Here is a 266671-nt window from a genome sequence, read left to right as displayed (position 1 = left end):
TAATAAGATGATTTGAGAGAAATGATGCTCAGATTTAACTGATTTTACTCTAGTAATTTCACCAACTTCTGTGGCTTACTATTCAATATGCTGAAAAGACTGTAAACATTTTCTTTACTGGGTTAGAAAACGGAGCCAGTGTGGAACTTAATACATTTCTAAAATTAACTTTTTGGAAAGTCTGCATTTATAAAAAGATTTTTTTAAAAAAAAATCAGTTGATTCACATAAAAAACAGTGCAGTGGATCTGTAACTGATTATCACTCCCTTATCTACTGTTTTATTACCAGGATTCATGAGTCTCTTAAGACAGCTAGAATGTTCTTAGCACCAGAAATCAAATGGAGTCTTTTCTGTGCTTTCACCGATTTTACAAAATCATGTCACATTGTTTTGTTATATGTTAGAGCATAGGTATCCTGTAATTTTTTTCACTTTTCCTGGAAATTTTTCTTTTTTTCTGATTAACAAACAATAATGTATCATTGACATATCCTCAGAGTTATTCAGTCTGTTTCATAGAGGCCTCTTTCCCTAAAAAGATTTCACTTGGATTCTTGTGTCCTGCTCTCATCCTGGGACTTCCCTTCACAACCTTCCTACCTTGAATCACCTGTTCGCTGAATACTGTGGATACTTCCTCTTTCTTGGTTTTAATACTCTTTTTTTTTTTTTTAATATATTTTATTGATTTTTTACAGAGAGGAAGAGAGAGGGATAGAGAGAAACATCGATGAGAGAGAAACATCGATCAGCTGCCTCTTGCACACCCGCTACTGGGGATGTGCCCACAACCAAGGTACATGCCCTTGACCGGAATCGAACCTGGGACCCTTGAGTCCGCAGGCTGACGCTCTATCCACTGAGCCAAACCGGTTTCAGCGGTTTTAATACTCTTGCTAGTAGAGAATAGCCTGAGATATTTTCCCAAGAAAGGTTGTGTAGGAAGTAAACCTTTTGAAACCTATGTCTGAAGTCTTTATTCTGCCATCATACTTGACTGATAGTATAGAACAGTGATTTTCAACCTTTTTCAACTCATGGCACACATAAAGTAATTGCTAGATTTCTGTGGCACACCAAAAAAATTGGTTTTTACCCTTCTGACAAAAAATAAGTGTAATTTTGATTGATTTACAAAAAATTAATAATAATAGTAATTACTTAACCTTTTCGCTCCAAAGTGATTAAAAAATCAGGTGCCTGTACTTCTACATAGATTTCTGGTACCAAGAATTAACCAATCAGACACAACCTTGCTATGCGCCGCGACTGATAAGGTGTAACTATTATATGACATATATTTATAGACAGAGCATTCACATCTCACAGCCATTGTTGTGTTGGCCTTTTATTTGACAATCTAAGGGAAAAGAGGTCAGTGCTCCTGACTAAATAGTCAGGTATTGCATGTCGTAAAAATTCTTGCTGCACACTCATTGAAAATCACTGGTATAGAATGCTAAGTTCAAAATCATTTTCCCATTCTACTTAGACATATCACTGGTATTTTCTAGAATCTGGGTGAGATCTGAAATTTTCCAAGCATACACAAAATTTTATCTATTACTAAATTCTGTGTTTATTAACATTTTGCTCTTTTTGCTTTATCCCATATCTATCAATCCACTTTTTATGCATTTCAAAATAAATGTCAGGGGTCATTATACTTCATTCTTGAACACTTTGGCACATATAATTGACTAGAGTTCAATATTTAGTTACTTTTTTATAGGTAGATAGGCATAGAGAAACTGCACAAATCACAAACTTAACCATTTAATGAGTTTTTGGCAAATTGTATACATCCCCAGAACGCACCCATGTGTCTATTAAAATATAGAACTTTACTATCACCCCAAGAAATAACAACCAAAAGTTCTGATTATTTTCTACTATATATTTTCCTGTCCTAGGACTTATGTAAATAGAATCATTCAGTACAGGGTAGGCAAAAGTGGGTTTATAGTTGTGAGTATGCAAAACACCGTTTATTCTTGTATTATTTTTTATCGTATTTTCCATACAAACAACTGTAAACCTACTTTTGCTCCTACTTTTTTGTACTCTTGAAGTCCTTTCACTCAACATGTATTACAGGTTTATGCATGTATTGCCTGTATCAATAGATCATTTTTATTACCCAATAATATTCTGTGCAAATATGCAATTCTTTTTTTGTTCTGATGGTGGCTACCTGTGTGCTGTTCTGTTTTTTAGTTATTATAAATAAAGCTGTGAGACTCACAAGCGTATTTAAGAATATGTTTTAAATGCTTAATATGCAGTTTGCTACACAGGAATCCATTTGTTTTTTTTTATTCCATTCTTTTTCTGTTCTTAAATTTTGATTAATACAAAGTCATAACAGCTGAGAATACTGTCATACTTCTTAAAATTTTTACTTATTTATTTTAATTAAATTTTTATTGTTGAAAGTATTACATAATGTCCCCTTTTTTCTCCCATTGACCCCTTATAGACCACCCCAGTCCACTGCCCCAGGCCTTCACCACCCTACTGTCTGTGTCCATGGGTTATGCATATATGCATACAAGTTCTTTGGTTGATCTATTCCCACCTACCCCTCCCCCCCATCTTCCCTCTGAGGTTTGACAGTCTGTTACATGCTTCTATGTCTCTAGATCTATTTTGTTCATTAGATTGCACAGATGAGTGAGAGCATGTGATACTTTTGTTTCTCTGACTGCCTTATTTCGCTTAGCATAATACTCTCCAGGTCCCTCCATGCTGTCTCAAAGGGTAAGAGATTCTTCTTTTTCACTGCTGCATAGTATTCTATGATGTAAATGTACCACAACTTTTTTATCCACTCATCCACTGATAGACACTTGGGCTGTTTCCAGATCTTAGCTATTGTAAATTGCACTGCTATGAACATAGGGGTGTATACATTCTTTCTGATTGGTGTTTTGGGTTTCTTAAAATACATTCCTAGAAGTGGGATCACTGAGTCAAATGACAGTTTCATACTTAATTTTTTTGAGGAAATTCTATACTGTTTTCCACAGTGGCTGCACCAGTCTGCATTCCCACAGCAGTGTACTAGGATTCTCTTTTCTCCACATTCTCGCCAACACTTCTTTGTTGATTTGTTGATGATAGCCATTTTGTACTGTCACACTTTTTATGATTTCTTGCTATGCTCAGTAATGTGAAGAACAAGTAGAAAGATTATTTAAAATCATCCCCACCTTTTTAAAATTTTGAAAATTTTTTGTTGAAAATTTAGAATTGACCTGTTTTTCCTAGTCCATTTAGAACTTTGGGTAATTAGGTGTTTATTTTTTTTTAAATCTTTTTTGTTGAGATTATTACAGATGTCCCTCTTTTTTCCCTCATTGCCTGCCTCCACCCAGTCTCCACCCTGCTCCAGGCCTTCACCACCCTATTGTCTATGTCCATAAGTAATGCATATATATATAAGATCTTTGTTTAATCTCTTCCAACCCCCTTTCCCTCTGAGAATCGTCAGTCTGTTTCATTTCCATATCTCTGATTCTATTTTATATACCAGTTCATTCTGTTCATTAGATTTCTTATTCATTTATTTTGATTTTTAGATTCAATTATTGATATGTATGTATTTGTTGCCTTTTTGTTCATATTTTTTATCTTTTTCTTTTTCTTCTTCCTCTTCTTAAAGAATATCCTTCAACATCCTATCTAATAAAGAAGGAATATGCTAATTGACCATCACTCCATCACAAATATGGCTGCACCCACAGCTGAGGTCAAGTTCCCATAAGGAGCCCTAACGAGCAATCAGCAGGGACCTGAGGCTATGCCCTCCCCCACCCCCGTGGGGCTTGACAGGGTACCTCAGGCCATGCCCCCCACCCAACAGGGCTTGATAGGGGACCTCAGGCCGCGCCCCCACCTGGCAGGGCTTGACAGGGCACCTTAAGCTGATCCACCTACCCCAGTGCCAGGCCAGGGGACTTCAGGCTGCACCCCCCGTCTGGCGGGGCTTGATGGGACCTCAGGCCGCACCCCCTGCCCCAGCACCGGGCCAGGGGACCTGAGGCTGCGCCCCCCTGCCTGGCTGGGCTTGACAGGGGACCTCAGGCCGTGCCCCCCACCCAGCGGGGCTTGACGGGGGACCTCAAGGTACACCCCCAGTGCTGGGTCGGGGGAACTCAGGCCATGCCCCCCACCCAGCGGGGCTTGATGAGGGATCTCAGGCCATGTCCCCCACCTGGCAGGGCTTGATGGAGGACCTCAAGGCACGCTCCCCTGCCCCGGTCTGGGCTGGGGAACCTCAGGCCACGCCCCCCATCCTGGCGCCAGGGGACCTGAGGCTACGCCCCCTGCCTGGCAGGGCTTGACAGGGGTGGGACTGGCCGGGTCTGGATCTAGCCCAATGGGGGGGGGAGGGTCCGGCCAGGTCTGGGTCTCACATGATTTTGAGGTGCATGTGGGTGGGTGGGGACCTGACTCTTTGTCCCGTGGTGCGCCCCAGACTCTGACAGGAGGAAGGTTTTCATATACATTTTACTAATTTTCTTTCATCTCTGACACTTCTATTATAGAGAAAGGGCAAATAGCAATATTAAATTATTTCCTCTAATTAATCCCCTTTTAATGTGCATGAATTTTGTGCACAAGGTCATTAGTTTCATATAATACTGGTTTGGCGGTGATGAACTCCTTTAGCTTTTTCTTATCTGTGAAGCTCTTTATCTGGCCTTCAATTCTGAATGATATATTTGCTGGGTAGAGTAATCTTGGTTGTAGGTTCTTGCTATTCATCACTTTGAATATTTCTTGCAACTCCCGTCTGGCTTGCATAGTTTCTGTTGAGAAATCAGCTGACAGTTGTATGGGCATTCCCTTATAGATAACTAACTGCTTTTCTCTTGCTTTTAAGATTCTCTCTTTGTCTTTTGCCCTTGGCATTTTAATTATGATGTGCCTTGGTGTGATCCTCTTTGGGTTCCTCTTGTTTGGAACTCTTTATGCTTCTTGGACTTGTAAGTCTTTTTCTTTCACCAGGTAGGGAAAGTTTTCTGTCATTATTTCTTCAAAAGAGTCCTCAATATCTTGCACTCTCTCCTCCTCTGGAACCCCCACAATGCGAATGTTGGTATGCTTGAAGTTGTCTCAAAGGCTCCTTACACCATCCTCATATTTTTGGATCCTTTTTTCTTTTTGCTCTTCTGGTTGGGTGTTTTTTGCTTCCGCATATTTCAAATCATTGATTTAATTCTCAGAATCATCCACTTTTCTGTTGAATCCCAGTATATTATTCTTTTTTTCAGTCAGTGTATGCTTAATTTCTAACTGGTCCTTTTCCAATTTTTTGGCGGTTTCTAGAAGATTCTTGAGTAACCTTATAACCGTGGTTTTGAACTCTATATCCAGTAGTCTGCTCTCTTCCATTTCTTTCATTTGCAACATGCCTCCCTGTCTCCGCATTTTAGCTGCTTCCCTGTGTTTGTTTTTATGTATTGGGTAGAGCTGCTATGTCTCCCTGAGTTGGTAGAGTGGCCTTTTATAGTAGGTGTTCCATAGGGCCCAGTGGCTCAGCCTCCACAGTCACCTGAGCTGGGAGCTCTAGGTCCACCCCTTTGTGGGCTGTGAGCACAGTCTTGTTGTAGTTGAGACTTGATTGCTGTTGGTGTCACTGGGGGGAATTGACCTCCAGGCCAAATCGGCTGTGAGGACCAGCTGCAACTATAGTGGGAGAGTTGCTGTGCAGGAGACACCCCTAAGGAGCAGGACTTGCTTCAGTGGGGCTCTGGTGCTCACTGAGTCTGCCCCTTGAGTGTGTCACTATGGATGTGTAGAGTTGTAATCTGGTATGTTCTGACACTGACCACTGGGTATACTGGCTCTTGGGTCTCCAGGGATGTGCAAAGTCAGCTACTGCCTGGGGCCACCCAGCAGGAGCTACAAAGAGATCTGCACATTCCTCCTCTTTGTATCAGGTTTGGAAGTGCCCAGATGAAGCCCAGCTCTGAAGCAAGGCAGGCTGGTGCTGGTGCCGGGTCTTGGGCCTTTTATTGATAGGTTTGGGGCTCCCTGACCCAGCTGCAGCTTGTTTGAGAGATTTTACCCTGAGCAAGGAAAGACCATTCATATGCAAAAGCCACTGTGCACAGCTTGGGTGGGGTTGTAAATTGGATGAGGCGTGATCTTAGGGACTCACCAGGGCAGAGCAAACAGAAATGCTGCGAGAGTCAGCCCTGTGACCCCGGAGGTCCCAGCATAGGAACAATGATCCTGGCGGGCACCTCCGTCTGGGAGAAAGCCGCCCCCAAGTTCTTGCCCCGATGCCAGACAGTCCAGTTCCTCCTCATATGTGTCTGTGTTCTCCAGAGCCTTGCCCTGGTGCTGGAGCTCAGAAGAAGCAGGACCTTGTAAGTTCAGTTCGTGGTGCCAGCCTTTTAAGAGGTACAGCTGGGTCTTCAGCTGCCTCTGTGTCACTGAGCCCCAATCCGCACTGGTTTTTACAGCCAGTAGTTCTTATTGCACACAAGGACTTCTTTTCCCCTCTCTGGGATCCTGCGCTGGGGGGTCTGGTGTGGAGCTGGGATCCCTTGCTCCTCTGGGCACCCTCCACAGAGGCGATCTCCCTCCCGAATAAAAAAGTGGCACACGTGGGTGCTGGACCAGCCCGTTCCACGCCTCTGCACCTCCTACCAGTCTTGGTGTGCTTTCTTCTTTACTTCTATGGTTGTAGAATTTCTATTCAGCCAGATTTCCAGTGGTTCTGGATGATGGTTGTTCTGTATTTTAGTTGTAATTTTGATGTGGTTGTGGGGGGTGGCGAGTATAGGTGTTTACCTACACCTCCATCTTCTTGGGGAGCCAATTAGGTGTTTATATTAATTAGGTGTAATTAAGAGTGTGTCTTCCTAGAACTTAGCATTTCACCATATAAAGTCATTGAATTTTGGAGATAGAAGTTTTTAAAGAATGTTAGTCTGACATTAACTTTATATATGAGTCACACGTTTCAGAGGCATGACTTTTTCTTTTATGAATGCATTTTGCTTGCTTTAAGTAAAGGTTGTCATTTCTACTTGTTATAGTTTTAGAATGGCTGTTTAAAGACCCAAGTTTACAATATATTATGTTCTGGAAGGTCTATTCCAGCTCTAAAATTTTGTTAAATCCATATGATAAATTGAGAATGAAATTTTCTGGTTCCCCTGTTACATTACACAAAAGATTTTATCCTGGTATAATGTCCAATATACACATTCCACAGCTTTTTGTGAGTGTTGATTTTCATTTTAATGAATACTGATTTTAAAATTTAAAGCAGAAAAGGAGTAATGTTTTTTAGTCTAGTGTTCAAACTGTATTTGTGGCGCATGAATATTACTTTATGGTTTTTCTGACAACTGCATACAGCTTCTACACAACTTTTTATTTGCATTTACCTTACTCTTGAAATGGAAAACCCAATGATAAAATAGGTGACAGGTTAAGAGGATTGACTTAAATGTTAAATGCAGCTTATATCTATCTACTTATAGTTTATTGGGATTTAACACCTATTTAATTTTATAAAAGACTTATTCATGTTTTCTCAGTTTATGTGGGTTTAGTGAAAATGTTTACAGAAATGCTGTTTTTAAGATAAGGTATAGTTAAGGTTCTTGTTTGTGAAAGGTACACTAAGATCATAGATATGGCTACTGATTAATTTGCTTCTGTTCTTAAAGGCATACATACCTCTGCCTTCATGATTCTCTTCATACCTGAGAATAAGAAGCAAGAATTAATGGGGAGGAAGGAAGTAGAAAAAGTACTTTCAGATCTTGAGGCCATGTTAAAAAAAAGATAGAATGGGTTTGGGGCACGGGGGCCGGGAGGTGGGGGTCAGTGGGATTCGATATTTGCACAAATGCTTAGTTGTAAATCAGGCACTTGTAACAGATCTGTATTTTTATACAGGTGTCAGAGATACACATATGGGTTTTCTTCTTTAAAAAAATATATATTTTTATTGATTTCAGAGAGGAAGGGAGAGGGAGAGAGATAGAAACGTCAATGATGAGAGAGAATCATTGAGCGGCTGCCTCCTGCATGCTCTCCACTGAGGATCGAGCCTGCAACCTGGGCATGTGCCCTTGACCAGAATCGAACCCCGGGACCCTTCAGTCCACAGGCCAATGCTCTGTCCACTGAGCTAAACCAGCCAGAGCACATTTTGGGTTTTAAGATATATTTTTTTTGCTAGTTGTATAAACTTTGTCTTTAATTTGAGAGTGAACATATTTGACTCAAAATAAAGTAATGTGCACTAATTATTTATGGAGGGTATTAAACTGAGTCATTCACACTTGCTCATTTGATTGATTACCCTTCAGCACCAATGGCACATAAGTAAGAAATGGCTGGAAAGGTTGGAATTTACCTGTATCCCAGAATAGCTGTTGGTTCATGGTATCTCCATTAGTCAGAACCTCGAGCCAGTTCTTCTATGGCTATAATACCAAGCAACCTGTCTTAAGTATAATTACCTGCACCATAATATTTCATTTGAAACTCTTTGGAGTTTGAAGTATAATTGACATACAATAAACTGCATGTATTCAAATTATATATTTTGAAGAGGTGCTGGCTTTTTAGATTGATACTATGGCAAGTCACCATTAAAATTTGTCTTCTAAGCATATGGGTGCAAAAATGAAATGGCCCATTAATTTAACTTGAGGAAACTGTCATGAATTAAGCACAGAAAGATGATTTACATTGGATAATTATTAAGACTTATTCATGTTTGTGGAATAGTTCCTTTTCTCTCCAAAATTCTAGAGCTAGTGACTTTTCAATTGTGCGTATTTTATGGGGAGAATGAGAGCAAATAATTACATACCAAATGAAGGACTTGAAATAATAAATGTTTAAGAAGTTCAGAAGAATAAGGATTGGTTGGACTGGAGAGGTTAGGAAAAATTATGAGAAAGAAAGTATATCATGATGTGAGTGAAGACAGTGAGAAGAGGCCGTCCTAATGAATCTGCACAATTGCTCCTTTCTCTACCTGAGATGCTTTCCTGACATTTACACATGCCTTGTATTTGCACTTCCTTGCAATGGGAGCAACATCCTGCCTTAATTCTTACCTCACCATTTCTTAACCCTTAGAGTTAACCCTACCTGAAATCAAACAACTGATCATTCCCTGAAATCCTTTTGAAGTTTCTCACTTCCAAGTCTTTGCTCATATTCTAACTGGAATAACCATTTACCAGTCCTCCCCCCCCCCCCATTATGTATGTCACGTGTTTCCATAACCTGTTTTTAAATGTCAATTTCTTTTTTAAAACACCCCAGAAGTGCTCTCTCCCATATATTCTCCTGTGGCACTATATATGTGTCATTTTCATAACTTATTACTCTGTACCTTGTATCATGCATAGTTCATCATGTATACAACCCTCCCTCCACTTCAACCTGCCTCCCCCTACACTGCTCCAATTTAAACTTACCTGGGGTCAAAGACTTGGTCAGCTTGATAATAATAGCTTCTACACTGTTGTTCTTAATAAATGTTTGTAAATTGGAATGTAATTATATATTTTGTGTTGATTTGAGAATAAAGTAGAGATCAAGGTTACACCTCTAGAATATTCTATTTAGTAAAAGATTTAGAAAAAGAAATTTGCTTTTCATAAATTCAGATATTTTCAACTTGAAGCTAAAATGCTGTCAAATCATTGACTTGATTAAAAGTTTTCTCCCTTGGGTTAAGTATGACTCCAGTAAGAAATGATTACAGTCTGTTAGCAGATAGATACCCTTTTTTAAATGAGCTGATAACTCACATCTCATTAATAACCTCATGTCCACATCCCAGCCTCAACACTGACATTAGATTAGTTTGCCCATGAATACTGGACTGCCCTTATTCTTCTTGATAGTCTCATTTTTTCCCTCTGGCCTGAGGCATATCTTCAAGGCTGATTGGGGAACTTGTCTTCTGCCTAGTTAGAAGATTTGATATTCAAAACTCTGCCTTAATTAACGTCTTGTTTTGAATTTTGCCATAGCAGGAACTGGTAATGTAATCACTAAGAATAAAGAATAGTAACCTAGAAAAAAAAGTTTATAGTGTACTTTAGTTCTATGAAGCCATATTACAATAACTTCAATAAAGAACCTTTTCAGAAAGTTAGCCCCTTGCTCACCCATTTTGTTTCACAGTAACTCATTGTTCTATTGTGAAACAAGGGGACACTGAGGCCCGTGTCCTGAACTTCATTTCTCCTTTCTATACCTTTTCTGATATGTGGGTGGTATTAAAAGAAGATGCACAACTATTTTTATTGTGGTAAAATACACATAACATAATATTTATTAGCTTAACTATCTTTAAGTGTACAGTTTAGAAATGTTGAGTACATCCACATCACTGTGCCACCAATCTCCAGAATTCCTTTCATCTTGCCAATCTGAAACTCTATATCCATTAACCCTTTTAGTGTCAGCGGGCCCATCTATCGGCCCATGGGGTATGTGCGAAGAATGCCACGGGCCGATCTATCGGCCGGGTGTTTTTACACCTTTTCTTTTCTGTAGGTTTTGTAGACATATTTTTAGTACCTGTCATGCTTCCTAATCATTATTGACTAATTTTCATTGTGAAAGTTAAATATATGTTCGTTTTTTTGGCTAGAAGAACATAAGGTATTTTCTGCTTTGTAGCGTACCTGCTTTTACTGCGTAGTGGATGCCATATCTACATAAGTTGACCTTGTATCATCCGTCTTTGTATTGCTATCAAGCTTGTTTCTCTTTTCGTAAACACTTCCGATGACCTCCCCTCTGAGAAAAGCCCTATGTCTCGTTTGGATTTTACTATTGGTATTGTTGAAGATCTTGGGAATGAATGGCTCCTAGAGAAAAATAACAAATGTGGGAAATCGGAGGAACATGTGAGACAAGACAAGAAGCCGTTAAAAACATTACCTGGAAAAAAGGAGGACTGTTGTGTGTGCAGCAAAAGGTGTGAAACAGGGAGAGGGAAGCGAAGAAGAAGCCGTGCAGTGTGTGGTAAATGTGAAAAAGGTCTTCATGGTGCATGCTATCCTGAACATAAGTGCGCGTGTTAAATTGTGTGGGGGACATTTTAGTAAATTCAATGTTACTATTTAAAAAACAATGGCAAAAGCATAAAAATTTGTTGGTGAGCTAATAAATAGTAGTAGAAACTAATGCTAACAAAATTAATACTGTAAAAAAATATTAAAGAACAAATTTTCTAATCTGAATGTAAAATAAATTTAATAGTAAATTTTAAAATTTACTTTATTTTCGTAAATTTATAGAAGAGATAACAACATAAATGAACTTTTTTATCATACCTGAAAGTATTAAGAATGTATGTAAAAAAAAACTAGCTTCAACAAATAAGTATTAAGCTTAATATAAATTTTAATATTTTTAAAATAATAAATTTCTTAGTACAAACGTGCAAATTCATCAAAAAAGCCGTGGCATTTTTCACGGATATCAGGCCTAAGAGGCTGGCACTAAAAGGGTTAAACAGCTCCTCCTCATAACCCTCTTTCCCAGTTCCTGGAATCCACTATTCTACTTTCTGTCTCTGTAAATCTGACTTCTCTAAGTCCCTTAAGTGGAATCATAACAATATTTTCATTTTTTGTGACTGGGTAATTTCACTTAGCATAATGTCCTCAAGGTTTGTTCTATTTTAGCATGTATGACAATTTCCTCCTTTTCTAAGGCTAAATATATTCCATTGTCTGTATAGACAACTTTTTAAATTTTTTTTATTTACCTGTTGATGGACATTTAGGTTGTATTTAGCTTTTGGCTATTGTGAAGAATGCTGCTGTGAACAGGGGTGAACAGACATCTCTGAGACCCCGCTTTCAGTTCTTTTGGTTGTTTTACCCAAAAGTGAAATTGCTGGGTCAAGATAGTAATTCCATATTCAGGATCACTGTACTGTTTTCCATGACGCCTGCACCATTTTCATTCATACCAACAATGCACAGAGGTGCAAGTTTCTCCACATTTGCACCAACACTTGTTATTTTTTGCTCTTTTAATAGTAGGTATCCTGATATGTGTGAGGTAGTATTTCTTTATGGTTATTTACAGGTCCCTAGTGATTTGTTTGGCCATTTGCATATCTTTGGGGAAATTCCTGTTCAGATTCTTTGCCCATTTTTTAAAATAATTCTTTATTGTTGAAAGTATTACATATGTCTCTTCCTCCCCCTATTGACCCCCTTCAGCCCACCCCTACCACCCCCACCCCCAACCTCACCCCTGTCCCAGGACCTCACCAACCCATTGTATGTGCCCATGGGCCATGCATGTATGCATACAAGGCCCTTGGTTGATTACCCCCTAACCTCCCCACCCCCACCCCCCCACCCCCCACCCTCCATCCCACCCCCACTGTTCCATGCTTCCCTGTCTCTGAATCCACGCTGCCTGTTTTGGTTTGTGACTGTGTATTAGGTAGATCTGCTATGCCTCTCAATCTCTAGTGCAGGACAGTGTCAAATGCTATTTCTGACTAGTTAGATCAGGTAAAGATTCAAAGCCTCTAGAGACCACAGCCTCTGTCTACAAACTGATAGGATTTTGTAGTGAATTACCCTCAGGCAATGGTCCACAGGTGTGGTAAGAGTTCAATAGGATGGGGCTATTGCTTCTGCCTAAAGGCTAATTGTTATTCTCAGTCTCTTAATGGGCCTGAGCTACTCCTCATGCACTGCAGGGCAAGGTGTTTCCCCCTCTCCCCCCATAGGGTGGATCAATGGTCTTCCCCCCAGGCAAAGCCACCTGTATAGTTAATGCCTGCATGAGGAATATGGCCTCCTCAGCAAGGGAATGACTCAGCACAGGAAACCAGGGTGTCTGCTTTCTGAGTTCTAACCCCAGAGCCCCCGATCCTGGCATCTCTCACTCAGCTCCAGTCCACTCTGCCAGAGCACAAGGTAGGTGGCTTGACTGGGAATTTTGTGTGTTGGCCTTTTAAGAGGGTGCCTGAATTTTCAGCTGTCTATCCCTGGGCAACAGCAACTCTGCTGTTTTTCACAGCCAAATATTATGTGGGTATCCTTCTCAGTTCTGGTGCTTTCTGCTGGGGGGGCGGGGGGGGGGCGGGGCGGGGGAGGAGTTTGGGGATTAAACCCCAGAGTTCTTAGTGGCAACCCCCCACAGCTGTGATCTCTCTCCAGAACTTCAGTTGCTGTCTGTCGGAGCCTGGTCAGCCCTTTCGCACCTCCGCCCCTCCTACCAGTCTCTATGCTGTCCCCACTTTCCATCCTCTGTTACCAGGGTTCTCTTCCAGCGAGTCTTCTGTTGATTATTCAGGCTCCTTGCCCATTTTAAAAAATATCTTCTATAATAATAAAAGCGTAATATGCTAATTAGTCTGGATAACCTTCCAGACGAAGCTGGGGCTGCGAGGGAAGCCCAGGTCATTCTGCTCTGCCCCCTGGTGATCAGCACACGTCATAGTGAGCGATCAAACTCCTGGTCGAACTCCCAAGGGCACACTGCATATTAGCCTTTTATATATATAGATAGATGATGGGTAAAATGTGTTCAAATGTTCGATACATGTAATAGAAGCCTAAATATTGGATGCTTTGTAAAGTAATTATGTGATCAGGAGTATTGCTATCTTTTTTCTTACCAACAATTGAGGCTATTTATAACAGATTCTAGAGGCCTGGTGCACGAAATTCATGCACTCTGGGGTTCCCTCAGCCTAGCCTGCACCCTCTCACAGTCCGGGAGCCCTTAGGGGATGTCCAACTGCCATGGAGGCGGGAGAGGCTCCCGCCACCACCACTGCGCTCGCTAGCCATAAGCCTGGCTCAGGGCTTCTGGTTGAGTAGCGCTTCCCCTGTGGGAGTCCAGGGGGCAGCTCCTGTGTTGAGCATCTGCCCCCTGGTGATCAGTGCATGTCATAGTGACTGATCGTTCTGCCGTTCGGTCTATTTGCATTTTAGCCTTTTACTATATAGGATAATTAGATACTGTATAGCTCCAAGCTGTTTTCAGAGGACTAAGACATGCAAAAATACTCAGTTATATAGGGTTTTCAGTTAGTTCTTTATAACCTAATCTAAGATCCTTTTAAGTTTAAATTAGAATTCTGTCTCTCTTTTTTATTTTTTTTACTAGAGGCCCGATGCACAAAATTCCTGCAGGAGTAGGCCTTCCTTCCGCCAGCCCCCGGGACCTGGGCTTCCCTTGGGCTGCCGGCAGGCACCAAGGAACCAGGCTTTCCTCGAAGCCCCAGCTTCATCTGGAAGGTTGTCCAGAAGAACATCCAATCTAATTAGCATATTATGCTTTTATTATTATAGATTGATTTTTCAGAGAGGAAGGGAGAGGGAAAGAGAGATAGAAACATCAATGATGAGAGAGAATCATTGATTGGCTGCCTCCTGCATGCCCCCTACTGTGGATTGAGCCTGCAACCTGGGCATGTGCCCTTGACTGTTATCGAACCCAGGACCCTTCAGTCTGCAGGCAGATAGATGCTCTATCCACTGAACCAAACCAGGTAGGGCTAAAATTCTGTCTTAATAAGTGGAATTATTTTTAAGAGGCATTATATAAATGTCTATATTATAATTAGAGTTTTCACACTTTTAAATTTAAAGTGTGAAGTGTCTAAGGAATACTGATACCAAATTTCTGATGCTCGTGTCAGTAGGCTATTTTATAAACAGTTTAATCTATACATCTGTAATAAATTTGGTGTTTTTTAAAGAACCTTTTCCTTTTCATTTCTAGTCTTCAAAACTTTGTAACAGCTTCGTATAAAGGACTTTTGTATTTTTTTTAAAAAACTTAACATTCACTAAGGTACAATGAAAAGTAAGGCACTAATGAAAAAGTTGAAATCCTATGAACTGCCAAAAGCTGAAATATAGAGGTACTGTTGTGGGGTTTTTTCAGACTAATGTTTTTTTCTTTCTTTCTTTTTCTTTTTTTTTTTAATGTTTCTTTCTTTAAGAGAACCTCCACTTATTATTAGCTTCCTTTAATTTCATTGACAGGAACAGTTTATAAGCCAAACCATGTGATCACAATAAAAGTCTTAGGCTTCTGTTATTGCTGGAAAATGTTCATAACAGCACCAGTAGAAATCATAGTTCATGGAAAGTCATTTTGACAGAGCAAGATCTAGTTTTAATAGGGAATCTAAGACAGGGCTATGTATTTCCTCTACGTCACCTTTTTAAACCATCAATTTTAAAAAATATTGCTACGTGTTGAATTGCCCCTCCCCAAATTCTCATGTTGAAGTCCAACCCCCAGTACCTCAGATGTGACCTAATTTGGAAATAGGGTCATTGCAGGTATAATTAGTTAAGATGAAGTCATACTGGAGCAGGGTGAGCCCTTAATCCAATATAACTGGTATCTTTATAAAAAGGGAAATGTAGATACAGATACTTATCTAAGGAAATTGACACATAAATATGAATCCCGCCATTTACATGCCAAGGAGAGAGGCCTGGAATGTATACTTCATAAGGAACCAGCCTTGCCAGCATCTTGATTTTTTATTTCTGGCCTTCACAACTGTGAGACATTAAATTTCTGTTGTTCAGCCTACCCAATTGTAGGATTTTGTGTGGCAGCCCTTGCAAATTAGTACAAACATGAAGTAGTTTGTGTTCATCCTATTCTAGCAAATATACAAACATCTTCCTTTGTGCTGGTGACATAATACCTCTGTCACATTCAAGAGTCAACTTAAAAAGTAAATAGACAGCTTCAGCCATCAAGGAAATGCAAATCAAAACTATAGTGAGATACCACTTCAAGCCCACTGTGATGTCTATACTCAAAAAGTCAAATAGTAAGTGTTGTTAAGAATGTAGAGAAATTGGAATCCTCATGTACCAGCTGTAATAACATAAAATGGCATAGTCACTTTGGAAAAACTCCTGCAGTTCTCATAGTTAAACATTTAAATGACTCAGGAATGCTACCCTTTAGGCATATAATCAAGAGAAACAAAAATGTAAGTCTACACAAAACATGTACATGAGTGTTTATGTAGCATTATTCATAATAATGAAGTAGAAACAACCAAAATGTCCAATCAATTGATGAATGGAAAAACCAAAGGTGATATATCCATGTAGTAGAATATAATATGATAACAAAAAGGAATGACATACTGATTAATGGTACAACAGGGATGAGCCTTGAACACATGCTGAGTAAAGAAAGATACACACAGAAAACTCATATCGTATGGTCTAAATGTGTAATGTCCAGAAGAGGCACAAAGTCAGTAGTAGTTGCCATTGCCTGGAGGGATAGAGATAATTAGAGGTATGATGGCTAAGAGGGTGTAGAATTGCTTTTTGGGCTAATGTATTGGCTAAGAATGCAGACAGATCAGAACTGTACAATAAAACTGTACAGTGATGAAACTGTTCCTTATATATACTTTCCAGCAGGTGGCCACTAGCCACATGTGGCTACATAGACTTGAAATGTGGCTAGTATAAAATGAATTTTTAATTTTATTTAACATTAATTAAATTTGATAGGCTTTAAGGCATTAGGCAGTTTATACAAAACCTTCCTCACCTTTTTCCCCCCATCTCTAAAATGGGGATTAATATATAGCTATTTCAGAGTTATTTTGAGGATTAAGTGACTAAAGTTATATAAATGTGTTTGGCACTCATCTTTTCAGTTTGAGCTGCCATCCTATATGATAAAAGGCTAATATGCAAATTGTCCCTCTTACCAGGAGTTCGACCATGGGGCGGGGCCAGCCGGCCCTGCCACCGATTGCACCCGACCCCCATCCGGATGGGCTGTCTGGATCCCACCTGTACACGAATTCATGCACTGGGCCTCTAGTAACAAAATAATAAAGACTGGGTGGATTATGAACAGCAGAAATTTGTTGCTCGCTCACAGTTCTGGAGGCTGGAAGTCCAAGATAAGAGCACTAATCCCATTCATGAGGGCTCCATAAATTACGATCTCAGGACCTAGGTACCTCCCAAAGCCCTACTTTAGCATTAGTATCTCAACATATGAATTCTATTTAGGAGGACCAAACATTCAGACCAAACTATGGCACCTGGCATATGGCACTCAAGTGTTAGTCATTTATCATCTTTATTGTCATCATCATTTCACCACCTGTGAATGGGAGCTAAGGAAATGAGTAGGCCAACAATTAAATTTTTTGTGTGTGTAATCCTCACCCAAGAGTATTTTTTCCATTGATCTTTAAAGAGGGAGGGAAGGAGGCAGGGAGAGAAAGAACCATTCATGTGAGAGAGACACATTGATTGGTTACCTACCACATGCACCCCTGACCAGGGCTGGGAATTGAACCCGTGACCCTTTGGTCCACGGGCCAATTCTCTAGCTATTGAACCAAACTGATCAGGGCAACAATGAAACTTTATTAAAGGTTGTTGGAGCTGTAGCAACTGGGACATTTATTGGTAATGTGTACATTATTATTGAATAAGTACAGAAAATTAGATAGTTGGGGGAGATTTAGGAAAGAACATTTCAACTCTTGCTATATTGTCAACTTTTGGAACTAGTTGCCAAGAAAGCTGGGAAAATTTTTATTTTTATCAAACTAAGGTCTCTGAACATACCTCATGGTGATTTGGTCAATATTTTCCATTTTTAAGATGACTAAATATATTTTTAAGTTTTTAAAATCATAATTGTGTTTTTAAAAATACTTTGAGCACTAGCCAGTTTGGCTCAGTGGATAGAGAGTGAGCCTGCAGACTGAAGGGCCCTGGTTCAATTCCTGTCAAGGGCACATGCCCGGGTTGCAGGCTCCATCCCCAGTTGGGGCATGCAGGAGGCATCCAATCAATGATTCTCTCTCATCATTGATGTTTCTATCGCTCTCTCCCTCTTCCTTCCTCTATGAAATAAATAAATACATATATACTAGAGTCCTGGTGCTTGAAAATTCATGCACTGGACGGGGGGGGGGGGGGGGGGGGGCGTTCCTCAGCCCGGCCTCTGGGAGCCCTCAGGGGCGGGAGGCAACCCAACGATCAGGGGAAGGCAACGCCCCCATCACACCTCTGCTGCTGCCACTACCGGCAGCAAAAGCCTCGGCCGGCCCTGGTTACGTGAGCCTCGGGCAGCCGCCATCCGAGGCTTGCCTGCGCCTCGAGCCCACCCTAGGCGGCTGGGGGACTCCGGAGGCAGGCGCCCCGGCGGGGCTGAGGAGACTGGGTGCCGCCATCCTGTGGCTGTGGTGCAGCCATCTTTGAGGGCGTGACAGTCAATTTGCATATTCCCTCTTTATTAGATATCCTATCTAATAAAGAGGGAATATGCAAATTGACCCTCACAGAGATGGCTGCCTATGACTAGGCCGGCAGGGCTGTTAGTGAGGGAGGACTAAACAACTGAACAAGCAGGCTGCATGGTGGGGGTGGCCAGGCTGGCAGGGGGGTTAGTGAGGAACGACCAAACAACTGAACAGCAGGCTGTGTGGGGCTACCAGGCCAGCAAGGGAGGGGGGGGCAGTTGGGGGCAACCAGGCTGGCAAGGGGGGAATGTAAGAAGCGACCAGGCCAGCAGGGGGGGCAATGAGGGGCAACTGGGCCAGCGGGGGGGTTGCAGTTGGGGGTGACTAGGCTGGCAGGGGGGCAGTTAGGAATGACCAGGCCAGCAGAGGGGGCAGTTGGGGGCGACCAGGCCAGCAGGGGGGGGGCAGAAAGGGGTGACCAAGCTGGCAGGGGGGAGCAGTTAGGAGTGACCAGGCTAGCAGGGAGGGGGCAGTTGGGGGCGTCCTGGCCGGCAGCAGGGGGCAGTTAGGGACAATCAGGCCGGCATGCAGAGGCAGTGAGGGGCAATCAGGCTGGCGGGGGTGGCAGTTAGGGGTGACCAGGCATGCAGGTAGGTAGCCAGGTGAGCAATTAGCCATCAGTCCAGGATTGTAAGAGGGATGTCTGACTGCCGGTTTAGGCCCGATCCCCGGGATTGGGCCTAAACCAGCAGTCGGACAATCCCCCAAGGGGTCCCAGATTGGAGAGGGTGCAGGCTGGGCTAAGGGAACCCCCCCCCCACACACACACACACACACACACAAACACACACACACACGAATTTCATGCAATGGCCTCTATCTAGTATATATATAATACTTTGAAATATTTTTAAGTTATTTGCCAATAATACCTGTGACCTGACTGACACCTTTGGCAGAACTTTAAGGATTTTTTTATCTGAAAGTCAAAATACAGTTAAAACATAAAGATTACTACTTTTTAATCTACTTCCACATTAAAATTGTTTGTTTAATGAAACCTTAAAACTAAGATCCCTTTATCACTGATGTTCATCATTTCACTGGTGTTCATTTCTGAACATTAGTGTAATATTTTGTTCCCTGAAATGTTTTGAGATGTTAGAAAAATCATTGGGGCCCTAACCAGTTTGGCTCAGTGGACAGAGCATCAGCCTGCGGACTGAAGGGTCCCAGGTTCGATTCCAATCAAGGGCATGTACCTTAGTGCAGGCACATCCCCAGTAGGGGGTGTGCAGGAGGCAGCTGATCGATGTTTCCTTCTCATTGATGTTTCTAACTCTATCCTTTTCCCTTTCTCCCTGTAAAAAAATCAATAAAATATTTTTTTTTAAAGAAAGAAAAATCATTGGGTTCATCTTGCATTTCTTCTGACTTCTTTTATTTTTATAACTTTTCCCATCCATCCTTGACTAAAAATAAGTTTAGTACATTAGTTGCTACATTATCATTTATTAGTTACTTAAGTAGTACCCAACTCCAAGGCCCTTGCATTTCTCTACTCTCAAACTACAATTTGCCTGTCTACTATCTACAATTTAATATTATAGACAATTGTTTAGTAGTTGGTTGTCTCTTACCACTTGTTGGTTAAAAGATCTAAAAATATATATTTTTTTAAAATTGATTTCAGAGAGGAAGGGAGCGGGAGAGAGAGATAGGAAGGAACATCAGTGATAAGAGAGAATCATTGATTGGCTGCCTCCTGCACACCCCCAACTGGGGATAGAGTCTGCAACCCGGGCATGTGCCCTGACCAGGAATTGAATCATGACCTCCTGGTTCATAGGTCAACGCTCAACCACTGAGCCACACCGGCTGGGTGAGCCCTTTATCTTTTTGAAATGTGGAACTAACTGTAGTTTTCTCATAGTAATATTAGTGAGCTTTGTTTAGAAGTTTAGTTATTACATGTTTTACTAGTAGTTCATTATTTAATTTCTTATACCTCCATTGTCATTTTGGATATTAGTAATTGATTATTAATATCTTATGAACAGATGATCCTACTTTTTGTGATTTGCTTATTAGATGTAGATTCTTAAAATTGACTTTTAGAAAAAGTTGTTTTTTAGTTTCCCTAATCTAATAACATTCTGAAATGATTAATTTCCCTTTATTCCTGTCATTTAATCTTCAGTGTAAGGGTTTTTTTAAATTTGTTTTTAGTTTTTGTTTTTTTTAAAATATATTTTATTGATTTTTTACAGAGAGGAAGAGAGAGGGATAGAGAGTTAGAAACATCGATGAGAGAGAAACATCGATCAGCTGCCTCTTGCACACCCCCTACTGGGGATGTGCCCGCAACCAAGGTACATGCCCTTGACCGCAATCGAACCCGGGACCCTTGAGTCCGCAGGCCAATGCTCTATCCACTGAGCCAAACCGGTTTCGGCAAGTTGTTGTTTTTTTTTAAATATATTTTTATTGATTTCAGAGAGCAAGGGAGAGGGAGAGAGAGAAACATTAATAATGAGAGAGAATCATTGATTGGCTGTCCCCTGCACGTCCCACACTGGGGATCAAACCCACAACCTGGGCATGTGCCCTGACAGGGAATGGAACCATGACTTCCTGGTTCATAGGTCAACACTCAACCACCGAGCCACACCAGCCAGGCCATTGGTGTGGGTTTTTAAAAATGTTTATCATACTTCTTTAGTTTCCTATTGTACCTGACAGATTGGAATATGGTGGGTATGTGGGCATGTGTTTTTTTTAAAACCCATTTTGACCTATGAACTAATTTTTTAAAGCTTGATATGTTTGTGTAAGTGAAGTCTTTTTACCAAATAATGAAACATTCACTTGCTAAATGAAAGGAAATACTCTAATTTATGCCTTTTTTATTCCTTGTAGATATGGCTGAACAATCTATAAATATTTCACTATCATTGTGTATAATTCAGCTTGCAGATGCTCCGTAACTTACTAAATCAATTCAGTGAGAAGTGTTGAGATTTTGAAATGACCAAATTACCAAGTTTTCCCTGCAGTGATGGCATAGAACATAATTTATCTTTATTTACAAACTCACTATGTATACATAATTTTCTGCAAGACCTATTAATTCTATTCCAAATCGTATCACTGTTTAAAATTTCAAGTTTTTATGATTCAATAGTAACATTGGGGCATATTAAAAATTGAAGGCTATGTAAACTGAACAATTTAATCTAGACATGCTGCAGATTATGATGAGGTTCCTTTGTCATAGTTCTAACTCTAAAGCATTTTTACTTTACCACAGCTGTGATGTTTAAAACTATTTCATTAAGATTTATACTAAAAATGAAAATTATAGTTGAAATATTCAGAATCATTTTTGGTGTAGAATCTTTGGATTAGAATAAAATACACAAGTTATAGAGACATCAATGCTTTCCCATGCCAGTAATCTGCTTCCTTAGGCAGTTGAAACAATACACTTCCCAGCCCCATTGTAGTTAGTGGAGCCAGATGACTCCTTCTGTAGTGAGCAGAAGAAACTATCATGGAAGATAGGTGTTGATTTGGCAGAGCCAGTTAGAGTAAGAAACAAGGAGTCAGTCACAAGATGGAAGTAGCCTGAATTTTTGAGTCATCACAAGGAAGGCAGATAGTAAATATTTTAGGCTTGCAGGCCATGTACCATTTCTGTCATATGTTCTTTTTTGTTGTTTTATATTGTTTCCACAAATCCTTAAAAATGAAAAAGGCATTCATAGCTCAAGGGACATACAAAAACAGGCCGTGAGCCATACTTTACTAACTAGGGAGTCACCTTTACTAGGGAGTGACCTTTACTAGGGAGTCACATTTACTAGTCACCTTTACCTTTAACAGGCCGTGGGCCATACTTTACTAACTAGGGAGTCACCTTTCTGGTATCAAATGTGTAGTGCAAGTTAGACACAAGTCTCTGTATTAACCCAGTGAACTCTAGCTGTTAATGATCACACCATAACTTGACTAATACACAGTGATCTCATCTGACTCCCTCACCCCACCAGATTCCTGAAGAATGCTTCTGATGTCAGGTATCGATCTCATACCACACTCTGTGAACTGGCCTGTTCCATTGTTGGACAACTCTATCTATAAGAAACTTTTCTCTTTTTAGTGTGGCAAGTCTTGATTCCAATTTATCTGTTGGTTCCTCTTCTGCCTCTTGGAAAAGTGTATACTTGATAGCAGCTTTTTATTATCCTAAGATAGTTTTTAGGTCTCCCCTGGTCTGTCAATTTAGAAGACAGTAAAATGTTAAGTGATTTTTTAAAAATTAGACTCAAAATAAGTTATATGAACTAGAATATGATAAACTGCATTTAAGTTTAGAAAAATGAGTTAGTTGTACAAGTGGTAAGACAATTTGACTCAGTTCATGAGAAAAAGACTGTCAACTCAGTATAAAACAGTCAAATGGTAATTAAAATTAATCCAATTATAGACTTGGCTTTTTGGTGTAGGTATTTTTCTACTAGACTGAACCAGTGCAACCACATATATTAATTAAAAGCAACCAAGTTTTAAAGGGAAAATTGCCAAAGTTATTCTAGAGCAGTGGTCGGCAAACTCATTAGTCAACAGAGCCAAATATCAACAGTACAACGATTGAAATTTCTTTTGAGAGCCAAATTTTTTAAACTTAAACTTTTTCTAATGCCACTTCTTCAAAATAGACTTGCCCAGGCTGTGATATTTTGTGGAAGAGCCACACTCAAGGGGCCAAAGAGCTGCATGTGGCTCGCGAGCCGCAGTTTGCCAACCACGGTTCTAGAGTAATGGTCATCAGGGTGCCCAGACTAAAAGTTTAGAAATCATATCACAGAGGGAATGATTAAAGTAATTAGGGATATTTAGTTTTAAGGAGAAACAAGCCATTGGACATCATATGGTGATACTCAAGTGGTTATAATGAAATATATCTTTTATTAGATTTCTTTTTGTATCGTCACAGAGGATGACTATTGGCTGTCTGTAGGAATAAGGCATATGGGCATCCAGCTTTTGGGATAGACTGAGATATCAGCTTCCTTCCTTCCTTCCTTCCTTCCTTCCTTCCTTCCTTCCTTCCTTCCTTCCTTCCTTCCTTCCTTCTTTCCTTCCTTCCTTCCTTCTTTCCTTCCTTCCTTCCTTCCTTCCTTCCTTCCTTCCTTCCTTCCTTCCTTCCTTCCTTCCTTTTTAATTTCATGAGAATTTCTCTTTTTTTATTTTTTAATTGATGAGAGAGAGAGAGAGAGAGAGAGAGAGATTGATTTGTTACTCCACCCATTTATGCATACATTGGTTGATTCTTATATGTGCCCTGGCCAAAGATCCAACCCAAAACCTTGGCATTCCGGGGTGACACTCTAACCAACTGAGCTACTTGGCCAGGGCAGGATAGCAGATTTATAAAGTTTGTAAGTTTTAAGCAGTTATTCCAAAAAGTGAATATTATCATCTTTACATTTGATCCTTCTAGCCAGCATTTTCCATTTGTGTTTGAGCATCATCCCTAAAGCTTGGTCAATAGCTTTCTGGAAATCATATAGTATGTAGTCTATAGTATACTAACAATGTAGTAACCCTATTAAAAAATACGAAGTTTAGTATTATATGATATACTCTGTCCATGCTAGTTCTTGGTAATTAGCTATCATATTTTTTTTTTAAGTTGCTTTTCTTCTAATCAGTCTGGAATTTTGCTGGGGATTGACATCAAGTTTATCAGTCTTTAGATTTGTTGAAAATTGGGAGATCACTTTCCAATTTGTTGAAAATCAGAGATCATTTACTAATATCTATACTTTTTGAAAATTTTATCTTGTTAATTTTATAAAACTAGCCATTTTAGACTTATTTACACCTTCAGGTTCATGAAAACCTTCAGTGGCTTGGTGCTTTCACCTTTTCACCCCTGCTTTAGTCCTGTACTTTTAGCAGGTACCTTTTTAAAGCCAAGTATGTTTAGTAAGGTAACCTTGTCTTGCTGGGACAAATTCAGCTTTAGGAATAGTACACTTGCTATTTCATCTTCAGTAAATAAATGGTCAGTGTTCATTTCATTCTGATAGAAATAAATTAGCTATTCTTTTTACTTTGTATCTTTACCATTTGCTATTAGGTTGATAACAAGGATGATCACATGTACCAGTTTGCACCTGTTGCCCAGCAAAAATAATATGCCCCCTTTACCCTGCCTACTTTGGATAATCATCGAGGCTAATGTTTGAGAGTAGTCCATAGTAATCATTCACTTTAAAAAATATATATTTTCATTGAATTTTATTTTTTTGTAGAGGAACAGAAAAAGAGAAAGAGAAACATCAATGTGAGAGTGGAACATTGATCTGCTGCTTCCTGCACACCCCCTAAGGGCAATCCATCCTACAACTCAGGCACTTGCCCTGACCAGAAATGGAAACAGCAACCTTTTTGGTGCACCATATGATGCCTTACCAACTGAGCCACACTGACCAGGGCTCTATCTTTCACTTTAGCAATGGATGGCAGAAATGTCTTATATTAATTGGCTGAGCAGCATGATTTCTTCATTTATCTCTTACTAGAGGCCTGGTGCACAAAATTCATACATGGGAGGGGGGCTCAGCCCAGCCCGCACCCTCTCCAATCTGGGACCCCTGAGGGTATGTCCGATTGCCGGCCTAGGCTAACTGCCTCTGCCTGCCGGCCCGATCAACCCTAACTTGCCCACCTGCCAGCCTGATTGCCCCTACCTTGCTCCCCTGCCAGCCTGATCGCCCCTACTTTGTCCCCCTGCCGGCCTGATCACCCCTACCTTGCCCCCTGCCAGCATGATTGCCCCTACCTTGCCCCCCTGCTGGCCTGATCACCCCTACCTTGCCCCCTGCCCGCATGATTGCCCCTACCTTGCCCCCCTGCTGGCCTGATTGCCCCTACCCACCTCTGTCTCGGCCCCCAGCCTAAGCCGCAGTCTGGCCTCCCTCTGCGGAAGGTGACCTAGCAGATCAGGGGAAGGCCCCGTCCGTATTACCCCGCTGCTGCTGCTGCCACTGCGAGCCTGAGCCTGGGCCCTCTGCAGCCACCCGTGGCTGCCTGAGCCTGGGCCTTTCACAGCTGTGCCTGGGCCCTCCGTAGCTGCGCGTGGCTGCCTGAGCCTCAGCCTTTGCAGCCGCTGCGGCTATGTCCAGAAGGATTTCCGGAAGGTCGTCCGAAAGACATCCACCCTAATTAGCATATTGCCCTTTTATTAGTATAGATAACAGCAAGTGGTCTATGAGATTATACTTGGGCTCCCTGAAACCTTTACCATGGTGAGTAATTCATGAACATGTGTGTCATCCTTGTATAGGGGCCATATAATCTAATTGTTTATGTACTGCCAAAACAAATATAAGAATTACCTTTTTAAAAAAATATTTTTTTATTGATTTCAGAAAAGAAGGGAGAGGGAGAGATAGAAACATCAATGATGAGAGAGAATCATTGATGAGCTATCTCCTGCATGCCCCCCACTGAGGATTGCACCCGCAACCTGGGCATGTGCCCTGACAGGGAATTGAACTGTGACCTTCTTGTTCATAGGTTGACCCTCAACCACCCAGCCACTCTGGCTGGGCAAGAATTACCTTTTAAAGAAAGAAAAGGTCTCTCTGTTCTGAAGGATTTGGTCATTTCTTAGAAATGTGCCTATATTGTGTTCCTTGTGCCCTTGTTTCTATGACACTCAGACCCAAATTTGATACTCAGTTAAGTATTTATATTAGCTGTTTTGATGGTTAGCATCTGTCTTCCCTTTAGGTGGGAATGATTTTGTGAGAGTGATTTTATTGTATACTCTTTGGTTCTTTGTTAGCCGTCTTAAATTTTTTGCAAGGTATTTAATATAACACTAGAGGCCCGATACACGAAATTTGTGCAAGAGTAGGCCTTCCTTCCCCCAACTCCGGCACCAGCTTCCCTCTGGCACCTGGGACCTGGGCTTCCCTCTGGCCACTGGCAGGCACCCAGGACTCGGGCTTCTCTCGCAGCCCTGGCTTCGTCCGGAAGAAGTCCAGTCTAATTAGCATATTATGCTTTTATTATTATAGATCATAACAAGTACCTTTTCGACACTCAATACATTTTAACCATTACTATTTTTTAAATAACCTGGGGCTGAGTGGAATGCCTCTATAACCCTGATATATAGAGAAAAGACCAGTCACTAAAAATAAGCTAGCTATACAATACTAACTAACCTTAAAGTAATTTTTAATGCTTACTGTTTGACTCTTTATTATGTATTAGCCTGTGTATTTTGTATCTCTATCAAAGTGTTGTGCTTGCAAAGAAAAGACAATGGAGTAAGATAGGTCTGAAAGAGTCACATTTCCTGCAAGTATAGATCCTAGCATACAGATTTTTGATGATATTTTTATACTACATAATATTCCTAATATATAAAAACCCAGGGTCCGTAACGACCGAAGGCTCAACTGAACACCGGAAGTCAGTCCTGCAGTCAGTGCTGGGTTGCCGTGGCGGCCCAGCACTGACTGCTGCCACTGTGGGCACGGCAACCCAGCACTGACTGCAGAGGGGGCTGCGGATCAGGCCTGGAGAGAGGCCCAGAGAGGCCTGGAGAGGCAGGGACTGATCCGTAGCCTCCGTGGCAGCTGTTGATCAGCCCTTGCCCCTCTCTTTCTCTCCTGGCTTTGCCAGCAGCTGGGCCATCGTGGGGGCTCTTGATCAGCCCCTCCTCTCTGATCAGACCTGGAGATACGCCCAGAGACACTGACTGGCATAGAAACCAATCAGAACCAAATCTGGGTGAACTGTGAGGAGCCAATGGCTGCCTAAGAGACGGAACTTTTGACACTGACTAGCATGGAAACTGACCAATCAGAACCAAATCTGGGTGAACTGCAAGGAGCCAATGGCTGCCTAGAGGTGGAGCTTCTGACGCTGACTGGCATAGAAACCAAACAATCAGAACCTAATCTGGGTGAACTGCAAAGGCAGAACCTAAGGTGGAGGCTGAGGAGGGGTTTTAAGGGCAACAGCTATTTGGTGTAAGGTGTAAGAAGCAGTTCCATTTTTTAATGACCAGATTGGCAGTATAGTGCATATGGATGGCTATCAGTCCAGATATAGGGATTATGTATTTTTGTCTGCCAAGAGTATCTCCTCCTGCTGAAAAAGGCTTTCCCCCCCCATTTAAGCAATCGTATCCTATATAATCTATACTACTAAAAGGGTAATATGTTAATTAGACCGGGTCGACCAGCCATCTTCCGGATGTCCGACTTCCTTCTGGACAAAGCCATGGTGGTGGGGGCCGAGGCAAAGGCAGTTAGGGTGATCAGGCCAGCACGGGAGGGCAGTTGAGGGCGAGTTCAGGCCTTCAGGGGAGGGCAGTTGGGGGTGAGACCAGGACAGCAGGGGAGGGCAGTTGGGGGCGAGATCAGGCTGGCAGGGGAGAGCAGTTAGGGGTGATTAAGCAGGCAGAGGCAGTTGGGGGTGAGAGTAAGCTGGCAAGGGAGGGCAGTTAGGGGCAATCAGGCAGGCAGGCAGAGGCAGTTAGGTGCGATCAGACAGGCAGGCAGGTGAGCAGTTAGAAGCCAGGAGTCCCAGATTGTGAGAGGTTGCAGGCTGGGCTGAGGGAACTCTTCCCCACCCCCACCCCCCAGTTCACGAATTTCGTACACCGGTCCACTAATCCTATCTAATAAAAGGGTAATATGCAAATTGACCATCACTCTGTCACAAAGATGGCGGTGCCCGGTCCCCTCAGCCCCGCCGGAGTCCCGATCCTGTCAGCTCCGCTGCTGGAGTCCCCGGTCCTGTCAGCTCCACCAGGCAGGGGGCGGCTGGAGTCCCCAGTCCTTTCGATTTCTGTGGCCCCTGGACTGGAAGTGGAAGCCGAGAGCGCTGGGTACACCAGGAATGCTGGGAATCATGGTTCTGGTGGTGGACACATTGTGTGATCTCCTACACACACTAGCGAAGTGAACCTGGAGCAAGTTACTGTTGTGGGTGGGGGATGGAGGGAAAGCAATGGTTAGAGACATAAGTAAAGTCAGTGTCGAGGAAAAATTAAAAGGAAGATATCCTGCAACTTCTAGGAAATCTCCACCAATGTAGCAAAGAAAAAAAAAAAAGAGCTCTATTATTCTGTGAGCACCAAACCAGACTGGGCTGGGGTCTCAGACAATTCGCTCATATGATTGCAAAGACAGATAGAAACTTCACTCTTTCATGTACCCAGGCAGATACAATACACAACATGCACGTTTTTTATGAAAGAGGACTTGCTACACACCCTTTGTCAAGTCACCTTTTTGGTGACCATCTGTGTTAGTTAATTATCATAATCAAGAGTAAAAATTCAAACTTTTCTATCTCTATGACAAGCAGGTCCTTACAACTTGGAGCAAGGCAACTATATAATAATAAAAGTGTAATATGAGGGGCAATCAGGCAGGCAGGCAGAGGGGTTAGGGGTGATGATGCAGGCAGGCAGAGGCAGTTAGGGGTGATCAGGCAGGCAGGTGAGCAGTTGGGGCCATCAGGCAGGCAGGCAAGTGGTTAGGGGCGATGAGGCAGGCAAGGAGAGTGGTTGGGGCAATCAAGCAGGCCAGCAGGCAAGCGGTTAGGAGCCAGCAGTCCTGGATTATTAGAGGCTGCAAGCAGGGCTGAAGTACCGTCGTCCGGGCCCCTCCCCGCCCGCCCTGTGCATGAATTTCGTGCCCCGGGCCTCTAGTATGTTTATAAAGAGAAATAAGAAAAGACAAACAAAATATTAAAACTAGCCACTAATAAATTACTATCACCCAGAGAAAACCAATGTTGACATTTGGTATGTATCCTTCCATATATTAAAAATGTGTTGTTCACATTCCCTGGCACATAATTATCACTAAGTAAATCATTTCTTTATATTGTTATTATTTTAACAAAAAAATTAAATTGTATTGTACATAACTGTTTTGTGGTCCAGTTTGTTTTTTCTTTTACCTAAAATATCATCATCTTGCCAATAAATTAATGTCTGCAGCTTATTGAATGTATTTCCATTTACTCAGCCAGTCCTATAGTGTTTACAGTTTTTCAGTCTTTTAAACAATGTTATCTATGATACACATTGTAATTTTTTAAAAAATATTTTTTATTGATTTTTTACAGAGAGGAAGGGAGAGGGATAGAGAGCTAGAAACATCGATGAGAGAGAAACATTGACCAGCTGCCTCCTGCACACCCCCTACCGGGGATGTGCCCGCAACCAATGTACATGCCCTTGACCAGAATCGAACCTGGGACCTTTCAGTCCACAGGCCGACACTCTATCCACTGAGCCAAACCGGTTTCGGCTGTAATTTTTTCTTTAGAATAAAATTACTCCACATGTTCCTCCTGGATTAAAGTATATATTGTTCACCATGAACTTTTGATAGCTAGCGCTAAATTGACCTCTAAAAATTCTGGAACATTTTTCACTCCCAACAGTATATGAGAATGCCCTTTTTTTTTCTGGGCCTCACCTGCACTTGACTGAGTTCTATGTTCTTGACAGTAGAAAAAAATGCTATTTTTTAAAAATTGCATTTCTTCAAATATCTTTTATTTCTTTTCTATGAAATAACTACTTTTTGCTGTATTTCAGAGGTATGTTCATATTTTTCTTCCTTACTTGCAAAATAAAAATTCCCTTTAATAGTATTATTAAATTTTGTTAGTAGAAATCACTACACAGAGCAAAAAGAGTCTTCGAAGTTTCAACTTTAAGAATAAATTAAACTATTGCCATAGTAAAATAGAATCACTTCTTTGCCTTTTGGCTAAGATCAAGTATAGTATATGTTCTTATCAGTTTAATAAAATTGAAAACTTTCTTAAATAATTTATGATTCAGATATTACTTTTGCATCTTATTTTATTTGACATGCTCTCCAGAATAACTGTTCTCCCTGAGCTGGACACATGCTATTTAAGTAAATAGAATACTAGATTTCTTTCTTTTTTTGTAAACTTGGCCGTTGCTTTACTGATCTAGGATATGATTAAACTCTTTATATTGTTCATGTTTTCCTTATTAGAAAGAGAATAAGTTAGGGGTAAGAGTGGTACTACCACAAAATATCATTTATGGTGGTAGATTTATACAACTTTAGTGTTTGGGTCCTCAGCTTTGAAAACTCCAAAATTTTGTTTTTGTAGACTCACATAAAGAAAATCAGTCCTGCTGGTTTTGCTCAGTGATTGTGCATCAACCTAAGAACCAGGAAATCAAGGTTTTATTTCTGGTCAGGGTACATGCCCAAGTTGTGTGCTCAATCCCTGTTAGGGGGCATGCAGGAGGCATCCGATCAATGATTCTCTCTCATCATTAATGTTTCTTTCTCTCCCCTTCTCCCTTCCTCTCTGAAATCAAGAAAAAAAATATTTAAAAAGAAAAAGAAAAGTTCTCAGGTTATGTTAATGAATTTACAGAGACTGAATAAATATGGATGTCAAAATATTAATTTACTAGAGGCCTGGTGCATGAATTCGTGCACCAGTGGGGTCCCTCTGCCTGGATCGGGCCAAAACCAGCTCTCCAAGATCCCCCAAGGGGTCCTGGATTGTAAGAGGGCGCAAGCCAGGCCTAGGGACCCCACAAGTGCACGATCAGGGCTGGGGAGGGACGTGGGAGGTTGGCCAGCTGGGGAGGGACTGCGCGAGGGCTCCAGGCCATGTCCAGTCCATCTCGCTCAGTCCCAATTGGCTGGACCCCAGCAGCAAGCTAACCTACCAGTCGGAGCATCTGCCCCCTGGTGGTCAGTGCACATAATAGCAAGCAGTTAAGCCACCTTAGCATATCATTAGCATATTACACTTTGATTGGTTGAACGGATGACTGGACACTTAGCATACTAGGCTTTTATTATGTAAGAATACTGTGAGAGTTGAGTTCTCCTATCATCATTACCAGTGCATTGTCTTTAGGTTAATCTCCATGGGCTAGTCAGATTACAATTAAAAGGTTGTTTGCTGAGCAGGAGTTCAACTTAAAGTGATTTGGTTAGTTAGATGGTCTGGTACTTGTTCTTGGGAAGGAAACAGTCAAATTCGTAGGCCTGGCAAGATGGTTTCTCCCTTGTTGGGATTGGTACTACTGTCTCTAGTACTTGTTTTCAAGGTCAGGTTCTCAAGTTTTCCCAAGTATGAAAGAAATTTTTAAATATTTCTTTTTAATATCAAAAGGGTCAGTATTTGTGCTTGGCATATAGATGGATGTATGAATCCCTTGCTGTAACACAGTGGCATCCTAGCAATCTGTAGCCTATAGTCTGGTAATCCCTGCTATAGCCTAATCTTTTTACTTCTCTTTCGAGACTTAGTCCATTTAGGGCACAATATTATTAATTAGTACTCACTTCTTTGAAATTATATACCCAGGTACTTTGCATGCTATTAAACTCGAGTCATTTTTACAAACAGTAATTTGATTTATTCCCAAAGATGGATAATTACATTGTGTGTGTGTGTGTGTGTGTGTGTGTGTGTGTGTGTGTGTGTGCATGCACATAACACACAAGCTTTACTTTTCACCCCCAAAGTAATCTTTTAACCACTGCACAGGAGGGAGCTAGGAGCTAACTGTTTGCCTGACATAATGCCAAAAATGATAAAGCTGATATACACACGGGCAGAGCAGAATATCTCCCAGCATTTATCAGGATGCAGCATTATGAGTCTGGTGGTCTTTCCAGAGCAGGATGCAAGGTTGGTTTCTTTCCTGGGTTCTTGTTCAGGTGGATTCAAAGAATGAAGCCATGGACAAAAGGTAGTATATGAAAAGGTGGAAATTTATTGGAAACAAGTACAGACTCCCACATAGGGCGTCCCAAAAGGGGTAGCCCACTCAGCTCCTTTTTCCTAAGGTTTATAAAAGCTTCAGTTCTTTGTTTCTTGATATTCCTTTCTGATTGGTCACTACATCAGCTTCAAAGCTCAAACCCCACGTGGTGTCCCCCTCTTTTTCTCCCACTTCAGTGGTAGAATTCTCTATCTCCTGTGAAAGTCTGTTTTCCTCTTTCTCCCCATAGGCTGCAGCTTTCCCCTATCTTCTGTGAATGGATGTCTTCCTTTCCCCTTATCCTGTGGCACCTTTTGTTCTCTGTGAATGTATGCCTTTTGGCAGCTCCAAGCCCCCACTTATGGGCTCCAGGCCTTCCTCCCCCATGGACCCTCTAATTTCTAAAACTCCTTAAACCTGCCTATTTTATCCCTAAAGCTCCTTTCAGTTATATATTCCCTTTTAAAAAGTAGAGGTTAGCTGTTTTTATTTGTAATTAAATCTGTAAACTGCCATGGTATTCATAACAGCTCCTTTCATTGAAGGGTTAAATCCTGCCCAAGGATCATCTACTGGTCTCATTTAAGGGTATATTTCTGGATATAGCTTTTCTGTCTTTTTCTATTTTCTCTTTGAAATGGAGTTCATTGATGGTGTCAGTTTAACAGTGCTTTTTAATTTTACTTTTTCTTTAAAAGAAACATATTCAAAGGGAATATGGATGATGTATTAAAAGAAGGAGATAAGGAGTTGTCACTTGGCTACTAAGGGAATAGTACCTCATAGGAAACCAGCTCAAGTAGGTGAGAGGTCTACACATTCAGTCCTGAGATTTCTCTGCCCTGAAAGCCAAAGGATATGCTAGGGGACAGAGAGCAAAGGGAAGAAAGACTTCCTGCTCCCCTACCCCCACCCCAGGGAATCCTGATCTTAACAAACCTCACCTCTGTACACCCAATTGCTCACAAAAGAAACTCGGGCATCATTTATTTTCTCTTATCCTCCCCAGTCCAGTCCAGGTCCCACAGATTTTACCATGGAGGCTGGTTTTTAAATTTCTAGTGGCTTAATATTCTGGAATATATTGGCTAGATTTGCCCTACTCTGTACTGCAGAAGGGAACAAATAAGAATAGATAACCTTTTTCAATTAAACTAAGAATGTAGAAATGTTTTAAAAATTACACAGAGAAATAGGTGATATATCAAAGTGATTAAGCACATGGATTCTAGAGAGCCTTCACGTCCTTGCTTTACCACTCATTAGTTGTGTGACCTTGGACAAGTTACTTAACCTATGTCTCATTTTTCTTACTTATCCAACATCTATCAGAGGATACTTTGTTTCCATGTCTTCGCCACTATGAATAACGCTGCAGTGAACATAGGGGTGCGTATATATTTGCAAATAATTGTCGTCTAATGTTTTGGATAAATATCCAGAAGAGGGCTTGCTGAGTCATATGGTGACGGTATTCTTTCTTTTTCAAGGAGCAGTCAGGCGAGTGGTTGGGAGCCAGCAGTCCTGGATTGTGAGAGGGGTCCTAGATTGGAGAGGGTGCAGGCTGGGCTGAGGGACACACACACACACACACACACCATGCACGAATTTCATGCATCAGGCCTCTAGTCCTATCTAATAAACGGGTAATATGCAAATAGACCCAATAGTAGAACAACTGGACAACCAATCAAAGCGTAATCTACACTAATAAAAGAGAAACATGCAAATTAACCATCACTCTGCTACACCCACTAGCCAGTCAGGAGCAAGTATGCAAATTAACCCAACAAAGATGGTGGGTTAATTTGCATATGCAGGCACCGAGCGGCCAGGGGTGGGACGCTTGCATTGTCGCCATGGCAACGATGCAGGCATTCCGCACCACCCCAGCCACTCTGGGCCTCTGGGCAGCGAGGGAAGGCAGAAAGACGACTCTGGGCCGGAGTGGAAAGGCAGCTCCAGCCAGAGCAAAGACGGTGCCAGCACCCAGGGGAGGAAGGCCCAGTTTTGCACGAATCTTCGTGCATCGGGCCTCTAGTCCTATATAATAAAAGCCTAATATGCAAATTGTCCCCTTGGAGACCAGGAGTTTGACCACTCGCTATGGTGTGTGCTGACCACCAGGGGGTGACGCGGAACATGGCGGGCGTCGGCAACACGCAACCTCTCGCTGGCTACCTGGGGGTGGGGGTGATGGGGTCGGAGGTGTGGTGAGAATGCAGGGTGTCCACTGAGCTCGCTGTCACACCCCCTGCTACCCTTCCCTGGGACACAAGGTCTCGCACGCCAGGGGAGCCCCCGCACTCTGGTGCTGGGCGCCCATGAGGAGCCCGCCTCTCACCCACACAGACTCTTCCCAGTGAGCCGGGCCACAGCTGCTGGAACCGCAGGGGCCAGTCAGGCTCCCCATGGGTTCGTGCAGGAGCTGGTCTGTGAGGCCGGCTAGGAGAGAGCATGCTGCCTGCCCGGCTTCTGTGTGGTGCCGCTGGGTGGCCCAGAGGCCCACGCTGTGCCCTGGCCTGCGGCATCCGGCCGCGCTCACCACATTTCCCCATGGGGATTCGGCGGCGCCATGACTCAGGCAGAGGGGCGCGCCTGGGGGCCCAGGTGCTACCCAGGGCCCAGAGGACAGCTGCACCTGTCCTTCCATGCCAGACGCTCGCAATTCAATCGCTGGCCAGGCCTAGGAACCGCACCCGAGCACAAATTTCATGCACCAGGCCTCTAGTACCTAATAAATCTACATATGCACTTTTGACCCAACAATCCCACTTTTAGGAAACTTCTCTAAAGACGTCCTAAATGTATTCATTTTGAGAGTGTAATTTCAAAATATTGAAATGCCCATACCAGAATAAACTATGGTACGGTCACACGACAGAGTATATGCAGCTGAAAGAAAGATTGAGGAAAATCTCAACTGTTAGGGTACAATTAATTGAAACAAAGAGTGTCTAGCATGCTAGTCTTCATCTAAGAAGAGAGGTGTATACACATGTAACTGCTTATTTGTATAAATGAATTACATGAAAAATGAACCAGAAACTAATAAAATTTGTTTTCTACAGGGAATTGGTAGAAAGGGGGTAGAAAGATTGGAGATAATGAAAAGGAGATACTAGGGATGAGAGGGAGCAACACTTCTCCAACTGTGCTTTTTTGTATAACTCTGACTTTTAGAACTCTGGCAGTTTATCACATACCCTCCAAAAATAAATAAAAATCAGTCTGAATGTGTGTTTGGAGTAGGGGTGGGGAGGTATTCCAAAATGGAATAAAAAACAGTAAACAAATGAATCTATTACAAATGAATATCATAATCACTAATTTGAGTGGGGAAGAGAGAGAACTAAGTTGCTTTGGAAAACAGTGTTTTAATTATGTACTCTAAGGCTAAAGACAAAAAGAGCAAATACTGTACTGTGTGTAATAAATGTGTTTCTCACAGAGGTATTAGTCAGAAATTCTGAAACGATCTTTTGTGTATACTAAGATTGAACGAGTAACTGAATATATTGTAGATAATGAAAGGGTGATTTGCTGTTGGGTAAGCAGTTACAGATAAAGAAAGGAATAGGCTAGAATGAACCCTGTTTTCTTTGACTGGAGTTAGAGATGTCCATATGAACCCATGTTTTCTTATATATGCACATTCATAAATACAGATCTGTGAATGTGTATGTCCTACTTCTGTCCTCAGAGGGGCCAAGAGCAATGAGACCCTAGTCACAGTGAGCACATGAGGGCCAGGATCTTCTCTAAATATTCTCCAGAAAAAGGAACCATGGATCCTTAAAGAAATGGTTGAGTCTGAGGCTGGGGTAAGGAAAATACAAGATGAACCTGGAATATCGTGTAGTACCAGAATGTATTTTTTTAAATGAAAGTATTAGATGATGATACACAGAATAAAATATGTCTCCAGACACTCATGCATATAAATAAATACATAAATAAATGGGGAGTAGGGACAGCACTTTCTTCCAATGGAATTCTGATTAATATAGAAGAGGGAAATTAAAATCACCATTAGGCAAACAGCACTGTAATAATTATTGCATGAAGAACTACCAATGGAGGCTAAAATTAGTGAAATTATGAGAAACAATATTTCCTCCTCACAAGATACTTATTAATTACAAAGGAAAAAATAGTAACTATAGGAAAAAACATGGTAGACACCACCTTAACCAAGTTTATCAAAGTAAAATTCAACAGTTATAAGACATATCAACATCATGTATATCCAGATATGGTACACTGAGAAGGGCACAATTTCACTTGTGTAGTATTCTTGGCCAAAAATGCATATACTTAATCTACTCAGGGTAGAGCAAGCCTAAATTGATGGTTATTTTACAAAATAACCAACCAGTGTTTTACAGAGTTGTATAGATTATGAGAGACAAAGTCTGAGGAATTCACAGAATGAAGATTAAGCAGACATGACAACTAAATGCAATTTGAGATTCTAGATATTTTTCAAAAGGATATTCGTGGAAAACTAGAAAATGCATTTGATAAAGGAATTTGAATAAGGTGTGCAGATTAGTTCATAGTATTCTATCAATGTTAATTTTCTAATTTCAATAATTGCACTATAATTATGTATCATTATCATTAGGGAAAGTTGAATGAAGTGTACAGTACTCCGCTATTCTCTAAGTCTAAAATTATTTCCAAATAAGTTTTTAAAAACAGGTACAGGTTTAAGATAAGGTATCTCTTGATACCTGAACTCTTGTTACCTAAATGGAGAAACCAGATGGGTTTTGATAATACAATAACCTTTGCTATCACTAGTTGAACTAAGGATGAATATAGATTCACAAGACCCATGTATTGTTATTGATGTTTTTGTTATAGTATTATTGAAACGGTCTAAATAGAATTTTTTTATTCCCCAGGAGTCTGCCTTCAACTCCTTACTTAATCTCTGTATATACTCTCCCTTAGAGAGCTCATCCATTTATTTGACATTAGCTGTTCCTCCCTAAGTGAAAAATCTGTTCAAGTCACTAACCAGATTATCTTTATTGTCTCCGTAATTAGTCTCAGGAAAAGTTCCAGGCCTTAAACTCCATTCACAAGGCCTTTTCTATTTTGCTTCTACTCGCATCTTCAGCTTCATTTTAAAAACTTACCCTTCCTTGACTTAATGCTATCACTGCATGGACAAGTCACTTAATCTATATGTACCTTTGTTTTTCACCTTCAAAATAGGAATGACAGTGTATCTTTTAAGGTTATCATGAGGACTAGTTAAATTAATATTTTGCAAACTGCTTGCTACCTGGCATACTACATATGCTATATTTTTGTGACATAAGTAGGAAAGAAATGAGTGTATTGACATTAATCTTAGGTGATCACTACCGAACCACTGTTTTGTTTTGTTTGTTTTTTTACTCTAACTGCACATTTGTATTAATTGGGCAGGAAACACTTAAGTCATTTCCACTTCAGGGGAGGAAATACTCAGGTGCAACATGTGTGTAAAAATGCTACATGACATCTAAATATCTTCTAAATATATATAAAAGGCCAATATGCAAAGTGTCCCCTTGGGAGTTTGACCAAGAGACCAGGAGTTCGATCGATCAGTATGACATGCGCTGACCACCAGGGGGCAGCGTGGAACGAAGGGAGGCCCCAGCTGGCAGCCGGAAGACCCTGATCGGCCCTGATCACCGGCCAGACCTGGGACCCTACCCATGCATGAATTTTGTGCACCAGGCCTCTAGTAAGTGATAAGACAGTTGGAGACTCGTTATGACAGGACACAGGAAAAAGCAGTCTAGGAATGAACTTCATGGTTCTCAAGAAGAAAGTAATCCATGCCGTGAGGGACATAATTCCTTCACATTTTTATTATACTAGTAGCCCTGGACATGAATCCGTGCGCCAGTAGCTTGTCAGTAGCTCGCTGCCACCCTTCAGTAGCTCTCTGCCCACTGCCCCTCCCTCCTGTAGCTCTCCTCACCCCCCTGCCCTCCCTCATAGCTTGCTGCCCTGCCCCCTCCTGTAGCTCTCCACCTCCATCTTGTAGCTCACTGCCCCATTCTCCTGCTGATCTGTGATCTGGTCATTACACAGTCAGTTGTTATGCTTCACGGCGTAACGACCATTTGCATATTACATCTTTATTATGTAGGACTAGAGGCCTGGTGCACGAAATTCGTGCACCCGGGGGGGGTGTTCCCTCAGCCCAGCCTGCACCCTCTCCAATCTGGGACCCCTCGGTCCCTCTCACAATCCAGGACTGCTGGCTCCCAACTGCTTGCCTGCCTGCCAACCTGATTGATGCCTAACTGCTCCCCTGCCAGCCTGTTTGCCCCCAACTTCCCTCCTCTGCCAACCTGGTCACCCCTAACTGCCCTCCCTTGCAGGCCTGGTCCCTCCCAGATGCCCTCCCCTGCTGGCCATCTTGTGGTGGCCATCTTGTGTCCACATGGGGGCAGGATCTTTGACCACATGGGGGCATCTATCTTGATCTTGTGTGTTGGAGTGATGGTCAATCTGCATATTACTCTTTTATTAGATAGGATAGAGGCCTGGTGCACGGGTGGGGGCCAGCTGGTTTGCCCTGAAGGGTGTCCTGGATCAGGGTGGGCGTTCCCTTGAGGCGTGGGGCAGCCTGGGCAAGGGGCCTGTAGTGGTTTGCAGGCCGGCCATGCCCCCCCCGGCGACCCAAGCGGAGGCCCTGGTATCTGGAGTTTATTTACCTTCTACAATTGAAACTTTGTAGGCTGGAGCAAAGCCAATCCTTCTGCTCGCTCCGTGGCTGCCACCATTTCTGTTTGGATTTGTTTACCTTCTATAATTGAAACTTTGTATTCTTGAGTGGAGGCCTGGGCCCGCCAGGGTGTGTGGAAAGCTTGACTTCCTCTATTGCTGGGGAAACCCAAGCCTCCCTCCTGCTTTCTGTGGTGGCAGCCATTTTGGTTGGGGTTAATTTGCATACTTGCACTGATTGGATGGTGGGCATGGCTTGTGGGTGTAGCGGAGTGATGATTAATTTGCATATTACTCTTTTATTAGGTAGGATACCTTTGCAATTTATCAGATCTAATAAGAGCAAACAAGTCAACAGGTTAGGCCAGGTTAATGTTGGGCCATGTCAAAGTAATGTGTGATAGAAACCCATTATAGAATCTGATGAGCTAATTTATGTTAAGACTGCTGTCCAGTTTTTTGTAGGATAGTCACCATGTCATTTCACTTCTGAGCTTTACTTTACTGAACTATAAAACAAGATAAAGGGGTTTTGAGTTCCATTGAAAGTGTAAAATTACTATTGGTTATTTAATAAATGAAAGCATTTTACTAAAGATGTATAATAAAAGTATAAGTATGTTGACCAAGCCAACTCAGGATTTTTGTACTTTTATTGTTTATTGACAGTTATTAGAAATGTGTTTTTATTCAGTGAGCTATTCTGGCTGAAAGGTAAAAATAGACCACAGGAAATGAATTACCTCCTTTTATGTTATTCTAATTTTATATTCAGTAAAAGTAGCAAAATTTCATGGGAATGAGGAAATTACCAGGGTCCAGATGCCTTGGTTATCCTGTATTCCCTGTCTATTGCCACATGTCTCTAACACAGAATACCATGTGGGGAGACTAACTTACTGAAAACAAGGAGTGGTTGAGGGTGATGGTGGAAAGAATCCTCCCTTAGCATAATAATGTCCTCTGTAGACTATTTTTTATGCTTCAAAAAGTGGTATTTTTCAGGCAGACTCATAGATAGTAGGCAGTCAGCTTTGGTCTGGGGGATTGTGCTGGGTGGAGGTAGGGGGTTTGAGCAAAAAAGAAAAAAGAGAACTCATGGACATGGACAACAGTGTGGTGATGGTGGGATTGGCGGGTGGAAGTGGAAAGGGGCATAGGGGATAAATGGTAATGGGAAAAATAAAATACAATTTTAAAAATGGTATTTTTACTTCACATTACTGAGTTTTCAAATGGAGAATATAAATATAGTACATTATACTAATAGATATAACATTATTAAAAATTCTAATAAAAGTACAGTTTTAAAAGATGTATTAAATTCCTAATATATAAAAAATGCTACAGTAAATATAAGATGAAAATTTAAGAAGAAAACTGTTTGTAAAGGTTGTACAAAAGCATTTAAAGTTAATATACTGAACATCAGCCTCTGGCTTTACCACTTCTTAACATTTTTTCCCATTTGGTCTCGGTCTCTCTCTCTCTCTCTCTCTCTCTCTCTCTCTCTTTCTCTTTCTCTCTCTCTCTCTCCCCCCTCCTTCTCCCTCTCCCTCTTCCTCTCCCTCTCCCTCTCCCTCCCCCCTCCACCATTTCCCAGGTATTTTTATCACACCCCCAGAATTTCACATTGATGAAATATTATCATCTAATATACTGACCATATCTATATGCCCCACTTGTTCTAAATATCCTTCATAGTTTTTTGACAAAAACAGAATCTGGTCAACTATAATACTTAATATTGTTGTCGTGTCTCTCTAGTCTTTTATAATTTTGCCTACTTTTTTGTTTCATAATATTGATATTTGAATAGTTCGAGATAACTATCTTGTACAATGGCCCACAGTCTAATAAATTTACCAAATTGTTTTCTTATGATTAGATTCAAATTAAATATTTTTAGAGGAGTACTGCATAGGTGATCAGGAGGCATATACTGTTAGCCTGTCATATTATTGGTGGTGTTAAATTTTGTCACTTGGTTAAGGTAGAGACTATCTTGTTTAATAGCAATCTTTCATCTAATAGGGTTTTGTCATCCATTCATGATCTTTGTCAGATCTGTTATTACATTAGTAGTTACAAAATATTGATTTTCTACTTCTAAGAAAATGTTAAATTTCTTAAAAATTAGTTCCCATAATATGGCCCTTGGTAATGATAATCATTTGCTCTTCTTATTTAGAATGACTTGGGCATTATGTGAGAGAATTAGGTTCAAATATTGTTTTCACCTTTAAAGTTCAAGCACTTAAAAAGTCATGTAAGAGCTAAGGCATCACAAAATTTAGAAAGTTTATCAACAGTCAGTAATTAGATTTAGACAATTAAATTTCTGTTATTACTTCCATAGTTGCCCCAGTTCCTATAATTCAGTTGGGAATTACCTCTTTACCTTACAGCTATAGTTAAACACTGTGTTAATAGAGTCAGTGTGCTTCTGTTTTTGAAGATGAAGTTGCTGAGCATTCTAAGAAATACAGTATGAAATTTGAGATGCAAGCACAAAATTAATCTGTTTAATTCATATTTCTCCTTTTGAAGATTTATTCTTTGAACGTTTTTCTTATTACCTGACGTTGATAGCATGTTTTAAGCACAGTTCCAAGACTTCATAGGAAATCTTCTAAATCTATTTCACTATTAGCACTGAACACTTAAAGCTAACTTATTAATGGTGTAGCAGCCAAAGATAATATTGACATTTCTGTGTCTTATTAGCTACTTGTAGATTATTCCTAAATTAAGCGTTGATTATCAGAGCTCATGATTAACAGTTAAGCCCTTTCCCTTCAGAATTAGATGGCTGCCTCTACTTGACAATAATGATAACTACATTTTAAAATATTTTATGATTTTTTACTAATTCAGAATTACTTGAATTTATAAGGTCTGACAATTTTTATAACTAAAAAAATAGAATCATTTGAAATGTTATCATCCATGTATACAAGTTAATTTATACTGATCTTTCTAGCTGGTAGAAATACTTATTTTAATTTTTGCCACAATGAAAGTGCATTCCTTCATTATTCTGCATTTTAGTTTATCCATCTGTTTCATAACAAGAGCTCTTATTATGGTTTTAAGGAAAGCTGCCTTGAATCTGTTTCTCATAAATAACAAAGACTTTGAGAAAAAAATAATTTATACCCTTTGATAAAAGTTGAACCATTTCTGAAAAAGTCAGGGTTTTGGATATTCGTTTTTGAGGTGCTCAGACTGGTACTTGATTTTTACCTCTTGCAAGTAAGTATATGGGTACCAAAAAGTACATGGCATTATAAAGGATTTTACACTGGAAAAATAGGTCTTTGGGGAAACTTCAATGTGAAACCTCTCAGACAAGAATCATTGATACTAGTTGTCTTACTCCCTTTGTTGTTTGAATAGTCAGGGAAGGTTTTGTGGATTTATATCTATTATTAACTGAAATCTACTTATAGGGTTGAAATAGAGCCTATTTTGAAAAAGCAATGTCATTTTCCAGTTATAAAGTCAGTGTCTTACTTTGCTGTTTGCTAAGCTAGTACATAGAGCACTGCTGATCTGTAGGGTTATATAAACCGCAAGACTTACTTAACCTTTTAGTGGCAAAGAAAAGTAGTATTTCTGGTTAGTGGCATTCATTTTTTTCTTATAGTAGTACAGGTAGTGTATGAGCCTTGTCTGATAGGATCCTTATACAGCATTCCTATATGCTTACAAGAAAGAGCGACCTTTGTTTCATGAAATGGGAAACACAGGCATGTGCTTTACCTAGCTATCACAGAAATCAATTAGAATTTTTTTAAAAAACCACATCTGCCTATTCAGTGTTCTGTCCATTAGACACAGTTTGTTTCTTCTTCATTTTATTTTTGTCCTCATAGTTATTGAACATTGAGTTTTTTAAAATTTGGTTTCATTTGATTCCTTTTCTTATAAGTTCACCACTTGAGCTGATATAGACAAGCATCTGACACAAGCAGAATTGTCCTCTGATCACAGTTCTATTGCTGTCTCCATCTGTTGGTATAAAGAAGTAATGCTCCTGGCAGAATAAGCATGCTTGTTTTAGCAAAAACAAATTAAGAAATAAGGAATTATTCTCTTAATGCATTTCCTTTCTTTGTGACAATTAAGTCAGTTTGAAAATGCAAAACTATCATGGTATGTCAGCTTTTGTAGACAGATGGTCTTTGATTTTTTTTTTTTTTAGAGCTTTTTGTTAGTGATATTAAAGTGTCAGAGTTCTTAAAAAATCTGATGTATTAACTATGCCTAGATTCTATACATCTTGTTCCTTAGGGAATTAGAGGAAAATATTCTCTCAACTTTTTTCATCAGTGTGAGGTCCAGCATCAGTGTACAACAAATTTTTAATAGCGAGAAATCTCAAAAATCCTGACAGTCTTTGCACATTCACAGTTTCATGGGCTTTTGCCTCACTGCTTCTGAATTGCTGATGAAGAGCTCAATATAGCTTCTGCTGCATTTCAGATATTCTGGGTAGTGACTGGCTAGAGTGTTACTGACATCACAACATACAGCTGTTGACTTTCTATTGTCTCTGAGTCCTCGGCAAGTGCTCTCTCAGTGCTCTCCCAATGCCTGACTAATCAGCCGGCTGTGTGTGTGGTGAGCTCTGGAGGAGCAATGCAGAACATCAGTTTACAGATACTATGGAAAGTACATTTTCATTCACTCTGTATGAGGAAGCAAATACCAATACAATGAAGGTATGTGACTCTTAATTCCTTTGATAAATGTGTGCAAAAGGTAACCAAATATATGAAGTTATTTATGTTCACGTAGTACCATAATTATTGCTAGGCACATGTGTGGGGTAAAATCCTTGCCATGTCCAAGGTTTTCGTTTATTTTTGCAATGATGTATTTGTTTAGGTTGATAGAATGAGGAATAGGAACCAATTCTAAGCTGTAGTACAAGTTTCTTCTCCCCTACCCCCAAATTTGTGATACTCCTTGTACCTTATTGATAGAATGGTTTATATGTGTGCTCATTGGTATTTGTGTATAGCAGAACAAATTGTCGGTTGGAAAAATGACTTCGCTTTCAGGTTCATCTTAAAATAGACATAGTGTACGTCTTTTTCAATCTTAAAATTTTCATTGTGGAACAAATACAGTGTGGATGAGAGCCTTCTTTTGGGAATTAAGGAACTAAGAGCCTCAACATTTGAAATTGATGTTAATTTTTTTACCCTTGTGGGGGGGATAGAATAATTTTTAAAGTGCTTATAACAGCAAAACCTAGATCTGTCATTACTATATTTAGCATAATCAAATACCACATTGCAAAAGAGAGCAAATGCTAGTCAACTGTAATTTTTCTAGAACTATCTGATTTCTAACCATATTTTCTGAAAACTTTGACATTTATTTTGATATTTTGTGATTTTTCAGACTGGAAGTTCACCATATAGGTGATACTGAATAACTATGTCCATTAATGTGTAACTGATGTGTTTGAAAGGATTTTAAAACTTCTGCTTGCTTTTTACCTTGAATTAGCCAAAATTTTAACAGTGTTCAAAATTGCTGTGATATTTTCAGTCTTCCCCTTCCCCAAATGAAACAGTTATTCTGAGCTTGAAAAATAAATCTTCTTTTTTATAGAGGAGATAACAGGAAAATAACTAAATGGGCCTTTCATCAATGCTGAATATCATTACTCTTCCTTTTATTTTTTTCTTATTTGAAACTGTAATTTAGGATCATGAAAATATTAATAGCTATTAAATTAGAGTCTTTTATCAGATACATTATTTCAACCTAATACCAAGAGAATTTCATCATCATTTCTTTTTTAAGCTTCGGGTATTCTTTTAAATTTTATGTTGAGAACTACAAAAGAAAAAAATAATAAAATAGTACACACTTTGCATTCTTACCTACAGCTGGTTTTATTCATCCTTTGTCACATTTCACTTTTTTCTTTTTGTAACCTTTTTCATTTTTGTTCTTTAGGTTTTGCTAGTGTTTCTCTGTGTATCTCTCTCTCTCTCTCCCCCCCCCCCCCCCTCTTGCCGGATGTTTGCCTCTCGCTCTCTGCCTATCTTCTTTCCCTCTCTTTCTCTGGTCTGTCTGTGTCTGTCTGTCTGTCTGTCTCTTGCTTCGTCTCCATTTCTTAGTCCATCTTTCCCTCTCCCTCTCTCTCTCTGTCTCCCCATCCCTTCTTTCTTCCCCTATCTCTCCTTTTATTTTTCTCTGCCTCTCTTTCTTCCTACCTCACTGTTACTATTTTGTGTCTGTTTCCCTGACTGCTTGCTATTCTTTCTGTCAGTCTTTATGCCTCCATCATCCTTCTCTTGGCATTTTGCTCCCTTTTCTACCCTACCTCCACTGTCCAAGCTTTACTAACACACTCTCCAAATTCTCATTGTCATACAGATTTTCGGTTTTCATTGGAACCAAATCTGCACTTTAATTTTTATTCTTTATAGCAGTTACTGAATGCATTTTAATTTATGTTAAATTCTGCACTTTATAATTAAATTTATTTTGAATAGATTTTACTCTTTGCTCAATTTCTTTAATTTTTGGAAACGTGTTTTAGGCCTTACAAGTCTCTTGAAATGATCATATGTTGAAATCATCATTTAAAATGTTTTGTCTTCCAAAGATACACGTTTTAGATTGTTAAAATTAATTAGTTTCCTCTTCAGTGATTTTTCTATTAACTTACCAGGTTGTTTTGTTTTTGTTTTAGCAATTTGACTTTATATGTACCATTCTGTATTTATATGTACCATTCTGTATTTTCCAAATGTGCTATAGCGGATATATATTTGGATATTTTTCATTAATTTTTAAATCTTTATTTTAAAATAATTGTAAATTCAAAGAAAGTAGCAAAAATAGTCCAGTGAGACCCTTGTCTGTTTTTCAAGATTTTTAATATTTTAAAAATGTTTTCCTCAATATTTTTTTATATCTCATATCTCAGTATTTAAATATGAAGAACAAGAATTTAGCACTTACCTATTTACATAATCACAAACCTAGCAATTGTCATCATATTGTTTTTATTTTATTTTGTAAAGCAGATTAATATAGCCATTTTATGAAGGCATAGTATATCTTAATAGCACTGTGGGTTTATGATAACTGGCATAGAGCTATCAGGGAAGAAAATTAAGTTTATTGTTAAATTATATATGTGTAAGAAGCAAAGAAAGATGTGTAATATGAAAATCTTTTCAGAGCTGAGTCATTTTTCCTATAACTCCCTCCTCTGAAATTATGTAGCACTTCTCATTTCTACATTCTTTTGATGCTTGTATAGTTATCTGCTATATAATTAAGCTCCTCATTGTGTGGGGCATGGGGTGGGGGTGAAATAGAACCAAAATATTATTATCTCTGTAAACTTCTTGTTCCACCTCCGTAGCTGCCTGACACTCATTCTGATTTATATATGATATCAATAGTCTTAGTACAATGATTTTTATTTTTTCAAACTAAGTTCCTCTAAGACTTAGAGTTCTATAGATGTACTTTAGGTACTAGAGGAAAGCCTGAAGCGCAGTTATTTCTCAACCCAGCCCCAGCTTCTCACTTGACTAGAGCAAGTTAGTGTAAAAAATAAAGTGTCATCCCTCAGTATCTACAGAGGATTCGTTGCAGGACCCACCTCAAATACCAAAATCCAAGGATGCTCAAATCCTTTTAATAAAATGGTGAGTGCTCCCATATACTTTAAATCATCTCTCCATTACTAATACCTAATACAACATAAATGCTATGTAAATACTTTTATATTGTACTGAAGCCCAGTGCACAAAATTCATGCATGGGGCGGGGGGGCGTCCCTCAGCCCAGCCTGCACCCTCTCCAATCTGGGATCCCTCTCACAATCCAGGACTGCTGGCTCCTAACCACTCGCCTGCCTGATTGACCCTAACCACTCTGCCTGCCAGCCTGATAGCCTCCTAACTGCTCCCCTGCCGGCCTGATTGATGCCTAACTGCTCCCCTGCTGGCATGATTGTCCCCAACTGCCCTCGCCTGCTGGCCTGATCACCCCCAACTGCTTTCCCCTGCCGGGATGAGGAGACTGGGGACTCCGGCTGGATGAGGCAGGGCTGAGGGAACTGGGGGACTGAGGCTGAATGAGGCAGGGCTGAGGGGACTGGGGGACTCCAGCTGGATGAAGCATGCAGCACCTGCCACCCCCCAGTGGGCTGAGGAGACTTGGGGACTCTGGCTGGGTGAGGCGGGGCTGAGGGGACTGGGGGACTCTGGCTGGATGAGGTGGGGCTGAGGGAACTGGGGAACTCTGGCTGGATGAGGCGGGGCTGAGGGGACTAGGGGACTCTGGCTGAATGAGGCGTGCCTCCGGGGGGTTCAGGGGACTGGGGGACTCCAGCTGGATGAGGTGGGCTCAGGAGACTGGGGAACTGAGGCTGGATGAGGCGGGGCTGAGGCAACTGGGGGATTGAGGCTGCATGAGGCTGGATGCTGTGGGGACTGGGTGAGACGGGGCTGAAGGGACTGGGGAACTCCAGCTGGATGAGGCAGGGCTGAGGGGACTGGGCGCCACCATCTTATGGCTGTGGGCGCTGCCATCTTGTGAGGGCATGGCAGTCAATTAGCATATTCCATCTTTATTGGCTGTGTGTGCTGCCATTTTGTGAGGGTGTGATGGCAATTAGCATATCTCCTCTTTATTAGATAGGATTGTTAGGAAGTAATGACAATAAAAAAAATCTCTACATGTTCACTACAGATGCAGTCATTGTAGGACTAAATACATAGTCCGGTCAGCAAAAACATAACTTAAAAAACAAAATTTCAATCTTTGGTTTGTTGAATTCACAGATGCAGAACTCATGGATACAGAGGGCCAGCTGTACATGTGTAAACGTATACACACATATATAGGGTTCTCGATTCTTCTTATATTAATCCAAGTTAACAACCCTAATTTTATATAATATGTAGTAAAATATAAAACATAATATAGGGTTCTCGATTCTCCTTACATTAATCCAAGTTAACAACCCTAATTTTATATAATATGTAGTAAAATATAAAACAAGAGTTGCTAACTAGAATTCACATAAAGGAGTCTGAAGAACCAAGAAACTCCTACTAAATTTTCTGTGAGCATACTCAAGTATGGGTGCTACATTTACTCATTCTACTGTGTCAATTTGACATCTTTCCTCTTTTCCTTTATTTTCAGTGGTTAGAAGAGTATATAATTTCCTCCTTCAACAGCAAGTACTTCCACAAAAATCATATGCAGCTTTTTTCAAGTAGTGTGCACATACACAATTACTGATTACCACACACAACTAGAGGCCTGGTGCATGAATTCGTGCACATTGAAAGGAAATGAATTAGAAGAAATATTTTAATATTGCTATTCGCCCTTTCTCTATAATAGAAGTGTCAACCAAATTCATGACCGACAATGACAGATAGAAACAAACTCGTGCGATTGGCGCCAGCGAGAGCTTTATATATGTAGATAAACTTGCTTAATTAGACCTGCTTTCTGATTTAGCTAAACTTTTTCCAGTCCAGTGAAGCACCCCAACTTCTCTTTCAGATAATTGTCAGCAGCACAGCAGTAAATATAACACGAAGCAGATTATTATTGAAGATCACGCAGGGAGAACAAAGGGTAAAATATTTAACTGCAGGAGTGTTTGACTATATTCTGCACAGTGAGAAAACCTGAAGTCATTTTCAAGGTCCACCATTCCTTATTTCTTTTCAGTTGGGTCAAGTTTCTAAACTTTCTAAATCTCCATTTTCCGGCTAATGAAAAGAAAATAGGATAACACCAAGTCTCCTATCTAACTACTCCAGGTCTTTTGTGAGGATCAAATGACATGAGGCATGGGAAAATGCTTCACAAACATTTGGTGAAATGTTTGCACCTGGCTATAAAGCAAGTCGTGTTCCTGAGCTGAAGAAACTGCAAGGAGGCTAGTCGTCACTAGGGAGAGGAAGCCAGGCATTGCTACATGATGTCATTACATTTCCGGGTTGGGCTGGGCTGGGCTGTGGGCCGCATTTTGAGCCATGGGGTCTCAGCAGCGTAGGCTGCAATTTGGTGGGCTGTCGCTCCAGTGTGGTGGCGGGGCCTGTGTCCCACTTGGGGGAAGCCAAGTGTTGTTTTGGGGGCACCAAGTCCGCGGTGCCGTTTCTCTGTAAATGGCCAGTGCGTGTCACAGCAGCTCTTGCATGGAGCTTCTGCCCCCAGTGGTCAGTGCACGTCATAGCGACTGGTCGGATGGACACTTTTCTATGTATAGATATGAGATCACCAGAAATAGCAGTACACAGTACTTTCAAAGTACTAACTAAACCACAACTTCTTTTAATAAGTGAAAAATGAATTGCAACAAAAGTTAAAGACTATATGCCCCATTGTTTCATTGAGCTCCAATGAAACAATTGTAAAGAAAACCAAAGAAATGTATTAAGTATTAACCACTAAAACAATTTGATGTGGTTGACATAGCTAGGAAGTAATGAAAGAAAGCCATTTGAAATGTATTTGAATCTGAATTTATTTATTTTGTGCAAGGAATAGGATTTGACAATTAAATTGGGCAGAACCTTAGGTACTCTAAAGAGAAGTTCTATCTGTTAACTCTATGAATACAGTGTATCGTGCAAATTTCTAGAGATCATGACGTTCTCAGTGGAGTTCACTCATTCCTAGCAGGAGTATCTTCCAACTATAAAAGTATTTGCACACATCCGTTTATAGAGTATGAATTGAAGGTATGTGATGGCAATTGAAAGACACCTATTCTACCTCAAAGCTGTTTTAAGCTATTTTTACTAACCATGAAATGCTCTCTGACTGAAAGAAGAAATAAAACATTTTGGAGCCAGTTTTCCTGAACATAATCCCTAGGTGCTTTCTTAAAAGTGGGCTGTGATCCTTTGTTAGAAAGAATGTAGTTTACAATTCAGGAAGTGAAGAGTGGCACATTAGTAGTTCTAAAACAGAATGTCTATCAATTGTAACCTAAATTAAAATGCTACAAAGGGAACAAATTTTTGTCATAGAAGGAAAATGGTCATGTTATACCTAATGATTCAAATGCTAAAGAATATAAAGTTTCACATGTTGATGAAACATATTAAGCCATCCAAGAACCTGTGGGTGGTTAGATAAATGTGTCCGGAGTCCAGCATGACTTCTGCTAAGAGTCTTTGATGACAGAGCTTAACACTTCCAAGGGTTTTCCTTGTCATCCTGTGATAACAATGAAATGCTAGTCATGGGTGAAAGTACACAGAGCTAAATTAGTTATATTAGTAGTACAACGAAAAAAAATCAAGTGAAATAGAATTTAAAGAAGCAAAGAGAACACCACAGCAGAATCTAAAAAGATATAAAGACTGAAGGTTTCTTATAAAATGGCCTAGCACTTGCCACTGTCTATGTAAAGCATATGCATCCTCATTATCAATATCAGGAATGACTGAATAAGGAAACTGGGATTATGCTCATGAGTATGTTCATTTTTATTCATGAACTATAAACTACAGATATTATCATGCTATGAACGTAGCACAAAATACATTAGTAAAGAATGTAATGTATTTTTCTAAGTGAAATAAGTCAGTCAGAGAAAGACAAATACTCATTTTCACTTATATGGAATCTAAATAACAAAATAAACAAATTGAAACAGACTCATAAACACAGAGTGGTGTTTGGGGCTGGTATACTTGGTGAAAGAGGTGAAGGGATTAAGAAGTACACATTGGTAGTTACAAAATAGTCATGGGGATGTAAAGTACAGCAAAAGGAGTATAGTCAATAATCTATAATAATAAAAGGGTAATATGCTAATTAGACCAAAAGTCATTCCGGATGTCCTTCCTAACAAAGCCGAGGCCAGAGGAGGGAAGCCAGTGCCAGCTGCCAGGGGAAGGAAGGCCTACTCTTGCATGAATTTTCGTGCATTGAGCCTCTAGTATTGTAATAACTATGTATGGTGCCAGGTGGGTACTGGAAATATCTGGGGAACACTTTGTAAAGTATATGATTATCTAACCATTGTGCTGTACACCTGAAACTAATACAAAATAATATTGAATGTAAACTGTAATTGGGAAAAAAAAGAATATATGAGACGAGACTATGCAAAATAGTGGTAACTTCAGTGACTTCTGACACCAGCTAGCCCAAAGTTAGGCCAAACTTCACAGGTTAAGGGCATAGTCCTCCACAAGTATGCCCTTTAGACCAGGTGGCTACAAATTGAAAGGTTCCCATTACCCTCTCATAATTCACTAGAACTTACAGAACTAAAAAAGTTCTAGACTTATGACTACAGTTTTATTATAAACTAGAGACCCAGTGCACGAAATTTCTGCACTGGTAGGGTCCCTAGCAGCTGCCTGCCAGAGCCTCCCTCCCTTCCCCCTAGCTGCCAGCCGCAGCCTCCCTTTCTTCCCCCGGCTGGCACCATCCCCTGGTCAAACTCCTGGACTAACACCCAGTCGGGGGGACAGTTTGCATACTACACTTTTATTATATAGGATGATACAAATCAGATAAGTCAAAAGGACAGACATATAGGGCAAGGTCTGGGAGGCTCTCCAATGCAAAGCTTTCCTTGTCCTCTCCCTGTGGAGTTAGGATGTGTTACCCTCTTAGTATGGTGATATATGACAATATGCAGAATATTGTTGTCCAGGGAAGCTCACCCAAGCTTCAGCATTCAAAGTTTTTGTTGGGGTTTCATTAGATAGGTATGATTGGCCATGCAGTTGAACCCAATCCTCAGCCCTACATCCCTTCCCAGAGGCCATACTGATATCACATGGTTAAAGCCCCAACTTTCTAATACCATGGTTAGAGTCCCCATCCTGTGTCATCTCATTAGTATAAACTATGTCAGGGCCCAGCATGAGCCACCTCAATAGCATAAACTATCAGGCCCACCATCAATAAAGATCCACAAATTCCAAAGAAAGTTCAAACTAGGTTTGGAACAAAAATCTTCATTCTTACTTCTTACATGCCGATTAAGTTCTCTCACGTCCTCATTATCTGTGCCTGGTTTTCCGGAATCTGAACCTTTGAATGTTCTTTATTTCCCAAAGCATGGTCAGATGGTAAGACCATCCTTTTTTTCTTCCATATAGTCTTTAAAAGATATTTTATTATGTGCCAAGAGATCTTATTACAACCTGATTTATTTTAATCTTGCATTTAACACTTACATAGGGAGCTCCCAGTATAATTTGAGTCTATGATAGGTTTAGAATTAAGGCAAAATTCATTTACCCTTGCTAGCACTGTATTAGGAGGTACATAACTAATAAAGCCTTCAGGTATAGAATTATATTAATGGCCCTATCTTTATTGCATTTTCTCTTGCCGTCATCTGCCATTATCTGAATACCTTCAGAATCTCACTAACTTATCCCAGGATTCTCCAAGGTCTCTCCTGTGAGCTTATGAACAGCCCTTTCATGCTCTTCCAGTTTCATTGTTTTCTGGCCCACTGCCACTTTTGCTAGTGCGTGCCATAAATTTGCTCATATCTTTGCCAAAAGTTTTGTCTCCTATTGCTACAACAGAATTAGTCTTCAGGGTATCATATTGACTAGAATCTTTTGTGCTGAACTTGATTGCCTAAACACCATGAGCTATGTGCTTTCCACTTCTCCCCTGCTTTGGTTCTCTAATGAAAATACTTTTTTTTTAGCTTCTGCTTTGGCTCAAACTAGGCCCCCTGCGACAAAAAGATATATGTAGAGTTCTTTTAGTACACTAGCATTCCTAATTTCCAACTTTTTACATTTTGATTTGGTGTATTAGGCTTTTTAAGTACTGTACCACACAGTGATGTAAAGTTAGATCTGGAAATGTCTGTGAAAGAACGTCCAGCCTGTTCTAAGGCCAAGTAGTACCTGAGCTGTCTCATTTAAATTACTCCCATTACACTGACTTCAGTTAAAGCATTGCAGAAACCTCCAGTTTGTAGTCTACAGACTTCTCCCCCAAAGGACTTCACGTAAACAGTCCTGTATGTTGATGTCAACCTTAACGAGCCTCCCCTCAGAGACTCACTCCAGTGTTTATCCTCATCCACTGTTCTCTCCAAATCCCACAGCCATCCCAACTGCCACACTTCTAGCAGATAGTATTCTGGGTAAAATCCTATATAATAAAAGGGTAATGTGCAAATAGACCAAACAGCAGAACAACTGAAACCAATCAAAGCGTACTATGCTAATGATATGCTAAGGCTGCTCAACTGCTTGCTATGATGTGCACTGACAACCAGGGGGCAGACAGTCGATTGGTCGACCAGTCGCTATGATGTGCACAGACCACCAGGGGGCAGATGCTCCAACCGGTAGGTTAGCTTGCTGCTGGGGTCCAGCTGATAGGGACTGAGCAAAATGGGCCGGACATGCCCTAGAGCCCTCCTGCGGTCCCTTCCCAGCCCGATCATTCACCAGTGGGGTCCCTCAGCCTGGCCTGCACCTTCTCGCAATCCGGGACGCCTCGGGGGATGTCGGAGAGCCGATTTCATCCCGATCCGCAGGCGACTGCCCTTGGGTGGGCGCCAGATGCAGGGCTCATGGCTGGTGAGCGCTGCTGTGGCAGCGTGAGCTTCTCCTGATGGGGACTGATTGGACGTGAGCCCGCAACAAGCACAGTGGGGCCGGGATGAGCCGGGGCAGCACGTAGGAGCTGCAGGCCACCCAGAGGTACCCCACCTGTCCACGAATTCATGCACCAGGCCTCTAGTCCTATCTAATAACAGACAAATATGCAAATTACCATACCTCCGACACACCCACAAGTCACGCCCACCATCCAATCAGAGCGAGTATGCAAATTAACCCAAACCAAGATGGCTACAGCCACAGAGAGCAAGGTTTCCTAGGTAACAGAGGAAGCCAAGCTTTCCACCAGCCCTTGCCAGGCCTAAGCCTCCACTCAAGCTACAAAGTTTCAATTATAGAAGGTAAACAAATTCAAACAAATGGCGGCAGAATGGAGCTTGAGAGAGCAGGCCAGGGTTGCTGCCGGCAACAGGGGAAGCAAAGCTTTCCGCACACCCTGGCCGGGCCCACCCGCTTAAGGCAACAAAGTTTCTATTATAACCCCAACACAAATGGCTTCCGGACTCGGAGGGAGCCCCAGGCTTGGCTCCACTCCAGGCTACAAAGTTTCAATTGTAGAAGGAAAATAAATTCCAGATACCAGGGCCTCCGCTTGGGTTGCCAGGGGGTGTGTCGGGCCTGCAAACCACCACAGGCCCCTCGCTCAGGCCGCCCCACACCCCAAGGGAACCCCCACCTGATCCGGGACGCCCTTCAGGGCAAACCAGCTGGCCCCCACCCCTGTACCAGGTCTCTATCCTATCTAATAAAAGAGTAATATGCAGATTGATCATCACTGCAACATACAATATAGCTGCCCCCATGTGGTCAAAGATCCTGCCCTCATGTGGACACAAGATAGCCAGCAGGAGAGGGCAGTTGGGAGGCACCCGGCCTGCAAGGGAGAGCAGTTGAGAGGGACCAAGCCTGCAAGGGAGGGCAGTTGGAGGTGATCAACCCTGCAGGAGAGGGCAGTTAGGGGTGACCAGGCTGGCAGAGGAGGGAAGTTGGGGACAAACAGGCTGGCAGCAGAGTGGTTAGGGGGTGATCAGGCTGGCAGGCAGAAGCGGTTAGGGGCAATCAGGAAGGCAGGCAGGCAAGCAGTTGGGAGCCAGCAGTCCTGGATTGTGAGAGGGATGTCCGACTGCCCACCGGGATCGGGCCTAAACGGGCAGTCGGACATCCCTCAAGGGGTCCCATATTGGGGAGGGTACAGGCTGGGCTGAGGGACAACCCCCCTCCGTGCATGAATTTCGTGCACCGGGCCTCTAGTAAAATATAAAGAGTTTGTGAAATGTGAATTTCCTCCGTTTCCTGCCACATTGCATTCAATTTCCTGAAGACAATAAACATTTTAACAGAATATACTTCTGCTTCTGTCTCAAACATTTTCTCATTTCTTCCCACCTCAGATATTCCTTTTCACCCTGATCCATTATACCAGTGATGGGAACCTATGACACGCGTGTCAGCACTGACACGCGTAGCCATTTCTGATGACACGCGGCCGCTGAGGCGGCCGCATGCCGAGGATGAAACATTTGCTGCTCCTGAGGATGAAACATTTGCGAAATAATGTTTTTTCCTCAAAGTGACACACTACCCGAGTTATGCTCAGTTTTTTGGCGAAGTTTGACACACCAAGGTCAAAAGGTTGCCCATCACTGCATTATACTCTTAAACCTCCAGCCTATCTTCCTCCTTTCTCTACTAGCTTCTTCTCTTTGGCCTATACACTTTCCATCCTGACAGACTTTCCACAACTTTGCATCTCTTGCTGTCCTTGTTCCCAAATTTAGTAGACCTTTTTGGTCCTCCACCTCCCTACTCATCTCTCAAGGGTTTGGTGTTCCCTTTGGATTCTAACCCATGACACTTTTCTTACTCAGTGACTCCTGGCAACTTCATCTATGTTGATAAGTCAAAGCTTCCATCAATACAGTTATTCTACCCAAAGAATGGCATCAGCTCTCCTCCTTAGCTCCAAGTCATCCTATCCCCTGTTAGATTTCTCCAACTGGATGTCCTGAAGGCACAATAAATTATTGTGTACAAAACTGAGATTGTTCTGCGCCAAATCCTCTTTTGTCTCCTCAACTATTTCTTATGTTAGTGCATAGCAAGCACCACCTACACCTTCATTGTGTCCTGCCATAATTATTCCTGCTATCACCGCCCTAACCTTACTGCTGACCACCCCTGGTTCTAGTTAGCTTTTCCTCCAATTAGTTACTTTCTGTTATATTAACCTCTTCATTTCAAGTAGCAAAGTAGTGGCTTAAATAGCAAGAGCTCTGGAGCCAGACTACCTGAATTCAAATCTTAACTCTGCCACTTACTATTCTTGTAATCTTGGGCAAGCTGCTTAATCTTTCTCTACCTTAGTTTCCTCGTTTATAAAATGGGAATAAAAGCACCTACCTGAAAGGGTTATTATTTGGATTAAATGAATCAATACAGTGAAAACATAGGGAATAGTGCTTTGTGAATAAGTAACTAATTAAGCATTTGCTTTTAATATTGGTTTTAAAGTACATATCATAATCAGTAATTATCTTGTTTATTTCTCTGCTTAGAATGTAAGCACATCAGTATTGGGATCCTGTCTGTTTCACTGCTATGTCCTCAGCACTTAGAGCAGTGCTTAGCACATAGTTTCTAATCAAAAGATTAGAATGAATGAAATCTCTCTCTTTTTTTGTTCTGTTTTGTTTTACCTGCTAGAACAGAGTTTATCTGTGCTGAAGCTAACATAATTCTCCATGGCTTCTCTTAAAATAGTTCCCTATTATTCGGGCTTTCATATCCCTTATGAGTTCAAGAACTAAACTTCTAATCTTAACTTCAGATATAGCCACCCTTTATGCTCTTTTCCTGTTGTTTGTTTTAGAACAATAATGAAAAATATCAAGACCAGGAAAAGGAACATTATAACAAACATTCAGTACTTACTACTCAGAATTAGCAGATGCTAATAACCTTTTCTTACATTTGCTATATTTCTTTTACTTTTTAAGAAAGAAAATAATTAAGACATCATTGAAATTCCTTGTTTATATCATCTAAAATCCTCCCTTTTCCTCTCTAAAGATAATTACTAATATGAATGAAATAGGTGTCTACCCTTCCTATACCTTGATTGTAGGGTTTTTAAATTTTTACATAAAAGTTACATTGTATTGTAGAGATCATTCTGCTTTTTCTCTAAACATTCTAACATTCTTTGGGGAACTTTTAAATATAACTTTAGTTCATTCATTTTAATTGTTTTATATTTTGCAATATGAGTATACCACAGTTGTTAGTTTGTGTTTTTTTTTTAATCAATTTCTCTATTGATAGACATTTGGTCTTTCCCATTTGCTTTTAAATAACACAATGCAGTGAATATTTTTCTATGTTTCCTCATGCACATGAGTCTCTTTAGTGTATAGGTCCAGAAGTGGAAATAATGGGCCCTAGGACTTGAGGAATTTAAACTTCACTCGATATCATAGTTTACTTAGTGTTTGAGAGTTTCCATTCCCCATGCCTTTGCTAACTCTAGATATTATCAAATTTTTTTGTCTTCCTCCCCAGTTCATATGCTCTATTTCCATTAAATGGGCTTCTTTTCTATCTTCCTCATTTCTCCACTCAGGATGCAACATCTATCACTATATATAAAAAGCTAATATGCAAAGTGTCCCCTTGGGAGTTTGACTGCCAGTTCAATTGCTTGCTATGACATGCGCTGACCACCAGGGGGTGGCGTGAAACATGGTGGGCAACCAGCTGCAGCAGTGGGGTGCTGAGGGAGAGGGGGAAAGAGGAGGTGGGGAGTTGGGGAACCTGATCGCCGGCCAGGCCTAGGGGCCCTACCCATGCACAAATTTTGTGCACCAGGCCTCTAGTTTCTAAATAAAGCATGAACAGTTTTCCTTGCCTTTCACTAGAGTCCTTTGACCAATTAGTCGTGTCATTATAATCTTAGAAGATGACATGTTGGTCTTGTGCATTTAGTTTATTTTATAAAAGTGCTTAATTTTTTTTCTCTCTAAGGGAAGATGTACAGCATTGTGTCCATCTAATGAAATGACATAACCGGTAGTCATAAGAGAAAGACAATGTAGTGTTTTTGCCAAATTATATTCGGATAAATTCAATAATATGACTTTTTTCCCCACTCAGTATTCAGGTGAATTGCCTAACTTTTCAATTATTTTGTGCTGTAGAATCAAAAAGGAGGCCCTAAGCATAATAAAGTGATCCTTCAAATTAGCAGTATCAATATTGCATTTTTGTTGCTGAAAATTCTATCTGAAATTTTCACTAGAGAAACTACTCATTCATAGACGGAGTGTACTAGTCTGCCTTTCCAAATGTTGATTCTAATTCTGCCCTGCTTTGTTACCTTGAGAAAATTACTTAGCTGTACATATTGTTTTCATTTTTAAACTACTAGTCTTCACATTGTTTCTTAACCACAAACTGAGTCCTTACGGCCAGCCAGATTTACATAGTTTGATGCTTAAGATCACAAGAGGGGGAGATTAAGAGAAACTGGTTGGTTACCTGACAGTTCTGATAATTGAGTAGCAATTAGCCCAACTCACCATTAATATGAAGTTAAATAGTGCTGTGTTCCTCTGTACGAAGAACAGTACATAGCACCTGTCCATGTGAAAAGGATGTTTACTTTGTCTTGTAAACAGTGTTAAGGAGTTATTGCATGTTATAAGTATTTTTGAAATAAAGATTCTGTATAAACCCAAATTGCCCTGTTTGTACATATGAAAGGTGATACAGCATTGTAAGTAAGAGCCTGGAGTGGAATACCTGTCTGTCCTGTTTATGTCCTGATTCCCACACTTACTAGCTGTGTGACCTAGGACAAATCACTTAACTTCTCTCTGCCTTGGATTTCCTAATCTGTAAAACAAGGGTAATAATAGGGTCTACTTTTAGAATTGTTGGCTTTAAGTGAATTCCTTATGAAAAGTATTACAGCAGTATCTGCCACATGGCAAGCTACATAAATACCTACTGTATAATTATTTATTAAACTAGAGGCCCGGTGCATGAAATTCGTGCACGGGGTGTGTGTGTCCCTCAGCCCAGCCTGCACCCTATCCAATCTGGGACCCCTTGAGGGATATTCGCCTGCCTGATTGCCCCTAACCGCTTCTGCCTGCCAGCCTGATCACCCACTAAGTACTCCTCTGGCAGCCTGATCGATGCCTAACTGCTCCCCTACTGGCCCGATTGCCCCTAACTGCCCTCCCCTGCCAGCCTGGTCGCCCCTAACTGTCCTTCCCTTCTGCCCTGGTCGCCCCCAACTGCCCTCCCCTGCCGGCCCAGTCGCCCTTAACTGCCCTCCCCTGCAGGCCTGGTTCCTCCCAACTGCCCTCCCCCGACTGGCCTGATCGCCCACAACTGCCATCTTGTGGCAGCCCTCTTTGACCACAGGGGGGGTGGCTAGCTTGTGTGTTGGAGTGATAGTCAATTTGCATATTACCTCTTTACTATATAGTATTAAGGTGGTTCATTTTTTTTTTAAGATTTTTATTTTTTTATTGATTTCAGACAGGAAGGGAGAAGGAAAGAGAGAAACATCAATGATGAGAATCATCAACCGGCTGCCCCCCGCATGCCCCACACTGGGGGCCAAGCCCACAACCCAGGCACATGCCCCAACCGGGAATCGAACCCGAGACCCTTGAGTCCGCAGGCCAATGCTCTATCCACTGAGCCAAACCGGCTACGGCTAAGGTGGCACATTTAATTGATACCTGAATGTTGTAGCAAACATATGATGTGCCATGTCTGTTTTTTGGCTGTTTCTATTTGATACCACACAGCCTTAAATAACCCAAAAAATGTAGTTTTTGTGCCAAGATGAAAGTTTTTTATTTAGTGGGTGCACAAAGTTGGACTATTTCTTTTACTTGAAGGTTTGGAGAGGAAAAATATTTTTTTAAACACTAATATTTAGGAGAAGGATGCAAAGTTTGTGTGAATGTTAAAATGTTGAAATGAGAACCCCTTGGATTTGTGCTCTTAGGCAAGCATCCTTCTCTCCATACATACACACATTTACACAAACTTACAGTGTTCATTCTCCTCTATTGATCTTTGTAAGGTATATACATTAAAAAAAAAAAAAAAAAAAACTTATGCAAAGCCACTGTGCACCCATGGTGGGCCTCCTACCAATCTGCAGGGTGCAGCCAGAACAAAGTCAGCCTCTGCCATCTGCTGGCCTAGGGTGATTCTGACTGTGGGAGAATGCTAACATTTTTTGAGTGCACAGTCTCTGAGAGAGGCTCTAATGGGCATGTAAACCTTCCTGTCTTCCCAACAAAATTATGAGCTAAATACTCTTTTTCCCATTTTATATGCCATAAGATTATAGCTCAGACAAGTTAAATAATTTATCAAAGTCTTAACTTGCAGAACTAGGATTTAAACTCAGGTCTAATGCTAGTGTACTTGATCTTTTATATCCTTGTCTCCTTCCAGGCAATATCTGCTCATTTTGTTTCAGAGTCATTCATTCAGTTTGTTGTCAAGTAATATGACATATTAGCAAGTATTGGTCATATGTATATTGCTTATACAACTTTGGACATATCATTTGACCTCTGAACGTTAACAACTTGCATGGTAAACTATAAGATTGGACTAGGTCAGCGGTTGCCAACCGGTGGTCCATGGGCCACTAGTGGTTCGTGAGGTCCGAAAGGTTGGCGACCACTAGACTAGGTGGTCTCTAAGGCGCCTTGGGGTTCCTTAGGACCTTGGGGTCCTAAGATTCTTCTGATCCTGTTAGAATTTTGAAGGTTCACCTTTTCACATTGTACCTCTTCCTCATTACCTCTTGCAGTTATTGCCTTAGCTTATACATTATTCATTTCTTAAATGGATCACTTTTAAAAAAACTGTTTTTTTTTAGAATTTCAAATTTGAAGGATTCTTGGTAAGTCACTTTACAAAGAACAAAAAAAATTGGTTGTTAGTAAATGCTGCCATCTTGTTTCTACCATTTAATGAGAGAAAAAGTTAAAATGAGGAAAAATTTGTTTTTTTATTATTTGTTTTTTGTTGTCAACCCATCACAAAATGTCCGGAGGCTTTGTCTGGAAGTAATTGGCAAAGATTTATTCAAGGGTCTTGAGATTTGCAAATCAGAAAAATTACCAGGTAACAAATACCTAGAGTGTTCTGAAGAAAACAGAAAACTTGAGAGTTCTTATAGTACATTCTTGAGAAGAAACAGTCCTGCAATCATAGAATCTGGATTGGTCTGAGATGATAATCTTCAGATGTCCGGTGGTCTGGATAATATGGTCAGATGGCCTGAACACATGAACGTTCTTTCCTAAGTTTTTAAGGATTGGCTATAGGGTGTGTGTGTGTGTGTGTGTGTATGTGTGTGTGTGATCTCCAGGCATTGATACACTACTGAAAGTCAAAAGTTTAAGTTTGTAGGCTACTTAAAGCAAAAATAGAATCATTTTCTCATGCTTTAGCCTAATTGATATTATTCCATTAGCAGCTTGACTATAGTGACTGCATTTTATTTCTTCACTCTTTTCTCATGGTGGAACTTTAAAAAAAATAAACACCTAGTCATTTAATTTAGTGGTCCAGTAACCTTGCACAGTTTGACATTGCTAAGTTTAAAATTGTTAAAGGAAGATGGAAGAGCTATATAGGATTTTTAGAGTTGTTTATTTGCTATGGTGTCTTCACTTGCACCAAAAAATATAAAGTGAAACTGACTTTAAAAGCAGATGACACTGGACATTTGTTGCATGGGGCAGCATACCTACTGCAAGGAATGGCATTTCACAGACAAGCTAAATTGTCATTCAAGAGCAAGGCTTCTGGCTTCAAGTTCAAGATGGTGGAAGATCCTCAGCTCCTCTCATTAACACCAAAAGAAAACTATATATAGAACTGAGAATGACCTGAAGACTAGTAGAACAGGCTTTCTACAACTATGGGTATGAAGAAAAAGCCACATTGAGATGGGTAGAGACTTAAGTCTAGTCACCCACCTATGCCCCACTCTCCATATAGGTGACTCACAAGTGGGAGGGATGTCACAACCACAGAGGTCCCCCATGAAGAGCGAAGGGGTCCGAGTCCCAGCATGACAACCTGCTCCAGGAAGAGGAGTCCGCATTAACATCTGGCTTTGAAAACCAGCAGAGAACCAAAGGGCTGTAGGAAACCAAGGTTGTGCTCTTTCTGAGTCTCAGAACAGAGGCAGCAGTTTGTAGAGCACCTAGGTCGTACTTGAAGGTGATACAGTGACTAATTATAAGGTATGTGCTAGAAGGACAGGGACATGTTGGAATTTTCTCCTGATTTAAGTGCTGATAGGGCTTATTTTTCCTCTTTCTTTACTCTGTTCTACCTAATTGGTCCGATGTTGGCATGCACCATTTCTCACACTCCATTAATCTTGCTAACACTGTTCACCCTACCCTAGCTTATCCCTGAGGACTCACCCAGGCTAATTCCCCTGTAAAGTAGCTCCTGCCGTGCCACGTCCAGTAGGCAGCCTCAGTTGGCACCACACACATAGCAGTGTGTCTATAAGAGTCGAGGCTTGGCCTCACAGCCAGCCACACTGAAGGCCCGCTTTACATACCAGTGAGCCAACCATAGTTATGGCCAGGACTCACAACCAGATGGGCCAGGAACCAGCATCACCTGCCAGTGTGTCCATAGAAGTTGTGGCCCAACCACAAAAGGAGACCACACTAGTTCACCTAGGGGAACACCTCTGGAGCACTTGACTTTGGTGACAAGGGAAGATTCCACCACTGGGCCCCATAGAACACCTTCTAAATTAGGTCACTTTTCAAGACCAGGAGATGTAGCTGACCTCTACCTAATACATGGACACAAAGAGGGAAAATGAGGAGAGAAAAGAATATGTTCCAAACAAAAGAAAAAAAAGATAAAACCCCAGAAGAAAAACAACTAAAGGAAACAGAGGTAAGCTATCTACTAAAGATTTCAAAGTAATATTTATAAAGATGCTTATCAAACTCTGCAGACAAATCGATAAACTCAGTGAGAACTTCAATAGTGATAAACATTATAAGAAAGAATCTATCATAACTGAAGAATATAACAACTAAAACGAAAAGTACATGGGAGGGAATCAACAGCAGATCAGATGATGCAGAAGAATGGATCAGCAATCAGGAAGACAGGATAATAGAAGTCATGCAATTGGAAGATTAGAAAGAAAAAAGAATTAAAAATTATGAGGATTTTTAAAAAAATGAGAATAGCATAAGGGATCTCTGGGACAACATCAAGCATACTAACATTCGAATCATTTGAGTTTCAGAAGAGAGAGAAAGGGACAAAAAACCTATTTAGAGAAATAATGACTGAAAACTTCCCTAACCTCATGAGATAAATGGGCATCCAAGTCTAGGAAGCAGAGAGTCTCAAACAAGATTAACCAAAGAGACCCACACCCAGATACATTACATTACCATTAAATTGTTAGAAGTTAAAGGGAGAGCATCTTAAAAACAGCAATAGAAAACCAACATACACAGGAATGCTCATAAGATTATCAGCGGATTTTTCAACAGAAATTTTGCAGGCCAGAAAGGAGTGGCATAATATAGTCAACATGATGAAAGGGGAAAATCTACAACCAAGACTATTATACACAGCAAGGTTATTAATTCAGAATTGAAGGAGACATCAAGATTTTCCCAAAAAAGCAAAAGCTAAAGGAGTTTATTAGTACTAAACCAGCATTACAAGAAACAGTAAAAGGAATTCTTTAAGTGGGAAATAAAGGTCAAAACCAGAAATAAAATATGCGAAAGAAAATCTCACTAGTGAAGGCAAACAATTGTGAAGATAGTAAACCATTTATAAATCTAGTATGAAAACAACTAAAATGGAAATAAGTACATACCTATCAATAATCACTTTAAATGCAAATGGACTATTTCATTAAAAAAAACAGGGTTACTGAATGTATTTTTTTTTAAGACTTACATATGAGACTCACTGCCTATGTGAGACTCACTTCATATCAAAGGACACACACAGATTTAAAGTAAAGAGATAGAAAAAGAGACTTCATGAGAATGAACACAAAACCAAAGAAAAGCTGGGATGGCAATAGCTACTAGTATATCAGACAAAATAGACTTTAACCAGTTTACTGCCATGCGTCCAAAACGGAAACAATTCCGCTTGCATCTATAGACACTTATGGCGTACAAAGGGTTAAAACAAAAGCTATAATAAGAGAAAGAAGGACCCAGCAATTCTATTTTTGGGTGCTTATCTGAAGAAAACAAAACACCAATTAAAAAAGATATACACACCCCTATGTTCACTGCAGCATTGCATACAATAATGAAGAAGATATGGAAGCAGCCTAGGTGTTCATCAATAATGAATGGATAAAGAAGTGGATATATATATGTGTATAGGGTGAGACAAAAGTAGATTTACAGTCCATATGGAATACTAGAGGCCCGGTGCACAAGATTTGTGCACTCAGGTGGGGGGAGGTCCCTCAGCAGAGCCTGCACCCGCTCACAGTCCGGGAGCCCTTGAGGGATGTCCGACTGACAGCCGGGGGGGGGGGGAGTGGGCCTAAGCCAGCAGTGGAACATAGCGCTGCCACAGAGGCGGGAGAGGCTCCTGCCACCACCGCTTCACTCACCAGCCCTAAGCCTGGCTTCTAGGCTTCTGGCTGAGCAATGCGCTCCCCGGGGGAGTGCACTGACCACCAGGGGGCAGCTCCTGCGTTGAACGTCTGCCCCCTGGTGGTCAGTGCTCGTCATAGAGACCAGTCGTTCCACCATTCGGTAGATTTGCATATTAGCCTTTTATTATATAGGATAATACAATAACAAATAAATAATAAACTGTTTTGCGTCTTTCCACCCTGTGTGTGTATGTACATGGATCTGTTGGAGTGTGTGTGTGTGTGTGTGTGTGTGTGTGTGTGTGTGTGTTTACTTACACACACACACACACACACACACACACACACACACACAGGAATATTACTCAGCCGTGAAAAAGAATGAAATCTTGCCATTCGTGACAACATGGATAGAACTAGACGGTATTATGCTAAGTTAAATAAGTCAGAAAAAGACAAACACTGTGTCATTTCACTTACATGTGGAATCTAAAAAACTAAACAAACAAACACATAGATACAGGAAAACTGATAGTTGCCAGAGGGGGAGGGGCTGGGCAAAACGGTAAAAGGGGTTAAGAGATACAAATTTATGACCTAAATAGGCCACGGGGGTGTAAATTACAGTATGGGGAATACAGTCAATAATATCACAGCAACTTTGTACGATGACAGATGGATATTGGCTTTTTGTGATCACTTTGTAAGCTATATAAATGTCAAATCACTATTGTGTACCTAAAACTAATATAATACTATATGTCAACTAAACTTTAATTAAAAAGAGCTTTACATTCCAAAATATAAAGTAGACATTGGGGGGTGGGAGTAGATGACACAGAGAATTTTGACATTGATTTTTCAGATGTCTTTAAAAATAGTCATTCCATCCTTTGTAAACATTTGCTTTTAACATACAGGGTAGGTTTCTCTTGAAAATGTTAAAAGATTTATTACAGCCCTACATTCTTTTGAAAATCTAGAATGTGATTATTATTCAAAATTACAGTCTTCTCTTAAGTCTAAGAAGCTGTAGCTCTGGAAAAAACTCTTAAAGTCATAGTTCTTGGAGTCAGGTAATCATGGTTGTGATCATAGGCAAACTTTTTCCTTATTTGTATGTAAAATAATACCTTTCTTACAACACTGACCACATACTAAGTACTAAATATAGGTTAGTTACCTGCTTTCTTCTCCCTTCTGCTCTTACTGATATACTCTCTAGTGGCCTCAGTGACTTATCTGGGCTCACAAAACCAATACATGTCAAAATTAGTAGAAACTGAGTATTCTGACTCTTGTTTAGGACAAGAATATAAAATCTCCAACAAATAATATCTTTAATTGTCAAATTGCTGTATAGTGTTCCATTTCACTTGGCTATTTTGCTAAAATGTTTTCATTGCTTTTAATTTTAGGCCACTGAAAGGTATGATATATTTGATCCACGACAGTTTATTTCAGTCCAGGAATCTACAGTGGTGACAAGGACATGGGACTCCTCCTTCCAGATTCCAGATGGTTCAATACAATTGACATCCTGGCTGACAACTGTGAAAAAGAACCTTGGATTATTTTATTTTATTTTTGTGGGACACCACAATCCAAAATCCATAGAACACATCAGGTAACCTCTCTTCTTAAGAAAAAAAGTTCCTTTCTTTTGTTCTTTTGTTGTTGTTTTTTGTTGTTGTTGTTTTCTAAATCTTACATATAAAAAGCAAGGTGCCAGGGTATGTTAAGTAAACCTTTCCTCCTTAGTAAGCTTATTGTTTTTAGAATGAAACAATTAACCTTGGTACTGAATATAATCAAGGAAGACATGCTCTTTATTCAATTGAGTCTACCTGTGACTTTAGAATTTATTTCTCTCTTTTTTTCTCTCTCTCTTTTTTAAAACTTTTCAGATATATTTGCCCCCTCGGTTTTATCATGAAATTTTTGTAAATACAGGAAATTTGAAAGAGTTTTACAGTGATTAAACATATAACCACTCCTAATTCTACCATTAACATTTTATCGTACTTACTTTAACCTGCACTTGTTCACATATATCCATTCCTCTGTCTAGCCATCAGTATATCTTAATTTTTTTATACATTTCAAAATAAGTTGTTCTTGTTCTCACCGCAAAAAAATTTGTAATTATGTGAGGTGATGGATTATGTTAATCATTTAGCAATATATACTTGTGTTATATTATCATGTTATACACTTTAAACTTATACATGATCATAAAGCTAGAAAGAAAAAGTTGTTTACATCAACTTCTGCTCTTCGAGTTTACATTTTCTAAAATGACAGCTGTCTCTGATACATTTTTATTTGATATTCAGTGTAAAGTCCCCAGTGTTTTTTTAAACTCACTAAAAACAGGAAATTTTTGGCATCTTATCTGCTTGCTCTCCTACGGAGTCCATATACTAGACCCTCTGGTAACATGTGTTGTTTGGCATTGAATCACATAAATCAGGAGAGTGGGTTGTGTGTGTGTGTGTGTGTTTAAATATATTTTATTGATTTTTTAGAGAGAGAGATAGAGAGTTAGAAACAGCAATGAGAGAGAAACATCGATCAGCCGCCTCCTGCACACCCCCTACTGGGGATGTGCCCGCAACCAAGGTACAAGCCCTTGACCGGAATCGAACCTGGGGTCTTTCAGTCCACAGGCCGACGCTCTATTCACTGAGCCAAACCGGCGAATCAAGAGAGTTTTAAATTCTTGATTCATAAAGCCAAACTGTTATTAATCCAGATGCACAACTGTATTCTGTATAAAATGTTGCTGTTTATTTCTTTAATATTTTGTAAATGCAGGGTATTTTAAGAAATTTAGAATTTGAGAAATCTAGACAAAAGCTATGATAGGAAAATATTTTCTGACAGGATGATATTTATATTATTTATAGAAAAAAATTTCTAATGTTATCTAAATATACATTTATCATACCCCAACCATTGCCTCCCATCTCAATATGGCTAATGTTTCTTCAGAACTTTCACAAGTGGTCTATGCATGAAAATCACCTCATGCCATTATTGTAGTTCTTATCTCATTGTATTGATTTTTTTTCTTTAATTTGGTCTGGCACTAAACTGTTTATTTCTTGAAAGCAGGAGTTTTGCTTTTCTCTGGGTATACTCAGCATTATTTCTGGGACACAGAAAGTACTTAGTCAATATTATGTAGTAACTCAATGTAAGAAATGTTAAATTAATTTTTTTTCTTTTCTTTTTTCCTAAGGCTTCAGGTTCCCTGTAGAATTCTAAAATAACCTTTGCTGATGAGGATGTCTGATATTGTTACTGTAAAAAATGAAACTGAAACAATGAAGGATTTGGAGGCAGAAGTGAAAGATACAACCAGAGTTGAAACTCTTACCAAATCAGAGAACTATGGGAAGATTTTAGCAGAGAAGAATGAACATTGTATTGACAACAATATTGATTTTCAGGTAAACAGGATTTTTCTCTCTGGATACAAATGCTGAATATTCAATATATAATTACCTTCTTCATAGAAAACTCACTTTCAGGATAAGTTGGCCCGTTGAGATATGCTTATCAGCCAGTTTTTGAGCCATTTGGATTAATTAGCTTGTGGGGTCTAATTCTTTCATTTTCTTGTATCATGTAATAATTTTCATTTCTGTGTGGCAATACTTTTTTATTGGCTTTATACATTTTTATTCCACTCTGCCCCTAATCAGTATTGTTTGAGTTCAGAATTTAACCGAAGCGCTCTTAGAGGTTAGAAGAATAGAGAGATGGGAACTGCAGAAGTTCTTTTGGCAAAAACAGCCTTGAGGGGAAGCTATCAACCATGATTGAGAAAAAAGATTGGAGAGGACAAAAAAGCCACTTAAGACTTTTGATGCTACACATATATGATGACTAGAACTAACCACTGTGAAGGCTTTTAATTCCAGGCATAGAAGGAGTTGGTCAAGATTCAAGATAGGTAAAAATTGTTTCAAGTAGTACTTAAAGTATTTAGTTCTAGGTGCTCCAGCAAAGGGCCAGCAATTTTCAAACAGAATTTACTAAAACTCTATTGTGTTTTATTTTTTAAACATGATTTATGAGTTGGAAAATGGAACAGGGCTCAGCTGAGTGCAGTTTCTATTTCACAGGGAGTCAAAAGAAGGCCCTCCCTAATATTTAACTGGCAGATGGGCTGGCCTGGAAGTTCTAAAACTATTTTAGACAAATGGCTGGAATGTAGGCTAGATGAAAATGGGAGCATCTACCAATAGTCCCTCCAGCATGTAGGCCCCAAGGGAGTCAGACTTATTATGGTGACTCAGGGGTCCCAGAAAGAATGTTCAAAGAGCCAAGCAAAGCTGTAAGTTCTCTTTTGACTAGACTCAGAAGTCCTAGAATGTCACTTCCACTGTTGTCTTTTGATGACACATGTCAATAAAGCCAGTCAAGATTCAAGGGACGGGGAATTGGACCCTTACTAAAGGTAGTCCCTTAGTTTACCACAAAAAGTTATCTTAAAATACTATATTTAACACTTCTGTTTTAGTTTAACCCTATGAATATAGAATTCTACTTCTGGCAGAAATATTCTATAATTCTTTCTGTAGCCTAAAGACTTGAGGGCTACATGCTAAAAATTATACCTTCATTTTTTATAAGTAAAGAAGGGTCTTTTTAAGGTTATTTTATTCATTCAGTCAGAAACTTTTTATTACCTATTATGTGTCAAAATGATAGCAACTCATATACCTATAAAAAAGCAGGCCTATTGGTAAGTATAGTCAAGTGGTAATTATCTAACAAATTGGGAGGAATACTATCTTTTTTTTCTAGTCATTCTTAGTAATAGCACTTCTTAAAACAAAAAAATTGCCATGCCTGTAGTCAGTACACTGAGTGATGGCAGCATGTCAGGATCCTGGTTGAATCAGAAAATCTGCTAAAATCTTATTGCATTTCTGATTGAAATACTAAAAGATTTTCTTTTAGTCTCTTTTCTATACCTGATGTTCACGCTTCCAGGCTATGCTTATCAAACAAGCGATTAATTTGGATTATTGCATTTCCTCCCAGGTCTGTTGTATTGCTCTTGTCTATCAGTATAAAAACATTTTAATGATCACTATCACTAGAATATAGCCCAGTTGTTGGTACTGTAGGAAAGTTTCATGCATTCTCTGAACACTTATTGAAAACCTATTCTATGCCAAGGAAATCATTATAATAAAGAGCTAATGTGCTAATGGTCAGGACGGCGTAATGCATAACGAACGATTGCAGGAGGCTGCCTGCTTGTGTGCGGCGTGGCATTGCTCTGGAGACAGGCAGAAGCGCCCGAAGGAGGTGGGACAGGGAGGCGCCCGGAGGAGGTGGGACCATCCAGTGCTGGGGAGGGCAGGTGTGAGAGCCCGTAGCGCCCCCCCACCAGTCCTTTGTCACCCACTGTACTCAGAGCATCCCGCCGCCCACCTGCCAGGGGAAGGAACACAGCGCAGCAGGTGGGAGGCTTCCATGCTCTCCTCCGGCACCATGATGGGCAGAGCCGCCACATTGCTCCGGAGATGGGGCAGAAGCGGGGAGATGCCTAGAGAAGGTAGGACCAGACTGAGGCGACTCGAGGGACTGAGGGCAGGGCTTGAAACAGTCAGAGAAGGACAGAGGGGTCGGGGTCTGGGCCAGGTGCGCTGGAGCTCTGCGTGGAGAGGTTCTGGTGTCAAGGCAGGGCAGCAGGTGGGTGGGTGGGGCCGCACGATTTCGTACGCTGGGCTCCTAGTATTATAGTAAGCAAAAATAGGCATGGTTTCTGCCATCATGTTCCATATAGCATGGTGACTGTAAAGATGGGAAGAGAATATGAGAATTCATTTTATGTTCATCCATTGAATGCAATATGCATAGTTTACTCAGATGTGTATTAAGAGTGTACATGTGAGACTATTTACTCTGCTTGGAACTTTTTGAGGTCCAAGGATGCCTCCATGCCAAGTGTCTGGCAAGGGACTTAGAGTCTAAATAACTTATACAGAAGAGATTTAAGTAATGGATATTCAGAATAGAAGTAGATAAAACTAGAAAAAAATTTTTACCTAATGTAATGTAAAATAAAATCAACTGGTTACCTTTCAATTTACGCTGGTGTTACCTATTATAAAATGTCTTTTTTCTAACATACTACTTAGGTATTTCATCTTTCTTTGGTACCTCTAAGATACTGCCTAAAAGTTTAATTTTAAATTAGAACTATTATTTTTACTCAAATTTAGATGTGTGCACCAATTATAATGTAGGTTTCCTATTAAGAATTTTGAATAAACCAAGTATTTCTTTCCTGTCATTCCTGAAAGTCAGCTACCATGAATATAACATATCTATTGTCTTGCTTCAGCATAGTAATATTTAAAGTGACTTAGGATAATGGAAATGTTTTCCTGAAGAACCGTACATTTCATCCATTTCCAACTCTTAATTTCCTGACTGTCCCCTTAGTAGTTTATTTAGAAAAAACTCATTTTTAAATGAGTGGTTGTCATAGCTTCTTTTATACCATGAAGAAATCTTACGATTTTGTACTGTCTATTAAGGAAAGTATTTACATCCTATATAATAAAAGCGTAATATGCTAAGTGTCCAGTCGTCCAGTCATCTGTTCAACCAATCAAAGCGTCATATGCTAAGGCCGCTCAACCACTCACTATGACGTGCACTGAACACCAGGGGGCAGACGCTCTGACTGGTAGGTTAGCCTGCTGCTGGGGTCTGGCCTATCAGAACTGAGCAAGATGGGCCAGACACATCCTGGAGCCTTCCCGCGGCCCCTCCCCAGCAGGTCAACATCCCAAGTTCCTCCCTGACCCTGATCATGCACAGGTGGGGTCCCTCGGCCTGGCCAGTGCCCTCTCGCAATCTGGGACCCCACTGGTGCACGAATTCGTGCACCGGGCCTCTAGTAAAAAATAATTTCTTCAAACTAGAGAGAGGCCAGCAAACATTAGACCTCACCTTGGATGGTTCCAACTAGAGATGATCTCAGAGCTCCTTGGCCTTTTCTTTTATAAATAATTCTACCATGTGATGCAATACTCTTTAAAAAATATTAGTTGTCTTTTATATAAATTTTAGGACTACTTAAGAATTTCTTAAGACTACTTTAGAGCTAATTCAAATAGTGTGTGTTAATGTCAAGAAGGTAACTTTCCCACATAATTGCCTGAAGTTGTTCTAAACTGTTGATGATGATCCCAAATAATTATGAAAAGATTTTTTGCTTAGTAACTTTTCTACTGCCATACACTATTTCTATTACAAACTTTAAGTTATATGTCAACCTTTCTATGATCATTAGGTATTTGGAACTTTGGGTTGGTGAGGTGTCAGACTTCTAAATCCAGAAAAAATTTAATATGTTAGACTACTATTAATTTTTAATACAGGATAAATGGGGTGGGGATTGCTTTGTTTCCCTTTGTATAACTTATTTGTATGGCCTTTATTGTGTGATTTTTTTCTCAGAGGTAGATTTCTCAGATTAAATTTAGTTAAATTGTTTATTTTTTACTGTCATTTATTTGAAATATAAAATTATGAACCTTGTGTTCTGCTTACTGATTAAAGATTCAAACTCAACTTTCTCACTTTTTTTAAAGTTGTATCTTTGTACTTGGCAAATGCTTTGTCTGGGGGTATTCATCTGTCTATATGCGCATATAAACATGATTCAAAGCATATTTTGGAAAAGTTCAAACAAACCCTCTCCTCATAAACTATTTGTTGAACAATAGGATGGCCAGTTCAAATTGTGTTGGTAACCCTTGTTGTGGAGGAAAAAAGAGAACTGATTTTTGTTAACTAGGCTTTATATGTCAGAATGCATGAACAGCTTCATATATATATATATATATATATATATATATCTCCTGTTGAAGTGGGTGTTTAATATATTCTCAGTTTCTGTAATAAGACCTTTGATAATTAAGATGAGACTTTTACATCAAGTTCTTTTGCATTTATTTAAAAAGGGAAAGTAAGGGATAAGAAAGCAATGCCAATCCAATAATATTATCAGAAAAACTCAGGGTACAGGCCACACTTCTCCAAATTCAGGTAAATGGGATAAAAATGCAAAGATGTTTCTGTTTAAAGGGTTGAATAAAATCTGTCTATTTAAAATCATAAAAATCTTAACTATTTTGCTATTTGTCTAACACAGTGGTCGGCAAACTCATTAGTCAACAGAGCCAAATATTAACAGTACAACAATTGAAATTTCTTTTGAGAGCCAAATTTTTTAAACTTAAACTTCTAACGCCACTTCTTCAAAATAGACTCACCCAGGCCGTGATATTTTGTGGAAGAGCCACACTCAAGGGGCCAAAGAGCTGCATGTGGCTCACGAGCGGCAGTTTGCCGACCATGGGTCTAACAGATAAAAATGATGTATGTAATTTAACTGGTACATAGTTAGAGCCTAGCAATGGTAGATGCTATTTATAATATACTATTGCCCTGGCCAGGTGTCTCAGTTGGTTAGAGCAGGCATCCTCAAACTACGGCCCGCGGGCCACATGCAGGTGTTTTTGCCGTTTTGTTTTTTTACTTCAAAATAAGATATGTGCAGTGTGCATAGGAATTTGTTCATAGTTTTTTTTTAAAACTATAGTCCGGCCCTCCAATGGTCTGAGGGACAGTAAACTGGCCCCCTGTTTAAAAACTTTGAGGACCCCTGGGTTAGAGCATCGTCTCATACACCAAAGGTTGCAGTTTGATTACTGGTCAGGACATGTATGGTAGCCAACCAGTGGATGTTTCTCTCTCACATTGATGTTGTTCTTTCTCTCTCTCTCTCAAATCAATAAAAACATATCCTTTGGTGAAGATTAACAAATAATGATTATTATTATTATTATCCCAATTGTTTTATTATTAACATTAGCACAACTATATGGCTCCTCAGATTTTATTATCATGCAATATAGATTCTTTTTCCTTTGATAATAAAAAGTAAAGATTATTTCTTTACTTTCCCCCAAATTGCAATGGAGTAGTTTTTGTTCTTTGTATTAAGTTCCCTATCTTTATAGTCCTTTATTAATATTTAATAATAGCAACCTTTTAAAAAGTCCACTATTCCAACTCAGAAAATTGTTTTTTTCTGTTATTCCGGTGGAAATTATCAACCTAACCTCTGTTGTTTTCACTGCTCCTTACCTTTGGCTAGATATTTAACACTTTAATCTACACTAATAAAAGAGAAACATGCAAATAAACCATCACTTCGCTACACCAACAAGCCATGCCCACCAGCCAATCAGGAGTGAGTATGCAAATTAACCCAACCAAGATGGCAGCCGGCCATGGAGCTGGAGCAAGCAGGAGGCTTGGGTTGCCCGGCAATGGAGGAAGCCAAGCTTCCCGCCCTCCCTGGCCGGCCCTGTCCTCCACTCAAGGCTACAAAGTTTCAATTATAGAAGATAAATAAATTCCAACAAAAATGGCAGCGGCCACGGAGCTGGAGCTGAGCAGGAGGCTTGGGTTGCCCTCGGTGATGGAGGAAGCCAAGCTTCCCGCCCTGGCCTCCACTCAAGGCTACAATGTTTCAAATTATAGAAGATAAATAAATCCTAGATACTTGCTTCCAGCCAGCCCTGGCCTCTGCTCAAGGAGGCACTGGAAAAAAAAGGAGGGGGGACTGGGACCTTGGGTCACCGGGGGGTAATCGGGCCAGGATGGGGCGGCAGGAGCCATTGGGGTAAGCAGTCCAGCAGGGGGGGCAGTTGGGGGTGAGCAGGCCATCGGTGGGGGTCATTTGGAGTTGAGCAGGACAGCAGGGGGGGCCGTTTGGAGTGAGCAGGCCAGCAAGGGGGAAGTTGGGGGTGATATGGCTGATAGGGGGCGCATTTGGGGGCGAGCAAGCTGGCAGTGGGGGGTTGTTGGGGTGAGCAGGCCAGCGGGCAGAGTGGTTAGGGGCAATCAGGCAGGCAGGCAGGTGAGCGGCTGGAGCCAGCAGTCCCAGATTGTAAGAGGGATGTCCGACTGCCGGTTTAGGCTCGATACCTGTATTCCGGCAGTAGGACATCCTTCGAGGGGTCCCAGATTGGAGAGGTGCAGGCCAGACTGAGGAACACACCCCACCTCACACCACCCGCTGTGCACAAATTTCATGCACCAGGCCACTAGTTTATTATATTCTCCCACATAATTACTATTAGTCCTTACTGTTACCTTGAAAAATAGTTTGAATTAGTACACTCTTCAAGGTGTATTAAGGGCCTTACTTGAAAGGCTGTCAACCATTCACTTAACCCTTTGCACTCGCTTGCTTTTTTCTTGAGCTGCTACCGATGCTAACTGTGTCGAGTCACACTCGACATCCGAGTGCAAAAGGTTAATTTTGTTCATAATTATTAAAATGGAAATTGATCCTCTTTTTGTAATAAGTTAGATATATTAATTGAGTGATATATTTTTGGTTATTTTTATGCTATCACACAATGTAACTCAAGGATTATTGTTATTTCTTAGCAATACAATAAATCTCATGGTTTATGATGTCAGTACTTTTGTTTTTCTTTCCTCTGACCATAATGAAACATTAAGTAGACCTAACTACCTTGTTTCCTTTGTTACTTGTTGTAAATCTCTCTGGTTTGGAGTAGCAACTAAGATAAGATATTTTGAGGATTCTTTCAGATTCAGATTCTGAAGTAAATTTTAAATCTGTTTAAAGTTAAACTAAAGACCAACATACTGAAATCATTAAACAGTTTTGTTTCTCTTTGCTTTCAAATCTACAGGGCAGTAAATAAAAAAAACAGTTGTATGTTTATTATAATACTAGAGGCCCGGTGCACGAAATTCGTGCATGGGGGTCCCTCAGCCCAACCTGCACCCTCTCCAATTCAGGAGCTCTCAGGGGATGTCCTACTGATGGCTTAGGCCCACTCCCCGTGGTTCTCTGCTCTCCGTGGGGCTTGGGGACTTCGCCGCAGCCATGGAGATGAAGCCCCCAAGCCCTGCTGTCCGGGCTCTGTCTGCTAGGCCTGGGGCTTCCCCGCCACCACGCTAAGGAAGCCCCCAAGCCCTGCTGTCTGGGCTTTGTCTGCCATGTCTGGGGGCGGAACCAGCCTCGCCGCTCAGGCCAACAGGCCCAGACACTCCAGTGGCGGGGTTGAGGGGATTGGGTGCCGCCATCTTGTGGCTATTGGTGCCACCATCTTTGTGATGGAGTGATGGTTAATTTGCATATTACTCTTTTATTAGATAGGATTATACCTTAACCATTTATTATTCAGCCTGTTTTTCTCCAAACTAGTAGCAAGTAGCTCTAATGATATATTAACATAAGGTTTATGGTGAAATTCCATTAAGGATATTTCATATTCTCTACCCAATTATTGACCTAATTCTAGCCCTATACTTTAGTATCTAACAATGAAAATTATAAATTGAGGGCTTTGTCCCTAAGCTTTCTAAATTCTAATTAGCATCTTTCTAGAGTAGTAAATGTCTGTTAAACAAGCTGCTAAATTTTCACTTTGACGGTGAAATTCCATTTAAAGTGAAAAGCAAAACTAGAGAAAATCAGTGAATTCAAAAGTCAATTCTTTGAGAAGATTAACAAAAGTGATAAACCTTTACCTAGTTGGACTAAAAAAATATAGACTCAAATTATTAAAGTAAAAAATAAAAGAAATAATTGGGGGCATTACTATCAATTCTACAAAATAAAAAGAATTATAAGAGGGTACTTTTGAACAGTATGCCAAAAAAGTGGATAATCTGGATGAAATGTACAAATTCCTAGAAACACAAAACCTAACAAAGGCCAAATCATGAAGAAACAGATAATAGACCTTTAACTAGTAAGGAGATTAAAGCAGTAACCAAAAGTCTTTCAACAGAGGAAAACCCTAACTCTGATTTCATAGGTGAATTCTACCAAACATTTTAAAGAACTAATAACAACTTTTGTCCAACTTTTACACAAAATTTAAAGAGGAGGGAACTATTTCTAACTCATTTTGTGTGGCCAGGATTACCCAGATACCAAATCTAGACAAAGACCTTTCAAGAAAGCTATAGACCAATATCCCTTATGATCAGTGATGCAGAGATCTTCAACAAAACACTAGCAAACCAAATTCAGCAGCATATTTAAAGGATTGTATGCCATGACCACGTGGGATTTATTCCTGGAATGTAAGGGAGATTCAACATATGAAAATTGATCAATGAAATGCATATTAGGAAAGTAAAGGGGGGGGGAAGTGATGCAGAAAAAGCATTTCACAAAACTCAACACTCATGATTAGAAGGCAATTACCTCAATGTAAGAAAAGCCATGTATGAAAAATCCACATTGAACATTATACTCATTGATAAAAGATTGACACCTTTTCCTCTATGACCAAGAACAAGGCAAGGATGCTTGCTTTCATGACTTCTATTTAACATAGTACTGAAAATTCTAGTCAGAAATTAAGCAAGAAAAAGAAAAAAAAGGCATCCAAATTGGAAAGAAGTAAAATTAACTTTTTTTTTTCTTTTTGGCAGATGGCAATCTTACTTGTAGGAAAGCCTTAACCCTTTGCACTTGCTTGCTTTTTTCTCGATTCCTTTATTCTACTTGGGATTTAATTTTTTAAATACCCCAGATTTTACAAAGCGCGGCAGTAGAATAAAAAACTGGAGTTTCTTTTCATAGAAACTTATTTATTTGGATTTTTTTATATTTCAAATTATTGATACATTCAAAGAGTATAAAAAGAGCTGCTACCGATGCTAATCGTGTCGAGTCACACTCGACATCCGAGTGCAAAAGGTTAAGGTTCCACAAAATACTGTTAAAACTAATAAATTCAATAAAGTTGCAGGGTATAAGTTCAGTATGCAAAAAACACTTGCACTTTTCTACAACAGTGAACAAATCTAAAGAGGAAAAATACAAAAGCAATAGCATTTACAATAGCATCTGAAAGAATAAAATACTTAGGAATTAACTTAAGTGATAGACTAATATAATCTATAAAATAAAAGTGTAATATGCTAATTAGACTAGACAGCCAGACGACCTTCCGGACAAAACTGGTGCTGCAAGGGCCAAGGCACCTGCCTCAGCTGCAAGGGCCAGTGCTGTGAGGGCCGAGCCCCTTGCACAAATTTCGTGCATTAGGCCTCTAGTGAAAATTATAAAACGTTGCTGGAAGAAATTAAAAATGGCATAACTACATGGAAACATGTCCCATGTTCATGGATTAGAAGGCTTAATATTGTTAAAATGTCAGTAATACCCACAGAAATCTACACATTAAATAAAATCAAACTCCAAATGACATTTTTTGCAAAAATAGAAAAACCTATTCTAAAATATGGAATCCCAAAGGACTTGGAATAGCCAAAACAGTCTTCAAAAAGACTAAAATTCACGAGTCATACTTCCTGATTTCAGAACTTACTACAAAGCTACAGTAAGCAAAATAGTGTGGTAGTAGCATAAAGATAGACATATAGACCACTGGAATAGAATAGAGAGTCCAGAAATAAACCCATGCATATATGGTCAAATGAAATTTGATAAGGGTGCCAAGACTATGGAGAAAGGGTTGCCTTTTCACAAATGGTGCTGGGAAAACTGTCTATGTGCAAGAGAATGAAGTTGAACCCTTATCTAGCACTATCCTATCTAATAAAGAGGGAATATGCTAATTGACCCTCGTGTAATCACAAAGATGGTGGTGCCCACAGCCAATAAGGAGGGAATATGCTAATTGACCGCCACACCCTCAAAGATGGTGGTTCCCACAGCCACAAGATGGCAGTACCCAGTCCCCTCAGCCCCACCTGGGCAGCAGGTGCGTGGCAAGGCCGGGCCCGCACCCAGTCGGGCCCGGCCGCTCCGCGCGTCGCCTTCCCCTGATCTCTGGGTCGCCTCCCGCCCCTGATGATTCCCGGACTATGAGAGGGGGCAGGCCTGGCTGAGGGACCCTCCCTCCAGTGCATGAATTTTCCAAGACCCTAAACGAAAGAGCTCAAATAAAAGTCTTAGAAGAAAACATAAGGGAGAAATTTTATGACATTGGATTTAGCAATGATTTCTTACATGTGACACCAAAGGAGCTAACCAGGAGGGCTTTCTCTGTCCCCAGTCCACCTCCAAGACACCCCTACCTCCCAGGAGTATCTCCTATAAACTGCACACCCACGAGTGAAGGGGACAAGGAGTTGAAGCTGCCAGAGCCATTTAAAGTTGACAACTTTAAGGAAGCAAACGGGGATGACTGCAAAACCACAAAACAGACCAAAGAAGGTTGCTGAGACATCCCCCGCCCCCCAAAATTCTGCATCTCAACAAGCTCCCATTGATAGGCCTGTGAGGATGTAAGATGCATATGCCTAAGAGTAACGCAGCAGTATTTGTGAAGGAAAACAACCATTAAACTGTGGAAGCTACTCTAACCAAATGATTAAGGAAACTGGACTCCCTGCCTCTTGGCTGTCTTCCAAGTGCACAGGCCTTCTGTGACATGACAGCAGAAACATACAGCCCAGAGCAGTGCCTGGCTCGTCCTGGCCCCACAGACAATGGGAAGAAAGCCACTGAGCCAGTTCACTTTCACCAGAGAGGGACCTTGACGTTTCTAAGAAAAGAATCAAAACTGAGGTCTGAGGCATGACCATCAATGGGCGCCATACCTAGTCCTTAGGAACTAACTGTATATTTGGGTTCAGGGTGGGTGGGTTTCCATTTGAAACCCAGGGTCATCTGTGGATGTTATCTCCACTACCATCACCCTTCATGGAAGAAGACCCTGAGGAAGAAAATGCCCCAGAGAGGAATGTCCTCTGTTGTTAATGCATCTGATGACATTTCTTCCCAAAAAGATTCTGAGTTGGCAGGAAGAGCTCAAGGTAATGATCAACCATTTTGGAGTTAGATTCATAGAATTCAAAGAGTTACAGCTAAAAAGTTTTTAAAGTTGAGCTGAGCAGCCCTTCCATTTTCAGAGATCTGCACCTAGAGATCCAGTGGCACAGCCAGGACTCAATCCTAGCCTACCTCCATGTGCTTTTTCCAGAGCACTATGCTGCTTCAACCTTATTTGGCCTGACTACCCTAAAAGCATCATCTGCGTTTCAGTGTATATTACGGTAAACTCAAGCTCTTTTTGCTGAGTCTTATAGATGCTAAAACACTTGCCGAAATCTGCAAGAGATATTTATACATCCATGTTCATAGAAGCATTATTCACAATAGCTAAAACATGGAATCCATCCAGATGCATCCATCAACAAATGAAAGGATATTCCATGGTATTGAACATTATTAAATAATACCCTCAAATATGCAATATTATTTAGCCTTAAAAAGGGAGGAAATTCTGTAGCAATATGCTACAACATAGATGAACCTTGAGGTCATTATGCTAAGTTAAATAAGCCAGTCACAAGAAGACATACAATTTGACTTATATCAGGTACTTAGAGTAGTCAAAATCATGGAGAGTGGTTGCAAGGGGTTGGGATCAGGGGAGAATGATAAGTATGTTTAATGAGTTCAGAGTTTAAGTTTTACAAGATGAAAATAATTATAGATATGGATTGTGGTGATGGTTGTACAACATTATGATTATATTCAATACCACTGAACTATACACTTGAAAATGGTCAAAATGTTAAATTTCATGTTGTGTAAATTTCCCACAATAAAAAAAAAATGGGGAAAAGGTGAAAGGTGTGGTTTAAATAATAAAATCTATTTGAGATGGGTGGGTAGGCGGAAAGAGATCAACCAAAGAACTTGTGTGCATTATACATACATGTATAACCCATGGACACAGACAGTAGGGTGGTGAAAGCTTGGGGCGAGGGATGGGAGCAGTCTAGAAGGGGTCAGTGGGGGAATAAAGACTTAATTTTTTAAAATAATTATTTTTATTTAAAGCCAAATCTAGCTATCAAATTGACACCAAAAATATAAAACAAAGGTTATTTTCTTTAATAAACCAAACTTGTTTTCTCTGCTTTGTTATGTGTGCATGTGTGTATGGTACGCTTTCTGGTATATATTATGTAATTTCAGTTCTTTGCTATTTGAGATGCAATAGTGACTTTTATTGAATAATGCCACTTTGGCAGTTTATACTTTCTTATGAAGTAGTGTATTAGTTTTTTATTGCTGCAGAGCATATTACCACAAACTTGGAGTGTAACACAATACCCGATTATCAACTCAGTTGTAGATATCAGATCTGTAGATTAGAAATTAGTTTGGGCTCAAGTAACCTCTCTGTTTAGGATTTCAAAGGTGTTGGCTGGACTGGGCCCTTACCTGAAGACTGGGGGGAAATTTGCTTCTGGGCTCCTTCCAGTTATTGGCAGAACTCAGTTGCTTGCAGTTGTGGGTCTGAGCCCACATTTCCTGACTGACTGTAGTCGAAGGGCCACTGTGCTCCTAGAGGCGGCCTGCAGTCCTCCTCACAGAGCCCCTCCATCCTCAAAGCAAGCAGTGGTGTGTCAGTTCCTTCTTGCCCTCTGAATCTGACTTGCCTTTCTGCTCCCAACCAAAAAATGCGGCCCAACTAGCGTAGCTCAGTGGTTGAATGTCGACCCATGAACCAGGAGGTCAAGGTTCGATTCCCAGGTTGCAGACTCAGTCCCTAGTGGTGGGTGTGCAGGAGGCCTGATCAATGATTCTCTCATCATTAATATTTCTATCTCTCCCTCTCCCTTCCTCTCTGAAATCAATAAAAACATTTAAAAAAACACACGAGTAAACTGAAATAACTTGACTAGGGTCACCTACTAATAAGCAAAGCCAGAAATTTAAATCCAACTCTACATTTGAATACAGTTTTTACTTGACAGTTAATCATCTCTTTTATTTTAAAAAATTTTATCAGAAAGTTATGTACCCTGGATACTTAAATTGTAAGGAATTGAAGCAGAGAACAGGAGTAAGTCACAAATTATTTTCTCTTCTGCCTTTTTGCTAGCATTCATCTATTGATTTTCTCCCAGTTTCTCTTCAAGTCCTTTCTCTATGTAGTATAACTTCTTTTAATTCTATTTTTGGATATGAGTTACAATTAGAAATTTTCTTGAACAAATTATAGAGTAAATCGAAACAAAAGACAATACCAACATGCAGAAGCTCTTAGACCGTATGGCCATGTGTATATGTGGTGTATACAAGCTATTTTCTTCTCTGTAAGAAACGGAAATTCATTTTTATTTATTTTTTCTATTTTCCTTTTGTGTTTGTTACTGCTAATTTGTATGTAATGTGGGTAATCCGGGATCAGAATCCCAAAAATACAATGCTCTTATCTCAAGAACTTGGGGCTCAGAACGAGGGAAAGGAAACACTGGTACTGCAGATTCTCATTTCTGTTGGTTCTGCAGGGAAGGCTCTTTTGGATGTTAGAGTGACATGATGACTCTTCATATGTGAATATACTGATCTAGATATTAAGGACTTTTTATCTGTTTTATGTTTGGTACCAAACTGGCTCCCTGGCTTTAATGAATATAAATGATAGGTACCTGGATCTAATACTGTTTGGGATTGGGGTTAGAGAGGTAGATTGGAAGGGGGTTGGAGGAAGGAAAGCATGTTTAAAAACCATCTGGCTCTGGTTTAGAGTCATTTCAGCTTCTTTCCCAAACCAAAGCCTGATATCACACACAGAACTTTTGCTCCATTGGGTTCCCCAATCATGTGATTGGTGATTTGGCAATCATGTTGGACGTGTGTATTGGAACTTTGATCTCTTTTCTTTATATCTGCTTCATTGCCTTACCCTGGACCAGGCAAACATGGTTCTGTGACCAGTAAACTGGGGATGTACTTCACATGGGGCTGAAAAGGCTCAGAATATAGGTGGTTGTACTCTGACTCAATGTGCATTTGCAACATTCTCCTTAGTATGTTTGGAACTTTGCTGAGTACAGCTACTTAAAATTCCTCAGGATTTTTGTAGGGTTTTTTTTCCTCCTAACTTTGCCTAAAGTGTAATATGTTATAAAATACTGAATAAATATATTTTATTTTTCTACTACCTTAGAAGTTACCTTGTAATTTCATTTAGCTCAGTTAACACAGGAATTGTGGTAATTTGCTCACTTACAGAAAATGCCATTTCACAGAAGGATTTTAAAAGAATCTTCTACAGGTGCTTTTGGGAGGAATCAGTACATTTTTACCTAAAACCAACTTTGATTTCCTCATTTTCTATTCTTCGTGCAGTTAGTTTCTCTGTGGTTTAGGATTATGAATTGAGAAGAAAATGTTGTTTCAGTATGAAATTTAATATAAATCTTTCTTGTGTATTCAGCGGCCATTGCAGTCCTTTGGACAGACAGGAAAAAGGTCTAAGGTATAGTAAATATTTTGTGCTGGCATGCCAAGGGCCGTCCTTCATGCTTGATGAATCCTTGTTTTCATATAGCGCTGCATCAGTTTAGTTTTGTCATATTTTGTTTGGGGCAGAAAGCTTATTTTGTTTTATTTGGGTTTTGTCTTGCCTAGTTGCTTTTGTGCATTGCTTTTGTATCTTTAATGGTTTTTTTATAGAGAAAATGGCTTTCTCACCATTCTTTGGGTTTTGAAATTGGAATTATTCCCATTCTTGCTATTGCTATAATTTTCCAAACTGCAATTGTTTGTTTTCCCTCTTAACAATGGATTTTAGAAATAACTAATGATACATATAACTTGCACATTTCACCTATGCCTATATGTGGCAGAAACTATAAAGACTTAAGAAACTCTAGGGGGCTTTTGGATATACACCCCAGATTTTTTAAATGTAGTGTTAATTTTAAATACTTTTCTTTAGTCAAGCTCAAAGTTAAAGCTAGTTCGGAGCCTTGCAGTATGTGAAGAATCTCCACCACCCCCTACAGCAGAGATATCACAGGAGAACCAGGTAAAAAAAAAAATTATTATTTACAGACATGGTGGAATAACCTGCCTCCTGGAGAAATTTTTTCATAAGGTTAAATAAAAGTTGTATATACACTCTGAAATCAGTTTTTTAAGTTGTATGTGCATGTGTGTGTGTTATATGTGTTTTTACTAAGAGAATTCATTTGATAATACATGATACAAGATACACATGAAAAGTGGGAAAACCTTGTTACGTCACTCTAAGATTTAGTATAATGATTTCTCTCTGGGAAAACTTAGGGATAATAAAATTAAGTGGGAATATGGCTCTAAGGGATTTATAAGTTATTTTGGAAAAATAATAGAGTAGTACCTTCACTTAGTGGAATTGTGATGAAATTTGCCCTTTTGATTTTGGCCTTTCTAAGTTTGTCAAATACTGCTTGTGTGTGAAGAGGAAACTACCCAAGATTTCTGCTTGATATATTATTTTACTTAAGCTGAATGCATGGTGAAGCCAATTCTTATATTAGCTTGGCTCTAATAGTTGTCTTGAATCTTCTAATTCCTTTTCTGTCTATGCTTGTAAAATACAGAACTACTGAGATTCAAGCAGACAGTTTGGTTTGCCTTTTGTATTTTTAATGCTATGACTACTTTTCTGTTAATCTCAGATGTGAGTTGATGTTTGCCTTCTCTTTTATGGGCATTATATATTAAATATGTTTGGACTCTTTATCAGTATTTGTCTGTGATGATAACTTTGGCGGTTAATGGCTTGTTCTACTTTTTACGAGTTTAAGCAACATAAAATCCTCCTATATCCCAACAATTAGTTTCCAAAGAACTGAGGCAACATTTTGGCTCTTTAAGAAGCATACTAAAAAAGGAAAGAAAGGAAAAGGCCATGATAAGTTGTATTTCTTTTTTTTTAATAAATAGCAATTGTACATTTGTTGATTCAGGCAAAGACTTATGCTTTGCCTTGATTTAAAAGATGATATTCTTAAAAGCCTGTTCTACATATTGAAGATAGTTGTAACATATTTAGAATATGCCCTCTCCACTTCTTTGCTTCCAAAATGTAAGAAGAGGCCCAGCCAGTATTGCTCAGTGGTTGAGCGTCAACCTATGAACCAGGAGGTCACGGTTCGATTCCTGGTCAGAGCGTATTGTGGGTTGTTGGCTCAATCCTCAGTGTGGGGCATGCAGGAAGCAGTCAATCAGTGATTCTCTCTCATCATTGATGTTTCTCTTTCTCTCCCTCTCCCTTGCTCTCTAAAATCAATAAAAATATTCTTTTTTAAATGGGAGGAGATTTTTAAATAGATTATTTGTCAGTAAAAAATACCAAAAAAATCTATTTCTTTTGAACTGTGATCAAGTGTCAGGAACATAGGATTCAGAATTTATTTGTGATTTATTTACAATATAAAAACAGAAGAAAGCTATATGCATTCATTCTATAAAGTAAATATTTTTTAACAATAAAATAACAATTTTCTAAGAAAAAGTAGAAATACAGTCAAAATATTTTACTAATATTTGTGTATGGATTTACTAAGAACTATTGCCTGAGAACATTTTCAAATATTAGCCTTTGGCTTTTGCATGGTTGTTGATAAGGCTGAAGAGTTATGATACACTCTGAAAGAAATTTAATAAAATTGTTTTTGAAATAGCAATTTTAAAAAGTTCTTTTGTACAAATTAGAGTAAAGACTATGCCTGTCCAGGGTAGAATAATATAATTTTTTTTAAATGTATTTCTTCTTTCTGTTGTTCAAAATGTTATACCATCCTAGCCTCATGGACTAATTAGTCCAAGGAAATTGAAAAAATGAGAAGGGTCAGGCATTCATAAGACTGTTTATACAGAAAAATGCATTCTTTTTGAGAAAAACTATAATGTGATTGTTTTTGGGAGGGTTTTTGTTTGTTTGTTTGTTTTCAGTACATTTTACCTATCTGAAAAATATTGGAGCGAAATTCTTTTAGTGCTACATAAATTTAGCTAGTGAAAATTTATATGGGGAAAAAATAATATCAGGAGTGCCTGTTATAAATTAATGTATATACTGTTGATCTCAGTTAATAATTTTTGCATTCATAGTTCAAAGAGCTGTTATTCCACTTAATACATTTGTTCTCAATTTCTCTTGAATACAGTAATTTTTGTTTTTTGAGATAATAGCCTACTTTTACCCTTTTACTGAACTTTTTCCAAGTCTTGAATTAACTAAATTGCACCTGAATGGGAATAGGAAAATAAATTATTTCTCATGAAGTGTCCTAGTATCTAATACTTGATGGTAGAGACACTTTCCAACTAATAATGCTTGGTTAAGAATGTGATTTTTGAGGAATTAATCTGGAGTAAATCACATTAGTCAAAAGGTTGAGCAGCAATTAAAAGAGAGATGTTACTTGTGCCTAATGAGAGCTTATGAGAGGTAAGTGACCAGTAACAAATGTCAATGGCTGAGTGAAGAAGAGTAAAGAAGTTACAACTTCCTATGGAGATGTTGCTTATTTATAGTCAGAAGAGTTTATGTATGAATTTCAGCATTTAAAATATGCCTTGTTTATTTGCTAATGAAAACAAGGTCTCGGTATCAACTGAAGCCAGACCTCAGTACATTAAGCCTCTAGATTTTTAAATACAATTCATCTTGATAAAATAGTTTAATATCTGTAATTATAATATACAGCTTTAGTAGGAGAATTTAGAAATGAAACCTGATAGTCATTGGGAGTGCCTTTTGTGGCGGTCTAAATGTGAAATCTTTTCTTCCAACCTGGATTTCATAGATTATCCTTGAGTAACAGGAATAGAAGCTGTAAGTCAGGAACACTTCTAATATTCTACTTCCAAAACATACTTCTGGGATTCATTTTTAAATATCTTACAGTTATTTTAAAAATAAGGAAAGTAGATTAGAAAATGAGTCATAAGACAACATGGAGGGATCTTGAGAATATTATGCTAAAGAGATAAGTCAAGTGGAAAAAGACAAGAACCATATCATTTCACAAAAAAGCAACAAACAGTTCTGGCCGGTTTGGCTCAGTGGATAGAGCATTGACCTTTGAAATGAAGCATCTCAGGTTCGATTCCAGTCAAAGGCACGTACCTCAGTTGCAGGTTCGATCCCTGGCCATGGTTGGTTCACATGCAGAGGCAACCAGTCGATGTGTCTCTCTCACATTGATATTGCTATTCCTCTCTCTCTCTCTTTCTCTCCCCACCCCTCCTTCCCTTCCACTCTCTAAAAATCAATGGAAAACTATCCTCGGGTGAGGAGACTGACTAGATTTCCGGTGGTGAGCACACAGAGTATATGGATACATTATAAAGTTTTACACCCCAAAATTATATAATGTTATTAACCAATGTTACCCTGATAAATTTAATTTTAAAAAAGGAAAATTAGTCATAATGAGAAAAATGATTATCAGTTGATAAATGTATAAAGTTCATCAGTTTTAGTGAAAATTGCCAGTACATAGCTTTTGCACTATATTCTGAACATAAATTTGAACTGAGATGGAAGGGGAAGCAGAATTGAAGAGATGAAAATAGCACTCAGCAAACCTATAGGAAAAAATACTATATTTGACCTGAAATTTTTTGCCAATTACTATTTCAAAAAAAATTTTGTGGTGTGGGGGGTCAGAGATGTTTAACAGAAATCCTGATGGCTGAAGGTTTAAGAACACTGAAATTTATATTCCCTTTGATATTGACTTACTGCATTTATTACCACCACCAAACATCTCCCAAAGAAGAGCAGTAATTGATTGATGTTTTTCATCACTATGGACAACAGTGTAATTTAGTCTACAATTAAACTACACCTTTATCTTTACTAGAAATGGTCTGGAAGTTATTCTGCCTTTCTTGATAACTTTGCCCGAATAAACAGAGCTGTGTGACGTTTACCATTTTAGGCTATATGAACTAATTTTCACTAATTCCTTTGGGTTCTGAAATTGCATGTAATGAGATTGTTTTAAAAATGAAATGTAGAATTAGTTCTCCTTTTTAGTCTTATACAATATGGTTACTTTACAGTGAATTACTACGTATCATGAAGGAAAGCAGTCTTGCTTGAAATCTTTATAAACTTTGTGGTTATTGAGGAAGAACAGTGATATATAAATCTCAAATAATGAAAAGTCATGTAAATTTGGTTTTGGATATTTTGTACTTACATTTTTTTTATATGTCAAGAGAATGAAGGAATATAAGATTTTACCTATCTCTCTCTTCCCCCACCCTCAAAAAAAGTACTTTTTACTAAGTATTGATTTGATACTTATGTCTTCCTGTTGTCATGATTGATGATAATTCTTATACCTTTGCTTGGCATCTCCATTGCAAAAAATAGGTTAAAAATACCTTGGTTCTGATTCTCCAGGAGCTTTGCAAGTAGATACATTTAAACTGTTATAGAAAACATTTATTTTCTCTAAAATAATTTCCAGGATATGTTTCAATTAATATAGTCAACATTTTAAATCTTGCTATCTGGACTTCAATAAATATGGTAAAAATATTTTTAAGTTGTATTCTACTTTGAAGAATCTAATTAGATAAAATAATAATTTTCTTTTTTTTCCCCCCTCCACACACTTTTGTGTTACTACAGGTGTGTGGTATTAACTGAATTGCTCTATATTTTTATTTAAACTGATTTTACCTTCCAACAGGAGAAAATTCAGATCCAGTTAACACAATCATTTGAAAAAGAGGAGAAGCCCTCAAAAGATGAAGCAGAAAAAGAAAAAGCCAGTGATAAGTTACCCAGAAAAATGTTATCAAGAGGTTTGCAATTTATTTTTGTGTTGTTTTTTTAAAACAAAATTTTAGTGTCACTGTTGGCAATTACATTCCTTACCCCTCATCTTACCTAATAATAGACAAACATGTAAATTGACCGTACCTCCGCTACACCCACAGCCAATCAAGAGTGAGTGTGCAAATTAACCCACCAAAGATGGCGGGTTAATTTGCGTATACAGGCGCGGAGCGGCTGGGTAGGGCAGGACACCTGCTATAAGGGGGAGGGGGGCGTGGAGGGAGCTACAGGAGCAGTACTGCAGCCAGGAGTGGGGACTTGCAGGCTCCTGGGCAACCAGGAGCGAAGCCAGGGGAAGAAAGGCCTATTATTGCACGAATATCGTGCAACGGGCCTCTAGTATATGTATATATATGATACAGAACAGAATGAAGGGATAATATAGTATTTGCTCATATGCGCAAAATGGAATAATACAGTTCTGAACATCAGTAAGACACATTAATTAAAAAACTACAACACATTGCAGAGTCACTGAGGAAGATAACTGTCTTTATCTCTTATTGGTCTATCTCCTATTGAAATAATAGAATTACTATAATTTGAATACTGATTTCACTAAAAATATTACTTAATTCCTTATGATACAAAGAGCTGATGCCCTGGCCAGGTGACTCAGTTTATTGGAGTCTCATCCCATATACCAGAAGGTGGTGGGTTCAATTCCTGGTCAGGGCATGTATGGGGGAACAATTGGTCTCTATATATCTATCTATCTATCTATCTATCTATCTATCTATCTATCTATCTATCTATCTATCTCTCCCTCTCCTCCTCTCTCTCCATCCCTATCCCTTCCTCTCTCTAAAAAAATCAATAAAAAAACATATCCCCAGGCCCTAACTGGTTTGGCTCAGTGGATAGAGCGTCAGCCTGCTGACTGACTGAAGGGTCCCAGGTTCGATTCCGGTCAAGGGCATGTACCTTGGTTCCAGGCACATCCCCAGTAGAGGGTGTGCAGGAGGCAGCAGATTGATGTTTCTCTTTCATCGATGTTTCTAACTCTCTATCCCTCTTTCTTCCTCTCTGTAAAAAAAAATCAATAAAATATATTTTTAAAAAAAACCAAAACACATATCCTCAGGTGAGGATTCAAAAAAAAAAAAAAAAAAAAAAGCTGATGGCTAAATATTCAGTATCCAGTAAAAATATTCTTGGAAACCAGAATGTTTATCTTTCATGATAAATTTTAAGGGGCTTCACCATCATCTATTGCACATCTATAAAAATGCTTTTTTAATTTATAAACTCAGTTATGCTGATCAGTATTATAAACAGCATAAAGGAAAGAAATAAACATAAAAAAATTTTTTTAAGTATATTGAAAGCAAGCCTTTAGTGATAGGCCTAATCATATCTAATTAAATTAGTGTTCTTTCAGAACTAAAATTTCTATCTACCTCCAAATTATTTTATCCATCTTTGTTTACAACTGAACTAAGCTGTCTTAATTTGCTACCAATGTAGTTAATTGAATAAATTGTTCTAATTTTTTTACTTAAGGAGGCATTTTAGAAAATGAGGATTGTGGTGAGTATATAAAAGGATCTTTAAAGGGTTCAGAGTAAATTAAACTGTCACGTTTGAGAGATTTTTTTTTTAATCCTCACCAAGGACATGCTTAGAGACAGTAAGGGGGGAAAGGAGAAGGGAAGGACAGAAAGAGAGACATTGATCAGTTCCCTTCCAAAGGCTTCCCAACAAGATCAAACTTGCAACCTAGGCATGTGCCCTGACCCGGAATCAAACCAGTGACCTTTCAATGCACAAAGGGACACCGAAACAACTGAGCCACTCCAGCCAGGCGAGAGATAAATTTTTTTTAAGAATGTGCATGTACATGCAGTTATATAAACTTACATCTGTTCATTATATGGGAATAGGAAAATAGTAGCCATCTGACTTCATCATAAATTTCCTTTTCCTACTTCGTTAATCTTATTCAATGTGGGGCACCTCATTTTATTTAAGGTATGTATCATGTGTAAAAGGGAATGGGATTTATTTTCAAACAACTTTATACTGTGCTTTTGTGTTGTTTTTTTAGATTCCAGTCAAGAATACACTGATTCAACTGGCATAGATCTACATGAATTTTTAGTAAATACATTAAAAAACAATCCCAGGTAAAAATTAAATTTATAAGGTTTAATATTGCTTTTAGAATACCATAATTTGCTATGTGTGTCTCCATTACTGAGTTAGAATGTATACTAATAATAGCCTAGGTGGTCGTCACACCCTAACGCATTATGCCCTAATGTCACAAGATGGCTGTCACAAGATGGCCACGCGCACAGTTGAGACAGGACCCAGCGGAGGAGGCAGGTCACAGCAGGGGAGGGCAGTTATGGGCGATCAGGCCGGCAGGGGAGGACAGTTGGGGGCAATCAGGCTGGCAGGGTAGCAGTTAGGCATCAATCAGGCCGGCAGGTGAGGGCAGTTGAGGGTGATCAGGCTGGCAGGGGAGGGCAGTTGGGGGCCATCAAGCTGGCAGGGGAGGGCAGTTGGGGGCTATCAGGCTGGCAGGGGAGTGGTTAGGGGGCAATCAGGCTGGCAGGCAGAAGCCATTAGGGTCAATCAGGCAGGCAGGCAGGCAAGTGGTTAGGAGCCAGCAGTCCTGGATTGTGGCCATCCCCCAAGGGGTCCCAGATTGGAGAGGGTACAGGCGGGGCTGAGGGCCACCTTCCCACCCCTCACCCCCATGCACTAATTTCGTTCACCAGGCCTCTAGTATTAGAATAAGATTGCAGTGTTTGAAGTACACCAGAAACATTTTAGATCCTTAGGGTTATAATGTTGGTGGTCTTCTAGATGCACATGTGTAAATATCTTTTTGCAATATGTGTTTCAGCGTGATATAAAAATAATTTATGCTGTATGTAGGAATTTTGGGAAATACAGAATTACCAAGAAATTTTGACTCAATTGAAATGCAGATTTCAGAGTTAACATTAACCTTTTGCACTCGGATGTCGAGTGTGACTCGACACGATTAGCATCGGTAGCAGCTCTTTTTATACTCTTTGAATGTATCAATAATTTGAAATATAAAAAAATCCAAATAAATAAGTTTCTATGAAAAGAAACTCCAATTTTTTATTCTACTGCCGCGCTTTGTAAAATCTGGGGTATTTAAAAATTAAATCCCGAGTAGAATAAAGGAATCTAGAAAAAAGCAAGCGAGTGCAAAGGGTTAATCATGAAAAGAAAAGATGGAGGAAAATATTCTCAGGATAATGCACCCAACTGAACAAGAACTTAGTGTATTCATTTATGAGTTTTTAAACTTAGTGGTCAGGCGCTCCCACAGGGGGAGCACTGCTCAGCCAGAAGCCGGGCTCACGGCTGGCAAGTACAGTGGCGGTAACAAGAGCCTCTCCCACCTCCGGGGCAGCACTAAGGATGTCCAACTGCCTATGCCGTAAGTCAAACTTCCCCTGAGGGCTCCCAAACTGCGAGAAGTGCAGCCCTGGCTGAGGGACCACCCCACACACACACACACACAGCCAGTGCACGATTTTGTGCACCAGGCCTCTAGTTATAAAGATGAGCAAGATATCATCTCTGCCCCTAAATTATCCACTGTCTCTCTGCTAGAATAAACTCATGATATATAAGCCTATATAATAAAAGGGTAATATGCAAATTGACTCTAACAGCGGAACGATCAGAACAACTGCTCAACAAGTCACTATGAGGCACACTGACCACCTCTTGGTCCCTTTCCCCAGCCGGCAGGCTCCCATCACCCGATGGCGAACCCGGAACCAGAGGTGGGTGGTGGGGGACATGGGAGGCGCCAGGCCACGACCCACGCCCAGCCCGTCACCCCACACACAGAGGGCAACCTGCAGTAGAGTTGGGGCTGGCAAGTGGGCGGGAACAGCTTACCTCTTGGTCCCTCCCCGCCGGCTGGCAGGCTCCGATGGCCCAAACCGGGGTTGGGGGGTGGGGTTGGCTGCCGGCAGCCGGGGAAGGTGGCCCTGATCACATTCCAGGCCCAGGGACCGTACCCACGCACGAATTTTGTGCGCCGGGGCTTTTGTCTATATATATAAAAGGCTAAGTGTCCATCCGACTGGTAGCTATGACGTGCACTGACCACCAGGGAGCAGACACTTAATGCAGGAGCTGCCATGATGCACACTGGCCATTTAAAAATAAACGGCACCACGGGGCACCAACAAACCAATACTCAGCTTCCCCCAAGTGGGTCTCAGGCCCCACCACCACCCCGGAGCAACAGTCCACCAAATCGCAGCCAATGGTTCCAAGACCCCATGGTGCAAAATGCGGCCCACAGCCCAGCCCAGCCCAGAAACGGTCGCTATGGGTGTTGGGTAATGATGTCACATAGCAACACCCAGCTTCCTCTCCCTAGTGACTAGCCTCCTTTGAGTTTCTTCAGCTCAGAAACACGACTTGCTTTATAGCCAGGTGGAAATATTTTCATACTTTAACCAAATGTCTGTGAAGTGTTTTCCCATGCCTCATCTCATTCGGTCCTCACAGAAGTCCTGGAGTAGGTAGATAGGAGACTTGGTGAATCCTATTTTCTTTTTGTTAGCCAGAAAACGGAGATTTAGAAAGTTTAGAAACTTGACCCAACTAAAAAGAAGTAAGGAATGGTGGACCTTGAAAATGACTTCAGGTTTTCTCACTGAGAAGAATATAGTCAAACGCTGCTGCAGTTAAATATTTTACCCTTAGTTCTCCCTGCATGACCTATAATAATAATCTGCTTCATGTTGATATTTAATGCTGTGTTGCTGACAATTACCTAAAAGAGAAGTTGGGGAGCTTCACTTGGCTGGAAAAAGTTTAGCTAAATCAGAAAGCAGGTCTAATTAAGCAACTTTATTCTATAGAGATAAAAGGCTAAGTTGACTTGTGCATACGAATCATGTAAAGCTCTCGCTGGCACCAATCACACGCATGTGTTTCAGTCGGTCATGAATTTGGTTGACACTTCTATTATAGAGAAAGGGCAGATAGCGATATTAAAATATTCTAATTAATTTCCTTTCAATGTGCGTGAATCTGCACCGAGACACTAGTTAAAATAGATGTGAAATAACTTTTCAAGGGGCTATAAAAGAGAATGGAGGTCCCCAATCATTGTTTGAAAGGATATGTGAAGGTGTCACTGAAAAGTAATGCCCAAGGTGAGTCTTGAAATCAGAGTGCTTTAAATGGGAACTATCTATACAGAGAAGCATGAGAAAGGCATTCCAGGTAGAGGTAAAGAGCACTGCCAAGGCATAGTAGTGTGTGAGGGGAAGTGATATACTCAAAGAAAGACAAGATTGTACACACTGGCTCTAGCAGGGAGGTATGTGGCAAATAATTCTAGAAAGTCATGGGGAAGTAATTATTAGCTATTTTAACAAGCTGTTTCATATGAAGGAAGATTGTGGAAACTAGAACTCAGAAGGTAGAATACATAAGTAGTTTGAGTAAAACACGATAGGATCCTAAACAGGCAGAAATTTTCATTCTGCTGAACATATAGGAGACATCAATAAGGACCAAGACTGGAAATCTATTTTTATACATTTCAAAATATTTTTCTATTATACAGTTCTGTTTTCCTCCACATATAAATGCAAAGGTTTTTATCTGCATATGAATTTTTTAATTATAAAATTTAATGGGCTTTTAATATACTCAGAGATATGTGCAACACCCATCACTATAGTCAATTATAGAAAGTTTTCATCACCCAAAAAAGAAACCCATACCCTGTGCTATTACCTCTCTATGCCCTGAATGCTAATCAAGCTTGTTTGTACAGATTTCCCTGTTTTGGAAATCGCATGTGAATTGTGTGTGTGTGTGTGTGTGTGTGTTCCTGTGACTAGCGTCATCCCCTTAGTATAATATTTTTATGGTTTATCCATGTTGTAGCATGTATCATTACTTTATGCTTTCTATATATGCCTGCTGTTTAGGTCAGGTCCAGGAAACCAATTTACATTTACACTGTCTTATGAATGCTGAATAAGTTGCCTGCCTCAGGTCCCTTTTTCTTTTTCCCCTACAATCCTATCTAATAAAAGAGTAATATGCAAATTGACTGTCACTCTAACACAAATTGGCCACCTCCATGTGGTCAAAGATGGCCGTCCCCATGTGGACACAAGATGGCCACCACAAGATGGCCTGCCGGGGAGGGCAGTTAGGGGGGACAAGGCATGCAGGGGAGGGCAGTTGGGGATGACCGGGCCAGCAGGGTAGGGCAGTTAGGGGTTACCGAGCCAGCAGGGTAGGGCAGTTAGGGGTGACCAGGCTGGCAGGGGAGGGCAGTTAGGGGCAATCGGGCCGGCAGGGGAGCAGTTAGGTGTCGATCAGGCTGGCAGGGGGTGGTTAGGGAGTGATCAGGCTGGCAGGCAGAAGTGGTTAGGGGCAATTAGGCAGGCAGGCGAGTGGTTGGGAGCCAGCAGTCCTGGATTGTGAGAGGGGTCCCAGATTGGAGAGGGTGCAGGCTGGGCTGAGGGACACACACACACACAAACCCCAGTGCACGAATTTCATGAATCGGGCCTCTAGTTAGTGTATAAGAGATATACTTCACATAACTATATAATGATCACTGTGATAAATGCTATTAAAGAAAAGTATTAAAGAAACGGTCTAAGAAAGAATATAAGAAGTTGTTTTAGGCAAAGGAAACAGCATGTTCAAAGAAGCTAAGAAAGGAAGGAGTTGGGCATGTGCAGAGAGAAGCCAAGATGATAGGTTTTGTGAGGAAGGGTAGGAGATTAGGCTAAAGAAGTAGGCAAAGACCAGACTATGCTGGCCTGGAAGTCACATTTCTGATGTTCAATTCTAACCTAAGAGCAGTGGAAACCTGTGATAAATATTTAACCAAGGCAATGACATGTATTCACGTGTATTTGTTTTGTTTTGTTTTCTCTTTTTAGTCTTTATTATTGTGATTATTACAGGTGTTCCTCTTTTTTCCCCCAATAGTTCCCTTCCATCTGGTTCCCATCCCACCCCAGGCCCTCACCACTCTATTGTCTGCGTCCATGGGTAATGCGTATATGCATAATTTATCTAATCTCTTCCCACACACCCACACACCTCCTTCTCTCTGAGAATTGTCAGTCTGTTCCATTTCCATTCCTCAGATTTTATGAGATTCACCAGTTTATTCTGCTCATCAGATTTTTTATTCGTTTGATTTTTAAATTCAATTGTTGATAGATATGTATTTGTTGCCACTTTGTTGTTCATATTTTTTATCTTTATCTTTTTCTTTTTCCTCTTAAAGAATACCCTTCAGCATTTCATATAATACTGGTTTGGTGGTGATGAACTCCTTTAGTTTTGGCTTGTCTCTGAAGCTCTATATCTGACCTACAATTCTAAATGATAGCTTTGCTGGGTAGACTAATCTTGGTTGTAGGTTCTTGCTTTGAATATTTCTTGTCACCCCCTTCTGGCCTGCATAGTTTCTGTTGATAAATCAGCTGACAGTCATATGGACATGCCCTTGTAGGTAACTAACTGCTTTTCTCTTGCTGCTTTTAAGAGTCTCTCTTTGTCTTTTGCCCTTGGCATTTTAATTATGATATGTCTTGATGTGGTTGGTCCTTTCTGAGTTCCTCTTGTTTGGGGTTCTCTGTGCTTCCTGGACTTGTAGTCTATTTTTTTCACCAGGTAGGGGAAGTTTTCTGTCATTATTTCTTCAAATAGGTTTTCAATATCTTGCTCTCTCTCTTCTGGCACCCCCATAATTCGGATGTTGGTACACTTGAATTTGTCCCAGAGATTCCTTACACTATCTTCATATTTTTGGATTATTTTTTCTTTTTGCTCTTCTGGTTGGGTCTTTTTTGCTTCCTCATATTTTAACTCGTTGATTTGATTCTCAGGATCCTCTAGTATAGGGTTGAATCCCTGTATATTTCAGTCAGTGCATGCTTAATTTCTGACTGGTCCTTTTCCTTTTTTTTTTTGGCATTCTCACTAAGATCCTTGAAAGGAGATTTCTAGAAGATTCTTGAGTAACCTTATAACTGTGGTTTTGAACTCTATACCCAGTAGTTTGCCTCCTTTCATTTCATTCGTGACCTGTTTCTTTGTCTCCACATTTTGGCTGCTTCCCTGTGTTTGTTTCTGTGTATTAGGTAGAGCTGCTAAGTCTCCTTGAGTTGATAGAGTGGCCTTTTATAGTAGGTGTTCCATAGGGCCCAGTGGCTCAGCTTTCCCAATCACCTGAGGTGGACACTCTAGGTGCACCCCTTTATGGGCTGTGTGCACAGTCTTGTATTTAAGCCTTCCTTGATTGCTGTTAGTGTCACTGAGAGGAATTGACCTCCAGGCCAATTGGCTGTAGGGACCAGCTGGGACTACAGTGGGAGAGCTGCTGTGCAGGAAATACTCTTATGGAGCAAGACTTGCTTCAGTGGGGCTTTGGTGCTCACTGAGTCTGCCCCTTGAGGTTGTTGCTTATGGATGTGAAGAGTTGTAATCTGATGTGGTCTGGCACTGACCACTGGGTATACTGGCTCTTGGGTCTCCAGGGAGGTCAAAGTCAGCCACTGCCTGGGGCCACCCAGCAGGAGCTACAGAGAGATCTGAAGATTCCTCCTCTTTTTATCAGGTTTGGAAGTGCCCAGATGAGGCGCAGCTCTGAAGCAAGGCAGGCTGGTGCTGGTGCTGGGTCTTGGGCCTTTTATTGATAGGTTTGGGGCTTCCTAACCCAGCTGCAGCTTGTTTGACAGGTTGTTAGCCTGAGATACAAAAAACCAAAAGCTTCAATTTTCAATGTATAACTTTGGTACACTAATAGCATTATTACATATCAAGCAGATTATTTCATTTTTTACTTCATAACAAAAATACTCCAATTCCCACTTTTCTTGTAAATTTCGATGTTTGTCAACAATTTTTCGTTTATTTTTACTACCACTTGATTTTGATAGAGACATGCTGAGTACAAAGGGCTAAAATAAATGAGTAATCGTTATCATAAAGTAATAGAACATTTTAATAAAAATTAATATTTTTTTCTTGAACATCAACTTACCAGACACTGAATTACTGCACAAATTCATAAGCCATCTTGTTCTCCGAAAGCAAAATATTTTCTATTGCTCACACCAAACAAGTCAGTCCAAGACTAATGACATGGCAATCGGCTGCTAAAATATTCGCTGCTAGTATTAGTGGAGAGAAATGGTGTACCTGCAAGTAAGGCACATAAGGGAAATGAATGCAACACGATTATAGTAATTAGTCACTAGTCAACGTTGTAGTTTCTTATTAATAATTATGTACAACAGGATATTGTAAAAATTAAGTTACGAAATTTTTATTAAAACGTTTCTTACATACTGTTATATTGGCAGGGCTGCAAAAATATTCGTTGTGGGCCACAAGTTTGACATACTTGCTTGTCTATTAGGTAGAATAGATTTGTGGGGAACAAAGGAAGATACGGAGATATAATAAACTACTGTTGTATTGTAGGTAAGCCACAGATCCTGATTACAAGGATCCCGGGTACTGGCAGTGGAAACAGAAGAAAATAGGTAGAACGTAGATAAATTTTGCAGTTGTAATTAACTGCATGGGAATATTAGACAAAAGGACTATCATGGGCCAAAAATGCTTCTAGTATAATATTCTGGGTGAAAGGTGGTGCCACTCACTGGAGCAGGGAATACTAAACGACGACCAAATTTGGGAGCAAAATTGAATGTTGCTTGAACTTATATTAAAATGTAATCCTGTATTCAGCTTTAGATTTAAAATCACCAGGGTAGCATGTTTTTCTCTAGGTTTTTCAACTAATATTTTAAAATGTATGGTCAAATAGTATTCAGTTTTATGATATTTCCTTTATTATGTAGTGGGAGGCTGATGTATAGAATTTTAGGCAACTTAAGCAGGGAGTATCATCTCCTCTATTTGAATTTGAGAGGGATCTAAATAACTTTTATTTGGGGGCCCACCCGGTGTGGCTTAGTGGTTGAGTATCGACCCATGAACCAGGAGGTCACAATTCCATTTCCAGTAAGGTCACATGCCTAGATTGTGGGCTCAGTCCCCAGTAGGGGTCGTGAAGGTGGCAGCCCATCGATGATTCTCTCATCATTGATGTTTCTATCTCTCTCTCCCTCTCCCTTCCTCTCTCTGAAATCAATAAAAAAAATTTTTAAGTCAATCAATCAGTAAATAAGTAACATTTATTTGGGAGGAAAACAGTAACCGCTTGGCTTAGTTTTATAGATCTATAAAATTTGGGGAACACAATTAAATGATCTGTAAAGCTACTTCAAGCTTTAAGTTTCTATGAGGTTTTGTTTTGCTTTGTTTTTGTTTTGTTTTGTTCCCACATGCACATGAAACTTATACTGAACACAGGAATACTCTCTTGAGCCACGTTCTTGGTGAGTGAGCAAGGAGGTCCTTTAGGGAGAGGTGCCATTAATTTGCTACAGCCTAAGTGCACTAAATAAGCCCCTAGTGGTCTAAACAAGAGCACATGCAGATACTCACTAGAGTCTATTTATTTTACCTGATGGAGGCTTTTGGCTCATTTTTATTTTTATGGGCAAAATTCCCAGAAGTCTTAAAAATATATAATAGCAATTTACAGAATGATTTGAAAAGTCCTCTACTTCGGGGTTAAAGTTGGTAATGTAGTTCATACTTTTCTGCTATAGCTCCATTTATATACTAGCTTAGAATTCCCATAGGAGTTATTACTGGCACTTCATGTTCTCTAGAGTATTGTTTCTGTGGTGTTCAGCATGATCACACAATCATGCATCTATGTAAAGATGTCTATTTTCTTGCTATCAGCTTTATTGAGTAATAAGGAAGTAAATACTAATATGCTCTTGTTATCCACGTATATTTACAGAACAGAGTCCAATATAGTGATAGTGGAGTCAAAATCTATTGCAAGAATGACAACATGTTGATAGTTGTTGAAGTTGGGTGATGGCTATATTAAAGTTTATTACACTGTTCCCTCTACATTTGTGTAGGCATGAAATTTTCCATAATAAAAATTTAAACTAAAATAAGTCATCTTTTATTTTTTTAAAACATTACATTTTTAGAAAGCATGTAAATATTTTAGCATCAAGCTTGTGACAGTACTCAATGTACAATTATTAAGACAAATACTTAGTAGTATAAGTTCAACATTTATTATTTCAGTGTTAAATTTTACATATAAGTCTTCATATTTTGTTTCAGGGACAGAATGATGCTGTTGAAATTGGAACAAGAAATTTTAGATTTCATTGGTAATAATGAGTAAGTCCTGACATTTAACAAGAAAAAAAATCGTCATCACATTTCTCCTTGATTTACTAAATTCATGTGTTTTTTTTCTACTTCTAGGTCTCCACGTAAGAAATTCCCCCCCATGACATCTTACCATAGGATGCTGTTACACAGAGTAGCCGCTTACTTTGGGTTAGACCACAATGTTGATCAGAGTGGGAAGTCTGTCATAGTAAACAAAACTAGCAATACAAGAATGTAAGTATTAAGAAATGTCGGTACACATTATATGTGTGTGTGACAGTACTTTCTCTTTTTACAGCACCTTTTTACCTGAGGTTTTCCATATGTTTTAGCAACCTAATTAAGCTCCATAATAACCCTACACGATTGGATCAAAAAATACTTTTAGATCACTGGATTTAAAATGCACCAGTCTGTGTGACTTTCCCCCTCCCCATGTGGGAGTGTGCTGTGGTACTCTTTCCCCCTCCCCACATGGGAATCTGTGCTTGTTCTTCAATAAATTTCCACCTTTGCTATACAAAAATAAAATAAAATACACTTCAGTCTGAACTGAAATGAGGTAGATGAATGAGGACTGGTTTTAAAAAGCAACAGCAAAAAACCCCTCAAAGGTCATAATATCAGTGATGTTTGATAACCATTCTCTTATGGATTTTTAAATTAATGTAATTTAGATAGCTATGTCCAACCTCAGGCAAATTGGGGGATGAAGGGAAGCAAATTTGGACACTATCACCTTTAATCTTCTGTCACTTTACCATCCTTTCCACTTCTGGTTTTGCTCCTTTTCTGCTATATATCTCCAGAAAGTGAGTCCATTGGTTAATAATGTTGAGTCCACCTTCTGGGCTATATATAATTTCCTGAGAAAAATTTGTAAGGAGTTAAGAAAAGCCATTTCCTTTATAAAGTGATAGCTGTATACTGTTGGTGAAATAGATCATCAGTGCTGACATTTGGCAGCAAAAGGCCCAATGCAGAGGCACCAAAAACTATAACATCTACAAATCACCTCTTCTGCCTATTTGTAAAGCTGATCCTAAAACAACTAATTGAGTTCAGCTAAAATTTATACTTTGGTGGTGATCTGCCCATCAATAGAATTTTCTATATCAGTTTATGTGACAACAGTGAGTCTGTGGTATTGAGCAGCAGTCAACTACAGATGCCATAAATCTGTGGTTGGCAAACTGCTGCTCGCGAGCCACATGCGGCTCTTTGGCCCCTTGAGTGTGGCTCTTCCACAAAATACCACGGCCTGGGCGAGTCTATTTTGAAGAAGTGGCGTTAGAAGAAGTTTAAGTTTAAACAATTTGGCTCTCAAAAGAAATTTCAATCGTTGTACTGTTGATATTTGGCTCTGTTGACTAATGAGTTTGCCAACCACTACCATAAATAATGCAACATTCATTATTTTCCTGCCTTTGTTGAAGCTAGACTTCTCCGGGTCTGATCTATGAACCTTTTGGTTTGCATGGTTATATTTAATTCACTTATGTCCTACTAGAGGCCCAGTGCACAGGCAGGGCCCCTAGGCCTGGCCATTGATCAGGGCCAATCAGGTTCCCTGCCTCCCCACCTACTCCTTCCCTCGCCACCCGTGCACAGCCACCCATGCGGTCCTGCCTCCTCCTTCCCTCACTCCCTCAGCGCCCCACCGCCGCAGCTGCCACTGGTCGCCCACCGTGTTCCATGCCGCCCCCTGGTGGTCAGTGCACGTCATAGCGACCCATCGAACTCCTGGTCGAACGCCCGAGGGGACAGTTTGCATATTAGCCTTTTATTATATAGGATACCCTTGTAGCTGCCATTTTGTTTGCTGGAACTATGTTGGTTTTCTTCTGTTTTAAATAGAATGTTGTCAACATAATACATATATTGATGGAACTTAGTATTTTTAAATGATTGTTCCTACAACTAAGATTAAATTAATGAAGATAAAGGTCTTTAAAACAGTCCTTTCTTGGGGATTCAATTTTACCTGCAAGTGTGAATCTGATTTAATTTTCCTCTGCCCATCCCTTAGTCTTTTTTAAATATCCCCATCAATTAGTCTTTTCCCAATTAGTTACATCATGGCTAATGTAAGATAGTAACTATAGCTTGAGTTGGACTGCAGGTGAATAGAACTCTAATTAATCTAACCAGTACCTTTCAACATTACTCAGAACTGCTGGATACCCAATCACATGCACATTAGCAGGCATTTCAACTAACATTTCGACTGGTGACTCTCTAAGGTTTTCAATACAGTGTAACTTCAGTTATTTGAATGCTATGAATGATGTCAGAAAGCTTTAGGGTTTTCTTCATCAAGGTTTTCAGAAGTTTAGCTAAACAGATGTTTGTGATGAACTAAAAAAAGAATAGATCAGTAGCATAATTATAACTAGACATTTGAATCACTGAAGTTACACTGTATTCTTGTATCTTCTGCAATATGAAGGTTATAAATCAGAAAACCTTAGAGATCTACTCCACATTGAATAAAAACAAACTTACCTTTTCCTCATAGGCAGATTACCCGCTCCAGCCTTGAACCAGTGGTGTTGTGGATGTCAACAACCGGTGTCCACTGGGGTGTCTCAATGGAGCGGGAAGTTGGCGATTGCAGGGCAATAAATTCAGGCATCTATAAAAAAAAAAAGAGGTAAGACAGTCTTAAGGTTAGCTGAAATGCCTGCTAATGCTATTTGGTGTGGGGATCCAGCTGCTCTTAGAAAAGTTGCCAGGCCGTTGGTTAAATCTTAATAGTTCACTTTGGAATGACACTCTCTTACCCAAGTATAAACTCCTTGAATGAGAAAATGTGACTTTAATTAGCTACAAAAATAATTTATATAAGTAAACAGGGCAATCATGTGACAGAAATAACAACATACTGCCATTGTCAGAACTACATAGATAATCATTCAAACTCCTAAAAAAAAAGCAGTCTTTTTCTCATCAGTTTGGTCATGAAACTATTTTTACCCTGTATTTTTCTCTTTAGTTCTGTATATAATTTTACGTGGAGATCTGCTCTCTGTTTCACTTATTTAGTATATTTTTAAAAATTTGTTTTATTGATTTCAGAGGGAGAGAGAGAGAAACATCAACGATGAGAGAAAATCATGGATCAGCTGCCTCCTGCATGCCCCCTACTGAGGATTGAGCCATCAACCTCGGCATGTGCCCTGACTGGGACCTCCTGGTTCATAGGTCAACGCTCAACCACTGAGCCACACTGGTCAGGCAACCACAAATACTTTATTACTTTCAATTATATAACACCAAACGCAGTACTATAGGGGTGTAACATGATACTGTATACTTTTATTTTGTCCTAGAACTTTTTCTTACATTTAGAGGAGGCAATGCAAAGAGGACATACAGTCTTGGGGTCTTACATAGCAGGCTCCAACTATGGCTCAGTCATGGTCTTGCCTTTTGAACTTGGATGGTTACTTAAGTCATTTGAACCTGATTTCTGAGTAATATTTATAATAACAAACTTCTAGTGGGTTTTTACTGTTTTAAGTGTTGTTTATTCATGTTCAGAATAACTCTGTGAAGTAGGTAGACTATAATTCCCATTTACAAATGAGGAAACTAAGGAATATAAAAGTTAAGTAACTTGTGTAAGTCCCAAAGCAACTAAATTGGTAAAGCTAAATATTTGAACCCAAGCAGTCTTATTCCAGAGCCTTCAATGTATTTCATATGGCCTTTCACAAATAACATGGGATAGTTAATATTTTCTTGAAAGATTATTATGAGGAGTTAATGAAATAACATAATTATCTATTAGTAGCACCAGTCAGTGGTAACTTTTATTATTTCTTTTGCTTTTCATTAAATGTTATATTCACCCTTTCTGTAAATATTGTATATTATCTTTTTTGTATCCTTGTTTTTGTTTTTTTAGACCTGATCAGAAATTTAATGAACATATTAAGGATGATAAAGGTGAAGACTTTCAGAAACGATATATCCTCAAGAGAGATAACTCTAGCTTTGACAAAGATGATAACCAGGTAATTTAGCACAATTAGAGCATTTTTTATATGTGCAGGACTTATACCAGCAGATTATTTTCCCAAGAATTATTTGTTCTCTTTTCTTTAGATAAGAATACGTTTGAAAGATGACAGAAGAAGCAAATCTATAGAAGAAAGAGAAGAAGAGTACCAGAGAGCTAGAGACCGTATATTTTCCCAAGATGTATGTATTGTTCTATTTAGCTCTTCATGTTAGAATATATACTAATTGTATTATAGGGGCTCACTTAACCCTTTGCACTCGCTTGCTTTTTTCTAGATTCCTTTATTCTACTCGGGATTTAATTTTTAAATACCCCAGATTTTACAAAGCGCGGCAGTAGAATAAAAAACTGGAGTTTCTTTTCATACAAACTTATTTATTTGGATTTTTTTATATTTCAAATTATTGATACATTCAAAGAGTATAAAAAGCTGCTACCGATGCTAACCGTGTCGAGTCACACTCAACATCCGAGTGCAAAAGGTTAATCTGCTGATCACATTTTTAACTACATTTGTTACATACCAAGTTACCTTTTAGAAATATTCTATTTTATTCACTTTAATAACTTAATAGTATATAAAATACTATATTGCAGCAGTTACATAAGTTTTTCAAAAGTTAATAGCAGATCAACTACGGGACTAATATTCTGAACTACGTATATCTATATATATATAAAAGCCTAAGCGATCATTATGACCTGTCAACCGAATGACCAGTTGACTGGTTGCTATGATGCGCACTGACCACCAGGGGGCAGGTACTCAACGCAGGAGCTGTCCCCTGGTGGTCAGTGCGCTCCCACAGCGGGAGCGCTGCTCAGCTGGCCAGGTTCACGGCTGGTAGTGCAGCTGCGGCAGCGCAAGCATCTCCCATCTCCGTGGCAGTGCTACTGAGTGGCGGCATCCGCATGCGTAGCGGGACCAGGATGAGCGGGAGCTGCGCGACGCCCAGTCTGGGCTCAGACTCCTCCACAGCCTCCTGCCACTTTGCACACTACTACATCCCTTGGAGGATGTCAGACTGCCAGTTTCAGCCCGATCCCCACAGGCCTGTGGGCATCAGGCCAAAACCTGCAGTCCGACATTTCCCTAGGGGTCCCGGGTTGCAAGAGAGCGCATACCAGGCTGAGGGACCCCACCGGTGCACGGATTTGTCTATACTAATAAAAGGGTAATATGCTAATTAGACTGGATGTCTTCTGGACAAAGCCATGGTGGGGGTGGTCGAGGCAGAGGCGGTTGGCAATCAGATCAGCAGGGGAGAGCAGTTAGGGGTGATCAGGCTGGCAGGGGAGAGCAGTTAGGGGGTGATCAGGCCGGCAGGGGGGTAGGGGCAATTAGAGGACAATCAGTACGGCAGGGAAGGGCAATTAGGGTGTGATCAGGATGGTAGGGGAGCAGTTAGGGGCCGATCAGACCGGCAGGGGAGTGGTTAGAGGATGATCAGGCCAGCAGGGGAGTGGTTAGGGGGCGATCACGCCAGCAGGCAGAGGCGGTTAGGGGCGATCAGGCAGGCAGGAGAGCAGTTAGGGGCATCAGGCAGGCAGGCAGGTGAGCGGTTAGGAGCCAGTGATCCCAAATTGCGAGAGGGATGTCCAACTGCCAGTTTAGGCCCAATAAACCAGCAGTCGGACATCCCCTGAGGGGTTCCGAATTGGAGAGGTTGCAGGCGTTGCAGGCCCGGCTGAGGGCCCCCCCATGCACGAATTTCTTGGACTGGGCCTCTAGTATATGTATGTATGTATGTATGTGTGTGTGTGTGTGTGTGTGTATATATATACATATATGCAAATAGACCAACTGGTGGAATAACTGAACAACCAGTCGCTGTGACGTGCGTTGACCCCCAGAGGGCATGCACGGAACATAGAGGGCATCTGCAGCAGGCGGCAGAGCATGGAACATGGTGGGCATGGGCCGTGGCGGGATGGTGGAGAAGGTGAGTGGGGGCGCCAGACCAAGGCGGCACACCGGTCGCTGTCATCTAGGCAAGCCTCTGGTGGTTACTGAAAATTCTTTGCTCCCACTGGGGCCGGCCCTGCTTGCACCCGCTGCCAGTACCAGAGCTGCCATTCACACCCACAGCTGACACCCGGCACTGGCCACAATCGCTCAGCAGTGTCAGCAGGTGCGAGTGGTGGCTGCTGGCCCCGATTGCCCCTCAGGCCTTCTCCACCTCCCCGTGCTCTTCAGGGGCAATCGGGGCCAGCAGCTGCCTCTCAAACCACTGTGGGCGACAGCCCCATTTGCACCCACTGCCAGTGCCAGAGCCGCCACTCGCACCCACTGCCACTGTCGGTCCTGCTCACTCCCGCAGCCAGCGCTAGAGCTACCGCTCGCACCTGCTGCCGGCACCTGATGACGGGCCCAGTCACTTGGTGCCGTCAGTGGGTGCGAGCAGTGGCTACCGGCCCCGATCGCCCCTGAGGGTTTCCCCCATCTCCCCCCTGCTCCTGCAGGGCGATTGGGGCAGAGGCTCCTGCTCGCATCCACTGACGGCGACGGCCCCACTCGCACCTGCTGCTGGCGCCGGCCCCAATTGTTCCGCACTGTCAGCGGGTACGAGCGGCACCGGCGCTATCAGCACCTGGGAGGGGCAGTGGGAGCAGGGCTGCCGGCAGATGGGAACAGGGACCGCAGCAGGGGGGGCCAGGCTGGGGCGCAGAGGATGGTGCCGAGACCCGCCCTTTCCCCACTGCAGCCTCACGGCCCACAGTTCCTTTCAAGGTGCAAGAATTTGTGCACTGGGCCCCTAGTAGTTTTTATAATATTTTTTTCTTCCAGGTTTGAGATTTTTAGAATAACTTGTTCTTTTAATAAAGCTAATTGATTTTTTAAATTAATATTTATTTTCCACTTTTTAAGTGATTATATGAAAGATATCTTTTAAGTGGCTAGTTAATTTATGCAGATACTCGAGAAGAAAATCGGTTTGGTTTTACCAATATCTGTTAAGCATCTGTTTTGTGTGGTACTAGTTACTATTCAAGGATATAATGAATATGTATAGTTTGTGTTAACACTGCCAGAGATGGAAATTTCCTCTATATTCAAAAAACAAACAGTACATAACATTAACATCTAGACTAACCGTTAAGAATTTACAATATTAAAAAAAAAAAAAAGAATTTACAATATTTATTCAACAAATTTTATTGAGCACCCCTAGTAGGTGCTATGCTGGGCATAGTAGAACATACCCATGGATAGTTACTACAATAATTTTTCCCCAAAACAGCTTTTATATGGTAGATAGTATCATTACTTTTGTTTTATAGGTAAAGAAATTGAGGCTCCAGGAGACTTAAGTAAAATAGCCAAAGATCATATAGCTATAAAATGACAGAATTGGGATTTCAACCAAGATCTTCTGAACTCAGAGCCTAAATGAGATATATTTGTCTAGTTCATAAGCGATATATGGTCTTTACCCTTGATGAGTAGCCGGACAATGGCAATGTGGTGTGTGATTTGTGTAGAGGCATAAAGGTAAAATAAGGACTCAGCAGAGAAGCACCACATACCATAGCTGAGGAATGAGAGTTAGCTTCCAAGAGAAGACCTGAAGGATTAAAATGTTCCAAGTAGAGGGTCAGTATTTGCAGAGGCCCAGTGATGAAGAACAGTTTGACAATGAGGAATTGAAATATTCAGAATACTTGGATTTTAGCTAGGTGACACAGGAAATGAGGAAAGTTTATTTTGGACAAATAAGCAGAGGGCAGATGATCCTAAAAGCTAGTTCAGGTAGGTGGGTTTTTACCTAGAGCATAGGTCAGCAAACTTCCTATCTAATAAAAGAGTAATATGCATATTGACCGTACCTCCGCTACACCCACAAGCCATGCCCACCAGCCATTCAGGAGCGAGTATGCAAATTAACCCAACCAAGATGGCTGCGGCCACGGAGAGAGCAGGAGGCTTGGGTTTCCCTGGCAATGGAGGAAGCCAAGCTTTCCGCCTGCCCTGGCCTGCCTTGGCCTCTGCTTAAGGCTACAAAGTTTAAATTATAGAAGATAAATAAATCCCAACAAAAATGGCTGCAGCCCCAGAGCGAGCAGGAGGCTTGGCTCCGCTCAAGGCTACGAAGTTTCAATTATAGAAGATATATAAATCCCAGATACCAGGGCCTCCGCTTGGGTCGCCGGGGGGCGTGGCCAGCCTGCAAACAACCACAGGCCCCTCACCCAAGCCACCCCATGCCCCAAGGGAACCCCCACCCTGATCCGAGACACCCTTCAGGGCAAACCAGCCGGCCCCCACCCATGCACCAGGCCTCTATCCTATCTGATCCTATCTAATATAAAAGAATAATATGCAAATTGATGGTCACTCCAACACAAGATGCCTGCCCCCATGTGGTCAAATCTGACTGCCCCCGTGTGGACACAAGATGACCGCCACAAGATGGCCAGCAGGGGAGGGCAGTTGGGAGGAACCAGGCCTGCAAGGGAGGGCAGTTGTGGGCGATCAGGCCAGCAGGAGAGGGCAGTTGGCAGGGACCAGGCCTGCAAGGTAGGGCAGTTGGGGCGATCAAGCCTGCAGGGGAGGGCAGTTAGGGGTGACCAGGCCGGCAGAGGAGGGAAGTTCCGGGCAACCAGGCCAGCAGGGGAGGGCAGTTGGGTGGGATCCAGGCCTGCAGGGGAGAGCGGTTTGGGGGGACCAGGCTTGCAGGGGAGGGCAGTTAGGGGTGACCAGGCCTGCAGGGGAGGGCAGTTAGGGCAAACAGGCTATCAGGGGAGCAGTTAGGCATCAATCAGGCTGGCAGGGGAGTGGTTAGGGGTGATCAGGCTGGCAGGCAGAAGCAGTTAGGGGCAATCAGGAAGGCAGGCAGGCGAGCAGTTGGCAGCCAGCAGTCCTGGATTGTGAGAGGGATGTCCAACTGCCCGTTTAGGCCTGATCCAGGTAGGGGGGGGTCCCAGATTGGGGAGGGTGCAGGCTGGGCAGAGGGACACATACCCCGTGCATGAATTTCATGCACCGGGCCTCTAGTTTTCTTATAAAGGGCCAGATCATAAATATTTTAGACTTTTTAAGCCATATAGTCTTTATTGCATCAATTCAAATCAGCCTTTTTAATGTGAAAGCAGCTATAGACAATACATAAGGAATGAGCATGGTTGTGTTTCAATAAAATTTTATTTGCAAAACAGGTCTGACCATAGTTTAATGACTTCTGGTCTGGTGGCTGAAAAACTAGTTAGAAGACTGTTGTTATAATACAAACAAAAATGATGGTTGCCTGAGCTAGATTCATAGCATGAGAAAAGCTGTGTTGAGGCATAACTGCTCATTCACTGCTGCAGCAACAGTCATAGTTGAGGAATGAGAGAGTTAGCTTCACCTGACAGGTAAAGTACAGATGATCAAAGTATTTGGTTAGTGAATGAGGTGGAATCTACAGACTGGTGTATACCTTGAATATCCTCCTATATAATAATCCTATATAATAAAGCGGTAATATGCAAATTAACCCTCACACCATCACAAGATGGCTGCGCCCACAGCGGAGGCAGGGTTCCCGTAACGAGCGATCAGCAGGGACCTGAGGCTGCGTGGCGCCAGGCTTGACGGGGGACCTCAGGCTATGCCCCCTGCCCCAGTGCCAGGCTGGGGTACCTCAGGCCGCGCCCCCTGCCCAGCTGGGCTTGACAGGGGACCTCAGGCCACACCCCCCGCCCCAGCACTGGGCCGGGGGCCTGAGGGTGCGCCAGAGGACCTGAGGCTGCACCCTGGCCCCAGCAAGGCTTGACAGGTCACCTGAGGCTGTGCCACCCCCCTCCCCCCCGGGCGGGGCTTTATGGAGGTGGGGCCAGCCAGGTCTGGGTCTCACCCAATGGGGGTGGGGCCGGCCGGGTCTGGGTCTCACGCAATTTCGAGGCACGCGCAGGTGGGCAGGGACTTGACTCTGGGTCCCTCGGCCAGCCCCAGACTCTGACAGGAGGAAGATTTTCATATACATTTTACTAATTTTCTTTCATCTCTGACACTTCTATTATAGAGAAAGGGCAAATAGCAATATTAAAATATTTTCTCTAATTAATTCCCTTTTAATGTGCATGAATTTCGTGCACTGGGCCACTAGTATAATAATAATAATAATGATAATGGGTTCATTTATTTGGAAGAGAATATTTTAATTTCAAATTAATTTATACTATAAAAATGAATGGCTTCAAGCATTGTGTTACCAAGCCAAAATAAAATCCAGTATCATCTATTTGTGTATGTTTATCACCATGTGGATTTGGCGGTGGGGGGGGAGGTTGGGGATACTTTTAAAATATTATTACACATGACTTTTGTTGTCATCATTGGTTTAGAGATGGCATTGTATTTGGCAAAAGCTCAACTTTATATATCTATTCTTTATTCTAGTCCCTGTGTTCCCAAGAGAATTATATTATTGACAAAAGGTGAGGAAATTTTTTAACATTTGTTTTGGTAACAATCTGACTGATGGTAATAGAAATAAAAATGTCTTATTAAAATGCCAACAGAATCCAAGATGAGGATGCCAGTAGTACCCAGCAGAGACGCCAGATATTTAGGTATTGTAAGCATGCTTTCATACAGTATTGAAAAATAAAACATTTTTTCTTTTCGTTTTTGTCTCTATTCGCTTTACAAAGTTTTATTTCTAAATTACAGAGTTAATAAAGATGCTTCAGGGAGATCAACAAATAGCCATCAAAGCAGCACTGAGAATGAGCTGAAGTACTCTGAGCCACGGCCCTGGAGCAGCACAGATTCAGATAGCTCTCTCCGCAACTTTAAACCCGCTGTAACCAAAGCCAGCAGCTTCAGTGGAATTTCTGTCCTGACAAGGGGTGATAGTTCTGGAAGCAGCAAAAGCATAAGTAGGCTTTCAAAAGCAGGTATAAATATCTGTCTAGAACTGTGCAGTCAAAACATTCATTTCCCTAATGTTGTCTGAGTTCTTTATGTTTCATACGTCTTATATAACTATCCTAAAATATAAAATTCCTGTCAGCAGTGCATTGAGCACTTTCAAAGAACTTAAAAGATAATGTTTATTGACATTAAGATTCATTCTCTATTGTGACATAAACTTAATCATGTTGGTTCAATGAAATGTCATCTCTTGTTTGAGTACCCAGAGGTGGTTGGAAATTCTTCATTGCTTATAGTTGGAAGGGGATGGTTTCTCACATAATATTATCTAACAGTGATTGCATTTTCAGCTAATACTATCAATTATTGATTGGATTTTTTATGATAAAGTTCTTCATTTGACACTCAAAAATGAATAAAATTACTGAGAAGTTTTTGAGAAACTTAAAACTAAAGAAAAATAATACGACGTAATTGTCATGAATGAGTGGAGATTTTAATAACATCCTCATTCTTTTAGCTTCTTTGCATTTAGAGCACATAACATTTAGGCTCATAACATTTTCTCTTTTCAGTTTCACGAACTGGCTTCAATATGAAGAAAGCTCTCAGGATCCTTGTAGATCCTTATTTTTATCCCAAAATAAGCATGAACATCAGTAGAAGTTGCTTCCTCTCTTTAGCCTATTTGGGTTAACCTAAACAATTGGTTTTGTACAGGTAGCAATTGAAGGGAGAGGTGTGTATTGGAAAGTGACAGTATTTTTTTAATCCCTGACTCTAGTCAATGCTTTAAATATTAAGGCTTGCAGATTGCACTTGTCACATTTTTAACTTCCATTGTAGCTATCACTAGTAAAAATGTCTTGGTATATTTGATAGAATATTGCTAAAAATAGTTAAGTTTTATGAATATAAGAAATATGCATATGTACCAAATATGCATTTATTTGAAAAATGCCCACAAAGTCTTCATAACAGAAAAAACTACTCGTGTATAGTGAGAACATCATTCAGACACTGGCAAACTAAAACATTTTAAGAACATGTACTATTTATTTATTACCTGTGTTATTTTTAGAGATAAAAAGAAATATTATTTAACTCAATAGGAAAAAATATATTTTATATAGTTCGGGTCAATAGTCATTTTGGCACAACTTAAAATAGAAGTTGTCCTTCAAAGAAAGTCTGTATTGTGGACTCACATTTGTTTATTTTATTTATTAAAGATTAATTCTCCATCCCAGAGTAAACTGTTTTTTAAAACTTGATTAACGGTATACATTATCAAAATCTTTTTTTTCTTTTTTTATTTATTCACCTTTAGCTATTATACTGAAAGTCAGTGACATTTTCTATCTTATCTTAGTGTAATAAAAAATGAAACCAACTGCAGGCATAAAAGCAGTTAAAAATAAATTATCAAATTATTTTAATAAGTACAGTGAGAAATAAATTTTAGCTAATGCTAATATAAGTAATTGGATATTTTTCATGCTATCTTTGCCCCTTGATATGATAAAAAATTGAGAGATGACTTTACATTATAGGAAAATGCTGTAATTATGAGCTGAAAATGAAAGTCTTAATGAAACTTGACAAGTGTTTCTCTAGCTAGAGAATTTATCTTTTATTTTTAATTCATACACTATTCCTAATCTTTCTGTGTTCTTATAGATAAGGGGTTTCTGATATAAGAGGCTTTGGGCATTTGGCTGTGCTAAGTTCTTTTCCCTGTGGGAAAATTATAATCTGTATATTCCTAGATGTTAATTTGAAAGGTAAAATGTATAAAACTTTGTTGTCTTGGGTAATGTGCTTTTTGTGACTCTCTGTAGCTGGTGTTATTATAAACATGCTAGTTGCATGCTTTAGCCATGTCTTTAACAACTTGAGTGATCAGTTTGCCATATTAAACTTGTTTACTGCGGGGAGGGAAAGCAAAATTGTACAGTAAATCAAAAATTACCAATGCCTTTATGTGGTAACTACATGTTATGCAATGTGAATTTTATTGTTACATATTTAAAACCTGCTTTTTTGTATGAGGTTTAAAAAATCCATATTTTTCATTACTCCTCCCTAGGTTCTGAGTCTTCTGGTAGTGTAGGGTCATCTACGGGCTCTCTTTCTCACATCCAGCAGCCTCTCCCAGGTACAGCTCTCAGCCAGTCTTCTCATGGCGCACCTGTCGTCTATCCAACTGTCAGCACTCATAGTTCTCTTTCCTTTGATGGTGGCCTAAATGGGCAAGTCGCACCTCCTAGCACTAGCTTCTTTTTGCTTCCCTTGGAAGCGGCAGGCATACCACCTGGCAGTATTCTCATCAACCCACAAACAGGTTGGTATCCCAAAAAGGTGTTTATTTCAATTGAGATATCAGGAGTTATCTGAAAATTAAAGAATACATGTTAAATCTAATGTCTGTAAATGTGTTGTTAGCTATTTATTTCTCATACGTAATTAGCACTTTTCCTAGAATAAAATTTTTCCTTTAATAAACACACTTATGCTAGAAATCTGTTAAAGGACATATTTATATCAGAAAGTATTTTTCTTGTTATGACATCATCTTTTATGCCAAATAATGGCCTAACTGTAACTAAAAACAACTCATTTCCTAGAAATGAGACAACCACCTTTGAAAGAGCTTTATTTGATTAACTTTTGATAGAAGGAGTTTTATTGGATTAAAGCTTTATTCTGGGAAAATAGTATGCATTTCATGAAGAAGAAAGTTAGAATGAGGTAGAAAGAACATGTAAGTAATTGTCCTTCGGAATATGCTCATTGTTTTCTGCTGAGGAAAAGATAAAGGAGATCTTATTAGTAAAAGAAAATAGGTAGTCACTATGAATTAATATTGACAACACACATTCTTTGCAATTAGAAAATGATTTGCATATACTGAGCATTTACTGTGTGTCATATACTGTATTAAGTGCTTTAAATACATTATTTATAATTCTTATGACAACCCTGTTGGTAGGTTAAATTCTCATTTACAGATAAGGAAACAACCTCTGAGAGGTACAGTTATAATACATTTCATTATGTCCATTGTCAAAAATGGCTTATGTAGAAAAAATGTGATCTTTTAAAAGATCACAAGAAGTCTTGGTCTTTCTTCAAAACAACATAGCCCAGTTATTTGGTAAAATAATGAAAACCTACAGCATTTGATAACCTTTCTTAAAAATTGACAGACTTAGCTGATGTGGTCACATCAAGATGGTAGTAGTCGAGCAAGGTAGATACAGGTGAGAGTGTCAGGGTCGCTGAGTGTTCCTTTTGTTTGTTGTAGAGAAATCCATGGCTTTGAATTCATTGTTTTCAGATTTCATTTGTGTTTCTTTTTTTCTTTTTAAGCTAAAAGTATTCAAACATCCGTTCCTATATAAGAATTGAATTAACATAAATAACTGACTCTTTAGAAATTCAAGTTTTGCTTAATAACAGTTATCTTCTTAGCCTTCAGGTTTATTATATTATTAAATTTCCTATTTCCTGGTGCAGGATGTAAGATGATTTAATATTTCACTATTCCCTATTCTTTTTCATTCAGAACACATCAGTTAATATATTTTTGGTAACATGATTGATTCTATTGAGTAGAAAATAATAGAGTAAGGAACTAGTCAATCTGAAATTAAATTGTATTCTTCATTTTAAATGAGTTCAAAAGTGATTTCTTTGCATATTTTCAAAATGAACAATCAGCAAATATCCAGCATGACTTGTTTTTAGTTATTTATAACCAGCACATAAATTGTCAGGAAACTAACTGATAAAAATAATTTGACTTTGGAGGACTTTTCCCACTTTAGCAGTGGCGCAGTGGATTCTTCTCTCCCAAATATTATTATATGTCATAGGTTTTTAAAAAATAGGGATTTATCATGGAAAAAATTATGTTTTGAAGGCAATGTAAGAAGCTATTATTCAGACTTCACTTATTTTCTTCTGTATTACTCCCATACTAAATGGGTATCATAGTCAGTGTCAATTTATTTCACATAGTCTTTTAAAAAAAAAATAATCTACTGTATAGTGAGGAAAAATACTAATCTTTGAATCTATATGTGTATTGAAAAAACTCTGGAAGAAGGTATCCAAATAGGTAACGATAAGATTATGGGGGATTTATTTTCTTTTTTATCTCTATTTGTTGGTTATTTTCCCACAATAAAAATATTAGAAAAAGTTGTTTAGAATGTGTGTAGAGAAAGAGTAAAATTTACTCAGTAACTTAAAATATCCCTCTGATAATTAGTAAACACTGAAAACAAGCCTCAGAATCCATATTAAAGCTCTCCCTAGTTTTCTCTCTTACCTGTCAATAAATCGCACTGAAATTAAAAATGATTATTTTAGAAAATAATTTAGAATTTAAAAATTATTTACCATTTTTAACAAGTTAGAAACTACAAAATAAGGATACTGCCATCAAGTCTATGTTTAAAATTCGAAGCAGTCAACCATTTAAATTTTTACTCAGTTTTAATTTTATTAGTTAAATATACACAAAGTGGCCTGTAAATTAGCTACTTCCCACCATTTAATCAAGGCTAATTAATAATGTTCTAGTATCCCAAAGTCAAGCATTTTGTTCTTGAAACTGAAATGTATTGCAGCACTAAAGCACCACAATCTTGTAACTAAACTCTAGAGCAAGATGTATTCAGAAGCCAGAGGCTTTCAGAAAATAATGTGTATTATAAAATAAACTTGAGTAAATTTTGGAGTAGTAGCCTTACAGTAAAACACTGCAGAAACTTTGGAATATTTACTATAAATGAGAAAAATAAAGACTATTAATAGCTTCATATCAGGTCAGACTTTGCCTCCTAAGCTAGGAAAAATCTTTTGGTTTTTAAAAACTTGAGGCTTTGAAATTGTGACTAAGGATTGTAGACATGTACTGTAAATTGTTACTAGAATGACCTATTTTCAAACTCTGTTGTAAATGAATTTTTTTTTCTTCTCTTTAAATTTTTTAGGTCAGCCCTTCATAAACCCAGATGGGAGTCCAGTTGTATATAATCCTCCTATGACTCAACAGCCCATTAGAACCCAAGTGCCTGGACCTGCACAGCCACCTCTGCCACCCCCACCACCTCAACAACAACCAGCTAATCACATTTTCTCACAGGTGCACATATCCACGATTACATAATGCTAAGTTCACCCGCCTTTGCATATTTGGGACTAAATTCACTAATTATAATTGAGATAGCCCATGTAAGTATCTCTTAGAACTGTAATATTCTCCACCAGTGATGCCCCACTCACTACTTGTAGGAAGAGAGAGGTTAACTCAAAGGGCTTTTCAGCTAATAAATACAGAATATATATTGGGGGGAAGGGAATTTTGTATCTTATGAGCCCCTGGTGAGTATTTTATCCCTATTTCACAACAGGAAGAAAAGGATAAGAGGTATAAAAATAAAACTAGGATTGTTCATTATCCCAGTGATGAAAGTGTGTTTTAAAATTCAACAGATCAGTAGTTTGAAGAAACTGAGTTGAGTTGCTCAAGTTCTACACTAAAAATTTCACTAATGAGAAAATGCAGAGTAATTTCTTGTGAAAGAAGTATGGTGATAAACTTGAACTAGAGAATTTTCGTTAGTTTTGCTCACAAATTATATCATTTGTATTGAAGGGATGAAGAATGTACAAGCCATTTTGATAAAGTTATCAAATATTTTGAAGGGCTGAAAATAATTGTTCTTCTGGCAATTAACACTCCCAATACTGGGCAAGGCAGTTTATTTAAAGTAAATGGACGTCAAGGATTTTGATGCATTCCTAAGACTATAAATATGAATTCATATATGTAGAGGAGATTGCCTGAAACTATTTCCAAAGACTCCCATATTCACTTCCCAACCCTGTTTGATTATATATACCCAGTTGCATATTAAACTACTTAAAACTCCCTCCCTATTCTTCTCTGCCTTAGCTTAATTCAACTTGATCCTAAAGTGTTTTTCTTTCATTTTGTTATCATGTGGTGGTTTTTGTAGCACTGTGTATTTCACTAGGAGCTCTATAGGACTGATTTTCATTTTATTTAATTCAGTTAAAATAATGTTAGTCTGGTAGCTTCAAAAAATTCTAAGGATTTATCTATGGTTATATACCTCTTAAAAATAACTTTGAAGACATATGTAAAACATAAGACAATTAAAAAAGGTTGTTTAAAAAATATAACTTGGATTTAGTTATGAGACTATTGTAAGGGAAGGTGTAGTAGACCATTTACTTTAGAAATAAATTCCTTAATGGACTATAATTTGAAATCTTAGGATATACATCAAATTCCATGGCTCTTTTTCCTGGCATTCTTCATAATTCATCATCAGTTATAAAAATAGAGAATGGATGAACAGATGATACTCAGTAACTATCTTTTGCACACTGAGATATTCATCAACGGAATTTCAAATAACCACACAAAAGAATGCGGTGATTTCCAAAGCCTGCAGATGGGCTACATTTCTTGCAACCAATCACTTTAAGTGGGTGTTGTTTTGCAGCCAGTTACATTTTAAATAGGAAAAGGAGGTGCTAAGGCTTTTTTTTTTCTAAGTGGTATCAAAATCTTACTTTAGCCCATCCGGCGTGGCTCAGTTGAGCATTGACCTAGGAACCAGGAGGTCACAGTTTGATTCCCATCAGGTCAGGGCACATGCCTGGGTTGTAAACCCGATCCCCATTGGGGAACGTGCAGGAGGCAGCCAATCAATGATTCTCTCTCAGCATTAATGTTTCTATCTCTCTCTCTCTTTCCCTTCCTCTATGAAATCAATAAAAATATATTTAGGGGGGGAAATGCCCAGCCGGTGTGGTTCAGTGGTTGGGGGTCAACCCAGGAACCAAGAGGTCACTGGTTCAATAACTGGTCAGGGCACATGCCCGGGTTGCGGGCTCTATTCCCTTAGAGGGCAACCTGTTTCTCTCTATCCCTGTCCCTTCCTTTCTCTAAAAAAAAAAAAAAAAATTAATAAAAACATTAAAAATATTTTTTTTACTTTGATCGGCCAGTTTCCTTAACCCACATTTTTCTCATTACCACTTGACACTCTGGTAGACATTAATACATACCCTTGGTGCTCATAGTGCTCTTTCATTTATCACAGAGCAGGCTAAAGCTTGTCTTCATCTGACACCTACATAGTAGGTCAAGTTGTCTGGAAGAAAGTTATATCTTAATGATTGTCTACCTTAACAACACATTCAATACCCTGGAACTTCTAAAGCTACTACACCTCATTTAGTGTGATAGGTGCTGTCATCCATGAGGAAGCTTGCTCATTTCTAGTTGAGAAGTTAGTGAAGAAACAGTAGGTACTTCAAAGATCTTTCAGCTTTTACCTTTTTTAGTACTTTTACTTTAATTCTAGATTTTCTTGTAAGGTTCTAAGCTAATATAAGCCTTTCATATTTTTAGAAACTCTTGCGTTGATATTGTAAAAATGCAACTCGTTTTTACATCTTAATTGTCATAAGAATTTCTTCCTTTTTAGATTATCCCCTAATACTGTTGGTTTATTTTACAATTTTAAAGTATTCTCTTTGGAAATATTCCAGAGGGAGATTCATATATATACATTTTGACCAAAAGTAAGACTTTTTATTAGGTAAAATTGCCTGGGTTCCTCCATTGCTTGCTAACATGACTGTGTACAGGTCACTTAACTCACCTTAGCCTGATTGCCCACATATAAAATGGATTATGATTATAATAATTTTTAAGCCAATATGTATATTACCCCCTTTGTAATAAACTATGTAAATATAAGATTGGAACTCTAAATCAGATGTCAATGTTAGCTTATAGATGGCCAGCTATATTCCATAAAATTTAGGAATGATTAAAATTTTTTTTTATTTTTCAAAACACCTGTTTATTGAGTGCCTTTGGGAAACTTTTTCCCCCTGAAATGCAGGCGTGTACCATTAGTGAAAAAAATTGCAAGAACTAGTTTTCTCAGCTTGTTTGTTTGTTTGTTTGTTTTGTTAATCCTCACCCGAGGATATTTTTTCCATTGATTTTTAGAGAGAGGGGTTGTGGGGAAGAGAGAGAAAGATCGATTGGTTGCCTCCCTCAAGCACCAGGTCTGGAGAACAAACCTGCCACCCAGGTACATGCCCTTGACCAGGAATCGAACCCGAGACCCTTTGGTGTGCAGGCCAACCCTCTACCACTGAGCCACTCCAGCCAGGGCAAGTTTCTCAGATTTTAATAAAAATTTTTAGTTATAAGAAAAATATGTTTATCTTCCATATATAAAAGAGATGTGTTTGTGTGTCTGCATGTTGCTGTATGTATGTGTGTGTTGTTTCTTTAGGCTGTTGTTCTTAATGATACCTCTAGTACATTTTTCTTTAAAATTTATGCACTTCGGTCCCAAAAGAGTACCTCATTGTGCCATATCAAATAAAGGCGGTAACTGGCATAGATGTTATGTAAGTTATTACTGTCTGATAACAAAATAAGTGAAGTTTTTATTTTATTATTTAGTGTTATATAACTAAGTAGAGCAGCCCCTTCATCAAATCAGGAAGGAAGGAAAAGTGGTTTTGTTTTGACTGACCTAAACCACGGGTATTGGTTAGATAATAGGATTTAAAGTACCTGTTTCAGTGAATCTAATCTTTTTATGACAAAGTTATCTTTCTAATTGTGTATTAAATTTAAGCATAGGTATATTCTCAATTTTTACTATGTAGTTTCCTCATTTTGCATTGTTTTTGTTGTTTCCTACATTGTTGTGTTGAAGATGACTTTATAAATCTAGTTTAAGCTATTGCCAAAAAAATGACTCCATTTTCTGCAGTTCTTCTAATATTTTATTCTGACATTAACGTTGTTTGCCAACCTGTTATTCCTTAGCCTGTTTGTCTTCTGCAGTCCTCTTCACAGCCTATTCCGTACTCTACAGCTCATTTCCCATCCCCGCTCCTGCCAATCTCACCCACCCAGCAATACTCCGTGGTACTATTTCTCTATTCACTCCTGCATTGTTTTTGTGGATGGATGTGTGATGAAGGCTCGTGAATGTGGTTAAAGTCAGGGATACATATATACTGAAAAGTGTTTCTATCCTGTATTAGAAATAAGTTAATTTTCTTTCATAAAATACTAGAGGCCTGGTGCACAAAATTCATTCACTGGGAGTGGGAGAGAGGGTGTCCCTCAGCCCTGCTTGTGCCCTCTCGCAGTCCGGGACCCCTCAAGGGATGTAGTAGTGCGGCAGGCAGCCAGGAAAAACCCTGAATCAGTGCCAGGCACCCCACCGCTCGCACTCATCCCAGGCCCGCTGCGCCTGCTGTCGCTGAGTCAGGAGAGGCTTCCCACTTTGGCAGCTGCATTTGCCAGCCATGAGCCCGGCTTCTGGCTGAGCAGTGCTCCCCTTGTGGGAGCACACTGACCATCAAGGGGCAGCTCCTGCGTTGAACGTCTGTCCCCTGGTGGTCAGTACGCATCATAGTGACCAGTCTTTCTGGTCATCCCGTTGTAATGGTCACTTAAGCTTTTATTATATAGATTTGTTATGTTGGCTTATCACAGTGTTTGTATAATCTCTAATCTTTTCCTTTCTTTCATAATGAGATCATTTTCATGTAGACAATTCTAGTCCTAACATGTTTTCACTGCTTTTCTCATTGAGGTCAGTGCAGCTCAATGCAATCCTGTGATGGCAGCTTTCATCTGGAGATAGGCTTTCTAGTCTTTCCCCAAAGCCATAGGCCCCGTATACTTAATGCCAGTTACTAGGGTGAATTGAACTTAAAACTACGAGAGACATCCTCCTAAGTAAATTTCTAACAAAGATCTCTAGATATGTAATCTGTGACTATAAAGTAATGGTACCTCCTTTAATCCCAAGTATGTCTCAAAGTTACACCGCACGTAGGGCTCAGTTGCACCACTGCTGTATGTTTTCTGTGTGACCTGTAGTTAGTAATCATGTGAAACAGTGATATACAGTACTTCTTGCATAGTGCCTAACATGAAATATTCAGTAAATATCAGTTTCCTTCCCTTAAAACGAATCTCCCTAATAACATTCTTTCCCCATCACATTTTGAAAATGCTTTCCAAGTTAAATTACTAGCTATATCTTAAAATCACTCTACACTTTTTACAAATGTTTTGTTTTATTTGGGGTAGTTTTGTTTTGAGCTGGAGGCAACCTTATTTACCAGCTTTGGCTCTTAATGATTTTCAAAAATCACTTCCAGGCTGAAAAAGTGAAATTTTGCCAGCATTTTAAAGATTGACAACATTAAAAGGAATAACATAAAAGCCTCAAAATGTTTTGAAAAATGGCAGATCATTGGAATAACAAAATTGACTTTTTGCCAAGATGACTCTAATGGTGGTGTGCAGTTATGGTATCTCTTTTTAAAATATTGGTAATTACAACTAGTGTATTTAGATATATTTTTCCCTTTTGAAACTATGCACTGAGTTAGGAGAACAGAGCAGCTATTTGGGAGGAGTAAAACCATGTATTTTCAATCATTAAATCGGGTTCCCATTTTCATCCCTTATCTTCGCTATAGTCTTAATTTACTTTGGGGAAAAAACACACAGCAGACTATAGAAATTACAGACATGTAATTTGGATCTGACAGCTTCATTGCCCAACTTTTTTTCAGTTTTCCTCTTAGTAAAATGTGGAGGTGTGATATATATTGTTGCCAATCTGCGGCTCCTTGGGAGCAGAGAAATGCCATTTTAACCCTGTTGTTTTTATTTCAGTACGATATTATCTAGTCAAAACTGGTATTTATATTGTTGAGCCAGATAAACATTTGTCGGGTAACATAAATCACAACCCTATCTTGGCTGGGCACCATTGCCTGCTCACCAAGTAGCAAAAGCAGTAAGAAACGATTGTTTGGATTTCATTTGTCTGACATGTGACTTAAGGAACAGACTGAAACAGATTAGGGAATAGAATTAGGGCTAAATTATTTTTGAGAAATTAGAAAAAGGACAAAGTGGATAGATTTTCTATTTAATTTCTGCTAGTATATTTGTTAGGTATGATAGGAGACACAAAGATGCTTTTAGTGAATCTTGCCTTCTAGGAAGAGGGGCGATGATTGAAAGTGAAGAATAATTAGTACTGTGCCTTACTAGTTACCTGGAGTTTGAAGTCCTTTCAGTTTCACTTTCACATCCTAATGTGCTTTTTAAAATTTTTTTTTATTAAATTTATTGGGATGACATTGGTCAACATCAGCATATAGGTTTTAGGTGTGGGTTTCTATGCTAATGTGCTTTTAATATTTATTTAAATAAGTGTTTTTTTATTGTTTGTGAAATGTTGTTATACCCTACTCTTCTGCATGCTATGCATTTCCATTACATGTATTTTATAAGCAATTTGTAGTGACAGCATTGTAATATTCCTCTTTCCTGCCTTAGAGTTTAATTTTCTAGAAGCTGTTCTTTTATTAAGTCATGTCTGATAAAGATATATGATTTCCATAATATACACTATTGTAACTCATCTTAAAATACAGGAAGTAGTTTTCTTTGATAAGTTTGGTCTGTATATGGAAGGCATACTGATTTGACTTTTTCCTTTTTTATCAGGACAACCTTGGGTCTCAGTTTAGCCACATGAGTCTTGCCCGCCAGCCATCTACAGATGGTTCTGACCCTCATGCTACCATGTTCCAGTCCACTGTTGTTCTTCAGTCCCCACAGCAGTCTGGTTATATCATGACAGCGGCTCCTCCACCACCACTACTGCCACCACCACCTCCTCCTCCTCCTCCCCCTCCCCCTCCCCCTCTGCCACCTGGGCAGCCAGTCCCTACTGCTGGCTATTCTGCTTCTGGTCACCCTGTCAGCCAGCCTGTGCTCCAGCAGCAGGGATATATTCAGCAGCCCTCACCACAGGTAGGTCGCTTTTTCACCTCCCCCTCTGTGGAGGCTTTTCATTTAAGATCACTTTTAACATTAGAGTCTTTTTGTTAATTTGTTTTTTGTTAATCCTCACCTGAGGATATTTTTCCATTGATTTTTAGAGAGAGTGAAAGGGAGGGGGAGGGACAGAATGAGAGAGAAACATCAGTTGGTGCCCGCACTCAACTAAGGCTAGGAATCGAGCCTGCAACCCAGGTATGTGCCCTTGACCTGAGACCCTTCAGTCCTCAGGCAAAACTGGCTAGGACTACATTAGAGTGTTTATTTGTAATTTGACAGGGAAAGAATTTGTGCAAGCCCAGCTGGTGTGGCTCAATGGTTGAGCGTCGAGGCCACGGCTCAATTCTGGGTCAGGGCACAGGCCTGGGTTGTGGGCTGGATCCCCAGTAGGGGGTATGCAAGAGGCAGCCGATCAATGATTTTCATCCTTGATGTTTCTATTTCTCTCCCTCTCCCTTCCTCTCTGAAATGGATAAAAAAAATTTTTTTAAAAAGCATTTATAAGGATGTGTAAGCAAAACTTGTCATCGTTTTCTTTTCTCTGGTGATTTTCAAGTGCATGCTAGACAACAACATAACAGTTGAGTAAATTATGTGATTTTGGAGTTTTCCTTCTGACTCAGGTTTGTTTTTTATAATTTGCTTAAATGAAACACATTAAAGTAAATGCACTATAAAAATAAAATGCAGCCCTAGTGGGTTTGGCTCATTGGATAGAGCATCGGCCTGTGGATTGAAGGGTCATAAGTTCATTTCTGGTCAAGGGCACATGCCCAGGTTGCAAGCTCAATCCCCGGTAGGGATCATGTAGCGGGGAGAGCTGATCAATGATTCTCTCTCATCATCATTGTTATTTCTATCTCTATCTTTCTCTTTCTTCCTCTCTGAATTCAATAAAAAATATATACATATGTGTATATATGTGTATATATATATATATATATATATATATATATATATATAAAAGCATTTTTATAAATAAGTAAAATGCATTTTGCCCAGCTGGCATGTCTCAGTGGTTTAGCATTGACCCATGAACCAGGAGGTCACAGTTCAGTTCCCAGTCAGGGCACATGCCTGGGTTGCGGACCAGATCCCCAGTGTGGGGCATGGAGAAGGCAGCCAATCAGTAGTGATTCTCTCATCATTGATATTTCTATCTCTTTCTCCCTATTCCTTCCTTTCTGAAATCAATAATAAAAATATATTTTGAACTAAAGTCCTATATAATAAAAGCGTAGTATGCAAATTGTTCCCTCGACCAGGAGTTTGTCTGGGAGTTCAACCAGGGGGCAGGGCCGGCCAGGGGAAGGGAGAGTGGTCGCGGCAGGCGGCCGGGGGAAGGGAGGGAGGCCCCAGCTGGCGGCAGCGTCAGGCGACTGGGGGAAGGGAGGGAGTACCCAGCCAGCAGCCAGCAACTGCTAGGGACCCTACCAGTGCATGAATTTCATGCACTGGGCCTCTAGTAAATAAAAATAAAATGCATTTTAAGAATAGATCAGTTTGGGGAGAGTTAACATCTTAACACTATTGAATTTTCCAGTACAGGAACATGTTATCTCTCACCATTTACGAAGATCTTCCTTAATTGTTCTCAACAATATTTTGTAGTTTTCATTATATAAGTATTACCTATATTTTCTTAACTGGCCAGACTCCATCTATGCACAAATTCATGCACCGGGCCTCTAATATATTATATATATACACACTGAGTGGCCAGATTATTATGATCTCTGAATGCATAATAATCTGGCCACTCAGTGTATATCCTATATAATAAAAGGCTAATATGCAAATTGTCCCCTCCACCAGGAGTTCGACCAACAGGCAGGCTGGCCGGCCAACCGCCCATGTCCCCTCCCCCTGGCCAGGCTGGCCACAAAGCTTTCCGCACACCCTGGCCGGGCCCACCCGCTTAAGGCTACAAAGTTTCAATTGTAGAAGGTGAATTAACTGCCACAGAAATGGCTGCCACCCCGGAGGGAACAGCAGGCTTGGCTCCGCTCCAGGCTACAAAGTTTCAATTGTAGAAGGAAAATAAATCCCAGATACCAGGGCCTCTGCTTGGGTTGCTAGGGGGCGTGGCCGGCCTGCAAACCACCACAGGCCCCTCGCTCAGGCCACCCCACGCCCCAAGGGAACCCCCACCCTGATCCGGGACACCCTTCAGGGCAAACCAGCTGGCCCCCACCCGTGCACCAGGCCTCTATCCTATCTAATAAAGGCGTAATATGCAAATTGACCATCATTCCAACACACAAGATGGCTGCCCCCATGTGGACACAAGATGGCCGCCACAAGATGGCCAGCAGGGGAGGGCAGTTGGGAGGAACCAGGCCTGCAAGGGAGGGCAGTTGTGGGTGATTAGGCCAGCAGGGGAGGGCATTTGGGAGGGACCAGGCCTGCAAGGGAGGGCAGTTGTGGGTGATCAGGCCAGCAGTGGAGGGCAGTTGGGAGGGACCAGGCCTGCAAGGGAGGGCAGTTGGGGGTGATCAAGCCTGCAGGGGAGGGCAGTTAGGGGTGACCAGGCTGGCAAAGGAGGGAAGTTGGGGGCAACCGGGCCTGCAGGGAAGGGCAGTTGGGTGGGGCCAGGCCTGCAAGGGAGGGCAGTTGTGGGCGATCAGGCCTGCAGGGGAGGGCAGTTAGGGGTGACCAGGCCGCCAGAGGAGGGAAGTTGGGGATGACCGGGCCTGATGGGAAGGGCAGTTAGGGGCAAACAGGCTGGCAGGGGAGTGGTTAGGGGTTGATCAGGCTGGCAGGCAGAAGCGGTTAGGGGCAATCAGGAAGGCAGGCAGGCGAGCAGTTGGGAGCCAGCAGTCCTGGATTGTGAGAGGGATGTCCGACTGCCCGTTTAGGTCCTATCCTACCTGGGTCCTAGATTAGGGAGGGTGCAGGCTGGGCTGAGGAACACACACCCCCGTGCATGAATTTTGTGCACCGGGCCTCTAATCTATACTAATAAAAGGCTAATATGCTAATTAGACCAGGTCGACCGGACATCTTCTGGTCGTCTAGTCCTCCTTCCGGACACAGCCACGGTGGCGGGGGCCAAGGCAGGGGCAGTTAGGGGCGATCAGTCCGGCAGGCAGGTAAGTGGTTAGGAGCCAGCTGTTCTGGATTGTAAGAGGGATGTCCAATTGCCGGTTTAGGCCCAATCCCTCAGGGTTCCCTGCAGGATCGGCCAAGGGGTCCTGGATTGCAAGAGGTTGCAGGCCAGGCTGGCTGAGGGACCCCACCCCACCCCCCACCACCCCGTGCATGAATTTCATGCACCAAGCCTCTAGTTGACAAGTAAAATTGTATTGGTATCTATAGGATAATGGGCTTTTGTGGAATGTGCAGCCAGACAATATTTGAGTGATCCTTCAACTATATCAGTAGTGTTTGGTTTTGTAAAAGAGAGGAGAATCTGAAACAAAAATGACCAAAAAAAAATTAATATCTACTAAATCTGATTGGTGGAAGTATTTATATTGTATGTTTGAAATTTTAAAAAATTTTTTCAGTTAAAGCTAAGAAAAACAGTTTTCAGATGATTGGTGTTGAAAGGAATTATTACTTAATTATACTCTGATGCGCATTGCAGAAAAAGATTTTATTGCAAGTAAAATTGTTTTGTGTTTTTTTCTCAATACTTATCCTAGATGCCAGCCTGTTATTGTGCTCCAGGCCACTATCACTCCAGTCAACCTCAGTATCGCCCAGTCCCTTCTGTCCATTTCAATTCACATCTAAACCAACCACTGCTACAGACTGCACAGCAGACAGGTGAGTAGTATTTCTGTCATTAATTCTTAGTGCTCAGGTACTCCTTTTTTTCATCCTGCTTTATTTCAGTCTTACTATTAAGATACTGCCACACTCAGTCTATCAAGGGTCTCAGATATGTACATACATCTGAATATTCAAACCTGTGATGTAAAAGAGTGGGCAAATCTTAGCACCTGTAGCAAATACCACATGGTTAGGTTTTTATGCTAAAGGGTAGGGAGCCATGATGAGCAGGTTGTACCAGGCCGAGCAGTATGGTGAACAGCTTCCTGGTGCTCACTGCCATTATAGTTGAAGCCTTCTTTGCAGTCTGGTAACCCACCGATGGTAACAACAATAAAGAGGCAAGGCAAGTTTAAATGTCTCCTGAACCTAAATTTGATTGAGAACTTTAGCCTAGTGAAAAATTTTTATGTCTCAGTGTCAGTAGGAATGCTTCTAAAACAAATGATAGTCTTAAATATCTGTGTTTGTGTTTTGTTTTTCAGTTTGCTGGTTGTATAGTGAAAGGTATTTTAAAATCAAATGCAATCTAATACTAGGCATATCAAATATATATAAAAACTCAAAAGATTTTTTTTTTAAGCATTCAATGAAAACAATTGATCTCAATATATATAACTATCTTATTTTACTGAACTCATTTCTCTACACACTTCCCACCTAGATGTATACTTCTGTCCTGGATGTTGAATAAGGGTTTTTATTTTGTTTTGTTTTTTTCCGCTTTTCATCACTCTAGGTATTGAAGTAGAATTTTTATTGGTTTCTTTGGAGCCTTTTTGGCTGCTTGGCTCATTGGAGGTTCTCAGATTATTTCAGTGTGACTCACTGAGGCCACATAATCCCTCACCTCCCCTTAGGCAGTTTTTTGCTCTTGATATTATTCAGAGCTCTTAAGGGGAACTGCAGTTTCTGAAGGAAGACTCCTGCGCTATACAATCTGAAGAGAAGTGTTTTTGCTTCTCATCACTTGTGCATTCTTCAATGATCATTTTGACTTACCAACTTCCTTTACAAGACAGGCCTCATACTTATTATCCCTACAGAAGTTCCAGTCCTTAATCTGTTGCTTCTAGGAGTTGTCTTATACTTCGTATGTAGTTCTTCCTTTTTGTGTGTTACTGTCCCTGAACTGTGTGTGTGACAGATACTCTTCTAAAGGATGTTGCGTACAAGTATTGGTCCTTTTAGCCAACTTCGAATTTGCCCTCTGTATCCAATATGACTCATTAGTTCCTGAAGGTTAATAATATAGTCCACTTATAATGTAAACTAATATATGCTATCATTTTTAAAGGCATCAAAAATTGTTCTTTATACATAGAAACATTGGTTGTGAAACTGCTCATTAGCTTTAATACATTATTGTTTTGTTCTTACAGAAACTAGTTTCCAAGTTTTTCTAGAAACTCAGTGACTGACTTTTCATGTTGTTTTGGTCTTAATTTTTTTTCTCTCTGAAAATTATAATACTGATTATAGCTGATGCCAGGATAATACAAAAAGGAATTTACCTTCACATCCTCTATTCAAGCACCTTGTGTGTGACTAATAAATAGTTTGTTAGTAACCCTATTAATGAGGCAATCAAAGATCCTTTGTTCTGCATTTGTGTGAGCTAATTAGTTTTCTTCTTTTTCATGATTAAATTTTTGTCAAATTGCCTACAAAATTAAAACTTTTAGTCACAGATGGAACCAGTGAGCTTATACAAATGCATCCCTGCAAAAAATATTCCCACTTAATGGAAAACAACTGCAAATGACATTCCTAATTGAAGGCCAAATATGTGTATGACAGATAGCATGTGTTTATCATCAGTCATATTTTAATTTGTGGGGGGTTTTTCTAATGCTAGTTATAGTGAGAAGGAAGAAAACAGTAAGTAAATTAGATTGCATCTGGATAATATAGGCACAGAGAGAATACACTGAGTGGCCAGATTATTATGATCTCTGAATGCATAATAATCTGGCCACTCAGTGTATATCCTATATAATAAAAGGCTAATATGCAAATTGTCCCCTCCACCAGGAGTTCGACCAACAGGCAGGCTGGCCAGCCAACCGCCCATGTCCCCTCCCCCTGGCCAGGCTGGCCGGACTCCATCTATGCACAAATTCATGCACCGGGCCTCTAATATATTATATATATATATACACACTGAGTGGCCAGATTATTATGCATTCAGAGATCATAATAATCTGGCCACTCAGTGTATGTCTGAATAGTTTTTGACATTGTGTTTGGTCATAATATAACACTTTATAACTAGAGTTGGTCCTTCCAGTTATTTTATGTAGTATCCTCTTAATTTACAGCTTAAGTTAGTTGAATCTCATTTATTTCGAAGAAGAAAAGAGAAGTAAATTCTCAAAAAATCCTTATCTGAAAGGGAAAGAAATTTTGTTATGCCAATAAGTACAATAGAAATTTCCCTTGAAAGAAAAGTTTGGTAGTGTCAGTGCCAAGTATTGTGTTAGTAATTGTATTGAACCTTTTTATAGAATTTGTAGGATTTTAATATTTTTAAAAGTTATAATCTAAAGACTTTTTTAGTTAGCTAATGCTTATTTTTTATGTCAAAACTTATAGAAAATATGCATTTATGTTTGTAGGTGTCCTAATAGAAAAGTAAAATGCATTGGGAAATGGACAGGCAATTTTTTGTTTCTGATTTTTTTCACAGATTTATAACAATTTTTGTCTCAATAATTTACATTTTTATATGTAAGCATCAGACTTTCTTTTTCTTATTTTTTTCCTTATAGTTCCCTACATTCTGTCATCCCGAACTGATTAAAATTAAAAACTCACATCTTAACATTTTTTTCTTCAAACATTTAGTTAAGCATTTTGTTTTCTTTTATTGCCTGAAAGGGTGAATTAATTATTCAACCAAATAATGAAAGCATTGATAGATTTGGAACAATTTTTCTTCACTGAGGCACAAATAAATAATTTTTAAATGTTTGTATATAACTTTAAAGAAATTTTTGCCATAAATTAACAAACCCAGTTGAATCAACTATTCTTAGACAAGGTAGGGTATGGGCAATGAATTATAGGATTTTCTCTATTTTCCCTTTTGGAGACAAAGAGAAACGATGAAATGCTTTGGTCTTTTATCCATGTGTGTGCCAGAGGACCACAGCAGTTATTGGTCTCCTTGTCAGTAAACCACCAGTCTGTTATGGGAACTGAATTGAAATTAGTACTGACATTACAAATGAATAAACAAATCTTTTGTTATGAATGTGGAACTACTCTGGTCATTCAAAACAAGGTAGTCAACCTTAATCAACAGAAGCAGAAGAAATTCTGGCTACATAAGGCTTTTGGACAATGTAGTATATGACATGAAAGAAAACAAAATAGTCAATCCTGGCAGCCCTTATTTATTTTTAACTCCTTTTAGGTGTATCACCTAAAGCCTCTTGGTTTCAATTTACTCATTTTCCAAGTAAGGGAGTTTTACTATGTTTTCTATTGAAGCCTCTGTGTACCCTAAAATTCCATGATTCTGTGTGTCTATCTTATGAGTCTTTTCTAGTTCAGAAAGGTAGGAATATCGAAGACTTGGTTTGCAAGTGACTTACTATGAAGAACTGAGTCATATAAGCAACAGTTTCAAAAGATCTGGTTACTTGCCAGTTAGAATAAGGATTTGTTATCCTAACTCTTTATCATAAAATTTACAGCTTGGAGACTATAAAGTATACTACATTTACGAAGCTTGCTTTCTACTTATAAAGAAACCTTTTTCTGCAAGTAGTGATTATAGCAGAGATTTTAGGTTTGTGAGGCCCTGGCTGTTTTCTTTCTAGCTGCTTTCATTCTTATGACTCTTTTGAAAAGTTTGCAGCTTCACCATATATGTTTAATATTTTGCAATAATTGGCCTTGTTCCTGAGCTGTTGGATTCGGGGCCGTAGCACTGTCTGAGAGGTTTACATTTCTCACAGTGAACCGGTCTCTTTTTCAGCTGCTTCCTGGCTTCTTTTTACTCAGGTTTCCACTGCTTTTTTATATTTTTCTTCTTTTTTTTTTTTTTATTGCTGTATTAAGGTATTAACATTTGCTTATATTTTCCTGTAATTGTAATACCAGTTAATCATGCATCATACTCAGCAATAGGGACTTGAATTTAAATGACAACCTTGGCTTAATGTAATTTACCTTTTAAAAATTTGTGAAAGCTATTGCTTAAATTTCTTTTCCAAAGCAGATTTGAGTGGCAGATTCATTTTGTTTGGAGCTTTTCTTAAAAGTTTAATGTCTTGCCCAGCCGGTGTGGCTCAGTGATTGAGTGTCGATGTCTGAACCAGGAGGTCACAGTTTTATTCCCAGTCAGGGTACTTCCTGGGTTGTGGGCTCAATCCCTGGTTCAGGAGGGAGCCAATTAACGATTCTCTCTCATCATTGATGTTTCTATCTCTCTTTCCCTCTTACTTTCTCTCTGAAATCAATAAAAAAAAATTTTTTAAGTTTAATTTTTTAAGTATGCCAAACTCATTAGCAAAAGTAAAATATGTCTCTTTTCCTATTGCTTTATAACTTCTTAGGATTATTATGCATTAAAGCATGCCATAAAATAAGATACCTAAAATCATTTGAAGCTACTTGGGCTCTGACCAGGGATATAATTCCATTTGTGTGTTTTTTCTGAACTGTGATATTGTATGCATATGGGAAGCAAAATGACTCTGTAAAACTAAATATCATTTTAGTTTTGCAGCCAGTTGATAAATTCAAAGAATATAAATGCATTATATCTTCAGTCTCAGCTTTTCACATAACTCAGAACCATGTGGTTCCAAACTGATTAAGTTTTATTACCTGCAGACTATAGTAGGGTCCTGATGCACTACACTGCACTGTGTAGAACAAGCATGTCAAACTCGGGGCCCACAGGCCACATGCCTTGTTTATTTATTTAGCCCTTGTTAGCCTTTGAGTTTGACATGCTTTGTGTAGAAGGAACATTTTGGGATAAACAGTCTTTAAGATGCACAGAATATTGGCAGTATTACAAGATGCAAATTTAAATTAACTAGAATGTAAGAGGCATGCAAGGAAGAAAGGGTCCTACTGGGTAAGCAGGGGAGGGGTGCTAATAATAAAGACTTGGCTATGGCAAGTAGGGACTCTGGGCACAAAGTCATTTTTTTTACTGACAACTTTTGATGGGAGTAATAGGAATAGAAATTTTGTATTTATATTATTACGTTTGGTAGCCTTGGCTATTGTTTTTCCATTGATTCTGTGAGCATTTCTTAGTATTGTATGACCAGCACAGATTCAGACATTGTATAATACCTACCAATCCACCTATTTCCCTTTTCCCTTCTCCATTAACCTGCCGCCACTGAAATCTGGAGCCAAATGTATCTGGTAAGTACCCATAGATTTTCTTGAGTTGTATAGACTCTTCCATAGGACTGTCATTTAAATAGCTCTGAGCTGTAATCTCTGGCTGTTTTTATTAAATTTTTTTTTTTTTTTGGTGTTTGTATTTATGTTTACTTCAGGCACAGAGGTAGGAGTCCAAAGGGTGATATAGAGAAAAAAAAATAGTGAAGGTTTGCTGTCAAGTGTGTCTTCCTCCAAATTCACCTAAGGAGCTAGTTGAACTTGCCTGCTTACTAAGATAGTACCACAGACATAAGACAGATCATGAACCCTCAAAAACTTGAGGATTTGATTATTTGGAAGCAGTTCTTCTAAATTGTCCTGTAAATACCTACTTGCCAATAAATTTAAAGTTGGCAAAATGGCTCCTCAAAAAAACTACCCTCACATTGCTTCAGCTATACAAGTTTAGTTTTAAAAATATCCAATCTAATAAAAGAGTAATATGCAAATTGAATAGCACTCCCAACACACAAGATGGCTGCCCCCATGTGGTCAAAGATGGCTGCCCCCATGTGGACACAAGATGGCCAGCAGGGGAGGGCAGTTGGGAGGGACCATGCCTGCAGGGGAGGGCAGTTAGGGGGGACCATGCCTGCAGGGGAGGGCAGTTAGGGGGGACCATGCCTGCAGGGGAGGGCAGTTAGGGGTGACCAGGCCAGCAGGGGAGGGCAGTTAGGAGCAATCAGGCTGGCAGAGAGCAGTTAGGCATCAATCAGGCTGCCAGGGGAGTGGTTAGGGGGTGATCAGGCTGGCAGGCAGAAGTGGTTAGGGGCAATCAGGAAGGCAGGCAGATGAGCAGTTGGGAGCCAGCAGTCTTGGATTGTGAGAGGGATGTCCGACTGCCCGTTTAGGCCCGATCCCATCAGGAGGGACCATCTGGATTGGGCCTAAACGGGCAGTCGGACATCCCTCTCACAGATTGGAGAGGGTGCAGGCTGGGCTTAGAGACACTCCCCCCCCCCCCCCGTGCACGAATTTCATGCACCGGGCCTCTAGTTTCATCATAAAATTTAATAAACCTTAGGTTTATGGCTATTCCGACTAAGTAGTTCTTCAATTCTTTTTATCTTTCTAATTATATCTAATACATATTAAGAATGCTTTCCTTTAACACAAATGCTAGTTCAGGTCACCTATATAAAATAAAACTAGCCTGTTACAGCCTAGACCAGTGATGGCGAACCTCTGACACGCGTGTCAGTGCCATTTCTGATGACGCGCGGCTGCTGAGGCGGCCGCATGCCGAGGATGAAACATTTATGTTATTTAAACTATAAATGTCGCGAAATAATGTTTTTTTCCTCAAAGGGACACACTACCCGAGTTATGCTCAGTTTTTTGGCGAAGTTTGAAACACCAACCTCAAAAGGTTGCCCATCACTGTTAGGCAGTACTTTTCTGCTGAACACGCTATTTCCTTGCTCACTTCTCTGTTGAAGTGAAAGAGAGTTAAAAATAGAATATTCTTTGAACTCTCTAGGATGTGCCTGAGCCATCAATTTATATTGTCCTAGTTCTCCCAGCTTGCAGAATCAATTGTGCTTTCCTCTGAAAGTGCTAGAAGAAATAGGATAATATGGCAACATATAGTCCTTTAACAAAGAGAGTGCATTGTTAAATGACACCTATATTGAGATTTGGATATTTATTCTGTTGGTACCTCTTAAATTGTCCTTGCTTGCTTTATAAAACAGATGTTTTCCCACAATATTGACATTAATTTCTATAAAGATATTGTTTTCCTCTAACTTCTAGATTAAATCCAAATATATGACAAGGATTTTTTTTTAATTCTGATATACTGAAACACACTTTTTATTGAAGAAAGAATAATTTAGATATAGTAGCCAAGTTGGATGTTGAATGTCCTAATATTGGGAATACTCTTCTTATAGTACATTTTAAATGTAATGGTACTTTTCATTCTCTCGGACTCTTACTTCATTCTTCCTAATCTTCCACCTTATCCTCTTTTCCAGATCATTGGATTTTTTTCTCATACTTGACAGTCTTCAAACTATACTTTTGAAACTGTCAGGACTCTGTTCCTCCCTTTCCTGTGACTGAATAGTTACATAACAAACCCGAAGCATCGTGCCACTTCTCTGAGTGACACTGTAACAGCTGATACTCAGCAGCCTGAATGTTTAAACACCAGTTTGGAGGAATTTGAGCATCTTGAACACTTCTTTAAGATGTACATTTTATTAAGGAAGTTTGCATAAAGTGAGGCATGTCCTTAATTAGATGATCTTTTATGTGGCTGATAAGTTATTTTATTAATGATTTTGTCTTAAAAAGACAATAGTAAGGTTCTTATCTTTAATTGGATTAGTAGAATGGTGTTGTGGCTATTTTATTTGTTTTTGGTGCTTTCCAACTGAATATTTCTAGTTTTGCTACTGATTATAGAAACTTTAAGCAGTATAGAGCCCATGGTCTTAGGTCATTTGAAAAAGTTCAGTAACCTTATTGCAACTTTTAATGTCTTGCTCTTTAGAAAGTATACTCCAAAATTATATACTTCTTGACCAAGTTATTGGGTTGTTGTTTGTTGTAATTATTGGAATGAATAGTCAGACATCTCATTTCACTGCTGGAAAACAGTTTAGGTACCTGTCCTAATGGGGGTAGAATTTGCCTCCTGGGTGAGATGCCAGTTATACAAAGCATCAAATGTTAAATGGTGCTGCTTTTTTTTTTTTTTTTTTTTTTACTGTGACAGCCTTAGAAAGATTCCTCATTGAGCAGGTCCTGACAGCTTCCTGCTCAATGTGGGTCAAACCTGGTGCATTTTCCTGCCTTGCATGTAAAAATTATTATAAATCTACTCAGTATATAGAAAAGAGCCATTGCTTCACAAAAAGTCAAGACTTCACCCATGATACAAAATTTACCCCCTTGTACACAAGGTGTCCAGGTTAAAAGTGGTATTGCCCCACTGGGTAAAGTCTGACTTCTTTTACATAATCAACAAAACTTTTCTTTCTCACAGTTCTGGAATCTGAGAATTTCAAGATTAAGGCACCTATACTTACCTGGCAGGGAAGATACCATGATCACGAAGATTAAGGCACCAGCAGATTCAATGTCCAGTGAAAACCTGTTTCCTGGTTTATAGACTGTGCCTTTTCCCTGTGTCTTCTCATGGCTAAGGGATCTCTCTGTGGTCTCTTTTATAAGAGCACTAATCCAATTCATGAGGGCTTTTCCCTCATGACCTAATCTCCTCCAAAAGACCCTACTTCCTCATACTGTTATCTTGGTAATTGTCTCCCCCATATTCAACATAGGAATTTGGGGGAGACATAAACATTCAGTCCATTGCAGAGGTGTTTGGAGTAGGAACGGATGAGCACTTCACAGAACATATTCTAACCCCCAAAAAGATTTAATGCCACTGTTTCCGAAGCTCTCCTTCACCTTTAACCATACTTAAACAGTCTGAACTAGATCTGGCAGAGTAGATGAGAAGGCAAAATCCTCCCCTTTGTTAATGACTTCTGAAGTAACTGACTCTATTGACCAATTGCTTCAGAAATTAACAATCCAATATTAAGTATGTCAAGACCCAAATCTTCATTTTCCACATACAAATATCAGTAGCACTTAGATAGAAAATACTGTATAATTTAATATGTCAACTAATGTGATTATCTGAGGTTGTATCTTTTTTTTAATATATTTTTATTGATTTCAGAGAGGAAGGGAGAGGGAGAGAGAGATAGAAACATCAATGATGAGAGAGAATCATTGATTGGCTGCCTCCCACACACCCCTACTGGGGATCAAGCCACAACCTGGCATGTGCCTTTGACTGGAATCGAACCCGGGACCCTTCAATCCCCAGGCCGATGCTCTATCCCCTGAGCCAAACCAGCTAGGGCTGAGGTTGTATCTTTGTTTGTTTGTTTGTTTGTTTGTTTGGGGGGTTGCCTTTAAAACAGATTTATTTTCTCCTTATAAAAGTAAAACATACCATAACAACTAGAAAATACAGGAAAGAAGAAATTACTTTAATCACACATAATCCTACCTCCTCAAATACAGTACATTAATTTTTTCTTTATATTTTTTTATATGTACCATTTAAAAAATTTTTTTACAATAGTAAAGTCTGCCTTCTTGGCAGAGCAACTCAAATTGTGGAGAAGAAAGGCAAACTTACGAAAATTCTACTAGATAAATCTGTCGACTCGTGGAATATGGCAACAGGATATACCTTTTGAGCAAAGGCAGCATTTCAGGTAAAGTATCAAAGCTAAAGTCCAAAGAGGAACATTGGAGATTGACATGACAATAATTAGGCTGAGAGGCATAGACCAAGAGATATGGAACCTGAAATAAGTCACCATTTGACCCTCCTCTTCCCTTTCCCAGGACTGTGGGCAAAATAAGTGAAAGAAAGTCCCTCCTAGGGAGAGGACACTATTGGCTGATCATATAAACTCTTAGACACCTGGTCTTTTTTCAGCCCCCAAGTTCATATACCTGCCATCTGAACTGACTGTTCAACCTGGCTGGTGTGTCTCAGTGGTTGAGCATGGACCGATGAACCAGGAGGTCATGGTTCGATTCCTGGTCAGGGCACATGCCCAGGTTGCAGACTCGATCCCCAGTAGGGGGCCTGCAGGACACAGCCAATTGATGTTTCTCTCTCATCCGTGTCTCTCTCATCAATTTTTCTATTTCTCTATCCCTTTCCTTTCCTCTCTTTAAAATCAATAAAAATGTTGTTGTTTTTTTTATGAACTGACTGTTCAGCATCCTTTCACTCTGATTCCTAATTTGGATAACAATGCTTATCGTCACAAGTAATCTTCAATTCAAATGAAAAAAAGTTTCCTAGTTGATTGATTATTTACAATAATTTTCTGTTTTCCTATAATTAAATTTATCTTGAGACTTGGATATGTTAAACTTCAGTAAAAGTCTTTATTAACCAAAATGCTCAGAAAATGGAAAGTGGCCAGGTGTTTAGTGTTCTGCTTATTTGAACAATTTACTGGAATATTCTTTCTATTTCAACATTTGTCCCTGAGAAAAGTAAACTTTAAAATCAGACTGCTGTGTAAAAATCCTAGCTACAACACTTACCAGCTGGTGACCTTAGACAAGTTACGAACCACTCCGTGCTTTTGTTTCTTTACCTAAACACTGGGGATAAACTTGTACCTGTTTCATGAGCTTGTGAACATTAAATGAGTTAGCATGTGAAAGTGCTTAGAAGAGTGTCTGAAGCATAATAAATGTCATGTAGTATCAAAGAAATGAAAGTTATGTAGTATTCTAAATAAAAAGACATAGGAATTTTGGGCTAAATTTTTGTTTGGGTTGAATTCCAGAGTAGACATGAGAAACTGATAGTTTGTTCTAAAATATTTAGTTTTCTATCCTGTTAGCTTCTTGAAACATTCTTCTTCCTTAAAGTGCTGTAGAGTTCAGACCAGTTGAGTTCTTTTCTCATCCTCTGTTAAGTTAAACTCTAAATGTATTCTAAGAAAATTTACTTAAATACTTCCTTCCTATAGCCTTGTAAAATCCCTATTACTCACCTATTGAAGAGGCATTTTTTTCTCCATTGTATTTCTGGCTCCTTTGTCGAAAAAGCATCTGTCCCTATACATGTGGTTTTATATCTGAGCTCTCAGTTCTGTTCCATTGATCTGTGTGTCTATTTTTCTGCCAATGCCATGTTGTTTTGATTTGAAAGAAAGAGGAAGGGAAAGGGAGAAAGAGAAACATTGATGTGAGAGAAACATTCATCTCCTGCATGCCCCCCACTGGGGATCAAGCTCATAACCCAGGCATATGCCCTGACCAGGAGTCAAATCATTGTCCTTTGGTGCACAGCATGATGCCCAAACCACTGAGCCACACCAGCCAGGGCTATAGTTTTCTTTTTCTGTGTTATCCTTGCAAGGTTTTGGTATCAGGGTTATGTTGGCCTCATAAAACGTGTTAGGAAATATTACCTCTTCTTAATATTTTGGAAGTGTTTGAGAAGAACAGTTATCAAATTTTCTTTGACTACTTGGTAGAATTTACCAGTGAAGCCATCTAGTCCTGGACTTTTATTTTTTGGGAGATTTTTGATAGCTGTTATAATTTCCTCAGTACTGATGGCTCTATATAGATTTTCCAATTCTTCATGATTCATTCTAGGGAGATCATATATTTCTAGGAACCTATCCATTTCTGTAGGTTATTGAATTTGGTGGCATATAGTCTTTCATAGTATTCTAGTATGATCTATTGTATATCTGTAGTGTCTGTGGTAACTTGTCTTTCATTTCTGTTTTTTGTTTGTTTTTTTTTTGTCTATATGAGTCTTTTCTCTTTTTCCCTTAGTGAGTCTAGCCAGAGTTTGTCAATTTGATCAGTCTTTTTTTAAAAAAAACAAACAGCTCTTTATTGTATTAAATTTTTGTAGTTATTTTGTTCTCTATTTCATTCAATTCTACTCTAATTTTTATTCTTTCTTCTGCTGACTTTGGGTTGTTTTTGTTCTTTTTCTAGTTCTTTGAGATATAATGTTAGGTTGTTTACTTGGGATTTCTCTTGTTTCTTGAGATAGGCCTTAATATAAACTTCCCTTTTATTACTGCTTTCGCTGCATCCCAGAAGTTTTGATAAGTCTATTGTCATTCTTGTTGGTCTCTCTATATTTTTTCATCTCACCTTTTATTTCTTCTTTGGCCCAGTCATTTTTTAGTAGTATATTGTTTATACTTATGGGTTTCTTTTTTTTTTTTTTAATATATTTTATTGATTTTTTTTTTTTACAGAGAGGAAGGGAGAGGGATAGAGAGAAACATCGATGAGAGTTTAGAAACATCAATCAGCTGCCTCCTGCACACCCCCTAATGGGGGTGTGCCCGCAACCAAGGTACATGCCCTTGACTGGAATCGAACCTGGGACCCTTCAGGCCACAGGCCAACGCTCTATCTATCCACTAAGCCAAACCGGTTAGGGCCTTATGGGTTTCTTTACTGCCTTTTTGCAGTTGATTTCGAAATTCAAAACATGTGGTCAGAGAATATTCTTGGTGTGATTTTAATCTGAAATTTGTTGAGGTTAGTTTTGTGACAAAACATATGGTCTATCCTTGAGAATGTTCCTCATGCACTAGAGAAGAATGTATAATCTGATGTTCTGGGACGGTGGTCGGCAAACTCATTAGTCAACAGAGCCAAATATCAACAGTACGACGATTGAAATTTCTTTTGAGAGCCAAATTTTTTAAACTTAAACTTCTTCTAACACCACTTCTTCAAAATAAACTCGCCCAGGCCATGGTATTTTGTGGAAGAGCCACACTCAAGGGGCCAAAGAGCCACATGTGGCTCGCGAGCCACAGTTTGCCGACCACTGTTCTGGGATGAGAGGCTCTGTAAATGTCATTTATGTCCATTTGGTGTAGAGTTTAATTTAAAGCCATTACTTCTTTATTGATTTTCTGTTTGTATGATCTATCTAGAGCTGTCACTGGAGTGTTAAGGTCCTAACTATGATTGTGTTTTTGTCTGTTTTTCCCTTCAATTCTGTTAGTAGTTGCTTTATTTATTTTGCTGCTCCCTGATTGAGTGCATATATATTAAGTATTATGTCGCCCTGGCCGGCGTAGCTCAGTGGTTGAGCATCACCCTATAAATCAGGAGGTCATGGTTTGATTCCCGGTCAAGACACATGCCTGAATTGCGGGATTGATCACCAGTATGGGGTGTGCAGGAGGCAGCCAATCAATGATTCTCTCTTATCATTGATGTTTTATCTCTCTCTTGCTCTCCCTTCCTCTCTGAAATCAATTTAAAAAAATTTTTTTTAAGTATTATGTCTTCTTGATATAGTAATCATTATTATAAAATGTCCATCTTTGTCTCTTGTTACCTTTGTTTTCTTGAAATCTGTTTTATCGGGTATAAGTATGGCTACACCTGCTTTTCTTGAATGGTATTTACTTGGAGAATCATTTTTCACCTTTCACTTTGAGTCTAACTTTGTCTTTGCAGCTTAGATGTGTCTCCTGAAGGCAGCATATTGTTGGGTTTTGTTTTTTGATCCAGTCTGCTACTCTGCCTCTTCTTTCTGTTTCCTCTTTTTGTAAGCTACTAGTATGTGTGTCAGTTTTAAGTTTTTTTGTGTGTTGTTATCATTAGGTTTTATGAAAAATAAAGTTTCATGTTTACAGTAGTCCTTTTTCTTTTGAATGCATCTGATCTCTATCCTCCTTTGCAAATTCATACCTTTACCTCTTCATACCTTTATGTTTTTGTTGTCCTAAGTTATCCCTGTTTATGCTATTACATTTTTTAGTGGTCTTACGTACAGTTTTGTGACCTTTTGTTCTTTGTTTCAGGTAGAATAACCCTCTTGATTATTGCGTGTAATGGCGGTTTTCTGGTGATAAATTTCCTCAGCTTCTATATGTCTGGAAAAGCCTTTATTCCTCCTTCATATTTAAAGGATAATTTGGCTGACTATATTATTATTGGCTGTAATTTCTCTCTTTCAATAGTTTGAATATTTGGTTCCATTCTCTTCTGGCTTGTAGAGTTTCTGCTAAAAAGTCCAATGGTAAGATAATAGGCTTTCCTTTCTAGGTTTCTTCTCCTTTTCCCTGGCTGCCTTGAGAATTATTTCATATATATATATATATATATATATATATATATATATGCTTTTTTTTTTATTGACTTAAGAGAGAAAGAGAGAGAGAGAAACACCAATGATGACAGAGAATCATTGATTGGCTGCTTCCTGCATGCACCTTTCTGGGAATCAAGCCCGCAGCCCAGGCATGTGCCCTTGACAGGAATCGACCCCGGGACTCTATAGTCCTAGGGCCGAGGCTTTATCCACTGAGCCAAACCGGCTAGGGCGAGGATTGTTTCTTTGTCATTAATTTTTTTTTTAAATCCTTACCCTAGGACAGTGGTCGGCAAACTCATTAGTCAACAGAGCCAAATATCAACAGTACAATGATTGAAATTTCTTTTGAGAGCCAAATTTTTTAAACTTAAACTCCTTCTAGCGCCACTTCTTCAAAATAGACTCGCCACACTCAAGGGGCCGCAGTTTGCCGACCACTGCCCTAGGACATGGTGGTGGTTATTATTATTATTATTATTATTATTATTGATTTTTAGAAAGAGAGGAAAGGGAGAGAAAGAAAGAGAAACATCAATATGAGAGAGAAACATGAATCAGTTGTCTCCCATACATGCCCCAACTGGGGATCAAACCCGCAACCTTTTAGTGTATAGGATGACACTCCAACCAACTGAGCCACCTGTTGAGGGCTCTTTGTCATTAATTTTTGACAATTTTAAGACAATGTGCTTTGGAAAAGGCCTTTTTGTATTGAGGTCACTAGGTGGTCTGTGCTTCTTGGATTCGAGGATCTAGCTCTTTCCTGTTTGAATTGGCTCTTCATTTCCTCCTCCCTCTTCTTCTGGTATGCCTATTATTCTTATACTAGGGGCCCGGTGCACACAGATTCGTGCACAGGGGTTAGGTCCCTCAGCCCAACCTGCACCTTCTCCAATCCGGGAGTTTCTGTCTGTCTTTGCAATCATATGAGCGAATTGTTTGAGACCCCAACCCAGTTTGGTTTGGTGCTCACAGAATAATAGAGGTCTTTTTTTTTTTTTTTCTTTGCTCCATTGGTGGAAATTTCCTGCAGGATATCTTCCCTTTAATTTTGCCTCGACATTGTGACTTTACTTATGTCTCTCACCTTTGCTTTCCTTCCATCCCCCACCTGCAACAGTAACTTGCTCCAGGCTCACTTTGCTCTAGTGTCTAGGAGATCCCACAACGCATCTGCCACCAGAACTATAATTCCCAGTATTCCTGGTGCTCCCCATGCTCTGGGCTTCCGCTTCCTGGCTTCCGGTCCAGGGGCTGCCACCAGAACTACGATTCCCAGAATTCCTGGTGCTCCCCATGCTCTTGGTTTCCACTTCCGGTCCAGGGGCTGCACAAATGAAAAGGACTGCGAACTACAGCCGCCCCCAGGCCGGGCTGACAGGACTGGACACTACAGTGGCGTCCCCGGGACCCCGGCCGCTCGGCGCTGGCACGTGCACCTGCTGGCCACAGGCTCGAAGCAGGTGGGGTCCCGGGAACACCCACCCTGCCCCCGGCTGCTCGGCGCATGTGCGCTGCCCACAGGCCCGTCATCTTTGTCAGGTTTATTTGCATATTCGCTCCTCATTGGCTGTGGGCATTGTGGAGGTACAGTCAATTTACATATTTGTCTATTAGTATAGATTGGTCTTTCTAATGGAGTCAGCTAGTTCTCATAGAGTTCTTTCATTTCCTCGTATGCTCAAGTCTCTCTTCACTTTGCATCACTTCTAGATTTCTATCTTCAGTATCACTGATCCTTTTCTCCATCTGGTCCCCTCTATTTCCTATGCTTGCTAGTTTAATCTTGATCTCTTCTCTTTTTTTAAATATATTTTTATTGATTTTAAAGAGAAAGGGAGAGGGAGAGAGGCAGAAACATCAATGATGAGAGAGAATCACCGGTTGGCCTCCTCTCGCACACTCCTCACTGGGGATCAAGTCCATAACCCGGGCATGTTCCCTGACTGGGAATCGAACAGTCACCTCCTGGTTCATAGCTCAATGCTCAACTGCTGAGCCACACCGGCAGGCTAATTTTGATCTCTTTTATAGAGTTTTTCATCTCCAGAATTTCTATTTGGTTCTTTTTAAATGTTTTAATCTCTTTGGTAAAGTACTAATTTTGTTCTTTGATTTGTTTTCTGAGCACATTAAATTGCCCCTCTACATATATTCTCCCATTTCATTGACTGTTTTCAGAACTACCAAATTGAATTCTCTGTCATTTATATCACATATTTACATGTCTTTAAGTTTGTTTTCTGGATATTTTTTCTTTTCTTTTTTTCCTGAGTTGCCTTTTTACCTTGGTTTTTCACAGTATTTGACAGATTTCATCTCTGTCTTGGCATCTATGTGTGAGTGGTGCTTTTCTAGCAGATTAATACGAAAAGGTCTTCTCTTCTCTGGTAGGTGACACTGAGTCAGTGTTTTTTTCATTGTTTTTATCGTTTTTATTTATTTTAGGAAGAGAGAGAGAGAGCGCTCCAGCCAAACACATCTGTTCTTTCACCCATTCATGCATTCATTGGTTGATTCTTATATGTGCCCATACTAGGGATCAAACACACAACCCTGGCGTATCACGATGACCCTCTAACCAGTGAGGCTGCCTGGCCAGGGTTGAATCACAAGATTATTTTAGCTCTGTGAAATCTCAGTGCTGTCCCCTGAAGCCCTTAGTGTAGCCTCGATGCGTGGAGGTTGGGTCTCTGGAGAAAGTGACCAGCTTATTTGTTGTTTTGCCCTCCCAGTAATGGTGACCTCAGACCTCTCCAGGGTCCCCTCTCCATGCCCCGATCCAGGACCAGTTGCAGGGAAAAAGTGAATCTGTAGTACAAGTTATTGGGTTTGCAGGTAATGTGCTCCGCATCTGGACACCAAGTGCAAAAAGAGGCTATGGGGGGCAGCAGGGCTCTATGGATTTGTTTCTCTGCCTAGAATGTCGATGGCCTGAAAACTGCAGCTACTCTCCCATGCACCTGCACTTACTCTCCCATGCACCTGTAGGAATGTCCACCTAATCTCGTTGCTCCTCCTGGCTGAAGGGAGTGCCATCCATAACCCCTTCAGCCTCCCTTCTCCAGGCTGAGCCCCACCATGAGCTCCTGGCTGTAGGGCTACATCCATGGCTTGTCTCAGCCCTTCTCCCTTCTCAGCCTCCCCTTTTGTTCCCACTTGCCCACCTTTACATGTTTCAGTGCACAGATCTTTCAGGCGTGCTTTATGTTGAGTTATAGCTGTTCCAATTGGAATTTCAAGTGGATCTCTCACACCACCATTCCTTTGATGTCACTCTATGTGTTTCTGTTAAAAGACACCTTTCCATATGCAACATCTTCCCACTTGTCACTGCCAATGCTGCTCTCCAAATGCAACACCTTCCCTTATGCATAAGAGCCTATTTCTATAATCATTATATATCTCTTAAGATTTTAATATATATTATTTTTATTTCATTCTCTTAAGAATATGCTTTTCTCTATTGTTTAATCAGCAAGCATAAATATTGAGTGCTTGGCTATCTGATAACTGATATGAGTGTTTTGAGGGGTTTTGTTTGTAAATTTAACCTCACCCTTAAAAAACACACCATATTTCAGGATTTTTTAAAGGCATATGAAAACCATGAGTGATCAATTAGAACAATTTTATATTATGCTAGAGGCCCAAGGCCCAGTGCACGAATTCGTGCACAGATGGGGTCTGCCCAGCCCACCCCAATGGGGGCCCATTGGGCCGGGCTGGCAGGGGGGAGGGGCCACAAACAGTTGGCAGGCCGGCCTTGACCTTGATTGGGGTGTTGGGGGCCATTTGGGGGCATGGCCAGACAGGAGAGGGACCGCATATGGTTAGCAGCCAGCCCTACCCCCGATCAGGGTGTTGGGGGCCGATCGGGGCCTGGACAGACTGGTTGCGGGGGGCAATCGGGGCTCGGATCAGACTGGTTGGCTGCCGCAGTGCACATCATAGCCACTGGTCGTTCTGGTCATTCTGGTCATTCCGGTCATTCTGCCGTTCCAGTTTCTGGGCTTTTATATATATAGATTAACTATAGAGTTTTAAGAGATGTGAAATAAGACAATGAATAAAATTATGAGATTAAAATGAGTTTAAAGAAGATATTTTCTTTTAAAGCACTTGGCATTCTTATTTTTAACAACTTCACTATTTAAGATCATGTTCCTGTGTATTTATGTTGCTTCTGAATGAAGTACTAATGTTATTTTTCTATTTTCACAATCTTTAAAATCTAGAACTTCTGTTTCATTCTCACTGTTCTTTCACTTGTAAACTGTTTTGGATGTCCACCAATATTCTTTACTACCTCATCTACTTTTCATTCCATATACCATATCCAGCCCCTCCTGACTGTGCACTGTCCCTCAAGTATATTATTCATTTTTTTACTTTTTCCAGACTTCTTTCTTTTTCTCTAAGTCTAAGCCCAAATGTCACCACCTCTTATCAGTCAGGATTAATTTATCCCTCGTATTTTTATAAGAGCCTATTTCTTCTGCTACCCTGTACAGTATCATGGCTAAGAATATCTAATTGAAAAGATAGGCACCATGTCTTACTCATCTTTATATCACCCACCAGACACACCCTGGGCTCACAGCATTCTTTATACAACCATCTGTAACAAATGCCTAGGTGCTGGAGTCAAATGTTTTAGATGTCATGTTATGTTTTCACATTTTCAAAATATGCATGATGTTTGTGTGGAGATGTGTGTGTATGTGTGTGTGTGTGTCTCTATCTCTATTAGTAGCCATGGATATTAATGGAGATTCAGTAGCATTCAGGAATCTGAAATACCACAGGAAATTCACTGATGCAAATTTCATAGTATAGAGTCCAAGTGACTCTACATTATACCACTATGATATGAAATCAACAGCTATTGAAAGCTTTCTGAGTCAGACTTTTTTTTTAATAAGAGAATTTTAGGTAGAAGGCTTCCAAGGTGAATCTCCAAAAATTAATAAAATGTTTTTTCACTTAAAAGTATTTTATTGAACCCTAGCCAGTTTGGCTCAGTGGATAGAGCATTGGCCTGCAGACTGAAGGGTCCCAGGTTCGATTCCGGTCAAGGGCACATGCCTGGGTTGCGGGTTCGATCCCCAGGAGGGGGTGCAAGAGGCTGCCCATCAATGATTCTCTCTCATCATTGATAATTCTGTCTCTTGCTCCCTCTCTCTTTCTCTTTGAAATCAATAAAAATATATGTTCTAAAGGGGGAAAAAGTATTTTATTGAAATACCCATAATTTTAAAGTTTTCACATGGAATTTTTAAAATAACCAATTAACTCTTAATTATTTAGTTTTAAGTTTACAGGAAGCAGAGCTTTTGTGGGACATTAGAAAATTTAGAGAAAGGAAATCAGAAGCACATTTGCACATAAATTGGGTTTTGTTTTGTTTTTTTCAAAGTTGCATCCTGTAACTGAATTTATTGTGAATAAACTACAAAAGTAAGTTGAAAATTACTTGAAGTTTTTTAGGGGGATTTCTTAGTCAAGGTATTTTAAGTCAGATTGTATTACACTAAATACTGCCAAGCGTCCACATTTTTCTTTTAAATTTTAGTGGGCTGTAATTCTGACAAGTCCATTATAAGAAGTTAGTCTAGCCAAAACCGGTTTGGCTCAGTGGATAGAGCGTCGGTCTGTGGACTGGAAGGTCCCAGGTTCGATTCCGGTCAAGGGCATGTACATTGGTTGCGGGCACATCCCCCAGTAGGGGGTGTGCAGGAGGCAGCTGGTCGATGTATCTCTCTCATCCATGTTTCTAGCTCTCTATCCCTCTCCCTTCCTCTCTCTGAAAAATCAATAAAATATATTTAAAAAAAAAAGAAGTTAGTCTATAAAGATCTAAGCCCAAATTCTTTTTTGTCAGCAACATTTTGTGTGTGTGTGTGTGTAAAGTTTTACCTATGTCTCCTTTTTCCCCCTGATTGACACCCCCACCCTCAGCCATTTCCACCCTGGGCAAGCCCTCACCCCGCCCCCGCCCCCCCCCCCCCCCCCCCCCCAGTGTCTGTGTCCATTGGTTATGCTAATATGCATGCATACAAGTCCTTTGGTTCCAAATTCTTTTTTGTTTTGTTTTTGTTCATCCTCACCTGAGGGTATTTTTTTCTCTTTTCTTTCTTTTTTTTTTTTTTAGTATATTTTTATTGATTTCTGAGAGGACAGGAGAGGGAGAGATAAAAACATCAATGATGAGAAAGAATCATTGGTCGGTAGAGAGAGTGGAAGAGAGGAGGAGAGACAGAGAGAGAGAAACATTGATGTGAGACACATTGATTCCTTGCCTCCCACACACTCCCTGACTGGGGCTGGGGCCTGCAACCAACATATGTGCCCTTGACCAGAATCAAACCTGCAACCCTTCAGTTCCAGGCTGAGGTTCTAACCCCTGAGCAAAACCAGTTTCAGCTAGTCCTAAATTCTAATGCTGCAATATATGCATGCCGCTGTGTGTGTTGGGGGGGGGGGGGTGCGGAGGGGGCAGGGTCTTGTGTTTAGAGGTGGCATTTCCAACACAAGAAAACATATTCACGTCCCATTTTCACTCCTGCCCTTTATTTCCCTAGGTGTGGAAGTGTGTCAGTATATTTTTTTACAGTGTTTTGGTATTTAGGGTATTAATTTAAAATACTTGTCATTTGATAAACTTGAAAATAGGGTTGAATATTAAGTATACTAAAGAACAAGAAAGAAATTTCTTCTGCTTGTCCTTTATCTGCCTACAAGTTTAAGTATTATATGATTCACAGGGGGTAAGGTTTAAGAAACAGTATATTGTCAATCACTTATTACAGATAAGGATTAGAATTTACATTTCTTTTACAAAGTTAGATTGATGAATAGTCATTTGAATTATGGTCATAAAGCACTGTTGCCATAGAAATATGAAAGGATTCACTATAACTGGATTTTTACTTTCTTGTTTTTAATATGTTGCTTAGTTACCAGGTATACTTTATATTTTTAGGGAAGGTTATTGCTAGATTTTATTTAGTTATTTAATCATTGAGCAGAATCATCAAGGCTTCTGGGGAACTATAGTCATGCTGTTGTCTACAGTCATTACCTGAGGTGGGGTCTTTGCCATTTCTGTTGCTGTAGTGATTAACAAGGATGAAAATGTAAACTGATATTTATAAGATAGCAAAATATATTAGTGGTATCAGAGAAATATTTCAGTGACCTTCAGTTATGGAAGTGTTTATAGGCAATGTCATAGTTTGGTTCATCTTTGTAGACATTTTTAAATACCCTTAAACTAGAAGATTAGTTATTTATTTTTATCTGGTTTCTTTTTCTTTTCTTTTTTTAATATATTCTTATTGATTTCAGGAAGGAAGGGAGAGGGAGAGAGAGATAGAAACATCAATGATGAGAGAGAATCATTGATTGGCTGCCGCCTGCATGCCCCACACTGGGGATCGAACCTGCAACCAGAGCATGTGCCCTGGCCAGGAATCAATCTGTGACTTCCTGGTTCATAGGTCAACGTTCAACCACTGAGCTATGCCAGCTCGGCCTTTTTTTTTAAACCAGGATTTGTTGTAGCTTTTAATAATGTATATAAGTATTAAACTAATTGGTTTACATAAGGAATCCTCTTAGGTTCAGGAGACAAAATACAATTCATATTCACTACTCAAAACTTATTTCAGATTCTTATTTAAATAACTGAAAATTTCAGTTGATAAAAGTAAATTTATAGTCTTAACTGACTACTTCAATTACCAAAAGAGCCTTCAGAATAGGGAAGAATTGTCCTTTTTTCTTTGATTTGTGACTTCTGGCAGATTAGTCTCATTGAGCATCTGTTTCTCTGTCTGGTGACCTTAGTACAATAAAGAAATAATCTTTTTTAAAATTGCTAAATGACTCCATTTTCCTTGTGCCCTTGACACATTCCTAATATAAAGATTTATATCTTAGTGTGATTTAAAAAACAAACAAACATATAAGCATTCTGTAAAAATGGCCACCTTTCCCCTTTTTTTGGCCTCCAGAAATGCCAGTCTCATGGGCATGCAGCTACATGGGGCCCCATGGTTAAGGCAATGTTCTATTACCAATACAAAATCCTCAATAATTTTTTTAGCAAGGTGTCCTACATTTTTTTTGTTTGTTTGTTTGTTGATTTTGCACTGGCCCCACAAATTATGTAGCTACTCCTGGTCCCCAGAAACTAGTTGTGATAACATTTTAATACATACTAAATAATAATTCTCTGTGTAATCCAAGTCTATAACCCTATAAACTTCCACAACTACAAAGGGAATCTTTGTACACAAATTTTATTAGAATATATTGTAAGGGAGAGAAAAAAATGTAGCTGACTTGGGTTACCTCATAGTAAACCTTTTCAATGTTAGCTCTCATAATAGAAGGTTGTTTGAAATTTGTTGTTTAGAACAAAATTCTATCATTTTAGAACACAAATTACTTGCTTAATGTACAAAAACACCCTACTAGATCACATAAATTCAAAGCAGGATTTAACTCGTTGTTTCATTACAGGTTATCAAGTTATGCCCAACCAGCAGCAAAACTACCAAGGAATAGTTGGAATTCAGCAACCCCAGAGTCAGAGCCTGGTTAGTGGCCAACCCAACAGCATAGGAAATCAGATTCAAGGAGTGGTCATCCCCTACCCTTCAGTGCCATCATATCAGGTACGTTATCACTCACCTCCTTTGGGTAGAGGTGATTTTGAATAAATAAAATGTATAGTTATGATGCATTGTCTCTCTTCTTTTAATATGGGATTAAAAGGTTACCAATGTTCTATAATACATAACTTTATAGTCTTACGAGTTTTATTAGTCATAGCAGTTTTGTTTTATCATTTTATTGCTTTATTCATTCGCTTCATTAATTTTTAGGGAAAAAATATTGAGCTACTTTGATGTTGACAAGTAAGTTTTGCCTGGCATTAACTGTGTTTCTGACTACCTAAGTATATAAGCAAGTATCTTACCCTATAATTCAGCCTCTTAAGGAAAGTGGAATGGGAGGGAAAATAGCAATGGAAATAGGTATTTGAAATAGTGAAATGGAATACAGGCTATCAGTGCTTATAGAATAGAGGAGATTGTACAGTTGCCCATGCTGGAACTGATTATTTCCCCCACCTCAATCCCAAAAGAAATTACATCTATTAAAAATGACATGGATTTTAATTTATAGTTCTAAAGTAGAAATACTGATTGTTTCATGAATAAGTCATATTTTTTATTATTGTAATGTGCCACATTTTCAGATATGTGTTTTACCTCCCTTCATCTTTTTGGAATGACTTGCAAGTGGGTTTGTTTTATTACCTCATAGAGGCCTGGTGCACGGATTCGTGCACTGGTGGGGTCCTTTAGCCTGTCCTGTGCCCTCCCATAATCCGGGACCCCTGGGGGGATGTCGGACTGCCAGTTTTGGCCCAGTCCGCGGATCAAGCCGAAACTGGCAGTCCCACATCCCCTGAGGCATGTAGTAGTGCGCAAAGTGGCAGGTGGCCAGGCACCACACCACTCCCACTCATCCTGGCCCCACTGTGCCTGCCGCCACTGCCGCTCAGTAGCGCGCTGCCACAGAGGCTTACACTGCCGCAGCGGCACTCACCAGCCGTGAGCTGGTGTCTGGTGCCCGTTAGTCACCTGAGCGGCACTTCCACTGTGGGAGTGCACTGACCACCAGGGGCAGCTCCTGCATTGAGCATCTGCCCCCTGTGATCAGAGCATGTCATAGCAACCGGTCGTTCGGTCACTTAGGCTTTTATATATATAGATGGTTTTCCGTAGCTGAGTCTAATGTTAAGAAATCCAAAGATCATTTTCATTCATCTCCCCAAGGTAAAAACAATCTAGTTGGAAAAATAAATGTACGTGTATGTTATCTAAACATAATTAGATTTGTGATAGTATTCAGACTGGTAACTGAATGAATCATGAAGATTAGGGACTTAATAAGAAGTATTCTGGGAAGATATAAACCTTAAATTATCTCTTAAAATAACAGGCATAAATTGGTTAGGAAGACATTCTGGGGATAGGGAAGTATATGAGCAAAGGTGCTAGTATATTCCATTTAATTCCAGAAAGTCAAAATTGAAATTAAAATGTAAAATGTGGAATTATCAAGGATGTCTAGTATTGAAGCCCCCTAATTATAGAAGGCAATTAAGGAAAAAAAGAAAAAAAATACATTCTGAAACTAGATATTTTTAAAGTCTATTTTTATTGATTTTAGCGAGAGAGGAAGGGAGAGAGAGAAGCATTGATGTGAGAAATATCAATCATTTGCCTCCTGCACGTACCCCAACTGGATTCAAACCTGCAGCCTGTGCATGTATCCTGATCCAGAATCAAACAGGCAACCTTTTGGTACACAGGATGATGCTCACCCAACTGAGCCACACCAGCCAGAACATGACAGTAAATTTTGCATCTTTCTTTTCTCATATTTTGCATGCTTTTTATTTTGTATCCTCCATGCATGAGCCTAGGTTCATCAGACTGCCCATCCCCTACTTTCTTCATAGCTAGACAGTCTACAGGATCAGTACCAAGGAATCTCCCTTCTCAAGAACCCTGGTCATGCTACCTAATCCAGTACATTGAGCATCTATTAGACAAGATGCCCAGGCACTGCATAAATAAGATTTACTCTTGGCCTTAGTGGCTCACAGTCTAGTGTAAGAAATATAATTTTTTTTGTGTGTGTTTTTTTTTTGTTAATCCTCACCCAAGGAAATTTTTTTCCATTGGTATTTAGAGAAAGTGGAAAGGAGAGGTAGAGACACAGAGAGAGAAACATTGATGTGAGAGAGACATCGATTGGTTGCCTCCCACACAATCCCAACCTAAGCCGGGGATTGAGGCTGCAACCCTTCACCCCATGGGCTGATGTCTAACCATTGAACAAAACTGGACAGGGCAAGGAATGTAATTTTTAAATAAAATATAACCTTGTTGGTGTCGTTTTAAAAATGGAGCTAGATATTAAAAATGCTTCAGAGCTAAGACAGTTATTATTTCCATAGCATACATTTTTATAAGCTATAAATTATTTTCCCATGGCATTTCATGTAATCCTCACACTGGGTGAATGATTATGGGAACTGTTATACTCTGATGAGCAATGAATGACAGCCTCTTTATACTTCCTCCTACATTTGGTAGATAAGCTGGATGGTCATAAACTGTTGCCTAAAAAATAAGCCAGAAAAGTAATCTGTCCTCAGTAGAGTGTATTCTGTAGCTGTACATTCTCAAGTACTGTTCCCTCTCTCTTTTAGTACTTCAATTTTCTTCGTTACCACTAGCTGTAGCAAGCATGTCAAACTCACGGCTGGCGGGCCGCACGCCTCATTTAAGTTTGCTATGCTTGAGCTATAGATTCTATAGTTTAAATCATGTAGATTGAGCTGTGTCATTCTTCCTAAATCTGCCCTGTATATGTATTAACTTAGTTACAACCAGAAATAATCCTATATAATAAAGATGTAATATGCAAATGGCTGTTACGCCATGAAGCATAATGATGGACCGCGTAACGACCAGATCACGGATCAGCAGGAGGGTGGGGCAGCGAGCTACAAGTGGGCGGTGGAGAGCTACAGGAGGGGGAAGGGCAGCAAGCTATGAGGGGGGATAGGGGGAACTGCAGGAGGGCCCGGCAGCAGGTGGAGAGCTACTGGAGGGCGACAGCGAGCTACTGGTGAGCTATTGGCGCACGGATTCGTGTGCAGGGCTACTAGTCCTATCTAATAATAGACAAATATGCAAATTGACCATACCTCCGACACACCCACAAGCCACGCCCACCATCCAATCAGAGCGAGTATGCAAATTAACCCAAACCAAGATGGCTACAACCACAGAGAGCAAGGTTTCCTAGGTAACAGAGGAAGCCAAGCTTTCCATAGCCGTTGCAGGCCTAAGCCTCCACTCAAGCTACAAAGTTTCAATTATAGAAGGTAAACAAATTCAAACAAATGGCGGCAGAATGGAGCTTAAGAGAGCAGGCCAGGGTTGCCGCCCGCAACAGGGGAAGCAAAGCTTTCCACACACCCTGGCCGGGCCCACCCGCTTAAGGCAACAAAGTTTCAATTATAACCCCAACACAAATGGCTGCGGGCCTCGGAGGGAGCCCCAGGCTTGGCTCTGCTCCAGGCTACAAAGTTTCAATTGTAGAAGGAAAATAAATTCCAGATACCAGGGCCTCTGCTTGGGTTGCCAGGGGGCGTGGCCCGCCTGCAAACCACCACAGGCCCCTCGCTCAGGCTGCCCCATGCCCCAAGGGAACCCCACCCTGATCAGGGACACTCTTCAGGGCAAACCAGCTGGCCCCCACCCCTGTACCAGGCCTCTATCCTATCTAATAAAAGAGTACTATGCAGATTGATCATCACTGAAACACACAATATAGCTGCCCCCATGTGGTCAAAGATCCTGCCCCCATGTGGACACAAGATGGCCACCACAAGATGGCCAGCAGGAGAGGGCAGTTGGGAGGGACCAGGCCTGCAAGGGAGGGCAGTTGGAGTTGATCAACCCTGCAGGAGAGGGCAGTTAGGGGTGACCAGGCCGGCAGAGGAGGGAAGTTGGGGGCAAACAGGCTGGCATTGGAGTGGTTAGGGGGTGATCAGGCTGGCAGGCAGAAGCGGTTAGGGGCAATCAGGAAGGCAGGCAGGCAAGCAGTTGGGAGCCAGCAGTCCTGGATTGTGAGAGGGATGCCCCAGATTGGAGAGGGTACAGGCTGGGCTGAGGGTCAACCCCCCTCCGTGCACGAATTTCGTGCACCGGGCCTCTAGTCTATATAATAAAAGCCTAAGCGACCTTTACGGTGGAACGACCAGAACAACCAGTCTCTATGATGCACACTGACCACCAGGGGGCAGATGCTCAACGCAGGAGCCGCCCCCTGGTGGTCAGTGTGCTCTCACAGCTAGTGAGCTCAGCTGTGATGGTGGGAGCCTCTCCCATCTCCGCTAAGGAGCAGCAAGCCAAGCAGTAAGGAGCAGTGAGCAGGTAGGCAGTAAGGAGTGAGGAGTCCCAGAGTGCGAGAGGGCGCACCACCCAAGTGCATGAATTTTGGGCACTGGGCCTCTAGTTATCTCAGAATGTTCACACTGCCTCCATAGACAAAAAGACTGAAATAATATTGTGTTACACTGAGTTGGATATATCACACTAGTAACTTTCTCATTACAATGATTGAGCCAAATTGAAAGTAATTAAGAGATTACTGTGTATTTTGAGAGGACCATTTACGTTTCAGAAACATGCTGTATAGGCCAGACTTAGAAGTTAATCATGAACTTAAAAATCACGGGGCCCAAGAATAGAGAACAGCACAAACTGAGGCTCTGAGCCAGGGGGCATGGATTCAAATCCTGGCTTCCCTACTTACTAGCTATACAATCTTGGACAAGTTACTTACCCTCTACTTCCCCATCTATAAAACAAGGATGATAAAAGTATCTTATTAGGGTTGTTAGAAAGATTTGATGTGCCCAGCCAGTGTGGCTCAGTGTTTGAGTGAACCAAGAGATCACAGTTCGATTCTAGTTCAGGGCACATACCCAGGTTGCAGGCTTGATCCCCAGAAGGGGATGTGCTGGAGGGAGCCAACCAATGTTTCTCTATCAATATTTTCATCTCTATCCCTCTCCCTTCCTCTCTCTCTAAAAATCAATAAAAACAAGGGGAGACATAGTAATACTTTCAACAATAAAGAATTTAAATTTAAAAATAAAATAAGTAGAAATTTTTAAAATAAAGATCCACTGTTCACCAAATGCCTACTGTGCTAGAACCTGTAAATGGATATTGTAATAAAGATAATACCTCCTGTGAGATGAAGGTGGCATCCTTTTTTTTTTTTTCCCCAGATAAGTGACTGGGATCTCAGAATAGTAAAGCTGTTTGCCCAATGTCACATAGTCAGCAAAGTGATGAAGCTGGTGGTATCACATCCATATTTGTTAAGCTTCAAGGCTCATACTCCTTCTGATCCACAGGGTATCTCACTGATGCCCTGAGTTTTACTCAGTTGTACTTGAAGTGAACTGTTACTCTTTCTATTTCAAATGGTCATTCTTATTTGGAAATAGCTTATTTTTTAAAATAACTTTTACTTAGGGGCATGAGTCTTATCTTTCTTTTTTTAAAATCTAATGCATCTAGCCTACTGTACAATTGATAAATGCTACTGAAAAACAATAGCTGGGGAAAAAAAAGAAATAAAGTGGTAGTGTTATGGCTAACTTATCAGGACAGCCTGTTGACAGTTTTAGCTTATTCCTTAATTAGTCATATAGTAAAACCTCGATATAATGGATTAATTCGGGCAACGGGGTGTCCGTTAAAGCTGAAAGCCCATTATATAATAAAATAGGTTTTCCAAATGTATATGTTAAAAAATTGACAAGTTAATTTACCTGTTTTATGTAAACACATTTGTTTAATTAAAATTAAGTATGTATGAAAAGTTTAATTTCACAGACAAGTTTTCTATTTATATTACTGTAATTTAAAATTCCTACTGAATAGGTCTAGTAAATGTATGCATTCACCAGTCACCTTGAATGAAAAAATGCACACGGCTGGGGGTGTGACTTAGCTAAGTGTACATCGGAACATCAGCCAGCATGTGTTAAAACTGCTGCAGAAAGTCATGCCAGGTGACAACAGAACCAATTACCCCGAGTGATGTGGTGTGATCACATGCTAGTCATTACCTGAACATTGTTTACGAATATTGTTTATGAGCAGTGTTACTTTTGGATATAAATATGTAGACTATAGTTGTAGATATATAATGTTTATATCGGCAAAATTACTACAGTGCTTTTCCCAACATATGGCCTATTTGCTAAAATTTGTTAAAAATAATAGTGAATTAATAACACACAAAAATAATGTTAATTTAATTATGAGCAAATCTTGGTTAAGGCCATTTTTAAATTAACAGAGTATTAATTTCCAGATATAACATATGGATCAGAAATTTTGTTCCTTAAAGTTCATAAATCAAGGTCCACAAAATCAAGGGTTTATTGTACTTGAAAAGTTTATGAAGGCTAGAGACATTAACATTTGCAAGAGTTTGAAGAACTTGTTCCCTTTAAATTGTCTTTCAAATTTTAGGTTTCACTGCCTCAAGGTTCTCAAGGAATTGCCCATCAGACTTATCAACAGCCTGTTATTTTCCCTAATCAATCTAATCAAGGATCTATGCCCACAACAGGAATTCCAGTTTACTATAGTGTCATTCCACCTGGCCAACAAAATAATTTAAGGTGAGTATGACTAAGAAAACTAATCCTATAGCTTCTCATTTTTTATCATGATTTTGGTCTGTTGCTAATTTTAAAGTTGCCTCAGGACATTACCTGAGATCATTCTCTAATGTAGAATAAAAAAAAACTATGATACACAATGAGGGGAAAAGGAGACATATGTAATACTTTAAACAATAAAGAATTTAAAATAATAAATAAATAAATAAACTTAAAAATTTTTTAAAAGAATAACTATGATATTTTTCTAATATTTCTTTTAGTCTCCTTTTACTTACCCACGTGGAATAAAATAGTTGGACATAGACCTTGGAGTTTAGAGCATTTGTTTGTCAATATTTAAGGGCTTTTATAGGAGTTTGATGAGAATATATTTCTTTTATAAAACATCAACAGCAAAATATACTGAAATTTTTCAGACTCTGGGAAGCTCATTTTTTATCAGTAAGGGGAGGGAGGTATATGAGAGAAGCAAATGATAGTAACTCTGCATTAAAGCAAGTCATGAATTATTCCATTAGCTACTTCAGCTTGGAAGAATAGAAGCTTCTCTGATAAACTTAATGTGTTAAAAATAGTAATTTTCCTTTGAATTGGGTACCTGTAGTTTTTGTTCAGAGTGTATTACAGTCCTTCAGTTATTCTCAGGACATCCCTGTGGGGTTGTCAGAGGGGCCTCAGTGCTCTTATAAGAAGAGGTCTTTAGTTATAATTGCTAATAAGAGGTTGCCACCCAGTTATGGTTATTGGTGGTATTTATGGGTAAAGAGGGGATTAACATACTTGCTTCAGTGAATCTGCTTGGGAAATGGGACTTGGCTCTCATTTTATGTGTTGTCAGAAACACACACACACCCCATCCCCCGAGGAATTCGCATGGCTCTGTGGCTGCCACAGGTTAAAGAGGCCTGGACCAGAGTAGAAGCTTAGTAAATCCATACTAAATTAAAACACTTCTTTAATGACAAAGGCCAACTTGCACATAATTAATTCTCATTTATATACCATATTATTGGCCTTAATATTATTTTGTTTCTGTAACTCTATATACTTTTTAAATTTTTTATTAAAATTTTTTATCACTGAATTATTATGCTTGTTGACACAGTGAAGCAATCAATATAAAGATGTGTAAAACGAAAGCTAACTCTCATGTTCCCACTCTGGTCACCAGTACTCACTCACAAGCTGTTATGCATTCTGTTTGTATTGGCCTGCTCAAATATATGTGCATATAAATACATATTTATATATATTGGAATTGGTTGATAGGTTCTAGTGAAATAGACATTATCTTGCATTTTTCCCTTATTAATATATCATGAAATCAGATAAATAAGTATTAGTCTAAAACATTCTGTTATGGTTTTGTTATGATCTTTTTTCCCCATCTGATTTCTTTACAAACATAATCTTCTCTAATAAAATGGTAATATGAAAATTAACCATCACTCCGCTACATAAGCCATGCCCACCAGCCAATCAGGGCGAGTATGCAAATGAACCCAAACCAAGATGGCTACAGCCACAGAGAGCAAAGTTTCCCAGGTAACAGAGGAAGCCAAGCTTTCCATAGCCTTTGCAGGCCTAAGCCTCCACTCAAGCTACAAAGTTTCAATTATAGAAGGTAAACAAATTCAAACAAATGGCGGCAGAATGGAGCTTGAGAGAGCAGGCCAGGGTTGCTGGCGGCAACAGGGGAAACAAAGCTTTCCGCACACCCTGGCCGGGCCCATCCGCTTAAGGCTACAAAGTTTCAATTGTAGAAGGTGAATTAACTGCCACAGAAATGGCTGCCGCCCCAGAGGGAACAGCAGGCTTAGCTCCGCTCCAGGCTACAAAGTTTCAATTGTAGAAGGAAAATAAATCCCAGATACCAGGGCCTCTGCTTGGGTTGCCAGGGGGCGTGGCCCGCCTGCAAACCACCACAGGCCCCTCGCTCAGGCCGCCCCACACCCCAAGGGAACCCCACCCTGATCCAGGACACCCTTCAGGGCAAACCAGCTGGCCCCCACCTGTGCACCAGGCCTCTATCTTATCTAATAAAAGAGTAATATACAGATTGATCATCACTGCAACACACAATATAGCTGCCCCCATGTGGTCAAAGATCCTGCCCCCATGTGGACACAAGATGGCCACTACAAGATGGCCAGCAGGGGAGGGCAGTTGGGAGGCACCCGGCCTGCAAGGGAGGGCAGTTGAGAGGGACCAGGCTTGCAAGGGAGGGCAGTTGGAGGTGATCAACCCTGCAGGAGAGGGCAGTTAGGGGTGACCAGGCCGGCAGAGGAGGGCAGTTGGAGGTGATCAACCCTGCAGGAGAGGGCAGTTAGGGGTGACCAGGCTGGCAGAGGAGGGAAGTTGGGGGCAAACAGGCTGGCAGGGGAGCAGTTAAGCATCAACCAGGCTGGCAGCGGAGTGGTTAGGGGGTGATCAGGCTGGCAGGCAGAAGCGGTTAGGGGCAATCAGGAAGGCAGGCAGGCAAGCAGTTGGGAGCCAGCAGTCCTGGATTGTGAGAGGGATGTCCCAGATTGGAGAGGGTACAGGCTGGGTTGAGGGACAACCCCCCACCGTGTATGAATTTCATGCACCGGGCTTCTAGTTTTACATAAATGAGATCTTGTCATACAGGCAGTTTTTTGTTGTTCTACTTGGATCATTTCCCACACACACACAGTCTGGGTAACCCATGTTTCTATGCTGGTCTGTGTCCTTTTTCACTTTTCTCTTTGCACCTAATTATATACTAACATAGATGTGGGTATGAAAACATGAGCAAAATTAATTAGCACAAGCACATGAAATGGAGTTTATAATTTTACATATAAATTAGACAAACTTTTTTTTTTTTATTGACCTCAGAGAGGAAGGAGGAGGGAGAGAAAGAGAGAAACATTAATGATGAGAGAATCACTGATCAGCCACCTCCATGCATGCCCCACTGGGGATCGAGCCCACAACCTGGGAAATGTGCCCTTATCCGGAATCAAACATGGGATCCCTCAATCCACAGGCCAACACTCTATGCATTGAGCCAAACCAACTAGGGCTAAAACTTTTTTTAATGTGGTTGTTTGTATTTATGTATATGGTATCTATATCCTATCTAATAAAGAGGGAATATGCTAATTGACCCTCACACCGTCACAAAGATGATGGTGCCCACAGCCAATAATGCTGATTGACTGCCATGCCCTCAAAGATGGCAGCCCCCACAGCCACAAGATGGCAGCACCCAGTCCCCTCAGCCCCACTGGGGTCCCCCAGCCGCCCAGGGCCGGCCCGAGGCACAGGCAAGCCTCGGATGGCGGCTGCCCAGCCGCCCGAGGCTCAGGTAACCAGGGCCACCTGAGGCTTACGGTGCCAGCAGTGGCAGCAGCAGAGGTGTGATGGGGCATCGTCTTCCCCTGATTGCCAGGTTGCCTAACGCCCCTGAGGGCTCCTGGACTGTGAGGGGGGCAGGCCAGGCTGAGGGACCCCCCCCTCCAGTGCATAAATTTTCATGCACCAGGCCCCTAGTCTATATATATAAAAGGCTAAGCGACCGTCCAGCCAACTGACCGGCTGGTAGGTAGAATGCGCACTGACCACCAGAAGGCAGACGCTCAACACAGGAGCTGCCGAGCGACAGCAACTTTGCAGAGTGCCCTCTTGCACTCTGGGATCCCTCGGGAGATGTCGGAGAGCCGGTTTCAGTCTGATCCCTGCAGGCCAGGCCAAGGGGTCCCACCTGCCGGAGGGACCCCCGCTCATTCCACAGACAACCTTGGAGCCACAGCGCAGCTGGCTGCGGAGGGACTGCGGGAGGTTGGCTCCAGGGTATGTCGGCCCTTCTCACCCAGTTCCACCCTGCCAACCACCTTCTAATTAATTTCTTTTCAATGTGCACAAATCCATGCACCGGGCCATTAGTTTGTATATGATGAGAGAGTTTAATCCATTTATGATTAGTATTTAGTATTACAACTAATACAGTAGATTTTTTTTCTGCCAGCTTATGTTTGTTTATTTTACCACACGGTACTTATAACTGCATGCCTGGTTGGTTGTAGTGCCATTTTATCAGAAGCCCAAATCTATGGCATATTCCTTGAGGCTCTTCATCATGGAATCTCACTAATCTGATAACATCAGGGCAAGAGATGGTCTAATTAGCTACTTTTTTTGGATCAGTGAATCTTGTGCCATTAGGCATTAGTTATCATGATATGATTATTAAGAACACAGCTTTGAAATCTAAACAAAACCTGACTTCAAGCCTGTGCAACTTTAGGCAACTTAGACTTTTTGCACTTTGGTTGTCTTGTTTATAAAATAGGGAAAATACTTCACAGGATTGGTGTGAGGGATTACATGTCTATACTTTGTGTATGGAAATTCCATATTCTAAAATAGATACTTGCCTGTATTCTTAAGTAGAGCACACTAAAAATAGTTAAACTATTTGTTGCTGATTCGGAGCCACAGTCTTGAGCATCAGTGATTATATTGTGTCCCCGCAGTATTTTGAAGCATATAAGGAATATTTTCACTTATAGATGCTCTTTGATTTATGATGGGGTTAAGTTCTGATAAACCCATCCTAAGTTGAAAATATCATAAGTAGAAAATATTTTTAATACATCTAACCTACATAATAGCTTAGCCAGCCTACCTTACATCATAGCTTAGCCAGCCTACCTTAAACATGCTCAGAATACTCACATTAATCTACAGTTGGGCAAAATCATCTAACAGTGAATACACTATAGAGTGTCAGTTATTAACCCTTGTGATCATATGCCTGACTGGAGCTACAGCCACTGCTGCTGCCCAGCATCAAAGAGTGTATTGTGCCCGGCTGGTGTTGCTCAGTGGTTGAGCTTCAACCCATGAGCTGGAAGGTCCCTGGTCCAATTCTGCTCAGGGCACATGCCTGGGTTGTGAGCTCAGCCCTCGGTGGGGGACGTGCAGGAGGCCCAGGCCCAGACCAGGGCTGCATATTGAACCCGCAACCCAGGTACTGCACTTGACCAAGAATCAATCATGTGACCCTTTGGTGCATAAGCCGATGCTCTAAATGCTTAGCCACACCAGCCAGGGCCTCTCCAGTTTTTTATTTTCCCTCTGTGTTCTTCAGCTTACATAATTACTACTAACTCAAGATAGACGATTTCTATGTCTTTATTAACCCTTTGCACTCGCTTGCTTTTTTCTCGATTCCTTTATTCTAATGCTAACCATGTCGAGTCACACTCAACATCCGAGTGCAAAAGGTTAATATTTTCTAATTGTTTGTTTTTTTTAATATATTTTATTGATTTTTTACAGAGAGGAAGAGAGAGGGATAGAGAGTTAGAAACATCGATCAGCTGGGTTATTTTAGTGACATCTATTTAATTCCCCCTTTCACTCCCCGCTCCCTCACCTCCAGGGTTCAGCCTCTGATGCTGTTCTCAAGCAGGGAAAGCTTTGGGTATTCTCATAGTAATCCTGGGGTGACAGTGGTTTTGGCAGGACTCTGTTCCTTTCTTCCTTGACAACACCCAGCTGTTAAACTCCACTAACTGCCAGCTCCTTACTCTGCTGTTTTCAACAATGCCTGATTCATAAGTTGCTCTACAAAATATTCCAATTAAAATATGGCTCCTGTGAAGGAGAAATTTCTGGGGTCAGTGTTTGATTTTTATTCTGATCTCAGGAAGGCTCTGTCCAGCTCTCTTTTTACCTGGTTTCCTCCTTCAAACCAGCAGGCCTAAGTTTAGCCTGAATCCTGAATCACCTCACAGTTGTCTACTACAATCTGTACTATTCTTTTTTTTTTTTTAAGATTAGTAGGGTTTTTTTTTAATTTATTTTAGATAGAGGAAGGGAGAGGGATGGAGAGATGGAAACATCAATGAGAGAGAAACATCGATTGGCTGCCTCTTACATGCCCCCCACCAGGGATCAAGCCAAAACCCAGGCATGTGCCCTGAGGAATCGAACCAGGGACCTTTTGGTTCATGTGTCAATACTCAATCACTGAGCCACACCACCCAGGCCAGCCTGTACTATTCTTGAGATTACCCTAGGCTTGAACTTCTTCCCTCTCTGTTTCAATTGAAGTCAGTTCTTTTGAGAAGACATTAGGTGCTATCTGTTTTATGGCCTGTTTTCTCCCCAGAAAATTTTCTGGAGCTGGGGATGTGGACATTGGTAAGCTTCTCTCCAAGTGGCAACGTCCTTTATGATCTGAGCACTTGAAAAGTGAGGGACCAAAGCCTAGGGTCCTAAGCTTGCCTTTCCTGACATGGAATCACCACTTCAAGAGCTGGGGCAAAAGTGATCATGCCTTGCCCTGGCTGGTGTGGCTCAGTGGCAAAGCGTTGGCCTGCACGCTGAAGGGTCTTTGGTTAGATTCCCGGTCAAGGGCACGTACCTGGGTTGCAGGTTCATTCCCCTGTTGGGACACATATATATAGGAGGCAACCAATCGATGTGTTTCTCTCTCTCTCTCTCTCTCTCTCTCTCTCTCTCTCTCTCTCTCTCTCTCTCTCTCTCTCTCTTCCTCTTTCTCTTTCTCTTCCCTCATTCCTCCCTTTCACTCTCTCTAAAAATCAATGGAAAAAATATCCTCAAGTGAAGATTAACAACAACCAAAAAGTGATCAGGCCAGGGCCCCAGTATTCTCAGTATGTCATATCTCAGTATGTCAATAGACCTTCTGTTTCATAAGTGGGGGTTAGGGGGGAAGGAGTTTCCATCTATCAACTTCAACAACAGGTACCTGGAGGCAGGGGGACAAAACTGACATATTGCTTCTCCTAGGAAGAAAGCCCTTCGTGTGCTGTGGGAGAGGGAGCTCTGTGTTCCTGACTACAAGTTGTCTGGAGTAGACTTTGTATGTTAATGAATCTGGGCAAGGAACAGAGGAAGCATCTTGATTCAAATATAAGACCCACGTTTCTAATCATGTTTTTAAAGGTGTTCTTATTTGCTGTTCATCCTGTGGTCCATTTCCAGCGACTTTAAGTAGTTGCATTTTTATAGTTTTCACCAGTTTCAGTGGGGTGCAGGTTAACAGAACTCATGCTGTCATAACAGAAGTCGTTTTGTAATAGTTGAATTTTTAATTAAAAAAAAAATGAAATTATAGTATTGTGGCATTCTGTCTTTTGAAATTATACATAAAAGATTTGGCGAAACTGTTTGGGGAATTGGATCTCTGTTCTTAGTTGTATAAGCAGTGTCCTCATTGCCAAGGCATTTTTATGGCCTCACTCAGGAGGCAACTTAATAAGTAGCTAAATTATTTCCAAAAGAGCAGCTTAGGATCAGCTGTACTGGGGAGATATTTTCCACCACTTCAGTGTACTACTAAAGTTATATATCCAGCAGGCCCACTGACACAACTGCTTTTGATGTTAACTGGTTCATTCTACTGTGTCGGTCAGAATATGGCCCCTCTCAAAATCCAGCATTCTCCGAGGAGCACGAGGGATAACATTGTGGTTGAATGTGTTTAATAGCTGCCCTGCCCTTGCTAGTCTGGTTAGTGGTTAGAGCATTGTCCCTCACACCAAAGGGTCCCAGGTTCTATTCCTGGTCAAGGGCATTTACCTGGGTTTCAGATTTAATCCCCTGACCCCCAGTCATGGTGCCTGTGGGAGGCAACCAGTTGATGTGTCTTTCTCACATTCTCTCTTTCCCTCTCCTTCTCCCTCATTCCCTTCCCTCCCTCCTTTTCATTCTCTAAAAAAAAATCAATGGAAAAAAGTATCCTCAGGTAAGGATTAACCTTTTGCACTCGGATGTCGAGTGTGACTCGACACGGTTAGCATCAGTAGCAGCTCTTTTTATACTCTTTGAATGTATCAATAATTTGAAATATTAAAAAATCCAAATAAATAAGTTTGTATGAAAAGAAACTCCAGTTTTTTATTCTGCCGCGCTTTGTAAAATCTGGGGTATTTAAAAAATTAAATCCCGAGTAGAATAAAGGAATCGAGAAAAAAGCAAGCGAGTGCAAAGGGTTAACAAATAATAAAAAATAATAGCTGCCTTTACAGTTCTCAAGCCAAAGGCATCTTTTATGTAAAATGTGTAGTATAGACCCTTGGGTCTCACACAAGCACTTAACAAATACAAAGTTCATTTTTAGGGAAAATATGAACTCTTACTGCAGGTAATTCTGCATACTACCTATCCTCCTATATAATAAATAGGTAATATGCAAATTGACCATCACTCCAACACACAAGCTGGCCAGCAGGAGAGGGCAGTTGGGGGCAACCAGGCCTGCAGGGGAGGACAGTTAGGAGCGACCAGGCTGGCAGGGGAGGGCAGTTAGAGGTGACCAGGCCAGCAGGGGAGGTCAGTTAGGGGCAATCGTGCCTGCAGGGGAGCAGTTAGGCGTCGATCAGGCTGGCTGGGGATTGGTGAGGAGGTGATCAGGCTGGCAGGCAGAAGCGGTTAGGCACAATCAGGCAGGCAGGCAGGCAGGCGAGCGGTTGGGAGCCAGCAGTCCTGGATTGTTAGAGGAATGTCCGACTGCCTGCTGGGATAGGGCCTAATCAGGCAGTCGGACATCCCTCGAGGGGTCCCAGATTGGAGAGGGTGCAGGCTGGGCTGAGGGACACCCCCACCCCCATGCACGAATTTCGTGCACTGGTCCTCTAGTTATCTAATAGGAGATAATCCTCTCTTAGGCAAGATTTCCACCCCAGCCCCTCAGGTCCCTAGTAAAATATGAACTGTGTCTTATACTAGTATCTTGTTTCAAAGGACTAGATTCCTCTATGATTAACTACTTGCTTTAAATTCATCATAATCATAGAATACAATTAGGATATGTTTGTAGTCCAGCACCTGCCAAAGGCTTAAATGCTTTCTTCCTTTATCATTCTGGCAGAATTGTAGATTCCTCTTGGTCCACCATTTTATCTTGGCTGTCAGGAAACAGATAGATTGGAGTTCTCAGTAAAAGCAACAATCTTGTCCCACATGTCCCAACTCCTTTTTGTTTTGTTAAGTATTTTTCTGACTTTTAGTCTATTTGGTTATTTTAAATATTTCACATTTGGGATAGGTGAACTATAAGTAAATATTTCTATAAACTTGAGCATTTAACTGGAAAGCCCAGAAAAATAGGCCATTTGCATTCAAGGGAAAAATCCAAAATTTTTTCCAATAAAAGTTTCATTTGACATTAATTTCATTAACTGAGTATATAGTTTGGTCAAATTCTAAATAGTTGAAAGTTTATTTACATTGTCCTAAATAGATACCCTTATCACAAAAATTTACAGTGTAGAAATCACCTTGACTTGCAAAAAGCTTATAAGGCAGAAAGCTAGTATATTCTTCCAGAGACAGCAAGACTGGCTGAGCATCTGACCCTCAAATTAAATGAAGGTTTATATTGCAGAAAATCAGTATAGCTGTCCTCACCACACTCCCTGGCATCTGTCAAAGATTTCTGAAGGAGATTCAGATTATTAGTTAAAATTAAATCGCTGATACAACATTTAAAAGTCTAACTTTTCAGGCATTTGTCATAGAATATTTTTAGTGTTTATTTTTTGTAATTAGAAAATACATGCATGCCTTTTTGGAAAATAAAAAAATATATAAATTTTCAAGAATAAAAAAAATCAGCCATAGTCCCATAATCCTAAATTGAGTACTGTTTTCATATTCAGATTTTTCTGTAAGTCTTTTTCCTTTTCATATATAATTTTAACATAGTTAAGATTCTACTGGATATATTTTGTTCATTTGATACAGTGTTTTGCCATGTCATTAAAATTTTCTTTGTAAATATAATTTTTAATGATTACACTGCTCAATTTTATAAATATGCAAGAATTTATTTAGCCTGTTATAGACATGTAGGACATATCCTTTTTTCTTTTTTTTTCCCACTTTATTGATTCATCTTGAGTGCAACTTGAATTTCTTCCTTGGCATAGAGTCCATAGAGGGTAAGGCTTAGAGGGTAATTGAACAGGTCAAAGATATGGTGTTGTTGGGTTTCTTTTTGTTGTTTTTTCTGCCCGGCTGGTTCAGTAGTTTAGTGCCAACCCATGAACCAGGAGATCACAGTTCGGATCCCAGTCAGGGCACATGCCTGGGTTGCAGGCTCAATCCCCAGTAGGAGGCTTGCAGGAGGCAGCTGATCAATGATTCTTCTCATTGATATTTCAATCTCATCCTCCTTCTTCCTTCTTCTGAAGTCAATAAAAACATTTTTTTTATTTTTTATTTTAATGTTATTTTGTTGTTTTTGTTTGTTTGTTTTAATATATTTGTATTGAGCCCTAACCGGTTTGGCTCAGTGGATAGAGCGTCGGCCTGCGGACTGAAAGGTCCCAGGTTCGATTCTGGTCAAGGGCATGTACCTTGGTTGCAGGCACATCCCCAGTAGGGGGTGTGCAGGAGGCAGCCGATGGATGTTTCTCTCTCATCGATGTTTCTAACTCTCTATACCTCTCCTTCCTCTCTGTAAAAAAGCAATAATATATATATATTTGTATTGATTTCAGAGAGGAAGGGGAAGAGAGGGAGATAAAAACATCAATGATGAGAGAGGATCATGATTGACTGCCTCCTGCGTGCCCCCTACTGGGGATCGAGTCCCCAACCCAGGCATGTGCCCTTGACCAGAATCGAACCTGGGACTCTGCAGTCCACAGTCCAACCCTCTATCCACTGAGCCAAACTAGCTAGGGCTCAATATTATTTTGTATTGGTTTCAGGTGTACAGCTTAGTGATTAAATAGTCATATACTTTACATAGTGTTTCTCTTGATATTTCCAGTACCCCAACTGATAACATACATAGTCATCTCAATATTATTGACTATATTCCTTATGCTTTACTTACATTCCCTTGACTATTTTGTAGCTACCAATTGTGCTTCTTAACCCCTTCTCCTCTTTCACCCAGTCCCAAACCCCTCTCCCCTCTGACAACCAGCAGTTCACTCTCTCTGTCTTTAGTCTGTTTCTGTTTTGTTCATTTATTTTGTTCTTTAGATTTCCATATAAGTGAAATATGGTATTTGTCTTTCTCTGACTGAGTTGAGTGACTTATTCACTGAGCATAGTACTATCCTCTAGGTCCATCCATGCTATTGTAAATAGTAAGATTTCATTCTATTTTATAGCCAAGTAATATTCCATTGTATATATAGGTACCAGAGCTTTTTTATTCACTCATCTATTGATGGACACTGGGTTGCTTCCAAGATATAACCTTTTTTTAAGGTCCTTGGTACCTTTTGATAAAATCTTCCTTTGATTTACAATCCCAGTGGCTACTGACTCGTTGTTTTTGTGTGTGTGTGTTTTTTTTCATGGCTTTTATTTTTATTTTTTTAAATTGATTTTAGAGAGAGAAAGGGAGAGAGAGAAAGACAGAAACATCAATGATGAGAGAGAATGATTGATTGGCTGCCTCCTACACGCCCCCCCACTGGGGGGTCGAGCCCACAACCCAGGCATGTGCTCTTGACCGGAATTGAACCCAGAACCCTTCAGTCCACAGGTTCTATCCACTGAGCCAAACCAGCTAGGGCTACTGACTCATTTTTATTGTTTTCATAAATGGTGATGTATCTCATTTTAATTTGGTTCTTTGATTATTAATGAAGTTGTATATTTTTTATTTGTATTGCTCCAGTAATTTATTTCCTCATTTTTACTGTATTTTGGAATCAAAGCCATGATGGGAAAAAATGATAATCACATTACATATTTTTAAATCAGAAACCGAATCAGAAGCCTACTGCAGTTTACCAAAGTGAAGAATTAAAAATATATATATGACCTTTTATGAATGCCTAAAAATGGCCTTTTATGAGGCAGTATCGATGCCACTTTGATTAGATCATGTTAATTATCTGGCATGCCATAGTATGGGTGAAAAGTAATGCTTGGTATTAGATATATTTATTAGATACTCTTGCAAATTCAAGTTATGTTGCATTCCTATCTATTTTAATGACTTTTGATATTAAATACTTGGGTTTGAGTTCAAACTCCACTAATTTTGTATGACTTTAACATTTATTTGACTGTCAGCTCTCTCATGAATATCACCTGTCTTGCCAAACTATGATAAAAAGACTTGGCCAAATAATTCAAAATACAAATAAAAAATATACAACTTCATTAATAATCAAAGAACCAAATTAAAATGAGATACATCACCATTTATGAAAACAATAAAAATGAGTCAGTAGCCCTAGCTGGTTTGGCTCAGTGGATAGAACCTGTGGACTGAAGGGTTCTGGGTTCAATTCCGGTCAAGAGCACATGCCTGGGTTGTGGGCTCGACCCCCCAGTGGGGGGGCGTGTAGGAGGCAGCCAATCAATCATTCTCTCTCATCATTGATGTTTCTGTCTTTCTCTCTCTCCCTTTCTCTCTCTAAAATCAATTTATAAAAATAAAAGCCATGAAAAAAAAAAACAACACCACCTTATCATAGAAGATTATAGGTGAACATTGTAGAAAACCCAAAAGAAGAAACTTGTTGGGTATTTATGTCATTTGTCAATCTCCGTTGCTCGCATGTATGTCAAACATGCGACCCATCAGCCGGGCGTTTGACATGCTTGCTGTAGAGGTATTTTAGAGCAATTTGATTGGCTGTTCCATACACTGAAAAGAAACTCCTAAAAAGTATGGCAAAACAATTGGTGTAAGTGGCAAGACTCAGTTTTGTTGCCATGACATTTAATACCTTTGAAAGTTTATATTAATTCGTTTTAATTTACACATTCATAGGTTTTAAGTCAGTACTTTTTTAAAAAATACATTTTTTTTTTTTTATTTCAGAGAAGAAGGGAGAGGGAAAGAGAAATAGAAACATCAATGATGAGAGAATCTTTGATCAGCTGCCCCCTGCACACTCCCCACCAGGGATTGAGCCAGCAACCCAGGCATGTGCCCTGACTTCAAATTGAACCAGCGACCTCCTGGTTCATAGGTCAACACTCAACCACTGAGCCATACGGGCTGGGCTAAGTCAGTATTTTTCAGGAAGTTTCAGACCAAATAGGTCATGAGACTGATACTTTATTTTTCTATTCAAGAGTAGAATATGAACTTTAAGGATTAGGCCTGGTATTTATTTTTTTAAATATATTTTTATTGATTTTAGAGAGGAAGGGAGAGGGGGAGAGAGGGAGAAACATCAGTGATGAGAGAGAATCAGTGATCTGCCACCGAGCCCACTGAGCCCATGACCCTGGTATGTGCCAGGAATGGAACTGTGACCTCTGGTTCTTAGGTCAATGCTCAACCACTGAGCCACACCAGCTGGGCCTGGTGTTTTACTTTAAGAAGTCCCCTTCTTTCTATTTCTGTCTTGTCTTACAAAGGAGAAATTTTTGAAGTCGCTCCCTTTTGTGAATATTATATATTTGTGGTTTTTTGTTTGTTGGTTTTGTTAATCCTCACCCAAGGATATTTTTCCCATTGATTTTTTTTTTTTTTTTTAGAAAGTAGAAAGGGGGGAAGAGGGAGGGAAGGAGAGAGGGTGGGAGAGACACATCAATTGGTTACCTCCTGCACATGCCCCTGGGATGAACCTGCAACCCAGTTACGTGCCCTTGACCAGGTATCAAACCCGAGACCCTTTGGTGTGCAGGGTGATGCTCTAACCGCTGAGCAATACCAGCCAGGGCCTTAAAGTGAGAGTGGTATTTAAAAGCTGACTCCTATGCTTTTTTTTTTCTCTAATGTGTTATATTTCTGCCTATGTAGAAGGCAAATTAGATCATTGAAAATAGGTATTTAAGAGATTTAAGAGGGCTGCTTATTGTCAAGTATGTGTGCCTTAAAGTGTCTTTTTCTTTATTGGGGGAGATTAGTAGTCTTAGAACTCAGTTTTGTAATTCATTTACCTAATCTAAGGGATAATCAAAACCAAAACCCACTAGACTGGTAAACTGGAATAACAATTTTTAATTTAGTGATATGGGACATATCGCTTATCTCAGTGACTTGGGGCTTCTGGTTCCTATTCTTGGTGGCCTCCTATCACCCATGTGTCTCATAACTTGATTAGGCCATTAGAATGTGTTTAGTGAACAAGATCAGGGTGTGAAGCACTACATGGCCCTAGGGTACATTTACCCCAGTTAGAACCAAAAAATCCTTTCAGCTTTTGGCAAAATTTTCTATTTTCCCTAGTAATGCCACATTTACTAGTACAAATTGTCAAGCTGCTGTATTATTTCCACAGGCAGCAAATACTCCCATAAACACAGTCCAATCATAATTAATTTCAGAAAGTACTATTTTTATATTTTGTCATATGGTCCAAACTTACTTTTTATGAAATCTTTCCTTTACACTTTTTTCTTTTTCCCTTTTATTGAACCACACTGAGTTACTGCCACTAAAAAACAATAAAACTTTAATTCTTACTAACTGAAGAATTGTCACCTGAATTAGAGAATCATTTCATAGCATTTTATTGTGGACATTTTTAAATATTTATAATGAGAGTGTACTCTATATACTCATCACTTAGCTTCTACAGTTATTAACTAATGATTAATCTCTTTTGATCTAAACTTCTATTTCATCCTCCTCCCATATTCTTTTGAAAAAAATCCAGATTTCATATAATTTCATTCATGAGTATTTCAGTATAAGTATCCCTAAAACGTGTGGTTTTTAAAAATATTTATTGTTTTTAGGTAGGGGAAGCAGAGAGAGAGAAGCATCACTTTGTTTTTCCATTTATTCATGAATTCATTGGTTGATTCTTGTATGTACTTTGACCCAGATTGAAGCCCCAACCTTGGTGTATTGGGATGACGCTCTAACCAACTGAGCTACCTGGCCAGGGCTAATGAAAGGTTTTTTAAAAACTCACATAATTATAAAAACAAAACAAAACACATAATTATAATACTTTTTCACATCTTTAAAAATTTAACAGTTGGTTTCTTAATTATATCAAATACCCAGTTGATATTGATATTTCCAACTGACCCATAAATATTGCTTGTGTTTTTACACATTTGTCTTATAGAGTGTCCCAACGTCAGGATTTTCCTAATTTTGTCATCATGGTGTTTTTTTTGTTTTGTTTTGTTTTGTTTTGTTTTGTTTTAAATGTATTTTATTGATTTTTTACAAAGAGGAAGGGAGAGGGATAGAGAGATAGAAACATCGATGAGAGAGAAACATCGATCAGCTGCCTCCTGCACACCTCCCACTGGGGATGTGCCCGCAACCAAGGTACATGCCCTTGACCGGAATCGAACCCGGGACCTTTCAGTCCGCAATCCGACACTCTATCCACTGAGCCAAACTGGTTAGGGCATGGTGTTTTTTAATATGTCTCCCAGTATTCTCTATAATTCAGTAGTTGGATCTAATATGATAATTGTAATGCATTATATGAAATGTAAGTTTAAAAAGCTTGTAAAGCTAGATTCAGAAATAATACTATGTAAAGAAAGTTTATTTAAATGATGAAAAAAGAGTGGTAAATAATAGGGTTTATATTACAATTAAGGTTTCTGATTACTCGAGAATTCTCAGAAAGAATTAATAGTATCTATGATTTGAAACTGTTTTCCTGAAAGAATTTGCTAAAAAAAGAAAACTTTAAAGACTTACTATGACAAATTGCATATTAGACTCTAAAAGACTTATTGTTGACAAATATGGCAATAACTTCATGGTTTTATGCTAACCACCTTTTTTGTTTTTGTCAGTATTTAGGTTAGCGTATGTCAGAATCATGTTCTCAGATAGTACATTTTTAAACAATATAATATTTTTTCTGAATCTCGTCATTGTCAAACTGCATATTCTGTTTTCTAAAATACAGCTTAGTGCCAAAACCGGTTTGGCTCAGTGGATAGAGCGTCGGCCTGCAGACTCAAGGGTCCCAGGTTCGATTCCGGTCAAGGGCATGTACCTTGGTTGCGGACACATCCCCAGTAGGGGGTGTGCAGGAGGCAGCCGATCGATGTTTCTCTCTCATCGATGTTTCTAACTCTCTATCCCTCTCTCTTCCTCTCTGTAAAAAATCAATAAAATATATTTTTAAAAATAAATAAATAAAATAAAATACAGCTTAGTGAGATCCAAAAAAATTACCTTTTTTATTTTACGAAGTTAGTTATTTTTAAGTAACTATTAGAACAATACAAAAGGCATATTTAGAATAATTTGTAAAGAAATAAGAGCAGTGGAATTAGTTGTTTTTTTCTGGTTTCAAAAATTGGTATTATTGCAATAAACATAATTATCTAAGAGATAATTATCCAAAAGATAATTTTTTTTAATTTTATTTTATTGTTTAAAGTATTACAAATAGTAGTACATATGTCTCCCTTTTTTTCCCATTGACCTTCCCCCAGCCTCCCCTACCTCCCCGGTACATGCCCTCACCACCACCCCCAAAAAATAATTATTTATAACTCACAGAGAAAAGAGTTGCATTTGACTTTTACTGCTAATCAATTTGAAGAATAATTTCATTTAAGAAATTTGTAGGACTGTTTGTTCCAAGCACCTTTACAGTCATCTCCGTCTCATTGTGCTGTGCTTTTGTGTTTGTTTTATTTTTTCCCCCTTAGCTCATCAGTAGGTTACTTACAACATCCAGGATCAGAACAAGTACAGTTTCCTCGAACTACTTCACCCTGCAATTCCCAGCAGCATCAAAGCCACCAGTGTGCAGGTATGAACAGATAATTGAACAAAAGAATGATGGTTTTTCATTTGAGGAAAAATTAAGTTCCTTAGGCACTTCTTTTTTTTTTTTTTTTTCAATTTGATAAATCTTTATTGTTCAGATTATTACAATTGTTCCTCTTTTTTCCCCCCATAGTTCCCCTCCACCTGGTTCCCACCCTCTGCCCTTAAACCCCCCCCCCCCCACTGTCCTCATTCATAGGTGTACGATTTTTGTCCAGTCTCTTCCCGCACCCCCACACTCCTTTCCCCCCGAGAATTGTCAGTCCACTCCCTTTCTATGCCCCTGATTCTATTATATTCACCAGTTTATTCTGTTCATCAGATTTTTTATTCACTTGATTTTTAGATTTACTTGTTGATAGATATGTATTTGTTGTTCATACTTTTTATCTACCTTTTTCTTCTTCCTCTTCTTAAAGAATACCTTTCAGCATTTCATATAATACTGGTTTGGCGGTGATGAACTCCTTTAGCTTTTTCTTATCTGTGAAGCTCTTTATCTGACCTTCAATTCTGAATGATAGATTTGCTGGGTAGAGTAATCTTGGTTGTAGGTTCTTGCTATTCATCACTTTGAATATTTCTTGCCATTCCCGTCTGGCCTGCATAGTTTCTGTTGAGAAATCAGCTGACAATCGTATGGGTGCTCCCTTGTAGGTAACTGTTTTTCTCTTACTGCTTTTAACCCTTTGCACTCACTTGCTTTTTTATCGATTCCTTTATTCTAATGCTAACCATGTCGAGTCACACTCGACATCGAGTGCAAAAGGTTAATATTCTCTCTTTGTCTTTTGCTCTTGGCATTTTAATTATGATGTGTCTTGGTGTGGTCCTCTTTGGATTCCTTTTTTAGGGGGGTTCTCTGTGCTTCCTGGAGTTGTAAGTCTATTTCTTTCACCAGGTGGGGGAAGTTTTCAGTCATTATTTCTTCAAATAGGTTTTCAGTATCTTGCTCTCTCTCTTCTTCTGGCACCCCCATAATTCGGATGTTGGTACTCTTGAAGTTGTCCCAGAGGCTTCTTACACTATCTTCATATTTTTGGATTCTTTTTTCTTTTTGCTTTTCCAGTTGGGTGTTTTTTGCTTCTTTGTATTTCACACATCTTTGACTTGATTCTTGCGATCCTCTAGTCTGCTGTTGGATCTCTGTATATCATTTTTTATTTCAGACAGTGTATGCTTAATTTCTGGTTGGTCCTTTTTCATATCCTCGAGGGTCTCACTAAATTTATTGGCCTTTTCTAGAAAATTCTTGAAAAACCTTATAACCGTGGTTTTGAGCTCTATATCCAGTCATTTGCTTTTCTCCATTTATTTCATTCATGACCTGTTTCTTTGTCTCTGCATTTTGGCTGCTTCCCTGAGTTGATAGAGTGATTTTGTGTGCTAGGTGTCCTATAGGGCCCAGTGGCTCAGCCTCCCCAGTTACCTGAGGTGGACACTCTTGGTGCACCCCTTTGTGGGCTGTGTGCACAGTCTTGTTGTAGTTAAGCCTTGATTGTTGTTGGTAATCACTGGGAGGAATTGACCTCCAGGCCAATTGGCTGTGAGGATCAGCTGTGTCTACGCTGGGAGAACTTTCTGTGCTGGAGACACCCTTATGAGACAAGACTTGCTTCAGTGGGGCTTTGGTGCTCACTGAGTCTGCCCCCTGAGTGTGTCCCTTATGGATCTGAGGAATTGTAATCTGGATGGTCCCACTCTGACCACTGGGTACACTGGCTCTTGGATCTTTAAGGAGGTGCTAATTTAGCCTCTGCCTGAGGCCACCCAACAGGAGCTACAGAGAGATCTGCAGATTCCTCTTCTTTGTTTGGGTTTTGGAGGTGCCCAGATGAGGCCCAGCTGTGAAGCAATGCAAGCTGCTGCAGGGCCTTGGACCTTCTTTTGGATGTTCTGGGTCTCTCTGACTCAGCTGCAGTCTGTTAGGTAAGTTTAGAATTCAAAGGACCAGGGCATTCATATGCAAAAGCCTCTGCACTCTGCTTGGATGGGCGGAGTCTCAGGGCAGAGCAAACAGCAATGGCTTCCCATCAGCCCAACCCTGGGTCTCAGTGTCCTGAGGTAATCGCTGCAAGCACCTCTGAGAGAAAGCTGCCCTTGAGTTTTGCCTGCTGCCAGACAGTCCAGTTTCACCACGTATGAGTCTGGGTCTCCAGAGTCTCGCCTGGAACTGGAGTTCAGACCAGTCGGGACATTTTGTCTCCCTCCCACTTGAAAAAGCCAGCCGTGTACTCAGTTGCCAGCCCTCTCCGCCGCACCCCTTTACCTCTGCGTTCCGCAGCTCCTGTGAGTCTCAGTGTGCTTTTCTCTTTCCTTCTAGTTGTAGAATTTCCACTCAGCCAGCCTTCCTGTGGTTCTGGATGATGTCCGTTTTGGCTTTTAGTTGTAGTTTTGAAATTGTTGTGCGAGGCAGCAGTTCAGGTGTTTACCTATGCCGCCATCTTGGTTTCTCCTCTCCTTAGGCATTTCTTGAAAAAGGTTTCAGCTTGCTATGTGCTGAGGTATACCTAGGATATTTAAGGCACCATGCAAAATCAGAGTTGGCAGGTTCAGTCTACTTCTTCATTCCTGCTGCTGCCATTACCACACTGCTGTCCTGTTCTCCTCAGGCTCTTCCTTCCTTGCCTCTCAGATATTGATGTTCTCTAGGATCCTCTCCTAGGCACACTCTGGTTCCCCTTCAAGGTCTTCCTAAGGAACCCAACACCTCCTAGGCTTCAACTGCTTTTTGCCAACACTTCCTTAACCGTATTTCTGCTGAGACACGACCATATAGCCAGTTATCTACTGAACATTCCAACCCAGATGTGTCAAAGGGACTTCAGATTTACTATTTCTCCTTACCTAGCTATAAACTAAAACAAATCTCAAAATCATAATTAACTCTCTCTGTTCTCTCTTTTCACGTTCATGCCATCGCCATTTCCACAAATCTGTTACCTTCTTTTCCTTCCCCACTGCTGCTGCTTTTGGTCAATTCTTTTCATGTTTTATTTGCAGAAATCAGGTGTTTTTGCTTATTTCATGTTTCCCCTACACCCAGCTTTTCTCTTCCTCAAGCACATATACAGACAGTTCAAAAATTATTGTCCTGAAACAGAAGTCTCTTCATGTCATTTCTCTGAATAAAAAATTTGCATGAATTCTCTATCTAAACTCTAGCAAGTTTGCCTCCTATTTATATTTACATGCTCAATTTAAACAGAACTTTGTTTTGAGTAAAAATTTAAGGATGAGCGGGATTTTGGCAAACAGAGAATTGTGGATAGACACTCTAGGCAGAGGGAAGAATAGGCACAAAAGTACCTTTGGCATAAAAAAGCATAGTGTATTCTGGAAAATTACCCCTTCTCCAAAGACTTCCCCAGTGTTTTAAACAATTCTTTATCATAATACCTTATTTTATTGTAATGATTTATTGACATGTAGTCTATGAGAAACAGAGAAACAAGAAATGATTAAATAAATGACCAATAGTGGCTGCATCTACATGGCTGCTGTGGCTGTGGATAACTTTGAGGTGTCCCTAAGCAGTCAGCCCTTCTGTGGTTTGCCCAGCCAGATCAGGTTGGTTCTATTTTTAGGGAACTGGAACTACCATGGTTACTGCAGTGCAAACTATGACCCTTTTAGGGCACAGGATCCTCCCTTACCTTACACTGAAGTGGTGAGTGGCAGGCAGAGTATATGCCTAATACCAGCAGTGCTGCAGTACTGATACACAAAAGAAATAAATCTGATAAGAAATAGATATAATAGTCCATTTATCTCTACAGTACAATTAGCAAGGTGTTTTGACATATATATAATCATCACAGCTCTTTAAAGTCAGCCAAGGAGGTCTTTCTAGCCTCCTTTTTCAGATGGGAAAACATAATAAAAGAACTCAAATTTTCCTGGAGTCATAGGACTTTTCAGGGTACTAAAATTGTGCTTTATTAATTAATTCCATTCCCATGTCCCAAACTTTTACACTGCATGAAATCGATTTACTAGAAAATACCTTTCTACTGTATGTCAAAGTTTCTGTAGGATATTTTTTCCCAGTTTTTCTTTGTATTTATAAAAATGCCTGTTTTAAAAAAATATATTTTATTGATTTTTTACAGAGAGGAAGGGAGAGGGATAGAGAGAGAGAAACATCGATCAGCTGCCTCCTGCACACCCCCCACTGGGGATGTGCCCGCAACCAAGGTACATGCCCTTGACCGGAATCGAACTTGGGACCTTTCAGTCCGAAGGCCGACGCTCTATCCACTGAGCCAAACCGGTTTTGGCAAAATGCCTGTTTTAAAATTAATTTTTTATTTGTGGGTGCTTTATTGATTTTTAGAGAGAGGAGAAGGAAGAGGAATAGAGAGATAGAAACATTAATGAGAGAGAAACATCATTTGTCGGCTCGCTCCTGCACGCCTCTCACTGGGGATTGAGCCCACAACCTGGGCATGTGCCCTGACCAGGAATGGAACCAGTGGCCTCTTGGTTCCTGGGTTGATGCTCAACCATTGAGCCACACCCCAGCCAGACAATTAATTCAGTTTTTTAATTGAGCACTTTTATATATCATATCTCAATTGTGCTACTCTTCACTAGTTTCTGGAAGAGATAATTGGACTTTCCTGAATAACTATAGACTTGTTGGTTTTAGGACAAGTGAGATATTTAGGTCTACAGAGTCCGTTTTAATGCCATTTTATTTTATTTTTTTTAATGCCATTTTAAACAACACAACACTTAGCAAGAAGCACTAGGGTTTCAATCTGTTACATATATTATAGTAAAATTTTGTTCAGATATGTAAAATTATTGCCATTATCTTGGTCTTTGAAGATGCTGTTTGCTGATGTAGTATCCTAATTCTGATTTTCAGCTGTGCCACCTCCACCACCTAGTGGAGGAATGGTGATGATGCAGCTTAATGTACCAAACAATCCACAATCTCGGGCCCACTCACCCCCGCAGTGGAAACAAAACAAATATTACTGTGATCACCAGAGAGGACAGAAGTGTGTGGAATTTAGCAATGTAGACAATATTGTTCAGGTAAGATGTTTAATTTTAATGCTTTCAATATTTTAGTCATAGAAGATTGACCTAAAAACTTTTAATACTGAATTTGAAACCTCAAACAGATTAGTAAAGAAATTTGAATACTTTTTATATCCAGAACATTTTTTCAACATTTAAATACTATTTCCCAACTTTTGCATATTCAAAAAATGTTTTTAATCAGAAGATAAATTAGATCTAAAATTTGATATAAGAAAAAGAATTATGCTGTTATTCTACTTTTTTCATATAAACTGTATTTTAGTGTAACCAGAAAGTTGATGAGGGAATGCTCTTCATCACAGGAGAAATACAATTAATAAATGTAAAAGCAATGGTAGAATTTAAAATCACCATTATGGAATCCTATTAAAATAATAGATGAAGAAAAAACCATCAGCCTGGCCAGTGTGGCTCAGTTGTTTGAACATCTTCCCATGCACCACAGGGTCACCAATTAAGTTCATGGTCAAGGCACATGCCCAAGTAGTGGGTTTGGGCCCTGGTCAGGGTGCATGCAGGAGGCAGCCAATCTTTCTAACTCTCTTTCTTTCTTTCTTTCTTCTCTCTCTCTCTCTCTCTCTCTCTCTCTCTCTCTCTTCCCCCCCACTTCATCTCTCTCTAAACTCAATAAAAACATATTTTAAAAAATCATCAGCAAATGCCAGAAACTTTAGGAAAAGGCTATGGGAAACTTTAAAATGGATAGATGAGGCAGACAACACTTGAAGTAACTGATCAATTATAGCATCACTAAAAGTGGGTCAACCAAACTTATTTGCCTCCTGATGTAGTATAGAGGAAATACACATTATCACATGATGTGCTCTTATTAAAAAAAATCTTGAACCTGAATCTTATCAAGCCTCTAAATCGAGCTAATAATTTACAGAAAATCCAGGAAGGAAAAAAAAAAAAACTTAGATGATATCATGTCCTTATTTTACTAGACAAATTGGCCCCATTTTTTTAACAGATAAGTGGCATTTTGAAATGAAGGATGAGTCTGCTATAGATTAAAAGAGACTTGCGATATAATAATCAGATGCAACATATGGATCTTTCTTGGATACTGATACAGTCAAAAGATGTTTTTGGACCAAAAGCGAGTATTTAAATATTTTAATTTTTAGTATGATAATGGTGTTATTTTTTAAATAGTTCTATCTCTTAGAAATATTTATATACTAAAATATTTTCAAGTGCAATGCTGTGATATCTTAGACTTGCTTTAAATACTTTAGGGAGAAAAGAGCAGGAGAAAGCACAAAGTTGGATGATGGATAGATGGAAATTTGTTATACTCATCTATCTACACCTCTATATATTTGAAAGTTTACCGCATTAAAAGGTTTTGAAAGATATTATTTAAAGATTACACAAAAAATATTTACAATGCACATAACAAAATCATAACAAAATAAAAAGGTCAAAGATCATTTATAAGAGGCTAGCTCACAAACTAGCCAACAGCCATTAAACAGATGAAATGAAAATTATTTTTTATCTATATAATTGGGAAAATTTAGAAAGACTACTAATTTGCACTGTCAGTAGAGATATGAAGTGATACACTCACTTGTACACTCTTGGTGGTACTGTAAATTACTACAACTCTTTTTGGAGTACAGTTTAGTGACATTTTTCCAAATTGTGGAAGGTACATAGCCTTTGATCCACAAATTCACTTCTTAAAATTTTGTCCAGTAAAAATTGTGGAATAAGCATACAAAAATATGTGTACACCGATATTTTTTTCTTCCCTGTTGTAACATTGAAAATCTGGAAATAGTCTTGATATTCCGCATTGGCTCCTTAAAACCCTGAGAAGACCTTAAAGTTAGCTATCAGGCTGACCTTGGCACTGAAACAGCCTGCAACAATCAATAAACAAAAATAATAACAACAAAAAATCCCAGCAAACCCTGAGATTTCCATTCTTACCACATTATCAGAGTCAAATATCTACTTTTAAACAAACAAAAAAGCCCACAAGACATACAAAAAAAAACAAGAAATTATGGCTCATTCAAAGGAAAAAAAATAAATCAACAGAAATTGTCCCTGAAAAAGATCTGATGGCAGATCTCCTAGCAAAGGCTTAAAAACAGCTGTCTGAAGGATGCTTGAAGAACTAAAGGGTGATTTGAAGAAAGAAAATGTATGAACAAAATGGAAATATCAATAAAGACATAGAAAACCTAAAAAGAAGCCAAAAGTAAATTCTGGAGTTGAAAATGCTGTAATTGAAATGAAAAAATTCATAGAAGAATTCAATGACAGATTTGAGCAGGCAGAAGGAAGAATCAGAGCACTTGAAAATAGTATGGTGGAAAATACCAAGTTAGAGGAACAGACCCGAAAAAAAGAATGAAGAAAAGTAAAGAGCCTAAGGGACCTGTGTGACATCAAGTGGACCAACATACATATTGTGGGCATCCCTGAAGGAGAAGAGAGAAAGGGTCAGAGAGGATATTTGTGGTAATAATGGCTTAAAACTTCCAAAATTTGATTTTAAAAAATAAACATAAATATAATTGTCAAGCAACTCCACAAACTCTATAAGATGAACTCAAAGAGACTTATACTGAGACACATTATAATAAATCTTTTCAAAGACAGAGAATATTAAAAGCAAGAGAGAAATTACTCATCACATAAACGGAGCCTCAAAAAGATTATCAGCAGATTTCTCATCAGAATCTTTGGAGGCTAGCGTCAGCAGGTCAGTATATCCGAAATGCTAAATGAAGGAACTGGCCCTTGCCAGTGTTTCTCGGTTAGAGTGTCAGCCTGCGCACCAAAGGGTCTTGGTTTCAATTACCAGTCAAGGGCATGTACCTGGGTTGCAGGTTCAACCCCCAGCCCCAGTCAGGGCACATGCAGAAGGCAATTAATTGACGTCTCTCTCTCCCTCCCTCTCTCTCTCTCTCAGAAAAAATCAATAGAAACAAATATCCTTGATAAGGATTAGCAAAAAGAAGAAAAACTGCCAATCAAAATCCTTCATCTGGCCCAGCAGTTGAGCCCAGTTTGCAGGCTCTATCCCCAGTAGGGGGCATGCAGGAGGCGGCCAATCAGTGATTCTCTCTCCCTTCCTCTGTGAATCAATAAAAATATATATATTTTTTAAAAGATCCTTCATCTGACAAAACTGTCCTTCAAAAGTAAGTGGAAAATATAGAATTCCACATAAACAAAAGCTGAGCCCTACCCTGCAAGAAATTCTCAAAGGAGTCCTACAGAGTGAAATGAAGGGACATTAGGCAGTAACACAAAGCCATATGAAGAAACAGAGCTCTCAGTTAAATTCATGGGCAATTATAAAAGCTAATAGTATTATACCAGTGGTTTGTAACTCTACTTTTTGCTTTGTACATGATTTAAGAGACTCAATTTTTTTAAAAATTATTTAAAAGGTAGTATTTTTGTAACTTTGGTTTGTAACTCCTCATTTTGTTTTCTACATTATTTAAGAGACTAATGCACTGAAAAGAATTATTAGTGTACAGAAGGAAGACAACCAATCAATGTTTCTGTCCCTCCCTCCCTCCCGCTAAGCATGTCCTCAGATGAGGTTTAAAAAAAAAAAAAAGTAGTATTAGGTAGTTTGGGGGCACATAGTGTATAAAAATGTAATTTTATAACACCAGCAACCGAAAGAGGATTTTTTTTGTCTTGTTTTAATATACTTTTATTGATTTCAGAGAGGAAGGGAGAGGGAGGGAGGGAGGGAGGGAGGGAGGGAGAGAGAGAGAGAGAGAGAGGGAGAGAGAAACATCAATGATGAGAGAGAATAATTGATTGGCTGCCTCCTGCACACCCCCTGCTGGAAATCAAGCCCACAACCTGGGCATGTGCCCTTGACCGGAATCAAACCCGGCATCCTTCAGTCCACAAGCTGACAGTCTAGCCACTGAACTGAAACCAGCTAGGGCCAAAAGAGGCTGTGAAGTGTGATCCCCAAGGTAATCACAAAGAAAAAAATCTATGGAATATATATGAAAATAAATGAGAAAGGAATTTAAACATTTTACTACAAAAAAGTCAAGTAATCACAAAATAAGACACTAGAGCAGAAAATGAGGAACAAAAAAGAACTAGAAGGCATTTAGAAAAATAGTAGCAAAAATAATATTATATCAAAAGTGTTTGCAAGATACAAAGGACATTATATACTAATAAAAGTTACAATTCAGCAATAAAATATCACAAATATAAGCATGCATCTAATAGACAATCAAAATTCATGAAGCAAAAATGTACACATTTAAAGGGGAAATAGACAATTCTACAATAATATTTGGAGACTCTAATACTCCACTCTTAATAATGGTAGGAATAACCAGACAGAAGATAAGTAAGGAAATAAAGAACAGTAAACCAACTAGATCTAACAAACATATGCAGAACACTACTGGACAGTAGCACCATATACATTCTCTTAGGTGCACATGGGACATTTTCTATGATAGACCATATGTTAAGCCATATACTAAGTCTCAATATATATTTTTTTAATATTTTATTGATTTCAGAGAGAAAGAGAGAGAGAGAAAGATCAATGCTGATCGGCTGCCTCCTGCATGTACCCTGACTGGGAATCAAACCATGACCTCCTGGTTCATAGGTCAGTGCCCAACCACTGAGCCATGCCGGCCAGGTTCAATAAATTTTAAAAGGTAGATATCATACATAATGTCTTCTCAAGAAGCATCATACTGTAAGTCCTATCCAGAGCGATTAGACAAGAAAAAGAAATAAAAGACATTCAAATTGGAAAGAAGTAAAATGATCTCTGTTCAGAGATATGATCTCCACACAAGATACATTTATAACTAGAAAGGAAAAAATTATAACTTGACAGTGGAGAAACCTATCAGTCATCACCTTCACCAAGCTATTGAAATAAAAACATCACCAGTACTGTTACGACAGATGGACAGCATGTTCCTTCTCGTATGATACACTAAGGACACAATATCACTTCTGTGATATTCCCTCACCAAATGTATATCATGAACTTTTTTTTTTTAATTGAGAGAGGGGGGTAAAGGAGAAAGAGAACACTAATTTGTTGTTCCATATATTTATGCATTTGTAGGGCAATTCTTGTGTGCCCTGACTAGGGATCTAGCCTCCAACCTTAGCACATTGGGACGATCTAACCAACTGAGCTATCTAGCCAGGGTTATCATGAACATTTTGATAAGAAAACAGCAGGCATCAGTGGATAGAGCCTCAGCCTGTGGACTGAAGGGTCCCGGGTTCGATTCCGGTCAAGGGCGTGTGCCCGAGTTTTGGGCTTGATCCCCAGTGGGAGGTGTGCGGGAGGCAGCCAATCAGTGGTTCTCTCTCATCATTGATGTTTCTATATCTCTCTCCCTCTCCCTTCCTCTCTCAAATCAATTTTTTAAAAGTGTTTAAAAAAAACAGCAGGCAACCCAAAATTGAGGAACATTTCACAAAATAACTGATCTTCAGAATGACCTTCAGAAATGTCAGAGTCATGAAAGAGAAATAAGACTGGGGCTCTGTTCCAGATTAAAGAAGATCAAAGAGACATGGCAACTAAATGCAACACTTCACTCAGTTCTAGATTGGATTCTGGACTCGTTCAAATTTTTTTTTTTCTATAAGGTGCATTAGTGTGACAATCAGTGGCACTTTTGTGTTTTTAGGAAATAGACAAGTTATTTCAGGATAGGAGGTGTTGTGAGCAATTGATCTCAAATAGCTCAGAAAAAATAAGAGATAAATCCAGTATAATAGAATATTAACATTTGGGAAATCTGAGAATTGTACTGTTTTTGCAACTCTTCTTCAGGGATGAATTGTTTTAAAATGAAATGTTAAAACAAACAGTTAATGTGAAAAAAAAGAATGAGGTTGATGTAAATATTCTCTCATCAAGAAGTATCTACAATATTATCATCTAGGTATAAAAGAAAGATTCAGAAATAGGGTGTACATGCCGAAACCGGTTTGGCTCAGTGGATAGAGCGTCGGCCTGCGGACTCAAGGGTCCCAGGTTCGATTCCGGTCAAGGGCATGTATCTTGGTTGCGGGCACATCCCCAGCAGCTGATCGATGTTTCTCTCTCATCGATGTTTCTAACTCTCTATCCCTCTCTCTTCCTCTCTGTAAAAAATCAATAAAATGTATTTTTTTAAAAAAAATAGGGTGTACAGTCTATTTCCATTTTTGTAAAACATGGATGTATGGATACATATGCATAGAAACAATCTGTTACCAGTGCTTATCTTCAGGAATTGGAAATTATAAATTTACATAATGTTTTAATTTTTGTAATAACAAGTATATATTATTGTAGTATCATAAGTACATATTTATAATCAAAAAGAATAAAAATTTTTGCCCAAAGGAAGCTTAAAAAAATCCTAACTAAAGTGCTATTCCATTTTCTTGATGTAATTACAGCACAGCCCTCAACTCAGTAGTCCCATTATTTCACCAGCTCCATCGCCAGCACCAGCTCAGCTACCCACCCTGAAAACTGTTCGTTCTTCTGGACCACCACTTTCCATCATCCCCCCGTTTTCTAGACCTTTTATCCCTGGGCAAGGTAAGTGTGCACGCAACTAGTCACAGCCTCACAGAATTTTAAAATGTCAGTCGTAGTATCTGTGCTTTATCTTGGTATTGCTACCTTCCAGTTTTCCACGGGACTACATTTCCACCTTTACCAGGCATATTTGTTTATTACCATATACTCTTCTGACCTTAATATTTCATTAATAATTAATTACTAATTTAGTAATTACTTCAATGACAGAATTAAAATGGTTTTAACTTGTTATCCTTAGACTCCATTCCTCCATAAAAAAAAGTTCTATATTTGTTTTTATTTCTAATTTCTATATTAGAGTAATATATCTCAAGAGTTTATTCAAAAATTTATTCAACAAACATTTATTGAGAACTTGCTATTTCCCTGATGTACAAAAATGCATAAGATGAAGTCTTCATCCTCATCAATGCTCAGTCTAGTTGGAGAAATAGACACAAAAGCAATGATTATAAAATAATATGGAAATGATTGATTTTATTTTCTGGAATTTATTGTAAGGATAAATGTATACAATCAATGCAAACAATGATTTATGTACAGAAGAGTTTATTCTATAGCAAAACATCTTTTCAGTCCAATCTAAATGTCCTTTAGTAAGTATTAGATTATGGTATCCTATATAATAAAGAGAGAATATGCAAATTGACCCTCATGCCCTCGCACAAGATGGCTGCCCCCATGTGGTCACAAGCTGGCTGACAGGGGAGGGCAGTTGGGGGCGACCAGGCTGGCAGGGGAGGGCAGTTAGGGGCAACCAGACCTGCAGGGGAGGGCAGTTAGGGGTGGCCGGGCCGGCAGAGGAGGACAGTTGGGGGGGACCAGGCCTGAGGGGGAGGCAGTTGTGGGCGACCGGGCTGGCAGGGGAGGGCAGTTGGGAGTGACCGGGCCCGCAGGGGAGGGCAGTTGGGGGCAATCGGGCCTGCAGGGGAGCAGTTAGGTGTCAATCAGCTGGCAGGGGAGTGGTTAGGGGGTGATCAGGCTGTCAGGCAGAAGCAGTTAGGGGCAGGCAGATAGGCAGGCAGGCGAGCGGTTGGGAGCCAGCAGTCCCAGATTGTGAGAGGGATCCCAGATTGGAGAGGGTGCAGGCTGGGCTAAGGGACTACACACACACACACACACACACACACACACACACACACAGTGCACAAATTTCATGCACCGGGCCTCTAGTATCCATATATAAGGAATACTATGCAGTTATCTAAAAATCATGTTTTAAATAATCACTTAAAGGGGAAATCATTGAAAGGTGGGTGATTTTAAAAAATAAGTTCTATGGACATTTCAAAAAAGAAGACCTTGAAAAGATGCTCAGCATCATTATTCATTAGGGAAAAGAATATTAAAATTAGTGAAATACTACTTTGCCCCCACTAGAATGGCTATCTATCTATATATATAAAACCCTAATATGCAAATAGACTGAACGGTGGAACAACCGAACAATTGGTCGCTATGACGTGCACTGACCACCAGGGGGTGTGCGCGGAACATGGCAGGCGTTGGCTGCGGAGGGATGGTGGAGCAGGTGAGCGGGGGTGCCAGCAAAATGAGGCGCCAGTCGCTGTCATCAGGGTGAGCCTCTGGTGGTTACTGAAAATTCTTTGCTCCTGCGCGCTGCGGTCCCACCCGGCACTTGCACCTGCTGCCAGCGCCATCCCCACTCACACCCACTGCTGGCACTGGAGCTGCTGCTCACACCCACTGCCAGCACCCAGCACCTGTCCCGATCACTCAGCGTCATCAGCAGGTGCAAATGGCATACATTTGGTGAGGTGCTGGCCATGATCGCCCCTGAGGGCTTCTCCACCTACCCTGCTCCTGTGGGGCGATCGGGGCAGCAGCCACCACTCATACCTGCTGCTGGTGCTGGCCCCAATCACTCCGTGCCATCAGTGGGTGCAAGTAGGGCTGGTGCTGTCAGCGCATGGGAGCGGTGGTGGCAGGAGGGGGGCTCCTGGACCAGGGCCATGGTGGGAGGGATCGGGTTGGGCGTGGAGGATGAGCTCACCAAAGCCTCACAGCCCACAGTTCCTTTCAATGTGCACGAATTCGTGCACTGGGCCTCTAGTAATAAAAAAAAACCTAAAAACACCAAATGTTGGTGAAGATACAGAGCAACTAAGATTCTCACATTGGTGTGGGAGTGTAAAATGATAAAACCACTTTGAGAAGAGATTTAATAGTGTCTTACAATGTAGCAGTTGCCCTGCTAGGTATTTACCTAAAAGAAATGAAAACATGTTTATGAGGATTTGTACAAGAACATTTATAACAACCCATAATAGCCCAAACTGGACAGATCCAAATATCCAACAGTGGAGACTAAATAAACAAGTTGTTGCCTATCCTTACAATGGAATCCTGCTCAGTGATGAAAATGAACACAGCAAACTACTGACATGCAACAACATGGAAGAAGCTCAGAGTTACGTTAAGCAAAAAACAAACCAGACACAAAAGAAGACATACTATAAGATTCCAATTATATGAACTCTAACTAACGGTGAACTAAACCGACGTTAGAAATCAGATCATGGTATGGATGGGACATGGAGTTGCCTGGAAACGAGCCTGAGGGAATGTCTTAGGAAATGGAAATAAACGGTCATTACCTTTTGTAGGGCATGGTTACGTGGACTCTTAAAGTGGTTAGAAGTCTGCAAACCTGACACTAAAGATGTGCATTTTGTTTTATGTTAATTATGTCTTCATTTTTTAAAAGAATTATAAAATAGCATATACACAAGTGTGAGCACACACATGTAGAACAAAGATTGGAAAGGTACACACCCCAATGTTAGAAATGAGGGAATTACTAAGGTGCTTTTTATTTTCTCCTTTGTAAACAATACTCTATTTCCAAATTTTCTACAAAGCCAATTACTTTAACCAGAAAAATAAAGCATGTTATGAATTGAGGCGGTTCTCCCTCCCAAGAGCACACTCACACCTTCCCCTCCCGCTCTTCTTCCCCCAGCACGTCACCCTTACCTTTCTCCCAAGCTCCAGGGGCACTTCTCTGCCTCTGTATCTTGTTTCCTGAGCTCATTTCTTCTACAGCTGACTTCTTCCACTTCTGTGACTTTCTAAAGAAGCTTTCTCTTATTAAAAATAAAAGAAAGAAATAAGCCAGTTGGAGAAAGATAAATATCACATGATCTCACTCATTTGTGGAATATAATGAACAACAGAAACTGATGAACAAAAATAGAGCCAGAGACAGAGAAGCATCGAACAGACTGTCCAAGCTATGAGGGAAGGCGGGGGGTGAGGGGGTAAGAGATCAACCAAAGGACTTGTATGCATGCATATGAGCATAACCAATGGATACAGACAGTAGGGGGGTGAGGGCATGTTGCTGGGGTTGGGAGTGCTGGGGAGAGGTCAATGGGGGTGGGCGGGGGAAGACATATGTAATACTTTAAACAATAAAGAATTAAAATAAAAAATAAAGAAGAAATTGAAATAGCATGTAGGTTGAAACTATATGGCAATATAGTAATATTGAGATGCCTCATCTAGTATGAATGCTCCAAGAGGAGCACAGAGCACGGTCTATAATGATGGATCTTTGGTTACTGCCGACTACAACCTGTTTTCCGTATTTGAAAATAATACTGCTCCAGAGGCCTAAACTTAACTCTGACTTCTTTGCAGCTGTTTTTTATGCATCTTCACAATTTACATGTGCATGTCTGATTTCAGTGCTAAGTCTCTATGTCATATCTGCCCTTCAGCTAGTGCTTGGGAAGGAGCAAGTATATCATGCGTGTGTTCTTCCAGGGAGCTGCCCAAGTACCATCAGAAAAGTGCCCCATAGAGGGGTAGGAAGTTCACACCCTGTCTCTCTCTGCTATGAAACTGTCAAGAGAAAGGGGATGTATCATTTCCTGAACAGGCTTTCCAGCACCTGCCTATCACCCTCTTCCAAACATGGAGTGTGCTAAATGTGGGGATTTGTGGTTAAAATAAGAGAATATAGCAAATGAAAGCATTCTTCTCCAGGACAAGGTTTTTGCAGTCAGCATTGATTAAGCCCTTTCCATGTGATACTTTAGGCATTCCTGAGTGAACCAAAATAATTGGAGAGTCTCCATCCTGACTAGCCCACACTCATTGGTTCAGGAAGAGGATACTTGCTCATGAATAACTTAAAGAACTGTGCCACTCTTTCTAAGCAAGTGAAAATTAAAAATACAAACTTTAGCCCTGACTGGTTTGGCTCAGTGGATAGAGCGTCGGCCTGCGGACTGAGGGGTCCCGGGTTTGATTCCGGTCAGGGGCATGTGCCTTGGTTGCGGGCACATCCCCAGTGGGGGGTGTGCAGGAGGCAGCTGATCGGTGTTTCTCCCTCATCGATGTTTCTGACTCTCTACCCTCTCCCTTCCTCTCTGTAAAAAATCAATAAAATATATATTTTTTTTAAAAAAAATACGAACTTTAAAGAAAGCTTACAGTGTAAATACCCCTATTGGTTAAGACTCTTAACAATGTTTGTATGCATATATATAAACTAGAGGCCCAGTGCACGAAATTTGTGCACGGAGGGGGGGCTGTCCCTCAGCCCAGCCTACACCCTCTCCAATCTGGGATCTTTCTCACAATCCAGGACTGTTGGCTCCCAACTGCTCGCCTGCCTGTCTTCCTGATTGCCCCTAACCACTTCTGCCTGCCAGCCTGATCACCCCCTAACCACTCCGCTGCCAGCCTGATTGATGCCTAACTGCTCCCCTGCCAGCCTGTTTGCCCCCAATTTCGCTCCTCTCCCGGCCTGGTCACCCCTAACTGCCCTCCCTTGCAGGCCTGTTCCCTCTCAACTGCCCTCCCTTGCAGGCCTGGTGCCTCCCAACTGCCCTTCCCTGCTGGCCATCTTGTGGTGGCCATCTTGTGTCCACATGGGGGCAGTCATATTGTGTGTTGGAGTGATGGTCAATCTGCATATTACTCTTTTATTAGATAGGATAGAGGCCTGGTGCACAGGTGGGGGCCAGCTGGTTTGCCTTGAAGGGTATCCCAGATAAGGGTGGGGGTTCCTTTGGGGCGTGGGGCAGCCTGAGCAAGGGGCCTGTGGTGGTTTTCAGGCCAGTCATGTCCCCTGGCGACACAAGCAGAGGCCCTGGTATCTGGAATTTATTTACCTTCTGCAATTGAAACTTTGTAGCCTGGAGCGGAGTCAAGCCTCCTGCTCGCTCCGCGGCCGGCAGCCATTTCTTTTGGGGTTTGTGTATATTCTATAATTGAAACTTTGTAGCCTCAAGCGGAAGCTTGGGCCGGCCAGGGTGTGTGGAAAGCTTTGGTTCTTCCATTGCCGGGGGCAACCCTAGCCTCCCACTCTTTCCAGCTCCGTGGCTGCCGCCATTTCTGTTTGGATTTGTTTACCTTCTATAATTGAAACTTTTTAGCCTTGAGTGGAGGCTTAAGCCGGCAAGAGCAGGCGGAAAGCTTGGCTTCCTTCGTTGCCTGGGAAACCCAAGCCTCCCTCCTGCTCTCTGTGGCTGTAGCCATCTTGGTTGGGTTTATTTGCATACTCGCTCTGATTGGCTGGTGGGTGTGGCCTGTGGGTGTAGTGGAGGTATGGTCAATTTGCATATTACTCTTTTATTAGGTAGGATACATGCGTGCAAATATTTATAATAGTTAATAGTGAATTTGGGGAACTAGGGAGCTTAATATTTTTTCAGGTTCTTTTCCTTCTGAAATGTAAGTTATATTCATTGTTAATCATTAGAGAAAATGTGGATTTTAGCATCTCAAGTGGTTGGAGGGGGTATTTATAGTCATTTTGGTGGGTTTCATATGGAATGTTAAGGTATAAAGAGAAGTTTCTCTTTATCCTATCCCCTGTCACCCCAGTTCCCACCACTTTCCCTCCTTCATAACCACTTTTATTAGTTCTTAGTCCTTTGAGAAGTTTACCCCAGCTTTTTAAAGGATATTTGGAACTTTTAATTCTTTTAAAACTATGTCAATACCTTCTGAACTGAGACAATTTAGAAAACTCCAGGAAGTATTTTATAACTGAGTAGAGAAAAATATAAAAATGTTTCTGTTGACTTTCAGGAGATGCCAGGTATCCATTACTTGGCCAACCACTGCAGTACAACCCTCCTACTGTTCTGCATGGACACTTGCCACCCCAACAGGTGAGAGTGCCGGCCGTCAGACCTTGTAGAGCATCCTACGTCTATGGCTGAGTGCAGGCCTGGGCCTTCCTATTGGCACTGCACAGGGAGAGTTCCCTGCCTCAGCCGTGGATTTCTCAGTGTTGTCACTGCCTCATCGAGAGCAGAGCCAGGGGACAGTGGTGCTGCTTGGCTGGGCAGTGTTCCAGGTGGGCTGGGTGCAGGGCTTGCTTGCTCAGGAAAGCCCAGAAAGTGACTGGTCATAGTGGGCCACTGCCACAAAGGCAGAATTCAGGAGGCCTAGGATTGAATTTTTCTGCTGAAATACAAAACCCAGACTGAGTATGGTTAGGTATTAAGTGTTTAAACACTACAAACATATTTGTCATCATTATTAACCTTATTTCTCATCTGTTTGTGGGTTTTCAGGGTCAGTCTGGCAACAGGCATGGAAACCGAGGAAGGAAACAAGCTAAGAAAGCTGCATCCACTGACCTTGGCGCAGGAGAAGCAGGTGTGTCCCTGAGGCAGCTGGATGTGCTTCTACAAACTGTTGACCACTTCAGCAGTCTTTTAAACTGTACCCCAGCACAGAAATGGGGTTTCCTCTCCCTATAGTCCTGCAAAGGTCATAGGGAATTATGCCGTCTATAATGTAGGGTGCTTGAATATGCTTTCAGAGCTATTTCATCTCAAGTTTGAGAGCATAGTAAGGTACAGGTTGGGTTTAGGAGGGGTGACGGGGCCAAAGGGAAACGATGTGTGTGACAAGTACAGGTAGAATGAGCTCTTTGCCTCTATTCTTTGAGAAAGGAAGTAGCCCTTACATCCATATGGAGATAGTGTGGAATGAACAAATATGTCACCTTCTGTGGCAAAGTGCTGTCAAATAGGTACTTTAACTTTCTACTCAGCTTCCTTGGGTGCGTAGGGCAAGTGTTGCTATCTTTGTTTTACACTAGGAACGTGAGGTGCAGGGAGCTGCCCAGCACACACCTCATTGGGAGGAGCCACTGTGCAATGCTGTGCTGTGTATGTGCAGCTGTCAGTGAAGACTGAAATGGGTAGTTGGCACCATTAGCTCTACACTTTTTGCCAGGTGGTACATAGGGATGATTTGAAAGATTATCGTAACAGTTATACTTTTGTGGATTTGAATGGTTTTAGAAAATTCTGTTTATTTTCTATGTCATATTGGGTTTAGAGTACATTTTGCCTCTCTCAGTAACAGGGATTGTTAATCCTACACCTTTTCCGTTCTAGTTGTTGGAAAAGTCTTGGAAATTACTGAACTACCAGATGGAATAACTCGCATGGAAGCCGAGAAACTCTTTGGGGAACTCTTTAAAATTGGCGCCAAGATCCGGTGGCTGCGGGACCCCCAGTCCCAGTCCCAGCTGCGTCGTCACCCGCTCTGCTGTGGCAGCGGGGACAGCACTATCAATTCTGAACGCTCTAAACCCATTGACTTGGCCTCCACGTACACCGTCCTAGCCACATTCCCCTCCATCTCAGCTGCACAGATTGCATTGAAGAAACAAATTAACTCAGTTAACAAATTTAAGCTGAGAACAAGCAAGAAGCACTATGACTTTCACATTTTGGAAAGGGCGAGTTCTCAGTAACAGTCACCTTGGACCCTGGGCCTTTTTGATTCCCCTGTGCTCTCCCATCTTTAATTGGCTTGGTATTCAGAGCTCCTGTTAACATGATAGAGACTCCTAGGGGGTGTGGTCAGGGCGAAACAGCTTTTGAAGACAGGCCAGTGTTCCAGCAAAGCGGGGAGATCCATACTGCACCCCAGTGACTAGGAATCCACATCGGAGTCACAGCTTTTTCTGAGGAAATGCTGTTCAAATGTCTCCTGACTTTTATAGTTATTTTGTTTTATATTTCTGAATTCTTGTATCAGATCCAAAGCTCTATTGTACAGCAAATTATTCTTCAAAATTATTACAATTAGTTGCAACCTGTATTTCTTTTTTGCAGCCAGCACAGTGTGATCCAACATAGAATTTGGGGGAAAAGAATACAGGAGTGGAATAACCAAGTCAGAACCATTTGCTGTCTTTCTGAGGGGCTGAAGGGTGACTAAGGAGAGCCCACAAGCAGATTACTCTTCCCCTGTATCTCTAAACACAGAAACAATTTCCAGAAAACACAGAATTCCCTCAGTGGGTTCTTTCCTTATTCATTTAGGTAGTATGACCATTAAGTGTGAAGTAAATTATGTTCTTAATGCCTCTCAAGCAAACCACTTAGACTCAAAGGGGAATAGGAATCATTCTAGGCTGGAAAATACTTTTTTTTAAGCCCTTCCAATAACTAAATGCCACTTATTTGCATTCCCCTCCTCGTGGATTTTTTGTCACCTACAGAAATGCATTTGATGAGTGCTGGAAACTTCTTAAGCAGTTTAAAGTTTGTTTTCATTGTTTGCAGCAGATCACTGGACATCAAAGATTCATTGCACTAATTACAAGGAACCTTCTTTTTCAATTCTGTGTAATTTGAAAGGCTGTACAACGTGTGCTGATGCAAGCCTTTTTCAGTTCAAGAGAATAAATGTTTACAAATATAGACCTACTTTGTCTTTTGTAAATTAAAATCACCTTTTTAAATGAGTGCCAGTAATAAAGACCTAACCTGTCCTGCAGATTTTAATTTCAGACTTAAAGATGAAAGACAGTAAACCCCTCATTTTTGCTTTTTTCCTATTTATTCATTTATATTGAATTTATTGGGGTGACATTGATTAATAAAGTTATAGGTTGGTTTCAGGAGTACAATTCTATAATACATCATCTGTATATTGCATTGTGTAGTAAACCCCTCATCTTACAAAACGTTTTACAAAGCATCACTTTCTCTGTGGCAGTGATTCTAGTGGGTACCATTTATGTCACCTCATTCTCTCATAAAGGTAATACCAATACCTTGCTGGTGTTGCTCAGTGTTTGGAGCACCAGCTTGAGCACTGAAGGGTCACAGGTTTGATTCCCAGTCAAGAGCACATACCTCAGTTGCAGGTTCAGATCCCCGGCCCCATTTCAGGTCCCATTCCAGGTGCATACTAATTGATGTTTCTCTCTCTCTCCTTCCCTCTCCAGCCCTCCCTTCCACGCTTTCTAAGAAACAATGGGGGGGAAAAATCCTCAGGTGAAGATTAAATATATATTTAAAAAATGCCAATCAACTATAGACAATTTGAGTATGAACATCTATATATATAAAAGCCTAAGTGACCGTTATGACCGGTCAACTGGTTGACCAGTCACTGACATGCACTGACCACCAGGGAGGGGGCAGACACTCAATGCAGGAGCTGCCCCTGGTGGCCATTGCACTCCCACGGCCAGCCAACCTCCCTCAGTCCCTCCCCCAGCCAGCTGGCCCCCAATTAGCCCCTATCGGGACTGGGCAAGGGACCCTACCCATGCACAAATTCATGCACTGGCCTCTAGTACTTATTTAAGTAAAAATAGAATATTGTTTGGTTAAAGAGTTTGTGTTCCTAGCCAATATATTGATCATCCAATTGTCCAGATTAGCTCAAATGCTGTATCAAAAGCTTTCCCTATTTGTTAGCCAAGCAAAGTGCTGGGAAACACAAAAGCTGCGAGGGTCTGTCCTATACAACTTGCCTGGAGCCTGGTTCGCTTGCAGTCCAGAGTGGGCGGCGCTCAGGAGCAGCAGTTGTTATCAGACCAGCACAGATGTTCAGGCATGCCAAAGCATTTGCAAAGCCACACTTGGTTCCTGGGGGCAGAAGTTGGAGCTGCCTTTGAACCATGTCAGACTAAGGAGCTATACATAGAGGGAAAAGTAAGGATTATGAAAATAATTTTCAAGGCCTGTTGAATATAATTTTTGACTAGAGTCGAAGATCTTGAGGAAACATAATTAGGATCAGCATTGCCGCAAGAATTATTCAATCCGTGAATTGGGATGGAGACAAAAAAATCCCACAACCCTGTGGTTTATTTCAGTTTTCTGAATATTTAACTTCTGCAGTAGGAATCCTAGTAAACCTAAGAGTAGGTTTGGGGGGCTTTTTTAAAATGGAGGTCTAATTGACATATTTGTTTTAGTTATACAGCATAATTATTTGATATTTGTATATATACTAGTATTGCAAAACAATCACCATAATAAGTCTAGTTAACATCACTTCATATAGTTACAATTTTTTCCTTGTGGTGAGAACTTTTAAGATCTTTTAGCAACTCTCAAATATACAGCACCGTATTAATTATAGTCACCATGCTGTACATTAAATCCTAAAAGATCCTTAGTTTACCCTGTAAGAGTTGACATCTGCTCAGAGGAAATAAGTAAGAAATCAGTGAGGCTATTGTTAAGTCAGCTCTTGGCTGCCACCGCCACAACTACCCCCATTCCCTGATAATCACATGGGATTAGTTAGGAAATTGCCAACCCTCCCCCATACACACATAAAAATAGTTCACCCATTCCCTGACTATTCCACTGTTCCTTTTCTAGAATCTGATTTTACCTATAGAAAAATGCTAAAGCACACACAGGAAGCATTTAAAATGTGATTTAACCCAGACTTTAAATATTCCTAAGGATAGCTTCAAATGTCCCACAGCCCTGGCTGGTTTTCCCCAGAGCACTGACCATATTTAGGAGCAGAGAGTACTTTTATGAATAAAACAGGCTACTGTTACCTGTGCCAATACAGGGTGGGACAAAAGTAGGTTTAGCGTTGTATGTGAAACAGTTTAGTCTTGTATTATTTATTATTGCTATTTTCCATATGAACAAGTGTAAACCTGCCTTTGTCCCACCCCATATTAGCAACTCCAGCAGCCTCTTTGGGAATAACAGAAGTCATTTAATAAGTTTACACTTCTACTTTATTTTTTTTAAATATGTTTATTGATTTCAGAGAGGGAGAGAGAAACATCAATAATGAGAGAGAATCATTGATCAGCTGCCTCCTGCAAGTCCCACACGGGACTGAGCCGAAACCTGGGCATGTTCCCTGACCGAGAATCGAACCCATGATTCATAGGTCGACACTCAACCACTGAGCCACACCGGCTGCTACTTTATAAGAGAGCTGAAAATATGGCTTATGGTTACTTCAACCTTTATCCACGAAGAACATGGATATATTGGGTATGGGTGTATGAATCTAGAGCACAAAGTGTGTTTGCCATGATGCTAATAGTCATTAAACATAACTAGCTTAGCCTGGCCAGCATGGCTCAGTGGTTGAGCATAATTCCCAGTCAGGGCACATTCCGGATTGTGGGTTCGATCCCCAGTGTGGGGCGTGCAGGAGGCAGCCAATCCATGATTCTTTCTCATCGATGTTTCTATCTCTCCCTCTCCTTCCTCCGTGAAATCAATAAAAATATTTTAAAATAACTAGCTTGACATCTGAGCTGATGACAAAGTAAGAATCTAATCCGCACCATCCCTCTCTCCTGCTGCAGACTAAAAAATTGTTTCTCTGATCCCACCAAGTAGGGACCTGTGGCCTGTGCATAGTGCTGACCAATCAGTAGAGACCACTAACCTGAAAGGACACACCTGGAAGCTACTGAATATTCTATTGAGATCCTCTCCTGATACTACCCCTAAAATCCCTGCCTTTTGAGAAACAGATAAAAAACCTCAAGATGAAGCCCTGGCCAGGTAAGTCAGTCAGAGCAGTATTCCAATACACCAAGGTTGCGGGTTCAATCCTTAATCAAGACACACACAAGAATCAGCCAATAAATGCATAAGTAAGTGAAACAACAAATCAATGTTTCTCTAAATAAGTTTAAAAAAAAAACTCAAGATGTGCCCTAGCTGGTTTGGCTCAGTGGATAGAGCTTCAGCCTGCGAACCAAAGGGTCCCAGGTTCGATTCCGGTCAAGGGCACCTACCTTGGTTGCAGGCTTCTACCCGTCTGGACCTTGATTGGGCACATACAGGAGGCAACCAATCGATGTTTCTCTCACATCAATGTTTCTCTCTGTCTTTCCCTCTCTCTCCCACTCTCCCTAAAAATGAAAGGAAAAATATCCTCAGGTGAGGATTAAAAAAAAAAATCTCAAGATGAAGGATCCAGTGCTTGCTTGCTCGCTCTGGAGCATGCACTTGCCTATTCCCCTCTCCTTCCCCCAGGCCTGGTTTTGTTTTGTTTTGTTTTGTTTGTTTGCTTGTTTGTTTTGTGTGTGTGTGTGTGTGTGTGTGTGTGTGTGTGTGTGTGTGTGTTTTGTTTGTTTGTTTATTGCCTTTCTTTCTCCTAAGGTCCATGGGCCCTTCTTTTGCCTCTGTAACTTGTTTCCTGAATCCAGCAGGCTAACTTCTTCCACAGCTCACTTCTTCTACCCCTGTGACCTTCTTTTATTTTTTTAATTTTTGTTGATTTCAGAGAGGAAGAGAGAGTGAGAGAGAGAGAAACATCAATGGTGAGAGAGAATCATTGATCAGCTGCCTCCTGCATGCCCCACACTGGGGATCAAGCCCGCAACCCAGGCATGTGCCCCGATCGGGAATCGAACCATGACTTCTTGGTTCATAGGTTGACACTCAATCACTGAGCCACAATGGCCAGGCTACCCCTGTGACTTTCTAAATAAATTTCCCTTGTATTTGAGTTCCTTGGCTCTAAATTATTTTCTTAGCCAAACTCAAGGACCAAGGTCTAACCCAGTGATGGCGAACCTATGACACGCGTGTCAGCACTGACACGCGTAGCCATTTCTGATGACACGCGGCCGCATGCCAAGGATGAAACATTTGCAACTAGAGTCTTGGAGTTAGTTTTTTCCTCAAAGTGACACACTACCCGAGTTATGCTCAGTTTTTTGGCGAAGTTTGACACACCAAGCTCAAAAGGTTGCCCATCACTGGTCTAACCTCTAGTGCCATTCGCCATTAACAGATCAACATGGTTTTTCCCTCTAACAGCATAGCCTGGGCTTATTTGTACTCACCCTGCTGTACACTGGATCCCCAGAACTTATAACTGGAAGTTTGTACTCTGATTACCTTCACCCATTTCCCCCTTCCTACTCTCCTGCTCCTCACCCTATCCCGCCACTCCTAGCAACTGTTAGGGTCACCGAAGGAGGAACACACGAGGCCAAAGTGGTAAGGAATACAAATTTATTAGGTCATCTGGAAACCAGAGGGGCTGAGCCCCAAAATGGCACCAGCAGCCAGGGATGGGGAGTCAGGTTTTAAAGGACTCTAGGCGGGCTTTTTCAGCAGGGAATTCTCTGGGAGAGTCCGGATCCTGGGAAGGTTAATGGTCTTAGCAAACGGAATGTGGCCTAAGAGAAAGGGAATGTCGTTTGTGAAGTTGTCTGAAGGTCAGTTCCCAGGGGGAGGGGTATTGATTCAATTATTTTATCAGACCTAACAGAAGTGTAGTTTATTTCTTCTGCTGTGGGTTAGCCCTATAACTTTTTTTTTTTTAACCAATAGAATGCATCAGAAATTACATTCTGGGACTCCCAACATCAGGTTTTAGGAGGCCTTTTATTATTCAGCCATTAAAAAGACAAGGAGCCCTCGCTGGTTTGGCTCAGTGGATAGAGCGTTGGCCTGTGGACTAAAGGGTCCCGGGTTCGATTCCGGTCAAGGATACATGTCCAGGTCTCGGGCTCGATCCCCAGTGGGGGGCATGTGGGAGGCAGCCAATTGATGATTCTCTCTCATCATTGATGTTTCTATCTCTCCCTCTCCCTTTCTCTCCGAAGTCAATAAAAATATATATTTTTAAAAAGACAAGGAAATTCTGCCATTGAAGACAACAGGAATGAACCTTGAGGACATTATGCTGAGAAGTAAAATAAATCTAAGAAAGACAAAGATGGTATGATCTGATTGATCTCACTCATGTAGAATCTTAAAAAAAGCAAACTTTTGGAAACAGAGACTTGATTGGTGGTTATTGTTAGGGTCACCGAAGGAAGAATGCACGAGGCCAAACATGGAAAGAATTATAAATTTATTGTTACATCTATGAGCAGAAGGGCTGAGACCAAAATGGCATCAGTGAGGGGGAAGGATTTTATGTCTCTTCTAAAGGTCAATCAGAGTAACCGGTCAGATTAGGTGCAAGTGGGAGCCAGGGGTAGGTGGTCCACTGAAAACTGGGTGAGGCGGTTTACTGGAAACTAAAGGCCGTTAATTGCGAAACCTATAATGAGAATAATAGGAAAATCGCTGGGAGGGGCAAAAGCCCCAAGCGGGCATAATGGGCACAAGAATGTGCCAAACATTCCAGGGAGGGCGAGAAGCCCCAAGCAAAGCATAATGGAGCACAAGAATGTGCCAAACATTCCAGCCTGCCTCTCTCTCTCTCTCTCTCTCTCTCTCTCTCTTCTTTTTTCTTCATAAACTGGGACTCCTATAAGCTGGGGTTCCTGCAAGCTGGGATGATGAGGGAGGCCTATCTCGTTCTTCTGTAACTTCTTCATGCTTAGGTGGGGTGTAGAGACGTCCCTAATTAGTCGGTGATTGAGGGAGGGGATGCTATCCAGTGTAGGTCTTGAAAAGCATCATTTACCCTATGGATTTATCGGTGATTGCCTGAATGCAGTTTTTTTTTTGAGGAAGGAGGAAAGGGCTCTTAGGATGCACGGGACCAAAGATGAGTGCCAAGAAGAGCATTGAGAGGGGTCCAACTAAAGGTAAACACCAGGAGTTCCAATTAAGATTCTGTAGCAGGTGCCCCAGGATTCTTCAAGTTGTCGTCGGACCTTTGAGGCCCTGTCAACTAGTTCCTTGGCCCCTCCCTTACTATGCAGACTGGTTCTTCCCCTGGGAAGAGGCATAGGCGCCTTTCTAAGCTGTGAGGAGGTCAAGTCCTCTTGGATTTGGGAGAGCAACTGCTCCAGTGAATCTCTCTGGTCCTGTTCTGTAGCAATACTTTGGGCAATTTCCTCTCCGTTATCTGCAAGGTCTTCGGATAGGCTCTGAGAGTAGGAGAGGAAGGTTGCCAGCCCCCCTATCCCAGTGCCTACGCCTGTAGCTATTCCTAGGCCGGCAAGGAGGGCAATGCCCCTCCTGGTCCAAGAGGGAACTTAAAGGACTGATTATTAGGAGCAATGCCTATTTGGGGGTGAGCTATATTAGGGTGCAGTCCCAGTCCAGGTGGCTGGGAGACAAAGAAGGCACTGGTGCTATACAGCAAAGTTTGTGGCATGTGTCGGGGGCCGATTGAGATGTAAAATAGGTGTTCAGAATAAAGGTCCCCTCTGGGGAGATGGGGTCCAAGGTGGTAAATTTCTGTAAGGCCTCAGTGAGGTGGGAGAGGAAGAGAGCTGGATTTTCGTCAGGGCCTGAGTGATCTCATTAAGTTTGTCATAGTTGACTGCCTTATGGGCAGCCTTTTGGAATCTGGCAATGTAACCGATGATCCTATGACTATGGAGCCGGCGCCCTGGAGAATTAACATGATAGTCCCATCTCGGGTCAGTTCAGGGGACCTCGTCAGCACCCATGAGGTTGGCCACCACATCCTGTCTGTGGAGGGCATCTGCTTGGTCCTGAGCTGTTAACCAGACACACTCCTTCTCCTCTGGGATTAGAGAGGAGGACAGGATGACATAGATGTACCTGGTCAGGTCATAGGACGGGGTCAGGTACTCAAATTCCTTGGTAAAGGTGGTTGGGTCGATGGAAAAAGACCCAAGACATCTCTCAATCTGTGCAAGGTTGGACATGGAAAATGGGATGTGTACCTGGACAACACCCTCGGCCCCAGCCACCTCTCAGAGGGGAAGGACAGGGGCTGGAGGCTGGGGTCAGGGAACAGTAAGAGGGGGCTTGGTAAGGCGGTTGAGGGGGTAGAATCCAAAAACAGGGGGACAGTCAGAGAAGGACCATAAGGAAGTGGGTTCAGGGGACCCAGAGGGGATCAGAGAATCGAGTGATCAGAAGGGTTGAAAGGAGAGTCTGAAGGACCTGACCGGTTGGAAAGGACATAGAAGCCTCAGGGTGTAAAGGTCTTGGGTTGGCGGAAGGGGGCTTTGAGTAGAGAATTATGATTTGATAAGTTGAGCAAGTTTGACAGAGAGACGAGATTGAGGTGTAAAGAAGGCCTGGACATAAGGGATCTCTGACCATTTCCCATTGCAGTGACAGAAATTGTCTCAGTCCCAGAGAATGTTAAAACCGAAAGTTCCATTCCCAAGCCAATGTGAATCATTATCTAATTTATACTGTGGCCAGGCAGTACAATAGAAGATAAGGCGCTTTGGCCAGACCTCTATGGAAAGGCTGGGTGTGTTCAGATTATGGAGGAGACATCCCAAAGGAGTGTTTTTTGGGGGGACAGAAAAAGAATTCCCCACGCCCTAACTGGTTTGGCTCAGTGGATGGAGCATCGGCCTGCGGACTGAAAGGTCCCAGGTTCGATTCCGGTCAAGGGCATGTACCTTGGTTGCAGGCACATTCCCAGTAGGGGGTGCGCAGGAGACAGCTGATCGATGTTTCTCTCTCATCGATGTTTCTAACTCTCTATCCCTCTCCCTTCCTCTCTGTAAAAAGTCAATAAAATATATTTTAAAAAATAAAAAGAAAGAAAAAGAAAGAAAAAAATAAAAAGAATTCCCCATAATGTAAATTAGGAAGAGGAGGTAAGCAACAAAGGGATACCCGGGAAGCTAGACTAGTGGGAGGGTGACCCCCCCTTCTAGTCAGGCTCCGGAAGTAGGAAGACAGTCTGATCCACATGGTTGCATCCCCGGGATGAGGAAGACTGTGGAAACTGATTCTGAGGCCGAGGCCGGACTGGAGAGGGTTTCTGGCCTAGCACTAGGTCTTTGAGATGGAAAACGGCAAATCAGAAATCTGGAAGAGTGATCCAATTGATACTTACAGGAGATGAAATGAGCCAGTATTGAGTGCGGGGTCAGCAATGGGATGGAGAGGTTCCCAATCCAGCATCCTCCTTGGCTAGTGCAGGAGGGCCTGTCAGGGAGGGAGGCCTCGTGGAGGCTGGTGGCGATCGTGTCACCCAAGTAGGAGGTGAGCCCAGGTTGAGCTGCTGCTGCCTACTGCCCTCAGAGTAGCAGACTGAAGCCAGGGCAATGCTCTCCTTCCCCGTGGAACCCTCCCAGGTTTTGGCACCAAATGTTAGGGTCCCCAAAGGAGGAACCCATGAAGCCAAAAGGGGTAAAGAATTACAAATTTATTGTTACATCAGCGAGTAGACGGGCTGAGACCAAAATGGCATCAACGAGGCAGAGTAGGGGGAGCGGGATATTTATGTCTCTTGTAAGGGTCAGAGTAACCGCTCAGCACAAGTGCAGGAGGAGCCAGGTGTAGCTGGTGCACTGGAAACTGGATGAAGCGGTTTCCTGGAAACTGAAGGCTGTTATTTGTGAAAGCTATAATGAGAATAACAGGAAAGTCACTGGGAGGGGCAAAAGCCCCCAGCAGGGCATAACCCTTGGGGCTCTTGCTTGATGGCAGGTTTGGTCTGCTGTCTCTGAAAAGAGACTCATCATCTTGTTAAACAGGATGAGACCACGTGGAGCTGGTTCTGCGGTTACATTGGTTTACAGAGCTCACGGTGGTCTAGCCCTACTCACATCTCTGATCTTGTACCGCTGCAGAACATCTGCACTTGCTGTTTCCTCTACCTGGCATGCTCTTCCTTTGAACGTTACCTGACCAGTGCCTTTATCTTTCATACAAAGGTCACTTCGACAGTGAGGCCTTTATTAACCACCACTAACGTAGCTACCCAGACACAATCTTCTACATCACTTTATCTCTATTGTTTGTATATCCTCTCTATCCACAACCAGAATGTAAATTCCATGAGATCAGGACTCTTATTTTGCTTGTGGTTGTATTCGAAAGAAGCTCATTAGTTCATTGTAGGCAGTTAGATTGAAGCATAGTAATGATCCCTCCTTTGGGGAAACTGCTGTTTTGAAGTTCTCTGTTATTTCTTGCTAGTCCCTTGTTCCATAAGTCAACTCTGTTATTTTTACACGGTCTCTTATTCTGTAAAAATAACTTTGCTTTTTAGCTTAAATAATAGAAAAGATAAACTTAACTGTCTGACCTTGCAAGCTAGCCATCTAACGTAAGGGCCTGATACGCTGATACTGATAATATTCTCATGCCAGGTGTTTGTTAGATATGATATGTACTCAAGGTTACAAGTTGTCTGTATAGATATAATATGTATTCAAGGTTACAAGTTGTCTGTATAGATATGACTGGTGTTTGTTAGATACGATATGTAATCAAGGTTACAAGCTGTCTTACACAAAGAACTAGAAGGATATAAAAAGGAAATTCTCCCTCCTGTGTTCGTTCAGAATTTGACAGAGGTAATCTGCTCTGAACCTGCGCACAATAAAGATGACTCCTAACTAATTGGCTCATTAGGCGTCTTGTCCAGCTCGCCGATTTTCGATATAACAGTATCACTAGCTGCATTTTAATGAAGCTTGGAGAGAGTAAATAACAAGCTAATAAGTTATTTGATCAGTTTAGAACTCCAGAGACTATGCCCTAAACTCTGTATCCCTTTCTTAATTGCATAAAACACAGTGTTCACTATACTATGTGGCATATTTGGTTTTGATCACGTACTGTTGAGATTGTTGGTTATCCTCCCATGTAAACATTTTACTCCCACTCCTGAAGCTGTGCTATCCAAAGTAGTAGATACTAGGCCCTGACCCAGTAGCTCAGTTGGTTAAAGTGTCGTCCTAATATGCCAGATTGTGGAGTCTATCTCTGGTCAGGGCACATACAAAAAGCAACCAATGAATGCATAAAGAAGCAGAACAACAGGTCAATGTTTCTTTCTCTAAAAAAAAAAATTTTTATATGCATATATGCATAACCCATGGACACAGACAATGGGGTAGTGAAGGCCAGGGGCAGGGGCTGGGGTGGGCTAAAAGGGGGTCAATGGAGGAAAGTGCGGGTATATGTAATACTTTCAACAATGAAGATTTTAAACATTAAAAGAATAATAAAAATAAATTTAAATGGTAATACTAGCCATATATAACTAGTAAATTATTTAAATTTTAATAAATTTAGCCCCACTGGTGTGGCTCAGTGGTTGAGCATTGACCTATGAACCAGGAGGTCATGGTTCAATTCCAGATTGGGGCACATGCCCGGGTTGCAGGCTGGATCCCCATTGTAGGCCATGCAGGAGGCAGCCAATCAATGACTCTCTCTCATCATTGATGTTTCTGTCTCTCCCTCTCCCTTCCTCTCTGAAATCAATAAAAATATTTTTAAATGTTTTTTTAATTTTTAAATAAATTTAAATGAATTAAATAACATGGAAATCCAGTTCCTCGGTTGCACTAGCCACATTTCAAATGCTCAGTAGCCCCATATGGTGAGTGGTGATCATATGGAACAGAGCAGATACAGAACGCTTCCTTCACTGTTGGTGGGTGATGAAAGTCTTTGGAGCCACCCCAGGAGCTGGAGCTATCATATCCTCTCCACAAGCAATAGAGGGTGTCCTCTAAAAAAAAAAAAAAAAATCATTTATCGTTGAAAGTTCTATCAGACAGCACTGTCCTAGAAAACTGAGATAAAGTCTCTTATATCTTTGATGTCCAATAAATCTTATGTACAATAGACTCTGAATAAATGTTGATTAACAAATAGTGAAAATCAGGTATAAGTTCAAAAAGATGCAGAGAGATGGGCTAGAATGGCCAACTTGTCACCTGACCTATCTTTGGTAGCAAAGGAGAACAGTAGTGTCTAAAATCCTGTCATTTCTTATCTGGACAACTGCAGTGGGTTCTTTAACTGCATCCAGCACTGCCAGGGGTGAACCTGAGAGGGGTGGTGAAGGATTAAAGAAGACAGACAAGAGAATACACTTGGGACCAGGCGGATCACTGCCTGGATGAGGAAACAGTGACACAGCCTGTAAGCCGAAGCTTAATTTTATAGTCAGATCACAACAAAGCAAAACAAGGGCAGTGGTCAACATGTTTACAATGTTCCTGCGAGTTTCAAATCTATTTCCTTACTCATGCCTTGTTTTTGCAGCACTTGCTGCACCTCCCACAGCCCATTAGCTACCTAGGAACAAGGGAGGACTATAAGGTCAAGCTTAATTGTGCAAAAGGGCTCTGCCCTCCAAGCTGGGACTTGTATGTGGCTCTGCCACTGGTCAGTCCAAGGCTTGACCCTATAGCCACTCCCTACAGGTTCTGAATGCTTTCTTTTCTTTTCCTTTTTTAAAAATATATTTTATTGATTTTTTTACAGAGAGGAAGGGAGAGGGATAGAGAGTTAGAAACATCGATGAGAGAGAAACATCAATCAGCTGCCTCCTGCACACTCCCTACTGGGTATGTGCCCACAACCAAGGTACATGCCCTTGACCGGAATCAAACCTGGGACCGTTGAGTCTGCAGGGCAATGCTCTATCCACTGAGCGACACCGGTTAGGGCCTGAATGCTTTCTTTGCATACACATTCCCCTTGCCATCCACTCACCACTCTGCAGTCAGAATTTCTTAAAACACAAATGGAATCATGTCACTTTCATGTTTAAGGTCCTTTAATGAGTTACCACTGTCCAAAATTCTTAACAGTACCTCCCAGGTCTCCCATCCTCTGACGCTTGCCTACCTACTTACCCAGGCACTCCACCTCTCCTTTCCTAGCTTCTGGGCACACTGGACTCCCTAAGTTCTTCAAGCATGTCATGCTGCCTTGTCTCCAGGTTCTACACAGTGGCAATCTTCTGCCAGAAACTGGTGGGTTTCTTCCCACCTGTGGCAGAGATTGGTCAGTTTTCAAGCAAACTTTGGGAGGGGGTGGGTGTATCTCTTCCCTCTCCCATTGTCAGACAAGGTTTTCCAGCCTCCTGCACCTAGATGAACCATGTGTCTGAGTTTTGGGCAATGAAATGCAAGAAGACATGATGCATGCCCCTTCGTGCCTGGCCCCTAAAACCTTCTAAGAGATTCCCCCTGCCCTTGCTAATCAGAGTAGGGGGGAAGGCTAGAAACCAGTAATTATCAGTATCACCAAGAGAGCTTGATACAAATGCAGAATCTCAGGTCCCACTCCAGACCTGTTTGAATCAGAATCTCTGTTTTTAATAAGATCTTCAGGTGATCTGTAGATATTGAAATTGGCTTGTAGGCTGCATGCAGAGAGGATCTAATGGAGATCTGCGGGGTGTCAAGACAAGGAAGAGCCACTGGATGGGAAGATTCAAGAGTTCCCGAGTGACTGTATGGAGCCGAGCCCCTTGTACCAACAGCCCCTTCCTCCTCTGCCTGGCATTAGACTGTAAAGTGAGTGAGAAATAAACCTTTCTTGCCACTCTGATTTGAGGACCATTTTTTTCCACATGTAACTTACCTCTGCCTGGAACTTTATTCTTTCCACCCTACCCTTCAACTTCTGGTTAATTTATCCTCACCCTTCAGATCTCACCTCATGTTACTGCCTCAGGTGGCCTGCTTTTCCTCCAGAGCTCCCTACTCAGTCCTCCAGATGAAGTCATTTCTGCCATAATAATTCTACTAATATCCTGTACTTTCTCCTCAAAGCATTAATCACGATGGTAATTACATGAGTGACTGGCCAATTAGTTGTTAATGTTTTTTATCCACCAGTATGTAATCTTTAGAGAAGGAAAAAATGCCTATTGCTTTTGTTTACTAACACATCCTCAGTTCTCACCAGTGCCTTAGTGCCTGTCTCAATAAATATTTGTCCAGTGATTAAATGAAGAAATGATCTGGCTGAGCTAAATGCTTTGAATTCTGAAAGGCATATATATAATGATTTTAGTAGGTAGGTGGAAATAATAGCCAACATTTGTAAAGCAGTTAATAATTACAGTTGACTCGAACAACCGGGGCTTGAACTGCACGGGTCTATTTATATGCATATTTTTTTCAATAAATATTCAGTTGGCCCTCCCTATGTACATCCAGATATTCAACCAATGGCAGATCAAAGACAGTATTTTTAAAAAATATATTCTTTAATTGATTTTAGAAAAGAAGAGAGATAGAAGCATCAATGATGAGAATCATTCATTCTCGGACGGTATGCATTGTTCTATGCTACTTTATATAAGGGACTTGAGCATCTGTAGGTTTGGGTGTCCATGGGGGTCCTGGAACCACTGAGGGATGCCTGTGATATGGGAAAATTGGACTGGAACACGTGGTGTTCCCCTGGGCAGGATGGCTTCCCCGGGCTCTTTGTCCGGTGGAGTCAAAGAATGAAACCATGGATGAAAGGTGGTATAGCAAAAGGTGGACATTTATTGAGAAACAAACACAGACTCCCACGTGGGGAGGGAGAAGAGTCCCACTGAATCCCTTTTTTCCATGGCTTATAGAGACTGCAGTTTTTTTGTGCCTTGATATTCCCCTCTGATTGGTCACTATCCCCCTTTGATTTGGTCACTATAGCAACTCCAGAGGTACCTTCTGCTACTCCCAGCTCCCTTATCTGATGGAAATCTACCTTCTGTTACTCCCAGCTCCCTTATCTTATGGAAATGTACTCTTTGCAGCTCTGTAGACCTGTGCTTTTTCCATGGACCCCTTAATTCCTAAAATTCCTAAACCTGCCTTTAAGTTTTGGGGGAGTCAAAAGTTATATGTGGGGCAACCGGCTTGGGTCCCCTCCCTCCTGCATCAGGGAGCTTTTCTGTAATAAAACTTTACTTTTGCTAAAAATAAATTTAAAAAATTATATGCAGGTTTTTTACTGCACAGGGAAGTGAGGGGTGGGGAGGTGGGAGGGATTGGTGCCCCTGACTCCGAATTGTTGGATGGTCATCTGTACTATGTGCCCAAGCACTTATAAAGGTCCCATTTAATCATCATAATAGCCCTAAAAGGCAAGTTCTATTATTACCCCAATTTAGGAGTGAGGCAACTGAACTGTCAGAGGACATGCACCCACAGTCACAGACCTAGTTTGGGCTGCGTACGTGAATCAGGCTGACTCTAAGAGTTCATGGGCTTAACTCTAAGCTACTTACTGCCTTGCTTTTTATTTGTCTTATGCACCTGGATCTATAGGAGAGGAGTGCCATCCTGTCTTTACTGATGAAAATTCAATTGTTGTGAGTGAAGCTTACAACATATTCAAATGTTCCTTCTCTCTTTTTTAAGTTTTATATGTATCCATGAGCCTTATATAGTATCTAACCTGTTCTCCCACTGGTCAATAGGTTAGTGATTATACTTTGTGTAATCAATTTACTTTTTCACACTTTTCACTCAAGAGAAAAACAAGAGCAGAGAATATTATTTTTCCTTTACAGGTATGTATGTGTGTGTGTGTGTGTGTGTATATATATATATATATATATATATTTGCAATATTTTAAAGTCATACAGCTCCCTCTAGTGGTAACAGGTGCAAATTTATATGGAACAAAAAATGGTGTGTTTTTTTTTAAACCATGGTGTGCTTGATTTCAAGGTGATATTACCAATCCAGCTTCAGTAAGAAATGCCCCTTTCTTTCTCTTTTAAGCAATGGTGAAGGTTTGGTGAGTGTTCACTTTCTTAGGAACATTGCAATCTATTTGAGCGACCAGAGTTAAGAATTCGGGTTGTGAGGGGTTTTACCTGTGCAAATGGAAACACCGTAGAACCTTTGTGGAGGGGAAGCTTTGGCCTCAAGACACTAGTCATTCAATTCGCAAAGGAAACAGCATATTGTGGGGAATAGAGAGAAAACTAAGTAGAGGTTCTGCTTTTCATCTTTTAGAGGAAAAAAGACAGAAACCCAGAAATTTAAATAACTGTGTAAAATAAAGTGTTCAGCCCCAGCCAGTTTGGCTCAGTGGATAGAGCGTCAGCCCACGGACTGAAGGGTTCGATTCCAGTCAAGGGCATGTACCTCGGTTGCAGGCTTGAGACAACCAATCTAGGTTTCTCTCTGTGTTTTTCCTCTCCACTCTCTCTAAAAATCAATGGAAAAAATAAAAATTATTTAAAAAATAATAAAGTGCTCGCAGGATGCAATAACTGTGAGAAACTGCACTTCCTCCAGAGTTACCACACTCCCTGACCGTCTTTCAGGTCCTCAGGTGAGAGCGGGGCCTGAGCAGATTGGTGACGCCAGCCAATGCTGTTTGTATACTTATGTCGGTCTGATGCCAACTAAATGTGTCCAACAGGGTTGGCAAACTCAAATACTTGATACTGCTGGAGAGTAAATAAAAGAGTGGAGCTTAGAAGTGGGAGGGGCTGTGGCAAACCAGAGTGCGCCTGACTTTCCTGAAACCTCAGGCAGGCCCAAAAAGAAGAGTGGGAGACCAGCCAGGATCCACCGGCTCCAGCACAGATGCCGGGCCCAAACAGCCGAAGGTCCCACCGCGCTCAGACGGGAGGAGAGCTAGGGGTCCTGTCCTGGGCAAACAGCTGCAGCATCTCTGTTTGTCAAACCTGAAGCAGCGCGTGGTGATGGAGAGAACTGAGAGATTTCCAGAGGCGGCAGGCCAGAGGCGCATGGTCAGCCTAACGGGTGGTTCCGCATCTCGGCCCAGAACCACTGGGAATAACCTGTTGTTTTTCTTCATTGAATTTATTGGGGTTACATTGGTTAATGAAATTACACATGCTTCAGGTATATAATTCTACACTATCTCATCTGTACGTTGTATTGTGTGTTTACCACCCAAAGTCAAGTCTCCTTCCATCACCATTTATGCCTCCTTTACCTTCTTCTACCTCCCTCCCCACCCCCTCACCTTTCCCTCTGGTAACCACCATACTGTTGTCTGTGTCCATGAGTCTTTCTTTTTTTTCTTCAAAGACAAGAAGCCAAACTTTCTGAATGTCCGTAGGGTCAAGCAGGTGGGTTAGGCTGTTGTGGTGGGGATTCTTCCGATGGTCAGAGACAAGCGAGCTGAAACCCCACCGTCTTCCCTGCCTCAGACCTGGGAGCAGGCCTGATACTAAGATCCTTCAAAGAAGAGCTCCTTGCAATGAAACCACTCTTGTATCAGAGAAGCCCATCGAGCCTTGGAGCCCAGCTGTGGGAAGTCTTTCCTCTCTAGAACTGAGTGGTGGTAGTGAGGCTGTAAGTAATTTCATAGTCTGCCTGCTCCGCACCATAAACAAAAACTTCTGTTTTAAGGCTCTGACTGTAAAATGGAGCTTAACTTTTCATCAGTGATTCAGGTCCATTTGAAAAATAGGGTTGATGCCACTTCCTCCAGGAGGCCATCCTGTCCCTTCTTTCTCTCTGCAATACTCTGTATATGGCTCTTTTTTTAAAAAAAATCATATATATAATGATTTCAGAGAAGAAGGAAGAGGGAGAGGGAGATATAGAAACATCCATGATGAGAGATAGTCATTGATCAACTGTCTCCTGCACACCCCACACTGGGGATCGAGCCTGCAACCCGGGCATGTGCCCTGACTGGGAATCAAACCGTTCAGGGGTGTGTATGTTCAACCACTGAGCCACGCTGGCCAGCCTGTCCATGTCTCCCTCGTTAACCAAGCCAATTTATGTATTGGTCTTTTCCACTGACAAGATTAAGATTTTTGAGGACAAAAATAGTATCTATCATCAATCAACTAACATATAGGCTTTTCCCAGCATGTGATCTGCGGGAAGCCACCGGTTACCAACACTGTCATGAATGTGCACCGAGGAACGCGGGAGGCCGATGGACCTTGAGCATTAGCAGGGCTTACACTAGGCCAGTGGTCAGCAAACTCATTAGTCAACAGAGCAGCAAACTACGGCTCGCGGGCCGCATGTGGCTCACGAGCCACAGTTTGCTGACCACCGCACTCGGCACTGATTGTTCATGTTGAGATCGCGGTGGCTCGAATCAATTTCCTGACCTGATAGCCTCCAAGTAAATGTTAACTGGACCTTACTGACCTTTGAGACTGTCTCTCTGCTACGTGCATGCGGTGCTTTACTGAGGGCAAGAAGTGGATCTAAAACTGAATAAAAGTGGACTGGGCCACGACTTGGTGTGCCTCTTCAGGAAAGAGGTTTCCACCGGCCCCCCATGCCTTCCAAACTCATGTTTCTTGTACAGCTTTTTCATTTGTGCGCCAGCCCCTCCTTCGGATCCTGAACCTCCGGTGCAGGTCGCCGCAGTGATCTACTAAATATTTGTTGAAAGGAGAGCATTCCAGGCCGGAGGCATGGTGTGAACAAAACTAGCGATGATAAAGAATATGGCGTGGACAGTGAGTAAATGAAGCTCGGAGAGCTCAGGTGGGGAAGTAGAAGAAATGAAAAGTAGGGTTGTTGTAGGCGGCTGGAATGGCACTGGGTGTTAGACCCATGGGGTCAGACCAAACCCGGGTTCAGCAGCCTCGGTACTTGGGTTCTGGTTAGGAAAGAATTCAGAGCCAAGACCCAGACTGTAAGAGAACATTCATTTGGTAAATCACAGGTAGAAAGAGTAATTCCCAGGAGAAATGGGCTGAGGAAGCAAGTTACAGAGGGAAAGGAAGGGGCCTTGGGGCCTGGGAGTGAGGAAGCGAATGCTAACCTGCCTGGGGGTGGGGAGCGGGGCTTGGAGAGGGAGAGGCACCAGAGTGCCCCAGGGAGGGAGAGCGCGCTGGGTCCTCTGTCCTAAGGGTTTTGAGGGTGGAGATTTTAGGGGAGGCCCAGGAAATATTCAGCAGTTTTCCGGGTGTGTCCTTTCATGGTTGTGGTCTCCACTGATGGATTGGCCGGCACCAAAGCAGGGGGTCATTACTCAATGCAGCTGGTCCTGAGGCTGGTTTTGTGGCTTATTTGGGCCTGGCGTTGACATACAACTTGAAGCCTAGGTGTTACCTCCAGGGAGGGAAGGTCAGGGGGTCCTGGTCCGAACCCAGCGATATGCTAGTGGGGAAAAGTCACGCTGGGGGTGAGGTCCCACCCTACAATTGATTGGCTAATGCTAGGCACCGGGGGCTTTCCTGCCTTGGTAACCTTCTGTGCCTGGCCCATCATCCTTGCTCTGCTTATGTCTGTCTTACTGCCTACAACACATTTGAGCCCAATTGTAGAGGATCTTGAATGTTGGGCTACAGAATTTTTACTTCATTTTTGAAGGCATTACAGAGCTAGTGAAGTTTTTTAAGCAGGAACTAACACGCTAAAAATAATTTTGGGGAAAGATGGATATGATATCATTTTGTGGGACGGACTGGAAAGAAGGCAGAAAGAGTAGTTAAGAAAGTTGTATGAATCTCTCGAGTGATTAGGGTTCTGTCTCATTTGGGTTCACAGAAACAGACGGAGAAGATCTGCTGCAGGAAGTTTATTAGGGAGTGAACTGCGTTGCTAACAACATTAGTAAAATGCAGTTGTAACCGAGGCCTAGGATGACCCCAGGGGGAGGGCTGGAGATAGGAGGCTCTTTGGAGGCCAGAATGAGGCAGAGGACCCAGGCCTTTGTGCCCTCGGCTGAGCGCAACTCTCGGAGAAGCATATGGCTTTGAGCCTTTAGCCAGCAGCACTCCAGCAGCTGGGGGAGTGAGTGCCATGGTTCCGAAGCAGGGCTCTGGGTGGGGCACCGCATATCTACTACATTGAAATTAAAAGGATTGAAAATAACACAAAAGAGCCCTGGCCAGGTAGCTCAGTTGGTTAGAGGATTCCAACTGATACCCCAGGGTTGTGGGTTCGACCCCTCGTCAGGGGACAAATCAATGTTTCTCTCTCTCTCTTATCTCTCCTTCTCCCCTTCACGTCTTATTCCTGGTATCATGGAAAGAGTGTCTCTTCTGTCTGCCTGTGCTCTGATCCCATTCCAGCCTGTTTGGAATGGTGGTGATTACAGTAGCCTACCCAGTGAGGACAGCTATTGTCTCACAAGACAAGACTTGTAGCATCATAGACACAGCGCTTTCCACATTCTCTTCTGCCATCCTCAGAGTGCTGGTGGTGTCGTTCCTGTGGCCACAAGGTAGCTGCAGCAGTACCAGGCCTCATATGCCCAGGACCACATCCAGGAAAGAAGGTTTATGCTTTCCTCCATGTGACTCTCTTTATTTGGAAATCTTATCCTAGAGGTGTCAACCCCTACTTTCCACAAGGTGCTACTGGCTGCAAGGGTGGGCTGAAAACAAAAAACAAAACATGTATCTAGAAGTTCTCCTTCGCTGTCAGTAGGAAATAATGGGTGGGGGGCGGAGGGGATAGGGCTATTAGCACATATGCCATATATCTCACTTTCCCTCCCATCTTCATAGAAGCCTCCCTCCTGGTTGAGTATTCACTGTCCAAGACTGGCATTTAATTGTGTCCAAGTCTCTCCAATCTTTAAAAGGGCTGTCTTTCCCAGTCCAAATCCCTGTCCAGCAAATGCCCTTTCTTCCTCCTTCCCTTTACACTTACTGACACCCCTACCCTCTCTCCCCTCATCCTTCAACCCATTGCCATTTGGGTTCCACACAGAAGAACCCACCAAAACCCCTCTTGCTAAGGTGTTAATCACCTCTATGCTACTAAAAACAATGGACATTTAAGATTTTTTCAAATTTTATTTTTTTAAATATATATTTTATTGATTTTTTACAGAGAGGAATAGAGAGCTAGAAACATCGATGAGAGAGAAACATCGACCAGCTGCCTCCTGCACACCCCCCACCGGGGATGCACCCGCAACCAAGGCACGTGCCCTTGACCGGAATCGAACCTGGGACCCTTGAGTCCGCAGGCCGATGCTCTATCCACTGAGCCAAACCGGTTTCGGCTCAAATTTGATTTTTGAAGGGAGAGGGAGAGAGAGAAACATTGATGTGAGAACAAAACATCAATCAGCACGCAACCCTGACCGGGAACTGAAAAGAAACCCACAACCTTCGGGTACATAGGGTGATGCCCAACCAAGACACCCCGGCCAGGGATAAGAACAATGGACATTTAAAAATCTTATTTATTTGACCCAACAGCAGCATCAGCATAGCTACTTCTCACCCTTTCTTATCAAACTTTTCTACTCTTGGCTTCTTTGGTATCACACTCTCCCATTTTCCTCCACATACACGCCCCCCCCCCACCCCACTACCTTTCCTGAGTCTCCTTTTCTGGTTTATATTGGTCTGTACAACTCTATAGATGTTGGAGATTTTAAGATCTCAGTCATATACTCTTATCTCACTGCAAACTCCTCCAGAGCCTCAATTATCCTCTGCATGGAGACAAATCTCAAATTCTTATCTCTAGGTAAGAAATGTTTTCTGAGCTCCAAATCTATTATCACTCTGCATATTTTTTAAAGTATGTTTTCAGTGATTTTTAGAGAGAGGAAGGGAAAGGGATAGAGAGATAGAAACATTGATGAGAAACAGCATCGATCGGCTGCCTCCTGCACCCCCCGACTGGAGATCTGAGCCAGAAACTTGGGCATGTGCTCTGACCCAGAAATCTAACTGGTGATCTCTGGGTTCATGGGTCGATGCTCAACCACTGAGCCACACGGGCCAGGCTACCTACTTAATTTAACATCTCCACTTTAATGTCTCTCCAGCACTGTAAACACATGTCTAATATTGAACTCACATCTTCATGAACTCCTCCCCACCAACCTGCCCTTTAATGTTCCCTACCTCACTGCCACTTCTATACAGTTTCTTAAGACAGAAACCCAATATGTCTTCCTGTCTACTCTTTTTAAAAAAAAATTTTTTTTATTGATTTCAGAGAGGAAAGGAGAGGGAGATAGAGATAGAAAACATTAATGATGAGAGAGAATCCTTGATTGGTTTCCTCCTGCATGCCCCCTACTGGGGATCGAGCCCACAACTCTTGACTACTCTTTCCTCAAATTCTATGCCTAATCAATCAACAAAACCTGTTCAGTCTGCTTCCAGAATAGCAAAAGTACCCACCTCTCCATTTCCCTTATACATAGACAATAGTCTCTTAACCACTCTCTTCACATTCACCCATTCCACTTCCACTCCAATCCATTTAAATTACAGCACAGCTGCATATTGAAGACACAAGTCTTATATGTAACGCCTCCATTTAAAGCTCAATGGCTTTCTACAGATTTTAGAAAACTGTCTGCAACTCTTAACATGACTTCCAAGGCCCCGTATGATCTAATCCTCGCTTATCTTTCCAGCCTTGTTTACACTACACTCCCCTTTCTATGTTCTAGCTGCACTGGACATTTCCCATTTTTCAAGTGCACTGTTCTCACTTGCTCCACAGCCTTTACATTGTTGTTTCTTCCACCTGGAACAGTCTTCTCCTTCGCCTACCTATACTTCTCCTGGCAGGTCATTTTCTCAGAAGGCCTTTCCCAACCCCACTCTCCATGGTCTTATGTATTACGATGCCTCTGAAGCACTCAAAATGACCCCTCTTGTGGCTTTCATCATTATTCACAATCACTTGTTCCATGTCTGCCTTCCTCTTTAGAACAGTCTGAAGTCACAAAAGTAGGGCCTTAGATTGCCTCACTTCATTATCAGTGCCAAGTACAATGCCGACCTCATAGTAGGAGAGCAATAAACATTTGATGAATGAATGAAAGGCTATGATTCTTAAAAAGTTAAGGAATAATTAAAACATTAGGAATAACTTAAATAATTGCTCTACTGAGGGAATTTAGAGGTTGATCGAATTTTAAGAAATCCACTTAAAAAGTTGACGACCAACTCTAATTCTTCTTGAGGAAAGGTGTCCTGTACAGGCAACAGCTGTCTATAATCAGTTTATAATAATACTGTGTGAAAGACATGATTGGGAAAAGGAAATAAAAATTGGAATGCAATCTGTTCGCTGTTTTTAGGCTATTTATTTGCAGGAAAGGGATCGTTTCAGATGTAGCACCTCCTCAATCCTGCAAAGATTATCAAATGGTTGTACTGCTAGAGCAGAAATTTAATTAATATAGAATGTATAATGTGATAGCATATGCAACTTTAAATAAACCATACAAGACTTTAGTAGCTATTAGAGACTATGCCAATTTCATTATATTATTAAATATGGAACAATTTTCATTTTAATGGCAACCAACCACAAAATACCATATCTTTTTTTAAAAATTATTTTTATTTTTATTGACTTCAGAGAGGAAGGGGGAGAGAGAGAGAAACATCAATGATGAGAGAGAATCATTGATCAGCTGCCTCCTGCACGCTGCCTACTGGGGACCGAGCCCTCAACCTGGGCATGTTTCCTTGACCGGAATTGGAATTTAACTTGGGACCCTTCAGTCCGCAGGCCAATGCTCTATCCACTGAGCTAAATCAGCTAGGGTGCCATATCTTTTTTTAAAAAAAAGGCAGGTTGGATTTTAGTTGATATTTATTTATTTTTTTTTATTTTTATTTTTTAAAATATATTTTATTGATTTTTCACAGAGAGAAAGGGAGAGGGATAGAGAGCTAGAAACATCGATGAGAGAGATACATCGACCAGCTGCCTCCTGCACACCCCCCACCGGGGATGTGCCCGCAACCAATGCACATGCCCCCGACCGGAATCGAACCCGGGACCCCTCAGTCCGCAGACCGACACTCTATCCACTGAGCCAAACCGGTTTTGGCGATATTTATTTATTTTTAATCCTCACCCAAGGAAGGATATTTTCCCATTGATTTTTAGAGAGAGTGGAAGGGGGAGGGACAGAAGAGAAAGAGAGATGAGAGAGACATATTGATTGGTTGCCCCAACTAAGGTATGTACCCTTGACAGGAATCAAACCCTTCAGTCCATGGGCCCACGCTCTAACCACTGAGCAACCGGCTAGGGCTAAAGTGCCATACCTTGATTATAAAACATTCTTACATAAAATTGTAAAAAAAAAAAAAAAAAACCATTATCTATTCCTCTCTTTTGTCTTACCATGGAAAGTAGCTGGAAACTAAATCATTACTTAGAAAGCAGCCACAGAAAGTATAGCTAGTTGTTTTTTTGGTTGTGTAATGCTCTCTAGTCAATGACTAGGAAATTGCTCAGGCTTACATTCGAGGTACATGGGCTGTATGGTATTACAGAGGTGACTGTCGTGGTTTCTTATCCTGTCTTTTCTTCAAGGTTGGGATGGTAAAGTTCAGTAGAATCAAAGCTTCTCACTAAGCCCCTACAAAGCCCATTTAGCTCTATACTAAGAGACACCCAACCCCATCACACAAAGGCCACTAATAGCAATAGAGAATTACATCGTCCCCTACTAAGCAGGATTCCATTCGGAGTGGGGACTATTTCCTCCACACTTCAAGTTCTCAAGGAACAAGGGCAAAGCTTCAGTAACCGCCCCTTTCCTCTCCTTTATAGATTAAGTGGCTCTCACTGCTGCCCCCTTAGCCATGCCGGGAAATCGCGGAAGGAGAACAAGCCTAGGAAGACTACAATTCCCATCATGCCTCATGTAGGCACCGCCCACAACTGTAGCTGTTTAGTCACCCTTTCCGCGGGCTCCTTCCACTTCCGGGACTGCCGGGCCTAAGGCCTAGCGGGCGCGCGCACGCGCCAACTAGCCAACCAGACGAGGCAATGGGACTCCATGCCAACAGCGACGTGTGGCATCACGTGATGCCACGCGCTCCCCGCCCGCGCGTTTGCGCGCGTCCCAGAAGACCGCTGAGTGTGCGCGTCCCTGCGGAGCCGGAGGCTGGGGGCGGGCCAGCTGGGGCTGCCGGGGCCGCGGGGTCCGGCGAAGGGGAGGGCGGGGCCAGCTCCTGGCCGCGAAGACAGCACTTCCAGCGAGCGCGGAGGCCGGAGTGGAGAGATGCTGTGGTTCCAGGGCGCCATTCCGGCCGCCATCGCGTCGGCCAAGAGGAGCGGCGCGGTCTTCGTGGTGTTCGTGGCAGGTGAAGGGGGCGGGGGCCCGAAATAGGGCCGGACACCTCTCCGGCCTACCTCCCACCCCAGGCCCTCACAGCCTCTGCTCTGGGGCTGCCCGTCCCGAGTTCAGCGCCACCCCGGCCCGTTTGGGGCACAGCGGGCCTGGTCCCCCACCGCCCTGGCGGGAGGCCCCGTCCCAGCCGCGCCCCCAGGCGCTGAGCCCGTCGACCCCTCTCCGCCCGAGGCGAGGAGGCGCGCGAGCGGCCCAGCCCCAGAGCTCCCTGCCCAGCCTCCCGCCCGCCTCCTGGGGGACCGGCGCCACAGACACCCCCCCCCCCCGGCGCCCCCCTAGGGCTCTCTGTCCCGGAGGACCCACTTCGGATGCCTTAACGCCCGGGCGTAGTTCCTGGTGTGTGTGTAGGTGGGGACACGGCCTGGCCTTTAGGCAGGCAGCAGGCTCGGCAATTAGTTGCCGACTGTCAGGAGGAAAGCTGTGTCATCGATAACAACAAAGGGAGACCACCCGGCGGTCACGGTTGTCGGCGTTCCTGGGTTCCTCAGATGCGAACTGTTGAGCTGTAGATATAGGTTTGATTTTTAAAAAGGATAGTGGGGAAGGTCTAATGTGAATCATTGCTTTGTTGCAAGTCGATTTATTTGTTTATTTATTTTTACCCATGTGTTTAGGAGTAGACGCCCTGTTCTAGGTTCTTTTTGTTATCTTTCTGGTCTAATATCTACAATTTCCAGAATGTGTATTAACTCATTTACTCCGGGTTGCTCTGGGTTAATGTGCTCCGTATTTTATTACTCCCCTATTTTATTACTGAAATCTTCTAGATTTACAGTAAACCTATGCCTCTGTGGAATTGCCGATTCTCATTACATGAACCAAATCAGTGTTTGTGGCTACTGTTAATTTGAAGTGTATTATTTCACCTATTTGTGTTTAATAACGTTTTACTCATTATTAACTCATGACTCTTGGGGAGACTACATAATAGCTCTGTTGCTTTATGCACTGCAATGAGAACAAGTTGATGAAATGCGAGTTGCAGTTAACATTAAACTTGAAATTTATAATTGTTTTGTTATGCTAAATTTATAGGTAAATTTCTAGTGCTGTTAATTTAGAAGAGTTTGAGTAGTTCTTAACGCTGTTTCACAGTTTATATTTCACATAAAATACCAGCTGTAATCCTGTAAGGGAAAAAAGTAGATTAAAAAGGAAAGTGAAATGATAAGATACTATGCTTATTAAGAGTACAATAATAGTTTTATGACATTTTAAGTTGTGTTCTTTCCATAAAATCTCTATTGATTCTTGTGGTAGGTAGAATCGGGTTTTATTATCTTCTTTTATAGATGAGGAAACTTATGTACACAGTGGTTAAGTACATACACCAGGATCACAAAAAGGATTTACATATTGTCTTGACAAATTTTTTTTTTTAGCAGCTTAAAAAGGAAGTGGTTTTTGTTGTTTGTTTCTTAAGAAAAAAACTGAACAATTGTAGACTTGATGTGATTATTGAAATTGGTGTAGAAATCAGGAAATCTAGGATTAAATGGTAGTCATGGTTTTAAGCAAAAAACACAATTGATGGTGTCTGAATGTTCCTAGAAGGTACTTTTGGGCTAATCAGTTAATTTGAAGGAAATATTGCTAGATTTAATTAACAAACATTTGAAAATCCATTTGGAAATAGTAGTGCTAATTATTATAATAGTAAAATAAATTTATAGGTTTCGGGGGCTTTGTGTGTATATATTCCTTTTTCCATTAACTTTTTACTGATGAGCGTGTATTCTATGCTTTTAGAATATCAGTAACTGTGGAATATTTGCAGGAATATGGTTAGCAATCTGTCAGAGTCTGTCCCTTGACCCTTTCACAATACTGTTGGCTTTTCTAGCATTTTAGGTAAGATTAGTGTCCTTTTAGGAGTTTGTAGATAATAGTGTCATGGAACTGCCTAGACCAGTGGCCGGCAAACTCATTAATCAACAGAGCCAAATATCAACAGTACAACGATTGAAATTTCTTTTGAGAGCCGAAAACCGACTTCTGCGCATGGGCCACGAAGTTTCAATCGCACTGTACGTGCACGCTCGCATGTGGTATTTTGTGGAAGAGCCACACTCAAGGGGCCAAAGAGCCACATGTGGCTCGTGAGCCGCCATTTGCCGACCACTGGCCTAGACCTTTGTTCATAACTCTGGAGCATACAGCCAGAATTCATGATTATCTTAGATCTGAGACTTCAACAATAATACATTAACTCAGAAAATTTTTAAAAAGTCTTTATAGCTGGAAGGAATGGTCTTAAGGGTAACTTTGGTTCATGTAACTACTCAAGTGGGAAACATTTTAGGCAAGTTGGTTAGTGAATTTTTCATGGATGAATTAAAGAATATTAAAAGATTGATGTTAGGAGACTGGAGAGATTGCTACTAGTTCAGCCAACAAATTAACAAGGATTTTCAAAGTATTATAGCTATGTAAATTGAAAGAAGGAAAATTGGGCCTGGGCCAGGTAGCTCATTTGGTTAGAATAACCTACCTTGATATGCCAAGGTTGTGGGTTCAATCTCCTATCAGGGCATATACAAGAATCAACCAATGAATGCATAAATAAGTAGAACAACAAATCAATGTTTCTCCCTTTTTCCCTGCCTCTCTTTCCCCCTTTCCTCTCTCTCTTAACTCAAATTTAAAAATATATATATATTTTAATGTATTTTTATTGAATTCAGAGAGGAAGGGAGAGGGAGAGAGAGAAACATCAATGATGAGAATCATTGATTGGCTGCCTCCTGCACGCCCCCTACTGGGGACTGAGCCCACAACCCGGTCATGTGCTGCTGGCCAGAATCGAACCCAGGACCGTTCATTCCGCAGGCCAATGCTCTTATCAACTGAGCCAAAACGGCTAGGGCCTCAAATCAATATTTTTTTAAAAAGTGAAAAAGATTTTGATTCTGTTCTTGGGAAGGTAGAATAATTTGATAAGGATCGTGAAGCTGAGGTGTCAGTTCACTGACAGTGTTGCTAGTGAGCTAAAATTTCCTTGACAGATACTGTTTACTGCCTTTTTGGATTAAAATAGATGGAGGTTTTCTAAGTTGGAATTGCTGGCTCTACTAGGGTCTGCAGTTCTTTGCTTCTGAGTTTGTACTGTTTAAGTACCTTTACTTTGGCCCGGCTGGTGTTCAGTGGTTGAGCGGTGACCCATGAACCAGGTCACGGTTTTGATTCCCGGTCAGGGCACATGCCCAGGTGTGTGTGCTTGGTCCCCAGTAGGGGGCATGCAGGAGGCAGCCAATTGATGATTTTCTATCATCATTGATGTTTCTCTCTCTCCTCCCTTCTCTGAAATCAATAAAAAAAAATTTTAAGTATCTTTACTTTGGATACTGCTGATACTACCAAGGAGACAGTATTCTCTTATTAAAATCGTAGGCCCATCTAACTCCTTGGCATAGTTCATAATGTAATTAAAACTAAGAAATTAAAGATTTGACGTTGGCAATTAATAATTCCATTCAGTAGCAGCTGCTGCTGCTACTAGACTGAGTCATGAGCAGATATTGTTAGTGGGGAGGTGACATCTGGTACAACATAACCTCAGAAGTAGCAGATCCATGCTACCTGCTTAACGTCCCCCTTGGATGCCTCATAAGATTCTCAAGCCTAAAAGTATATTTACTGCCTGAACCTCTGTTTTCTCCCCCATTGTGCTGCTATCTCTAAGTAAATGGTACTGCCTTACATCATATTGAATAAACCCTTACTCTTAACTCTTAAGTCTTTTATTTATTTATTTATTTATTTATTTATTTATTTTTAAAATATATTTTATTGATTTTTTACAGAGAGGAAGAGAGAGGGATAGAGAGTTAGAAACATCGATGAGAGAGAAACATCGATCAGCTGCCTCTTGCACACCCCCTACTGGGGATGTGCCCGCAACTAAGGTACATGCCCTTGACCGGAATCGAACCTGGGACCCTTGAGTCCGCAGGCTGACGCTCTATCCACTGAGCCATAACCGGTTTCGGCTTAACTCTTAAGTCTTACCTTGTCTCGTGCTCCCTATCATGACACTACCTATCACACAGGCCTTTCCCTACACCTAAATTCCTCCTGCTCAGTGAACTCCTCTGGCTCTTGGCATGGCTCAGCTCTTTCATCCTTTAAGTCTTTTCTTTTTTGTTGTTAATCCTTACTTGAGGATAGCTGCCTTCCATTGATTTTTAGTGATAGTGGAAGGGAAGGAGGGAGGGGGGGCGGAGAGAGAGAAACATCTATGTGAGAGAGACACATCGATTGGTTGAATCCTCCACACAGCTCGACTGGGGCTGGGGATTGAACCTACAACCCAGGTACGTGCCCTTGACTGGGAATCAAACCAGACCCTTTGAAGTGTGGGCTGATGCTCTAACCACTGAGAACGCCAGCCAGGGCAAGTCTTACCTTAAATGTCACCACAGAGAGGGTTTCCCTGACCAGTCTAAGGAGGTCTCATTATCTTCTCTCACAGTTGGGTTCTTTTTCCACAGCATTTATTATATAACTGGAGGCCCAGTGCACAATTAAATCGTGCACATGTAGGGTCCCCTAGGCCTAGCCTGCCATCAGGGTCATGTCTGCCGTCCGTGACGCCTCGCATGCTCCACGGACACTGCCAGTGCCCTGCCTGCCACGAGAGCTGCTGCTCGTTTGGTCATTACGGCGTCACGACCACAGGCCTTTTATGATATAGACTAGAGGCCCAGTGCATGATTTAATCATGCACCTGGTGCACCAGCTGGCTGTCTGTCCGCCGGTGCCCCAGGCCTTCCGAAAGCCTCCAGCGCCGGCGCAGACAGACAGACAGCTCCCCCGCTTTGGCTTTTGATCGCGGGGGAGCCGGCTGTCTGTCTGTCCGCCGGTGCCCCAGGCCTTCCGAAAGCCTCCAGCGCGGCGGAGGCTTTCGAAAGGCCTTGCGCCGGCGCAGACAGACAGACAGCTCCCCCGCTTTGGCTTTTGATCGCGGGGGAGCCGGCTGTCTGTCTGTCCGCCGGTGCCCCAGGCCTTCCGAAAGCCTCCAGCTCCGCGGAGGCTTTCGAAAGGCCTTGCGCCGGCGCAGACAGACAGACAGCTCCCCCGCTTTGGCTTTTGATCGCGGGGGAGCCGGCTGTCTGTCTGTCCGCCGGTGCACCAGGCCTTCCGAAAGCCTCCGGGGCAGCCATGACACAGACGCTGAGCTCGTGGCGCCAGTGGCGCCGTGAGCTCAGCGTCCTGCTGGCCCAATCAGCTACCCCGGCCACCCTGAGTCCCGCCCCCTGCACCTCCTGCTGGCCCAATCGTGGGCGTAGCGGAGTGATGGTAATTTACATATTACCATTTTATTATGTAGGATTACTAGAGGCTTGGTGCACGAATTTGTGCGTGGGTGGGGTCTGGCCAGCCCAGGCTGATTGGGCCAGGCTGGCCGGGGGGGAGGGGGGAGGAGCCGCAGGCTGTTGACCGGCTGGCCTTGCCCCCGATCGGGGGGTGGGGGGGGATTGGGGGAGGGGCCGCTTGGGGGGAGGGGCCGAGGGCAGTTGGCTGACCAGCCCCGCTGCCTGGTCGAAGTCCTGGTCAAGGGGACAATTTGCATATTAGCCTTTTATTATATAGGATAGGATTTGTAGTTATTCTAAACAAGTACTTTTTTTCTGTACCATTAGATTTTAATCACTGAGGGCAGACAGTGTTTCATTTGTTTTATTTACTTAAATATTTTTTATTGGTTTCATAGAGAAAGGGAGAGGGAGAGAGAGATAGAAATATCAATGATGAGAGAGAATCATTGATCGACTGCCTCCTGCACGACCATACTGGGGATCAAACCCTCAACCCGGGCAAGTGCCCTGACTGGAAACTGAACCTTGACCTCCTGGCTCATAGTCGACAACCACTGAGCCAAGCTGACTGGGTTTTTTTTTTTTTTTTTTGGGGGGGGGGTTTGTTTTATATTTAGTTTATAGTCCAATACCTAGCACACAATAAATGTGGAATAAAACAGTGAATGTATGAAAGAATGAATGAAAAGGGTCCCTCATGCCTCACAGTCTTCTCTAAGAAGTGTTTGTAGTGAGAATGTCATTGATTTGGAATTTTACATCTCTCTACAGCCCATAGTGTCTTTTTTTTTTTTTTTATGCCCACAGTGTCTTAAGATGTGCTTAAAATGATGTCACAACAAATGATACTTTTCCCTATCTGCTACTTCAATCTTTTATTTTTTATTTTTTTCACACCCACACTTGCTATTTATATAGTCTTCTTGCTGGGAATAAAAGGTAAAGAATTCACAAATACCACCATCTAAGCACCAGTTTCAAATTATACATCACCCTTCAGCTTGCAAAATAATTTCTTTACAAGTAAGCAATTGGCGGAAGAAACATGTCAGTTCTTTCTTCCTGGAGAAGTTGGCAGGATGATGGCATCCTATGAGCTTCTCAGTGTTAAATTTTAGAGGGGGGGGGGCGGGGGAAGAAAAGCAGCCTTTGCAATCCAAATCATGGAGGTAAAGTGTAGAGGAGGGGTATTTGCATTTCAAGATTACGGAAAGCAGTTGGATAGAAGAAGCAGGACTCCCCGCTCCAGGAGACAACAAATATTTGCCAAATCCTGAGTTCAGAATTTTTTCTTTTCGAGATGAATATAAAAGCACCTAAAAGTCAAGGAAAATGTTCTTCCTTGAATGAACCAGCAGAAGCACTGGATGGGCCGGAAGCCGGCCCACCTGGTGCAAAGGCCAGCTTGCCGCAGAATGCTTCAGTCCGCCATCTGTGCTCCTTCAGAAGTCGTGCTTCAACATTTTGGTCTTGTGTGTATCTGTGGATACATTAAAGTCCCTGTTTGTTTTTCCATGGCCAGATTTCTCAAGCCCCTATTCCTGATATTCCTGAGTTTCTTCTCAGACAAAATCCTATATAATAAAAGCCTAATATGCTAAGTGTCCTCCCGTTTGTTCGACCATTCGACTAGTCGCTATGACACACACTGATCACCAGGGGCAGACACTCTGACCAGTAGGTTAGCTTGCTGATGGGTTCCAGCTGATCGGGACAGGGCGAGATGGGCCGGACATGCCCTGGAGCCCTCCCGCAGTCCCTTCTCAGTCCCAATTGTGCACCTGGTGGGGTCCCTCAGCCTGGCCTGTGCCCTCTTGCAATCCGGGACCCCTCAGGGGATGTGGGAGAGCCGGTTTCAGCCCGATCCCCGCGGGCCAGGCTGAGGGACCCCACCAGTGTACGAATCCGTGCACCGGGCCTCCAATATACTCATAAGTGCAGCATTAGTCAAGTATTATAAATATCCAAGATACTTTACCAAAAACTTACCTGTTTATTCTGCAAAATAGTATTGAAAGTCTGCTATATGCCACCTACTTATCATATGCCAGGTTTTGTTGTAGGCATTTGAGTCATTACATATCATTAAGTAAAAATGAAAACTATCCTTGCCCTTCTGGAGCCTACATTCTCATGGAAGATCCAGACAATAAACAGTAAACATAAGGTATAAAAGACATACTCTATTAAAAAGTGATATATGTTACAGAAAAACACACACACATGAAATAAGGAGCCTTTGGGAATATCTGAAGGGTGTATGGTTTTATTAAAGTGGTGATTAGGGAAGGCTTTATTGAGAAGATAGTATTTGAGCAAGGACTTATGGTAGTTGATAGTTAACTATGTAGATACTGTGGGAAGAACATTCCTATGTAGATACTGTGGGAAGAACATTCCAGAACTAGAGGAAACATCTAGTACCAAGACCTTAAAATGAGAGTGTCTTTCATAATTTGAGGAATAGAAAGGAAAGGAATAGCAAGAAAGTAAAAGGAAATGAGGACAGAGAGATAACTGGACTTTTGTAAGGATTTTGGCTTATACTTTGAGGGAAAATAGGGAGATTTTGTAGGATTTTGAGCAGAGGGTTGATGTGATCTGAAAGTTTAAGGAAAGTTGCTGTGTTAAGAATAGACAGCAGGGAAACCAATTAGGAGGGTATTGCAATCATCTGTGTGAGATGTGGTAGCATAAATCAGGGTGGTAGCAATGAGTGTGGTAAGAGATAATTACATTCTGGATATATAGTTGACTCTTGAACAGCATGGGTCCCTTTATACGTGGTATTTTTTCCATAAATACATAGAGTTAAAAGTTATATGCAGGTTTTTGACTGGGGGGGGGGGGTGGGAGTGGGGTTGCACCCCTAACCCTGTGTTGTTCAAGGGTCAGCTATTTGGAGATGAATCAACTGAAGTCAGTGGTAACTAAAGTTTTAGCCTGAGACCTGAAAGGATGGACTTAGCATGAACAGATAACTGAGATGGGGAAGGCTAATAAATTGGGTGGTGGTGATGAAAGCAGCTTACAAAATAGCAGGTGTAGAATGATCTCATTTTTGTAAAATGAAAAATGTAGCCTGGAAATGAGTTGTTGTTTTTGTTTGTTTGTTTGTTTTTTGTTAAATCTGTAAATTGGCAAAAGTTGCTCACCTTTTGAGAAAGTGCTTAGCTCTGCTAATGCCCAAAATATTTTTCAGTGACTTACTCAGGTAAGTTTCCTTCTGTCTAGCCATAAGTGGTTATGTTAACTGAAATGGAAATAATCTCTTGATAGGTATAAGTTCTAAAATTTTGTCATTGGGGTATAACATACAGTATATTAGGTGAGATATATTAAGTGAAACAGCTTGATGAAGTTTTTCATATGAGTACACTTTTGTAACTGTCATCCAGATAAGATACAGACATTTTCAGCAGTCCAGAAGATTTCTTCATGTTCTTTTCCTAGCACCTCCACCATAGATTAGTTTGGGGTCAGCATAACTTTAATGATTAGCATACCTATAAGAAAAAGCAAGTCCAAGACTACAAACAGACTTGTACCTGCCTCTATCTACCTTGGAGGAATTCTGGAGAATAAATGTTGTGGAGGATATTGAACTCAACAGAAAGGTGCTACATAAAGGAGTATTGTACATTTATATATAAAATCATGTTGAAAAGCCAAAATAGTCACTACATTTGTACCCATGGTTTGTAATTATTGTGGATACAAAATGGCAATATTGTGTTTTTTATTGCTTTTTATTAACAATGCATAGTCACACTTTTCATTTTATGAAAAAATTCAGTTTTCAAATTTGGTAGAAAACAGTATTTGTTGTATTATATTTTATTTGCAATTCCAGATTTCCGGGAAAAAAGAATCATCAGATACTGGCTTTATGTAATAAGAATCCTTGAAATGTTTTATAGGTGATGATGAGCAGTCTACACAGATGGCTGCAAGTTGGGAAGATGAGAAAGTGACAGAAGCATCTTCAAACAGTTTTGTTGCTATTAAAATCGATACCAAAAGGTTTGCTTAATGTTTTAATCTTTTGGGTTTTTAAAAAAAACGCTTTTATTGATTTTTTAGAGAGAAAGGGAGAGAGATAGAAACATTGATGAGAGAAACCTCAATTGGCTACCTCCTGCATGCCCTAATCTTTTGTTTTTAAAAAACATTTCAACTGTAGTCTTTGGTTGTGATTTATGGTGATGCTTTTAGACTATAAGAATGTTGATTTTTATCTAAGGCATATTAGGGTGTTAAATTCGGATTGCTGTTTTCCAAATTCATCATTATATCTTGCTGAAAACTTAAGTTCTCCTAGTCTACTAAGCAGCAATACAAAAATACTGTGAACCTCAGCTTCTAAGAACTTGGAAGTAACTGTAAATCATATATTGAATATCTCTTAAAGGCTACCACTCTTTTGAATTCTGTTTTTGGGAATGGAGTTGTTTAATTTTTTAAAATATATTTTTATTGATTTCAGAGAGGAAGAGGGAGAGAGAGATAGAAACAGATGATGAGAGGAATCATTGATGGCTGCCTCATGCATGGCCTCTCCTGGGGATTGACCCTGCAACCCGGGAATTAAACTGTGACCTCCTGGTTCATACATTGATGCTCAACCACTGAGCCACAACGGCTGGGTAGGGCCAGGCAGGAGATGTTTAATAGGAATAAGGACATTTATAGGTCCCTCATAGTACCTGCTATCCACAAGTCTTTTATTTAATACATCCCTTCTCCCCCCTTAAAAAATTTTTTTTTAATTACAGAAAATTTCAAACATGTAAGTGACTGAAGAGTGTAAAAAACCCCCATATACTGTCAACCACTTCAATAATTATCAACTCTTGATCAGTCTTGTTTCATGTATACCCCTATCCATTTCCACTTATCCTATATAATTTTGAAACAAATCTCAGTCATATCACTTCATCTATAAATATTTTAGTATGTCTCTGAAAGATAAGGATTCTTAATTTTTTGATATAATTAGAATACTTCAAAAAGAAAATAATAATTCCTTAATATCAGATATCCACCCAGCGTTCAAATTTTCAATTATCTCATCAGTCACAGTTTTATTATTAATTTAATTTGTTGCAGTTTGGTTTAGGATCTATCAAGTTTCACACATTGTCATGTATTGATATGTCTTAAGTCTCTTTTAGTGTAGCAGCTTCCCCTCTATATCTCTTTCTGTCTTTTTCTTTGCAATTTATTTTTTGAAAATACCATAGTTTCCTCCAGTATGGATTTTGTTGATTGCAGCTGTTTTGTCATTTGGTTTGTTCCTCTGTCTTCTTTTCCTCTGACAGTTGGATTCAGGTTGGATTTTTTTTCCCCTTCAAGATTACTTCATAGATGGTAGTATGTCTTCCATTAGAAGCAGCTTACAAAAGAGCATAGGGCCCTGTTATTTCTCTTTTATGATGATAGCAGTAGCCATCAATTACTGGAAACATTAACTCATTAGCAATTGCAACGTGGTTTTGATATTAATAATATCAGAATGAATAATGTTTGACAGTTACTGTCAATTAAAAAATTCAGAAATTAACCTCTAAGTTTAGAAACTTTTTATTTAAAATTTTCAGTATTAACAAACTGCATAAAGCAAATTATAGTGTAGTCTGTTTCAAAATATTACTGAACTATATATTTATTGAACTGTAATAGTTTTTTTTAAAGAATCTATCATTTTAATGTATATTGTATCATTTATATTGTCCATTACCCTACAGAAGCACCTTTTCGTGTCAGTAATGGCAGGGAGAATGTAGGGCTTTATTGGGAATGTGGAAGAAGGAGGAATTTCAGAATTCTTGAGGATATATACAGGCTTATTTATATCTAGCATTTAAAATATACATATCTTTATTGATTTCAGAGAGGAAGGGAGAGGGGGAGAGAGAGAAACATCAATGATATGAGAGAATCATCGATCGGCTGCTTCCTGCATGCCCCCCACTGGGGATCAAGCCTGCAACCCTGACCAGAATCGAACCATGATCTCATGGTTCATAGGTTGACGCTCAACCACTGAGCCATGCCACTGGGAACCATTTTTCTTTTTATGATTGCATAATTAATTAGTTTTTATTGGTTGATATTTAGGTCGTTTTCAATCCTTTGTTATTACAGGTATTGTATTGTCGCTTGCACAAGTAAGTCATAGGCATTAATATCTTGTTGCAAGATACTGTGTTTGGGTATACTTGCTGCTGAGGAAGCAACATGGCAGATACTAACTTGAGTTTTAGCCACCAGATCCAGCCACCAGTTTGTGGGTAGCAAGAGTAAGTTCTTTAATCTGAAAATTATAAAACAAAAAAGAAATAAGAATTATATTTTTCTCCTTCCAGCTGTTGGCTATGAAAGAAACTAGTAGTTTTAGAAAAATGCTTGTAATTGGTATAGTAAATTTTTATAAAAGGAGCTCAGTATTTGGGAAACATGTATTCATCTAGTGATTTTTCTGTTTGATTTTTTTTTTACAGTGAAGCCTGCCTACAATTTTCACAAATCTGTATCCTTTCAATGAAGAATCGGTATTACATATTTGCTTGTGGATTTACCTTTTTTTCTTTATTTCATGAAATTTATAAGTTATTCATTTTTACTTACAAACTTATGCCTTCTTGTTAACTAGAGGCCTGGTGCACAAATTCGGGCACAGGTGGGGTCTGGTCTGCCCCGATCGGGGGCGGGGCTGGCCTGGGGGAGAGGCCGTGGGCAGTTTGCCGGCCGGCCCCGCCCGCTGGTCGAACTCCCGGTCAAACTCCCAGTCAAGGGGCCAATTTGCATATTAGCCTTTTATTATATAGGATGGGAACTTTATATTCCTAAGTGTCCTTTGAGACAGTACATTGTAGCAAATGGAATCATAGGGAGTTTATTGCAAGTATCTAGAAAGTAGTATGGAGCAGTATGGATGCCATGTTAGAAGTAGTTGGCACGAGGCAATATAGATGTAAAAGTTATGATAGAGGGGAATTGTAGTAGATGTTCTCAACTCAGATATGTAATACAAATCATAAATCAATTCCCATGTCACATGCAGTAATTGAAATTATTTTGTAAACATGTTAGCTGATTATTTTGTGGAATTCACAAAGATTTGTTTTGCTTTGTTATCAGTAGTGTTTCATAAAATTATTCCCTTGTTTTCCATGAATTGTTAGACTTAATTAAACTGTACAGATCCTGTAGTGTGTGTTCCATCCAGTTTCTTTATTGGAGACAGTGGAATTCCCTTGGAAGTAATAGCAGGAAGTGTTTCTGCAGATGAACTTGTTACCAGAATTCACAAAGTCCGGCAGGTGAGAAGGAACATAATTGCTCTTTGTATAAACATATGAAAATAATTAGCCAGGAACTTGACATTGGAGTATTTTTGCAAGTGCTCTGTATATTCAGGGACCTGCCATGCCATTAAATTGGAAAGGTAGTAAATACTCTCTTCCTGGACTGGTTTTGAAAATAGCATTATGAAGTTAGAGGTGCCTGTACCTAATACTTAAGTGACTTCTTGTTTCCCCTTCTCTTTTTCCCCCTCACCCAGTCCCATAATGCATAGCACTCTTTGTTGCAAGAGAGTTCCTGTCACATTAAGATATCTAGCAGTATGTTGCTTGACATGTTTTAAGGACCTTACTCAATATCTCATTTGTATCCACTTTGAACAAATGACTAAGATAGCTTGTAACTTCTTCCTTTGAATTGTAATTTGAAGGAAAAGCAACATTTTACTTTTAAAATCTTTTTATGCTCTTGTCAGTTTATAGTAGAATTTTATAACATGATTATGTCATGTTTAGGATTATATATTTTAGATTTATCTACTTAGAAAGTATATGCTTTGACTCACTCTTATTTTGGTCTCATCATTCATGGTAAATTTAGATTCTTATCTGTTAAATTAAATTTCAATGTGTTTTCTCTCTAGATGCACTCATTAAAAGGTGAAACATCAGAGGCAAATGGCAGCCAGTCAGAAAGTTCACACTCTACTCCATCCACCTCATTTGATCCTAACAGTACTTCTGAAGACTCTCAGTCGAGAAATGTAGAACTTTCTGAGACACCACCCACTTCTGATACAAAGTCAGATTCCGCAACAGGTAATTTTCAGTGTACTTTTTGATACAGTAGAAGTACTCCTTCACTTCATTTTAATTTTTTTAATTGATTTCAGAGAGGAAGGGAGAGAGAGAAACATCAATTTTAGTTAATCCTCACCTGAGAATCATTGATCTGCTGCCTCCTGCATGCCCCCCAGTGGGGATTGAGCCTGCAACCTGGGCATGTGCCCTTGATGGGAATCAAACCTGGGACCCTTCAGTCCGCAGGCTGACGCTCTATCCACTGAGCCAAACCAGCTAGGGTTCCTTCACTTCATTTTAAAGGCCTTAGATTAATAGCCTTAAAAATAAAAACATTGCCTTTTCCCCTACTCACATTCATCTAACTTAAAATTTACGGGTTGTCTTAAATACGTATGTTTGTCATTTAGTGGCAGAAGAGGATAAAGTCAGTGAGTAAGCCCTTCAAACCCAAATAGACCACAGTCCAGAATAGTTGATTTGTAATTTCTGCTACTGTGCTGTGGTTCAGGGACTGTCATTATGACACTCAGCTGTTTTTGTTTGTTAGTTTGTTTTAAATATACTAGAGGCCTGGTGCACGAAATTCATGCACGGGTGGGGGGAGGCGGTGTCCCTCAGCCCAGCCTTCACCCTCTCCAATCTGGGACCCCTCAAGGGATGTCCAACTGCCCTCTCACAATCCAGGACTGCTGGCTCCCAACCGCTTGCCTGCCTGCCCGATTGCCCCTAACCACTTCTGCCTGCCAGCCTGATCACCCCCTAACCACTCCTCTGCCAGCCTGATCGACGCCTAACTGCTCCCCTGCTGGCCCGATTGCCCCTAACTGCCCTCCCCTGCCAGCCTGGTCACCCCTAACTGCCCTCCCCTGTAGGCCTGGGTCCCCCCTATCTGTCCTCCCCTGCAGGCCTGATCGCCCCCAACTGCCCTCCCTTGCAGGCCTGGTTTCCCCCAACTGCCCTCCCCTGCTGGCCTGATCGCCCACAACTGCCCTCCCCTGCTGGCCATCCTGTGGTGGCCATCTTGTGTCCACATGGGGGTGGCCATCTTGTATGTTGGAGTGATGGCCAATTTGCATATTACCTCTTTATTATATAGGATTTTTTTTTTAATTTTTATTTTATTGATTTTTTACAGAGAGGAAGGAAGAGGGATAGAGAATTAGAAACATCAATCAGCTGCCTCTTGCACACCCCCTACTGGGAATTGAACCGTGACCTCCTGGTTCATAAGTCTATGCTGAACCACCGAGCCACACCGGCTGGGCAAGGCAAAATAAATTTTATACTGTGCATATACTGTCAGAGTTGTTTGGTGTAATAACAGCTTTGTAGTAGACAACATAGGGTTAGATAAACCAAGAAGTTAGAACATTAGTACCCCAAAAGATGATCCTGGATAATCATCTAGCCTCTATTTGAATACATTTAATGACAGGAAGCTCATTCTCTCACCTGGGAAGCCTATTCTATTGTTGAAACCCTAGTTTTTATTAATTTTAATTTTCTTCCTTTATTTTTTGTTAATCTTCACCTGAGGATATTTTTCCATTGATTTTTAGAGAGGGTGGAAGGAAGGGGGGGAGAGAGAGAGAGAGAAACATCAATTGGTTGCCTCCCACATGTGCCCCAACTGGGGCCTGGGATCGAGCCTGCAACTGAGTACATGCCTTTGACTGGAATCAAACCCAGGACCCTTCAGTCCGAGGGCTAACTGAACCAAACTAGCTAGGGCTTATTTTAATTTTAATTTTAATTTTAATTTTTTTAAAATATATTTTATTGATTTTTCACAGAGAGGAAGGAAGAGGGATAGAGAGCTAGAAACATCGATGAGAGAGAGACATCGACCAGCTGCCTCCTGCACACCCCCCACCTGGGGATGTGCCCGCAACCAATGTACATGCCCTTGTCCGGAATCGAACCTGGGACCTTCCAGTCCGCAGACCGACGCTCCATCCACTGAGCCAAACCGGCTTCGGCTTAAAATAAAATAAAAATTTCTCACCCAAGGATATGTTGATTGATTTTAGAGAGAGGAAGGAAGAGAGAGAGGGGAAGAGAGAAATATTGATGTGAGAAACATCGATCAGTTGCTTCCCACATGCACCAGACCAGGGATGGAATCCATAACCTGGGTATGTGCCCTGACCAGGAATCGAACCCGCAACCTTTTGGTGTATGGGACTTCACCCCAACCCACTTAGCCACACCAGCCAGGGCATAGCCCTAGATTTTAGAAAAATTCTTATGTTGAGCTGAAATTTGATGCCATATAATTTTCCATTAACTTTAGTGCTACTAATGGAGTTACACATAACAGGTTTTTGAATATTTGAGGGGAAATTATCAGGTCCCTTCTTAGTAGTCTAATTTTAAGATTTTACTTGCATAGATCACTCAAATTCTGGATGCAGATAGGACTGAGGGACTCTATTGTGAATGTAGTCCATTTAGGTATACAGCAGAATAGTTATCTTTCACATTTACCTGAATATCATTTCCAAAATTTTTCATTCTCTTGGACATAACCAAAAGGGGTTATGTCCAAATAAACCCAGAAGTTGAAAATATAAGTTAAAAATGCATTTAATATGCATAACCTACCAAGCAACATAGCATAGCATAGCCTACCTTGAATGTGCTCAGAACACAATATCAAAAAACACTGGCAACACAGTACACTATTGTTTACCCTTGTGATTGCATGTCTAACTGGGAGCTGCTTCTGGAATGGGTTGCATTTAGCAGTGTGTTGGTAAATATTTAACAAAAGGCCTTTGAGGAAAAAAAGCCCTATTTGTAGTGTTTGCTAATTTTCAAGGTGTAAATACTCCTACTGTCGCTGACTTTAGCTACCTAGGTGAATACAGGGGTAGGAAGAGACATAAACCATCTGCTCTACTTAGTAATTCTAGCATTTCCACTATGGCTATAACTAAAACACTATGTTCCAGTCTTAGTAAAAGTCTAAACATTTTACTTCTATTAATGTTTCTCCAAACAACTCTACAAGGTTGAGTTGTTTAACATATGATGAGGCACAGAGAGATTAGGTAACCTACTGAAGTGCCAGGATAGGACTTGAACCCAGACTTTGTTGCTCCATAGTCCTTGCTTTTTCAAAGATCAAAAATGGAAGAAGTGCCTGGCCGGCATGGCTCAGTGGTTGAGCGTCGACTTATGAACCAGGAGGTCAAGGTTTGATTCCAGGTCAGGGCACATGCCCTGGTTGCGGGCTCATTCCCCAGTGTGTGGCATGTAGGGAGCAACTGATCAATGCTTCCCTCTCATCATTGATGTTTCTATCTCGCTCTCCCTCTCCTTTCCTCTCTGAAATCAATAAAAATATATTTTTTAAAAAGTTACCAAGTTGGTGGAAATGGTAGAGGTTCTAAAAGGAAGTGCCAGACTATAACTATCCTCTACAACAGGCCAGGACAAAATTCTTCAGGAAATTCTTAAAAGAATATTAGTGTAGTTGCCCGAACTGGTTTGGCTCAGTGGACAGAGCGTCGGCCTGCAGACTGAAGGGTCCCAGGTTTGATTCCGGTCAAGGGCATGTACCTTGGTTGCGGGCACATCCCCAGTAGGGAGTGTTCAGGGGGCAGCTGATTGATGTTTCTCTCTCATCGATGTTTATTCTAACTCTCTATCCCTCTCCCCTCCTCTCTGTAAAAAATCAATAAAATATATATATATTTTTAAAAAAGAATACTAGTGTAGAGACATACAAAAAGCTTCTCTGAGGAATCATTTTGGTATACATTTTGGCATTCATTGGGCCAGTGTAAATCTAGAGCAATACCCAGGATTAAACTTGGCCTTTAGAGCATCACTGTTGAATACCATAGGCACATCCACATGTGACTATTTTATTTTTTTTTAATATATTTTATTGATTTTTTACAGAGAGGAAGGGAGAGGGATAGAGAGTTAGAAACATCTATGAGAGAGAAACATCAATCAGCTGCCTCCTGCACATCCCCCACCGGGGATGTGCCCACAACCAAGGTACATGCCCTTGACCGGAATCGAACCTGGGACCCTTCAGTCCGCAGGCCGACGCTCTATCCACTGAGCCAAACCGGTTTCGGCCACATGTGACTATTTTAATTAAAATGAAATACAATTAAAAATTTAGACCTTCAGTTGCATTAGCCTTATTTCAAGTGTTCATTAGCCATATGTGGCTAGTGGCTACTGTACTAGACACCACATAGATATTGGACAACATTGCTCTAGAGTGAAGCCTACCCATGTCCAGGCATGCATGCTTCATTTTTATTATATCCCCTCATGCCAGATTAATATTTCTTAATGTTTTACCTCTAACTTTTACCTTGGTAACGTCAGCTGGGTAACTGCCTTATTTCCTATTTATATACTACTAGAGGCCCGGTGCATGAAATTCGTGCATGGGGGCGGGGGGGGGGAGGTGTTCCTCAGCCCAGCCTGCACCCTCTCCAATCTGGGACCCCTCGAGGGATGTCCAACTGCCTGTTTGGGATCGGGCCTAAACGGGCAGTCGCACATCCCTCTCACAATTCAGGACTGCTGGCTCCCAACTGCTCGCCTGCCTGCCTTCCTGATTGCCCCTAACCGCTTCTGCCTGCCAGCCTGATCACCCCCTAACCATTTCCCTGCCAGCCTAATTGCCCCTAACTGCCCTCTCCTGCAGGCCTGGTCACCCCTAACTGCCCTCTCCTGAAGGCCTGGTCCCCACCAACTGCTCTCCCCTGCAGGCCTGGGTCCCCCCCCAACTGCCCTTCCCTGCAGGCCTGGGTCCCCCCCAACTGCCCTTCCATACAGGCCCGGTCGCCCCCAACTTCCCTCCTCTGCTGGCCTGGTCACCCCTAACTGCCCTCCCCTGCTGGCCTGATCGCCCCCAACTGCCTTCCCCTGCTGGCCATCTTGTGGCAACCATCTTGTGTCCACATGGGGGCAGCCATCTTGTGTGTTGGAGTGACGGTCAATTTGCATATTACTCTTTTATTAGGTATGCTAGAGGCCTGGTGCATGGGTGAGGGACAGCTGGTTTGCCCTGAAGGGTGTCCCGGATCAGGGTGGGGGTTCCCTTGGGGCGTTGGGTGGCCTGGGCGAAGGGCCTGTGGTGGTTTGCAGGCTGGCCACGCCCCCTGGCGACCCAAGCGGAGGCCCTGGTATCTGGGATTTATTTATCTTCTATAATTGAAACTTTGTAGCCTTGATTGGAGGCCTGGGCCGGCCAGGGTGTGCGGGAAGCTTGGCTTCCTCCATTGCCGGGGAAATGCAAGCCTCCTGCTCGCTTAGTGGCCGCAGCTATCTTGGTTGGGTTAATTTGCATACTCCTGATTGGCTGGTGGGCGTGGCTTGTGGGTGTAGCGGATGTACAGTCAATTTGCACATTACTCTTTTATTAGATAGGACTAGAGGCCCGGTGCACGAAATTTGTGCACTAGGTGTGCGGGGGGCGGGGGGTTCCCTCAGCCTGGCTTGCACCTTCTCGCAGTCTGGGAGCCCTTGGGGGATGTCCAACTGCTGCCGCTGTGCTCGCCAGCTGTGAGCCCAGCTTCTGGCTGAGCAGCGCTCCCTCTGTGGGAGTGCACTGACCACTAGGGGGCAGCTCCTGCATTGAGAATCTGTCCCCTTGTGGTCAATGCGCGTCACAGCAACCAGTCGTTCCACTAGCCTTTTATTATATAGGATTGTATTCAGATCCATACTTCAGAATTAGTAATAGCTCATTTTTTATCTCCTGCTCCATTCTTAGCGAAAATATGTAATGTTTAAGAAACCAGATTAAGAAATGTTGTAACCAAAAAAAATGTATACCATTTAAAAATTGGCATTTAAATGAAATATTTTTCTTACTTCTTTGTATTTAATAAATAAGGAGGAGAAAAATCAGGCCATGCCACTTCATCTCAGGAGACTAGAGGATGTTCAAATTCAAGACCCTCGGAGGACCTCACTGTCAAAGTGGAAAGGTTTGCTTTTATTTTTGCAAATAGTAGTTTATTTAAAAGACAGTGGTTTTCAGTTATTTCCTTAATTTGAGTAAAAGCTAAAATTGTACAAATGAAGTTTAAGAATTCTGCGTTGAAAACTTTTTATTACTTGACCTACTTGTTTGTATCCGGAAAGATCAATTCTGGAAGTAAAGTTCTTCTGTGTCTCTGAAGTCATCAGTCAGCTTTAGGTCTGACCATTCAAAGAGTCTTTTTTTATTTGCATTTTGTGGGGTTTTTTGTTTTGTTTTTTATTAATCCTCACCTGAGGATATTTTTCCATTGATTTTTTTAGACAGAGTGGAAGGGATAGGGAAAGACAGAGAGAGAGAGAGAGAGAGATCAATTGGTTGCCTCCCGCACATGCCCCACCCGGGGCTGGGGATCCAGCCTGCAACTGAGGTATGTGCCCTTGACTGGAATTGAACCTGGGACCCTTCAGTCCATGGGCTGACACTCTAACCACTGAGCAAAACCAGCTAGGGCTTCACTGGCATTTTGTAACGGAAGTGTTTCCATTTGTCACTTCTTCCTTTCTTTCTCTATGCCATAGGATAATAAGTTCCAGATGGGCAAGAATTTCTGCTAATTTTATGACTACATACTGAGCCTGGGTTCTGCATAAGTGGGTGTCTACTAAATGTCATATGTTATTGGTTGGTCTGATAATCAGATACAAATGTCTGGCTTTTGGTTTCTAATTTAATACTTCAATGATTTAGTAAATAGTAAATCATAGTCTTTTTTGCTATGATTCTTAAAAGTTATATGAGTTAATGGTAAACAGATAAGCAGGATTTTATTTTTTAATCTTGACTTAAAACCACTTAGTGTTATATGAACATTAAGAAAAATTCCTTAACCCTTGCCGGTTTGGCTCAGTGGATAAATCATCAGCCTTCGGACTGAAGGGTCCCAGGTTTGATTCCGGTCAAGGGCACATGCCTGGGTTGTGGGCTCAATCCCCAGTGGGGGGCATGCAGGAGGCAGCAGATCAATGATTCTCTCTCATCATTGATGGGTCTATCTCTCCCTCTCTGAAATCAATAAAGTATATTTAAAATTAAATAAATAAATAAAATATATTTTTTTAAAAAATCAGCTTCATTTCAGAAAAACCTAGATTCTGATTGTTCTTTTTTTTTTATTTTTTTTTATTTTATTGACTAGAGGCCCGGTGCACGAAATTCATGCACAGGGGGGTATGTGTCCCTCAGCCCAGCCTGCACCCTCTCCAATCTGGGACATCCCTCTCACAATCCAGGACTGCTGGCTCCCAACCGCTCGCTTGCCTGCCTGCCTGATCACCCCCTAACCACTTCCCGTTCAGCCTGATCGATGCCTAACTGCTCCCCTGCTGGCCTGATTGCCCCTAACTTCCTTCCCCTGCCCATCTGGTTACCCCTAACTGCCCTCCCCTGCCGACCAGTTCGCCCCTAACTGTCCTCCCCTGCAGGCCTGGTTGCCCCTAACTGTCCTCCCCTGCAGGCCTGGTTGCCCCCAACTGCCCTCCCTTGCAGGCCTGGTCCCTCTCAACTGCCCTCCCCTGCTGGCCTGATCGCCCACAACTGCCCTCCCCTGCCGGCCATCTTGTGGCAGCCATCTTGTGAGTTGCAGTGATGGTCAATTTGCATATTACTCTTTCATTAGATAGGAATTTTTTACAGAGAGGAAGGGAGAGGGATAGAGAGTTAGAAACATTGATGAGAGAGAAACATCACTCAGCTGCCTCCTGCACACTGCCTACTGGGGATGTGCCCACAATCAAGGTACATGCTCTTGACCGGAATCAAACCTGGGACCCTTCAGTCTATAGGGCAATGCTCTATCCACTGAGCCAAACCGGTTAGGGCCTGATTGTTCTTGAAGGAGTTGGGCATGGTCAGGATATTGATGTGAAAAGCAGGATAGATCCTCTCACAGTGGTGAGAAATGGTGGAAGGCTGGAGGAGCATCAGCAGGAAACAAGTTCCCAAGGAATCATCATCTTTTGTTTCCTTCTCTTTGGCTAACACTAAACCCACCACTGGGCACTCTTACTTGGACTACCTTGGAGTGAAGTAGAAAATCAAAAATTAAGAAAAGGATTTGGAGACTTGGTGGGAATGAGAAGAAATAGGACCGGTGGCCCTTTATTGTGGGGTCGGGTCAAGTGCTATTTAATTCAGTGGGAAAGTGAAGTTTTGTTTTTTTAAATTTATTTTTAATTATAGTTGACATACAATAACAGTTTCAGGTGTACAACAGTGATTAGACATTAGGTACCTTACAAAATGATTACTCTGATAAATTTAGTACCCATCTGGCACCATACATAGTTATTACAATATTATTGACTATATCCCTTGTGTTGTACTTTACATCCCCATGACACTTTTTATAATTGGCAGTTTGTACTAAATCCCTTTCACCTTTTTCATCCATCCCCTCAATGCACTCCTGTTATTTCTGTCATTCTGGGAAAGATAATATATATAGTACCAACAGTTCTAACCTTTTATTTGGGAAGGTTTCAGCCTCAAAGAGTTTAAAGAATAGTATAATGACCACCTTTTTTGCTGATACATTTGAATGTTTCAGATATTTCATTTCACTCTCAATGCTTGAGTGTGTATCTTCTAATAATAAAAAAATTGGCTGAGTTTCTGTTGGCTCTGAGTAGGGCCCCCGCCTAGTTTGGAGACTGGGGTCTACACCCACCAATGCATGCTCTGCCCCATCCCTCAGGTCAATTAAAAAAACAACGCAAAAAAACAATTGAGCCCAGTGAGTATGGTTCAGTGGTTGAGCATCAACCTATGAATAAGGAGGTCAGTCACAGTTCGATTTCCTGGTCAGGGCACATGCCCGGTTTATGGGCTCGATCCCCAGTAGGAAGTCGTGCAAGGAGGAGGCATAGCTCTCTCTCATCATTGATGTTTCTGTCTCTCTCTCTCTCCCTCTCCCTTCCTCTCTGAAATCAATAGAAAAATATTTTTTAAAAACACCATCTGAGTAGTAGATTCCCAATGCAAAAGTGATTAAATAGTTGATTTGTCATTGAGTAAGATGCAATAGGCTTTTCAACCAAATTAGAACAAAATTGCATCTGCAAGTGGTAATATAATGAAAGAATAAAGACATTTTCAGATTTTAGTACAATACTGTTACCTTACTTAAATTGTAAATTATATTATCTAATATTCGATCATATCTATATTTCTGCAGTTATCCTAATAATGTCCTTGATAACTTTTTTTCTCGATTCAAGATCTATTCAAGGATCATTCATTGAATTTTGTTTGATTTCTTTTTTTCTTAAATATATTTTTATTGATTTCAGAGAGGAAGGGATAGGAAGAGAGAGATAGAAACATCAATGATGAGAGTCTTTGATTGGCTGCTTCCTGCACGCCCCTACTAGGGATTGAGCTCGCTAACCTGAATCTGATGGAACCAACCACATGTACTCCTTTGCTCAGCATTGTATTTGTGAGGCTCTTTTGTGCTGTTGCATGTGGCAGTAGTTGGTGCACTCTCATTGCTGTATGGTATTCTATTATTTGACTATTGTATAATTTATCCATTCTACTGTTGATGGATATTTGAATTGTTTTCAGTTTGGGGCTATTATGAGTAGGGCACTATGAACATTCTTTTTTTTAAAAAATATATTTTATTGATTTTTACAAAGAGGAAAGGAGAGGGATAGAGAGTTAGAAACATCAATGAAAGAGAAACATCGATCAGCTGCCTCCTACACACCCCTACTGGGGATGTGCCCACAACCAAGGTACATGCCCTTGACCGGAATCGAACCTGGGACCCTTCAGTCCGCAGGCGGACGCTCTATCCACTGAGCCAAACCGGTTAGGGCACTATAAACATTCTTGTACATGCCTTGGTGACCATACCTTTTGGCTGAATTTGTAGGGAATGGGAATTTCTTGGTCATAGGTACTGGCCAGTTTTCCAAAGTGGTTATACCAATTTATAACTTCCCTCAGCAGTAAGATGTTTCATAAATCCTTTTTTTCCCCTCTAATGTATTACAGTTCATTTCTTTTATTCTTTTTGATGCAAAGATTGCCCCGGATTTGGCTAGTAGAACCCCTTCATGCTGAGTCTTCTGTGCTTTGGACAAATGTCTCATCATTCTTTGAGCACTCCCTTGATTTCTGGCATAAGTTGTTCAGCTGAGTTTTAGCAACTACATATACCTGTGTAACCTAAATCCCTCTCAGAGAAAATTCCATTATTTTTTAAAATTGAAATACAATTAACATACTGTAAAATTCAAAATTTACAATTCAGTGAGTTTTAATATATTCACATACTGCAAACCATTACCACTGTCTGCTTTCAGAATCATTAGTTTCTTTTTTTTTAAAAAAAATATATTTTATTGATTTTTTACAGAGAGGAAGGGAGAGGGATAGAGAGAGAGAAATATCGATGAGAGAGAAACATCGACCAGCTGCCTTCTGCACACCCCCCACTGGGGATGTGCCCGCAACCAAGGCACATGCCCCTGACCGGAATCGAACCCGGGACCTTTCAGTCCACAGGCTGATGCTCTATCCACTGAGCCAAACCAGTTTCAGCAGAATCATTAGTTTCTTAATTGGTGAATTTATTACAGTTGAGAATTAATCTTGTTATTAGTTTTTATAAATACTAGCCTTTAGTTTTTTGCTTTTATTTTTTAACAATTTTGTACCATATTGCTGTTTACTTCTGTGTAAGGGGTAAAGCATTTGTAAGTCATTGATTTATATATTTATTTGAAGATATAGATGTGTGTATATATATACTTTTTAATATATTTTTATTGATTTCAGAGAGGAAGGGAGAGCAAGAGAGAGAGAGAGAGAGAAACATCAGTGATGAGAGAGAATCATTGATCGGCTGCTTCCTGCACTCCCCACACTGTGCCCTGACCGGGAATCGAACTGTAATCTCCGGGTTCATAGGTCGTCACTCAACCACTGAGCCACGACGGCCTGGCCTAGATGTATATATTTTAAATCAATATTAAATAAATCAGGGGGGATAAAAAGGGAATTAGTGGTAAGTAGGAGGTAAGGCGCTTAGAACTAGAGTCTGCTTCCCAGTGGGCTTCCACGGACTAACCATGGATTTCTCTAGCGGCCAGGGGCAAGGCAAATAATTTGTTGCTTTGTCTTCAGGAGCTTTTTTTGTTTGCTTGTTTGTTTCTATATTTCCCCAGTTGTTAGGTAAAGAAATCTTCTAAATACATTTTATATTAATATGATGTGTCTCAGTTAATGTATTTTTTAAAAAACTTTTATAATACAGACTAACCAAAAAACTTGAAGAAAGGAGAGAAGAGAAAAGGAAAGAGGAAGAACAGGTAAAGTTTGTACACTTAGCATTGTTTTATTCTTCCATTAAATGAGGGAACATTTGACTCCCTTTTCAGTTGGCAGACCTAAGATGGCTTCGTGGTTATAGTTCAGTGTTAGAGCATAGAGAAGGGAGTTATCTGTCTTCTGTAGTAGGATCATAGTATATACATTTTTAGTATTCTTTTTGTAAATTGCTACGAGTAAATTGGCTCATTAATTCTCTCTCTGCTGTGAGTCTTTTTACATTAAGAATAAAGGGACTTCAACTAAAATATTTTTGCTTTGATACAGATAAAAAATTTAGTGCCTTTTTGTAAAAAAAAAAAAATTATAGACATTTTGCCGAATTTTTCCTGTCGTGTTGCTGCATTCTATTTTTCTCGCCATGCACTCCTAATCTGCATCATCTGTTTAGGGTTTTAGTATAAGAAAGTTATCATTTAATATAGGAAAGTCAAATAAATGACTGCCTTGTTGTCCTTAAACGGTAACATATTCATCTCAGAAACCAGTGACCTGCAATTCTCTTTGTTTTCAAATTACATTGACCGCATCATACTCTTAATAGAACCATTGGCAAAGTTGTATAAATTTGACCTTTATCCCATGCTGTTAAAAGATTCTACTGACCTCTTACATTTTATGAAGTAAATGTACCTACAACCTGCTTTCCCTATATACAGAATAATATCTAGGGCAGATTATTAAATAATGTTTTGAGCTCATAAAACTTTCTCTTTAATTCAGAGAGAGATTAAGAAAGAAATTGAGAGGAGAAAAACTGGAAAAGAAATGTTGGATTATAAAAGAAAGCAAGAAGAGGAATTAACAAAAAGAATGTTAGAGGAAAGAAACAGAGAAAAGGCAGAAGATAGGGCAGCTCGAGAGCGTATAAAACAGCAGATTGCATTGGTGAGTATTAAGTTTATTTTTACTTCTTGACTAGAACATTTGTGAAATTGTTTTTCCATGCATAATGGTTTTGGTTTATTACCAGTGTACACAAAAATAGTAGATTTTAGTGGCTCAAAAAGTACTAATTCTACCAGAAGAGGCAGAAAGGGAGAAAGGAATAGAGAAAGTGTTTGAAGAAATAATGGTAGAAAACTTCCCTAACCTGGTAAAGGAAAAAGTCACAAGTTCAGGAGGCACAGAGAACCCCAAACAAGAAGAACCCAAACAGACCTACGCCCAGACACATAATTAAAATGCCAAAAATTAAAGACAAAGAATCTTAAAGGCAGCAAGAGAAAAGAAAACTGTTACCTACAAAGGAGTTGCCATAAGGCTGACATCTGATTTCTCATCAGAAACTACTGGCCAGAAGGGAATGGCATGAAGTATTCAAGGTAATGGAAAGCAAGGATCTGAGACCAAGATTACTATATCCAGCAAGGCTATCATTTAAAATAGACAGACAGATAAAGAGCTTTCCAGACAAAAAAAGGCTAAAGGAGTTCATCACCACCAAGCCAGCATTACAAGAAATGCTAGAGGGATTGCTGTAAGGGATTGCTGAGAGGAAGAAACAGAGAAATCTAGCCATATAGAATTAAAATGGCTATAAACAAGTACCTCTCAATAATAACCCTAAATGTAAATGGATTAAGTGCTCCAATCAAAAGGTGTAGGGTAGCTGAATGGATACAAAAACATGACCTAACTATATGCTGCCTACAAGAGACCCTCCTCAAAACAAAAGACGCAGGATGAAAGTGAAGGGATGGAAAAAATTTTTCCATGCAAATGGAAAAGAAAAAAAAAAAGCTGGAGTAGCAATACTCATATCCGACAAAATAGACTTTAAAAGCATCATGCTAAGCGAAATAAGCCAGTCAGAGAAAGATAAATATATGATCTCACTCATTTGTGGAATATAATGAACAACATAAACTGATGAACAAAAACAGAGCCAGAGGGAACAAAATTATTCTAGAATATAATAGAAGTAATCCTGTTATTTGCAGATTTTTAATATTTCCTACAACTTTTGTGTTATACTATGTTAGTACAGTTTGGATAATATTATACTTAAAATCCTTTTATTCTTGAAGTATTAATGTTTATTGCATGTAATATATGTAAGACTATTTTTCTTGAATAATTGGTGTTTATTGCATGTAACATTATTTAAGATCGTTTTTCTTGAAATTAAAAAAAAACAACTGAAAAGTGCCAATTCTCAGCTTCCTTTTATAGAAATTGTACAGTGAATTAAAATACAGTTAATATTAAATTTGAGATTTTTTTCAAACTAATTTTTCTTAATGGTATGAATTTTATCAGTAGTTAAAAGGTAATTTTCAAAGATTCTCTAAAAAAGAAGCTAAGAATTGGTTACCTAGCAGTTTCCTCCAGTCACGAGCATTCTTTTTTTGGGACATTCAAAGAATTTACATCAAGTAGAAGCTTAGGGTGGTTTAGCAACAATTGCTTTTAGAATTGAGCAGTTGTAACACATAAAAGTGAAAATTATGTCTACCTTTATATTGCTTATTTCTTTATTCAACAAATACTTATGTACTATATGCTAGACCTTATTCCAGGCTCTGGTGATACAGTAGTGACCAAAATCAAGTCCATGTTTGTTTAATAACAGCTCTGGTCCCTGGCAGTTGATAAAACTAAAGAATACCAAATCCAGACTGATAAAGTTAACATGTATGGCTTTAAGGGATTTCATGCATGCGTGTGTTTGTTCCTTGTGTTTGGAAATATGTGAGTAGAATTCTGACAGTGAAAGATTCTTAGCATCTAACAACTGTTTTAAAGGATCGTGCAGAGAGAGCTGCTCGTTTCGCAAAGACAAAGGAAGAAGTAGAAGCTGCTAAAGCTGCTGCCTTGCTGGCTAAGCAGGCAGAAATGGAAGTTAAGAGGGATGCTTCTGCAAGAGAAAGAAGGTACTTTATTTTATTTATTTATTTATTTTTTATTCTTGGTTGCCTTTCTCTCTTTTTATTTTTATTTTATTGAGGTATTATATGTGTACATATCTTACCATTACCCCCCCCCCCACCCCACACGAAAGAAGGTACTTTATTTTCTGCTTAAACATCTTTGTATATGTAGCAGCCGAGAAGAACAGTGGTTGTGGGCTGCTTTTTAACATTGATGTGTGTACTGTAGCTATAATAAGTAGTTCCAGAAGGACATATTCACGAGTTTGGCAGCTGCCAATGGTATTTGTTATTGAATGTGAATGTTTAATGTGATAGTACTAAATACAGACAGTCCCTGACTTATTATGGTTCAACTTAGGATTTTTCAGTGGCTGCACTTTCCTGTACACCGCCTGTTTCTACTGAGTCAGCACCACCCGAAGCTACCTTTTGTACTTCCTGTTGTTCATACTTGTTCCTTCCCACCCTTGCTTTAACCCTGAGGGATATTGCCCAAGGATGGCTGTCCTGCACTGTATTAAAGTTTTTTTTTCTTTAAGCAAAGCAAAGAAAAAGTATAAAATCTTAGGAAAAGAAGGAAATCTTGTGATCTTGGGATAGACAATGGATTCTTAGACATGACATCAAAAGTACAAGCAACAAAAGAAAGCAATAGATAAGTTGGAATTCACCAAAATTAAAAAAAAAAAAGTTTTTAAAATATATTTTTATTGATTTCAGAGAGGAAGGGGGAGAGAGATAGAAACATCAATGATGATGTTTTGCATCATATATATCTGATAAAGGACTTGTATCTAGAATATAGGAAGAATTCATATAACTCAACAATAAAAAGCAAACAATCCACTTTAAATATGGGGAATGGATTTGAATAGACATTTCTCCAGAGAAGATAGACAGATGGTCAATAAGCACATGAAAGGATACTCATCAGCACCAGTCAGAAGGGAATACAAATCATGACCACAGTGAAATATTATTTCATTCCCTCTAGAGTTTCTACATTTAAAGAGACAGCAACAAGTATTGGCATGGATATAGAGAATTGGAACCTTCCTACATTGCTGAAGGGATTATAAAACGATGCAGCCATTTTGGAAAAAACAATTTGGCAGTTCCTCAAGATGTTAAACATAGAGTTACCATATAATCCAGCAGTTCTACTTTTAAATATATATTCAAGAAAATTGAAAATAGCCCAGCCTATGTGGCTCAGTGGTTGAGCGTTGACCTATGAACCAGGAGGTCATGGTTCAATTCTTGTCAGGGCACATGCCTGGGTTATGGGCTTGATCCCCAGTGTGGGGCATGCAGGAGGCAGCCGATCAATGATTTTCATCATTGATGTTTCTCTCTCTCTTCCTCCCCCTTCTTCTCTAAAATCAATAAAAATATATTTTTTTAAAAAAGAATTGAAAATAAATGTCCACACAAAAATGTGTACTTGAATATTTATAGCAGTATTCTTCATCATAACCAAAATGTGGTAATAACCCAAATGTTCATCAACTGAAGAATGGATAAACAAAACATACAATGGAACATTATTCAGCAATAAAAAGGAATGAAGTATACATACTACAACATGGATGAACCTTGAAAACAATGGTACATGAAAGAAGCCAGTCACCAAAAAGTCACATGTTGTATGATTCCCTCATATAAAATGCTGAAAGTAGGCAAATCTATAGATTCAGAAAGTAGATTAGTGATTGCCAATTAGGTGAGAGAGGAATACTAGTGGGTTTGGGGTTTCTTTTTGGGGTGGTAATTAGAAATCGATGATGATTGTTCTGGAATTAGAAATCTATGATGATTGTACAATTCTGACTGTTAAAAATGATTAAATCGTATGCATTAAGAAGGTGAATTTTACATTATGTGAATTATATTTCAGTAAAGCTTTAAAAAATATAAACTAAAAGACCTGACATTGTGAAAAAAAAACAACTATTTTCATTGTACATTTTCACTTCAGTTTTTCTCTAACTTTTGGTATTGTTTGAGAATATGTAGAGGTAAAGATGCTGACTTAAATTTTCTTTCTTCACAGCACTGTTGCAAGAATTCAATTTCGTCTTCCTGATGGTTCTTCCTTTACAAATCAGTTCCCTTCTGATGCTCCTCTAGAAGAGGCAAGGCAGTTTGCTGCACAGGTAAATTTGTCCTGAGTTGTAGTAAAGATAGATGAATATGTTATTTAAATGTAGGAGGGGAACATTTTCAAGCAGGATTTGAAGAATGTGAACAAGTCATAACTTATCCCCAGGAGGGAGGCACAGGACAACTCTGGAGTGTTGTGGAGCTTCCATTGTAGATTAGTGCCACATGGGAATAGTGTATCTACTTGTCGTGCAGAAATAGGAATTTGCTGCCGAAACCGGTTTGGCTCAGTGGATAGAGCGTCGGTCTGCGGACTCAAGGGTCCCAGGTTCGATTCCGGTCAAGGGCATGTACCTTGGTTGCGGGCACATCCCCAGTAGGGGGTGTGCAGGAGGCAGCTGATCGATGTTTCTCTCTCATCGATGTTTCTACCTCTCTATCCCTCTCTCTTCCTCTCTGTAAAAAATCAATAAAATATATTAAAAAAAAAAAAAGAAATAGGAATTTGCTGATATTGTACAAGAAGCTCTGGAAAATTTTAGTACAATCAACTGGAGGAGTGAAAATCAAATGATTTTCCAGAGGTCTAATCTTAGGGAGTTGTCCCAGTAAAAAGGATGTAGTATTTCTTGGTCCTCTCCACATTTCCTTTAGGTTGCTTAGAATGCGTTTAAGCTGGCCATTTTCCTACCATCCCACCAGTTGTCCAAGCCTAAAGACCATTAATCTTTATTTGGCAACAAGTATCTTCTTTAGGAATTTACTTCCAAAACATGGCCTTACTCTAAAATTGGCATGGGTGTGAAATTTTGTATCTTATAAAATAAGATGAGTAGCTTCCATTCGTTTTTATTTTCTGATTGATACCTTGGTGGATTATAGGCATCAGATGTCCTGTAGGATCTAGGCTCATTATATATACCAGTATTTGTCATATATATCACTTCATTGTTAAAATTAGAGTTCAGATCTTTCCACTAGATCTCTCTGCATTTAGCCTGGTGCCTCACTTATGTGTCCCAAGGGAAGCATACCTGCTAGCTGCCTTCCTCTACTGGTGAGCTGGGTTGGACAATACAAAAACTTATTTTAAGAACTCTTTTCCCTAAGTTTTATAGCAGAACCAACCCAAATAGCCACTTTCATTCTTCTTTTGCCTTGAATCCACACCTGGGGCCTCCTAAGAGGGGGTGCCCTGGCTGGAGTCTTACTGCTTCTGCCACAAGTAAGTGAAAAGGGGGAGCACCATGAGAGGGGAAAAAAAGATCTTTGATAACATCAGTCCTATTAGAACTTCTCCCCAGCAGAATGACCTGATTTTGTATTTGTGTATGTCCTTATGTTAAAGTGAAAACAATGAGAGGTATGTATAAGACCTACAGTGAAAAATTACAAAAAAAACCTCCACAAAAGTGTTAGTCTTTTTCTTTGGAATCTTCTAGATAAACAGTTGGCTAAGATTTTACACGTATGGGACATCTAAAATTGTGAGGGTGGCTATGATGCTGCTCATTGTAATTTTTGGATCTAGGATTATATGTATGGTGTGGGTTGATTATGGACCATTTATATTCTTTGAGAGGAGAAGACAAAAACTTCTGATGTGATATATATGGGGGAAATTGTGATCTATTCCAATTTTTTAATGGGGAATACCTATAATCCAAATGTATTTATGAGATGTTAATATAAGTTTGTAAAGGAGAGTGAAAACTCTCATCACAAACTGCAGCTATCTTTAAGAGATGCCTAATTGTTCATTTTTATTCAGTTCATATGGTTTTAGGAACTATATTTTTGCTATTTTATGGTCATTTTTGAGTTATGAAAGTTTTTAAATGCTTTTTGGATTTGACAGCTTTCAGCTATGCCAAGGTTTTAGAAATACTTTTTGCGTTTATATTTAAAAGAACTTTTAAAATCAAGGCAATTTTGGTTAAAGCAGTCATTTTAGATGCATATGAGTATGTAATATCTTTTTAAAGGCACTGATGTAATGTTTTAAAACTTGTTATGTTACAGACTGTTGGCAACACATATGGTAATTTTTCATTAGCAACCATGTTTCCCAGGAGAGAATTTACCAAAGAAGATTATAAGAAGAAATTATTGGATTTGGAACTTGCCCCAAGTGCTTCAGTGGTACTGTTGCCAGTATGTATATACATATATATTTATTCTATTCTTACAGACCTGTTTGTTTTACTCTTCATTGTTTCTTATAATTATAGAAAGGGAAGGTGAATGGTGTATTCTGGATAATTAAAATCCACATTATCCAAATAAGTTAGTTAGATCAGTTTATGGCTCCATTATCCTGTGCTTTATGTATTTTTATTGCTGGTGAGGCACCAGTTTAATTTTCAACTTTTTCCTCACCTATTTTCTTTTTTTAAAAAAATATATTTTTATTGATTTAAGAGAGGAAGGGAGAGGGAGAGAGCAACATCAATGATGAGAGAGAATCATTGATCAGCTGCCTCATGCACGCCCCCTACTGGGGATTAAGCCCACAACCTGGGCATGTGCCCTTGACCAGAATCGAACCCCTGGAACCTTCAGTACTCTGGCTGACGCTCTATCCACTGAGCCAAATAAACCAGGGCTCCTTGCCTATTTTCATGGACAAAAAAATGACCAGTGGAAGAAGTAAATAAATGCAGAGTATCTAATTTACAGACTTAATGGGTTTTATTTGTGTACTACTATACTGTTCACCAAGTTTTTAAAAGAATATTTTAACATAAAAATAACGTTAATTTTTGACATTAATTCCATTTGATCCTTACAACAATATTTTAATCTCTTATGAGGAAAAGGGGCTCAGAAGGCTTAAATGACTTTGCCATGCCAAAACTGGGGTGAGAACTGGGTCTTCTGTTTCAGGGTTAATATAGAGTTTTTCCTGCTCTGAACTAGAGTACCACCCCTGAAACAGTTAGCCCTCCAATAATCAGGATTAGTTGTATTCACTGAGATTTAAAACCTTCCCACCTTCTTTTTGTAGTCGAAGGAACCGCTGAGCTAAAGCCAGCCCGCCCACCTTCTTTTTAATAATCAAGAAGACCTTTCTTATCAGAGTTGTAATTTCAATACAAAAGTTTCTTTCTCTTAAATAATTGGTTCATTTTACCAAAAACTACCTTCTGGTTTCTATGTAGTGATTACTCCTTTAAAAAGTAGAGCTCAAGAGCGGCCAGTGTGGCTCAGCGGTTGAGCGTCGACCAAGGAACCACGAGGTCACTGGTTCGATTTCCAGTCAGGGTACATGCCCGTGATGCGGGCTCGATCCCCAGAGTGGGGTGTGCAGGAGGTAGCCGATCAATGATTCTCTCTCATTGATGTTTCTATCTCTCTATCCTTTTCCCTTCCTCTCTCTAAAAATCAATAAAAACATTTTTTAAAAATAAAAAGCACAAGGCCCATGGCACCAGCAGGATGGGCAAGTGTTATGGTCTTCTGACGGGAAGCTCTGGAACCACCGAGGAGATCAGAAGTGGCATGATAAAACAGTACAAGAAAGTCCATTTGGGTGCGGCCCTGAAGGCCAACCCTTTTGGAGGCGCTTCCCGTGCAAAGGGAATTGTGCTGGAAAAAGTAGGGGTTGAAGCCAAACAGCCAAATTCTGCTATCAGGAAGTGTGTTAGGGTCCAGCTGATCAAGAATGCAAAATAATCACAGACTTTGTACCCAGTGATGGTTGTTTGAATTTTGTTGAGGAAGATGACGAAGTTCTGGTTGCTGGATTTGGTCGCAAAGGTCATGCTGTTGGTGACATTCCTGGAGTTCGCTTTCAGGTTGTCAAAGTAGCCAGTGTGTCTATTTTGGCCTTTTATAAAGGCAAGAAGGAAAGACCAAGATCATAAGTTTTGATGGTGAAATCACAGTAGTAATAAATTTTCATATGCCTAAATAAAATAAAAAGAACAGCTCCAGCCCTAGCCGGTTTGGCTCAGTGGATAGAGTGTTGGCCTGTTGACTGAAAGGTCACAGGTTCGATTCTGGTCAAGGGCACTGGCACGTACCTGGGTTGCAAGCTTGATATGTGTGGGAGGCAGCCAATCAGTGTCTCTCTCTCACATCGATGTTTCTCTCTCCTCCTCCCTTGCACTCTCTCTAAAAATCAATGGAAAAAAATATCCTTGGGTGAGGATTAACAACAACAACAAAAAAAGTAGAGCTTCAAGAGTTCCCAGAGGTTTATATATACTTAAAAAAAACCAACACAGCAAAGTTGGTAATTTTCCCATCTTGCAATAAACTAAAATTAATAGGACTTTCTTTTTCAGATAAAAGATTCACCTAGAACTTTGTGATGTGATTGGGCTTATGTAGTCTTCATCTAGGTTTTTTTCTTAATTTTTAGGCAGGAAGACCAACTACATCTATGGTACATTCTTCCAGTGGAGACTTTTGGACATTGTTGGGGACAGTACTTTACCCATTCCTTGCCATCTGGAGATTGATTAGCAACTTCTTATTTAGTAATCCTCCTCCTGCACAGACCTCAGTGAGAGCATCTTCGGAATCCTCAAACCTTGCATCGTCTAGCAATTCAGAGAAAAGGTATCTGTTTGTGTTTTCCCCATTTGCAAAATGTTTATCTTTTTTTTTTTTTGTCTTTCCCATTTGCAAAATGTTAGTAATGCCCAGTACCTTATTCAAAATGAAAAAATTTGTTAAAGGTACTTTGCCTTCTTTCTGTATATGGGGGAAAAACTAAATGTTCTGAATATTTTATTATATCATCTCTCCTGGGAAGCTAACTTACATGAATTTCCTCAGCCATCTTTTTAAAACCTAGTCCATGGAAAGCTCCTTCACCTCTGCTGGTTTTGTTACTTCATTTATTGATTCTCTTCATCCCATAACTGTAAAAGCAGATCCCCCCCACCCCACCCCACCCAGGTCTAAATAGTAATATTTTTTCTTGCTAGCCATGTTTAATCTGACAAGATACTTCATTCCATTAATTTCTCACAGTCATCTTGCATAATTTCTTTAGAGAGATTGTGCTCTAGAGAATTTTAAGCCTAGTGGTTCTTTGATCTGTTGGCTATCTTCTCTGGGTCATTTAGAGAAGGACCAAACCAAGGAAACTGAATATTCACTTAAAATGGTGCCTCCTTCAGAGAGTTAATTGGACTAGTCCCTTAACCAAGAGACCTACCTTTTATTATAGATGGTCATGGTCAGAATGGTAATACTAATAACACTAATGATTAAGGTTTTACATATTAAGATTTAACAGAAAGTTTTTCTAGGTGAGATTATACCCTCTTCTCATAATACCACAATTTATTTTAATATATACCTACTATTGTTAAACGTTCTATTAGGCTGTTAATAGCCATTATAGCAAATTGTCACTCCAATCCTATATGATAAGTAATGAAAATTCTTGCTTGTTTGCTATCAGTAAGGAGATCCTTAGTCTTATTGACTCTCTAGATGAAGATTTGTGTAAATATTGTGATTGTGCTGATTTAGCTTTTATCTTATTTCTTTTTTAACTGTTAGGCAGGATGACCAATTATAGCCTTAGTACATTACTCAAAAGGGGACAAAGGAAAATTCTCTGTCTTAAAATAGCATTCAAACTAGGTCTTGTTAGTGCTGAACTTTAGAATTCTTACTGAGCAGTGGGTGGGAGCATTTAATCCTGAGGTACTGTAGTATCTGATAGCTTGCTATGTGGGTTTTTAAAAACATTTTTCAAATAAGGGAACAGGACTTGTGTTGGGGAAAAGGATGGAATGAGTATATATCTGAGAGGCAAAATTTTGTGTTCCATTGTTGGTTTTCCTGTTTTCTTTTTGCTCTCTCTGTTCCCCTCTAGTGTTGGAGAATGAATTGCCTTAAATTTCACCTGTTTCCTTCCCATTTTCAGATGAAATCCTGCTTGTTCCTAATTGTATAAATAAATTATTAAACATTATAAAAGGTTTAAAATTGCTAATTACTATTTCTGGAAATTAGGCTATGATTGGAGCTTTGGATAGCTTCTAGGGTGCTGTATAAGTTACAAATGTTTTAGTAAATATGTCAGCTTGCATAAATAAAAGTAAAGATTAGTTGGCAGATAGTCACACTCTTCAAAAGCTTAGTAAGTCATCAAGAAATACATGGAAATGGAAAATACATTTGAGCTGGTTTGTCTTGGAGAACAGATGAAGTTAAACTGACAAGAACATATAAAATCTAGTACTGCAATATAATTATCTCCCATGAACTTTTCTTAAAATATAGTTGCCTATACTAATAGAATTGTTACTGCTGTTTTCATTTTATGACATCTTCTCTTTTCTCCCTCTTTTGTTATATCAGGGAACCCGTCAGAAAAAGAGTGCTGGAGAAACGGGGAGAAGACTTTAAAAAAGAGGGGAAGATATATAGATTGAGGACTCAAGATGATGGTGAAGATGAAAACAACACTTGGAATGGAAATTCTACTCAACAGATGTAGTGTGACAAGTACATTATGTGCAATAATCATTGTTTCTCTTATGATTTAATTCAACTAAAATTCTACTGGAGAGGTGGGACTACTTTATGTTTTTTAACTGATCTATAAAGTGTCTCTTTATTCCTGCTTAGTGGGTTAAAGTTGTTTAACTCAGACAAGTCAAGAGATAAAATAACTCGCTGGTAGGTCCTTGCATATGGTAACCAACTGCTGTGCTAGAAGCCTAAAAGAATCAAAAGGTCTGCCACAACCTCCCTTTATCAGCTTCCTTACTCAGTATTTCAGATGCCTGTTAGCCCTGTGCTCTCAGATGATACGTTTTGATTAGAACTATTTTGCTCCAGAACTCCTAAGCCCACACAGAGTAACTACATGTCACTGAGTAATTTGACTCTGAGTGAGAGCATTTTAACTAGCCAATCAGATGATGATTTATGTTTTTTTCTCTCTGCTCATCAGCTGCAAGTAAATTCTTGTAGTTTTTAATCTTAAACTCTGAATAAAAAATCTTTTCCAAAAATCAGAGTGATCTTATTTTTGCTTTAAGTTTTATTATCCTAGCATCTTTTTGTTGCACAGGGCTCTGTTGAGGTCATGTGTCTGATTTCCCACCAGTATTGCTCTGGAGCTATCTCAGGAAAGTTAACTGACCACCTTACCTTAAATATCACTGCAGGAAGAAATTTTCTGACACATATTGATGCTATGATACTGTCTCTCCTTCATCAGTGAGGCATCACTTTGCATAATGTGAAAGAGATTCTTATCTGACTTACATGCTACTTTATCCATATGTTTTTGGTAGCAGAATCCTACTAAACGAATAATGCCTGAAAAAGGGAGTAAGCTCAACAGTTCCTTTTAACCTGCTTTTAGGTTGCAAGATACCACTCTTGAGTGAACATGTAGAAGGACTTTATTTTGTAATAGGAGGGAGAAATTTTCTCAGCAAACTTTCTGTTTTTCACCATGAAATAACAATGACTTTTAAAATGGTAATAGTAATGTTTTAGGCAAGGAAATAGTAAGACAGGCTATGCTAGAGGTCTAAGTAAAAGCCGGTATAACCTTTTTGAAAAACATCAGTAACAAGTATCTCATACTGTTTGTTCCCATAATTTTTCCTGAGGAATGATCATAAATGCAGAAAAAGTTTAGATATAAATATATTCATTAAGTATTATTTATTTTACCTAAGAACTAGAAATCAACTGAATGCCTTGTGTAGAAAGAACTTTCAATAAGGATAAATGGTACAATACTAATTTAGCAATTCAATTTTTAATATATTTATTGAGTACCTGTTATATATTGGAGGGGGCAGGATATATACCTGTAGGTACAGTATGATCTTATTGTACACATATTTTAAATATAGACACTACTGTGCATTAACATAATGCAAAGGAAAAAGAAAACACACCAAATATTAACTGTGGTAAGAGTGGTCAAATGTGATTTTAGTTCTTTTTTTTTTTTGCACCCTTATATGTTTTCTCGATTTTCTGCAATGATCATATTACTTCCATAATTTAAAAAGTGAGCTTGAAAAAGAAAAATTCAAGCATCTCATTTTAGTAAAGGCTTGTCATCTTAAAAAATACAGCAATATGTGATTTAAAAACAAAAAACACCTGGCAAGTGGGTGTGAGCCCATCCTTATATAATAAAAGGCTAATATGCAAATTGTCCCCTTGACTGGGAGTTCAACTAGGGGCGGGGCTTGCCGGCCAACTGCCCGCAGCCCTTTGCCTCCCCCCCCCCCCCCCGCCAGCCCCAATTGGCCCCCCCACCCCCAACCCGATCGGGGCGGCCTGGCCAGACCCTACCTGTGCATGAATTTGTGCACCAGGCCTCTAGTTAGATATATATTTGCAAAAACTTGGAGAACCTCGTCAGTTTGCCTTGAAAAAAATCAAATATAGATCTTAGAGAAATATAAAAGAATGGTTCACAATCCTTGAATAAGAGGATCCCTCCTCAACTTTGTATTTTAAAAAGTATACATGGTAAAGAAAACCTCAGAGTAGAATAAGAGGCTATAAAATGAAAATGAAATGTCCCTCTTTGCATCTCACCCCCAGTTTTATTCTCCAGAAGTAACCTTAATCTATTAACAGTTTCTTTTGTAATCCTCAGAAAATTTTTATGCGTAACAAGCAAATATGTAATCTTTATATTTTAAATAAATGGGATCATATTATATATACTACTTTGCAGCTTGTTTTTTACTTTAGTCTTGAAGATCTTCCCCTATAAGTACATAGTTATGTCATCTTATTAATGGCTATATAGCGTTTTACTTGATAAATGTACCCCAACTTATTATTCATGCTCTAGTGCAGCAGTCACCAACTGGTGGTCCTCAGACCACTGGTGGTCTGTGAGGTCCAAAAGTTTCCCACTGCTCTAGTGCCATTGGTTATTTTTTTGCTTCTTTTTGTTTTCCTATTACAAACATTGGTACGAATATCTTTGTGAAGGTATCTTCTTAGGTATGAAAATTGTATAACTTACTGAGTCAAAGGATGTTTACAGTTTGGATTATTAAAAAATCCTACCAAATTGCCTCCTCTTATGGCTCTATGAATTTATGCCCCTACATATCCTTGCCAGCATTGTATTATATACCTTTTCATCTTTTCAACATGATAGATAAAAAACTGTCTGCATTTTTTTATGCATTGTGTTGGACACGAAGTTTAGCATCTTTTAATATTATTGGTCATTTTGATTTCTTTTCTGAGAACTACCTGTTTGTTCTTGGCCAGTATTTACTTTATTTTTTCCATCTTTTTCTTACTGATTTATAAGAATTCTATGTATATTAAGAAAATCAGCCCTTTGTCTAGCATATGATATCAATATCTTCTCCTATTTATCTTTCCATGAATATATTATTGGTAATTTTTGCCACAATATTTATGTGTTCATACTAGTATTTATCAGTGTTTTTCTTTATGGCTGTTGGGTCTTAAGTCTTGCTTATAAATACCTTTCCCACTTCAAGAAATAATTCTTTTTTTTAATATATTTTATTTATTTTTTATAGAGAGGAAGGGAGAAGGATAGAGAGTGAGAAACATCGATGAGAGAGAAACATCGATCAGGTGCCTCCTGCACACTCCCTACTGGGTATGTGCCCGCAACCAAGGTACATGCCCTTGACCGGAATCAAACCTGGGACCCTTCAGTCCGCAGGCTGACGCTCTATCCACTGAGCCAAACCGGTTTGGGCAAGAAATAATTCTTAAAAATTCACTCTTCTATTCTAGTATTCTCATGGCTTTGTTTTTTTACATTTAAATTTGGTATCCCAGGAAGGGCTTTGGCTCCTGTCCCCATACCTGTGGCTGACATCCTCACGATCTAATCTGTTGACCTACCATCGTTTATGGAATAATACATCTCTCCCACTGATTTGGCATGTCACCTTTGTCACGTACTTTATTGTCATAGGCTTCCTTTTCCTTTGATAATCTTTCTATTCTCTCTCTGCTACCAAACTACTTTTTATAACTGGTTATATGATGTTTTAACAATTCTTTCCTCCCCTTCCCCAATTTGTCCTGGCTCCTCTTACAAGTTTATTTAATACTAGAAGCCCAGTGCATGATTGAATCATGCACGTGTAGGGTCCCCTACACGCTTTTGCTTTTGATCACGGGGAGCTGGGTGCCTGTCTGCTAGTGCACCAGGCCTTTCAGAAGCCTCCAGCACGGCGGAGGCTTCTGAAAGGCCTGGTGCCTGAGCAGACAGGCACCCAGCTCCCACGCTTTTGCTTTCGATGGGGGGAGCTGGAGCTGGGTGCCTGTCTGCTGGTGTCTGAGTGGACAGGCATCCAGCTGCCACGTTTTCACTTTCGATCGCTGGTGCACCAGGCCTTTCAGAAGCCTCCGCCGTGCTGGAGGCTTCTGAAAGGCCTGGTGTCTGAGTGGAAAGGCATCCAGCTGCCACGCTTTTGCTTTTGATCGCGGGGAGCTGGGTGCCTGTCTGCTGGTGCACCAGGTCTTTCAGAAGCCTCCGCCGCGCTGGAGTCTCCAGCGCGGCGGAGGCTTCTGAAAGGCCTGGTGCCAGAGCAGACAGGCACCCAGCTCCCCCACTTTTGATGGTCCGTGGCCGCTGAGGGGGGCTACCCTGCTGTTGAGAGGCGGGCTGCCACAGACACCTGGCTACCCTGCCGTTGAGAGGCGCAGCTGGGTGTCCGCGCAGGCCCCCTCAGCGGCCACGGATCTGGCCTCGATCTGGCCATTGAGAGGCGCAGGGGGCGGGAGTTCCGCCCCCTGCGCCTCTCAACAGCAGCGTAGCCCCCCTCAGTGGCAGCGGATCCCTGCCTCTCAATGGCCGGATAGGCCACCCCGAGTCCCGCCCCCCAGCCTCCCGCTGCCTAATCGGTGTAGCGGAGTGATGGTAATTTACATGTTACTCTATTATTAGATAGGATGAAACTTTATATTTTGCCCATGTCCTCATCCCCCAAATAAAAGGTTACTAAGTTTTGAAATTAATTTAGGTGTAATTGACAGCTTATAATACTGAGTTTTTCTACCTAAGAAACATCTTTAATGTCAATTTTAGAACCACCTTCACCCCATCTAATAAGCCTTTCCTATCTATTAATGGAGAAAATTGTTTGTGTACCATAGTTCCTGACTCCCAAGTTGGGGCCCACGGCAGGGGAGCATAGGAATTTCTATAGATATTTAGTTTATTTTTTCTTTTCTTTTTTTAAATATTTTTTTATTGATTTCAGAGAGGAAGGGAGAGGGAAAGAGATAGAAACTTCAGTGATGAAACAGAATCATTGATTGGTTGCCTCCTGCATGCCCCACACTGAGGATCGAGCTCACAAGCTGGGCATGTGCCCTGACTAGGAATCGAACCATGATCTCCTGGTTCATAGGTCGACGCTCAACCACTGAGCCACGCCTGCCAGGCTAGTTAATTTTTTGTTACAGTGATATACAATATTATTAGTTTCAGGTGTACAACATAGTTATTAGACATTTATATAATGAATTGATCACCCCAATAAGGCTAGTACCCACCTGACATTATACATCGTTATAATATTACTAGAGGCCCAGTGCACAAATTCGTGCATGGGTGGGGTCCAGCCAGCCTGGCCCCCGATCGGGGCAGATCTGGGCCAGGCCTGTCGGGAGGAGGAGATGGCGGGAGGTTGACCAGCTGGATTGGGCCTGATCAGGGCCGGACTGGCCAGGAGGAGAGGCTGCAGGTGATTGGCCATGGGGAGGGGCTGTGAGCAGTGGGCCAGCCGGGGAGAGGGGCCATGGGAGGTTGGCTGGCCAGCTCTGCCCCCAATTGGTGGGGGGGGGCAATGGGGGGTGGGAACAGGTGCGGGGAGGGGCCGTGGGCGGGGCTGGCCAGGGGCCCTGATCAGAATAGGGGGGCCCCGCCCCTGATCAGAATAGGGGGCCAATCTGGGGCAGAGCCAGGTGGGGGGAGGGGCTGTGGGCCGATCAGGGTGGTAGGGGCCCATCGGGGGCGGGGCTGGTCAGGGGGATGGGCTGCTGGAGGTTGGCCATCTGGTCCCACCCCTGATCGAGGAAGGGGAGGCCGATGGATCAGGGGCGGGGCTGGCTGGGGGATGGGCCACGGGAGGTTGGCCGGCTGGCCCCACTCCTGATCAGGCCGGTTTGCTGGCCGCAGTGGGCGTCATAGCAACCGGTCATTCTGGTTGTTACAGTGTTCCGGTTGCTGGCTTATATATATATATTGACTGTATTTCCTTTGAAATACTTTACATACCCATGACTGTTTTTTAATTTTGATTTTTATTATTTTTTTAATTTATTGATTTTTAGAGAGAGGAAAAGAAAACATTTATTTGTTGTTCTACTTATTTATGCATTCATTGGTTGATTCTTGTATGTGCCCAGACCAGGGATTACTAGGGCCTTCCTGTGACTATTTTTATAACTGCCGAATTTTTTCATGCTCTTTATTTTTTTGTAATAAAACTTTTTTTCAATTACAGTTTATATTCAGTATTATTTTGTATTAGTTTCGGGTGTATAGCATAGTGATTAGATAATCATACACTTCACAAAATGTTCTTCCTAATACTTCTAGTGTCCAACTGGTACCATGCATAGTTATTACAGTATTAACTACTAGTATATCTACTATGCTGTACTTTATTTTTTTTGTTGTTGTTAACCCTCACCCAAGGTATTTTTCCATTGATTTAAAAAAATTTTTTTTTATTGATTTCAGACAAGAAGAGAGAGAGAGAGAGAGATAAAGAAACATCAATGATGAGAGAGAATCACTGATCAGCCACCTCTCACACACCCCATACTGGGAATCCAGTCACAACCCGGGCATGTGCCTCTACCTGAGAATCAAACCATGACCTCCTGGCTCATATGTTGACACTCAACCACTGAGTCACGCCGGCTAGGCCATTGGTTTTTATTTTATTTTTAGAGAGAGTGGAAGGGAAGGAGAGAGACAGAGAGAGAAACAATGTGAGAGACACATTGACTGGTTACCTCCTACACACTCCCTGACCACGGCCAGGGATCGAGCTGCAACTGAGGTATGTGCCTTTGACCGGAATCGAACCCAGGACTCTCCAGTCTGCGGACTGACGCTCTACCTGCCGAGCTAAACTGGCTAGGGCTCCTATGCTGGACTTTTATGTAACTGCCAGTTTGTCCTTCTTACTCCCTTGTCCTTATTTACCCATCCCCCAAACCTCCCTCCCATCGGGTGACCATCATTTATTCTCTATCTGAGTTTGTTTCTGTTTTGTTTATTGATTTTTAGGTTGCACATATAAGTAAAATTATATGGTATTTGTTTTACTCTGACTTATTTTGCTTAGCATAATATCCTTCAAAGTTCATCCAGTAGTTGTTATAGATGGCAAGATTTCATTGTTTTCTTTTTTATTTATTTATATATATTATTGATTTTTTACAGAGAGGAAGGGAGAGAGAGAGATAGAAACATCGATGAGAGAGAAACATCCATCAGCTGCCTCCTGCACGCCCCCCACTGGGGATGTGCCCGCAACCAAGGTACGTGCCCTTAACCGGAATCGAACCTGGGACCCTTCAGTCCGCAAGCTGACGCTCTATCCACTGAGCCAAACCGGTTTTGGCAGATTTCATTGTTTTCTATGCTGAATCATATTCCATTGTATAATATGTATCACCTCTTCTTTTTTTATTAATATACGTATATTTTTATTTCAGAGAGGAACCTGGGACCTTTTAATCCACAGGCCGACGCTCTAACCACTGAGCCAAACCAGCTAAGGCTCACCTCTTCTTTATTTGTCTATCAGTGGATACTTAGGTTGCTTCTATATATTGGCTTTATAAGTAATACTGCAGTGAACATATATCTTGTCTAATTAGTGTTTTGGATTTTTTCAGATAAATATCCAGGAGTGGAATTGCTGGATCATATGGTAGTTCTATTTTAATTTTTTGAGGAGCCTCTATTGTTTTCTATAGTGGCTGGAAAACAATTTACTTATTTATTTTTATTTATTTGTTTTGTTGTTGTTGTTAAGCCTTACCTGAGGATATTTTTCCATTGATTTTTAGGGAGAGTGGAAGAGAGAGGGAAAGACAGAAACATCAATATGAGAGAAACACATCCATTGGTTGCCTCCTGCACGTGCCCTGACCAAAGCCTGGGCTAGGGGAGGAACCTGCAACCAAGGTAGGTGCCCTTGACTGGAATCAAACCCAGAACCCTTTGGTTCGCAGGCCAACGCTCTATCCACTGAGCAAGCCGGCCAGAGCTAGAATACAATTTACAATCCCACCAACACTGCATAAGGGTTTCCTTTTCTCAACTTCCTCGCCAACACTTGTTTTCTGTTGATTTATTGATCATAGCCATTCTAACAGGTGTAAAGTGATAACTTACTTGGTTTTCATTTACATTTTTCTGATGGTTAGTGATGTTGAGCATTTTTTTCCCTTTTTATTGAATTTATTTGGGTGATACTGGTTAACAAAATTATACAGGCTTCAGGTGCACAATTTTACAACAGCGCATCTTTTCATATTTCTGTTGGTCTCTGTATGTCCTCTTTGGAGAAGTGTCTATTCAGGTCTTCTGTCTTATTTCTTTTTTTTCTTTTTTTTTTAATATATTTTTATTGATTTTCCACAGAGAGGAAGAGAGAGGGATAGAGAGCTAGAAACATCGATGAGAGAGAAACATCGACCAGCTGCCTCCTGCACACCCCCCACCGGGGATGTGCCCGCAACCAATGTACATGCCCTTGACCGGAATCAAACCTGGGACCTTTCAGTCCGCAGACCGACGCTCTATCCACTGAGCCAAACCGGTTTTGGCATTCTGTCTTATTTCTTAATTAGATTGTTTGTCTTATTGGTGTTGAGTTGTCTGAGCTCTTTATATATTATTTTGGTGGTTTTCATTGTTTTAGAGCTTTTTGTTATATTTTTATTGATTTCAGAGAAGAAGCGAGAGGGAGAGAGAGAGAGAAACATCAATGATGAGAGGAAATCATTGATTGGCTGCCTCCTGCCTCCACACGGGGAATCGAGCCTGCAACCTGGGCATGTGCCCTGACTGGGAATCGAACCGTGACCTCCTGGTTCATAGGTTGATGCTCAACCACTGAGTCACACCATCCAGGTTATGTATTTTGGATATTAACTCTTCGTCAGATGTATCATTGGCAAATATCTTATTCCATTCAGTATGTTGTCTCTTTGTTTTGTTGATGGTTTCCTCTACTTTGCAAAACTTTTTAGTTTGAGGTAGTCCCATTTGTTTATTTTTTATTTTGTTTCCCTTGCCAGAGTAGACATATCCAAAAAAAATAAAATGCCAAGAGCAATGTCAGAGAATTTACTGCTATGTTTTCTTCTAAGAGTTTTATGGTTTCAGGTCCTACATTTAAGTCTTTAATCCATTTAGAGTTTTTTCTTGGATATGGTATAAGAAAGTGGTCTAGTTTAATAATTTTTGCTTGAATCTGTCTAGTGTTCCCAGTACTATTTATAGAAGAGACTGTCACCCATTGTAGATGCTTGCCTTTTTTGTCATAGGTTAATTGACCATGTAGGTATGAGTTTATTTCTGGGCTGTTGTGTTCTATTGATCTGTGTGTCTTTTTTTATGCCAGTACCATGCTATTATTATTATTATTATTATTATTATTATTACAATAGCCTTGTATTATAGTATAGTTTGATATTGAGTAGTGTGATTCCTCTAACTTTGTTCTTCTTTCTCAAGATTGCTTTGGCTGTTTGGGTTTTACTGTGGTTCCATATAAATTTTAGGATTATTCTAGTTCTGCGGACATTGCCATTAGTATTTTGATATAGATTGCATTGAATGTATAGATTGCTTTGGGTAGTATGGACATTTGGCTTTACCTGTGAGATTTTTTCTTATATTAACTTCTAGTTTCATACCATTGTTATCAAAGAAGATGCTTGATATGATTTTAATCTTAAATTTATTGAGCCTTGTTTTGTGGCCTAACAGGTGGTCTGTCTTGCAAAATGTTCCCCGTGCACTTGAAAAGAATGTATATTCTGTTGCTTTCAGGTGAAATGTTCTAAAAATATTAAGTCCATCTGGTCTAATGTGTCATTTAAGGCCACTGTTTCCTTGTTGATTTTCTGCGTGGATGATCTATCCATTGATGTCAATAGGATGTTAAAGTCCCCTACTATGATTGTATTACTGTTGATCTCTCCCTTTATGTCTGATAGTATTTGCTTTATATATTTAGGCGCTCTTACATTGGGTGCATACAAGAGTTATATCCTCTTATTGGATTGATCCCTTTATCATTATAAAAGGCCCTTTGTCTCTTGTTACAGCCTTTGTTTTAAAGTCCATTTTGTTTGATATAAGTATTGCTGCTACACCTGCTTTGCACGAAATATTTTTTCCCATCTCTTACATTCTCTGTGTGTCTTTCCATCTGAGATGGGTCTCTTGTAGATAGCATATGTACAGGTTTTGTTTTTTCATCCATTCAGCCACATTATGTCTTTTCTTATTTATTTTTTTTTCACCTTTATTGCCTGAGCTAAGAGAGGAGGGAGGAAGATTATTTGCCTTTTGGGGCCTTGATTTTCCTTGAGTATAACTCCAGCTCCTTGCCCTCAAGCACATGACCACGTTGGCCTGCTCTCAAGTGCTACATGCTAGAGCTGCTCCTCTAGAACACTGCTGATTGTGGCATACTTGTTCCTTTTATCATATTTCTTCTAAATTTTCTTTGATAGTTTTTTGTTTAAAATCTCTTCCTCCTCAGGAGTCAGCTTTTGGCCCCCTTCTTGTAGACCATGGGCAGTACATAGTGGGACTCATACCACTGTCCTCACAGTGAGCGGTCAATGAGCACGATGCAGTTCTTTACTAGGGTCGTGGTGCAGACCAGTTTGAGGTTGGATGCATTGTAGACAACATCAATAATCCCTGTGTCGTGTGTACAATACTCTGAGCCCAGGAGAAGTTGCCCATGTTCAGCCTGAAGGTACGTACTTCATGTTGCCTCCCTGCATGTGAACTGTGTGTGTGGGGTGGGCCAGTCTCAGTGTCGGCAGCAGAGCGTCCCACCTCATATTGTCGCTTCTTGTGGTGTGGCTTTCTCTTGCCTCTGTTCTTGTGCTTCATGCCAGTTGTCCTGAGAAAGCCCATGGCTCAGTGCTGCTGTGAAGAGCCACATTATGTCTTTTGATTGGAGCATTTAATCCATTTACGTTTAAAGTAATTGCTGACTATGTAGTTACTAGAGGCCTGGTGCACGAAATTCATGCACGGGTAGGGTCCCTAGGCCTGGCTGGCGATCAGGGTGATCAGGGCCTTCTGTCTGCCGGTCAGGGCCTTCCTTAGTTCCACGCCGCCCTCTGGTGGTCAGCACACGTCATAGTGAGCAATTGAACTCTAGGTCTCCTGGTCAAACTCCCAAAGGGACAATTTGCATATTAGCCTTTTATAGATATAGATTGCCATTTTATTTTTATGATTTCTTTCCTGTTTCTTTCTTAATCTCTTACTCTCTTCTCTTATATATTAATAACTTTCTACAATTTTGTGTTCGGATTCCTGCTCCTTTATTTTTTCTCTTGTATACTTTCGGTTTGTGGCTACCATGTGCTTCATATATATACCAAGCTATGTTTGTAGCAGTATTTTTTAAAGAATTTTTTAAAATTTGATTTTTAAATAGAGAGGAAGAGAGGGAGAATTTAAAGAAACATTCATGTGAGAATGAAACATCTATTGACTGCCTTCTGCACACCCCCTACCGGGGATTGAGCCTGCAACCGGGGCAGGGGCATGAACAGGAATTGAACCAGCAACCTTTTGGTGCATGGGATGACGCCCAACCAACTGAGCCACACTGGCCAGGGCTGTAATAGTCTATTTTAAGTTGATAGTCACATAAGTTCCAACATTTCCTAAAATCACTCACCCCTTCCCATTTATGTTTTTGTCATTTTTTACTTCATGTGTGTTTGTATGTATCCCTTAATTTATTATTACACATTATCTTCCTATATTTGTCTTTTAACCTTTATACTAAATTTATAATTGGTCCACTGCTTTTATAGTGTTTGCCTTTGTCAGTGAGAATTTTTTTCTTTCCTATATTATCTTATTCATATTTTTTATCTTTCTTTTTTTCTAGAAAACTTATTTTTATTTTTATTGATTTCAGAGAGGAAAGGAGAGGGAGAGAGGGAGGGAAACATCAATGATGATAGAAAATCATCGATTGGCTGCCTCCTGCACATCCCCTACTGGGGATCGAGCCCACAACCCAGGCATGTGCCCATGACCAGAATTGAACCCTGGACCCTTCAGTCTGCAGGCCGATGCTCTATCCATTGAGCCAGACCAGCTAGGGCTATCTTTTCTTCTTAAAGAAGCCCCTTTAACTTTTTTCATAATACTGGTTTAGTGGTGATGAACTCTAGCTTTTTCTTATCTTTATCTTTCTCTTTGATTCTAAAGAATAGCTTTGCTGGGTAATCTTAGTTGTAGGTCTGATTTTTATCACTTTCAAAATTTCATGCCAATTCCTCTGGCCTGCAAAGTTTCTGTTGAGAGAGAAATCAGCTGACAGTCTTATGGGAGCTTCCTTGTACATAACTAACTACTATTCTCTTGCTGTTCTTAAGATTTTCTCTTTGTCTTTAAACTTTGGCATTTTAATTATGATGCAGCTTAGTGTGGGCCTCTGGGTTCATCTTGTTTTGTATTCTGTGCTTCCTGGACTTATATGTCTATTTCCTTTGCCAGGTTAGGGACATTTTCAGTCATTTTATTTTTTAAAAATATATTTTTATTGACTTCAGAGAGAAAGGGAGATAAAAACATCAATGATGAGAGAGAATCATTGATCAGTTGCTTCCTGCATGCCCCACACTGAGGAATGTGCCTGCAACCTGGGCATGTGCCCTGATTGGGAATAGACCATGACGTCCTGGTTCATAGGATGACGCTCAACCATGCTGGCCGGGCCAGTCATTATTCCTTCAAATAAGTTTTCAGACCCTTGCTCTCTATTCTCCCTATGGTATGCCTATAATGCAAGTGTTGGTATGCTGATGTTGTCCCAGAGGTCTCTTAACATATCCTCATTTCTTTTTTCTTTTTTTTGTTAATCCTCACCCAAGGGTATTTTTCCCATTTATTTATTTTTTAATATATATTTTCATTTATTTCAGAGAGGAAAGAAGAGGGGGAAAGATAGAAACATCAATGCTGAGAGCCAATCGTTGATTGGCTGCCTCCTGCACATCCTGCACTGGGGATCGAGCCCGCAACCCCAGTATGTGCCCTGACTGGAATCGCACTGTGACCTCCTGGTTCATAGGTCAACGCTCAACCATTGACTCATGCCAGCTGGGCTCCCATTGATTTTTAGAGAGAGTGGAAGGGAGGGAGAGAGACACAGAGAAAAACATCGATTAGTGGCCTCTGGCATGTGCCCCAAACCCCAACCAGGGCCAGGGATCTAGCCTACAACCAAGGTTCATGACCTTGACCAGAATCAAACCCGAGACCCTTCTGTTCATGGGCCAATGCTCTATCCACTGAGTCAAACTGGCCAGGGTATAACCAGTGTTTTGAACGCTCCATCTGGTAGATTACTTGCCCCCATTTAATTTAGTTATTTTTTTTGGAGTTTCGTCTTGTTTTTTCTTTTGAAACATGTTTATCTCCTCATTTTGGCAGCCTCCCTGTATTTGTTTCTGTGTATTAGGTAGAGCTGTTACGTCTCCTGGTCTTAGAAGAGTGGCCTTATGTAGTAGGTGGTCTGTGGGGCCCGATGGTGCAGTCTCCCTGTTCACCTGAGCCAGTTGCTCCGTGGGTGTCCCTTGTGTGGGTTGTGTGTGCCCTTATCTTGTAGTTGAGCCTTGATTAATGTGTGGGTTGTGTGTGCCCTTACCTTGTAGTTGAGCCTTGATTAATGTTGGCACATTAGTGGGTGGGGTTACCTTCAGGCTGTGACTACAACAGACGTGTGTGGGCCGACACCACAGAGCAGGAGTCGCTTTAGCAGGGCTGTGGTGCCAGGCCCGTCAGGAGTGTTGTTTGTGGAGCTCGGTGGTGGTGCTCTGGTGTGGTGTGAAGCTGGCCACCACATGTGTTGGTTCTGAAGCCTCTTGGGAGGGACTCCAGGGTAGGCCAAGGTGAGCTGCCACTTGTACCAGGCTTGGGGCCGCCTAGTTGAAGCTACAGTCTAGTCCAAAACTGGCTGCTGCATGTGCTTGGGACCACCCGATAGGAGTAGCAGTGCAAGTGGAGACCACTCGTTGCTGTGCTGGACTTGGAGCTACTTAGCAAGAGCTACAAGGCACGCTGAGGCCAGCCACTGCTTGTTTGGGGTTTGTGGCCCTTAGAGAGATTTTGGGAAAGTCCTCAGTGCTGATGAAAGCAGGCCACTTGTGCAGAAAAGCCGCCGGAAGAGACTTGTCAGGGTGCGTGAGTTGGGTGGGGCGACCCGTGTGAGCCTGGTTAATGGAGAGCACAGAGTTGGCGCT

The 266671-nt window shown here is 40.6% G+C and overlaps 2 protein-coding genes and 1 pseudogene across 8 annotated transcripts; all 3 read left to right on the top strand.

The window, feature by feature from the left end:
- The first annotated feature begins 65605 nt into the window (after positions 1-65605).
- R3HDM1 (R3H domain containing 1) lies at positions 65606-192604 on the top strand. Of its 6 annotated transcripts, XM_079781902.1 has the most exons (26): positions 65606-65743; positions 67361-67571; positions 82431-82472; positions 82935-83024; positions 87697-87811; positions 89893-89971; positions 99069-99128; positions 99216-99356; positions 103033-103141; positions 103233-103328; positions 109532-109569; positions 109654-109704; positions 109805-110031; positions 112098-112352; positions 115012-115163; positions 118914-119015; positions 121632-121940; positions 125615-125738; positions 148342-148496; positions 154968-155119; positions 171692-171795; positions 176686-176858; positions 183306-183450; positions 189520-189602; positions 190011-190095; positions 190845-192604. In XM_079781902.1, the coding sequence occupies exons 2-26, from the start codon at positions 67401-67403 to the stop codon at positions 191204-191206; spliced, it is 3420 nt and encodes a 1139-aa protein (XP_079638028.1). In that variant the 5' UTR covers positions 65606-65743; positions 67361-67400; the 3' UTR covers positions 191207-192604. The 6 variants fall into 6 exon arrangements, with proteins under 6 accessions (XP_079638028.1, XP_079638025.1, XP_079638023.1 ...); XM_079781899.1 differs by lacking the exons at positions 82431-82472; positions 82935-83024; positions 118914-119015 and adding an exon at positions 101641-101775 and having other exon boundaries at positions 112098-112166; positions 190845-192601; XM_079781897.1 differs by lacking the exons at positions 82431-82472; positions 82935-83024; positions 118914-119015 and adding an exon at positions 101641-101775 and having other exon boundaries at positions 190845-192601.
- A 23583-nt stretch (positions 192605-216187) lies between these two features.
- Positions 216188-254840, top strand: UBXN4 (UBX domain protein 4). Its single transcript, XM_079782594.1, has 13 exons — positions 216188-216355; positions 225641-225743; positions 228224-228252; positions 228927-229045; positions 229672-229846; positions 235704-235797; positions 241117-241171; positions 241914-242078; positions 243939-244066; positions 246120-246222; positions 248192-248323; positions 250536-250735; positions 252497-254840. The coding sequence occupies exons 1-13, from the start codon at positions 216274-216276 to the stop codon at positions 252633-252635; spliced, it is 1524 nt and encodes a 507-aa protein (XP_079638720.1). The 5' UTR covers positions 216188-216273; the 3' UTR covers positions 252636-254840.
- LOC307106260 (small ribosomal subunit protein uS12-like) lies at positions 248344-250073 on the top strand (annotated as a pseudogene). Its single transcript has one exon. The product of its transcript is annotated as a small ribosomal subunit protein uS12-like (transcript).
- Positions 254841-266671: the final 11831 nt, after the last annotated feature.

The sequence above is a fragment of the Cnephaeus nilssonii genome (genome assembly GCF_951640355.1).
Source record: "Cnephaeus nilssonii genome assembly, chromosome: 10".
Taxonomy (NCBI): domain Eukaryota; kingdom Metazoa; phylum Chordata; class Mammalia; order Chiroptera; family Vespertilionidae; genus Cnephaeus; species Cnephaeus nilssonii.
The sequence above is the reverse complement of the archived record's forward strand: the minus strand, read 5'-3'. Positions and strand labels throughout refer to the sequence as shown.

Excerpts from the sequence above, each read along its gene's own strand:
- R3HDM1 (XM_079781902.1), top strand. The coding sequence starts at position 67,401 with ATGAGGATGTCTGATATTGTTACTGTAAAAAATGAAACTGAAACAATG. Across the intron at positions 99,129-99,215 it reads GATTTCATTGGTAATAATGA|GTCTCCACGTAAGAAATTCC; the intron begins GTAAGTCCTGAC and ends TTCTACTTCTAG. Across the intron at positions 109,570-109,653 it reads AATTATATTATTGACAAAAG|AATCCAAGATGAGGATGCCA; the intron begins GTGAGGAAATTT and ends AAATGCCAACAG.
- UBXN4 (XM_079782594.1), top strand. The coding sequence starts at position 216,274 with ATGCTGTGGTTCCAGGGCGCCATTCCGGCCGCCATCGCGTCGGCCAAG. Across the intron at positions 235,798-241,116 it reads CTCACTGTCAAAGTGGAAAG|ACTAACCAAAAAACTTGAAG; the intron begins GTTTGCTTTTAT and ends TTTATAATACAG. Across the intron at positions 244,067-246,119 it reads GCTTCTGCAAGAGAAAGAAG|CACTGTTGCAAGAATTCAAT; the intron begins GTACTTTATTTT and ends CTTTCTTCACAG.